This window comes from Motacilla alba, chromosome 2 (assembly GCF_015832195.1).
Source record: "Motacilla alba alba isolate MOTALB_02 chromosome 2, Motacilla_alba_V1.0_pri, whole genome shotgun sequence".
NCBI lineage: Eukaryota > Metazoa > Chordata > Aves > Passeriformes > Motacillidae > Motacilla > Motacilla alba.
Genome location: NC_052017.1, coordinates 100,799,509 through 101,083,656, shown reverse-complemented (window position 1 = coordinate 101,083,656; position 284,148 = coordinate 100,799,509). Strand labels below are relative to the sequence as shown.

The window sequence follows — 284,148 nt, the reverse complement described above, 5'->3', positions numbered from 1 at the left end:
TTTCAATTCCCATCTCTGTAGGTCTCTGCTGGCTTTTCAGCCTTCCAAGCAAAGTACAGCTGTCAGGGAAAGCAAGCTGAGAGGGAAGCAAAACCCACAGCCCAGAGGCTCATGAGCTGGATGCAGCCAGGTGGTCAAGAGGTCTCTCCACTAAGGTCTGTGCTGAACTCATCATGCCACTCCTTCTGGGCACACATTACAGTCCTGCTGTGTTTCCCTCCCTTTCTCCCATACTAGGTGTGATTTGATATTTTCTGGGGGGTTTGGAGTGCATGTGTGGAGGTGACGTTGAGTGAATCTGAGGCTGAGGGGAAATTCATCTTTCTACTAATTCTTGCTCATATTTTTAACTCAATTGAACCTCCTAACTTATTGTCACCTCCACCTTTAACTGCTCCCTAATAAGGCATGAAATACCAGTGAAATGAACACCAGATTTTGGAGAGCCCGGAGCAAATATGTCCTTCTGGTTTGTCATTGCCATTTATTTTTTGAACTTTCTTTCCCTCCCCTTAAGTCCTCGATTCAATCCATGACAGTTTCTTTGCAGCTCAGATGGCTACTCATTTTTCACACCAGATTTTGTGACACACCATATCAAAAGCCTTACTGAAAGCTCAGAACCGCCTAATCGATTTCATTCCCATCATCCATTAATTTCGTAATTCTATCAAAAAATAATCTAGCTTGGGTGGTACGATTTGTTCTTTGTGAACGTGCACAGACTTTTTTTCCTTGAGGTTTTCTATTGCCCAGAGATGTATGGAGTTCTTTTCCACTTAGTATTTCATTACTGAACAACAGTCTGATATTAGACTCGCCAGAAGTCACACTCTGACAGCCGTGGCAGGTAAGAAGAAGATGCAGAATTCTTCCGGTCATTCCACTGCAGTACAGTGAGAACCAGTAAGCTACATTTTAAGACAAGTGACATCCCAAAGGACCCATAACACATGGGGAATCTGGTGGTTTCCTACCACTCCTACCACTGTAAGATTCCATACTACTGCTTTCCCTCCCAACAGCTTTGCATCTAAGTCCTCCAAATGTTTTTGTCATGTCCTGAAATCCCAGGATCCACTTCATGATGCATTACAAAGTCTTTGCTTTTAATTCCATAGGGTAGCACTTAATGTTCCCAAACAGAAAAGGGATTTTCTGTATCTTGATCAAATTGTCAGCAGACAGCAGGTTTTGAGAGAAATATATTTAATATTAATTATTTCTTGTTTCCTTCCACCGAAAAAATGGAGTGTACTAGGTCAGGGTAAACTTGCAAACAAATGAGATATTCTGACACATCTTAGTCAATGAACTTCTTCAGCTCTATCTTCCAAGTTAGAAAAGCATTTTGAAGCCTGATGGGGCAACTAAACAGTGAAGGGCTCAAAGGCTGTCATTTTCAGTTCATCAGTCAGGAACTTTTTCTGATTCCAGGTTTTCCATTTCTCAGCCAGAGCATTAAGCAGGTGGGATGTTTCACTTTCAAGTTTTAATCTGACATGATTTCAGCCACTGTCCCTCAGGGCTGAGCACTGGGCAACTTAATCTGCAGTGGCTGTTTGCTGAACATGGACAATTTTCTTCTGGGAGCTCACAGAGAAGACAGAGTGGAATCAATAATTTTAAAGCCCTGTTTAAAGTGGCTTGAGAGTTTTACTGGCCTTATTTTCCTTCCCCATTACTCTTTCACACAATGTTCTGATAGCCTAATTGCCATATGGTTTGTATTAGCTATATTTTTGCTTTATACAAGCTGTGTTAAGTCTCTATTAATGTGGATAATCAAGATCTGATTGCATGATGTTGTGGGGGACAGAAAAGTTTGGGAACAAATGGTCTGTAACACATACCTTGTTCCCCTTCTTCCCATTCACTTTTTTCTGGTCCCAGTCCAGAAACATTTTCCTAATTGTTGTTTGGAAGCAGTCAGCTGCAAGAATACTTCAGGCACAGCAGACAGGCCCTAGCAGAGCTTGAGGAGCAGGGAGAGAAAGGTAAAGGGGGGGGGGAGAAGAAAATACATCTTTATTGACTCTTATAATAACTGAAAGAAGCAGGGCAAAAAGGTAGAGACTTGACTTTAAAAGCTCTGTCAACTTTGTTTTTTTTCCAAAGGAAATTTTCCTCTACATCTTATTATTACAAGATCAGAGATGGCTCATGTGTACTGCAGAGGCTGTGGTCACAAAGCACATCCACAATGAAAAACCATTTTGATTTCTATCTGCTGTCTCCTTGTCATACAGAGACACTATCAACACCTGCATACAGACCATGGACCTCAACCCAGCAGGACTCCCAGAGAAGATAAAAAACCTCATTTAACCTCCTCAGTCTCTGCTAGGAAGCTGTGATTTCCAGTGTAAATAGCAAAATGGCCTATACACACTATTTCTGAAATCTGAGGACAGTGAGACCACAGAACTGTCTGATGCCTGGCCTGAGATTTGCTAGGACTTTCTATAAAAGATCCTCATTGGAAAAGAGATCGAGGGCCCTCTTCCTAGGAGCAAGCCATCACACACAACACCCTCACTTCTTCCTGCCACCCAGCTTCTCAAAGCCTGCTTTCTGCAGCTCTTGAACAGCACCACTCTGCTTTCCTGCACAACCTATCACACACCATGACAGGAGGGACTATCTGTCTTTTTTTTTTTTCCTTCTGCTTCCTGTGCACCTCTCCAGTTAGGTTAAAGCATGCCTCAAGGGTCACAGGAGCATCCTTATGAGCCTTGGGAGGTCCCCATCAGGACAAAGAACATTTTCAGGCTAGGCTGAACTTACTTTATCATTTCTTCTGGCCCCTCTTTCCAAGGTTGTGGCCTCCACTGGGCTTTGTGCCCAAAGACACTTTTTCTCAGGAAGGTGCAGACAGCAATGCCTGGATTTTCCCTTTTTATGTCAGAGTGGCTCATGGCTTGAAATGATTAGAGGCGATTAGTCTGACCACTAAGACATTTACCACCAGCTTGCTAGCTGGATCTCATCTGATTTTTGTCAAGAAAAACAAAGCAAACCACCATTTCAATGACTTAGAATGAGGTGCTGATTTATATTTATTTCAGTAGAAAATTTAAGCCTTTACGAAGAGGATAAAGTTCCACTGAGACTGAGTGACAGATCCTAACATAAGAAGCTTTAGCATTTTATTCATTTATAAAAGTGTATTTGTATTCACTGTAATGCGTGACAATTCCAAATAACCATCTTTTTTAAAAATGTGCTTCCAATGAAATGTGTTAACAGAAGCCTGTGTTCAGAAATCCAGTATTTGCAACATATTTTATGCAAATAGCTACCCTTCAAGGTTAATGTCTGTTCTCCAAAGGTGGGGAGAGAGTTCTTACAGTCTTGCTAGAATGAGGCACTGAATCTGCAACCAGCAGAAAAAGAAAAAGAGGTTAAGTCCTGATTTCACCTTGGTCCAGCTGTGACAATGCATTGATCTCAGTGCTGACATCCTAACTCAGGTTTAACCAGATCTGCTGGCTTTAGTGAGTGTTCCCCTCGCAGCTGTACTAACATTATCCAGCCACGTGCTCCAGCTCTGCTCCATGTTTCCTCCTGCTTTTCTGGTAGGTGTGCTGTGGTTTATGATTGAGTAAACATAAGGGACAAGTGTGAAAGGTTAAAATCTTTCATCTAGCTCTTCAGAGGCAAAGAGCTAATGTACTAACTAGCATCTCCATGGAGCAGAGGCATCTTGAGAAAAATGAAGTGAAAACAGAAGGAAACCAACATCTTGAAAAATGACCCACAACTTCAAAAGAGCATTAATATCCCTACAGATAAATGTACTGAGGTTAGAGAACACTGGGGATGTTTACAGATACAGTCTTAGAACTTTTCAAAGCAAAAAATAGGAGTAATTGTCTTTCTGACATTCATATCTATTGTTATTGGTGTTATTATTATTGAGTATTTATGTTTCAAAATTTCCTCTGCAGTACCTAAAGGGGTTTATGACAGACACTACAGGAAAGCTTAAGATAAGTATTTTAAATATAAGGATGTCAAAAAAAAAAAAATCTAATCCTGTTGCAGAAAAACAGCTGCATCATCTTTTTCTCTGTGTGTGTCTGTCTTAGCTGCTAAGTGAGATCCCCAAACTAAATGTCTCCAAAACTTGACCGGAGGATGACATTTCTGTTTTGTGGCAGCTCTTCAGGTTGTGACATTTATTGTTGCTGCTGTGCTTTTTTCTCTGTACAGGGACAAAAACAACCTGTTTCCGTTGTTTGCACAAAACAGAAGCGCTGGGTTTCAGTCTCTGACGCCTGCGCCCGTGGCCCCTGGCGATGGCAAGGCTGCCATGGGACACAGGGCTCTACTCTCTCGCTTTTCAAGCCATCAGAAAAAGCCTTGCTGACACAGATACCTTCCTGTAAAATAAAAATCTGACTGGTGAAGCAGCCTGTTTCCTGTATGATAAATGAACAGCATGTACTAACCAGCTCTAATGGGCAGGATACGGGTGAGTGGCTCAAAATTGGTATAAGAATAGGAACAAATGGAATGGACTGAGGGATAGGAAAAATGCCCATTTGCAGTGCATTTCTTGTCACAAGAATAGAGACGGATTTCTCTAAGCATGATGATATCCCCTCTTGCCCCAGTGGTAGCATTTTTGAAGAGCGTGCTGCCACTGCAATTTCTGACTCAATGGGATCAGAATGAAAATGACACCAGGCTTATTTAAAATTCGCATCCCAAATATTTTTTCTTTGCATATTTACACTGTTGATTGACATTAGCATGCAGTCTGATACCAGATGAAAGCACAGACTAAGTTCATCAAAGATAACAAGTAATTCTGAGTAATGACTAAATGGCATTCCTAGATATCTACTCTTAAAGAAGAAAATGAATAGTTCTGGTTGTAATTACCAACACAATTTCCATGCACTAAGCTAGCATTTATGAATATCGAACCAGGCTCTAATTGACTACGTTAGCTATGTGTCAGTTTATTTTTCTAATGCAAAAAAAAAAATTAGTTGTTATAACTAGAACTGTTTGTTAAAGTTGAAAGCAGATAAATCATTAATAGGGATGTCATATACTCATTATGGTTAAAATATATATCTCCACTTGTCATTTGGATGAATCTAGTTTCTTTTCTCATCTCAGTTTATTGACATCACAGATAAAAAGATCTTCTTCACTTCATTCCTTTTGTAGCTTAAAGCCTTTACAATTGTTTATTGATGAACTAGTATTTTGAAAATCAAGACTGCTGAGGCTTAAGATTGTAGTGACAATTACATGGTGTTTTGTTGCAAAGCTAACAATTTGCATGGGATTTATGATAGCTTGACATTAAGAAAATAAGGTATTATTATTGTAATTTACTTCAGAATCTTGTAGAAAACACTGCCTTGGTCCAATGCGCAGATATCTATGACCGTGCTATGGAATCTCCTTCATGCCAAAATTTAACCACTTCAGTAGCTTTCACCTTGGCATTTGCAACTGCACAATGCAAATACAGATCTGCCGAGCCGTATCCGCACTAAGGCATGGGAGTAACTCCTTCCAGGGGACTAGTTCTGCTGCCGATTACCCATCTGTATTAAGGAGTTCATACACCCAGCTCAGAGGACTAACCCTGGAAGACCAGCTATAAGTGTACATGGCAGCATACAAACCTGAGAGATATTGTTGCCAGATGAACAGATTTTTCATTGTTTTGGAGCATTTTTATTGCCACCTGCACTAATAGCTACATCCTCACTAGAAAACAACTAAATATATTGCTTGTACTGAACACACCTTGATAGACCACTGATTTTAAAAGAACATCTGAAAAGCTTGGCACAACAACAGAGAACCAGACAACGTGCTCTTCCTGCCATACTCAGTACCAGGTGCAAGAATCTACTTCAGGACATTCAGACACTGCATATGTGTGTCCTTAAATTTACTAGTAGGAAAACAATTGTATTCAACACAAAAAGATATTGTGTGGCAAGCAGGCTAAAGCCTGGGAATTTTGAAGCTCCACTCTTACACCAGCCGCTTTTCACCCATGAGGAGTTCATGGTGCACATTAGAAAACATTTATTCTTTCTTGGGAAATAAACTTTAGGCTTTCGTGCTACAACCTCAGGGCTAATCTTTATCTCTCCTACCTGGATGAGTGCAAGAGAAAACCAGGAAGGCACTGCCCACTTCCATCCTGCTCACTTGGGGGCAGCTTGATGCTGACCTGCAGCTTGTTGGAACGTGTGCTTTGATGGTTTAATGGTGTGTTGGCAGTCCGACCTTCAATGTTTCAAATTCTCACTGAAAGTCAACAGTTCTGATGTTGGTGAGGACATACAGGCACCCTCAATTCCAGTGCAGGTCCAGCTGCACAAATACTTGGAAGTTAAATTGTCCACTCCGTGTGTCTCTTGACCAACATCTTTATCAACATGAGCTTTGAGTTATATCTTTCAGTTGAAACCAGCCATGTGCTGGTGGCACACTCGGCTTAATAATGAGAAAATTAAAGTCTCTGTGGTCCTGTACGCTGTCCAGGAACATAAACTACCTTCATGGAGAGGGAAAAAATTTTGCCTCTTCTAAAGCCAGTTAGTGGTGTGACATCTCAGAGACTGCCAGATCTAAGAAAATACTGCACACTTTGATAAACCTCATGAACCTACATAACCTAGTATTGCACTGCAGGTAGGTATGGATTAATGACACAGATCTCACAAGATGAAATACAGTGGTTGATGCTTTAACACACCAAGAAGATTATTCACTGCTGACTAAGCCAATAGATATTTTTTAATTAAATATTTTTGCAAAAAGGTATCTTCCCATTCCCAGGTTGTCTCTAAAAGCAATGATGGCACATCCATAATTTTCCTTCCTGTTGTTCCGTATTGTGACTGTACTTGTTGAGTGCATGTTGATGCAACTTCTGTGTTCTGTATGAGCCACTGCATTGTGTTTTATCACTTAAGACTTTCAAGTATTATTACTTGAGTCACAGAATGTAAATTTCACAAGACAGCAGCAAAAAATTTGAACCCCACAGATGAAATTTATTTTGTTTTATTTTCATTTGTACTGCTGCAAATGAAGAGACTGATCAGGATTAGGGAAGGAATCAGCTATGACTTCCAGCTTAACCCAGCCATTTCAGTGTCTAATACATCACCTCACTTGGTGTCAGTCAACAAACACAGTCTATCCCATGATTTCACATGAGCAATCAAACAGTGGTCACCTAATAACAAATTAGGAGAACTCTGTTGGTATTGTCTGTAACTTTAGCTCACCCCTGTGAAAGATAAATCCCAAAGGGCAGTAACCAAAGAGCCCAGCTCAGCAACAAGAGCCCTTTATAAGAAACATGGACAGGGTTAGGACTGAGGAACTGCAAGGCAGAACTTTCATCACAGTAAATTTTCTGGACTGCTCCACAGGAAGCCATAGAGAGAGCTAGGGAGTCTCAGACAGCGGACATTCCAGGATCCGTAAGTTTATAATACATGCCCTGAACCAAAGTCCCCACTCAGAACACAACTAAACTTTAGGAAAGTCTTAAATCCCATTTTATGTGGCTTAGGACCGTTTCTTATTAGAGCTAGGGAGACTAGATATAAATCTCTGTCCAAAACAGTAATCCTCTTATATTTCATTACTAGCACCACAAGCCTCTGTGAAGTGGTCTCTATCAGAACCATAATAACTCTGAGTTGTGGCTAAGCTCTCTATCCCAAGTTCAGTCACAGCAAACCCACTAACACATTAAATCTGTGCCTGCCTTTGATTTATTAGTACTCCCTAAGCCTTTCCACAGGTATGGGTCTGAGGCAGCAGCTAGCAGCTGAAAAGAAAGGTAAAAGATATTCTAGCATCACATCTCTGCTGTGCCTGACTATGGGAGCACTTCATTTCAGGCCATGTTATCTTAACAAGCTGCTGAAGATAGTTCAAACTAATCTGTTCTTTTGCCTTCTATGAATTGGATAATGTATAACTCCAGGCTGAGAGCTGGTAACTGGTTGCAGGGCTTCTCCTGTTCCCTCTATGGGAAAATTCAAACAGCTGAATGAATTCAAGCTGATTTTTGCCCTAACACAATTCCTAAGTGCTCAAATGGCAATTACTGAGTTGCAGGTGTTGGCCATGACTAACAGATGAGAAGCAGCCAAGGACAGCTTCCAACTTTCTCCTCTTGGTTCCTCCATGTGTTCTGATCTGCTCAGCAATATGCTAACCCTGTTTCTTCCACTGGGTTGTGAAATTTGCATTTTGTCTTTTCATTTCCTAGGGCATAAAATGTCCTGTGCTGGGAGTGTCTACACCTAACACAATGGCTCTCCAAAAACTGATGCTGCCTTTCAAAAAATCTGAAGTTTGTTTTAGCCTTTGCTGCAGGCAGAAAAACTCAGGTTTTTGATGGTAACCTATGAAATGAAAGACAAGAATACAAAAGTTTGGTGCTTCATCTTCACCAAAGCCAGTGCATACTTCCTGGGAGATGGCCTTTCCCAGTCATCACTTCAGTCTGCACCTGCTTAAGACTATTACTGCACACAAGTTGCCATTGATATATATTTATTTGCTATTAATTCTCCACATTAATATTTCTCTCCTTGCTTTAGCATACATACAAATTTCTGTTTCCAGCAAGCAAGCTGGTTAAATAATAGCTCTATACGTACTTTTTTTTTTTTTTTTTTTAATAATGGAAGTTTGGAACATGCTTATCTTCCTTTTAAAAGGAGAGTAGAGTAGAAAATAGTACTCGGCAAATTAAGAACAAATACTTCACTTTTTTCACACAAAATTTGGTATCAATTACTTTGAAATTGTTCTTTAGTTTAAAATGCCCCTGAGTTCTGCTGTTGCGCTGAGCAGCCATGTAACAAATACACTGTTGACTTGTCACAGGCAGCCATGGCTATTCGCTGTTGAACTCTTAAGAGAGTGCCATTATATTCTACTTGCTTCCCATAAGCAAATAACAACCTGCAGGGAAAAAAAAACAAGGATCCATGAGGCATTGTCCATGTGGTTAAAGTGCTTCTCCTCAGTTCCAACAGCACCACACACAGGTTTGTGCCAGTGAATTTGCTCCCACTCAGAGCTCAGTAACTATTTTTAGCAGCGCTGGATTTCGTGACTATTTTTGTTGTTAGAGAGCCATCTTGTGGTGCATCTAATTAGTAATACATAATAAAATAAATTTTAAAGACCTCTGTGTATTACAGTTCAGAAATTGTTGTTTATAAAGACTCCAGTGCTTTTTCTTCTTCCATGCATCCACTCTTCTCAAAGCTCCTTTTGAAATGGACATAACCTAATCTCACACTGCACTTCTGAGTCATAGCAGTATTTGTTAGGGACTGGGGAAAAGGACATATTTCTCTTCCTTAAAAAAAAAACATTACAAGGGTTTGGAGTGCAAAAAAATAGCTACAATTTACAGCACTGTTTTATCCCTTCCTAACACCCAATGTACTGATCAAAGCAGAAGGCAGGTGGTCTAGCTCTATTAATGAGATATATGATTTTTTGCAGCCACAAGACTTATAAAGTATCTTGAACAAATTTAAATTCAAATAAAATTTGTTGTCACTGAAGTTATATAAAAAATTGATTTTTAAAAATAGCAAAAGTACACATAGAAATGTCATCCAGGATGCTGACAGATTACAAGATTTTTCCATTGGCAGGGACATTTGACATCACACTTCAAAATCCCATTTTCAAATCTGCAGTTAACTGAAAAAGATCAGCAAAACTGAACTAGAGTCAATAAACCAAATCAGAAACATCTTTGAATTTTGGCAGATTCCTCCTTCCATAAGATTCAAATCCTTGCACACTGCTACATAACAAAATAATGCAGCATGCAAGATATCACTGAGATTTCAAAGAATTAGTGTTTAGAGGAAAGGAAAAAACCAAGTCCTTTGATAAAACAGAATGCCTCTATGCATTGAAAATTCCCCCCTGCATCTTTGAATGAGACCCTAACATTTTTTCCTGTGTATATATAACTGTTCTCTTGTCCATTAATAAGCTGTAATTATCTATTGTCCTTTCATTGAAAGAAAAAAGCACCATGTAGCCAAAGATCATTAGTGGTCCACCCTCTGCTATCAGTGAAGTCAGTGAAAATGAAAAGGTAATTATAGAGGATCTTTAGAGTAGTATATAATGACTAACATCTTTTCTAAAATCATTGAGGTTAAACTTTTAAAAAGAAACCCCACAGAATTATGCAATTGCTTCTGCAGGACTTATTTAGTTAATCTCCTTTGCTCATCTTGTCTGATATTTGTTCCCAGCGGCCAACAGGCTTTCACTAAAGAAAGTCACAGGGGGAAGCCCAAGGCAAAGGAGTCAATGACAAGGTTAACCCTGAAGAACAGAATAGTCTGTACTAGATTAGAATATTTCCTTTTGAAGGGACCTACAATGTTCTAGTCCATCTGCCTACCGAGAGAAACTGCTTCAGTGCACAGACTGGAGAGAGAGCAGGTGTGAGTCTCAGAACAAAGCTGAGTGCTTTCAGCCCAGACTTTCTCTAAGCAAGTAATGAACTTGGAAGTGAAGCCATGAACACAGGCTACTGTTGGAAAGGTATTCTCCTTTCTTTCCAATTTCCTAAGAGTTAGTAGTTAATAAACTGAGCAGGGATACCTACAGACCTCATGCTGACCTTGCCCTGTACCTTTCTGCATCTTTCAATCATATGTCCACATGCTTTTCATAGCATAGCTATGAAAAATTAAAGCTAGTATTCTAGTAATGTCGTTCCTATTGATGAAGTCACTTCCCTGTTTCCCTGTGCTCCTTCCTCCTAAAACATAACTTTAATGTTTGATTTCAAGACGATCGCCTACACTGAATTTTCAGCTATTCTTTGCATCGCTTATCTACCAAGACAGGGAGTAAGCAAGATCCAATCCAATTTGAACCAGTTGGATACAATCCAATTCAGACATGCCTGAGATGACCCCTAAAGAGAGTTAATCAGAATACAGTGGACAGCACAGTCAAAACCACATGCCAAGACCAGGTAGCCCTGCTGAAGAATACTCAGTGCTGGCAAAGACTGTTGTGAGCTGTAATGACTCCTAGTTATAGATGTGTCTCTTCTGAATCACAGTTCTTTGGACTCTGTAATTACATTTAATTAGGTAATGAGGCCCTCTCTGTAAAGCCACTTGTATTCATTATACACCCTGGTCGATCTTTATGTCATCTTTAAACCATCCAGGCAAAGATTCTGTATCATCATCTACACAATTGATTTTAAAAAGAGCATTGAAGTACTTTAATGACCCCTTTGGAACCTGCTCAAGGCACCCAGCTCTGACAGCCAGGTATCAGCTGCATTTCAAGACCTCTTCAATCCAACTTTAATTCTACATGTTGTTTACACTGGTTGTCCCATGAGAGTCATAACCTTTTTTTTTTTCAGAATGTGCTTTATTATATCAAACCTCTGGATAATTCGAACAATACCATATCTATACAACTGTCTTGTTCCATCAGAACCACAGTTTACTATGAAGTAAACATGACTGTTTGGAAAGTTCTATTTTCCATGAAATAACACTTATTGACAGTCTATGATGTTACCATTAACAAAATTAACTTCATTTTTACTTTGCATGGCTATTTTTTTTTAACTTTGTATGGGATTTAGGCAAGTAAGTAGATCCTCAAGTTTCCCTCCCTTTCTCTAAAACAGTGCTGGAAATCCTCACTGGCACGTCCTTTGGTTTCCAAGTTAATTTGAAAATTAGTGTTATTTAATATTATTTCAAGAAGAACTTTACCAGCACATGAATTATTCATATAAATATATTTAATTTTAAAAGATGCTACCCTATATTCTCCTCTCTACCTTCCTCAGGTAGAGTAAATGTTCTGTCCCATCCAGAAAATTAGATGCTTGTTATGGTGATCTTGTCATTATTGCCATAAAGTAGACACCTTCCCTACAAATAAAGGTCTCCACCCTGTAACTTGGGCAACTGTGTGAACAGACACAAGTCTGCTATTTGCACACAAATTTCTGAACAGTGACATTCACTAAGCAGGTCCTTTGGTCAGGCTTGCCATGCATAGCTGAAAATAACACCACCACATAACTGACGGTTTTCAGGAATTTAGAATTTAAAGCTTTGACCCCACACAGCTGGTCACTGTTCACTGGGGCAGGCTCTGTCACAGTGTCTCTTCCCTACCCCAGACATGATTAAAAGCTGGTTTTCTGGCAGATCTCTGGAGAAGGAAATGATGCAAGCCATTACAGTGTTCCCCAAATCATTCTCATTTTTACTGCTGGGAAACAAAACATGTGCTACAAAGGGGTGACATGGACCAGATGAGCTTGACACTTCCCACCTCCAGTACATAACATTTTCGTTTTGACTCTATTTAATGAATATTACTCAGTGCTGCCAGTATGAATAGTGAATGCCAAGTGTCTTGCTCTGAAAAAGGAGAGGAAATCTGCAGCAGAGAGGACTGACTGGATGGCCCCAAACTTGGCAGTAGCTTTCAAGGGTTTCAGAAATATGGATGGCAATGTGCCTGTTCCACACAACTGGTAGCAACCTGCACTTCCCAGCCAGTGGTTTGAATGATATACTGATGGGTTTTCACTGTGCTGAAATTACAGGTGGAAAAACCAACCTCCCATTAGCTTAAATGGATTTGGGATTTGCCACTGAAAAATAGAGCACTGAGAGTGTTTTGATTCATGTTAAATTTTCTGGATCATAACATTGATCTGGGATATATGATTTGCACCTTGCAAATAAAGAGAGGGGAAAGCAAAAGCTGAACATGCAGGGGGTTCATGGTTTCTAAACTTTGCTTCAGAATCTCACCCATGTTCCTACCATGCTCCCTTGGGCTCTCTGTCACCTAATGTTCTCTGTCACCCATATGTTCTCTTATGACAGTCTTTACATGAAGAATTACTAGAGAGATATTTTATAGAAGTGATGAATCTCTTCACCTAGACTACTAATTTTCTTTATTGCATTGTTTATTCAAGCATTACTTTTTTTCCAGACCTTGAAAATTATGTGCGTACAGCTTCATTCTTAGAGTCATGTCACTGACATGAAAAGAACAATTGCACTTTTGCAATTTTTTTATCTAAATCTTTCCAACATTTTTGATAATGCTTAGTTCTGCTTTTCAACATTAGTTTCACATCTTTCTTATTCTTCCTAATGAAAAAATGGTCTACTTGGGTCAAAGGAAAAATGAAATTTCATGTCTTCTTCATCAGAAAAGAGAAAGTGGTATCAAAGACACATAGTAACAATAACCCGGCTTTCTGCATACTGCATAATTTATTTCAATGTTTCATTTATCATAATATGCTAATATAGACAAACTATCAGTGCTCTTTAATTCTATTTCTTGTCCCATATTTATTTCCAAACTAGTCACAGAATCACAGAAAGTCCTGAATTGGAAGTGGCCCACAGGGATCATTGAAGTCCAGCTCCTGCCCTGCACAAGACAACCCAAGAGTGACACCATGTGCCTGAGAGCACTGTCCAAATGCTTCTTGAACTCTTGTCTGGCTTGGTGTTGTGACCACTTTCCTGGGGAGCCTGTTCCAGTGCCCAGCCACCTTCTCTGTGAAGAACTTTTTCCTGGTGTCCAACCTAAACCTCCCCTGGCACAACTTCATGCCATTCCTTCAGATCCTGTCACCGGTCAGCACAGAGCATAAATCAGTGCCTGCCCCTCCTCCACCCCTCGTGAGGAAGCTGTACACTGCAAAGAGGCCTCCCCTCAGCCTCCTCTTCTCCAGGCTGAACAGACCAAGTGACCTCAGCCATTCCTCATACAGCTTCCACTTAAAGCCCTTCACTATCCTTTTGACCCTCCTTTGGATGCTCTCTAAGAGCTCAATATCTTTCCTATATTGTAGCTCCCAAAATTGCATACAGGACTGGAGGTGAGGCTGCCCCAGTACAGAGCAGAGAGGGACAATCCCCTCCCTTGCCCTGCTGGCGATGCCCCCCAGGGACAGGGTTGTCCCTCCTGGCTGCCAGGCACTGCTGACTCATGTTCAACTTGCCAAAGACCAAAAATTCAAAGTTCTTTTCCATGGCATGGCTCTCATTCCCCAGGCTGTACATTCATCCAGGGTTTCCCGGCTCCAACTGCAGAATCCAGCACTTGTCCTTGCAGTCCATCTTGTAGAACATAGAAATCCAGGTTTATCAAACACAGCAAAACCACAAGTGTTTCCATGAAATTTGATGCAGCCATGAGATTCCATTTGTCTGTGGATAGGTGACTCACATGCTGTGATTGCTCTTGGCATTTCATTCTTAAGCATTAATTACAACTATCCTAGACAGGCTTGTTTAAAGCTAGAGATCTGCTTTTTTTTTTTTTTCCCCTACTATAACCAAGCAGAAAAATCTATTCCTCTGCTCCTGTCTGTCCTTAATCTGCAATTGCATGTACAGAATTAGCAGGTAATGAAATATATTGGGAAGGATTGACTTTTAACTATAAGAAACCAGCTCTTCCCACGTTGTTTATAAAACAATAGTTGCCACATTTAAGATGATAATGAGCATCAGAGCTAAAGTGAGATTATAAACTTTTAAGTGAACCTTAATTACATTTTTCAATTTTCAGTAATTGCCTGACAGTAAATCCCTCCTATGCCAGTAACACTAGAATACGAGAAGCCTTTTTAGGTGTTCTCCTTTCTTAAAACACTGGAAGGTCTTTTTGCAGGATTTTCTTGATACCTTTTATTCCCCATGTCAGTAATTGAGGGCTCAAAACAAAGTGGCCAAGGAAATGCTTCTTTTAACTAGATGACAATAAGCCCTCTACCCTATTTTTTAGCTTTATTCTCAGTTATTTGGATTACAGTGGGAAGAAAAAAAGCCTTAAATTCAGTTTGATACTATGAATAATTCACATAATTCCTCTAACTCACTATAAAAGAGACTGTAACATTTGCTGCAGTGAATAGGCAGCACCTAGTGGTCTTGAAATGCATAAACATATCACTTCCTTAACACTAAACTCTGACTATCTCTGGGATACAGATCTTTACTAGACTGAATTTATCCTTTAGTATTTCACAAAAAAATACAAGAAAGAAAAAACTCTTGAGTTTTTAAAAGTCATTGCTTACAATAAAGGCAACCCATATACAGACCTCATGCTTTATAAAAAATCTGCTACTCCTTACAGTGAGCAAAGTATTTTAATGTCTTCATCTAGTTGTAATCCTTCCTTACTTAAATCAAGGCCTTCAAGTTAATCACAATAATTAGCAATATTGATTATAAAACCTCAGAGTTTATTTCTTCATTAATCAAAAATTTGAAAAGTATCTAGCAATAGCTCTCTGAAATCACTCAGAAAAGTGCAGAATTAAAAGTAAGGAGAAAACCTGGTCAGTCAAGCTTATTATAACAACGTGAGCTCCAGAAGATTGCATACTTTGAAGGTTTGTTTCACATTTTATCATATTACAGTAGTCAGAGATTATCGGATCATTACCTTTAATTTTAATGTAATAATTTGTCTGTAGGTCCATTTATCTTCAGGATTTATTTTTTGCACTTTACCGAGTTTCTTATTTCAATAGCAAATATATTTTACTTGAAGCATTGCTAGAAACAGGACTGAGATAGATATGTTTGCATCAAGAAAATTGCTCTGTAAATCTTTTAGCGTACTTCAGAACTTTATTGGAAACTTCAACCACAGGGGAAAAAAAAGTATGCAATAGTTTGATTTCATAGATGTCAATGAACATTTTTCTGTGAACCAAGGAATTCAGCAAAATATAGTCCTAAGACAGCCTTCCACTGGGGATGGGGACCTGCTTACCTTCACAGGACAGACCAGAGTTCCTGTGGCTGACCACACAAACCCATGGCAATAGCTAAAGGGTATTAGCTGTTCTGCATCCCCAAATTCGTTGAAAAATGAAGGCTAAGTGATTTTCTGCTTCTCCTGCTTACTTCCTTCCAGTTCTCCCAAGAGTCCCTGCATATGAAGAAGTTAATTTGCTTTCCAAGAAGATGTGGAAAGCTGTTCACTCCTGCCTGAAGAAAGGCATGGATTACATGTGCCAAGCTGTTCTCTGTGTGCAAGATGTGTCAAAGGAAAACCTACTCAGAAGTGACAGTGATCAGAATGCAGCCTATTAACCCTCACACTAATGGTGCTAGTAAGAAAGTCCCTCCCTCACATAAAATCCTTTTATTTTCTTTGTTCAAATTTAAATGTACAATCAGGAGGCCAAACTCCATGCTGAAATAAATGAGAAGACCTGCTTAAAACTTATAGTACAATAAAGAATTTTCAAAGTTGTTTACAGTAGGACTTTTCCTAATTTTTATTTGCTTTCTTGTCGGATTTAGTCATATTCAATTTGACATGGTAACACTGGATGATAAATATCTCACACATGTAAGGAATTTCTCAAAAATGAGGCTAATATGGATGAAATAATGCTAATATTGAATTATAAAGGAAAAAAATCTAAGGAACCAAAGCAGAGTGTGATATCACTCAAATTTGCTATTTTTGAAATCTCAAAATGGGTTCTTGGCCTAGGAAAAACTTTCTTTCAGTTCATTCACACAGTAAATAAAATATTCAAGCCTAGAAAGGAACAAACATTTAAAAGGAGGTTTCTTGCTCAGAACAAAAGCTGTTCAGAGAGTACATATAATACTCACATGGGAATCACAGTGGACCACTGAACTGCAAGGGAAAAACAGTCAGAGTTGATAAAGTTTCTGAAAACAGGAGAGAAAAGGTAATTGTTTCTTTCTGAAAAAAAAAATAGAAGAGAAAAAAAGACGTTGCAGATAAATGTCTTTTCACAAGCTCATGCAGTAAAAAAAAGGAGCAATGAAGCTAACAAAAGCCACTGACTTACTTTATATTTGATAAGAGATTGTCTTAGGAAATTAATCTGGGAGGGAGAATCTTCATTCTGCTATGCTCCTTGAAGAAGCTCTATAAAACTCTGAGCTCTCTGGGAAAGAAAGATGTCAGCTATACCCCTGTGCTCAGCATTTCTTCCAAAGTAGGTCAAGACTACTATTTCTTGGATCACTCTTCAGAAGTGCTATAATTTTTCCAATGTATTATAGCAGAAGCCTTTGAAATCCCACTTTTATACCATTCTGGCATCGTAAGCTTCCTGTCCCTGTCTTGTGTTCATTTTGACTGCCATTGTCTTAAAAATCTTCTTGCCACCCTTTCCAAAACAGTATATTCCAAGCAGTTTATGAAGGAAATCCTCAAGACTTAACGCATGAGATAACCATCTGAAATTTTTCCAGTCTCCAGGAAGACACAGTCAAAATTACCAAGGCCTCAATTTCCCACCTGTAATGTGGACATAACGGTATCCCTCTAGATGTGTACTGAAAAGATAAATAAATTATAATAGTAACATAGCTCAGATGTGGTGGCACAAGTATCACAGAACAGCCTGTGAGAAAGATTGAGTAAGGAGACATTCAAATTAACTACACTGTTGTGGTCAATTGAGTAGCAAGTTTCCTTCCACTGGAACAGTCAATATTCCATCAATATCCTTTAAGCTTAGAGAGACTGGGTTTGACAGCCAGGGAAGATCTATCCAACCAGCCCTGTTCTGCCCCTGCTCTCTCCAAAGGAATACTCATGTATTTTCTTTTAAATAATTCTCTTGAAATAAATTCCACCTGGATCAAATCTAGAAGAGCATAAGATGTAGCAGAAGGCAAAAACAACCTGCATGAAAAGAAAGAGTTTAGGCCTGGGGCATGACAGATGACATATAGGGGACATATACTACAGGTTGTACAGTGGAAATTCAATGTACAGATAAAAAGTGACATCTCCAAGCAGCTCTCCACATTGGACCGTCTTCCTTGACATTTCTAAACATAAACAGGTGTGTTGGCTGCCCTAAGAGTGTCTAGGATGCAGAGGAGGGATTAAAATTTTAGCTACAGTTTGCCCTAAGAGCACAGCTGAGTCATGTATTAAAAAAGCCCTTTTTTCCATACATATGGTTATTAATCAAATGAGAGATATGGGGGTTTGGGGACTTTTTTTCCCCTTTTATTTCTTTGCTTCTCAAGAGGATAAAAGCTGTTTTTCTATTTCATCCCTGCTGCTGTAGCAATCTTGTGAGTTCTGCTCCAACTCTTTTTCTGTTGGCCAATACCAATTTAATTTGTAATGAAAACATTGCAACTCAGACTACACTACCTACTAGCACATCGATTATTTTTCACCAAACAAGGAAATCAAAATCCCATCTCTTTCTCTGTTTTTTGAGCTAGTTTTTGATATTTTTCTCTATGTTCATCTTTTATTTGTGTTTCTAAATAAGTTGAAGCGCAGGCCAGGATGTCCATAAAAATTGTACAGCTTCACCAAAGCTTTTTATGTAGTAATATTGGTATATTCTTCTGTATATATGTTGGTAAGATACTACTGATGCACATACACTTAATACCTCATATATACAGGCTCTCATTTAGGGGAAAGTGTCTGAACCATACCAATATAAATCTCTTTATAAAACTAAGAGCAGTTACACAGTGAATGGTAACAGAAGCTGAAGGAAAGGTCTGGATTCCAGGAATGAGCTGGCATGAAAAATGTATGCATGCTTACTGAGATGACCCCACCAAACAGCCAAAGAGATGAAAAGGAAGAGGGGCAATGGCTGGTGACAGCCTGGAGGCACAAAGGAATACACTTCATGTTTGCGGGTTCTCCGCAGCTGTGGACTAATCAGGACAAAGCTCTTATGTTGAACAGACAATGCAAACCACTCAAGGCTATGCAATTAAAGCCTGGTATTCACAGTTCAGTTCACTTAATGAAGGACGGAAAGTATTAATGTTGCTGAATATTTGTGTGCAGGTACAGGAATAAGGTGGCCAGCATAGATTTGCTTGAGCTATGTTGAGGCTACTCTAATGACCAATAATGAATGTGCAGGAACAGTCTATAACATACCTAGTGGCCTGCATCCTTTAGGAGGAACAGAGGAGTCTTGAGGATCTATCAGAGTTAGGGATTTGGAAGAACATTATAATTCTAGAGGATGGAACTAAGAGATAAAAAACCCTACTAAAACCAAAATGGTTCTCTTGTTACGATGCTGTGCTTGCCAGATTAATTCACTCTCAGTGATGAATTGCCCCTTCAAATACCTAATTTTAATATAATATAATATTATTACATATAATTAATAAGGAGAGGGTGGGGTGAGTGTAATGCCCAAGAAGTGTTGGGATTGATATGGGTTTGTTTTTTTTTTGTTTGCTTTAAGGTTTAGACCATTCTACTTGTTTGAAGAACTGCCAGTTTTTCTTGTAATGAAAATTAGAGGCAAGCAAGAAAATTGTTAAATTGGTTCTAGTTCTCTCTTTTTTTTTTCTTTTTTTTTTTTTTTGTGGGTTTTTTGATTGGCTTATTTGGGGGTTTGTGTTTGGGGTTTTTTTCTATTTTTGTTTTTTTTGTTGTTCTTGGGAACTTAGCCTCACTATCAAATAGCCACACTTGGTCAAGAAAATTAGCCGTTGAGAAAATCATTCCTGTATGGCAATGGTTTCCTAAACGTACCCCCAATTTCACATTACCTTGACAAATTTTCTTAGCTTACAAATGGTAGTGAGAATCTAGGAAATGGAACTGAATGTTCTCACATCTCGACCGGCTTTGACTGTCCACACCTCTCACATTCATAATACTTTATCCTACATGTAGATTTCAGATTCTCTTAAGACTAGTAATTCCTCCTATGTCTGGAAGAGAAGCTGTGGATGCCTCAGCTCTGCAAGTGCTCAAGGCCAAGTTTGACGGAGCTCTGAGCAACCTGGTCTAGCAAAAGTGGTCCCTGCCCATTGCAGCATGATTGGAATTAGATGATCTTGAAGGTCCCTTCCAACCTGGGACATTCTATGATTCTCCACTCTTTGCTGCCAGCTGCGTCTGAAAAAATCTGTATTCTCTGAACTCTAGGTCCTCAGAGCTTGGAGAATAGAAATTTCCTCAAAAACTACAATGAGCAACACTCATCCCTATCATTCGTCCCTCATATGATTTATTACACTACTTCCTCTACAGCCATATTTTCCTTTGCTTGGAATTTGAACAACTGAGCTCTTGTGTTCAAGTGGAATTTGAACAACAGGTGGTTGTTACAAAAAGGTCAGTGCCCAGGAGCAAGTGGGTACCAGGTTCAAAAATCTGACAGTGAAATCCATCCCTGGATGACCCCAGATCTGTGTGTGCTACCACACACAGGAGTCCACCCAGGGCTGAGATATGCTTGACTACCTGGAGGTAAATTTAGGTGAGACAAAATTAGACCATCACAAAATTGAGAATTACAGAACAGGTCATGTAGGGAAGGTCCACAATGGACCATCTGATCCAACCTTCCTGCTCAAGCAGGGTCATCCTAGAGCACAGTGCACAGGATTGTGTCCGGAGGGCTCTTGATTATTTCCACTGAGGGAGACTTCTCATCCCTCTGGGCAACCTGTTCCAGTGCACGGTCACTGCTCAATGAGAAAGTTCTTCCTCATGTTCAGGTGGAACTTTCTGTGTATCTGCTTCCCTCGTTGCCTCTTGTCCTATTTCTCCACGGCACCACAGAGAAGAGCCTAATCTTCTTGGGACTCCTCCCTAGATATTTATATAAACCCACTCAGTCGTCTCTTCTTGAGGCCAAACAAGCCCAACTCCCTCAACCTTCCCTCGTAAGAGCAATACTCCGATCCCTCAATGAGGATGGAGACCTCGCCGTCCCGGCAGAGGCAGCTCCCACTGGGAGATCGAAGCAAGATCTCGCTACGGATCACCCCAGGAGGGGGCCGGGGCAAGGCTGACCCCCTGGGCCACACTTCCCCAGCCGCTGTGGGGGCGCTCAGCGGCGCGGCCGCGCTGGGCCGGGGCAGGACGGGCGGGCTCTCCCGCCCTCAGCGCTGCGGCTGGGCCGGCCGCGGCTCCGGCGCGGCAGAGGGCGCTGCGCGGGCGGGCGCGGGGCTGGGCGCGCCGCTCCCGGCGGCGGCGGCGCAGTTCCCGTTCCTGTGGCTGTTCCCGTTCCCCTCGAGCAGGGCCGGGCGGCGGCCGCGTCTCGTCCTCGCTGCCCCCTCCTCCCCGTGCCTCGCAGTGGTCGGCGCCGGTGGCGGGGAGGGCGGGGAGGGAGCGCGGCGCCGCCGCATGCATCGCTGATGGAGCCGGGCTCGGGGCTGCCGCAGCGCAGGGCGGGGGGCGGCGGGCTGGACCTCGGGGCGGGCTCGGCGGCGGGGTCGCCGGCGCTCTCGGGGGGGCAGTCCCGCCGCAGGAAGCAGCCGCCGCGCCCGGCCGACTTCAAGCTGCAGGTGATCATCATCGGGTCGCGGGGGGTGGGCAAGACCAGCCTTATGGAGCGATTCACCGACGACACCTTCTGCGAGGCCTGCAAGTCCACCGTGGGTAAGGGAGCGCGTCCCGTCCCGTCCCGTCCCGTCCCCGGGGGAGGGGGCGCTCCTTCCCCCGGTGCTCGCAGGGCCCGGTGCGGCGGCCGCACTTCCCCGGCCCCTGTCCCGCCTTTTCCCGAGTGCGGGCCCGCTCCCCGCCTGCCAGGCATTCCCTCCCAGACCTTGCCCCGCTCCGGGGCGCGCCGGGTTCCCTGTCCGCTTCCTGCCCAGGGCAGCGGGATTGGGTGTCCCCGGGTGGGTTCCTCGGCCGTGGGAGGCTCAGGGGTATGGTTGGTGCCAGACTTCAGCAGCTCTTCTTGGAAAGGTCGTGGATGTCCTAGTTACCTTTGCCAGTTCTGTGAAGCTGCTGGGCTCTCCTGTTTCAGCCTTGCTAACGGGAAACAGTTTAAAGAAAAAATTAAGCATGGTTGGTGATGCGGGTTTTTGTGCTTAAGTCTTAGGGGTTGCGTGAAAGGAGACAGAAGTATTTCAGGAGCTGAAAAGTTGCAGTGTGTATTTTGTGTACTCTTCCAATGTATTATTCGAGTGCTCTTCCAGACCGCAGTCAGATTAACTGCAGATGGCTGCTATGGCTTCGTGAAGAACCCCCCAGTGATGTTAGATCCGTGGTTAATGTTTTGTTTCTTGAGGACACTGCGTGTTTGGCTCTTTATGCGGCTAACTAGAGAGCAAGCTCCTAGTTCTGTAGTGTACTGCCTTATTCATGATTTAGTCATCTCTGCGAGTCTCAGAGATAATTTAATGCCTGCTGTCTTTTAATACACAAGTGTGTGATGGGAGGAAAACAAGCTAGTTATTCTGCGTTGTTATTAGAGTCCTATCCTTGGAGTTGAACTCTTGAGTATTGCAGCAAGGTGGTTGTTAAAGTCTGTGTCACTGGAAAATATGTAAGCTTAGCTTAATTGTAGCTTGGAATGTGAGGGAATTTAGGCATCTGATGAAAAGTGATTGTATTGCCTTTTAGAAGCTGAGTTATTACTATCCAAAATTATCTTCCTGTAAATGAAATTATGCACAGTTACTCATACTTTTGTTTTAATGTGTGTTTTACCAGTTACTTCATTCTTTCCTAGGCTAAGAATCCAGATCTGGTAGTGCAGATTAGCCCTGTTATGTTGATAAGTTTTTTGGTTTGAAGTTGGCAACTTAACCTTGTAGAAGTTAGACAGTTTCAGAGGCATTAATACTCAAGGGATATGTTGTAATGAAGAAATGTTGATGGCTTGTCTAGATGAACAGATTAGTTGAATGTATAGTACAACTAAAGTACAATTAATAGAGGAATGCATTCTTTATAAATTCTCCAGGTCTAGGCATTGATGTTAACTCTCCTGCATCTTGTTTAGGTTGACCCACATTAAGGGTTCCTTCAGGTCTGGGCTGCTCTCTGTAAGTGGTGTTAGTTTCCTGCTGTGAATCTTGGGAAGTGCAGGGAGGTGGTCTAGACCCCGGTCCAGACTTCCAGGCTGGTGCCTTTTCAACAAAACTGATTTCCTAAATAACTGAGACAGTGATTTAAGCAGAGAAGCTTCCTTGTTTTAGGGAAGAAACAGGAAATAAGTAGTGATATGCTACTAGACAGAAGGTTACGTAATGTTTGTTGAACAAAATGTGCCAACATAAAGCAGCCTAGGAAAATCAACTTCTGCCAAAATGCATGTAGAAGAACTTGATAGTAATGGCATTCTGTCAAGGTCCTCAGACTAAACTTGAGAGCTGTTGAGATTCCCCCAGAATTTTTGACTGCTAAATGAAGGAGCTTTTCACAGTCAGCACTACTCTGATTTTTATTTTTTTTTTGCGTTATAATGTTAGAAAAAGTAACCTCTGCTATTTATATTTCATATAGATTGAAAATTACCCACATCCAAAACAACCTGAGTTCAGCTTCTAATACACAGTTGAAATCATAAAGCTCTTCCTTTGTCACCACTTAACTGCAGTGATTTTCAAGAATTTGCAAGTGGAGAATTTGTTTTGAGACATCAGTGAAAATGCTGTGACTGATCCAGTTACATAAACTGAAGATACCTTGAGATTAAATTTGAAAAGGCCATGTAACCAACCAAAAAACTGCATTTTGCTGTATGTACCTTATTTTAGCAAAGCTGTAGTTAAAATAGAATACTAGAATACATATTTACTTCCTTATCTTGGTATTAATGGTCTCAACCTTACTTTCATGCTTTTATACTAAAACCTGTGGATATATAGGACAAAAAGAACAACATTTAGCACCTTAAGATTTTGTAGCAGAGGACTTCTCAGAGGACTTCAGAGGACTTCCTCTGACAGTGGCAGAATTGCAAATGTCCAAAGACCTTTTCTGTCTTCTGACCCTAAGTGCTGATAATAGTGCCATGTTAATGAAAAGTGGAGCATTTCTGCAGAAAGGACTCAATTAAGAAAGATACAGTATTTAAATGCTAATTTAAGAAGACTACATTGCCAAATTGGTAAAGAAAAATATGTAATGAAAACACATCAACATGTTTTCAGTCTCAGCTCAGATATGTAACTTCTTTGAAAGTGTTCAAAAATAGCTTGGCAGATTTCAGCACATTATTCATAACAGCACACAATGTGCTGTTGATCTAAAATTCTTTTGATGTATTTATTTTGGGCACTATATTAGTTGCATGGCATATTGTGTCTCCTTAAATCTGCTATTTACATAGCACTGAGAATACCCAATATGCTCAAATATTTACTGATTTTTAAAAAAGGTAAAATTACTCTCTCCCTGCCAGTGTTAAATCCACTGTATTTCTATAACGGGATAATAACTTAGTCGAGGATAATATTGGGATCATGTTAGCTTTGTCAACAAGCATAAATCTACACTTATTTTTTTAACGTAAAATTTGATCTTCATTTATTATTTGTTGCCTGCATTATTCACACAGGAGCAGAATCCAAAGCTATCACTTGAAGGTTTTCCAGAATTGACAATTTTAAAAAAATATGCACCAAATATGATGTGAAGAGGAATGATCTTTCCAAGGGTAGTAGATAAATACTCATTGCCACATCTATAAGAAGATTCAAGCATAGGGATGAAGAAACAGTGTTTGCCTCTGCTTCTTCCACCCTTTTATCCCACCTCAAGTAGTTCTTATCCTAAAAGAAATACATCCTAATTCAGATCTCCATAGTCATGATGCTAAATTTATATATCAATATAAGTATTTTTAAAGGGACTCTTTTTCATCAGAGTCCCTTTATTAAATATTCAACAGCCTCTGTTCTCTTTCCAGCATCTGTCCAGCTGCTGCTCAGTCTCATGGTTGTATGTCCTACCTAAGCCACCAATTCTTAGTTCATCCCCAGTCTCCCTGCTGTCTTTCTTCCATGACAGATCTACAGAATTCCTGTACTCAGCAGTATTTCTGGTCAATCTAATTTTTCTGCAGACATTACACTTCTCTCTGGGTTTTATTCTCTGAACCTGGGGTTCCTTCCAAAGGTGAGGCCCTGCACTGACTCACCTCTTAGGATGCTGATTGTCCTGGTCCCTCAAATCAAGTTGGGCTCCTCAGCTTTTCTTTTACATGCTGGCTCAGTATGTGAGGTCTCTTCAGACCTTGTCTTATCTTTCAGCTCTTTTCCACCAGGTCTACAATCGTCCCAGGAAAGAGGCCTTGCTCTTGATAATGCCAGTGCAGTTTATGTGCCTTGTGCGTTGCTGGCTGTTTTAGCAGCTGTTCATAGGATACCAAAGTATCACGTGTAGTAAACACTAAAGCTTCCTGCTGTCCTCGTTTCCAAGCAAAATAATAGTGGAGTTTGTGATGGGAAGGGTTGTTGTGGATCAAGATAGGAAATTAGTGACCTGTGATCTGTTCTGGGCCTGAGGGATCCAGATCAGTGGCATGTAAATGCCTTGTGGTGCAAGACTCCTTTGACTTCACAGAAGTGCTCTTTGACCTTGTTTCACCTTCATGTGAAATGGTATGGAAGTCGGAAACTCTTGAGATTTACAGAGGTCCGTGGCTTTTCCTTCCAAGTGGTATTTTTCCTATTATTTATTTTTAAAATACCCATGTCCGTGCAAGATTCCTAGTGTCCATCAAATAAACAATAGCAGTAGTGAAAACTTAAGCTTTATCTTCTATCAGAATGTCTTAAGTAAGGCAACTTCTGAATTTAGTATATAGACATTTATATATGGTATACAAATATATACATATATACCTTTTTATATGTGTGTATACATATGTTTGGGGTTTCTGTCACAATTCAAACCTGTATTCATTCTCTTTATCCTTAAAAAATGGAGGCTAACAACATAAATGTTCAGTTTCATTCCCATAAGCTTGTCATATAATGATTTTTTCACTTAAAAGTATCAGACTACTCTCTTTTAAAGTATCTGTCATTTTTCAGAGCTGCCCGCTAAGTTACTTCTCAGTCTTTTTAGTTATTTAATCAGTTTTCTGTAAACATAGTATGTGGCTTACTAATCATTTGGGGGTTTTTTTCAGTAAATAAAAAATACGGCTTAAAAATAAATTTAGTAATTTGATGTAATCTGAGATGAAGAACAATCTATATAAATTTTTCAGAAAATCATCCTGAGTCAACTAAAAGAGCATTTCTTTCTTTGATAGACTTGTGTGTGCCTGTGGGCTCTCTGACAAATAAAATTCATTTTAGTTTTTCTTTAAACATTTCCCCCCTTCAAAAAGATGTCGCTGAAAGCTTACTTGGTGTGGGGAGAAGGGAGAAAGAGTAGAAATAGTTCTTAGTTTACCACGTCATGACAAAGTAACAGTAAGATGTTCTTGCTGTTTATGCTGTTATATATAAAAAAAGGAAGTTTTGATGAGGGATAGGTAATTCTGTGAGAATTGACTGTTCTTACTTTTGCATATGCAGGGTGTTACTACATCTGGTTTTATGTATTGGCTTTTTGAGTAGTGCAGAATAGTGTAAATAACCCATATCAATACCTGGTTAATGGTGTGCTGCAGTTTCTTGCTGAACTGTAAACAGAGAGGAGCAGGAAGCTGGAAACTCGCAGAGAAAAACAGTTTTGTCTTCCAGAAAACCTTAAGATATAATTAGGGAGCATGTATGAACCTCCTTGTTTTTATTTGGAGGTGCAAATTATGAAAGAAGCCTGTGTCCCCTGGAAGTTGCATTTTACCTTTATGAGCAGTGTAGTCACTTGTAATGGACGACATGGAGACTCCAGCAAGTGAAAACACCTGCCCAGATGTTATTTGCCCCAGATGTGCCAACTAAGTGTATTTTACAGCATTTGGTATAGTCAGCACTGCTTTGCTATGCATAATCATTTGAATCCTCATAAGTGAACAAAACTGTAATTTAAAACAGGAAAAGGTAGGTAGATAATGTGAATTATTAGGGTTTAGGAATAGGGATTTGTGGAGGTATGGGGTTTTTAATTAACAAGAGGTTACAAGAAAGAGTAAATTTGAAGTTGAACTTTGTTTTTTTTTATTTGTAAACTAGATGTTAACTTCACCTGGTAGAAATATTCAGGCACTGGGTTATATCAACACTACAGGACTGTCAGATAGCCTTGTAGTCCCTAGCCAGGACATATATGAGAATACACAAATAAAACAACAGGCAGAGTGAAGAGGCCACTTGAATGGTGTCAAATGGGGAGTTAGGTTTGCAAGGAGACTGGAATGCAGCTGTCAGACTCAGTCTCTGCTGTGAACAGCTGAGCGTGTCATTAGCAAAGAAAAAAAAAGAAAATAGGGCCATATGATTCTCAAGGACTTCTGGAAATTGGTTAGCAACACTTTTATTACTTATTTCTGCTGATATCCCAAAGAGGGGGAAACTTGATACCCAAAACAAAATGCTTGTAGGTTCCGCCTTCTAAAGAGCTGCGTAGTGTTGCTCATGAAATAACCTCTGTTTTCCCATTCAGTTTTCCTTTCAGGTCAGGTAGTTGTTGACCAGTTGCTCAGTGTGTTTTTCTGCTTTGCAATCAGAAGTTTGAAAAGAAGTCTTGTTCATGAAGCCACAGAGAGACTTATTCCTTCCAACTTCCACTTCCACCTTACTGTGTTTGCCAGCATTTTGGTACATGCTTTGAACGTAGTATCCTAAATAGTGTCAAAAGCCTAGGTTTTTTGAAAGCCCTATGATTTTATTGTCCACAAGAATGTAAAGAAATTACAATTTCCTCCATTCTCACTGAATTGGGAGGTACCAAGCATCTGAAATGTTACAGAAGCTGTGTATTGGTCATTCAAAAAAAAAAAAATCACTTCTCTACACCTTCAACATTTACTCACTGCATGTATATTACACAGAAAAAAAGAAAATTGGTATCTGTTTCATTCTAGTGTGTAGCCTAGTTGCCAGTTGAGGTATGGGTACACTTTTATTTTAGGCAAGCAGTCTCAGATGTCTGCATGTTAATCGTTCTAGAATTACACACTTGAAGCTCTGTGGACAACGTACTTTACCTGCCTCTAAAATAATCCCCAGACATACTTATATCTGACTTAGCACTAAATTATTCCAGAGCTCTTCTTTGAAATTTTTTTAATTTGTAACGTGCATTTTGAAAGAGGCATTTCCACTTTGGTGTGTTTGAAAAACTGCTTGCCCTAGAGTTCAATTAAAATAAGACAAAATGGTTTTGGGTATTTTATGCTGGTAGCAGTTTCTGTTACCTTTTCCTGTCCTCCCTATGTGCCTTTTGTGGTTGATTGTTTCCCCTCCTCAAGCAGGATGATAGAAATCAGGAGGCACACTCTTGAGCATCTTTTCATTGACTTTGGCAGTTTTGGGATAGGTGTAAGTATTGTTTGAATTACAAACCAGGATGTTTTGTACTAAAGATGGTTTTTACCTCAAACCTCACGTGATCTCAGTTATCAAATGTAGCATAAGTAAGAAAATTTTTTTGCATAGTGGTGTCAGATGTCCAGATTCAATAACCTGTTACAGTCTTCAAATTATATGTCTGTTTTAAGGGTTAATTGCTATATAACCTCTGAATTTTTAATCTGATTGTGTTTCTTTAAGCGTGGTCTGATTATCTTTCACTGATTGAATTACTTTGATGCAAATCACTAATAGGCCTCTGAAAATTGAATCCATTGAAATTGATTTTAGTTAGAGGGGTTTTTTGTGCTCTATTTGCATCTGTTTTCCCAGCTCTTCCATTAACTTTGTTACCAGGAGATCTTGCCCACTGAAAGGTCACTCTGTGTGCATTAAGCAAAACTGTTTCCACTTTCTTTTTCTGTCTCTTATGAAAGGAAATTAAAGATTGCAAATTCAAACAAAATGCATAGTAAGTTGTTTCTTTACTATTTTATTTCTAAACAAATACTTTTAGCTTTAAAGAGAAAGGTTGCACCCAGTTGTGTGTATTTCAGTTTGTGCTTTGGCAGATAAGCTCTAGTTCTGTTTGGGGTGAGAAATTAATGTACTGTAGTCAGTTCTGGGCTAGGCTTCATTTTTGTAGGATTTCAGTCTCAAGTTTGAAACAGTCTCAAGTTTGGTTCATTGACAAGAGATGTAATCCTCAGTGACTTGCTCTTATCTAGAACTTTATTAGTGTGCTTCTATTTTGAGTCTCTGTTCTCTTTCTTTTAAGGCTGTTTAGTTTTGAAAAGAGTGCAGACAGGTTGTTTGGCTCTATGTTTAATATACTTTTAAACCTTTCTGTCCTGGTAGCCCTTTGTTTTTCCTGCAGGAGGCATAGCTTCAGTTGAGCCCGTGTTGTAATAGTTGTTCTTTGCACAAAGTAAATTTTTCATCCAAAGTTCATGTGCTACTAACATCCATGGTGCACGTTACATAAAATGCTGAAAATCCTTAACTTAGGTTACACACACCAGGTTAGTGTTGCTGCCCTTAATGCCTTCTTTTGCATGTATCTAGCCTGTGGGGAGAGGAGAAATGCTCCTTTGCAGTTTTAAGTTGTAGGGCAAACTTAATTAATTTGTCTTCAAATGCTTAAATAAATGCAAAATCAGAAACCTAATCCAGAGGCTGAGATCTGTATTTTTGTGCCTTTTTCATTAATTTTTGTAGGATATTTGTTTGGACTTCTGAAAAAGGCCTTTCCAGTGAAAAATGAGGGTCAAAATGTGACATCCAAAACACATACAATTTTAATCTGTAAAATCCGTGAAAAGAGAGATGGTGATTTGGATTTACTCGTTGTCTGGGTTTAACAATTTTGGAAAATTACTGATTGCCTGTTGTCCATGCAAGCCTGGTATATAGAGACAAGGCTGACTTTTTAATGGGAGGGGAGATTGTAATAAGCTTTTTGGTTCCCCTTTCATCACTGTGACCTGGCAAATGGCATGCTTCAGTATGGTCATAAGCACATGCACTTGTCAGATTTCCTGGCATGTGTGTATTTTGCTATTCACTTGACAGTTAGCCAGACTTTGCTTTAAATGCAAGCTAGGCTAGGGTAGCATGCAGACCACTGATAGTTTGCTGGTATTGTAGCAGCTAAAGAGAGCTTTTAAAAATCCTTTTTATAAAATATGTTATTTAGATTTAATGTAGTTGTCAAGAGTAATTTTTGATTTTTCTGTTTTATTGAACCATATATAAAACCATGCCAGAGTAATTGTATGAACAGCAAAATTTTTCATTTAGGTATTTCCATTAACATATGTCGAGCTAAATAATTTCTTTCATTGACCTTTTTCTTAACTCAATGCAATATTTGAAATTGAAGGGGAAAACAAATTATTGTGTTGTTGTTTTAATTGAATTACTAATTTGTATGTAAACTCGAAGCACTGGCTTTGGCAGTCTGTGGTGAAACAGGCTAATGAAACCTGACAGGCTTAGGAATTTGTTTCTTCGTGTGCAGAAGGAAAGCTGCCAGATTTTTTCCTTTGGTATTGGCAGACATGAAGCTTTTGGTATTGTGTTGATGCTTGCAGAGCATTACTAATTATAAAAAAGTAATTGAGCAACCTTTGAAGAGTTCTGGCACTCTGACTTAAGTGTTAAATGATTCAAACAATTCTATAGAAGATTCTGTCTGCTTTTCCAAAAGTGTTACTTGTTTGTATCATTCCTTGCAAAATTTCACAGTAGGGAAATATTTCATGGTATGACTTCAAGATGATTAATAGAAAGATCTGCTTTTAAACTAAGAATGCTGTTGACATATTATTTATTTTGAAACCATCTCTTTAATATGTTGTCTTATTTCTACTTCATTTTATTAATATATTGGACCTTCTAGTTCCAGGAGGTCCCATTTGAAAATGTGGTTTATTACAACACTTGGATTTTCTGTTCTTAATTAATTATTTTCATTTTTAAAAATATAGCAAAAGCTTTTTGGTTTTTTGGTTTGTATAAGACAGCAGTGGTTTGTATAAACCACTTCTATAAAAATGAAAATATTTTCATTTTGGAGTTATTGAAACTTACATGAAATCCCCGTGATGGTTTTAACACTCAGCTTGGGCTCAGAGATGATTTAGACTTCTTTTAACATCAAATGAATGGCAGATCATATAGTATGTTCTGTATGACAGAATGGCAGGATTGGGAGTTGGGATTGAGATGTCTGGGCAGTTAAATTCAAACTTCCTTGAGGACAGGAAAGGTTTGGGGTAGGCAGTTACACTTAAGTAAAGTTCTATCTTGTAGACAAAGCTATTAAGACAGTTGCATTTTATAGTTTAAATGCATTTATATAGAGAAAAGGCTTATAACAGTAGAAATGGATGTGTTTCTTTAAAAAATAATATTATTAGCATAGAATTACAAGAATTCTCATTTCACACGCTTTGGATACTGGAACATAGCTGGATCATTTCTCTTTTGCTTTTGCAGTAAGACAGTCGCTTTTCAGAAGTGTACAAAAAGATTTCTGGAAGTTAGAATTAATACATTGTTTGAAATGTTAATAATTTGAGTATTTTTTATCAATTTGCATATGAATACTTGAAAATTGCCATTAAAGGTTTTGACTGTTTAGTACAAATCAGTTTAACACATTAACTCCTGGGGTTTGAAAGAGATACCTGTTTGTAAGTGAAGTACAGGCATCATGTCCTCAATATCCCTCCAAGAATTGGTGATTAAGTGTGCTAGAAACTATTAAGGACATGGAGAATGAGGACAAATGTCATGGTGTGATGGCCATTACTTTTATCAATATGCAATGTGCAACTGCAGGCTGTTAGAGGGGATATTTGTTTAGGAGAATGAAGGTCAGTGATCCTTCCATTTATTTAATCTGGCTGAAAAATGTCCACCTGCTCTGCAAACTAAAAATATGGACATAATGGGCAAGTTCAGTCCCTTCTGTTGAAGTTTAAATTCAGTCTCAATTCTTAATATCAGCAGGGACACTCAGCTTTTCCCGAGGGTAGTCCTTGGGAAAATGTGTTGGTTTTGTTAGAGAAAATAAAAACCATTTTTCCTCTTCAGTTTCATCCCTGTTCTTAATTTACAGTTGCATTGGAAATGGAAGAAGTGTTTCCAACACATTATGCTTCTACACTTCTGTGTCAGTTTTAAGTGTATGGGTCTGAACTGTGTTCTCATGTCTTTTTATTTCTCCCTTTTTGATTTAGCTCTGTTAGGAGGGATGATGTGTAGAAGGATGAACTGAAGCAAAAATCTTCTTACAAATGTATCCTAAAATGAACAGGTTCACAATCTGCAAATCTATGATATTCTAGAACATTTATTCTCTGATACATTTTTGTAGTCAAGGTGGTAATCTTTTGTGTCCAGGTATTGTTTGACCACAGTATGTCTTAAGTGTTGCTAGCCAGCATTATTTTTTTTATAAAAGTTAAATCTTTCTGTATAACAAAGTCTTTATGGTTCTATCTTTGATGTTTAGCTTGCATTCAAAATGTGCCTGGAGTTTTGAGATGATGAATAAAAGTACCATACAGGTATAAAATAAATTTTTAAAGTTGAATGCCCTCTTTGAATGTAAGAAGTTTGCTAATAAATATTTGCAGGGCCTAATAATGACAGTCTTGACAAACTTCTTCATAAACCATCCTCAATTCCAGCACTTTACTACAGCACTTTACAGATGCTAAACATCCATCCTGGAAGCCAGACCTATATTGTTCCTGCTTCACAAACAGCAAAACTGATGTGGAGGGATTGGTTCTGCTCCATGCCTCCAGGGCGTCTGTGCCAGTTGGAAGTAGAATAGGCTTGTCCTTGACAGTCGAGGTGAATAGGAGAGAAACAATCATACTGTGCCTGTTGTTTTACTGTTGTGTTGGGTTTACCTGCTGCTGGAAATTCTGCACAAAGTGGAAGGTTTATGTTGTGATGCTGCCAAATTGGATGGCTCACAGGCTGTTTAGTGGTTGTCAAATCCCCATGATGTTCCTGAGTTGACCGTAGTGGTGCAAACCCTTCTGCTTGTTCAGACTGTTGCAAGTTGATCTAAAAAAGAAATTATCAAAAAAGAATAATTGCACCCTCATTACTTTTGCTTCTTATTCCTCCTTTTCTGTTTACTGTATTTTATTTATAGGTGTTGATTTTAAAATCAAAACAGTAGAGCTAAGAGGAAAGAAAATTAGATTACAAATCTGGTAAGTAAAACAAATGTGCAACCAGCAGTATGTTTTAATTTTTATGTTCTAGCATGAATTAATATGCTTGTCTAATACTACTATTAACTGTTATAAGCTGGTTTAGCTCTTACCCTATTACTTCTCTCCTCCATTCCCACAAGACTTAAACCAAACCAAATAGCTCTTAGATTTTTGTGAGGGTAAAAGGAGGAGAAGGAGAGATAAAGTTAGAAGTAGGGCATGAATGTAATTACTGAAATATTAATGCATCACAGAGGCCTTGAGCCCCTTTTCCTGGAAGAATGACATCACCTACATAAGAAATAGGAGTTCTGCAATCAACAAAAGTTGACTGTGTTAAATAGACACCAGAGAAAGTATATTTTGTTTTCTTTATTTTTCTGGACTGATTAAAACTGACCTTCATTGTAACAGCAATTATAAAGCAACTGTGAAGTATTTTCTAAACTGTTTTTCTGAAACTTGGTATAGGCAGTGCTGTTTCTTTGACACTGTTTTTAAATAACTTCAAAGTGAAGGGCATTCAAGACTGAAGTAATCATATGGAAATCAGCATGGAAAAATAAAGCAATCCCATGCAAATAAGACCATACCTTTACTGGTTCTGATGTCCTACTACAGAAAGCTCAGTGTCTAAGAGAAACTCTTCCTTTCTGCAGTAGGTTACATGATTTCTAGTAATGGTTCTCCATGTTAGTGATTAATACTGTTTTTATTGCTTAGAAATTATTGAGCTAAACACTCCTTTGTTTTGCAGAGTAGTACAATCTATAAACATAATTATGAGAGAATAAACCAGCTATGTTCTATACATTAATCTTACATACTACTTACATAGAAGCTTAGCTTTGGTTTATTAACAGTGTGTGATGCATAATTAGCGTTGTAGTTAAACTGTTTAAGCTGCTAACAATCCGTAGGGGGGGGAAGCTCTAAATATTCTTTTTATTACACTTTTGGGATATTCTGGTAGTTTTTCATTCTTGACTACATGGATGCAGTGAATTCAGTTTACTAACTCCTCTTGGCAGGTCACCATCAATTCTGTCTGTCACACCATGTGTCTGTCTTGCTTCCCTCTGAGTTAACTGCTGCTTCATCTTTGGTCTCATCCGTCACCTAACACTTGAATGTTAGTGGCATGTCTTCATTCATCTGTCCCTGTTTGGAAACCTATGACCACAAGACTGGCAGTTGAGCCAGCAATTGTTAGCCAGGGTCTGCTGGAGCTGACAGAGGTAACAAAAAATTCTGATGTGGAGATGCTAATGTATACCTAATATGCATTCTTACTGTGAAATGTACTAAGCTTATAAAAAAATTCTCATGTTGAATAAATATATTAGAGGAGTGAAAATTTTTGGAAAAGAGATGTTTAAACCATTATTTTCCACATATTGAGAATATGCTAGTAGGATATAGGACACTTTAAAAATTGAATTTAAAAGTTGATAGGTTGTTAAGATGTCATAATTACTCCTATGGGAAGCCTTACTAAAGTGGCAAGGAAAACACAATGTAAAGAGATAACATTTTAAAATATGATAAAATTCATGAACATGACATCCTGCTCCTGAGTGTCACTTTCTCTCCGACAGTGGCTGTTAAAATGTTGTTCTTAATCTTTAAAACTGCCTGCATGCTTCCAGGATTTTTAGAAAAGCAGTTAGATAAGCATGACTTCTGCTAATTAATTCAGAATTCTGTTGTGCATGTTGTTGGGCCTACCTATAAACTCTTATAATCACAGAATCATTTAGGTTTAAAAAGACCCTTAAGATCAATGAATCCAACCATTAACCCAGTGCTGCTATGTCCACCACTAAACCCTGTCCCCAAGGGTCATATCTGCATGTCTTTTAAGGTGACACAACCACTGCCCTGGGCAGCCTGTTCCAGTGCTTGACAGTCCTTTTGGTGAAGAGATTTTTATTCCTAATAGCCAATCTAAACCTCCCCTTGTGGAACTCGAGGCTGTTTCCTCTTGTCCTGTTCCCTGTTCGTTTGGAGAAGAGATCAACCCTTACCTGGCTACAGCCACCTTTCAGGGAGTTGTAGAGAGTGACAAGGTCTCTCTCCCCTGAGCCTCCTCCAGGCTAAAAACCCCAGCTTCCTCAGCTCCTTCTTGTACCTCCAGTTGCTGGATTGAAGAAGAAGGCAGTTTACCAAGTCAAACACTTGGAAGTTTAGAAATGCAGACTTCAATTGCATGGCTGATCATAAGTCAGTCTCCTTTCATACCTACACAGTGACAGAATTTAGGCTGCCTCATAGTTCCTGGTAGTGTTACAGGCTCCTGGTAGTGTTACATACATTGATTGCAGTAACTTTACTACAAAAAGACCTGTTTTGTTCAGTGAATGGATAATTTCTGAATCTGTTCTGAATTATCTGTTATCTTAAAATTACTAAAGTTACATTCCAAAGCATGAAATTTTGCTTATTTTTTTTTACTAATCTGATGATTGTACTTCTAGAGTCAAACGAGAATGTTTTTTTCAAAGTTTACTTTGGTATTTTTATGGTCACTTGACCTGTCTGTCCCCTAACCATATCAGCAGAGTGTTTTCCACAAAGCTCTACCACTTGAGATTATCAAAAGTTGCATTAAAACAGTACAGGGTTGAATATTTCTAGCAATTATGTGTGCAAGATGTCCTTCTGAAAGCAGCTTTCACACCTGCTGCTGTTAGGAGAGTAGAATACCAAAGGACTTGTTTCCAGTGTTCCTTTCATAATGGGGAACTGTGCCCTGAGGATCACAGAGGCATCTGCTCTCACCTCTAGCTTCCTATCTGGTCCCTGCTTCCCCTGTTTCCCCGACTTCCAGTCAGGAAACAACCTTCTGCTCCTTAGATTATGCAATGATAGAGCTTCACTGAGGACACAGGGTAGTATCCACCTTTTCTGTGCCACCTGGAACAGTTAGTAGTGCCCCTTGGGTTGCCAAAAGTGTTAGGACACAGTAAATCAGCTTCTGCCTTGCAGTTCTAGGCTGACACAAGCTCCTGTGTCCTGTGAGAAGTAATACCTGCATGCAGCTCAAGTCATGAGGTAGAGTAACCAGAAATACCGGATAGTGTAAGTGTCCAGGTAAATCCAAGCATCTGTGAATCAGTGCTTCTTCAAAGCTGGAAAACTGGATCAAATAATAGGAGCCCCTCACTGATGCTTTGAAGCAGGACAGGAAGGTGTCTGACTGTGCCCTCTCAGCTGAGTAATTTGGGCAGTTGCTGACACAAGCAGCTGACACAGTCACTTCCAGCTTCCCCTCTGCAAGGAAGGAGCTGGCTGTGGGAAGCGGTGCTGCCCTGCACTGCCCCAGTTCCTCGCTGGGTAGCCAAGGGAGCTCTCTGATACCTCTACAGGTTTAAAGCTCAAGGTAGCCAGCAACCTGGGAACAAAACAAGCTTCATTTGCTTCTGAAGGTGTTTTAAACTGGTGCATTCTCCTTAAAAATTTGCATTCTGCCTGCTCTGTTTTTTAAGAGACAGTTGTCTCGGAAAGTACCTGTTCTAGAATATATAAGAATGTTGTTTCTTTGGTTCAGTACCTCTGAAATAAATTATTTATATAATAAAAGATTTAAATATGTTTATGGGACGAAAAAAAGATCTGTTTGGCAAGTAGAATTAACCTCTAAAATTACCTTAAAGCACTTTTTAAAATACTGCCTATAGGTTCCATAGAAGCATAGAGCATGTGAGTGTTAAATTAGTGTTAAGTTTTTATATAAGTTTCAAAATATTTTCACTTCTATTGCCACTTTACACTGCCAGTCATAACAAATAAATTTACCTGGAGAGCCAGAGACAGTTTTGAGTCTGTCCATGTGTTTGGATAGACACAGAGAGCATTTATGTAAAAGAGATATTATCCAAAGATACTTTAATTAAGATTAACTGTATTTGTATTGTGTTTTATGCAGTCTGCCATAGAACATAACAAGTCAACACTTGAAAATGGGCTTTGTGTGATTTTTTAATTTGCTTTTGTTTGTTGTATGTGTGTATTTTTGGAGTGATGTCTAGTTTCTTTTTGGGAAGTGAAAAACAGTCAAGCCGTTGGATTCTCCTAATTGCAGATTATAGCTGGTTGAGGAGTCATACACTGTGTGTTTCTGATTACAGATTAGAAAGACCAATGCTTTTCATTTAGAAAACTTTCTTGGAAAAAAAAATCAACAGAAGACAACTGCTTTTAGCATTAAAAGAAAAGTAATCTAATGGGGTTTTTTCAGTTATGCCAAGTCATTGTTTAAGTTGTAGTAACTTCTTGTATGAACTTCTGGAGTTTAATTGAATTGGAATTAAATTGAACTGCCTTCTGCTATTGTGTTGATTCTGACTAGAGCAAATAAAGAACCAGTAGCACTTATTATCACTCATGAAAGTCATAAATGTTAAACAGTGGTCATCTCTTCTTCCAGCTTTCCACTAGTGCTTCAATAGCTATCCTTACTAAAATACTCCAACTGTAGGAGTGCAATACATCCATTAAAACAGTATAGCAAGAATAATTGCTCCAGCCCTGCACATTAGAAGAAGGCATTTTAAGTTGGATGTGCTTTTAATGTTAGCTCTGCATTAGGGGTGGTCATTTTTTCCTCAACACTGGAAGAATTTTTGCACATTTTCATGAAAAATATGATGGCACCTAGTAGAAGAAAAGATTTTCCATGCTAAAGATCAACTTGACACTCAAACTGCAGTTTACTTAGGTAGCCTGGGGTTGCATTTTAAACTTACTGCAGAAATAGTTTTCCAACTTTCGCCTTACAGTTTGAAGACTAATACAACGTAAGGGTGATGTTAGAGACAGCAAATTCAGCTTCTTTTCTTCCACTATTCAAAGGAAATATGGGTTAGAATATCATGCTGACAATCAGACCCCTGCTGACTGGTTTCATTTCCACCTGCTGCAGGAGGAGAGGTGAAGTGTAGGGGAGTCAGTGACTTCAAGCAAGGCGAAGAAAGTCAGCCATAATCCACTGGAATTGGCATGACCAGGTGACAGTCAGAGGTCATCTGGCCATTTATTATAGGTAGTGGGCAGCCACTACCATGGGTGTTCTGAACTGCCCACAGCGTGTGGTGTGTCCCAAACAGCCAGCAAGCCAGGCTTCAGGTTGTCACATTTGGGTGAAGGACCTACACAAACAGGAGCGCAGGGTGCAGCAGCCTAGGAATGCTGTCAACTTTTAAAGAGCCTGAGAGTGTTGTGGAGAGAGGAGAAGCTGATAGTACCAGGTGGACTTGAAGACAGAGCACTCAGCAGGGCTGGGGAAATGTGGGGTTGGAGATAGCTGGAGTGGGAGAGTTTTGTAATGTTGCATAGTTCTCGTCATGGCGTACTTATCCAGTGCACTGCTGACTGCTTCCAGGGAGAGTAGTGGAACATTAGTGTTTTTATAATGCGTGTACTCAGTGATCTGGTACCCTGTGATGGAGTTGCCAAAGGTCCTCAGCACTCTGAAGGCACTGACAGGTTACTCTGAAATACCCTCTTAATTTCTGTTTTCCACTAGGGGCACAGAAAAGAGGGAAAAGACTGGCCAGCAAAACAAACTGACAAAACCAAAATGCAGCTTTTCCCACTGCTCTGAACAAAGATAGAATTGGTGTATTCTCCCACATGAGATATGCCCTTCCACGTGCCATGTAGTTTTTTTGTGCTCAGAGTGATGAAACTTAAGGTCCCCCACCCCTAATACACTTCATCAGTAGGCTGGATTAGCAACAGATGACACAGGCTTCTCTGTGAGGTCATAATTCTGAGTTCTGTTCTTAAGCACTAGAGCAATGTTATCCATATGTGGAAAATCAACGGTTCATACTAAAATTATTAAATTTTTAACAGACTGAACATCCAAAGGACCTTCCAAAAAATTAATCTGACCATAACAAAGAAGTAATAGAAAAGAATATAGAGTTACTTGCTCTGAGTAATATTTTATATATATATATATATATATATATATATATATATATATATATATATATAATTTCAGCTGCCAGAACTTGTATTGCTTTACAAAAAATGCCTCATTAGTGAAAAGAATACAACCAGTTAACCATCTGAAACTGGTCTGCAGTACTACTGGTGCTTGACCTTATTGAAACAGACTACCTGTTTTTGTTTTCTGTAGGGTCCCAGAGGCTTATATGAATGTAATTCTGAAGTTCTGAGAGTGGGATTTGAATAAAAATAAAACAAAAATGGAAGCAATAGGAATTTGGTCTTTTCTGCCCTGTGTTGCAGTGTCATTGGCTTTCAGTGAAGTATAAGTCATTCTTTTCCCACAGGCTATGAAGCAGAGGTTGCAAATCTTTTTCTAGTGGACTCTGCTTTTCTTTGTAAAATCACTAGCAAATGTTTGTTGCTATCAAGTACAATTGTGGCAATTTCAGGGGCAAGTTAAATACTTCACTTTGAAATTTGCTTGAAATTCCTAAAGATTTTATGCAGAGTAAGATAGGTTTGTGGTAGTCCATTCTACTGCTTATGCATAGAACCTTAAAGGGGATAAATCTTCAGGACAGTCAGTGTGGCATTTTGTGAACATGACTTTTTTTTTTCTTTGTAACAAGTGTTTCAGGTCTCCATTTGTTAATCTCATTCCCAAATTCATTATCCTCCTTTTGTCTAAAATGTGACTGTTGAAGAGGATTAATTTTGAAGTTTTGAGTCCCTACACACGTGCACACAATTTTCCTCCCTCTACTCTTAATTTTGATCCATCTTTTGACTTGTTCTAACAGTGAAATTGTAAAATTATCCATTTACTTCGGGGGCTGAACTCAAGCAGCAAATGCTTGATCACTTTGGAGCACCATATAACCTACTTTCCAGTTGAGATGCCAGTCACATTTTAAGACTTAGGATATGCACCAGCTATTTTTTTAGTATAACTGCCAAAAATCCTCCCTAGACAGGCTTGATGATGTGATTAAAAGCAGTTCAAAAGTTTTCATGGTTCAGTAAAAAGCAGCTCTTCTGTGTCATCTACTTTGGAACAGAAGCCATAGCTAGTATGGGTGACTTAGTGTTGTTGCTGGAAATTATTCTCCAGTGTGAATGCACCCTGTCTGTTCTGTCTGAAATACCTACAGTGCTGACAGCATAGAAATGTTACTTGCACACCTCAGATAAGTAGATGTAAGCGTGAAAGCCAGGTCTCTAGTGCAAAAGTTGTACCACTTAGTGATTGCTCACTCTTGTCATTCCCTTCTGTGCCAGTAGGTTTTGCAGTAGTTTTAGAACCGTGGCTGAATTGCTGTGGTTGATCCAAAAAGAGTCTGAAAGCTCAAATGATACTGATCAGTGCATTGCTCACTTTATAGTTGGGTGTGTGGATGTATTTAATAAGCATGTATCCATTTTTTTCTTTTTTTTTTTCATTTTTTTCAGGGCTGTTAAAAAGCCCAACCAAAAGTCCAGAAAACATACAACAAACCCCAATAACACAAAACCATTTTTATCTCCTGGTACATTCACATTCCCGGTAGCTTCACTCTCAGACACATATAGAAATGTTTGGTGGCCTTTCTTGGTGAAGTTGGTATGGGATAAATAGTTTTTTATGATTGAAAGTACTGCTCCATTTTTTTTCCTGAAATTCACACCTATGGAAGGAAATGTAATGTCTGTGATGAACGTGGGAGTGTTGTTATTAAAATGTAAACAAAGTTATTCTGTACTTTGCAAATTGGTGAAATATTTCTGCCACTGTTTGCTGCTGCTTCTTAGGGACACAGCAGGTCAGGAGAGATTCAACAGCATTACCTCAGCTTATTACAGAAGTGCCAAGGGAATTATTTTGGTGTATGATATCACCAAGAAGGAAACATTTGACGATTTACCAAAATGGATGAAAATGATTGATAAGGTATGCCTTAAGTATTTTATTTTTACATGCTTTTTTAACAAGGATTTTTTTCCCCTCAAAGAAATTTACAGCAAGGGTTTAGGATTAATAAACTACTGTCAGATACTTTTCACTGATTACTTTTAGCCAGGATTTAACATTGATGTGTTTTGCTTGCAAAATGGTTGTCCATTCCTGCTTTCTTGAATTGGAATTGACCTAGGTAAAAGTGCCAGTGAAAATCTGTAATGTTGCTCATTTACCTTTGCAGTGGGGGGAGGAGGGTTTGTTTTCTGTCTGTGAAATAAGGTCATTGTGTTCATTCTTAGATAAACTAGAGCAGCTAGTTCTCAAGTCACGTCTTAAAAATGAAATTTAAAAATTGAAAATTTTTGAAATAATATTTGGGAAGAACATTGACCTATAAACTGTGTCAGTGGGATTCCTTATTTAGTAGTGGAATTGCCCTTTTTTGTATTGTGTTTGCATTACAAAATCTTATGTTTCTAGGTGTAGTTAATTAGAAATGTTTTAATTGCAGTATGCTTCAGAAGATGCAGAGCTTCTATTAGTTGGAAATAAACTGGACTGTGAAGTTGATCGAGAGATTACTCGGCAGCAGGGAGAGAAGGTAAGGACAGGTCTAGAGGCAAAGCTCTTGTGGCATTGCTGCTGATGGTCTGTGGCTACTCTTGTTCAGACTGTTGGATGCAGGGAGCGTATTGAGAGTGGTGGTGGTGGTCTCTCAAAATCCATGTAGTGTTTATTTGTATGTAATGTGCAGTTATAAGTGTTCTGCTGGGGTAGTGTATCTTTAGTCTGAAAAAAGAGTAAGCTACAAGTCAGCTTACACTGTACCAGTAGTGCGGGGGATACTCCTTTTTGGGCTCTGAAAGGAGGTGTAGCGAGGACTTGAAGCAAAAATGGAGATCTCTAGTCAGGAAATCTTTGTGGGCCTTCTTTCAGATGTTTGCTTTTCGGTACTGTTTTTGGACAGGCAACAGCCCTGCTTAAAATTTTGGCTCACTTTTGTTTTCATGTTCCTTCTGTTCTCTTGCAACCCCAAAAGTGTTAAGGAAGCTGGCAAGAGAGTATGTTTGTTGTAGTATGATATTCAGTACTGTCTTGACCAGAATTACGTCATGGGTGTACACAAACATTTGAAAGTGAAGGCTTATTCCAAACTTTTGCAGGTCTTGCATCTGTACTTCCCTTTTCTACATTTTGAATAATAAAGTTGAGATTAGCTGTTCTGAGAAATTCTTCCTTTTTGGCAGTCTGCAGCAGTACGTGTCAACTGAATACATGAATTAAGTCTGGAAAAATGCAGAGTACTTTTCCAATAAAGCTATTTTAAACAAAAATTAACTATATGTTGCAATATTTCTTCTACCATGCAGATTCAGGATTATTAATTGAATAAGACTTCCGTCTCAGATTTGGGGAAAGTTGCGTATTTGGGTTTTTTTTAAGGTTTTATGAGGAGAATATATTTGCTATCTGTCACTGTTTGCATGTATCTTCATGGAGTTATTTTATTTTCTCTCTGATCAGTTTGCACAGCAAATAACTGGGATGCGGTTCTGTGAAGCAAGTGCCAAGGATAATTTTAATGTGGATGAAATATTTCTAAAACTTGTTGATGACATTCTGAAAAAGGTAAAATACTCAGGTGGTAATATTCCTCTTGTCACACAAATGGTCAATGTTTAAATAATGACTGCACATGCTTGGGAGGACAGAGAGCAAGTACACACTGTCAGGTGAAATTTTTGGATAATACATAGTGGGCATGATGCAGTTCACAGACTGCTGACCACTGCATTTTACTAATAAGACCCAAAAGACCCTGAAATTGAGGCTGTGGCTGTCATTGAACTCTTGAAATGAGTTCTTTCTATGCAGATGACTGTTTACAGGTGATTTTTCTTTTCTTTAAGATGCCACTGGATGTTATAAGAAATGAGTTGTCCAACAGCATCCTGTCCCTGCAACCAGAGCCAGAAATCCCACCAGAACTGCCTCCTCCAAGGCCACATGTCCGTTGCTGTTGACTTTTTACTTCCTCCAGAGTGAAAAATATGAGCAGGAGGGTAAAGAAAGTATCTGTACTACTCTGCACTACAATCATTTGGCAGTTTCTCGTTGCACTTTGTTATTCGAGTCAGAGCTACACACTAACTTGTAAATATGCAAATATGCAATCCTATGTAGGATTCAACTATAACATTTAATTATTACCCCTCTCCCTCACAATGATGTTTCATTCATTGCCCCAGTGTTATAAATACTGTACAGTCGGTGGGGGTTTGCCACACATCCAGTTGAGGAGGAGGAGAAATTAAATCTATACCTATTCTTGACATAAATGTTGTAATAGTTCTTTGTTATTATAAACAGGCAGGCAGAAGCTCTTCTGGTATGAAGATAAGTATATGGTGCTTTGCTAACTATTTTAAAGACAAATTTTTTAAAAACAGAGGACTTTATGTACAAAGCTTCCATAATCAGCATTATGTTTCCTTTTAATGTAGTGAAAAATTTTTGGCTGTAGCATCCTCTGCTGACTGGATTTATTGAAAAGCTAAGTTTAATTTTTGGCAGTCATTTATTTATTTTGTTTAATGCTGCACCCTTTCTTTGTGTACCGAGACATCACACCTGGTGCAGATCTAAGATTGCACTTTGAAAAAGCATATATGATTTTCTGCATAAACATAAATTTGGTTACAAGATTCATTAAGTTTCAATAAAAGAATGGAGATATATCAAGCTCTAAAAGAAGGTATAAAAAAAAGCAATGCTGCTGTCCTAGACAAATTCTTGAGGAAAAAAAAAATTAAGATGATACATTTTCCTGTGTTAAGGAATATATATGTGTATTTTTGTCTGGACATCTGTAGGGATGGGGGAAGGGAACCTAAGGTAAAATTATTTTCTTTCCTAATGGTGGAAATTATTCCCATTGAGCAAATACTGTGTTAGGATTTTGTCTGATAATGAACTTGTGAATTATATCTTTGGTATATCTTTTATTAAATGCACTGTTTAGTTTAGCTGTGGTAAATCAGTAGATACATATTTGAATAACTTGGTGTGTCCTGAATGTTGTGGTATTGAAAAACATTGTGGTCTTTCTAAACTAATGAAGTGCAAATAAAATTTTGTATTTATGAATGACAGTGGAACTGCACCTGTTATTAGAATGGCAAGTATCAAGTGATGGGTAAAAGGTAGAATCTGGAATATGGAACAACACTTGTGTTAATTTTGTTATGATTTAATTTTCTGTTTGACAGTTCTTTAGGTGTAGTGGGAAGAGCAGCAGACATTAGTTGTTCACCTTGGTCACTGCTCTGTTGGGAGAGCAGCTGATGACCTGGCCCAGCTGATATCTTCAAATAGCATGTGACTGCTTGTCATGCTGTCTTAGCAGGTGGTCGCCAGACTATTAGTTACACTGACAACACAAGTATGAACCAGTCTTTTTCACACTACAGCTTCTCTACTTCGCATTCTCTGGTGCTGGAACCCATTTTGTCACCTTTGCCACTCTTCTAGCCAGAACTGGCACTGAACACTAAAGTATACCACTGACTTAAACAGATTCTCTCTGTTTTATGGGAGAAAAAAAGACACAACAAACTGATAACACACACCAAAAAAAAAAAGCCCTTATTTCACTGAATAAGCTCTGACGTTCTGAATTCAATGCCATGCAGGCCTGTAGCATACCTGGATTTCTACTGAAAAATAAGGAAAGCATGGTTGATATTTGTGCTTATGTCTTCTGCCACCTTGTGCCTAAACAGTTCGCTTTTTTAAATAGTAAACATACAGTTTACTATCCTATTGGTAAGATAAAATGAATTTCTAAAGCACTTCTAGGAGTTCAGATGATACTGTGGGCAATAGCAAGGAAGGGAAAATTATGGAATGTGGGTTTTAACTTGACAACCATTTTATTTTAGCTGATTTGTTTTTATTTGTACTTAGAAACTTGTGATTTTTTTTCCTGCAGTTTTTGAATTTAATAAAAATTAAGAAATTTGAATTAGATAAACTTTCTTTTTGTAATTCTGTGCTGTTTGTATATAGGCAGATTGGGATCTCAGTCTCTTGTACCAAAAATTAAAAACTATTGCATTTAAGAAGGACATATTTATTTGAGTGCTTGAATGTGTTTTATTATTCATTGGAAGTCATAAAAAAAAACCCAGGAAACCTGTTTGCTTTCCATCCATTATACTATGAAGAGGGGTTTGTCTCCTGATTTTATCTCTACAGCTTTTATATTAATCAAAACCAGTTTATTTATGCCCTTGCTCCACCCAGCAGGCATTAGTGGTGGGATATGGGAATAGAGGAGGAGGGAAAAAAAGTTATTCATGCTGCTTCCTTGTCTCATATGGAAGTTTAGCAGTCAGCCCAACCTTTGTTAGCATCTCATGATGGACTATTTGAATGGTCTGCACAACCATCAAAGGTCACAGGATGGAAAAAAAAAAAGGGCAAGATGAGCACTGACACAACTGTGTGTGCACATCACTGTTCTTTAGAAGCCCTGGTTAGAGGGGGGTCTTTCCCGCTCTTCAGGGAGTGTGTGGGGATTGTTTCCTTCTAACACTCAGCCCAAAAAGCTATTTACACTAAACTCATCAGATGCTGTGAGGTCCTTTAGTCCCTGGCAGGTTCTTCATGATGGTCAAAATAAATGTGCAAGCATGGCAAGCATAAATCACAAGAGTGTCAGCTGCTCTGAAATAGTGGGTTCTTGACTTTCGTGAATCAGAGAAATAATGAAATATTGAAATTCTTAGGTAGATTGTGGTCATTGCCACAGGGGTGGCAATGAGGTGGTTTGCCCCTGATTTCAGTGTGGTGAGGATTTAATACAGTAGGTTCCTGATACTGTATTATGTCCAGTTAGCACTGTGTCTTTTACCAAAACTAAGATTCATACCTGTTGGGAGACTCAAACAATATTTGATTGTGTCCCTAAACTTTTTAACCTGACTGTAATGGACATTCAGCCAGTGGGTTGAGTTAACAGATCATTTCTTCACAAGTGAACAGGAAATAGGAACACTGGAAATTTGTCTCATGTCTAATAGTCACAACACAGAAAAAACTGAAATCACTGGCTTACCAGGACGTCTTGAATTATGCACTGTTGTGCACTATTTCTCTCTGTGCTAGAGAAATAGTGTCAGTCAGATCTTCCTTTCACTAGATTTCTCTGCTCCTTCAGAGCAGAGATACACAGCTGATGTCAAGATTTGGTACTTCTGTTGAATGATGAGAAGAAGGTGGGGGAGAAAAAGGACTAGAAGTTAAAATACCCAAATTAAACCTCCTCAGCACAATTTTAGGCCATTTCCTCCTTTTCTGTCACTTGTTACTTTGGAGGAGTGACTGACCCCACCTGGCTAAAGCCTCCTTTCAGGTTATTTTAGAGAACAATGAAATCTTCCCTGAGGCTCCTTTTCTCCAGATTAAGAACCCCTGGTCCCTCAGCCCATAAGCCTTGTGCTCCAGACCCTTCCCCAGCTACATTGCCTTTTCCCGGACACTCCAGCACCTTAATGTCTATTTTGTTGTGAAACTGAACACAGGATTCAAAATGACAGAAAGTGGCCCATTGAACACTATCAGCAGCTACCTCAGGACCCTTAGATCTTATCCAGCCCTGTAGACTTGTGTGACTGGTGTAGCAGGTCACTATTTCCCTTTGGATTGAGAGGGCTTCATTCTGTTCCCCATCCCTGTCTTCCAGCTTAGGGGGCTGAGAATCCAAAGAACAACTGGCTTTACTATTAAACACAGAGGCAAAGAGGGCATTAAGTCCCTTAGTCTTTTCCTCATCCTTTGTCACTATGTTTATCCCTACATTTGTAAAGGGTGGTAAGTCTCCTTAGCCCTCCTTTTGTTGCTGATGTATTTATGGAAATGTTTTTTGTCTTCTGTAGCAATAGCCAGATTAAGTTCTAGCTGGGCCCTGTTGCTTCTAATTTTCTCTGTATATAACCTCAACACATCCATGTAGTCCTTCGTTTCCTGCCCATTCTTCCAAAGGTCACAAACTTTTTTTTCCTGAGTTTCAGCCAAAGCTGTGATCAGCCAGACCAGTCTTCTTCCCTGCCAGCTCATCTTTCAGCACAAGGGGATGGCCTGCTACTGCAGCTTTAAGATTTCCTTCTGGAAGCATGTCCAGCCTTCTTGGACTCCTTTACCCTTCAAGACTGTCTCCCAAGTGGCTCTGTTAACCAGAGATTAATGTAATTTAATTTAATCTGTTGTCTATGTCACCACACTGAAGTGGCAGGAATTTCTGGCAGCAAAGGGTTTGCCTGAGTTGGTTTGCCTTTTATCATTCTTGTTTCTGAAAGTGATACCATAAAATTATCATTACTACTTGATCATTACTTCCTGCTAGATTTAAGCAAGATTTGAAATTTGGTGGGTCTTTTTGACTTGGACAAGGGTTTTAATCCAGTTAGCCTTGGAAGCCAGCAGTTTTCTTACAAACTAGTGCTATTTGTCTAAACAGGGCTGTTCTGCTGGCTGTCAGTGTGGGCATTGGCTCTGGGATGCTTTTTGTTCCATGCCATTACTTCTGCACATTAAGATCTCTCTAGTTTGGAAGCTTTATAGCAGGTACATTTCTGGGCTAGGAAGGAAAGCAAGGTGCATAAGGACAACAGAGCAACCAAACTAGTAAAAAAAGAACATGAACAAAACCATTTTCTAGTCAGGGAATGGGAAATGCAGCCTGTTTCCAGGTTGGTCACGTTTCTGTATTGGGAGTTCATTGCCATGAGTTCATCTCTGCAGTCTGTGAAAGACAAAAAGAAACTGCACCAGCCACTGGATTCATTCTCCTTTCTGGAGCTGGCAGTTTCTCACTCAGTGGAAATGGTAGCAGTTTTGCTGAAGCAGAGAGCCTTTCTCCTCTAATGGAAACGTCTCATTGCTCTCCTGATGGCAGCTATAGTCACTCCTTGGGGAGAAAAGGCACAAATGCTTGGACTGTGCCTTTCAAATTACTGCCATCGTTTATACAGATGCTTGATTGTGCTGATTGCGCATCTTCCTTTTAAAGTAATTTAATGGGTCAGTTAGAGATGTTAGTCCTTAACGTTTTTTATTTCTTGTTGAAAGATGTGAAACCCGTTTGCTTTAGTTTTTAAAGCAATTTGGAATTGAAATTGAATTTGCTGTTGAATTGAAGTTGAATTTGCTCTGTCCTAGCTAGATAGTCAGAATGGCTGCACTAAACACTGTTCACCTTCCTCTTCCTTCTGGCTTCTTAGAACACGTCAGACGGTCAGATATGAAGGTAGAATAAAGAAGTTGACGCTAAATAGTGAAAAGCTGAGGTGTCAGAGTTCCTATTAGGCTGAAAGGAGGAGTGCTGATCAGTGAGGTTTTCTGGCATGGCTGGCAGTTCCTGCCAGGGCAGGCACTGTTGGGGATTGTCCATTAGGGGTCAGTGGAGCTCTGCCAGTGGAGGAGTCTGTTCCCTGCCCTGATGGATGAGCAATTCCTTCTCACCGCTTCCTCCTGAGCAAACGCCTCTTCCGTCGAGACTCCTGCTTTTTCCAAAGCAGCAACTTAAATTGGTGCTTAGCTGTGGGCACTGAAAATATAACCAAAGAAATGCACGAGTGTGTTGTTTTGGTACAAGGAAGGAAGTAGTGAAGTATTGGAAAGACATTTTATTTTCTGTATGCAAAACTGTGTTTTCTTAAATATGTTTTCTGACAGAAAAGCTATTCTTAACTAACTTTCAGTTAGCTAACTGCATGATAGATACAATCTGTTCAGTCTTCTTGATGATCCCCTTCAGTGACTTATTCAAAAATCAGTAAGTGTCCAGAAGGACCTTCTTCATTTCCTAAAAAATTAATCAAAATATAAAGGGGAAAAAAAACCAAACCAAACCAAAACAAAAAAAACCAAACACAAAAACCCCACCTTTGGTGTGATTTATTACCTTGCTTTTGCTCAGGACTCATAACAATTTTTTTTTATTCTTAGAATTTCCTGTGGAATCTGTTTTCTGTACTTGATTAGATGGCCCAGAGTGAAACTATTTTTCCTCCCAACTCTGGCCAAAATATACGTAAATTGTCTCTTGTCAAAGGTATTTTCCTTAAAATTGTAGAGGTAAACTTTTTATTTTATTGTTAGGTACTATAGAGTCCTGCTTCAATTAATTGTTCCTCAAGGATACTGTTGTGTCACAGAGGATTACAGGGTCAATATTTTGTCAAATTTCATGTCAGTCTGGCTGTGTGCCAGCCCTTGCCAAAGAGTCCAGCTTCCTGTAGATCCTAACAGATAGTTCTGAAATACTTTATTTTGTTTAAAAGTTTTAATTTTTATTTCCTTTCCTGAAGATGATTTTGGGTCTTAGAAAAGAGGAATCCTGGTTGGTGTTGGCTGATTTTAGTTGTGATGAGGGAATTAAGTTGCTTGTTTAGATTAAAGTTGTTACGCTTTCTTCTAACCCAAAGTTCCTTATCATGTTCTCTAAAGCTGCCTTATGTTGTATTTAAGGATTATAAAATCTACCATGTGTATCTCAGTATGTTACTACACACAGTCCCACAGCCACCTTCCCTAGCTGGTATAAGAGTTTGGGTCCCTAAAAGCTGCCCAGCACTGAAGAAAGAAGTCAGGTTTTTCCTCAGGGATAGTGATGCAGATTCACAGTAGCCATGTAAACACAGGCTTTATGGAATTGTCCAAGCTTGGAAAGAGGGAAGGCAGTAGTGGAAGGTAGTAGAGGGAAGGAAGCAAAAATGTTTTCACTGCCAAATTATAAACTACTTTATGCTCCAGGCTTCTGACTTGCTAGTCCTTCTTGCAGGATACTGCAGCTGCCCCTAAAGGGGTTTTAGTGGCATGTCAGGGGGGAAGGACAAAATCCAAAGAGCTCCAATAACCACTGGAGGAAGAGGAGACCAGAACATGCATTTGCAGCCAGAGATGACCTCTGGATAAGGGCATTGCTTTTTTTGCTCCAGTGCAGTTTTGATTTTTAAGAACAGAGAAATTGAAGGGGCTGCTCAAGCCTCATTAACTTAATCCCCTGTGTTATCAACAAACATAAAATGGAGGCTTTTTCCCCACTGCAATCCCAAAATAGATAAGGGTTTACAGAAAATAAAGTTTTTCCCCTGCTGGGCAGGAAGTCTTGATGGTAAACTTCTGCTGTCCCTGAGCTGATGAATCATAATAGCAATTTTTTTTCTCAGGAATTGGTCCAATTGCTTGCATTTTTTTAGACCCATGTGGATTATTGATATCTTCAATATACTGTGGTGGTAAGTGCTACATCATAAAAATAGATTATGGGAAAAAGAGCTTTTTTAATTTTAAATCTATCGTCCGTTAATTTTTTTCATTCCCCCAGCATTCTCTTACAGGAAGAAACAGTTGAACAATTGTTTCCTTTCCACCATTTCTGTGGTAAAATGACTTCCCATAATTTTAAGATCTTGTATCAAGTGTTTCCATCAGTCATATCCTTTGCAGTCATGGCAAGTTCTGTTATCTTCAGTTATTCCTGTTATTGAAGGCATTTCATACCTTTAAACATCCTTACAGCCCTCCTTTGTGCATCTTCTTTTTTTTATCATCCCTTTTCAAGAGGACCAGAACTGCATTCAAAAATGTGGTTTCAGCATCAGTTTACACAATACCTTCTTATCATTTAATCAGCAATTTATCCAGAAGAGGACTTCTGTTCCATGGCATCTTAGTATCTCTAGGAGCCTTCAGCAAGAGATGTGTGGGATGGCTTTTATAAATCCAGGTAAATAAAATCAACCAGTCTGTGATGGCTGCATAGAACAGATATTCTTAGATCCCCAATATTATTTTTCTACTTGACTTATGTTCTTTGATTAGAGTATCTAAAAACTATCCCAAATCAGTGTCACTCCAATGTCCCTTAGAGAATTCTCCTCAGTGGAATGTGTGAGAGGGAAAAAAAAATGGTTGGTTTTTGTACAAGACATATATAGTCACCACTCCAAAGAAAGCACAGGCAAGTTACACTATTTCTGTCACCTTATGTGCAGATTAAAAGCAGTTCAAAAGCTTTGAAAATCTCCACATTGACACATTTAAAAGTTTATGCTTGGCTACATTTAACATCAGCGCCACTGGTGCTGGATACAAATCTACATCAAAATAACTCCCTTTTGCAGGTTTTGTGAGCTCTGTGCATCCAGACAAGGATTACCTAAACTGGCAACAAAACACACCTTAATTTAAATCAGTTTGCTATTCTCAAAGTCTTGTTATAAGCAAAAATGGGAACATGCCTTATTTGAGAAGCCAAGAATTTAATGTTCATGTAACTGAAATTTCAGTAGACTTAAATAAAATGCAATGGTTACTGAGATTTTACTCCACTTACTAAGTTTCACAGTCCCAATTACCCAACTAAATCAATACTTCTCACTGTATGAAAAATAATCAATTTAAACTGTTGCACAGAAAGGCACAAGCACATGCACACACACTGAGTGGGGTGTGGTGTTTATGACTGGGTTTCCTCCTCTTCCTTGCCAAGAGGAATGTGATATTGGCAACTTCTTCCTCACTCTAGGTTCCACCTCAGGCTATTTTCATGTTTGCTGATACTTCAGTGGACCTTGCTTTTTTTCACTGGTCTGCAAGAGCATCTCGTCTGCATTTACAATATACAGTGCATTTTACATGTGTTGGATAATGCTGTCTGCTGTCTTTTGCTCCTAACACTAGTTTTGCCTAGCTATAAGTTGTGAGTATTTTTCTTTAATTTACCATTGATGAGTATTTGCATCCTTAGTGTGATTCCAAGCTCCCTCTTGTCAAACCATGCCTGTATTTGTGTAGACCACATCCAGTATTCCCACTTTGAAGGCCTTACTGTTATTCCTATGTAATTGCACTGGCTGTATGTGTGAGTCCTAAATGCATCTTTCTGTGTAGAATAATCAGCTGCCACTGTTGTCTCTACAAAAATTATTACATCATGTGATTAAAATAAGCAAAATTACACAGAATTGGGAGTAGCTGTCAGATCACTAGGAAAAAAAAGGAAAGTTGTTACAGCTAAGCAAGCTAGACCAAGGTTACCAGTCAGGCTGAGACAAGTTCAGCCAAAGAGGAGAACCAGAAAACTACTGTAATAAACATCAGATTAAAGAGGAATCATTTCCAACAAGAAGATAGCAAAACAACTTGCTGTTTTCTATACAAAGCTGTAGATCCAAAATAAAACAGGAGAAGGTTGTATATGCTTATGTAATGGAGGCTGTGTCAGTCTTAACAAGTGATGTGATCCAAAAAGAGCAGTTCTGCTGAAAGGAGCTGCTGCTGGACCTTGCTAGGGAAGGGATTGCTTAGGGCTTACTGTAGTCTGGCCTTGGGCAGCAGCTGCCAATAGCAGTCAGAATTTGCTACCTGTGCTCCTGAAGAATAGCTTCTGCTTTAGACTCCTTGAGTAGATATCATCTTCATGTTCTCCAGCACAGTTTTGTGACATGAACCAAAGTGCAGCAAGAAGGAATGGTCCTGATCTGAATGAAAATACTCATGTAGGTATGCCTTGTATGGGTTCAGAACCATGGTGAGTCAAGCTTTTAAGTGGCATTTTTTACTTATTGGAGCACTTCCCAGCAGTGAAGGAAGAAATTAAGAAATTAGGACTGGAACCAGGAAGCTAAACAAACCATGTTAAGTGGGAGAGGGATATGAGGTTTCATGATAAATGCATTCAGCCAACCAGTGAGATATTCTGCAAAGGCCATGATAAGATATGGAATGTAGCTGCAAGAGACCAGGATCATCTACACATAGATCAAGCTGAAAAATGGAAAAGTGCTGTCTGCAAGCCTGGATACACTCATGCTTCAGTGGGAGGAAAAAAATAGAAAGTAACAATGTTGAAAGACAAGCACACTTCAAGTTGAATCTCATTTTGTTAGGCCAGTCATTACTTGTAATGTCTTGATTTCTTTCATGACAACTGGGACAGGAGACACTAGCCTGTATAAAATGCTAGCCAGCATCTTTAATAACAAAAGGCAGGGAGAAAAGATCTGATTCTGTGGTGAAACCATCCACTCAGAAAATGCTTTTCAATGCAAAAGTAATAACTGCATGCTATTAGCTGTAATTGTAAACCTAAGCTAATATAATGTTGGTTTTATTCCCACTGAGTGGCTTCCTGTGAGCCTGGTCTTTTACATCTTCTTAATCCCTTCACATGCTATTTCATGCATTTTCCTTTCTAATGCTCTGCTTTTCTACCTGCTGTCTGTGTACCACATGCAATTTTAGTGAGCATGCAGGATTATCTATTTAGCAGTAGCTAGCACTGGCTGGCATTTGCATGCTACCTCTTTTCAATTCAATTACTGACTGTGCACAGGGCAGTAATTGCAGTTTCAGAAAGCTAAGGTTAATGAGTAAATTGAGTTTTATGTCTTCCTGGGTCATAAGATAAAAATCATGGATAAAATGTATTTGTGTAGGAGAGATTTAAATAGTGGTGGTTGTGCCAGGCTGTGCTGGAAGCTCATAAGGAAACTTTAGGTGTCTTCTGAAATAGAAAATGTCATTGATAATGAAACTCAAAGGAGGATGGAAGAGAGCTATTCTGAACAGTTCAACTTCTCTTTTTTCTCTTAATGGACACAGCATGCAATTTGGCCAGTGATAAAAAGTGAAATTCAGTTTTTCTGCAATAAGACCGACTTTTGCTATGCACTGCACAGCTCTAAGTAGGCATCATAAGTAAATATCAGTGTTTGAGAAACAAAAACAACAAAAAGAGGGATTTGTGTGATGAAGGGGTCTAAATTAAAATTAGACATTTGTCTCTGGGTTCCTGCCCATCTCTGGATAGGTCAAAAAGCAATCCCTACAGTACATCAGTTATCAGTTTGATCAACAGGCATCAGGGTTCTTTAATTGAATCAGTCATCCAGTTCTAATCAGCTGCCATCTAGAAACTGAATTCCTATTGAATTAATAGGGAGCTCTTTTGTGTGTTTCAGTTTTTAAAAAAAACTTTAACAAGTCAGTGGTTTCAGAGAAAGTCTAACTTGTCTGATGTCTTCCGTGAGAAGAGGAGGAGGTTAGGCTGCAGTAATGTCTTTCTCAAAGCAGTGTGCCTTTGAAGCTGCACATCTCCCTCCTATAGCAAAACAGAAGACTAAGATGAATAAGAGTGGGTAGATGAACGCAAATATGGATAGGTGTGTGGGACAGCCAAACCTCATGTCTCAAGTGCTGCGCACCAGGTAGTAACTCAGCTGGGAGTCAGATTTGTCCTGCCTCGCTTGGACCACTCAGTGCCTTATGCTTTCCTTCTTTTCTTAGATCCTCTCACTCTGCTGTGAGGAGCTTCAGCAAAGACGGGCCTGTGTCCTTCCTCCTCTGGCACACTGCAATTGCACATCTGGACAGCCTCATCTTTGATCTCCCTTAAAAGCTCTTCATTAGAAAGTGACTCAGTCATGGCTAGTACCTTGACCTCTCTCCTCAGTGAGAGAGGGACACCCATTGTGTCCCCTTCTGACTCATTTTACCCCATACAATGCTGTGTTAGTGAGGGTTCAGGAGCTCAGTAACCACTTAAGGCTTCTAATACTCCATGTGCCTGGCCACTTGCAACTTTAGGGAAGAGAATTTGTGGAGTATTTGTGGATAAAATGAAAATGGAAAATGGATGGGAGTATGTCACAAGTAGATTGGATTTACATGGGAGAGTGAAAGTGGAAGAGAAAAGGAAGAAGACATGAGACTAGTCAAGCAAATATTGACAAGGAAATTGTCCTACTTAGTATTAAACCTGTATTGTCAGGCTGTCAGACTTAGTGGGGGAAGTGCCTGCCTTGTCAGCGCTAGCTGAGCCGAGCTGAGCTCCTGGTGTGCCCAGATGAGCCATCAAAGCAGCCTCTTGCCAGTCAGAAGGGAGCTGGCTGAGCACTGTGCTAGTGGCACCCCAGCACCCCTCTGGCAGCCCCAGCAGGCAGGGCTCAGACCCTTGGATCAGGATCCAAGGAGCTGACTGTCACATGAAAGTCCCATGCATGCATGGACCCACAGGACAGGACTGCCAGGAGCCTCCAGAGTGCTGCTGCAGTGGGAGCAGAAGAATTAGAATGAATGGAAAGAAGGAAGGAAGAATGAAGCAGACAGGCTGAAATGAAAGAGAGAAACTGAAACAAATGTTGATAATATTAAAAGCATAGTCTAGATCTTGCCAACAAAATCATTAGTGTACGAGTTGGAAGCATCTTTCAACTAGACATGGTCTGTATGTACCTTGTTTCTGAAATATACAACATGTCAGGCTACTTTTTTTGGTGGACAGAAAACTTCAGCCCTCAGCTTTTGTTAAAACTATGTCAACTACAGCAGCAAAACCTCTTTTTCTAACGTTGCAATATTTGACATGACATTCCAAGTGATGTGCAAGTAGAACCAAAGGGGAGATGCATTAATGTAGGTAAGTATTTTCTGCATTTTCTGTCCTGGTTTCAGCTGGGACAAAGTTAATTTTCTTCCTAGTAACTGGTACAATTCTCTGTTTTGGATTTAATATGACAGTAACATTTAAAACACTGCTGTTTCCTATTGTTGCTGAGCAATTTATAGCACTTTTTAGCTTCTTGTGCTCTGACAGTGAGAAGGCTGGAGAGGCACAAGCTGGGAGGGGACAAAGCTTGGACAGCTGACCCCAGCTGACCCAAGGGATATCCCATACCATATGGCATCATGCTCTGTATGTGAACTGGGAGGAGAGATGGCTGGGGGCCACCGCTCAGGAACTGACTGCTGCCAGTTGGTAGTGAGTTACCACGTTGTGCAACACTTGATTTGTATATTCAAATTTTTTTATTATTATTATTTTCTTCATTTTCTGCCCCATGAAACTGTCTTTATCACAACCCATGAGTCTGAATCTTCCTACTCTCTCCCCCACCCCACTGGTAGGGGAGCAGTGGCTGAGGGGCTGTGTGGTGTTTAGTTGCCAGCTGGGGGTAAACCACAACAATTGGATGAACCTACTTAATGCCCATTGCATTACACTCTTTTCTTTCTCTCCTGGGGATACACAAGCACCTAAGCATATGTCAGGTAGTCTGAAAATATTGCTGGCATTGAGAAGGGCAGTGTCCTTGACCCCTCGCCTCTGGCAGAGCTGTAACTTAGAAATCCCTCAAATTCTGAATTGGAATCATGAGAGCACTTTCTCCTATTTGTTTATATTTTATGGTAATGCAGCCTAACAAAGGTATATCCTGGCATTTCTTTGCCTCCATACCCTTTTTTTTTGCTAATTTCCGCATAATATTGCCTATATTTCACACTTCTTCTGGTCAGATGAGAGTGATCTCTCATAAGGACTAGTAGTTATTTTCTAAGGACTTCCAGAACCATATTTCCTAATATTTCCATAACCAAGATGAATGTTTCTAAGGGAATAACTACATGAGTGCTCGCAGCTGTGTTCAAAACATACTGCAGCCAAAGTCTGTTGTGAGTGCATATTACACACCCAAACTTCAGTTCCAGACAGTGTTGGGCCTGCATTTTAAGAGATCATTTTAGTTCCTAGGCCTCTTAATGCTAATAAAAATTCTTGCTGTTGCAGGATTAGTCAATGGCAAAGCCCATCTGAAAGATGATTTTTTTCTCCCACTGAAACTGTGGGTGGAGGTCTGGGTTTGCCTCCTTACTCTCTTAACTATTCTTTATTCCTGGCCAGAGCAGAATTGGTTGGGATTGTGATCCTGATCCTCTTTAAACATCTATTTAATAAGTGTTCTGTTTTTCTCATTATAGGAACAAATTTCAGATCTGAGATTTGGGTGTCTCCGTAGCTCTTTCCTAGGCTCTACATTATTATATTAGCTTGTGGCTCTAGTCCTGAAAAAGAATGTAATTTCATCCTCACATTTCAAAAGGTTAATCTCTTCTCATTAATAATAAAGGGTCACATCACATGGCTGGAAAAAAAAAAAAAGTAATATACATCTGAATTTCCTACCCATGTGAGCAGTGGAAAAATGAACAGAAGTGGGAAGGAGGAAGGAGTCATCACATCCATCTAAATCTGGATGCTTAAATTAGGTTCCTCTACTAAGTGGAATCAGAACGAGTCATCTCTGTCGCTGTTAGGAAAGCCAAGAGAGATTAGGCTCCTAATTTATTTATCAAAATATTTGATTGTACTTTATTATGTGTTAAATATCTTATAAAGGTGCTCTGATTATCTTGCCTTCTTCCCAGCCTCTCAGCCTCTTAAACTGCTGACTTACTGATCCTGCTGAACTTTGAGAAACACACCAGAAGCACTTCTCCTGAGCTCTAGAGCATCAGGAAACAACAAAGATACTTGAAGAAAGCCAGGACAAAAAAATGTTCAGAAAAAAAAAATACAGAGATGAAGGGGAGGAGCTGCAAACATGTGTCACAGCCACAACAGTAGCTGCTGCTCTCACCCCACATGGGCTGTGAGAACTTAATGAGCAAAATTGTCCACACACTTAAATTAATACTTGGGCTGAAGGGCTGAAGAAGGTCATGTTTTAAAAACCTAACTGCAGATGATTGATCGTGGTGGGGCTAACAAGGTTTTTCTAGGAGGCAAAAGCATGACTCCAGCAGACCCATAGAGGCAGGAGTTGTCATGGAAGGGCCACCAAGCTCTTGGTCCTCACAAGTGGATGCCCAGCATCCCCTGTGGGGTTGTAGGGGCTCCACTGCTGCAACAGCCCTCCTGCCATTGGCTTCAGCAGCCTAAATGTTGCAGGAACCTTTAATCTGAGTCTAGCTAGATGAAAGCAGTTACACGTGTAACTAGCAATGCTGTAATGGCAGCTTTGATTACAGTGTAGGTATCTTCAAAAATAGATGATCTTGGGAATCAAGGTCAGGATGTGATTATGAGAATTACAGGCTTTCCTAAAAGTGCTGAGGAAAACAAAAAACGCAAACTGAGAAACTTATTGATTCTTCCATTTTAACCCTGATGACCAGCTACATCAAACTGATCTGCCGGGAGCTATCACAGACAAATCCGCAATAAAAGAAACACCGTGTGGATCGGCAGCAGACATCAGAAACCTTCCCAGAGGAGAGGTAAGAATGTAGAGCTGCCCTTGTCGCTTCTCCTTTGGTAAATGACTACTCAAAAACCCTAATTAAGTTTCCATCTTTAAAATGTGACTTCCATTTGGTCCCTGAGGTTTTAAAATAGTGAAAAAATTTCAGCAATTGATGACACTCTCAGTCGTACTAAATTAGAGCGTAGAGGAATTAGGAGTTGCTGCTGGTGGTGTCACGTAGTAATGGTATCTCCTTTTCTTCTTGCCCTTGCACCAGGTTGCTGTTCCCCACCACCACACTCCCGGGCAGCAGCCACATACCAGAGAGGCAAACCACACTCCAGTGGTGCTTGGTGGTCAGAGTAAGTTTTTTATCGTTTTTGACTTCATCTAGCCCTTGAATCCCTTCATTCAGCCTTGCCCACGCTTCCAATCTTCTCTCACACACACAGGCTTGGGAAAAGAGGTAACAATTTTGCCTTTGTGGGTGTTTTTGACAACAGCTTAACTTTACTGACCACTATGGAAATTCTCTAGATTTGCACTGCTGTGAACTAAACTGGGCTCGGGGGATCCATGTGTGTGGGTTATAGACTCCTTAATTGCATGTGGGCAGCATTGTCTCTGACTCAGAAATATCTTTGCCTTGGGAAAAAAATAATATACTCCCAAAAAATTATTGTTGTTCTTCATTCACAGACTTGATCTCTTTAACATTGCCCTGCATTTGTCTTCACAAAATTTATTGGATAAATGGCAAAAAAGGCTATTAGTTGTTTCCACTGAAATATGTGAGTGATAAACACATCTGTTACGTGAGCAGGTTTGAATTCTTTACTGATATGAGAATTCTTTACAAATCCATTTCTCACACTGTTATACTCCTGTGCAGTAATTGGGCATGTTTTTGATTGAACAGTCCCTGATTCAAAAGCACCTCACCTGCTCTTAATATGAAGGCAATAAAAACGTAGCTATGTGCTGTGTTTCTGGCACTGCTTCAGCTCTTCCACATTACTTAAATCGTGACCATATATTCCAGTTACTTAGGCTTCAGGCTTTAAAAGCTCCATGAGAGTAATGAAGGGAAAGCAATCTGATTAGCTGGTGGAGCTGACTAAAAGGCACCTTCATTACAAAGGAGCTTAAAAAAGGAGTAAAACTACATGAAATGGATTAAAGATATAATAATAATGATAGTATCAAACAGCATAACAAAGAAAAATATCTGCATTCAACTGATATTAATATTTAATAGATGACACAGGCATGTCCATGGCTTTATATTCTTCTGTTTTAATGATCTTTACCACAGCTTGAGGTCCTTTGTCTTGTCCTCTTCTACTGACATCAGCTGGAGGAGACAAAGATTAAAACAAGGGTAATTTCCCCATGGTCATTGCTTGGCACTATTTCTGCTTTGCTCAGCCATGAACTGAAGTTTAAAGGATGAAGTACTGTCACTCAGGCTGATTCTCCCCTCCAGCCCATCTCACCAGGGTTAACCACTCAGCCAGTCACCACGGAAACACGTGGCTCCTTTGCCACCCCACAGCCTCATATTGGGAACGGCACCATAATCTCATTAGGAGGTTGAATTTGCCATTGAGGCTTGAATTCCCATAACAGGAGGGGAGTGGACTAATGCAATTAAGCAAATTAGCGTTTTGAGCCACTGCATGATATCTGTCCAATACCATGAGCAAAGACTAGGTAGCTTTCTTCCACTCCTAAAAAAAAAAAGTCAACAAAACAAATACTCCAGTCTTGTCCCCACAGGATATTCAGGGAAATACTGTAGTCCCCTCTCAGCTGTAAAGGTCTTTACTAATGGGAAGAAAATTTTTCACTTGACCTAAAACCAAAATTGTTTGCCTTTGTTTTTCCCAGTGCTCGGATCCTAGTGGTTCTGATTATTTTTATCAGTGTAATGTTTATGCTTCTAAAGGTAAAATAAGTAAAACCAGAACATTTTGTTTTGCTCTTTTCTTATGGTATGTGACAGTGGTTACCAGATCAGAGCAAAACTCCTGTTGATTTCAAATCTATTTTGATGTGAAGTGTTTCTTAAGTGCTATGAATAACTCTTTTAAAATACACTAGATTTTCAAGAGATAATTCTGGCATATTCAGTAATTCTCTAGAAATGCAGATTATTAAATGCCTAAAGCGGCGCTTTTCTGCCTTTTGTTGTGGGGTTTTGAGGCTAATCCAGTTCCCTCCTCCCTCCCTCACCCTGCCAAGTAAACAAAGCCGCAAAAGCGGACTGTAGCAAGAACCAGGAACCATAAATCCTTGAATAATATCCTGGCACATGAGTTTCAAAAGCAACGCGTTTCTCTGAGAGCCCAGGGGAGAGTGCGAGGGAGACTGGGAAGGAAGGGAGCAGTGGTACCCTCCTGAGGATAATGCTGCTGTCTCCATCACAACATTTCTTCCTGGGGAGGTAGAAGTTGGAATGGCATGGGTAGGATCGAGAAGCCTCTTACGCATATCAATTACCGAGGAGGTTATGCCGCTGGCTGCTTGCCGTCTTCAGCTTTGAATGAGAAAGGCAGGAATAACAAGTGCATTTTAGTAGATGTTATTGTGCTACCACTCATCTCCTCACAAACAAATCCCAGTCTGCCACCAGGCACTGCAGTCAGAAGGAGTGGAAGCATGGGTTATTACTAAATAAGGGCATTGGCTATACACTCAACTTTATATAATACATGGCTCCTACCCTAAGCTGCTTAAAAAATAGATGTATATTCTGTAGGCAGTATGCATAGTCCCAAAGGATAGTGTAATCTTAGCATTTTTTCCTGAAAATGCGAGGGACTTCAAGACTGAGTCAGTGCAGAGAATAGCTGTCACAAGCTTGAAAATAGAACATAGTGTAGATAATGCTGTGGTTATTTGAAAAGCGTCACGAAGCTGAGTATTTCAGTGGCCCCAACTCCCAAAATGCCAGAGCTGAACTGGTACTGAAGAGACACTGATGTGTGCTGAAACAGAAAACATCGGACTGAGTCTCACAAACAAAATGAGCTCTGAGCTGTGATGGCAATAGCCATACTGTTTGGATTAAAGTATTTTGATATTTATGGTATGAGATCAGATAGGGACAAATTAAAAAAAAAAAAAAGAATTAATGTTTTTAAATATTGTTTTTCCTCCTGGTACCATTACAAAACAGAATCGGGGTTGAATTACTTTCCTATGTGAGTTCTTATGTAACACTGTAAAGTAGTCCTGTTTTGCCTATTTGGTTTTTCCCTTTTATCATGTTTGGATTTAAATGTAGCCCTAATCCTGCATATCCTGCTTTGAAAAGCTTAGATCTGTAATGTATTGTATGGTATTCTTTAAAAGGCTTTGCTCTTTACTTTGTGGTAGCCTTGAGTTAACAATATAGATTTCAATTCTTAACCTTATATTTGATAATTTTGCTTGGGTTGTATTCTTCATTTAATACAACATAAAATTTCAAATATGCATAGTAATTGGTACATATTTTTGAAAGTTCTTCAGGGATAAACACCATAAATGTGTCATTTTGCAGAGGAAAAAAAAAAATTAAAGCCATATTTTGTATCCATAATGAAAGGCTGTGACTGCTGTTCCTGCAGTGGATGGGTGTTACTTGCTATTGAGGAGGTGAGGCAGGAAAGCACTGCCAAGTACCCATGACTAGGTTTTCCTGGTCACCTTTCATCCCGTAGTGAGATAATGAGTTCACTGAGCAGCTTTTATCCTTTCCTCTGTCCTTCCCTGTTCTCTTTTTGATGGTGTATTTACTGGCACTCTGATTTTCCATCACACAAAGGTTTCAACAGGTAGTTTACACAGCTCACCTCTACTACAAATGAGACATAAAAAAACCACCAAAATGCAGCTCTGCTGCTACATCTCTGCCTTGACCTACTGCCAGACTTAAACATAATGGTTTCAAACTCTGCAAGCCTCTGGCATCTTTCTTACCCTGATTATATTTTATGCTTGGAAAAAAGCATGAAGCATGGGTAGCCCCATGAGGATGGGAGGGTAAGACCTTAAAAATTATGCTGCAGGCAACAAGGATTTGATGAGAGGAGTAATGTGGCCCAAAGGACAAAGGGGACTTCAGTACTCTGAATGGGCAGGAGTTAGAAGAGAAGAGAAAGCAGGAGATGGAGATAAACAAAGGCAGGGACATGCTTCAGGGAAAGTGTAGTAAAGGAAGAGAATCTAAATGCCAAAAGTGAACCTCCCTTTTTTATCTTCTTTTTGTGTTTCATACAGTCACATCAGCACAATAGGTATTCACCTAGCCCACAGGATCCATTGATAACTTTTTCATCTCTTCTGGAGTCTATTAAAATAGTGCATGGCTTTGCCTCTTGAGATAGTGAACTCCTGTCTTGAATGGAAAAAGGATGGTGTACTGACCCCAAAATTAAAGCAACTAAAGGGAGATTTAAAGTTACAAAATGTGATAAATTAAAAATAATCAGTAACAATAGCCAGTTTAATAGATATTGCAAATCCTTCTTGGCCTTCAGTGAAGAACAGGTGTTTCATAAAAAGCAGATAAACATCTCTTGAATGTGGAGAAAATAGATTTTTAGTACAAAAGTCCAAAAGCAATGAGAAGACAACCTGTTGTGTAGCTTACAGAGGCACTGCCGCATCCAAATGAATTGCTGTTGACAGACAGCAAAAAGGATGAGTCAGGTGTGTATTCTTCGTTCAGGTGATGGCTGTCATACCATAATGTTTAACATTATTCTTCACTGTTTATTGCTAAAGGGAATTGTCCCAGTTTTAATATCAGCACTTTGCCTGAATAAATCCCACATGCCTGTTTTTTGGGAAAAAGTAATAGTGATTCATGTAGAGCAGGTGACTAAGAGCAAAGCAGAATATCAGGGAAAAAAGATAAAAATAATGAATCTTTAGTATTCCTTTGCAGGGAAGGCTCTAGTTATGATGCAAATGATACAAAATTAATGTATTCATGAATTAAAAATGAGAGGTGGCACAAACATAAACTCATTGTTGTTGAAATGAAATTGCACTGCTGTGTTCCTCATGAATTGCCACGTTTTGCTGAGACTCCTCGGAGCAAAGCTGCTCCCCCTCAGAGGGGTGAGAGGCTGACTGAACACAGAAAACAGAGGAACATCCTCCTGCAAGGAAGCTCTGTGGTGTGGGGGGTGGGTTTGTTGGAGGGAAGGACAGCCAGCAGGTGTTGTACACAGCCACAGTGTCTCATGGAGCCTCCACCAGTCCCTTCCTCCTCCCTACCCTCCATATTCTTCATCCACTTGGAAAGGGTGTGTGACAAGTGGAAGAGAGGGAGGTACAAGTCATTGTCAGGCTTCACTGAGATAACTTTCCAGATATACTGTAACAGAAAGTATGTTCTAGACCTAGGGGTGTTTTACTAATTGTTGGAAGGTAATTTTATCTGTAACTTTGCTTTCCTTTTTCTCCTCATCCATATTTTGTCCCCTTCCTCCCCAAATTTTCTACTTTGCTGTGTGATGACGACGAATTTGCAGAATTCTGGGTGTGCAATGTAACTTTCATGTTCTGATGCTAGTTATCTATAGGTGTGCCAAAACAGGCTCAGCACAGATCTTCATGAAATGATGAAAGGTTAATCCAGTTCTCATCTCTGAGTTGTTCTCAGCAGGCACAGCTACAATGCCCACTGGCTGGGGCTTCTGATAATGTTGACCCACACATTTCTTACTTTTAACCCATAGAGTAAATCCTTTTCAAAGCAAACTAAATTTATGTTTTTAACTACTGAAATATTTCTTGACTCTTGTAATAAAGAGAAAACATTAAAGATGTTCCTGTGATAATCAACTGATCATTTTGAGTCTACAAACTCTCTGAGCTTCTCTACTGACCTTCTATCATTTTCCTTCAAAATATGTATTTCTCCCCCATTCTGTATTTTCTCCTGTTGTTATCCTAAACTTAATTTTATATTTGTTAGCTTAGTTTTTCTTACTGCTGATAAGCTATGATGCAGAGTATGTGTTTCTGCTTATATTTTAAAAATCCTGTAGAGTTACCTCTTATAAAAAACTGTTGAAGAAAAGCTCATCCCCATTCTGTGTTCAACTGTCACATTTTCAACTCTAATGTACATTTCTTTTTCACGTCATTCAATTCAGTGAATTCTAAACTTTTGGAAACCTCTCTTTATCATATTCATGTAAATATCTTCAGCATTTCTCAAGCACATACAAAAGCTATATATGCTGAATGCATTTTAGAAAGAATTATTTGGTCATCTCTAATTCCTAGTCCTGCATGGGTTTAAATTTAGTTGACCATAAAATTTTCTATTATGTAATTTAATTAAGGTTTTCCTGGAGTCTGTCACAGTCTTGATCCATCAGAATAGTGTTTTGCTATGAGCAAATTTGGTGAATGAAGATGTTCCCTTTCTTTTCTAAATTGCTAATAAACAGGTTGAAAATGCCAATTGTATTGTGATATTCCTTGTCAAGTGCAATAATTAACAGCTTTCAATTTTTTCCAGTTATCCCTACATACTTTCCACATTGCAGCAAATTGTTAGCTCATTACAAGATGAACCGTCAAGAACCTCCACAGTCAGGTTTTATCAAAACTCTTCAGAAAATTTTTAACTAAATGTTTTATTGTACACTTCATAAGCTCTTGCTGTTTAGAAGACTCTTAGATTTACTATGGAAGGGCTTCATTTTATTATTTTTAATTAATGTCTGTGCTGCATCCAATGCTGAATCATCTTCCGCACTCACACAGAGCGGCAGCTGGTTTGTGATTTCACTTCTGTGCTGACATCCCCTTTTGGAAGGCATATCTTCCTACTCTTTTTTTTCCTCTGGGCTTAATCTAGTCTTACCCAAGCAGTCACAAGCTGTGCTGCCATAGTGAGTGGATTTAGCTTTCTCCAGGGAAACGAGCAGCAGAGGCAGCACGAGCAGGGCTCCAGCCCACACCCCAAACCACACAGCTCCCAGCCCCTCCATGGGGATGGAGAACACAGCCCTTGGGACACAGAGCCAAGCCCACAGCAGCACGGATGGGGGAAAGGGTGGAAAACCAAACCCAGGTCCCATCTCCTCTCAGCACAGGGCTGAGGGGCTGGGGTGAGACGTGAGCAACACTCCTGGGACACCCACTGCTGTGGCATCCCTCCAACAAGTGCCTGTTCTGAGCAAGAGTCAGAATAAAATTAATTTAGGAAGTTGCAGCCTCAGTGTAAGGACAGAAGTGTGAACCTGTAATCACTCCCAGACCAAGACACATACCCATAAACTGAGGTTTTGGATTATCTTTTCTTTAATGTAAAAAGATCTTCATATGACTATTGCACAGGTGAGGCATTTAAATACATTTAACATCACAAGGCTGGTCAGTGCTAGCACCATGCTGTCACCTCACAATTTTAAATAAAGGTTAGCAGAGCTGTAATGCCAGTGCCAGGTAAGAAGTTGACAGTGTCAAGATATTTCTTCCCTCAGAAACTGGACTACAGACTCTAAGCTTTTTTAAAAGATAAGATAACGAGAAAACTTTTCTTCTTCCTTGTTTTTCCTGCCCTGCCAAGAAACTTCAACTCCATTCAGGGCTTGACTCTACAACAGTAGAGTGAATTGCAGTAAATCAATTAGTTATCAGGTTGAAATCAATTACTTATCAGGCTGTATCTTACTCTTTATAAAACATCATAATTTCTAATACTAAATTATATTAATATGAATTAAGAACTGCTTTCACCTAGCTTCAAAAAAGAAAACACCTGAAGTGTTTTAAAGATATTTGTCAAAGTTTTTATCCTCTTTTGAAATTCTAATAATTCAGTGCTAAGGACACCTCCTTGATGTGCTACAAGTGTCTGCTGATCTAAAAATATTTTTCTGTGAATATTAACTCCCTGATTTAGTGAACATCTTTATTGTTGAACCTTCTGTTACAGGTGAAGGGAAACACCAGTCTCCATTCTGCTATTGATGAGAAACAGCCTGTAATACCCTACAAGACAAGAAAGTAAGCAAAGCTGCTTCTTTGACTTCTGGATAGGAGGTGTTAAAGTATTTAAATTCAAAAATTATAGTCAATGATTTACATACTAAAAGAACACAGAACCCCAAACATACCTCTAATATCATTCTTGGTGAGTTATATTGTGCTGAAATTGTAGGTATTTTATTCTTCCACGTTTCTCACAATCAATGGTCTGTCTTCCAAACATTCCTCCAGTGAATGGAAACCAGTCTTACTTGCTAATACTTCTCTTTATGTCAGAATAATGCATTCCTGCTCATTGGCTCTGCTTCTTCTGAGCCTTTAATTTTGGTCCTTAAACACGGTTTGCATGTTCCATAAAAATCCCTGATTCCTCAATTTATTGTAGAGCCTTCTCAGCTGAGACTAAACTGCAGGAGCTAACTGTGTGCTTGCCTCAAAGGTGCTGCAAAACTGAGAGCTTGTGTGTCACATGGGGAAGCAATGACATGCCCCAAATTTGGATGGGAGCGTTGGAGAGGAAATTCCATGTGGAAACACAGGAATTGTGAAGCAGACTTTGGCAATCAGGTTTTCTGCAACCTAACAGAACAGCAGATGCACTGAGGACAAAGGAATTCCTAAACCATCACAGTCAGAGTATTTGTAAGAAGCAATTGTTTGCGATTTTCAGAGACAGGGAAAAAAACTAAGAAGCAGCTGTCTCAAAAAACAGTCTTAAATCAAAATGGCTGCAGCTTTGAAGGGAACTGGCACTAAAGCCAGAGGTCTTAAATGTTTGGGGTAAAATGGAGGTAGATTTATAGAAATTACTGAACAGGAGTAAAACATAAAAAATACAGTATGTTTGCTCATGCATCTTAAAATTGAAGTGCAAATGAATGAAAATTTGGGGGTTCTTTTCTTCTGGGAACAGCCTCCTTAGTCATGGTCAAAAAAAATTGTTGAAGAGCTGCTAAGGGTAGGAGGAAATAATACAGTGGGAATGGAGCACTGTGGAAAAATACTGACTCTAATTGCTAAATTTGGCACAGATATATCTAGGAACTTGATCCTACTGAATGTTTGCTATATTGGGGTATTGGTTACTTATCAGAGGTATGTGTGTGTGTAGAATTATATTTTCTGTAGCTTTCTTCGGCTAACTGTACCATTAGAAATGGATAATTTGTAATATTCTAAGACTGATGTTTTGCTTAGTGTAAGGTGACACTTTCCTTGCAGGATATCCAACCTAATCATACTGCCAACCAACAGGCATCTTATTAGTCTGGCTCCTCAGCTTTTAAAATGTCTCATAATTCTATGAAATATTTCTGGTGTTGAGATTCTATCAGACTCTATCTTACAAACAGTGTACCCAGTAATGCATATCAATTTCAATAACCAGAAACTGTGAAAAGCATCCATCTTCAGTAAGTAACAAGTATATGACCCATCTTTCTTTTTCCTCATTGAACACCTGATAAATTGATGCTACCTTTCTGTGCAAACTGCACCCTGTCTATGGAGGAAGACCCAAAATGAGCTGTTCCTCTTTTGGTGCCTATGATTAGAGACAGCCTTTGATTCTCAATGATTCTTCACTTATTTGGTCTCTCCCTGTTGCATCTCATCAAACATAAGTGATCCTTTGGAAGTTAGGGAGCTGGAAAATGAGCGGCACACGGTGGTGTGCTACAGACAATAGCAGATCCCAAGTACTTGTGCCTGCAATGGGAAGCAGATGATAAAGTGTGCATGTGGGTGTTTATTGATATCACAGGTGGTTTGTAAGAAGAAAAAGTACAAATTTATTAATACTGGAAACCACACTTTCTTTGTTTAGTTCTAAAAGAGGCTATAACTCTACCAGCAGGGTGTATGCTCCTTGGTACAATTGCATGATATAGCATTTTGGAGGTTATTTTCCCACTGGAAATGACAGTTGGCTGTACTCTGCAGAGATGGAACCGTGGGTAACAGACCAAGTCAGTCCTCAGCATGGACTTGTGACTCTCAAGCAAGCACCAGACTGGAAAAACTCAGCCTTTGTGGTGCTGAACATAAAGGACTTTACATTCTGGCTCTTTGACATTTCCTTGGATATTGAAAGAGGAACAGTGCACACTTGGGAACACCCACCTGTAACAGGGTTGTAGATTTCAGCCTGGGCAGCAGTGACTAACCCAGAGCTGGAGGAACTGGGAGAGGAGGGAGCTCCATGTTTAGGAAAGTAAGGACGGCTTCACTCATGGGAACCACCTGCTGCTTGCAGAGGGAGGCACAAGCTCCCCCCCAGCAAGGGTGCAAGAGCCACGTTTGCTTCCCAGCCTGATCCCACGAGGTTTCTCACATGCTCACACAAAGGCTCAGCACCAGCAGGAATTGCTGATAGCAGCCAGCAAACCCCATCAGCTCCTTGGTGTTTAAGGGTTTGGTCTTTAATCCCTGCAGTCTGAGGAAGCTTCAAAGTCAGACTTCTCCCTTGCTGCCCTGACACATGGCCACCTCTGCAAGAGGTGAGGTGCTGCTGTTCTCTCATCCAAGCTGATTGCCTCTGTGTTTTGTGTGGACCCCAAAAATCCCTTTAGAAACCATTGGTGATAACTGCACAATGACCAGGGGCCTCCATTGCTGGCTCTGAATGAGCAGGCATGGACAAGGAAAAGGCTCTGGTCATCCGTGGAGTTTTATGGCCAAAATGAAGTTTACCAATGGAGTTAGGAGACTGTGAGTTTGGCTGAATGGGTTTTGGGGGTCACAGTTTTGGATGAATGTGCCTAACATCTCCTCATGTTCTTCTTCTACTGCTAAAGTCCCTTACAGGAGCTGGCCATGCAATTATTTCCATTCCCTGATTGAGGGATGGCAATTAGTAATATCATTACTGTAGGACAGAAGCTCCAGTGAAGAACTGAGACCTCTAATAATCAGGTTTTGTACAAATAAAGAGCAAGAAGTGACAATCTAGATATAACTCCTGGGAGCAGGAATAAATCTTTAAAAAAAGGTCTTTGGGGCTTTGAATCAATCCCTCAGGGAGAGCTTGCAAAAAAAAAAAAAAAAGGGATTTGTGAATTTGTGAACTTGAAAATGTCACGCATTTTTCTGTTGAAGCTACGCCTCATTGCTGTTGTTAACATGTCACTGTAACACCTGCTGGCCCTGATTAGGATTCCTCTGGGATGGTATAATCACAGAGCACAATGTGGCCACAAAGAAATTACAGCTCATGATCTGCAACATATAAAGGGGGAATAATAATAGACTCAAGCAGATTTATGCTGGGTTATCCGTACATATGGCCTGTATGGATGCATTTGTGTCTTCATTTACTATTTTGATTTAGCTCTGTAAACACCAGTGCTCCCTCATAACTCTGAGCCTGGCCATTAGAAGTTGGCTGCTCTTGTGGTGTCATTGAAGAAGATCTCAAATAGGGATTTGAAATAGGGGAAAATAACAGCTTAGACTTAGGCTACTGTAAGCTGGGCTGGCTGAGGGGCAAATTTACATTTAGATTGAGCCTCTTCACATCTTCTCTAAGTAATTGTAAACTCTCTCGTGCCTCAGCCCAAGAAAAGAATTTAGGCAGCCCTGCACTGCCAAAAACTGTCTTATGCTTTGTAAGATGTGTGATAGCTAATCTAAGCAGTCAGGCTTAGCATCTACTTTTCATAATTATTTGTGCAAATACAGCTCAGTTATCAAATGTCAGCATTAATCAGACAAAGGATATCAGCATTGCCAAAATAAACATGTTGTAAAAGTGTTGTGTCTGATTATTTGTATTATTCAACCAACACCCAGATGTCCTATTATGTTAAGAGCTACACAAGCATATAAGCAACCATTCCACCAGGAGGGAGTGCATGACTAATTTACGATAAGACAAAACAATTGGACATTACAAGCAAATAAAAAGAAAGAGAGAGGAGAATTAGGGGCTTGTGGTAGTCTGTGACTGTGTTTTCCTATAAGACCCAATAATGAGTTTTAAGTAAAGGAAAAAAAATGTTTTGATATAAATAAATAAGTAACATAATACCAGTAATTCTTACCAGGCATTTGCCTAGCCCAGTGGAGATTTCTGTGGCATGCACTTAGCTTTCATATTAGGGTCTTATCCTCATCCACGCCATGCCTGTTTACACCAGCCTCGTAGGGGTCTCCAATAGGCATTGCACGACAGCAGAGGACAGAGGAACACAGCCAAAATCCTACAGCTGCCCTCATACCACACAAATCTGCCATCTGCACCCAGCCAGGCACATGCCCAGGGAGGGTTACAGGGGCTGCATTTCTTTGTTGTTAAATGCCTTATACTGCCAGCACAGCATGAAGGGATCTTGATGTGACTGATCATTCGTCTCCCTCTAACGTGTTCTGCTGCAGCACGTTTCCAGTGCCACAGCCCGACTTTGTTTGAGCATTAATGCACTTTATTAAGGTGCCTGGTTGAATTGGTGCTGCCCAGGACAGCGAACATCACTGTATGTTTCAAAGAGAAGGTGCACAGAGCAGAAAGATACACAGAGTTTACAGAGGTATCTACTCTCCAGTGTTCTTTCCGATCTGAGGTCACCCTGCCTTGTCTTGGGTTTTTCATTATTCTCAGTCTCTGTTTGTCAAGGGCACCTCCTCAGAAGTCAGGATGAGTTTTAGTCCTCTTTGCCTGCAGGAGCTTGTGGTCAGTGATGCACAGCGATACAAAAGACATCTTAAAGGTAAAACATTTAGCAGTTGAAACAAAGTATTTAGTGAGGGAGAAAAAGATAAGTAAGATAGAAAAAATATGTATTTATTCATGTATTTGCAATGTAAAATTTACAAGGTAGCCACAGGAAACTGGACTCTGTCAGGCACTTAAGTGTCTCAGAATAATTCTCCCAGACAATTCCCAGCCTTTTGTGAATGTGCTCCTTTTTTTCACATCCCTAATTCTTTTCCCCTCCAGTGCAAAGAAGCCTGGCAGTGTCCCTCAGCTATTGTTTGTAGAAAAGTGGCTTATCTTGAGCCATACTTTTCCTTTCATTTTCCTTTTGAATTGAACCATTCTGTTCATGGGGCAAAGTCAAAACAGGCTACTCATAAATTATCACAGAGCAGTTCCCCTTTCATCACAGGCGTAAACACTTTGCAAATCTAGTCAGTGAAGCTGGAATTCCCATCTATTCTTGGAATTTATAACCAAAACCAAGTGAGAGGGGTGACATAGTAGTGCTAAACAACCTTTCTGATAATCTCTCATGTAGGGCAACATCTATAATATTTGGTGTTTCCATAATAATTACTATTTCTCATTATGAAATACAGCACTTGCCATCTCTTTCACTTTCTTTCACTCTCTTTCACATTCCCATAAAGGAGAATTCCTTGAACTGCTCCGCAGTGTACTGACAAAAAAATCAAAATAATAATTTTAAAAAATAAAACAACTAGGAGCACAACAGCTCTGTAGGGAACACTGATAATACGTGATGGCCTGACAGAAATGCAATGTCATTAAAATGTAACAGTAGTTTGTATTTTATAAGCCATTTTTCTAGATCTACTGAGCCACTTCATATTGCTTCTATACACTGACTGTCTCACCCAAATGAGTAAATTACTAATGTTTTACACTGAGGGAGAATAAGGGGACTTACACCTGCGAGTGGGTTTGTTATGTTTGACTCTCCTCAAAGTGTTTTCTATGTTTTTTGAAGGACTTGGTCCCACGAAGTCCTGCCGGTAGCTGTAGTAGATGGACATACCGGCAGCAGCCAGTGCCATCTTTGCCACAATAGGTACTTTGCCGTGTGACCTGGAAGGCACACTTGGATGCGGGAGCACAGCCGTCTGGCAGCGAGGCCAACGGGGGGAAAATAAAGAGCACTAACAAAAGTGGAATTTTCAAGAGATTTTAAAAAAACACCCAACACAGCATGGCATCACCGCTGGGTGCCCCGAAGCAGAGTTTTCATCGCCTGCCCACTCGCGGAAGGGCCACACCGCCCTGGCCTCCTCCTCCCCCTCCACTGCCGCTCCAAGCCCCGGCTTTCTCCCGGGGCTGGAGCTGCCCTCGCCCCCTGGCCCGCCGACATCCCGCCCATCTCTGCTCTCCCGGCTGGCGCTGCCCACGCCGGCTGCCCGGGGCGCTGTCTTGGAGATGCTCCCAATTCCTGGAGACCTGTAAATGCAGCTCTGATTGGAATGTTTTGGGGTTTTTTTTTCCACCTCTGAAGCCTTTACAAAGTAAGAACTACCTGTTGCATACTCATGCGGCAGCGCTATTCCTCAGCATAGACCACTGTTCCCCTCGTTTACCGGGAGAAAGGACCCGGGGATGCCAGAGCGCTCCTGGCTTTTCCCCGGGCAACGTGGCCTGGCCCCGGCCCCGGCCGGGCACTGCCAGAAACAGCTGCCCGGTGTCGCCTTGGCCACCCGCCCCGAGGTGCCCGCTGCCCTCAGGCTCCAGCAGACCTTGGGGCTCTTGCTTTTAGGGGTAATGCCTTGAGCCCAGATGAGCGGAGCAGGGGACCTGGAGCGCCGCAGGGTGCTGCCCACCCTCCCATGCCCCCCAAAACGTCCGGGACTGTCCTCCCCCGAGCGCGCTGCAGTCCCTGACATCCAGACGTGGACGCCTCCCAAGGACTTCAGAAGCTAAGCACGCATTTACTTTCATCTGACAGATAAGGCAGCCACCGCGTCTACTCCAAGGTCCGCTGTGTCCCAGCGGAAGAATCGGAAACATCCCGGCTGGTGCTGCTCTGCTCTCCCCATTAAGGCTGTGCCTCTTTCCCACGCCCGAGCCTCTCCTCCCTTTCATTTACTCTCCCGGTGCTTTGCAAATGTAAGGGCTGCAATTTCATGTGCCCCTACTCCAAAAGGACGGGTCCGTGCCTTTTGTAGTTCAGCCAGAGCCAGGAACTTGCTAATATCCTTGGATACTCGGCTCTGCCCCTAGGTGAACCTGTATCTGCCTTGAGCAGGGAGATAATGCGGCGGCTGTTGTTTTGCTGCTGCCAGTCCCTGGAGAGACCGTTTCCATGAAGTCTTAGCTCGGGGGAAAAAAAAAACAAACCAAAACAACCAAAACGGGCGACGCTATATAGCTCATGACTGGGAAATGAAAATTTCTCCCTAAATGAGGCTTTCTGATAGGAAGAGGCTGGCAGAGGCGTCCCTATAATAAAGCGTGCGAGGAAAGTAGTTTGCCGGGCGGGAGGAGAGCTGCCTGGCTGGTTGACAGAGGGGGCGGATCCTGCGCACGGGCGGGCAGCGCCGAGTCGGAGCGGCCCCGGCAGCCGCGGGGCTATTTCAGGAGCCGGGCGGAGGCGGCGGCTGGAGCTGGGGCAGTGATGGGGTTAGCGGCGCCGGTGGGCTGAGCGGGGGGCTTGCAAGCGGAGGGAAAGGCAGCCGGGAAAACACGCCTTTGCCTCGGATTGAGGGGGAAAGGATAGGTTTTTTGGGCTGCATCACAACTTGAGCAGCATCAAGCTGAGCCAGGCAGAGAGGGGAGCGGGAGGGGAAGAAGGAGGAGAAGAAGGAGGAGGAGGAGGAGGAGGAGGAGGAGACGGCTGCCACCGGGGGATTTGGGCTCGATTTATTGAAACAAATCAGTGCTCGGGAGAGAGCGGCGAGGAGGAGGAGGAGAAGGTGGGGGTGGGGGGGCAGGAAGAGGGGGCTCGAGAAAGAAAAGTGTGAGGGCTGTGGCTGGGAGAAACAGAAGTGATGAGAGAGCGAGCAGGGAGGCTGGAGGAGGCTGCCCGTCCTGCCGCCGCGCCCCGCGGGGACCGCCGCTCCTGCCGCCGCCGGGCGCCCCCGCGGCCGCCGCTGCCGCCCCGCCGCCCCCGGCCCGAGCCATGGAGGCGCTGAACGGCCCCGGCCCGGGGCCCGGCGACGCGCTGCGGCCGCCGCCGCCTTCGCCCGGCCACCACCACCCGCACGCCGAGAAGAAGCGGCTGCACCGCGCCCCGTCGCCCGCCAGACCATTCCTCAAGGACCTGCACGCCCGCGCCGCCGCCAAGCCTCCGCCCGCGCCCCCCAAGTCCCCCGGCCTCCCCGCCCGGGCGCCCTCGTCGCCGCACCCGGGCGTCCACCAGCCCTCCGCGGGGCTCCTGGCGGCGCCGGGCCGCCTCTCCCGCCGCCCCGCCGCCCCGGGGGGCAAGGCGGCCGCCGCCGCCGTCACCGCCGTCGGCAGGGCGGGCGCCAAGGCCGCCCCCTGCGCCAAGCGGGCAGCCCGCGGTCCGGAGCCGGGGCCCGGCGGCCGGGGCGCGGGGCGGCAGCCCGGCGGGGAGGCGGCCCCGCCGCCCGGCAAGGGCAGGAAGGCGAAGCGGGGAGCCGCGGCGGGCAGCGGCCATGCGGCGGCGGCGCTGGCCCGCGTCGGCCACACGGACAGCAGCTCCGACCTCTCCGACTGCCCCTCCGAGCCGCTCTCCGACGAGCAGCGCCTGGCCCCGGCCGCCAGCAGCGACGCCGAGTCCGGCACCGGCTCCAGCGACAGGGAGCGGGAGCAGCCCGCCGCTCATCCCGCCGCTCATCCCGCCGCCGAGCAGCCCCGCGTCGGCCACGGCCACGGCCCCGGCCCTGGCCCCGGGCGCGGAGCTCCGCTGGCCCTCGGCTCCCGCGGGGATGCGCTGCCTGCGGCCACGGGCGTGGGGAGAGCCCCGAGCCGCGGGGAGCCGCCGCCGGCAGCCCCGGAGGAGCTGCAGCGGGAGGTGGAGGAGCTGCGCTCGGAGAACGAGTACCTCAAGGTGAGCATCGCCCTCGGCGGGGAAGGGAAGGGCAGGAGGCGGCGGCGGTGGAAACGCGGCCCCCTCCTGCCCGGGAATGCGGGAACCGCGCTTAGAAGGGGAGGAAGAATATCGCGCTGCCTGGAGTCACCTCCCACGGGACCCCCCGCCCCCGCTGGACCAAATGCCAGACTTTACCCTCAGGAGAGAAATAGGGGCAGGGAGAACCAGCCGGGCGCCTCGGCCCCCTCCTCCCCCGCCCCCACGAAGCGGGACCGCTGCGCGGCTTAGGGACAGTAAAGGGACTTAAGCGTATGATCGCGGCTCCCTGCAAAGCCCAATTTGTGGGCGCTGGATGAACGTCAGTCCGGTGCAACATGTACCGTGGCAATGTTGCGTTTGGTTGACGTGGTGGTAGCTCAGCAAACCCCAACTCTTTCTAAAGCACCGCAAACGCTCTACTGGTTAGCAGAACTTTGCTTTCCAGGAACTGTTTTCCTCAGTATCACCCTTTAGGAAAAGCCAAAGGAGCAGGTTTCCTCATTTGATGTGGAAAGGATGACAGCATTATGTGCTCTGATTATTGTGTTACTTTATCATTGCAAAGTGAAGCCACTCGCTGTAAAGTACTAATAGAACAACAAGAGCAGCAAGAAAAAGTGTCCTTGCATCCTTGTACAGGTAGAAAAGTATATCAGTATGAATCCATCCTCGGAGAAACAGAAAAGCTAAATTCAGGCGAGCCTGAGCTGGGTTGACCTGTGAGAACCTTTAGTTGGACTTGTACTTACAATCTGATCTTTTGGCAGAGCAAAGGAGCTACATCCATAAAGATCTATAAATAAGATAAACTGAGATAATCCTGTAACCACAGCCACTGTTTGACTCTGCCTCTGGTGCAAACAATCTTTGTTGCCTGATACTTGGAACTCCCTGTTGTCAAGCAAAATAACCGTGGAAATCACTGGAAATCTAGGATTCTTACTCGAATAAGAACTGCAGTTTTGTGTATAACCTTGGGAAACAAGAGTGATAAAGATACAGGCTAGGCTCGTTAAGGGGTTTTGGCTAAGGTACACGAAACAATATTCAGCTTAGCAAAAGGGTAACAGCAGGGGTGCTGCAAGGTTCTTTGCCAGGTCTGGTGCTGCTTAGTGAACTGGAAAAAGGAACGAGCAATGATACAGCAAAATTTTCAGATGACATTAAGTTTTTCTAGCTTAAGTCAAGTCCAGCAAAGATCAGACAGAACTTAATCATAAAGTTAACCCCTGAGGAATGTGTGAAAAATGAAGACAGAGGATGGTAAATAAATGTCAATATTCAAAATCTTAAGTACTTGGGGGGAATAAGTATGCACTTTTCTGTTTAAGTGTGTTGTGTTAACTCAGGAGCATCATGAGAGAAGGAGAAATGAAAATCTGCAAAAATGGTTAGATTACAGTGGGAACTGAACAGGAACTAAGAAAATCTGGCAATATTTTATAGAACTGTAGCTGTTACACAGGTCAGTGAGTGTACCTGAAATACTGTGGGCACTGCTGGTCATCCAGAAAAGGATAATACAAAACCATACCAATAAAAATTATTGGCTTGTAGTGAAGCTTTTATAGCACTCATTGGACGGGAAACTCAAGTGTGGTAGGGAAATGTAAGAGTCTATAAAAAGATGAGCAGCACAGAGAACCTTTATCACAAGCTTCTGTTTTATTTGACAGCCTAGAAGCAAGAGGAGATGTAGTGAAATCAGAATTGGTAATGGGAATCACTTAAGGAGTAGCTAACTGGCACTGCCAGTAGAAGTCATGAAGTCCAAGAGCATCTCTTTGCATTACAGGATTTGAACAAGTATATGAGTATTTTATACTTAAGCCCATTATAAAGTGTGTGTCAAGCTCTCTTTCTTTATATTGAAAGTGATTTTTAGCTATGGGAAACTGGGGAAAAAAAAAAAGAGTGTGTTTGAATTGTCTAGGACAGACCCTTGTTAATGTGTCCCACCTGAGGAACCCTGTGATCATAGGACTTAGCTGACAATGGCAAGTCTTAGGTGAAGAACTTTATTCTGCTTCCTTCCAAATTTTTCACCCCATGCAACAATGTCTTCAGATCTTTCACCTTGATGTCTTCATCATCTACAGCAGTTGTTTTCTCACACTTTTTTTGATTCAGATTGTGACTTTATCATGTTAAAAGTATTTCTGAGTCTGGTAGGATAATACAGACTGGTTTCTTTGGTGGGCATGTCCTGGTGCCTGGAAAGCCATGAACTAACACCATTGCCTCTTCTGAGGGAAATGAACATTGTCTGCTTTGCTTGACCGCCTTGGTGTGTGAGGTCTTATTTCTGCCCCTCTCTCAAAATGGTTGGAAACAGCCCAGTAGTGCAAAAATTATCAGGAGAATTCCCAAACCTCATTCGCCATTCCTAGGAAAACCTATTAAAAAGTCTGTAAATTAAAACCACATCACTGTCTGAGTTGTTTACTTGTGGGTTTGTTCCATGTGTTTTTTACAATGCAGTTCTCTTGGTTGGCATTGGAGTGAGCTGTGTTTCTCCAGAGGGGGCTCAGAGATAACAGGGATGCTGTCAACTGTAAATAGACAAATGATTAGATAAATCCCAGAAGAAACTGTTAATTTCCTGAGCATGGCCACAAGCCAAATTTTGTGGTTTTCACTCCTCCTTATCCCTCCCTGCAGCTGGAGTACAGGCCTAAGTGCACATAATAAACTCTTTTTCAGGGAATTTTATCTTTCACATAGGAAGGTCTTTCATGTATCTTTCACGTGTCTGTAACACAGGTTATGGAAGATACATACACACACACACACACAGAGACTTTGTGCTTAACATTACTAGAGATTAAAGTGTTATCAGAAAGAAAAAACCAAAACAAACCCAATCATTTGTTTTTGTTTCTACACTCTAAGTACTAGAAAGTCTCCCAGAATGCAGAGCAAGCTGCTGCTTTTGCAAACATCTCAGACTTCTTGTACTATGAGCCAGATTTTAACTTGGTATCAAGTTTCCACCTTATGTATTTCCAGGACTTTACCCTAGATAAGAATTTGGGTCTAGCCATAACTAGCTGCAAAGCTAAGCCTGTAGGTGAAGTGCATGAGGAGACATGTTTACATTGGGAAGCCTCTCTCCTACTACTTCTGTGAAGTTTCATCATTGATTTCAGTTTCATGTATTCCTTGCATGACCTTATTTCAGCTACCTGTGGGGGAAGACTGTAATACTACAGCAGCATTTTAAAATATATCACTTAGTTGTTGATGTCTAAAAAGAGAAATTTTGTCATGGTGCCTGACTCTGCAGGACTAGGAGATCCTTGGTAACTTCGGGTAGTAGATAAAGTTTTAGTTATTGCTTGGCAGTCCTGTTAGTAGTAGCAAAACACTGCCCACACAAGTGGTTGATTTTCAAGTTTGCTTTAAAGTGTCCAGCACACGGAGAAGTGTCATTCACTGAGGTAGTCCTTGTGAAACTTGGAAAAAACCCTTTCGTGGTGTAGAGCCTTTTGAAGGGTGAGGAATCTTAATGAAGAGGGCCCAAATTTTAGCAATTAGGGATGTTTTTCATTTGTCTCAGCCCAACTTTATTTAAGACTGTGTTAATGAAATAAATGTGCTAGCAGAAACAGCAGTGGTGTTTTAGTCACAGCACACGCCCCTTTTCTCTTTGCACCCTTCATGGCCGGAATGTGAAAGCAGCCTCCTACATGAGGTGAGACACTTCCCACAGCCCTTAAAATAAAACTGGTGCTTACTGTGCTTCTCTTTACCTGCCCTTCTCTTTGTGCCTGTGTTGGTACAAGTTCAATATGCTGGAAATGCTGCTGCAGTGTGGATTAGGACAGAAAATATACTATCTTGGATTTATTAGATAACTGTCTTTTTCTAGTCTTGCTTTGTCTTCTTTTTCCCTCTATATTCGTTTATAACTGTGACATATTCTGAATATAAATTGACTAAGGGGCCACTCCAGGCCCTGAATTCCAGTCTGACGCATCTAAACTATGTTCATTTTTGTTTAAAATCACAATGTGTGTCATATGAGGTTACATTGTATTTCTTTACTCACTTGAAACTCTAGCTCTTTGAGTTGCAGCCTTGCGCTGAACTCAGGGGGAGTAATTCCACCACTTCTTTTATTAGCCTGCAGGGATTTGTGGATGTCAAAGGGTTTTGCAGAGCAAAAATGATGCACAGTGACGGCACCAGGTTTTTTTTCCGTTTAGTGAGGGTTACCAGGGTTAGCAGAATAAAGCTGATCGCACATCTCTGCTTGACGTGCTGCTTCTCCCACCTGGAGAGCGGTGGCCCCGCAGAGAATGGAAGGTGACAACCCTGCCTGGGGCACAAACCCCGGGTGGCTGGGCTCAGCCGGAGGGACGGTCAGCTGCCGAGGAGGATGTCACTTTGGGGGAAGAATAGCGAGGCCATGTGCCTTGCTAGCTCCAGCTGAGTCCCTGGCATCCCCCACCCTGCCTGGAGGGGGGTGAGCTGTGTGATGCACCGGGCAATAGTTTGCCTCGGTGGCCGTCAAGAAATGCTATCAGTGATGCCATTGATGAGTGCTCCAACAGCTTCATCAGCCCCAGTCAAGGATTCGTGTCGAAACAATAACTGTGGCTAATGCTTGAATGAAGCAGAAAAGCTGCCAGATGCTGCTCTCAGAGGCTGCAAAGTTAAACCAGCCCTGAAGTCAACAGGTGTTCACGGTCCTATGACTTTTTAGTTCACATCTTGGTTTGTGCACAAGCTTCAGACCATGTTGGATTGGTGCATGACTTGTAGTCTGATTTGAGGGCTCAATAATAACATCAGGGGCCCAGGGACTTCGGGTTCATTAACATATTTTGCAAGAGGCAAAAATAATGGTTGTTGCTTTCTTCCCAATCAAAGCCTTTCAGAACATATTTATCCCTGCTGCAGTTCTGCTGTGAAGTGCTATGGGGGATGTGTATATTCCTTAGCAGCAGCAGCATCTCCTACATATAGATGCTTTGAGATATTTAAAACATGAAAACAGAGATTATGTAAAATCACAGTTAGTGAATCTTGGATTTATCAAGGATTTTCTAGAAGCTCTGGATTTGCCAGTGCAATAGCAGCTACCCACTGTAATTTCCACTCTTCCTCCCTTCCCCACTCTCCCCTCATTTAATTAAATGTATATTAAATAACATTAAATAACATAGAAAATAATACTGGCAAAATCTATAAATATAACTTTTGGGTAAATTAATAAACATATTTTTACATAGACAATTTAATTTCCTGATTCATTTGCATTTTTTAATACTACACAATTTATTGATTTTGTGTGATTTTGTCTTCGTAGTTTTGCAGGTATTTTCAACTTAATATATCACTTCTATATACTGATGTGTTTTAACTCACTAGAACCTAAAGACTTTGCCAGTGTGTATAACTGTATTCACAGAGTAATGAATTCAGTATTCTGTGTGTTTTATGCTGGTTTTTTGCATGTAATTTCTCCCTAATAATAATTTCCAAGTTTTCTTTGACTCACGGTTGCGTTCCATTATTTAGTGACTCTGACATAAGAGCTTTTTTATTTTAGGCAGTAATTCATCTCAGTGAAGGTAGATCAGCAGGCCGACCTAAATGCAAGTGGTGAAGATGACCCTTCCTCTGTATTTATATGCAGTTTAGTGGTCTTGCTTTGGACTGCATTTAGTCTGGCCCCTTGAACAAAGCGTCCCCATCATGCATATGTTTTAAAGCTGTCCAGAGGACTCAAGTAATGGAGCACATTTGATGCATGTGATGGACTTACAGAGTATAGGTCTCTGTTTTATTTCAGAAAGAATCTGTTTCTTGCATGCTTTGTGGACAGAATGTGTGCAGTTGGTGGAGATTATTGGAAAATTCATTTTCAAACCTTGTTACAGATCATAACCAGACTGGCTGGGTGGACAGAGCCCAGCCCATAAGTTATGCAAGTATTCCTGGTCATTTCAGTGGGAATGACTCAGATGAGTATGGGTTACTCAGTGCAATAGCTGCATGGCCTGACCTTTTCTCTTTCTCTCTCTCTCTTTTTTTTTTTTTTTTTTTTTTTTTTTGTAAGAATCATAAGCAAGGCATATTCCTATAATTTGTTCTTAATTATACTTCATTGTAATTAAATCAATAACAAACAAGCATGACATCAGTAAAGGTATTAATGAGGTAATGGCTTCTGTTCTGACAGGCAAGTGTTTAATTTGCACAGTACAGACAGAAAATGACCTATCAGTATGTATTTGGGCTACACAGTGGTGGAAGTTGCACACAAGGCTTTCCCTTCCCAGCCAGTTCACATTGGCTTGGCACGCTGAGAGGGAAACAGGGAATCCCGATTCTGTTGCTTTTGCACTGCAGCCTCGGGGACTCCTGCAAACAGAGCAGCTGTTTGTGTGTGGCCCTGAGTCCACACAGCCACCCTGTGACCCTCAGATGGGTAGTTCCTATTAGACCCCAAAGAGCTGGCCTTTAGGAACTCATTTGGGCCAAGCAAAACTATAAGCTGAAAGGCTCAGGAGCTGGTGCAACTTGGATTTCTACTGCAAATTTGGAAAGAGCTGCCAGTTAGAAAACACGCTTCTGTCCATTTTTTCTGATGACCAGAGTGACATAGGGAAAGAAAAGCATTTTATCTTTTCCTAAACAATATTCCTTCTTGCAGGACTCTCTGCCTCGTGCTGTTCTTACTGAAAGTAATAGCATAATTACCATTAAATTAAAAGGGATCAAGAGGAGGCTTCATCCCCTTCAGGAATGCAGAGCAAAGTGAAGCTTCTCATGCCAGCACTTAACCTCCCAATTTCAAATGCCACTTTGGAGTGCTGGAGCAGGTCCTCCCTGTTTAAGGAAGGGAGCAGCTCTCCATTTGTAGATGAACAAAGAGGGATGGCTGTTTTTTTGCCTGTTTGTTTTAATTACTTTTAAGTGCCTATTCTGATGTCTTTCTTCAGTTTTACAATATTAAAGTCTACCATATGAAGCTCAATACTTCCTGAGAGAGAGAGCTTTAATTCTAACTCACAATAATAAGAGTAGTAAGAACAATAGATTATAATAAAGTCAGGGGTTTGGCTTATCTGTTATTTCCATCTGCCTTGCAGCCAGAGCATCCCTTTTTTGCAAACCACCACGCTGAGAATTTTGGCTTTGCTGCATTTACCTTTGATTTCACAAATGATTGACATGTTTTCCTTTCAAAGCAGTAGTTTGCCAGCTTAGTAAGTAGGACCATCATAGTTTCAGTTGTAATTTCCCCTTCCATGGGTCTTTAAATTACCTTCCTTCATTTTATGTGCATGGATCACTTTAGAAGAGGAGTTAAAGCTGTTCTGATTTTCCAGGTGCGATTGTAACTGTTCTGACTTAGGATCTGTTATCATACAGTTTCAGTGTCCACAGCAGAATCACAAGTACTTGCCAAGGAGAATAAACTGTTAAGAAATTAAAGCATCTACACCTTTGTCACTGGCCTTGCGGCCTGCATCGAAAGCAAGATCGTGTCTTTATTGTAACTAAAGTTCAACTTTTATGGTTCAGGTAAAGGTTATCCCAGTATCTATAATTGTGTGCTGACTGACGTACAAAATCTGAGCCAGATTTTCCAGAGGTGACATGTTCCTCTCTATATATTTATTATATAAAAATAGGGCTTCATGTTGCTATTCAAAAAGATTTAATCTGTCTGATTTAATCCGGTTTTTTCCTCTCTGGGCTGGACAGATTACATAGGTTCAAGCCCCAAGCACTGCAGCAATACAGCAGAATATGGGCTGATGCTGCATGCAGCCTGTACCGTGAGGTTTCTGCTCCTTATACAGTCAAAACTGTTTGTGGCCTCATGTTTTCTTGTTTTAAGGTTCATTCAAATATCTCTAAATACAAAAAGTCAGGACACAGTTTTATTCCTATATGAAAATATTGGGAGTAGAAAAGTAGAAAAGAAATTAATTGTGGAAAAACTCTCGGTCAAAAAATATCAGAGAGAACTGTGTGAGATTTTAAAGCACAGCTCCCTTCATTGTATTCTAAATTTTAATTTATCTGCAAAATTACACTAGAGAAAAGCAAACTTTGTAACTTTTGGTTATAAAGTTTGTAACAAACTTTATAACCAAAACCAGAGGCAAGCATGGCACAAAAAAAGAAAAACAACAACAACAACAAAAAATAACCCCACCAAAACAGAAATACAACCAACCAACCAATCAAAATAAAACCCCTCAACACTGACTTCCAAAGTCATAGTTGTGGTGATAAGAGAGCTTGAGAAAACTTTGGTTTACCAGGAGGTTAAAGACAGTCCTATCTCCTAAAACATAACTCATGCCAATGCTTGCAACTCTTTGAGGAATTTCTTTGTTGTGAGGAAAGACACTGGATTGAAGTCTCCAACAGAGACAGAGTGACTTTTACAGCTGGGAGAACTCCCATGCCCACAGAGGGGATTTGGAAATATTCAGTTTCAATGGGATGAATGTTTCAGGGATTGGGTTGTTTAAAATTATGTGAGGTTCACTTTCCAAATTTGGTTGCAATAAATGCTTTGAAATCAAATATTGTTTATTATTTGTCTTTAGAAACCAACCGAATTTACTACCAACAAAACCTGATAAAGATAAGAAGGAAGTTTAAGAGATGAGCAATGACATTATAATTGCAGGCTACTTTATACATGAAAGCCATTGCTTAGTTCTTAAATGTAAACAGCAGATTATAAACCAGATCCCATTAATTTGCTGATGACAGTTGTTTTTGTTTATTGTGGATTTGTGTTTCAAAATTTTAATTTACAACCTAATTACTAATCTAATATTAGCATTCTGAAGGTGACATTAAAAAGTTAATTGAACTTAAATCTAGTTGAGGTAAATTCAACACCTGAGTCTGCAGACAACCCTTAAGAAATAACTCTGGTCCTGTTCATTCCACAGGGCTGTGTTAGCTCTGACTGGTAAAGACTCTACTTTTGGTATGAGTACCTTAGCCAAAATACCTCAATAATAAGCTGATAATTCACAAGTGTACTCCTTTTCTTAGGTTCAAAAGCCACTGCTACTCTCTAATCAGTTTCTAAAACCTTGACATTTTCTTCTGTGTCTTTTATCTTTACTGGGTAAACTTTTACTTCACCTCTTGAAAGTGTCTATAAATGTGAAGCGTAGTGATAAGTGTGTACACAGAAAAGAAAAGCAGGTCTCGTTCCCAATCCAATCAAGCATGCATTGCTATGTTTTTCTTTTAAAAAATATTCATCATTTATCAAAACTTCACCAGTGCATTGGCTGTAAACTGGCCGGAGTATTTTGCTGTGTCCTGAGGAGGAGTAGATAGAGCCTGGATCCTAAATTGTTTTGAAATAATCCTGCTGGGTTTGGTCTGCAGAGCTCATTTGCTTCGTTGAAGTCAGCTGTTTGTGCTTAATTAATGTATTTGGAACTTCTGAGGATGTTATTGCTGCAAGGGTAACCTCGATGACTGTGCTTACACTATTTCTTCCCAGACAGTGTATGGTGTGAGCACAACCCAGCTCACTGGGAAGTAACCCTTGAGTTTATCCGTCCACACAAATATCCTGATCCTGCCCCTGCCCCAGAGAGACTGTGGGACTGGATGCTCCTGCAGCAGAAATCTGAATAAACTGAGAATGTTCAATAACATAGTGGGCTTGTGAGAAAACTCCTCTGTCCTTTCAGAGCATCTAGGGAGAGCAGTGTAGGGTCCTGAGTGGGCTGTACTGGTAGAGAAAAGCCTCACTGGTGGGCCTAGAGCTGTGATTTTGGAAATAACAGGCCTTGTGTGTACCCAAAATTTATGCTAGCTCAACTAATTGAAATTAAACCAAAGCTGTATAAATACTGGAGTATTTATACATGGACGAGATTTTGGTAAAAATAATGCTGTAATTCTAACATAACTGACAAGGCTAAAGAACCCATCTGCCCATCTTCCTTTGGCCAGGACTGTGCTCAGGGACAAGACCTGCCCTGCATTTGTTATCAAAGCTCCAATGAAGCAAGATTAATATGTCAGTCTGGTTATGCCATGGGACGGGGGAATGGTTGAGAGGACTGCCAGATGTGTTCTTGCAGGCACTGGACAGTGATGGTTCAGCCAGGGGCAGGGGAGGCTTTGTCAAGGGTACTGACATCATAGGAGTGCCCTCTCCACCTGAGACAAGTGTGAAATATTCTCTGGCCACCCTTGGAATTTCAAGTGTGAAATAATCTCCAGCCATCCTTGGTATTTCAAGAGTGATTTACAGATCTGAAGTGGGGTCACAGTGCAGCCAGCCCCAGTACAAGTTCTCCTGGAATATTATTTAAGCAAAGTTTTCCACAGAAAATTGGTCTTCATGATATCAAATGCAACTTTGAAGAAACCAATATTAAAAATTCATAGTTAATTTCAAATATTCTCCTTCTGCCTATTTCTCTTGGGTTTTTTCCTCTCAATTTTGTTCATTTTGTAGAATCTTTTTTTTTTCTTTCTTCTCATGTAGTCGTTTAATATTTGTACCCCTCTGCCTGGAAGACCTTTACAACAGTTCTAGCTTTGGAGTTTCAGTCACGCAGGTATTAAACAAATGGCAATGATAGAGCTTATCCTGTTCAGCTCTAAATCTTTAATCTGACTTTAGAGAGCAAGTGCTACACATGGTACAACGTGGAACTGGGACAGTTCATGATGCCCAGAAAAGAACGAGCAGGTTATTCCCATGGGCAAAGGTTTTATTTTGTTCCTGTGGTTCTGTTATTGAGATGTGTGTGCACACAACAAAACCCCACTTTGTCCTGTGCACAATCCACATGTCATTGAGCCAGTGCGCAGTGTTAGGCTCAGATGGGACAGCATTTCCATATGGAGCATTTCCGTATTTCATGTAAGGGACTCTTTTTTTCCTAAAAATTTCATTTTTAGGAGGTGTTGGTTGTTAAAAGGGCACACCACACAGAGATGTTGAGGTACTTGGCTAAGTAGGTTTCCTGTAGTCTAAGTAAAGCAAGGAATCAGTTCAAATGGTGGTAAAGTATTGTGCAGTTTTAATTTTAACTTGAGATGGTGAAATGAAGGTTACCCGTTTCAGGAGATATGAGCATCTGGTTTGTTTTTAATTATCAAGGCAGTTGAAAGAAATATGACAAGTATTCATTAATTTAGTTCAGCATAATTACTTAGTGTTGGGTTAAAACTTCTGTTCCTGTGGCTTCTGGAGCTGCGTGTTGCAATCTGTATCATTTCATTAATGTGGTATCCTAGCGAGCATGTTTCCTATTTTGCTCCCATGGGTGAGATTTAGAGGTATGATGGAGCACTGTTTTGACTTCTCACAGGATGAGCTGGATGAACTTCGGGCTGAAATGGAAGAAATGCGTGACAGCTATTTAGAGGAAGATGTTTACCAGCTGCAGGAGCTCCGGCGAGAGCTGGACCGGGCAAACAAGAATTGCCGCATTCTGCAATATCGTCTCAGGAAAGCAGAACAGAAAAGCTTGAAAGTTGCACAAACAGGCCATGTGGATGGAGAGCTCATTAGGAGCCTGGAACAAGATTTAAAGGTGGGTTGTGAGATTCATATTCACAGCAAAAGAGAGCAGACTGTGATGTGGCTCTCTGCAATGGAAGCGAGGGTGACACATGAAACAAGCAGTAGTTCTCCAAACGTCACAACCAATTTCCTTCTGCTGTGGTGGAGAACAAATATTCAGCTCATCGCCATAAAAAGATGTGTCAGTGAGTAAAAAAACATGTGTTGAGATTCAAAATGAAAGAAATACAGTCAAGTTACATTTCTGCATTTAAAAGATTTAAAGGGTCTTGATTTACTGGTTTTACTGAAAACCTTAGCTTTGCAATACTGTGTAAACAACTCCTGATATGCTTTTTCCAGTTCATGCTGTTTCCTTCCTTTTCACTTATTGCTTATGCAAAGTAACTGGAAAAAAATAGTCTAAGTTGCATTTCTTAGTGTCTACTGAGTTACTTGTAACAGGAACAGAGTGTTATAGTATTTTTGCAGGGCAGATAGAGAATCAAAATGCTCTTTCCCTACAAACACAAATACCTGTCAAAGTTATATTCATACTGAAACAGTTTTTGTGTCTTTCAGAAATGCTTCCATCAAGACTAAGTAAAGCCTTGCGTAGACATGATGTTTATCTAGCTTTACTCATCTTTCTTGATATTGCTATCTTGTAGTTGTTTTTAAAATATCTTCTGTAGAGAAGACTGCTTGCAACTAAAATTATTAAGAATATCATACTTATAAATGCAAAACATAAAACCTTCTGAAACCAGAATGATTTGTTGTCAGCAATGGAAATGAGAATAACATATCAAGTCATCAAACCTTTTAAAATGTCAGATCTATTTTTTTCTTTTATGATGGAAACTAAATTATAACCTCATAACAATAGCAATGATACATTACTCAGTAAAAATCTTGTACCTAGATTTCAATGAAAGAGATATTGAGTGTTTTTTTTACTGACTTCTTGTAATTCCATAATTCCTTGTGTTGTATGATGTATCACCTTTACAAATGTGTTTGGAGTATGTATCTATTCTTGTTAGGCTGGACTCAGAAAACCTAAGCAAGCATATATTTCAGTGCTTTCATATCACTCTTGCCTAGCTGTGATTGCTGCTAGAGCAGCAAGTTCATGTGGCTGTGACTGCTGCACACACTGCTGTGATCGATGGCCTGTCAGCTTTACAGCACAATTCCTTGTCTTTGGCTTTATCTGTGTGATGTGCTGGGATTTTGATGGGTGACTTTGGTGCCTGCTCGTTTCCTCCTGCTGTTCATGACATTGCCTTAGCATAATGTGGAGAGGGAGCTGGAGATGGGCAATCAAATATATTTTCATTCTGGATTCCTTTATTAGAAATGAATATTCATTTTGGTACTTGGAAGGCTTGGAGTGTTCCATCAACAGTGTCATAATTGAATTAGAAATCTCTTGGCTGTCTAGGGCTGTGATATGCTTCTTACTGTAGGAGACATACTATAGCTGTTGCTCCTCATGGATGATCTTCATGCATTTGTGCTCTTTTGACCAGGTAGCCAAAGATGTTTCTGTCAGACTGCACCATGAGCTGGAGAGTGTGGAGGAGAAACGAGTTAAAGCAGAAGATGAAAATGAAGTCCTTCGGCAGCAAATCATTGAGGTGGAAGTATCCAAGCAGACGCTGCAAAATGAGCTGGACAAGTTAAAAGAGGTAAGCAATTGTCAGAAAAGCCATGCAGAGCATGGGGTTAGAATGAAAATTTGGCACACAGGTGTCTTAGACTAATTCTTACATGAAATGCTTTCTGATATTGCCCCAAAGGTCTCCTTTGTTATATGTCCCAGATACGTCATCGGTAATTTGGAATCAATAGAGATGTAGATGAGTGATGCTCCACTTTTTGTCTGGGGCTTCTCACAGGGCTTCTCTCCCATTTTAAACTGGCTCTTTAAGAACTCTCTTCCTGCTGGAGCCAAACTCTTTCTGATTTGACTCCAGCTAGATCTGGTTGTTCTTTACACAGACTGGGACTTCCACCTACTTGAAAGTCAAATGAAATGTGCATGACTTGTCTCTGAGAGCAGGGCTCAGATAGGCAAACTGCTGTTTTGGCTGGTACTCCTCAGTGGTGGAGCCATCAGCATGAGCTGGGCAGGTGGAATGTGGTCTGTAATGTATAAATAACATTACTATTCAGGCACAGAAATGCTGTCTCTTGAGAAAAGGGATCATTTCAACTGGTGCTGACACACAGTCATACTGGGTGAAGTGATGATCCTTGGAAGCAAGTGAGCTGAGGAGCAGGGGACCGTAAAGGGAAGCCAAATACTAAGCACAGCTCTTTGCTGGAGCCTACATCCCAATCTGTAGTGGTATTTCTGTTCCCTTAACAGTACAGCAGATTGGCAGTTCACAGCCCCTGCTCTGTTTTAAACCAGATTGAGATAGAGCATTTAAAAGTAATGAGGTAAGACATTTATCCTCTGAGCCCTGGTCAGATTTAGAGAGCTGGTGCAATTATGTGTTATTTTAATCTTTCCAACATCACTTGTGAGTCAACTGGCACAAAGCCTGGCTCAGTTTTATAAGGACAGTCCCTATTTAATTTCTCTGTGCGTTTGAGTTATGAGTAGTCCAGTGCAGGAGTTTTGGAGTGTTTGTACCTAACAGAGCAGATCATCAGCTGGTATGCTGATGAGTTTTGCTTAGATTACTTGTGAACCTGACACAAAAGATAAAGTCTGCATGATGTTTTAGCTGTTTTTCTCCTTTCTCAATGTTATTTGTGAGTGCTGTGCCAAGTGGACATGATACCATGTTACAGGGTCGGCAGTCTCTGCTCTGTACCTAAATGCCATCTCATCAGTACCTAATTTACTGCTTGTTGTTGATTAACATGCAAGTCCACTGGGTACTGCTTGATAGTCTTGGGATTCAAGCAGAAACTAAATTGTGGGTGAGAAGTGAGGGAAAAAATGGTCCAGCAGTGCTGAAGGCTCAAGCTAGCTCTAACCAGGCTGAATTTACCTTGCTGCTTAGACTGCTGCAGCCTAGCTGTGCTGGGAAGGGCTGCTAAGTCAGCTGTCTGTCTGCTGGATTGCAGGATGAGGTGAATGCACCTTTACTTTGTACGTATTCCTTGCCCATAAGAGGCAAAAGCTGGAGGGGAGCTAGGGAAAGGGAGGGATAGCAGGTAGAATGATGGGATGTATTCATGCTGATCTGGAGATAAAGCAGAGCGTAAGAGGGATCATGAGATGTTGTAGTAGTAGTAGAGTAGGGATAGTCTTGGTTTCACATGCCGTGAGTTGCGGTTTCTCTGGCAGTCACAATTTCACAAGGTCTCTGGAGGTGAGAAGATGAGGTTGGAGTCCTTGGCAGGTCACACAAGGACAGATGCGCCAAAAGCTGGAGAAACACAGCTACGCATGTGTCAGACAAGTGTGTGTTTGCAAAGTAGTTGACATTGCTAAAAAAAAAAAATTATTCTTCACTCAAGATGTGTTCAAATAACTACCAGAAGCGGTGCCTCCTTAGGAACATTAATGTGTGCAAGGAATGTATTATAGGCATGCCAGTGGGAAAGCTAATGCTTTATATATCAGGACAAAAGTGACCCCAAAGCCATGTAGCTTCTTCCCAATCCACCCTGACCCTGCATCTTGTCTATCTAAGAGCTGACAGTTAGAAGGAGCATTTTCCTATCTATTCCTGGAGCATTGCCTGAGACCCAGTTCGACAGTATTCACTCTCTGATATAGCTTTCTGCAACCATATGCTCATTCTCTGTAATATCCTTGACTCTTCTCTATCATTGGATCAACAGAGAGGCTTTCTCCCATTTATGTTCATATTTATTGCTTAATTCAGTGCTCGCTTCTCCTTTGGCGTGCCGTGCAATTCCCTCGGCTCTCATTTCTCACTGCAGTAGATGGCGTATATGTTGATTATCTTTAATGTATTTTGCATGCTAAAATACCTTTAGGAATTGTACATGTCTCTGAAAGCACTCTTTCTTTAAAGCCACCTTTGGTGTTTATCATAATCTTTTGAAGAATTTCTAACATTTATCATGTTTAGTGCTGTTTTTTGGGGTTTTTTTGCACCAATACCTGTTTTGATCTGTGATATTTTCAACAGGACTTCTTGGGTATATGGGCTTGTTCTATCTAAATAAAATTTCTATGTTCTTAAGAAAGAAGCCTTACAGTTTTAATTGGCAAATTTTTTGCCTCCTACTGACCATGTAATTTCAAGTTGTTTTATTAAGTACATATGAGAGAGACTTTCCTCTCTTGTCGCTGGATAATATTTCTCAATGTGTCTTACTGTGAAAATAATCCTTCACAGTCCTCTCCTCTCCTCTCCTCTCCTCTCCTCTCCTCTCCTCTCCTCTCCTCTCCTCTCCTCTCCTCTCCTCTCCTCTCCTCTCCTCTCCTCTCCTCTCCTCTCCTCTCCTCTCCTCTCCTCTCCTCTCCTCTCCTCTCCTCTCTTCCTGTGAATTGCTGCTAATGCACTTCCCTCCCCAGTCCCAGGTCCTTCTGGACTCCCATTCCATGGCACACTTTCAGAAGCTTTTGCATAATCTATCAAAACAGCATCTAGGCCCTTGTTCAGTTCTAGTATCTGCCAAATGCTCCCCATCAACAAAATATTCTGATTTTCACTGATTGTTTCATTAGGGAGCTCTCAGATAACTGGTGAGTCACTTGCAGGTTTTTAGGATGCACCTCCTCCTTTCCCTTTGTCTTTTTCTTTTTTTTTCATAAATGTGCTCCATCCCGCCAGCCTTTTGCTGCATTTCCTGTGTTTTGAGCTAAGATATGAGTTGATAAGGATATTTAATGACTGCTTGTGAATTTTGTCCAATTCTGATGTCTTCCAGTTAGACATCATTCTTCTGTGAATGTCTTCATCAGTATCCTGGCATTCACTTTGCTTAGTCATGCCACTGTACTTCCTTTTTTGCTTTCAGTTCTCTTAGCCAAAAGATAATATAGTTCTTTCCTTTCCCATAATACTTCCTAATTTTTTTTCAGATTTTACACATTTATCACTCTTCATCATCTGCTACTCCTGCCTGAAATACTGTCACTGATTCTTTTGAAGATATTTCTTTCACTGGCTAATGTTTTCTCACTGAATGTTTTTTAACTTTACTGACTGTAGCAAGTTTTGGGGTTTTTTTGTGTCAGTCTTCTCTATCTGCTGAAGCACTGTGGTTCATTGATTTTTTTCCATGATTACACTCACCTACTTTTTCAGTTTTCATTTTTCAAATCTTCCCTTTCTGTCCTTTTTATTGTGAACATTTCAACTGGTTTTCAACCACCCTCTGATACCTTTTTCTGTGGCATTCTCCATCAGAGCTGCAGAATTTTCCTACTGCTGTGAGCACTTCTTCGTAGCATATCCTATGCTACGCGATATTTGTAAGAACTGTCCCTTCTAGGAATTTGCTAGGATTTTCTGTGACTTAACAAAGCTGCTTCCTCCTTACAGCTTTGGAAGCAAAGGCAGTGTACCCTCACAGATTTGATAAGAACACGTATCCCTGCCAAGGCTTGCTTGCTTTTTCCTCGTGTTGTCTGGGTTATTAACATTGCCATTTGAGTCAGCAGGCTGCCAGGACAGAAAAAAAATGACTCCATCACCTACAAATTACCTCAGCAACATCCCTGCAGCTGTCATTTCCCCCTTCCTAATATCCTAATGCACCTCATGAGAAATATTGATGTGTATTAAGAATTTTTCTCAATCAATCAACAAGAAAGCATTCAGAACACTTTTTTTTCCCAAAGTTTCCTTTCCTTTGCAGCAGTGCAAAGCCCTTAGCAATTCTCTTCTGAGCATCTACAAATCAGAACTTTTCTCAAAGGCTTGACAATAGCAAGTGGATTTTCTTTGAGAACTCAACATCTCCACTCGACATCTAATTCACCCCAAACTTCATTTCTTTGGAGCCACCAGGGCATCTTCAAGGAACTTCTTCCTTATACTTTCTCAGGAAAGATACTTCACAAAAGGATGACCTATTTTTAGTCTAAGTGTAAACAACTAGGAAATCATGCCTGGCAAGTGTTGGGTGCCTTTATGTACAGTGATCATTAATTCCCCTGCAAGCAGGACCTTTACAGAGCAATCCTGTCTCTGAAAGCTCCATACCTGGGGAAGAACAAACCGTTTTTGCTACTTATTGAAGAAAAGCACTGAGATGGCACGGGACTAGCTCCCGTTCCCCTGAGGAGAATGAGTTGCTTGTTTGCAGCTGCTAAACATGTATTTTCCTATGTCCTTTGTCTGGGTTTGGTGCAGTGAGAGAACGAGGCAGAGCTGTGGCAGCACTGACGCTGCTGGGGATGGGCAGTCCCGTCAGAGCAGACAAAGAGAGGGGAGGAATAAGGTCAGGGGCAGCAGCTGCTGGAAGGTTTGATGTGAGTACTGTGAAATGGGTAGCAAGAAATGAATGAGAATTGTGTAACTGGGAAGAAAGGAGCATGTATTTTTTGTGTGTTGGCCATACTGAACAGATGACAGTCTTTCTAATGGCCACTGAAAGCCATAAGAAGGACCAGAGGGGGAGCAACCAGAAGTGTTCCTCTCTGCCTTGCAAGGACCTCTGCTGTAGCAGCAGCCTCCCATGTGACACTGAAGTTTTCTTGGCCAACTCCTAACTTCAGCTGAAATGCTTCAAGCCCTTCAGGTTGTTGGGACTGTCAGAGACCCAAGTGCTGTTCCCTGGGCACCTTCACTCAGGAAACCACTTCCAGCTGACGGAGGGCTATGGCTGCAGCTCAGTTGAGTGGTGTTTTTACAAATAAGGGTAGAGGCAAAAGGCAAGAAATCCTGCTTCCATTCATTTCTGCTTAAGAGGAAAAAAGTACAGGTCCTCTGGCCCACAGTAATGCCTCCAACATGTCTTTTCAGGACACAGACTGAGATGAGGACCAGCACCTACTGTAAATGGGCTTTCCCAGGTTACCTGTGGGCTTTTTAGGACAGTGACTTCTATAAATGCTCTTTCATCCAAGAGCTTTTCTTGCTTTGGATGGTATAATGCCTAAGCTTATTCTCTGCTCCTCCCCTGCAGCGCCTTATTTTTGAGGCACTGTTCAAGAACTGCTGCTTTTAACAGTCAAAGACAATTTTCTGTTAAAATTTGTATAACAGAGTGAAAACCTACATTCAGAACCTTATAAAAATGACAGAAATATACAAGATGAGTTGAAAAGTCTTTCAGACATATTATTTTGAGACAAGTTTTGCTCCAAAGTGCAAGTGCAGTACTCTGTTTAGAGGTGGAGTGCATTTTGCTTATAGAAGAATTCAGCTCTATAAGCATAACATAGCAAAATGAAATCTGGAGGCTGCTGTGTGTGAAACCTGGAGCTGAGTGGGACAGTGATTTTCATTGCCATGAACCCTGTAAGTAGGACAAAACACATGCATGTGTATAGAGTGTGATTATTCCAAGCTGTAATCACATTTCCCTCTTTTTGCTCTGATATAAATACAGATCTGGTGTGAATTGGTTCACAAGTGCTAAAGAAATTATTTTTGGTGAAAACGCACTTGTTTGCATTAAACATTATCCTATGTTTTCATTAGCTAGGAATTTATACGTATTTGTTAAAGTGGCACATGATGTTTTTCAGACATTTTTCAAAGGAAATTTACTCACAGAAGTAGGGATATACTGTGAAAACTCCTTGATTTTTGTAATACATTACCTTTTTTTAGCTATCAGTGAGTTTACCTAAAGGGAAATTTATGAGAAACAGGAGAGGATTCAGGTAGCACTAAAAGGACTAAGCAAGAACAATATGTTGACTCAATAACCCTGTTTAGAATTTAGTGCTTGTGACAGTTTTAAGTAATGAAATCCTATGCAATAATCATAACTAAACCCATTAAGTGAATGAAAGTTTTACCGCAGCACCATTTTGACTCCAATTTTTTTTTTTTCACTGTGATAAATAATAAATTGGTACCTACCCACAGTGAATGATTTATACTTGTTATGGCATTTCAGGAACTATACTCACTAGAGAGTGAAATGGTCTGCTCCTTCTTATTAGGACGCCATGCATGGAATGGATCTCTCTAGACTCAAAAAACCACAGTAGTTAGGAAGCAAACTCAGTAGCATGATTTTTTTTTAAAGTTATTGTATTATACATCTTCTAATGCACTGTCCACATGTCTTTTTAGAAACTTAAAAATATCTTTAAACCAGAAGACACCTCACATTTTCCAAATATTTTGTGCCACTCTCTTATTAAATGCCCTCCCTGAGCAGTATCTTCATCTGAAATTAAGATTTTTTTTTTATTTTTTATTAAGATTATTTTCTAGGTATTTGCTGTTTGTCCAGACTGGCCAGTAATCATCTGACACTACTTCCAAATCCTATTATAATTTTTGAAGTGAGTGATTTTGAGATAAAGTAACAGTGCTTCTGTGAATCAGATCCAGAGATCTGTCTAATGCAAAATCTCTTCTCTTCTCTTACTCAGCCTGAGTTTCTCATTCCAGGCATGGGCTTCTGCTGACTCACCCCCTTCATTACTCCCAAGTACTTTGAAGAACCACAACTGACCTTTGCATATGGAGAAATTATGTTTAGGTGATGGCATTTACAGCAGGAAAAATGACCTACCATCTCTGCATGACTGTCTAGATACCGGTTAGTTATAAGGAAACCTTCTTTGTATGATAAACTAAATTTCTCTGTGCTCCATTGATAATTCATTTTTCTTACTACATAGCAGAAGCCTTTTGGTAACTTTTTCAATAGCAGAGACTGGCATGGAAAAGTTCAAATAGTGTATCAGTCTCCCCATCCTCCACCCAGTTACCAAAAATAATCCTGCTGTCTGTCACATGGGCTTCAGCAGTGACAGTGCAAACAAACTGTAGTCTCTGTGACGTTTTCATTTGAAAAATACCTTCTTTTCTTTTCATTCCTTCCCTTAATATATCCTAACATAATTAAAGGTTTTCTTCAGCAAACCCTTGCAAAATATTGGTAGCAAATCCTTTAAGTGCTGTTTCGGAGGGAGAAATAAGTACATGCTCTCCATATTCTAAATCGTGTTTCGATTTGGGCTGAAGTCCTAGGTGAAGGCAGTACCCTCTGTTTTCCTTGCCAAGGTGTGGACAAGACTTTGTTTCAGGAGAAGTAAACTGTCACAGCATGCTGCTGTTTCTTTGAACAGAAGCTGTGATTTAAAGCTGGAGTATCCACAGCTAAATGCATGCTGAAGTTGATTAGGTATATCCCTTGCCATTCCACTCTCCAGTGAAACTAATGCTGATCAGCAACCACCTGACAACTGTTCCTGTGGGAAATGTCATGCAGTGTTTGGGGTGGAGGTGGATACCAGGGCATTGTAGTTGCAGAGATATCTCATGCCCTGCCCTCCCTGCTTTCCTCCCAGGGCTCAGAGGAGCCAGCACAGATCCCAAGTGAACGTAGCCTTGTGCATATCAGGGAGTTCCAGCTGAAGGAGAAATGTTGTGCAAACCTGTAAAGAAGCTCCCTTCATTTGGTGTTCAGTGCAGAGCTGGCATCAGTGGCCAGCTCAGTGCCACCACTCCTGGGAGGCACAGCTTCCCTGCCCTTTGGCTGGCTCCCGGTGAGCGGGTGCCAACTGTTTTCATCTCACATCACCGGTAATTTCATCCCAGCATCTGGAGCTCTGGCTAGCAGGATGGAAAAGAGGGAGAGACAGTCTGTCAGGGTGAGAAGAGGAGCTCTATGAGATGCATAGATTCTAAACAAATTTTGCAGATTGCCTGTGGGTTTTGTTGTGATGATGCTGCACTTAGGAATATGTGTCACACTGGGGCATTGTCATCCATGGGGACGGTATTTTCTGGAAATGCTTAGCAAGGTGAAAAAAACTCAGAGCTATTGATTTTTGTCCTTCTTTGAAAGGGTTCCTTGATTATTTTTCTTCTAAAATTAATTATTTAGGCTTGCTTCTCTAGCTCTAATTTTAAAAGGAGAACGTAACTTAGTGCAGAGATAACTTATGAATTATTAACATTGCACTACTCAAGCTGTCAGAGGATGAATGAGGGGCAAATACCTGACTGTCTTGGCAAGTTTTCCATTGCCACATGCCACGGCACTGGACTTCCCTCCTTCTCCATGCCTGGCACTGTGCAGGTAAGCCTGGCTCCACTGCCCAGAGCCTTGCTGGCTGAAAGGCGGCCCAGCTCGGCAGAGTGCCACACATTGCCTGGATCTGTCAAGAAGTTCTCCATTCCTCTGAAAGGGAAAAATGGAGTCAGATGCTGCAAGTAGGTCAGGAAGAGGGTTTTAGCGGTAAAGAGATGGAATTACACAGTTGTGACTCTTCAAGCAATTTGTAATCAGCACATTTTTTTGCTCTTGGTAAATAACCTGTTTCTTCAGGCCACAGATGAGGATACTTTCACCTATCTTGCTCTTTTTGCAAACCCAATCCATGCCAAAGGTGTGGTGTGTGCAGTATTTCAGCCTCTTTCTCATCCCTACAGGAGTGATCCCCACACCCCCATTGGTTTTGCCAACAGTTATATCAGCTGGGAGCTCCCTGCAAGGTTAAGATGTTTTTTTCACCCTGTTCCTTCACTCAGCCTGCTGAAAAACACCTGGTGAGGAGACAGTATCTATTCTGTGGGAGGGAGCGTGGCAAAGCCTTCACTTGATTTGGGTTTGGGCTTGACATGCCTTGGTGTGAGAAAGCCTGAATTTTCTTTTAAGTGCCCATCATGGTGGTTCATTCATTCTAGAAAAATGGCAGTCTGCCCTTAATGGGTACACTATTTGTGATTTGTCTGTTTCCTTTTCTCTTTACTGTATTTTTTGTCACAAGATGGAAGCTCTAGCTGAAATAAATACAAAAATTACAAGATATTCCTACCCAAATTTTAGGTCTTGCTCCATCAATAGTAGCCAGAGCTGGGGAGGGTAAGCTGTGCTGATATTTAGGGACATCAGCATAATGCCTACGTGGGCAGAAGAAGCACAACGATCCATCTGAGACTGACAGATGTACGTATTGGTCTATTTAAGGCCTCTTTCTCAGGGATCACTCCAAAATAGTTACAGTCCAATCTCTTCAGCGTGCTCTTGCCTCAGTCAGCTGTGCCAAGAGAAAGTGGGTCTTGTGCAGAGATTGGTGAAGGCAGCTCACCTCATTGTCGCTGCGTGCGGAGTTCAGGATAAATTCCCATCCTGACTTCAGTGGTGTCAAAACAAAAGACTTTGAAGGGATGGAGGAGGGAATACAGTTATTAAATGATATGATAAAACAGTTGTAGAGCAGATGCAAATCTGCAAACCTTTAAATTGTTTTCCTTGTTAATGTTTTTCACATATTTTTCTATAAAAAATAATTTGGGATTTTTTTTTGTTCATCTCTTATTTCAGTTTTCAAGAGTCTGGTCCTTCATAGAACAGAGGGATCTTTAAATGTTATCTAGTCCAACCCATATTCAATGAACAGGGACATCTTCAACTAGATCAAGTTGTTTAGAGCCCCAGTTTGACCTTGAATGTTTCTACGAATGAGGCACCTACCACCTCTGTGGGTGTTCTGGTTAAAGGCAAATTTGAGAGGAAACCTCCAAATGGGGTCCCTCTAGAAAGCAAATTCAAGCAGCTCCTCCCCGCCACACGTTCAGGAAAGATTTCCTTGGAGAAAATGCTTAGGTTATTATCCTTGCCATGTTATAATCTGGGCTAACCCTTCCCTTGCCCACTTATGGAGTCATCAGGTGGAAGACCATCAGGTTGCTCAGGCAGGACTGGCTCTTGGTGAAGCAGTGCTGATGTCTCAAATCACTTCCCTGTCCTCCGTGTGCCTTAGCATAGCTTCTGGGAGGATCTGTGCCATGGTCTTCCCAGGCACACAGGTGGGGCTGACAGGTTGGTCATTCCCAAAGTCCTCCTTTATGTAGGAATCCTTCTGCTTTTCCATTGCCATGCTCATGTGTCTTTTATGATGAATTTACTGATTTGTTGATTATTCCCAAACCAGAAGTTGTAGTGCATACTGCCACAGGTATCATAAACTATGGGCAATTATAGGGGGAGGTCCCCATAATAGTTTGGGGCGGAACTGAAATGTAGGTCCTACATTACTTATAAGGATGTGAAGGGGTGGGAATCACTTGTTGGAAGGAGCTTCCTTGACCATTTTATTAAAACCACTAATTGTTATACCTTGACCATCATGAATCAAAATTATAGAATGATAGCCACTATGTTCTCCACTGCTGTGGTGAGCTGTCAGGGTATGTGACTACAGTTTCTGGATTATCTTCACAAGAGAAAGGAAAAATAAATTGGGGTTGGTTTTCTTAAAAAAAAAATCCCTTTTGGTGTCCTCCATCTCCTCCAATGGCAAACAGATCAGCTTTCCTCTCTCCCCTCTACAGGTTGCTCCTTGGTGGGATTCTTTGACCTTCTCTTCCTTCCTTTTCTTCTTCACCTTAGGTTTTTCCTCAGCATTTTTCAGATATGGATACTAAGCTGAACACTAAATTCTCCACTATGTGCAAACCAGCCCTCGAGGTTAGGGGCAGCTGAGATGTGCAGGACTTCAGACACACCTTGGGACGGCAGTCCCTGGTGCTGAGGGCTGAGCTACACTATTTGGAAAGTTACTTCACAGCTGCTGCCAAAAGCTGCTCCCCTAGGTCAGGACTTCAGGCAAGGAAAAAAATCTTTAAACAGGAAGCTTTTTCTGCTATTTATGGTTCCACCTGCTCTCAATCTACCCGAAAATACTGCGAGAACATTCTCGTGGTGGGATAATTTGTCACTTCCATTCTGGGCCTGACTGTAGTAAGTGCAAAAAACCAAACCAAATGGAAAACAATATGTCAGTGAATATTAAAGTCAGGGTGGTTTTTATCCTACAGTGTTGATTTTACTCTGGGGTGAAGTTTTGCATCTGTTCAGTTTTGTTTGAGTGAATAGTCCACCAGTTCATACAGCCATAGAGGAGACTGTAATTTAAATAACACAAATTCAGAGATGTCTCTTGCTTGTCTTGGACACAACTCTTGCAAAAATAACCATCTGTAAGAAGTTGTGTATTCTTTGGGCAGAGAATGTAAAAAATAGAGAGAGTTCTTGTAGTTCTGCACAGGAAGATGAGCCATTGGCACTTCTGCAGCTCCCTTTCATTGCACATGGTTTTATGCTATCAGGCTGTTGGAAAAAACAGAAACATTGCATGAATTGCTGTCCTTCTGAGTTGGTATGAATGAACACTGTGGACAACTTCAGCATTGTTGTTTCTGTGCTACAAGATGATCAGGAGAATATTTGACAGTAATTTTCTTAGTCAAAGGGAAGGAAGAAGGAGCCTTTGGGGGTTGAGCAATTTGGATATGGACATTTCACACATGCTTTGTGTCAAGTAAGAGCAAGAGGAAGGCTTTGGACACAATATACCACAGGTATCCACAATGTAATGCTCCACAAGAGGTACCACACCTCTTCAAAGAGTCTGGTATTGAAAGAAAGATCTTTGTCATGTTACTACATGATTTTTCACTGTGAATACAAATCAAGAGAGAGGAAAAAAAGAAAGCCTTTCTGAAGGCATCAGTTTCCTCAATCAACCAGCATGTAATTCTCAGTATATAAAGACTGACAGTGCTTTCCAGAATTCACTAAAACCAGTTACTAATAAAGGCATTTTCACAACTAAACCTGACAGTCTGTTAACTGGTTTTAAGTGTGGGTGTTGATTGGATCCTGGCACCTTTACTCTGGGTCATCAGCCGACACAATTGAAGGGGACAAGAGCACTAATTAAATGCACCGGTTGTCTTCTCCTCATGTTATAATCTGGGCTTTAAAATCTAAGCCATCTTTTCTTCCCTTTCCTGGTCTGCAACTGATTTCGTTTCTCACTTGGACCCTCTAGCTCTTGCTTTGAGGTCCTGGAGTTGGGTTTTTTTTTGGCAGCTCAGAGAGGAGAAGGGGAAGAATATGAGATTTCCTCTGGGGCACTCAGGAGAGGAAATAGCTTGGATAAATCGCCCACCACCAAAGGCTCATTTTACTTCTGTTTTGTATGAAGACCTGCTGGGTGAGGAGGATGTGGCAGTAACCACTTGGAACCTTGTGATGGGGAATGAGGAATAGAAAGCCTTGGGATAATGTTGATTTAGCTTTAATTTTCTATTCAGGGGCTTCTTGTGTTGCAAGAATCTTCTGCTCATACCTGATTATCCATAGTCAAGACATTTCAAACAAAGCCATTAACAGAAATATTTCCAGTCTACCTCTGAAATTCATAATAAAGGTTTAAAACCTTAAACCAGATTGGCAGGTTGACATTTCCAAGAATTGTTTTTGCCATGTAAAACTGCTAGCATAAAAGAGCCTCGGCATCATTAAGGATTTATTGAGCTTCTATTTTCTCCATTAAAGTACTGACTATTATTTTCAAATGAAAGATGTACTACAATGAAATCATTAGTGACTATGCATTTAGGGATCTTTTTGACAGCACTCCTAACTATTATAGCCATGTAGTCAGTCTCTCCCAGTATGACATGGATAGCAGTGACAACTTATCTTTTCCTCTGTGACAGGAGATGGAGAATTTGACCAGAAGTGAGCAGACAGCAAAATGTCATAATGATCATAGCTATCTGTGTTTCTTTCTTCTTTTTTTTTTTTTTTAATTCATGTGGTAATAACTTTGGCTTTTTACTTTGTTTTCATTCTTTAATTAGAGCTTTTCTTTTTTTTTTTTAATCATGGCTAAGTGTGTGTTACAAGCACAGCCTTGGGGAGTGAGACGATGAAACAAAAAGTAAAATATCCCATCACTGCCCAGATAGGGAAAAATATGTCCATGTTAAGCTCTCTAGAAGTTTAGCATTTAGTTCATAGGAATTTTTAAATGTGGGAGAAACTGATGACAATACTTACATATTTACAAGGGATTGGAGGTGGGGGAATTGGACCTCGAGAGGGGTCAAAGTTCCGATTTCTGTGTGCAGTTTTGAAAGAGAAGCTGGCTATGCGGCGAGGCCAAGTCAAGCCTTCACAGGTAACAGTGGCTATCTCCAGAGGCAGACTTCCAGGCAAAGAGATTTTTTTCTGTCTCAAATTGTTGATTATTCTTGCAGACCTAATTAATCCTTTAGACTAATACATATACATCAAAGCACCCAATATTTTGGTGTGATGTCCTCCAGCAAAGAAGTGCCTGAGGTTTAATGAAGTGTTTTGGCTGCGGCCAAATAAAATTTGAAGGCTTCAGTATCTTGCAACTGTGGATACTCTCAAAAGTTAGCTAAAAATCCTTTGATTAGAGTCTTGTGGTGGAGTGCCTACTCCTCCCCATACGGTGTGGGATCCAGCAACCACACTGTCCCTTTTCCCCTTATGTAGTAGCATTTTGTCAACTACAGACTGTCAGTTCAGCACTATGGCAACAAGTAATGAACTAAAGTCTGGACTAGGTGAGGTTGAGCAGTTAAAAGTTTAAAAGATATTTCTGTTCTTGCAAATGGTGTTTAAAGCAGCATCTGGGGCTTGCTGTTTGGTCAAGCAAACCTTCATGGTAAATCTGTTTAGTGTACCTTTTGATTGCCAGCGCTGAAATCTCAGCATGGAATGAGGTTTGTTTGTAAATAGCAGTAACAGAAATGTTCTGCTGACAGACTGTATTCCTTGGCATGGGCTGGCTGCTCTCTCCTTTGATAAGCAGAGGTGGCCTCTTGCAACTGCACATCTGAGGGCATCAGCCAACCCACCAGCTTCTGCCTTTGGTAGGGGATAATTTGTTCATCTTCCAGGAGGAATGGAAAAGAACATGTCTCTTTTCCTCACTTTGCCAAGCTGCATGTACAAATATTCCTCCTGCAGAGCAGTCACCTGATCTGCTGTGCACCTGGGGCAGCTGCTTGCCTACTCACTGATACACCAGCTGCAGGTGGCTGTCTCTCTTCTGCTCTTCTTTGGAGCATTTGCTGGGTGAGGGACACTGGAGCCAAAGACTCAAAGTGAAATTCCACCTGTGGCAGTGAAAGTATCTGAGATTGTGTGCATGCTCTGTATTTTGTCTCACTATTGTCAGCAGAGATTTCATGAAAGGGAAGAAGAAGGAGGAAGGAAATGATAATGCCCAGATTATTAGAGTGATGGTATAAAGGGTTGGATTGTGGAAAGAGAACGGCTCCTTCACATATAAAGCATGATAAATTGCTTCAGCATAATGATGCTCATCAGAAGCAAGTGAGTAGCAGAAAAAGAATGTCATTTCAATTATGCCATAAATTCACTTTTGGCTGGCACAAACAGCTAGCAGAGGGCAGACAGAATTTCCTTTCTAACTTTTATGAAATACAAGCACTCTGATTTTAATTTGCAGTTGGGGTTTCTTCTTTGGTGCAGCAGAGGTTGGAAAACACTGTCCCTCTTTTTTTATTCTGCATGAAGTCTATTTTCTTCATGCAGAAGTATTCCTCTGTTTGTGTTATTAACTCCCTGTTTTTTTACCATGTGGATTTCCTGTGATGATCTCATTATGTTTACAGCATTTCTTGCAGTGTTGTAAACAGTGACTGATGTCTTGTTTTCATGTTAGGGTGTGGCAGGGAGTAGCCACATGCAAACTGCTGGTGAGCCACCTCCAGGGAGCCCTATCTAATGTCAGCCTGGGACTCGTTTCAGGCAAGGCAGATTCGCTGCTAATGCCATTGTGCGTGAGGCCTGTTTCCACTGAGTTCCAGGGGGATTTAAACAGTAGTGAGAAAAAATAAATAAAGAAAAGACTATGCTAAAAATTAATTTAAAGGATTACTGGTTACTATTACAGATACAAGAAGGAAAACAGCCCTTGAGAAAAAAAATTCATGAATGTGCAGTGCTGTTGTATATACAAGGGTTTTGAGTAACCTTAAACAAAATTTTAGCCAGTATAACTGCTTCAAGTACTAGTAACTCTTTCATAGTCACAAAAATTAAAAGAAGGCACTTCAGAGTGCTTTCTGACATTTTGGGGCTATCTAAATGTTTTTAGCCAGAGACCTGCACTGTAATTTCAGGAAATTACATCATGGAGTTGTTTTATCTGTGTGATTTACTCCAGGTCTACTGATGGGAGAAAGCGAGGCACAGGATAGTTTAAAACATATACTGCCTTTTGTCTCTTTATTTCTGATGTCTTGAGTAGGGATGGCCCTTGGGCTTCAAGGCCTAACTGCTATGCAATGGATTCTTATTCTTTAACTGCTACTACAGTAGCATCTTCAGGGATATGTTGGAAAGCAGTTTTGTATTTTATTTTGTTTTTCTGAATTGTAATATATGTGTGTGCCTAAAGAGTTACTGTCTGTGTTGGGTATACTTTCGCTGGCTGCCCTCCAAATCACAGCTCTTAACAGCAATCTTTAAACCCCCATCATTTCTCCTTGGTGTTTACTGTAGGAAAAGTGTTTTGGCTGCTGACTTTGCTTCCCCAGTCTAAGACAAAGTGACTTTTATACTGGCACAGAGAGTTGCCGGAGGCAGAAGCTATTACAGAATAACTTGTTGGGTAGACAGCGTAAACAAGTCACCAGTCTGTGAATCTCACTGCTACATAATTATCACTGAAGGGCAAGGATTTAGGAAGACTCAAAGGAGACTAGGCATGCATCTGTATAAAGTGAGCAACCAGACCTGTCGTACAAGTGCAAATATTACCACCAGTTTTAGGAATGAAGGCAACACTTGATTTAGAATTTAAGTACGCATTTAATTTGAGATTTACCTGGGGTCCCATTAGCTTGAAGAGATTTCCTGCAGAACCTTCTTTTTTCAGGCACTGTCAACGATCATCCCCAGCTTGCTTCCCAAAGGGCACATGCAGGTGTCTGCCAGTCTGACATACATAACCTTGCAAAAAGCATGCTTGTTGAAGTTGAGAAGCTTCACAGCCCCAAATCCCTAACAGAAGGGATTATATCTGAATCAGCCCTAAATTGAAACTCCAGTTTCATATTCTTCCTTCCTCTGAGCTATTAGAAATCCTCATTCAAATGTCAAATGTCCACTTCTCTCTGTGTTTTGGTTTTCATTTTTTATTCTCCATATAGCTTCCAGACGTGGGTGGCTTTTCTTAGTTGATGCTTATCTTCTCCTCATGAACTTTAATTAAAATATAGTCCATTGTAATAATGCAGTAGCTTGTGCAATTTTTCTCTGACAAAATAAATTACAGTAGGCTATATCATCTTGCTGCTTACTTATGGAATTTTTTTTAATGGAAATTGCCAGATCAACGTCTACTCAGTAATTCAACTGAAAGGCCTTTACTTTTAATATTTTCTCCCAAAGGCAAGTGAAGGAAAGAAAATATTACAGATTTTCTAAGAAACCTGAGAGTCCAGTTTTTAGATGGTGCATGGTTTTAAGAAGTCTTCTTAGCAAGGTTTGCACAGCCATCATGGATGAGTAAACTTAATCCTGACTGTAATAAAATAGGATTTAGTGGTGCACTGTGACTTCCCAGCAAAGTTGGAGCACCAGGATTTGTGTAGGTAGGTATGTGAGAGGAACAGCTGCATAACAGATCTGCAGTCACTTGTGGGCTGCAGCATTGTTGGGGGATTTGGGCTCTGGGTTTGTGCAGGGGAAGAGCTGCCACTCCATGCCAGAGTCAGGCAGCCTCCTTCTCCAGGGCATGAAGGCAGGGACACGGTGGGGCAGAGCTCAGCACAGCCCGTTGGACATCGCATTTTGTGCTGGGATTGGAGAAGGTGAATCTATCAAGGGTCAAGCTCCATGCAGGAATTTATGTAGTCCTTTTCTTTGTTCACTGAAACATATTTAAAAATGTCCTCCAAGATTTCATATCCTTTGGATGGGAGTTATATAAAATCTATTGGTCCCCTTTTTACATTTATCAATACATTGTAGAAAAAACTGCTGCAGTAAGTGTGACCAGGGCAGAGGAGTTGTTCTCATGCAGGTGAGAATTGGAAGGAAGGAAGGATGGAATTCTGCAGACCAAGTGCTGAATTGGAAGGAAGGAATTCAACAGGCCAGGTGCAGTGTGTGCAGGTTGGTGCCACTGCTGACAGCTGAGATGAGGACAAAAACTAATCCCATGCCACCTCAGCACTGCTGGGAAAGTTCAACCCAGGAGATGTTTTAAAACTTATTTTATAGCATTTAGGAGATGCAACTGACCTACTTTCCCACCTCTCAGTGCCTGTACCCATGTTCCTGCTCCTGCTGGGAGCCAGAGTCCCTCACGCAGGTTCACTGGGATGGTGCCTGTGTGGGACTGCACACATGGCGGGTTGGGGACAGGGAGTCACCCTGTGGCCCAAAGCCACCCTTGAGCCCAAACTGTGTGGCACCCCTGGGAAGCAGCTATGCACCCATCCCTGCAAAGGCGGCATCCATCGTGTCCTTTTTCTAATGCTGCCCTTCCTGAAGGATTGCTCCGTTAGCCTAGCAGCACCAGGCTTGGAGCAGCATTGCTGTTTGCACCCAAAACTGCCCCAAGCCCAGGCAGGAACCACTTCTCTTAGTACTAGATGGGGACTTGGGAACAACAGCAGTCTTGAAATTAGCCCTGTGGCCATTTTTGGGGTAGGACTGACTTAGAAGCCCTTGCATATGTCATAGGATAGGTGATGCCATGAATGACCTGGAAGTTGAGATCTACCTGAGAAGAAAGTACATCCCTCCCATCACACATATCCATTTGAGTTTAGTCAGACAAAGGGGGTTTAATCACTGATTTGCAAAGATTCTTCAGGTTAGTGGTGAGATGCAATTTTGTTGTTCCTCAGGAATTTGGTATGCTTTGTGTGTGTGCTTCTGACTCACATTCATTGTGCTCTGCGGGAATTGAACTGCTAGATGCAAAAGGTGATATGGGGAGTTCTTTACCAAAATGTAGAGAAAGGCAGAAAAATTGAAGATTTGAACTTCCTTGGAGGCTGAGCCAATATTCAAGGATATGGAATTAGCAGGAAATTACTGATATCAACCACAAGGCCCTTTTGATCCACTGCACAGATTCTGGCTGTGTGCAGAGAAGTTACATGTGGTTTTCTCTGGGTGAATGCTGAGGTGTGTGTTAGAGGCACACAGAAACTCCAGGGAGAACTGTCTGCAGCTGCTAACAAGCTTGTCTTTCTGGCATGCCCATCTCGTAGACCTTTGCAAACACACAGAGCATTCATCTGAGGATGCAGAGATGTGTATTCCAGCAAATCTGTTATAGTCTGTCATGGATAATAAACAAGAAATTCTTGAACAACTGGAGGTGGGAGGTCTTCAACATTTTCCATCGTAAATGTTAATGTATGTAGCAGACAGAAGGAGTATTATACAAAAACTGAAGACTTTCACATTTTTCTGGTTCTGACCTATGGCAAGGAGGCTGACATTTGCATTATTTCCATGGTAATTTTGTCATAAGGGAGAGTTGAAAGCAAAGACTTAGGAAATTAAAACTTGAAGCAATTTTTTCCTCTGAAAGTCTGATTTAAAGTGAAAACCTGTTTAAAAGTAGAAAGGGGTAAAATCAGGAAGTGTCAAAGTAGAAACTTTTTTTTTTTATTATAATTAAAGCTTCTAGTTAGAGGCAGGTATGTCCAAACTTTCTGAAACATTTTTTCAATAAGAGACACCATTATAAAATGCCAAGTTTCATTACCTTGATTGTGATGGTGTTATTATAATTTTATGAGGCCCAAAAATATCCCAAATACTTCACAGAAAAGGCAGAATACAAGTTCTGTGTCATGAAGAATGTACAGTTTGAAAGTGAGGCTTACATTAACAGTTTTAAAAGATAATGAGTAATTTTCTGAATCATTTGCTGTAGTATATCTGAAATTTCTAGCACTGATAAACCCTCTAGTGTTTTCCTGAGACGTTCAGTGGAGCATAAATATGATGTAAAAGACCTATGCTAGGAAGACAAACTTGTTTATGGGCATGCACTGAAAGAGATTGAAATAAGGTCTTACTGAAAACCTCCTGCATAGACTTAGACTGTAGGCAGGTCTCCTACATATGCATGAGTCAGGAGAAGATATTGCCACCTGTGAAAAGACAAGCAATGTTTGCAGTCTCTTCGCTTCCAGATTTCTCCTGTAACATGGCTGCACCGCTGTTCTCCTTAAGATTCTCTTAATTTAGTGATGATGATGTACCTCTGCAAACCAAGAAGTTTCATGCTGGCCTCCTGCACAGTGGTAGTGAGATCTAAAAAGAAAAAAAACTGGTTTTTGTCTTCTGTTCAGTTGTTTCTTACATTCTGGTAGAGGTCATTCCAGACATTTTCCATTTGCACCTGGTGCTCTGCATTGAAAGTGTAATTTCAAGCCAGAATGAGTTAAATTCCTATGATTCTCATGTTCTGATTATACTGATGAAATATATGAAGAGGGATTCAATTACTCCTTTGAAGCTGTGTATTTTCTTAACGTGTTGGAAAAATTCTTGATTCACAGTCCCTCTGTAAGCTGACATTCGCTGCTTGAAGTAATCTTAGATTTTGTTGGGTTCCTGTCCAGAACGTCAGGAGCTTCAGAATGGGATTTCCAGTTTTGGAAACAGGGATGCGATTCCCATTCACCCTTTTTCTCTGAACAAATTCTTATTCCTGGAAACTTACATGGTGAGGTCTTTTGCTCAATGTGAGCATGGAATAGGTGAGCCTGACTACAGCCCATTAATGTCAAAAAGAGATGCTGAAGTGAAATTGAACACAGCTAGTAAAGACTGCAATCAATAAGTAAAAGCATGTGCTGTTTTATTCTGCCTTATAAATAAAATACGCAAGTGTATGGTATATAGGACATACAGCCATTATGTACTTTATGACTTTGCACATGCATGGAGATATATAAGCAATGCCAACTAGAAAAAGAAAATAAGTGTAAGGACTGTCTAATTGCACCATCTCTCTCCCTAACTTTATTTCTCTGCCCACTTGAACCAGATCTGCAAAATACAGCATTTCCTAGAGTGACAGACTGCCAACTGGATAAATTTTACACCAGTTACAAATTTGCTTCCTCCTACATTCATAGTTAGCCCTATGTCCCTTTAGGCAGTAACCCTCATATTCTGCATGGAAGTCCAAGAAGAAAGTTTCTTTCCCTCAGCTCTTTGTGGGTTTCATTCTAGGGAGAACAGTTTAATAATATCCTTTGTCATGCTCTGATTTCACTGATTTGGTCACTTGGGCTCCTCCACCCCTTGTCGTTTCTCTGATCCTCTCCAGGTGTCTGTGCTTATGTGATAAAGCCTTTAGTCATACAACTTTGTACCCTTATTTTTTCTCCTTTAATTTTTTGAGGTGTATCTATTTTATTACAATGCATTTATATTCCCAGGTCTGTCACTCTCAGGCCAAACAAAATGAGCAATCTGGTAGTGGATGCCAGTAGGCTGTCTTAAGTCTTCCTCCTCATGTCACAATGCCATCAATTATACTTGGGTTCATCACTTAATGCAAATAAAAATAAACCAAGCTATCATGTTTTTAATATTCCCAGAAAGAAAAACTCAGAATAGAGGCATTGAGACATGCCCTGAGTTAGTGTGGAGGTTTTAGGCCTTTAGCATCTTCTACTAGATTGTGGAACCAGAAATATGTGTCCTGTTGTTTGATGAACACATGGCCCTGAAGCAGTCACTTTTCTTAGAAGAGCAGGGAAATCTGCTTTACCTGTTCACTCTTGAAATTCTTCCTCTTGCAAAAAGTGTAGCACCATGCTCTGGTTATTCCAGCATCGCTACTGTATAAGCAGCATTTGTAGCTTCCAGTATTGCAGCTGTTCATGCCTTCAGCTGCATTTTCAGAACTTGGAAAGACAATAAGGAGGAAAAAATGTCTGTGTAGGAGGTACAATTTTCCAGATCTGTTGAGATTTAATATTGTCTTGGAGTAATGAGGAAAAGATGAATGTTAACAACATGATTTCAAAGTCCCCTTTTAGTGAAGCAGCCTTGCTTGGAGCTGTTTGTCCACAGTGCCTTTAGAGACCTCTGGACATACTCAAAGTGATTTAGATAAGCCACAAGATAAGCAGGAATCACTCAATCTCCACCATCAGAAGAGAAGTTTGCTCCACTTTGATTGCCCTTCAGAGTTCCTTTTTCGTATGTCTTCTGTTGATTAATTTAAGAAAGGTTTTGCTTATTGCTAACTTTATGCAGTGCTTTAGCACAGTGTACAAGCCAAACACGACCAGCTTCTTCCTCTTAGGATGGCACTCATTAAAGAGAAATTATTAAAAGAGATATAGCCCTTGTACCACCTTGATTTGTGCATTCTGCTGTTATTTAGTTGTTTGTTATTCTGCTGCTGATCTCTGGTGGCTGGTGTGCATCCCAAAGACGTTAGGTTAGTACTAGCTCAGGGCTCATTATCCCTCTTTTTGTTGTATGTCAGAGGCATCTCAAAGGCTGATGGGAATGGCATCAGGCTGAAGAAAGAGGGGTCTCATGTAATTATGAGTTGTGTGTACTTGCAAGACCTTCATGGCAGCAGGATGTACCAGTCCTTTCTCAATAAATCTCTCCTTTCACTCTCTCAGTCTGGCAAACTTCAGTTTAAATATCAAAAAATGCTGCTGCTGCCAAAGCTCCTTAGCAAAGTGTTAATTTGTGGTAAATGCTTGCCTCACCAAAAGTAAAAATATGAGTCCAAATGCAGTGTTCTTCACGTGGCATAAAACTATGTACAAAGAAATACACTGTCAGCCGAGATTAAAATAAATATCAAAAAGTGGTTGGAGAGATACTATCAAGTTCTACCTGCCCATCCAAAGAAACTGCCTTCCCTGTGGCTTCATTTTTGAGGTCTCAATTGGCCCATGCTTGCTCATTTGAGACAAGAGATAAAAGGGAGAATAACCGCTCACATGAGCTGTCATTTTAAAATTTGGTATACTCAGGGTGTTTTACCTTTTAGAATATCCTTGTTTACTAGAAGTGCCTAGGCAATGCCTAGCTGCTTAGATTGTAGGCACTGTACTTAGGATTGTAATGGCACTGCTGGAAAACAGGCCAAAGGGCCCCAAAAAACAACTGTGAAGGAAAGTCCTGAAAGAGCCACAAAATTTCATAATTGAGTTCTGAAACAAATCTATAGCTGGTAAGAATAAGAAGGAGATTTCCTGGCTTGGAAGACTATCCCTATTAACTTACCATCAGGCTTTTTGCCCATTTCTGTGAAACAGCTGATGGTGTCTGCAGCAGAGATGTGATACCGGAAGATGCATGGACAACTTGATCAGTCTCTGTATCCTCTTCTTACATTTCTGCTAAAATGGTGTTCACATTTAGAGGCATTCAAGGACAGTCTGCAGTCCTGAAATGGACACATTCCTTTTAGAGTGTATTTATGTTAAGCTTTTGCCAACAGTGTGTCTTATTGTCTTTTTTTTTTCTTTTTATTCAGCATCTTTTTTCATTTGTGATGGAAGAATGGTCCTATACAAAAAAATTCAGTGTTGGTCACTCATTTCACAGCTGGCCATGGTTTTCTTTCTGAATAATGAGTATAATTATCACCAGCGAGGCTTGTTTGTGGTGGGACTTGCACCTTTTCTCTCAGAGGCATCATACATTTTTATTTTTCTGTTTGTTAAGATAGCTACAGTTATCATTATTGCTTTTTAAAATAATTCTGACAAGTACTAGCATTAAAATTAGATTACATTACTTTAGAATAATAAGGTCATCAGCAGAAAAACTGTTTGGGGGAAAAAAATGTCAGAATAAATAGCCAATTTTCACAAAGAAGACAGACAGATGGTTTGCTCATTACCAATAGGTTCCTGAAATGCCCTCTCCTGCTTCTCCTTTATTCTGTAGCTGAGCACCCTACTGTTTTGTAGATCAGTGTCTGAGGAGCCAATTGCTTGTCCTTAGAAATTTTAAATTGAATCCTGTGATTGCACAGTAGTCAGGAGAGCATGGAGTAAGCTGGTGACCTTCTGTTAGATGGATAGGGATTAATCAATCATCTCTTGGGCAGAAAACCCCTGGGAATCCAGCAAGACCTTCGAGGGCCCAGGCCAGCATGGGACTAATGTCAGACTTTGGTCTGCAGATAAGATGGGAGAGTGTTTTGCTATTCTTGTGATGTGGAGATTACAGACAGACAGGACTGTGCATTTCCCTACCAAATGATGTGATTGACTAACACGGTCTCTTGCTTTTCCAGAAGTGGCTCGGAAGAACTGGTAGGACATGGAAGAGTGAATTTAGTTATGGACTAGATCAACAGCAGCTGGGATAGGCTTTAGCATCATTAATTGTTAGAATCATAGAATATCTTGAGTTGTAAGGGATCCATTAGGATCACCAGGTCCTACTCCCAGTTCCTCACAGGACCACCTAAATCCAAATTTTATTACTAAAAGTATCATTCATATGCTCCTTGATCTCTGAAGGCTTGGTGCCATGACCACTTCCCTGGGGAGTTTGTTCCAGGGGTCAACCACTATCTCCATGAAGAATCTTTTCCTAATGTCCAATCTGAACTTCTCCTGATGCAGCTTGATTCCATGGTTGGGTGTAGTGTTACTTCCAAGTATAAATGTGGTTTAAGTGTTTATTTTCTTTTAGTGCCAAGTAGTCCTCAGTGCTGTCATGTCATTCTTTCCACTTACAGACCCCTGGTTGTTCTTGCATTTGTCACTAGGTTTGCCTTACAACTGATCTCTTCTTGGGGTTTTTCCTAATGGGGATTTCCAGACTGCAGACCTTTTATTTCCTGGGCTACACTTTTTCCATGCATGAAGAGTTGGTTTTTTTTTTGTGGGTATCCTAACCTTTGCATCCCATCCAACTCTGGGAGTTGGACCCTACAAGCTGTTGGGAAGCCACTAGTAATAAGTAAAAGAAGTGACTTGAAAAAAAATCCTCCACCGAAAGCAGCCTTTATGGTCTCATACTGAAAAGTGGAGGTCACCAAGGATGCACAGAGTTCCCAGTGAGAACAAGCTCCTTTTCCACTGTGGCATGCCTGTTTTTCTGCTTGAGTCTTCATACCAATTCCTGCCTCTTTTGATGGCCTCAACATACTGTTCTGTTTGAAGGTCCTTGTCTTTTTTCAGAGCTTAAAACAGGGAAAGCTGAGCAGTTCTGACCTCAGAGCCACAGCTGAGAAGTAGCCCCTCAGAGCTGCAAAACAGTTGTGTTTTTTGGCAAACTTCTTATCTCTACTGCCACTTTTTAACTTTTTGATTTAATGGTTCTCATTCAAGAAGACAGCAGTAATCAATTACATAGAGGAGCAGAACTGCCCACCCTGGCCAGAAAGGTGTAAACCTGGCACATTCCCAGTTTAACACAATGAAATCCATCCCTGTGGCAGCAGCTGTGCATATCATGCCTGGCTTGTGCCAGGTTGCACCTTAACACCAATGCTGAATTTGGCTCATTCCCAGGATACCCATCACACTGCCACAACATGAAATGACGTACGTGTTTGCAGTGCGGTGCAACATCAAATGGAGTCAAAGAATAAGTTGTGTCTTTTGATTGTATAACTGTGGAACTGTCTAAGGTATATTTATTCTCAATACTTGCGTGTTTTTTAATTCATGACAGATTATACTCAGGTTTTATCCTAGGATAATAAGAGAGAATTTTTCTAAATGCACCATAAGATAATTACACAACAGTTTATCTTTTAATTCCTATTGCCTGGCAAGTTATCAAGTGACCTTAACTCTAGCTGTTATTCTAAATATGATAGGCAATTCTTTTCAAAACACAGATTTAAAGATTAATCCTTGCAAAGATTTAATCCTTGCAAAAATTCTGTGAGGTACATACATGAGCAAACTGCTCTCTAGAAGTTAGACCCTACAGAAACTGGTGTTAAACAAAAGCTCAGCATTCTTGTTTACCACATCCATGTTTGCATCTGCTGCTTTGGGGGGCTGCAAAGAAATCTAAATTGTGACCTCTCTTGCAGAATAAACTGCTTGTTCTTCTCCAAAGTGGGTGTACTCCCAGGACATTTTTCTTCCTTTTTCTATGTGTCTGCCTGACCTTTGCAGTTGAACTTTGGGATTCTGCTGACTGTGCAGCCTCTTCAAGGCTCTTCAAGAAGTCTACGTATTTTAGGGGTTGTTTGCATCCTAAATATCCAATTGTGGGAAAAGAGAGAAAAATCAATATCACTTTTCTTCATTTAGCAGCTTTTTACAACTGTGCACAAAGACCCAGGCACATTTGCACAAACATCCAAGCATAATGAAGTTTAAAGCTCATGATTTCAAGAAATTTGCATCAGCAGTGTGGGTTCTAGGGCCACTTTGTTGCTAGTTACCCTTTTTTGTTTGTCAATATTCAGCTACTGCGTCATGTGGGAGAGGACAAAGACTCTTCAATGGAGTCTGAAATTTCAGTTAATCTCTCTAAGGTGAAACACTGACAGATAGGAAATCAACAGAAAGAGCATAAGGAAATAAAACAGTAAAAAATTGCCAGAAAAGCTGAAAATACCACCCTGTCTCTAATGTGGGAGCAGCCATCTGACTGTCTGTTACCAAGCCAGTATCCTAAGAAACACCTCAAAACTGCTTTTTTTTGGTGTTATTTTGTTTTCATTTTAAAAAGACTGAAATAACTAAGTAACAATGTAAGAGCTAGAGATGCTCTTAAAAAGTGTAACCCCTTAGGTGACATTATTGCACTGTTGTACCCAGAATATTGATTCAGAAAAGGACTGGTTGGGTTTTAAGTTCTGCTTTCATGATCAGTGTTTGAGGAAAAAAAAGGCTTTTGAATCAAAAGATTTGAACAGAAACATTCAGACTATAAAAGCCTATATGCATTCACATTCTTTGTTAAAATTCAGCCAAAAGGAAAATACTGCTTTTGGAGCTCATTCCCACATTAGGCCCCATGTAGTTTCTTGCTGTGAAATATATCCAGAAGTGCTGTTCTGTGCTGGGAATGTGTTAATGCAACAGCAGCGTTGGGGACATTGCTCCCTGCATGCAGCGTGCAGGGACACCTGGCATTGCTTCTAATCTCCAATCTTCTGGTATTAAAGCCTTGTTATTCTTAAGGAAATCAGAGCCCTCTGGCATCTATGGAGAAAATTATTTCCTGAAAAAAAAAAAATTCGGAAGAAGAGCAGTTGCTTCAGAGGAAATCTTGTCAAAGCTGCTTTTTAAAATATTTAGTGGAACTACAATCAGTTGGTGGCCTGGAGTATTTTCTGCAGACTATTTGCAGACAGTAATTGTGAAGTTTTAAAAGTCTTCCACTCCCTCAGCCCTTACCCTGGGCTCAGCTTCATAGCATTGGCTGGCCTCACAGGTTTACGGAATATTTCATCCTGGGGTCATAATGAATATGTCCTGAGCTGCTTGTGAGAACTGAACAGTCCTAGTGTGATCTTGTGAGGAGGCTCTCTGGTTAAATTCACACTTACTGTGAAAAGTTAAATTCACACTTACTGTGAAAAGCCACACAGAGGTTAGACGGCAGAGGAAAGAAAGAAGCACCTAAAGAGAAGAAAGGCAGGACCAGAGGAGAGCATGTCATTCAGAAGAGCTGTGTGAAACCTGACAAGTGTGCATAAATATTGGGCCTGCCCATAACAGGGCTGTGATTCTGCAGTTCCTACAGAGGTGAGGTCAGTGGGATGCCTTGCATGAGGAGTAATGAACCGCTCACATCAATCCGTGCAGCACCGCTCTGGAGCGTGGATAGCTGTAGTGAATGCTACAAATTCACTTTGCTCTGCAGAAATTGAAATGGGTATTGAATTTTGGTTGTGTGTGGATCAGGTTTTTGTGTTTTATTTTGATATTATTTTTCTCTCCTTTGTGGCTACAACCCTTTTTATGTCTCAGTGTTGCTGAATGGTGTTCAAGAAATTTTGTTTTTAAGGAGAATCCCTGCTAAACCATTTGGAAGGAATGTAGAGACTTTTTTCATCTTGCAAGGCACTGCTGCAATCGTAACAAGTGATAGAGTGTACACTGGGCTGTAGAGAGCCCAGTGGCAAAAGTGATGTTAAAAACCTTAAGTATTTTCTTTAAGCACCAGTCAGAATCAATCATTTGCTATTTCTAAAGTGTAAGTAGTATTATTATATTCTGAAAAGTGGGGAGGAGATTTCAGATAAGTATATGCCTTCTAATAAAAGTGATAATTTGTTCCTCTTAGAATTTAGGGCTGCAACAAACCTTCATTCTATTTCTTTCACTTCTAATCTATTTTCTTATAAGCCTAGACTATTTGGCTAAAACCTGCCATTTTTATGTTGACAGTTAGGGAAACTAATAGGCAAAATCTGAAGAGGATTTATCCAAATGAGTTTCAGTTCCAAGTCATCAACAGTAATTATGTCAATCCAAGTTTTATTTTGCGTAATTCTAGATCTACATTTACTTCAAGTTTCTTTGTCTCCTTCTGGGGCACAAACTGCTTTCTCCAGTTTTCCTATGTACATGAAAACATGTTATAAATTCATACTCTAGTTATATGCAAAATAAGGAGAAAATAACAAAGCCAGGTTAGGAAATTGGGTGTCATTCAGGGCATTTGGTGTGGCCAGGAAGAGCTTTTCCTGCACTGGCAGGTGAGCCAAGTAGCATGGGGACATATTTGTGTATGGGAGAGGGAAAATGCTGTGTGCCTGTCTGAGATCCATTTGGTTTTTTTTAATTTAACTTCATGTCCCTTTAGTGAAGTTGAAGATGTGCAAGTGTTGAACAGTCAGTATTTTTTCATGGTGTTTTTGTGTATGCTGCAAACTTTTCCCTCATTTATTTCCTACCTTCTTCTATTTTCTTCTTTTTTTTCTTTCCTTTTTTTTTTTTTTTTTTTTTTTTTCCCTGGTTTTGGGCTCTTTTTCGAAGAGCTGCTGTGGATCTCTGAGGGCTTTCACTCCTCACTCCCTGATCCCAATAAACAGAGTCCAATGTCCCCCTCAGGGCAAGAGTACTCTACTCCCTGCTTTGCGTTTAGAAGCAAAACTCTGCCAGAGACGGGGGAGAAGCAGTATCTGCAGAGGGACACCTGGGCTTTGCCACACATAAGGGAGATAAAGTGGGTACTTCTCCATTTCTGTTTATCTCCCTTCAGGACCCTGGCAGGTTGGGGCAGCCAGGGAAGGAGAAGTAAGTAGTGGAAGTGATGCCTTGGTTGAGACCAGCTGCTAATTGCCTGTGGCTTTATTTTGTCTGTCCCTCCCAATATTTTAGGTGTCAAGACTGGTAGGATCTCAGAAAAGAGCTTACAAAAGGATCCAGGGACTTCAGGTTTCTCAAACAAGCAAAAAATCACCCCAGTGGGACTTCTAAGAACAGACTAAAAATGAACATTTTATCAAAATCCTCCATAAAACCTATAATCATGTAAAATTTCCCCTGTTAATGAGAGGCATATGGGAAGATCAATCATACAAGCAGTTTTATTCCCCTTACTTCTTGGTCAGTAGGCAGAGCATGTACCCAGATAGTGACCTTAACATGCCTGCTTTAGAACCACCAAGAATTCAAATTATGTGGTTGTTTTGCTGTGGAAATCCTTCACACAGCTATTTTTGCCCTCACTTTAAGTACTGACACAGCAGTACCCTTTGAGGTTGGGTCCTCAGCTAAAAAAAAAGTTTACCTATGAGGAGATGCCTTTTCCAGGTGGCCAAAGAGGCAGAAAGAACGAGTTAGCAATTAATTAAGTGGTAGAGAGAAGCAGTTTTTGTGTTTTAATTAGAAAAATGAAAAGTGCAATAATTTCCTCATGGTAATAGTTTCTGTCATCTGAGAAATAATGATCTAAAAAAAATTGTTGGTCTCTGCCAGTCCTTCTTCAGGGCTGTCATTATTCACTCTAATGCATACATATTATTCATAGTCATTATTCTCCTGCAGCCAGGCTGCTATAAAGCCTATTCTGCTATTAGCTGCCATGTTTCAGTTCAAAAGCTCTTCCACTGATCTAGCCCAGGCATTTCCATTGTGTTATTCCTGAGAGAGTAAAAGCTTTTTTGAATTCTTGCATTGACCAGTGGTAGAGAAAGAATATTTAGCTTGTGGTTGGAAGTTTTCCTTCTTCTTTTCCCTTTTTGCTTTGATTTGCTAGTCAGAGAAAAAAGGTGAAGATTTATCAAGTCCCTTACCAAATCTGCACTTGCTTTTTCTTCAGGCTTTGTAGAATAATCCTAGATTTGTATCCTGGCCTGTCAGACCTTGGTAGGGCTTCAGGATGTGACCTGATCACCTCCTTTCATCAGGCATCCCTGCTGCCTTACTTTTAATCACAGCAGAACAACAGTAATCGTGGATTAGTTGTTCCTAATTAGATACCTCTCTGCAGCAGCTCCTGAATGATGCCTGGTCTCCTACAAACTCCTGTTTCAGTGGAGACAATGAGAGCCTTATGCTGCCTGAGGACTTAGTCCAAGCCTTACTGAAGTTAATGAAAATGTGAGACTTTTTATTTTTTAAAAGGCATTAAAGAAGTAGAGATGGGTATGATTTTGGCACAGAATTAAATTCCACTCCGGTATCCGGTATTTAGCCATTTGTATATGGTAAAATCCTGTACTTCATATGCTGATTTATAGTAAGAAAATCAAAGTGCTATTTTATGTTTTGGTTAAGAAGTATAATAAAAGGGTGTTTCCCCTGATTATCTTCCCAGCCTGCAGTCCCCAGCAGGAGCTGCTTTGCTCTACCTGAATGCTTTGCAAAGCTTTCCACATATGAAGCGGTTCTTAGGAGTAGGCAAATCAAATACAAAGCACATCAGGATGTTCCTGCTCTGATGTACTTCAGCATGAGAAGTGCACAGAGATTAGAAGGTCTTTGGAGTTACAGTCTAAAAATGACTTTTCAGAAGCTGGTTTGCAAATCATCTTCAGAAACCTTTTTTACTAGGCAGCAACAACAGCAAGCTCTGCAAAGGAACCTGTAAGCTCTTCCCACGTGTTTTGGTGTGTAGTTACAACCAAGGACACACTGACTGGCATCTTTCTTCAGGGACTGGTGAAGTCAACAGTGCTGCTCACCTTTTTCATATTTCATTCTATACTTGGGGTTGGACCCATTAGCTGTCAGTCTTCATTTGTTATCACAATGATTTCATAGTAAAAGTACCATGTGCAGTGTGACTAGAGTTACAGATTCATTTCCTCAAAAGAAGAGGAATGGTACAAGTTTCCCAAGCTGCCTAACAGTGCAGATATGGTCCCTTCTTGCTCACTGCCTTGTCTTGGGACTGGTCATGGCTGTGGTGACCTTGCACTGCTCTGGTGGATCCTACAGTTTCTGTAGGGTAGAAGGCTTCTCATCCAGAAGCAGCTCTTGAAAGCAGCCCTGGCTGTGTGACTGCAGCTCACCCCACACAAAAGCATGCAAATGTGGTATGATAATTGTTTTGGTTGGTTGGTTGGTTGGGGTTTTTTTTTTAAGTGCACCCATGTTACTATTTTAGGCTTCTTATGCTTATTTTGATATTAGCAAGAAAGGTAGAGAGGAAAACAGTGGGATAAGTCTGGAAACTAATTATTTTCTTCATTTAAGGGACTATAAATGGGTCGTCCTCTTTTTCCTTCTGTTCCACGCTGAAAAAGAAAACAGATAAAACAGTGTCATTTGTAACAAGTCTGTATCAAAACAAAGTACAGGACTTAGGCCCTCAATAGGATGCATTTAGAGAGGGGTGAGTGCAACAAAGTTGAAGCTGTGAATTCCTCCTTTGGGCAAGTGCTGAGCACCATTGCCTCCTCAGAAACCAGCTCTTTGAAGCACTGAGGCAGTGCAATGAGGAGGCTCAGGGCAGTCAGCTCCCCTGTCAAGGCATGGAAAAGCTGTCTGTCCTTCCCAGGAGCTACAGATCAAACCAAGAAACATTATCCCAAGCCCTGCTTTCAGCCATCTCTCAGAGGTCTGAGACCTTTGAGACCATCTCCTGGGTCTCTCTTCCCCACATAACACCCAGTAATGCGCAATTTGTCTTTAATTTTGTGCTTTTGTCCACAGAGTCAGAGCATCCTTCTGTATCCAGAGACAGAGACCCTGAATCCCGTCAAGGAGTTTGAGGGAGCTCATTTTAGGCTTCAAAGCAGCAGTAGCATGACAGAGTGCAGCCCCTGTACACTTGCACAGCCACCCCAACTCCCCCAAGACAATCAGAAGAGATTCCCAGGCAATTACAGTCCAGCCCCAGGAGCAGGCAAAATAATTAAGGGTAACTCAAATACCTGCATGGGTTGAGGTCTCCTCAGAATCATGCTTCACAACAGATTATTTCGCTGTTAGCATTTATGGAATATTCATAATTTTTCTGTGCATTTTTAATTTTGATGCTTGAAGCACTGTGTTCCCACTTGGGCTTGTCATACTCCTTTCTAAGCACATTTTTGTGAAGCTATATCAATCACGTAGAGTTCTTCATTTGATATTTACAGGGCTGCTGCTGACACATCTTTGTAGACTGGCTTCACTAAGGAACTGTGGATTTTGCAATTATATGCTCTCCTAACAATTTCTTTTCCCCCTGTCCATTTCCAGCTGCAGTTTGGCACATAGGTAGCCTGGCACTTCTCCCATGAGGGCAACTCTTCCTTCACAGAACATGCTGGGAGAGTGGGTGGACATCACACTGACAAGCTTGGAGGAGCTCTGTCCCTTTCTTGTCTCTTGTGCCTGCCCTGGTTTCACTGTTTCTTAGTTACAGGTGCTGCACTCCGGCTTGAATTTCATTCCTGTAATTGATGGCCTTGCTCATTGTAGCAGAACTATCTTTATTTGGGCTTGAACTGTGACTCCTATGGCTTGCTGAATACAAATGTCTTGGGGGTGACCCATTACCTGGCAGTAAATTGGTGTATGCATTGAATGATGTATAGGAAAGTGCACCACAGGTAGCGGCTGTTCAAAAATGTCACCAGCTATCCAAATGTGAATTTGCTATCTTTTTGCTCTATTTTTATAAGCCCTTTTTTCAGAGTGCAAAGTCCTTAAAATTGTGAAATAATAGATGGGCAACTGAGGATTACAAAGACTGTCTGAGATATGTTTGTTGGGGATCATTGAAGTTGGCCTTTAATCTCTCTGCTTCTTTAGAATTTCATTTAATACTTCATAGAAACAGCAAGTTGCTCTAATCCAGGGGAGATTGAAGATGCTTGTACTGTACTCATAGTTGTCTGCTCAAGGAAAATTTTCCTTTCTATCCCCAGTGTAAAGAACAATCCTGTAGCTGTTGATCTATTAGTGTGGACAGCACAGGTGTTGTGCAGGTGTGAATATCTTTCTCTGCAAAAAGACTTCCAAAAATCTTCTTCTCTCTAGATTATGTGAAATTTGCTCTTTAGGCCCATACCTTGAATGCTACAGAGATTGCAGAGCTGTGTATTTTCTCCCTCTCACAGTTTTGTAAATGGTTGCAGTACCCTCCTGACCTAGTATGGGCTTGGAGCTTTACTCAGCTCCTCTCCTCCCCTTTATCAGCACTGTCCAAATCATGTCTAACTCTGCTTTGTCCCCTCAATGTCAAACTCTCCAGTTTGTTCTTCCAGTCCTCAGGAAGTCTGTCCTGATAATGGGACTGCCAGCTACATAGTATTACTTTCTGAAAGGGCTTGGTGCAGAGAATTAGCAGATACCTCTGCAAATGGACAGCAGGTGTCTATTCCCTGGGTATATACTGCTTACTTACCCTGCTTCCGGAAAAAAACAAACAAACAAACAACACTTATGCTTGTAATAGGTCAGCTGTGCTACAGGGTGTGCAGTGACCAGCAATAAATGCTCTCATACTGTCTTTCTTTGGTAATGCAAACTCCCAATCCCATCTCTGAGCACTACCTGGCCCGCAGTCCAATTCAGTAAAGCATTTTGGGGAAGCATTTTTTCACGGAGAACAGGAGGGAAGGGCAGTCAATCTCTGTTTTCAGGCAGTTTACATTTAGCACTGGGTGAGCAGGTGATGCCAAGCAGTACGAGGTGGATGGTGGATGGCAGGGTAGGTATATCAGGGCTGGCTTTTTCTTGCCACCAGTTGTCTATTTTGCTCAGGCTACTGCAGTAAGAATCATCACAAGAGAGAAGAAGAAGGCATTTAAATGGTTGTACAAGTTGTTTCATCTTCTCAGCGAGTTTTGCAATGCCTGTTTGGTGGAGAAGGGAGCCCAAACTGCCACTGCTGGCCAAGGGGCTGGCAGGGTGCCTGCCCTCACAGTGAGAGATGCTGTTTCCCTCTGGGCATGCTGAAGTGTTGCCTGGGCTGTGAGCACCAGGCAGTGTCTTTCTACGGGGTTTCGTGGCTGACGATGAGCACCATTCCTGTTGCCAAATTGTTTCAGGACAGGTCTGTTTCTGTGTGTACGTAATGCCCAGCACATTTTTCACGGGCTGTCTGCTAGGGGATTACACTAACGAGGTAATTAGAGGGCTCAGGCAGTGTCAACGCAGCACATACCACTCGGATTAAGCCTGACTCTTCCACAAGTTCCTTTCCAAAGGGATGCAGGTTGACATGCCTCCCTTTTGCAGGCCGGTGCTTATGTAGAGGAATTTGGGGTGCTGCTCCTGCCTCCTGTGCCAGTGGGGAGGAGGGGGAGGATGACATTACAGGCACAATGTGGTGGGAGCTGGAGCAGCAGAGGGCTGGCAGCAGCCTGCTGCTGTGGTTGGCGTGTATGCCACTCCTGCCTGGTAGGATTATGAGGGATGTGGTGGCAGTGGTTTCCTCCTCAGGCTCAGGAGGTGCCCAGGCACATGTGCCTGTGATGCGGGGTGAAGGAACGGGCACAGTGTGCTGTGCAGAACTCACATTTAACAGCTGCACAAGTGGAAGGGTGAGGAGGCTCATTCCCATTCAGAGGGATGTTTGCTCCTGGCACATCAGTGTCACTTGACTAGTGTAGCAGGAGGGGAAAAATCATCTGCCTGGCTTCTTTCTTGTTTCCTTCATCTGAAATAGGAAAGAGATGTCTTACCTCAATGTGTTATAATTTTCTTTATGTATTGTGACAAAAGTAATAAAATTGTAATAAAATGTATATAAAATTATGTCTTAACAAAATGGGACAGACAGGGACTTTTAAATATATTTTAATGAATTTAACAAGTTACTAGGAAATGTTTGGGCAGAAGAACTGTGTAAGACAGTGATATACTTTAGTGGTTAGGATCTCAGCTATCTGTTGCAGGATTTATTTTATTATCTTGATAACAACTATTGTATCACTGGGCTATATATTTTACCAATTGTTTCTGTAGTTATTTAGAAATTATTTTATTAATAAGAATGATTATATTGGTTTATGGTCCCCATATCAGCCTCCACTGACCAAATATTAAGTCAAATGGCTCAGTGTTGTGAGCTGAACACAGAGCCAGCCCAGCTGTCTCCCATCCTCCCAAGAGCTGCTGTCTAACCTTCCAGGGCTTCAGACAGCAGGTGCAACCCTGCTGCTTCCCTCCCCAGTATGCTCCCAGAACTGTCACACCACATTATTTGTAAACACCAAGGCAGCTAATATCACAGCCTGCATGTGAAGGACACCAGGAAGCCAACACGAGACAGACAGTGTGGTGTGTTCACAGTGAGAGGCAAAAGAAAGAGGCTCCTATTCATAAGCTTAGCACAATAGAGTAATGCCGCGTTAGGGAAATTTAAGCTGGTGCTGAAAGCTAGTGTGCTTTGCTGCTCTTTTACTCAAGGGATGTCTTTTATCCTGAATTGTAATGCTTATGATATTTCAGACATAGCTTGCTTTGCTAGGTCATGTGAATGATGAATATCACTGTATTTAGAGGTTTCTAGTAAAGGAAACGTACGCGGGAATGAATGGAGATACAGATCACTTGCGTCAAGCCCAGCTTTATCAGGGGTTGGTGAGATATCTTTTTCAAGGGCCTACAGCAATTGAAAAGCAATTAGAATTTCATTGTACTTTCCAGTTCCATTAACCATCCTGTAGATATGTACAAGAGTTCACAATGAAAAAGCTGTATTTTCACTGTTGAAATACAGAAGAATGGGATGGCAGCAAAGCAAAACTTCAGTCGAATACTTGGGACTTAGAGACACTTCAGGCATAAAGAAAGAATGGAAAGTCACCCTGTCCTACCTTAAATAAAGGATATTGCTACAGAAATGGGAAATGCTTCCTTTTCCCAAATAGGCTGGTAACAGTAAAGGACAGTGCAGTGTGATAGCTGAAATCTGCCCTTTCTAAAGAAACAGGTTCTGGTCATTGTCCAGGACACGTTTTTTTCTTCTTAGAAGAGTTTATTCATCACTGATTTAAGAGTGTCAGACCTCTGCACAAAGAGTTTTTTCCTTTATCTGCAAGACTGGACAAACAGGGAGAGCTCTAAAACAGTGAGATGAAGAAGAATCATGCACGTCCTCGGTGTCAGGGTCTGGCAAGTCCAAAGCTGCAAAAAGTTAAGAGGGAAACAGCCTGCAGTGGCCAGCAGAGCTTCATTTGTGTGGATGGGGTTTGCTGGAGAAGGAACATGGAGATCCCCATCCTTTTTCATCTCCTGACAGAATCTTCCTATGCAGTCCTGCACAGTGCCTGGAAAACAGTCGCAGTGAAGTGTTCCTGATTAGTGGTGCAGTTAATGAACACTGGTTTACATCTCTTGGGGATAAATCCACCCTCTGACCATCTGTTAACAAGAGGATCTGGTTTGCTTCTGATTCACATAGATGCCAAGCAGAATTACCTTCATTTAAACCACTGGTGTTTCTTGGAGAGTAAGTGCTATGAAAAAGTCGGTCCATTGGCAGGATCTCTTGATGAGTCACATTCTGTGGGGCAGAGATTATGTCTCTCTGGATGGTTTGTTCATTCTTGAACATGAGAGGCCCCAACAGCTAGGGGGAATTTAGCTCATGTTATGAAGTGCCAATGCGCAGCTCTGAAGCTGTTAGCCTTGCAGTTTCTGGTGATCTGCAAGTGATCTGCTTCACCTACTGCTGGATTTGGAGCAAGTGGATTCAGTCAATTGTGCATAATTTTTTAAAATACTGTCAGGTCTCTCACAGGCAGTATCTTCTAATGCATGCAAATGAAAATTGTGATTATCCATTTCAAAGCAATCAGTAGCAAGCCATCATCGGCACAGAACATTATTTATACAGCTCATAAGTGCCAGTGATGCTGGTGTATAATTCCTCACACATCACAGTAATAGAATCTGCCTTCAGGGCTGGACTTTCCAATCCAGCCTCTCTGATTTTGAGTTGCAGACATTGTCACTTCAGTGACTGGCTACTGAATTTTGCAGGTTCAGTTTGATGCACATATGATAGCAAGCCCACGCTTGCCTGCAGATGTCAGACTGCCACCCAAATTACTTGCTCCTCTCAGCAGCATTGAATAAAGTGACAGGATGGCAGCTCTTAGGGACTCTTGGTTCTCTCATTTTCCAGATCCTTCTCTACCAACGCCTGTTTGCAGCTCTATTCTCATCCTACTCTGCATTTGCTTCAGTATGAAATTTGGAGTCTATCATATGTTTACATGTACAATTGCTCTTAACTCAAATTTTTTTCCATATTTTGCTCAATCTCCAATTCTAGTGCATTGATTCCTGCTTGCTGTCTCCCACCTGAGTTTCACTGCTCACTTTCACTGCTCGGTTTGCAGAACTCTTCTTTGACCTGTTAAAAATGGAATTCACCAGAAAATGCAAATTACCTCTTCCCATCCCTGCTAGGCTCCTAGGGAAAGTAAAAATAATTGTGTCTCTTCCCGCTGTTAATACTGTAGTCCCTACACCAAATAATCTTTTGGGAAGTTTAACTTTTAAAACACTGGGCCTCCATACTTTAGCTCTCTTTGGTAGTCAAGAGGTCTATCAATAAATTGCAGTGAAACTGTAGAGGTAGGAGATGTCTGCACAAGTAACCATTTTCTTAAGAGACTCTGTTAACCAAAGGACTAATAAAATCTTGTTTAACCATCATTGAAAGACTTTTTGGTAGACAGCCAACCCTGGCTGGTCTCTTGAGTATAGAAAGTAGTATAGAAACGTTTCTTCTAGCATTAATTCCTATCAGCTTCTGATGCCAATCTCCTGTACATCAAAGAGAAATGCTCATTTATTGGACCATTTTGAATTTTAAATAATTTAAGCTTGCAGCACATTCCCCTACTTTTAGCTGCAGCAGCCTCTGTCCTTAGCCCAGCTAAAACAGCAGCTCTATTTGTTGGTGTTTCATACCCATGTGCATGGGTAGCCATGTGCAGCCTGGTCCCATAGTGTTGAAATAGAGATACTGCCCTGTATTCATTATAGGGCTTAGGGGGTTGTGGGCAGGCAATGTTGCCATGCTTGTGTTCAAGTCCTCCACTGATACATGTATGGGAAATTTCTCCCTGTAATCCACTGGCAGTCCCAAAGGTAAATGTTCCTGTCTTTTTCTTCCACTGAGGACAGACTCAGCCTAAGGTTGAGTCTCTGCCTTATGGAAATACAAAGCTGCCACCTGAGCACTGATTACAAAGTTGTTCTTATGCAAATCCAAACAGCACAGTGTGAAAATGCTTAAAATGAGGCCTCATCTAGGGCAGTATGTTACAAACCTGTTAGTCTGGATCTGTGAAATTAATTGTTTCAGTGAGGAGTACAGCTTACAGTTTCCAAAGACTTTCCAAAGACAGGCTGTTTCTCAGCCTGTCATCCATGTCATCCACCTTAATTTTAATTCCCTTCCCCTTGTTTTTCAAGTATTGTCCCATACTACACAGCAAAGTCTATATTACTTATTCTTGCACACCATAGTCTATGTGTTTATATCCCCAAGCTTCTCAAGCTGCATGTGTCTAAGCGTAACCTTTTGCCTACAGGCAAGAGCAAGAGGATTTTAGCATTTGGCACAAGGCTTTTCATTTCTAGCATGATGAGAAGCTATTTGCTACAACTGGGCATTGAGACCTCTACAGAAATTGATAGCCTCATCCTGACTCTAAGGGCTTACAAATTAAATGCAGTATTCAAAAAACCTCCTTTCACTCAAGTTGTTCTTGCTTTAAGTCACATGGAAAAGAAGTGAATGTGAGGACCAGGGCTATGCCTCATCTCTTTTCAACCAGAATGACCCCTCTTGCATGCCAGGGCGTGATGCTGCTGACTAGTGATTGCTTTCAGTTACATATCTACTTCTAGAATAACACCACAATAAAATAAAAAAAAAAAAAGAAAGAAAAAGGGGGAAAAAAAAGGGAGAGAAAACAGTAACTGTTTATCCTGCCTAAGCTTGTGTAACAGGTTTTCATATGATGATTTTAGTGTTTAAAGTCTTTTTTTATTGAACTGTTTCGGTATCCAGAAAAAGACATTTCTCTTACTCAGCTTCATTAGTTATAGGAAATCACTGGATTAAAGTAGAGAGCAGATTAGCAAAAATAAACTGTAGTATGTCTTGGGCATATGGTGTTGCGTATGAATGGGTTTTAACTACTTATCTGTGTATAACAAAGAGTAGAAGGACAGATTTGTCTTAGTGTGCAATAATTATAATGTGCAGTAGCTGCATAGCTGAACAGCAGACACCACAAAGCCAGGGAAAGCTTTTAGTTCAGATTTGTGTGTGGTGTGTGTGCTGGTCCCCGAGCTCACATCGTGTTTTCTGCCAGCTCATCGCTGGGCACGAGGCTGGACTTTGCTAATTAACAGGATGCCTCTCCCTCCTGTCCCTTCCTCTTAGCTCCTGGGTTGCAGTGCTGGGTTAGTGTGGGTTATGGAAACTGGGATTTAGCCCACCTGACACAGGAGCAGGCGCTGGTCCAGGGACACTGCTCCATCACATGCACCAGAGGAGGAGGGCAACCCATCTTGCCAATTGTGGGCAACCCATGATAGCCCAGGCTTTACCTCAGTTGGAAATTGTCCTCCACAGAGCAAATATAAACAGAAACAATATATAAAAGAGGCCAGAATATCGGGGTGATCTGAGGAATATCAGCCTTCAGGCTCTGGGCACAGGCAGAGCAACACGGCCTGCTTTGAATTCAAACTCTGCAGTTCCCGGCTTTCTGCCTTTTTTTTTTTCTCTGATAATTTTTGATCCCTTCAACCCGATTTATGCCTTTTCTAAATAGGCGCAGCTCACACTAGTTTGGAAACCAGTCTTGACAAACAAGTAAACATTGGTAACATCCTGATGGTGCTCTGCCGCTCACTTCTCAGGAAAACCGTGCTTTTCCACTTGGGAAATGAGAGAGTTCTCAGTGAAGCAGTGATGATGACATCATTTCCATCCATCATTTCCATCATTTCTTAAAAATATTTGCTTATAAAAGAATATAAAGATTTGCAAAACCAATAAAATCTGGTTTATGAAGTAAATTCAAAAGTACCTGGAGAATTATCTGGTCTTTATCTGGGCTCCTCAGTATGTTTGCTAGCCCAGATTAACAAATAGTGTTATGCCATATAGCTTAAACATGCATGTCCTTGCCTATTTTTTGGGGGGTTGCTTTTCTCTGAGGTTTCCACCACGTGTTTCACATCGACTGTGAGTAAGATTCTTGGACTTCTGCCCTGGATTAATCAAACATGAATCATTGCCCCATACAAAAAGAAAGTTTAGCCAAAAATTGTGGTGGTCCATAGAGGAAAGGGGGGGTGGGGGGTGGGGGTGGTGTGGAGGATGTTCCCCTCTCTGTGAAGTTTCAACTAATTTTATTCCTTGTTTTGGTGGGAAATTTTGGGCATTAAGAGATTAAAAGATTCACCAACAAGGACCTGATAATCTTGTTCTTTTAAGGATTATTATGAAAAATTAAATCCCCAGCTGTTCAGGAGAATATTCTTTTTTTCTCTCTCCCTAATTAAATGTATAGCTGTGAAACCTGCCAAACTTGCAGGCTTTGTATTTAGCTTATCAATAATACAGCGTTGCTTCTGTTGCAGAGTTCCCTGAAGAGGAGAGGCAGCAGAGAAATCCACAAAGAAAAAAAGACATTTACCCAGGTATGGTTTCCATGAACATGAAACTTTGAGCAAAAATCACATGATGCAACTCAAAATTTATTTTTATGGGTTTTGACAGGGCCATCAGGTATATTAACTTGAGTGCAATTAGGCCTTAATCTACTGAGACCTCCCAGAGATAATGTAGAAGCAATTTAGGACAAAAGTGCAGTCTCTAAACTGTGCAGCTTCTCAGGCTCATCGTGCTTGTATCCATTGATTCAGGCTGCAGGTTTGCTACAAGAGGAGCAAATCACCTTGCCTCACAAAATAATTGGATCGCAGCTTAGGGACTAACTAAATTTATACACTGTGCCAAAGGTTTTGTGCTAATGAGTGTCTTGGCAGGAATGCAGTTCGCACACTGCAGTGACACCTCGCGAGCTCTCGCGTCTCCTTTGATCTCCCTGGTGTTGCAGGAACTTGTGCTCCCCAAAGCTGGGGTACCTCAGAGAGCCCAGGCTGCCCACTCAGTCTCTCTTAGGACACGGGTTTTATTGGAATCTCATTGGTCAGTCTTTCTCAGGAAAGCAGTCTGCCTGGTTTCCTCTGCTTTTTGTGCTGACTGTAGGAGTTAAAGCTTTTCCTAGCACCCGCACAGTTACTGTTTATAGCCAGGGAGATGGGGATAGTATTTCACCTTGCTGGGAAAGGAGCCAGCAGAGACATTGTGCCTTCATTAGAGAAGGGATGCACTTCCCCTGCTGCCCCCTCGGCAGGATCAGTGTACACAGCCGAGACCTATGGCTTGTCTAGTCTTAAAATCCATTGATTTGTAATAGGAACCACAATAAATCACTACAAAATGTTGAACTTGAGGGGGTAGGGCAGGCAGCTGAGTGGGCAAACTGGGGGACTGGCCAGTGGCCAGGGCACTTCAGCCTGCTTTCCCAGGCCACAGCAGACTGAGCGGCCTTGCCAAGATGACACAAGCATGGCTTAATCATACCTTAAAATGAGGCACTCGCTGTGGAGAATAATTTAAGTGATCAGTCAGGTCAGAGTTTGTTTTTCTGCAAGTATGTAAAATATATGGATGAAATACATACACATGCCGACACACATGCAAATTACAGATGAAGCTACATGAAGGCACAATTGTGTCCATAGGGGTTTATGAGCAGCATTGTCCTTCCTTTCCTCATTGCTGGAAATACAGAACTGTGCAAAGAGAATGGATTCTCGTGCTTGCTTCCTCCACCCAAATCCAGGCATTAAGAGCAGCTACAGTTTGCTTTGGAAAGCCTTAAAAAGGACTTCACAAAATGATTTGGGTAACCAAGTGTGAGCTCAGCACCACTCACAACAAAGGGAAGTGATCCCAGAAGCCACATGGGGAGAAAAACTTTTACCCTCTACACACACACCATAACTCTTACAAGCAAAGGACTTGGGGCTGGAAATGAAAAGCATTGTATCAGCACTCTGCAAGGTGGCCATTCAGTTTTCTTCACAATTATTTAGGGTTAAAAAGATCGAGAAATAACCTTAAATAATGACATAGCCCAGCCTATATGTACATGTCCTGGCTTTCTCCCCACTCTAGGATATTACCATAGCTGACTCCAAACCCAGGCATCCATTCAGAGGTATTTGCTGGTTGAGATAGGGCACATCACAGCAAATGCATGACCTGGTCAAACAGCTGCCAGGTCCTGGGCATGGCCCAAAAGGGTTGGTACAGACACAGCCCAGGAGGTTCAAAATGCTGCTCTTCAGGGACAGATTCCTTAAATACCTCGAATGAGCACCCATTATGTATTTTGTGACGGAGAAGGCCTCAAACTTAGATTCTATGCATCCATCTGTGTACTGATACATACAGCATGTGGCAGGACTGGTGTTTTTACTTACTGCAAGCTCGTCGTGAAAATTAGCTGGAACTTCACACCCACCACAGGGCACACTGAGTAAATAATGCCCATGAAGTTGATTGTCTTGAAACTGTGTAAAAGCAAAATTTGTAGTAGCACTCTCCCACCTCCAGCAGTATTGAAGAAAAAAAGTTTTTATTCAGCAGAATTGCAAAACGGAGCTTCTTGGAAAATACCAGGCACCAGGCAAAACACAAAGAAAAGTGGTTCTCCAGCGCAAGGTAGGAGTGCTGGCACTCAGCCAGATGCTTGGGTGCTGGTTGTACTGCCTTGCCATCAGACTTGCAACCCCAAAATTGCTTACCAGTCTTCTGCCTGGCAGTTCCCTTGAGCTGGTGGTGGTGGTAGAGGAGATGGTGTTGGCCTCTATCTAGCTTTGTGTCTTCTTGCCAGAAAAGAAATATTTTATTGGGGAATTTTTGATCAGCTCTTCATTCTCATCACACCTCTCTCACATTATGCATTTACATTGCAAAATTAAATTAATTTATTTCCTATACACTTCATTTCTTTGTCTCCATATTCTACATTTGTCTAAATTAGACAGCAGACTGTGTGAGGAGGGATTTGGGTTTCTTTCTTCTGCTTTTTTACTCATTTACATCCTTCTGAAGTGCCATGCAGAGCCGCAGTGCAATTGCATGCAAATTATCGGTAATCATTAACTCCCATTTATCCTTAATGATCTCTCAGTCCATGACAGAGCACCGTGACTGTCACATCTTTGCACTGCTGTTCCCCCTTTTCTTTCTTTATGATTTGCTCTATGTACACATTTTAGGAAAGCATCCACATACTGGATGTTTAATACAGTCAGGAGGCCTTTGCCCGTATTCAGCCCCTGGGATTTGAGCCTCTTGTTCCCCCAAAACCATGGAAAGGCTATTCTCCCTTTTTTTTCTTTTTTCCCCTCTCCTGTCTTTTCATTCACAATTTAACTAATAATGAGCTTTTATTAGCTTTGGTGATTTGGCCTCTTTAGTTTGCCTTATATGTCAAAATTCTGCTTTGCCTGTGTGGGTGTCTCACTCTCTCACTGTTTCTACTTGGTTTCAACTGATCAAGAAATCAGTGATATTTCTGTACACAAAGTTTCAGAGGGACAGATGCATGAAAGTTGGAGTCCTACCCTTCTGGCATGCTTAGGTCTCGCCGATAAATCTCTCCTGACCATTCTTTTCCTTTGGAAAAAATGCTGTCAGGGGAATGGGATGTTCCCTGGCAGGGAAGTGAGGAAGATCTAGAGCTTTCTCACCTTTCCAGATGGGATCCCTATTTAGTAGGCAAGATTAACATCCATCAGCTCTGTTGTTTTGTATGAAGCTTGTGTTTGTTTAATGAAAAAATCTTGCTTGTTTCAGCTCTTGTGAAAAAAAACAAAACTTGAAAATTTGATCCTTTAAAAACAAAAAAAAAAAGCTAAGACAAAACCTGGCAATAAAGTGACACCATTAAAGGAGTTAAAAGAGGTTTTGTCCCACAATAATAGCACACTAACTCCACAGACGCACTGAGTCATGCAGTGATGCTGAGCAAAAACATTGGGGCCCTGACCCTAAACCCATTGAAGCCTTTCCCTTTTCTTCAAAAGCTTCAAAGCTCTGAGTGTGTTGTCCCAAGTGCTGTTACTTGTACTGCCTGAAGGGCAGTGGGTGTCTGGCTGGAGGTCCCTGGAGCCCAGGATGGCAGCGTGCCCCTGGTGCTCCCAGGCAGGGCAGAAGAATGGGGCAGGCTGCCCCTTCACTCAGGCATCGCTCCAGCTGCCTGCAGCCAGGGAGGTGCAGGGCATCAGCTACTGCCACAGACAGCTGGGCTCTTGAAGCCAAAGGCAGACAAGAAGTTGGGTAAAGAATTCAGGATTACAAAGACAGAATAAAGAAAATGTCAGATCGGCTATTAACAGATAAATAAATGAATAACCAGGAATAATCATCCCACCTGTGGGTTCTGATGTGCAGCACTGGTCTGTCTGTAACCTTCCTTGTGATCTTTTTATTTCCCTAAAAGCAAAACCTGGACCTCTGGGGATAAGCTGATTCACTGTGATAGGAAAAACAGAGGTCATGTGTTGCACAGCCCTGGACAAAGATGATGATTTAATCATACAGCCTTATCCAGCCAGAGCAACCAAAATTCAGAGTGACTGCAGTAGAGGCTGCATAGGATTTTGCCAGGTTTTAATTTAATTCTTAATTTGCACTTTTGAGTTATGAAGGGAAAAGCAATTTAAAAATATGTGTGAAAAAGAGAAATGTGTATACAAGGAGACAATAGAGAGGATAGAAAGTCTATCTTCTAGAGGCTCTGCTTCTAATCAATCATAAGTACCTTGCCTGAATTAATTTAATACTTGTATTTCTGATGCCAGAAACATGATGACCAAAATTTTAATCAACCCATGAGCTGATTGCCGTTGTGTTTGGCTCTTGGTTGTCAATTAAAACCACATATGAACAGAAAGTTTGACTAATTTTTTACCTCTATCATGTTTTTAACATGTAAGTTTACTTTTTTCCTATTTAGCATTTTAAAGTCACAACCTGCAGCAGGTAGCATCAATCAGAAAGCTAACTGGGTTCAGAAGTATACAACCAATCACTTCTGTATCTGTTCAGTCATTAACAGCTGAAATTAAGTCACAGCTAGTATTTGTGTAAATAGAATGCAGCAAAATTAATCTAGGTAACATAGAAGACCAGTGGGCTAGGATCTGTGCTATAGAAATTAAATAATTTCCTCAGATTCCTGATCCATAATTAGTTTTGTATTTTTTTTTCCACAGCCTGATCTGGGTGAACAATTAAAGTCAGTCATGTTTTCCTCTGAATTTGGTTGCCATTATTAGGAATTAAAACAAAATGGTGCTTGTGAAAGAAAACAGTTCTCCAGAGACCGAAATGAAGTTTCCATATATAATTGCACATATGTCCACATGGTCTACCAACAATGATAAAATCTGCTGTCTCAGGAGATCATCTTTCAAAGTCTGCCTTCCATTATACTGCTAATGCTGATAAATGTGTCTCTTTTGAGGCCAAGTGCCTCTATCTCCATGACAATTCATGAAAGTGATTCATGCAAAGAAATTGTTCATTGGCTTAGAATTTACTTAACCTTGTCTCTTATTTCAGCACAATACACACTGGAGTTTTCATTTGAGATGAGATGCAGTACTTTTTAATGCCCAACACACACAAAAAACCCCAAACAGTCATTCAATACCCTGGTACTTCCTGAAAAATGCAGGTCTTCACATGGGATGGATTTGGATGTAAACACAATTTAATGAATTTTTCTTCCCTTTTTCACATGTTTTCACCGATCTCCCTTGTGAACACTTGTTCATCCCAGAAACAGAGATCACAATCTCCTCTATCCTAATAATAACAGCAGTAGACACAACAGTGTGTTTCCTATTTGGAAAGCAAGTTAGGAACTTCATCTATTTCACAGCATAATGAGATCACAGTAATTAAAGTCTTCACTTTCCAAGGCAACCATGCAGTTTAGCACACCTTTGTTGTACTTTCTAGCTGAAGGAGCCCAAAATTTGAGATTATGATGAGCAAACTCATCTGAGTAGTCTTTGTTTCATGGTGCTTAAGGGGAGCAAGCATGTCATTAAAGGTAGATGGAACAAAAAGTGAATGGAACAAAAAATGCCAGCAAATCATGGAACCTTTTCATTTGAGTCATTATTTTTCACAAAGTTTGCTCAGCATTTGAGAAAAAAACATTGTGTTGGCACTTTTTTTCTCCCTCTTTAACTCTGGTCAAGCTGCTTTGCCAATTTAACCAGGACCAAGACATGAAATGTGTCAACTGTGTGGTTTGCGCAGCTCTGTCTGTGGATTGTTTGCATACTTAACAGATACAGCTCAGAGGATGGGGAGGTGGAGATTTTGGAAAATGAGCTGCTGGTTGTGCTTGTACTGTAATATAATCTTGGTTTGGGGGGGTGATTATTCTTGGCAGGAGGACAGTGCTGATTTGAAGTGCCAGCTCCAGTTTGCCAAAGAGGAGGCAGCGCTGATGCGGAAGAAGATGGCCAAACTGGGGAGGGAGAAGGATGAACTGGAGCAGGAGCTCCAGAAGTACAAGTCCATCTATGGAGATGTGGACAGTCCCCTGCCTACTGGGGAAGCAGGGGGCCCACCAAGCACCAGGGAGGCTGAGCTGAAGCTTCGTTTGAAGCTGGTGGAGGAGGAAGCCAACATACTGGGCAGAAAAATAGTGGAACTGGAGGTGGAGAACAGGGGGATTAAAGCTGAGATGGAGGATATGAGGTGCCAGTATGAAAAAGAGTGTCTCAGCAGGGACCACATTTCAAGCATTCCTACCTCGCCCTACGGAGACTCTGTGGAGTCAGCCACAGAGCTACGTAGGCACCTGCAGTTTGTGGAAGAGGAAGCCGAGCTGCTGAGGAGGTCAATCTCTGAAATTGAGGATCACAACAAGCAGCTAACGAATGAGCTGAACAAATTCAAGTTCGAGCCGGGCCAGGAGCCAGGCTGGTTGGATGACACAGCATCCAAGGGTGGTGGGACCTTGCAAGAGGAGCTGAAGTCAGCCAGGTCACAAATCAATGAGCTGAGTGGGAAAGTGATGAAGCTCCAGTATGAGAACAGGGTCCTGATGTCCAACGTCCAGCGTTACGATCTTGCTTCTCACCTGGGCTTGCGTACTTCCAGCCCCAGGGACAGCGACGCCGACAGTGACGCTGGGAAAAAAGAGAGTGATAGCGAAGATGGTCGTCCACCACAGCCAAAGAGAGAGGGGCCCATTGGGGGCGAGAGTGACTCCGAAGAAGTATATGAGAAGACATCAGGTTTTGGGAGTGGGAAGCCATCAGAAGTCAGCGACCTGTGCTCCACCGAGCTCATGAGAGTGAAAGAGGACACCGAGTCATTAATTAACATCAAACGTGAGGCTGAGCGACTTGAAAGGACTGTGGAGCGCCTTATCACTGATACAGACAGCTTGATTTATGATGCGAAGGTGCACATAACCAGCAGCCCATCCACAGAGCAGGATTTCAGAAGTGGTGAGGAAAGGGGAGAAGATAAGCATGAACCAGAGCTTCTGGACACTGTCAATTCCAGGATGAAAGCTTTCCGGAAGGAGCTTCAGACCTTCCTGGAAAAGGTTGATCACATTGGAGAGGGTCTTAAGGAGCAGATGGAGGACCTCTCCCCTCTTCCCCATCTCACAGAGTCTTCCAGTTTCCTATCTACAATGACGTCCATGTCCCGAGACTCTCCCATTGGTAACCTGGGGAAGGAATTGATCACTGACTTCCAGGTAGGTCAGCCTCTTACTTGCCTTCTTTCTCTTTATCATTTCTCTTTCTTTCTGGCAATTGCTACCCTAGAGCTAATTTTCCTCACAGCTGCTTTGTTATGATTTCAGACCCGCAGTGTATTAAGTGTGTAATGTTAAACAAACACTTTATAGGTTTTTTTTTTCTTTTATTTATTTGCACAACTCCTTTGATTCAGAGGCGGTTCCTCGTGGCAAAAAGGCTAATCCATTGGTGTTAAAGAGATCTGTCTTGTTTTTGTCTGTAACAGCAGTGTTTCCCCACGAAAAAAAGGAGATTAATTTAAAAAACAAAAATCTGGTGAATGTAAATTAGAAGCCTTGCTAAGAAATGTGAGGAGGTCTTTATTATGCTCTCTTGTAAAAGGGTCAGGCACGTTCTCAAAAGCCTTGCCAAAAGAACCCAACCAAATGCAGTTTTCTAAGTGATGTGTTTTGAAAAGCCTGCTTACAGCTCACTCCCCTAACCGAGCAGCGAGTGAGAAGCTCTGTAGCCAGCGAAGGACTGCCTTGCCTAAAGCGTTGCCCATGGGCGCATGTCTAAACTGCCACAACTGCCACACTGGATATGGCTTTTCTGCACCGCACAAGTAAGGAAGGAAGAGCCTTGTGTCCCATATCCTTCATGACTTGTATGCTTGCTGTTGGTTTGACTCATGCATCCTCATTGCATGCGCCTCATAACCAGTGTTTGCATTCTTTTTTCCTCTCTTTCTCTTTTTTGCTTTTCAGATGTTTCAGCCCATCATTTTGCTCATCCTCATTTTGGTTTTGTTCTCTTCACTTTCTTATGCCACTGTATTTAAGTTGTTCTTTCTGTTCACGCTTTTCTTTGTCTTGTAGTTTTTCAGTCGTCTACCTTACCCATTTTGGTTTTCTTTATTCCCTCCTGTCCTTTTGTTTTTTTGTTATAAACCGCCCATGCATCTAACAGTCCAAACTGAGGGATCAGATGGAGTGGCAGCTCAAACAAGATCGTGGAGAAGAGCAAGAGATTCGCCACCAGCGAGCCACCACCGACCCACACCGCAGAGCTGATGGAGACATTAAACTCTACAGGCCAGGAGACAAGGGCTGTTTCAGTCTAGAGGTCAGCAAAGCAGCCCATCTTACTCACTGCCTCCTGCTGCCTTAGCCAGGAGATGAGTAACAGAAGCCAGGGGTTGGGGGAGTAAATTAGACCAAACACGACACCCCTGTTGTGGAATTTGTAGTTGATCTCCTTTGCCCTGTGCAGTTTCAGAGAAGCAAAATCAACCAAACTTTCAAGCCATCACCCTGCTCCAAGTAGCTTTACCAAGGGGGAAAGTACAGCTCAGGGACCCTTTACAACTGAGTAGAGAAATGAAAGATCTCCAGAAGAGGTTGCAATCCCTGATATTTGATCATGCTTCCTAGGTTTTACCTTGTTGGATATTTTAAATCTGGAAAGTCTACAGATGGAGAATGCTTTGCATTTTGCCTTTCGGTAGATGCTGGTGTGCATGGTGATTCTCAACACCATGCAGGAGTACAGCATCCTGCAGCTTCCAAAAAAAGCTTTTTTAAAGCCTAGGTCTCCATTGTTTGGGTTGTTAAATACTTTTCCATTTGTCAAAAGCATCAATCAGTTTTTATTTGAATTTTCATTCATGCAGAGACCATATCTGCCCCAGTAAACATCTCCTTAGCTGCTTTCTCATGAACACAGGTTGTCCAGACAATGCAACTGGTCATGAAGAAAACAACCTCGTATCTATCTCCTTAAAGGTGGGCTTGGAGCAGTGAGAAACTTTTCTGCTGGCCACTGGGATGCCAGTTCTTGAAACTGTGATGGTTAGAGTAGCTTCTAGCGAGGGATGAGTTTTAACATGCTTTTAATTCTATAGACACATGAAGAAGACTTAATAGATCTGAAATCCTAACTCAGTCTGGAGAAAGGGGGCTGCTGGCTGGGACACCTGGGTTAGCGAGTAAGCAATTGCACGGCCTAGAAAGCAGGGGTAGGAAGACAAAAACTTCAGGGCAGCTGGTAGCCAAACAGCATGATGATGTGAATATGAAAGGGAAAGTGGCCCTTCATCTTAACACAGGTAATTCTTTGCTGGTTTTGTTTGGTTTGGTTTAAAATATCCTGACAGCACAGATCTTTGGTAGGATTAGAACAATAAATTTGTTCAGAAGCGTCTCTTCCAACTTTTCACTTGTAACAGTGATAACAGACCACAGGAAGGATATCTGTCAAATCCAGAACACCATAAGCCTCTCACTGAAGGGTAAAGTAATTCTTCTTCAGCTGTGAAAGGAGCCAATTCGGTAGAGAAATCTTGTTGTTCAGCATGGATCCCTTTGCAATCAGAAACTGATATTGCTCGACAGTCATGGTAGATAGGGTCAGAAAATTACTCCAGCAATATTTCAATATTCCAATATTTCTGTTTAAATTCTATCATATTTATTGGTTCCCCCTTATCTTAGATCAGTGTTGTTATTATATTAAGGCATGTATATGTATGCCCTCTGTTAGGATTAGGGATTTGACTAATTTTGGCACAATACCTTTTTTTTTTTACTCTCCCAGGATGGGATGAGGTATAAAATATGTACAGTAAACTGTACTTGAACCGAGAAGGGAAAGTTTTCACATCGTAGCCCGCCAAGGAATAAACCAGAAATTATAATCAAAGGTAGAGAATAACCAGTTTAGCAACAGATGTGCTCAAAATATGACCTAGGCTGGGTCTCTCTAACTTGAGAAAATGTGGAAAACTAAGATGTTTTTACATTCATGATCACTTAAGCAAAAAAGATTATACTGCTTTATGCTAAAACTTTCAGTGGGAAGGCAGCCCACTGAAATATTGAAATCTTAAAATTTGTAGTAGTCAAGTGAAGGAGAAGATTTCTCAAAATAATTTTGGAAGGTATTATTTTATTATTCAATTTAATTTTATTATTCACTTTAGGTATTTGTATTTATTTTAATTTTTTTTTAATTCATACACTGCACTAGCAAAAACTGTATTTTTTTTGTTCCAGATGAATGAGTAGGAAAGAATACTATTCAAATACCAAAGGTGTCTTTTTATTACCACAGAAATTTCAAATGAAGACTCAAATGCCCACAGTGGGTATGGCTATACGTGAGTCTCTATCTGCTTTGACTTAATAAATGAAAATATGCACTGGCCTTTCATTTCACTGAGGAAATGTTTTCTTTTTATTCAAGCAAGCCCGTTTAACTAAATTTATTTTTTTCCAAGCTGAATTTTAAATTAAAATTTTTACAAGTAATGCCACACAGCTTCCATTTTTAAAAATGAGCACCATGGGAGCTTAATTGTTTTATTAAATACAATAAATGCAGACAGATGTGCTTGAAACTACCCTGTGGCCTAACTGTAAACATGTGCTGTTGTTTGGGCTTTGCACTTTAGTTGTTAGTGCAACAGGATTATTAGAATGTATTTGCATGTTAAAGAGGTGGGTTAGAGTCCCAGTCCAAGGGAAATTATATCTTGAAATTGCCTTAAGAGCAGGGCTTTTGTTTTCTTGCTGAAACAAGCCTTTCAGCTGCTGTTGTGGGAGGCTGGAGCCCATTGGGGTGGATTTTCGATCCATTATTCATGATTTTAGCAGAGCTCTGTTGTGGTGGGATGGGGAAATCATTCTTTACTATCCAAGGAAAAATCAGGTGAACTAGCAAGAATTGCCCTGACTAAAACAAACAGAACTAAACCAGGTAACATGGAGCAAACATCTTATGGCAACAAATGGAAACCAGTGGGAAAAATGGTAACAAAAGGCAGTTTGCTCAAGCAGTTGCTTCCTGTTTATTCAGAAGCAAGAAGACATTCAGAAGAAGAAAAATTTCTCTCTTTCAAATGACTGGATCAGGCATTTAATAGCTGTTTCTCTAAATTTGAGCTGTTCTCCTAGTTCTCTTCCTTCAGAGGATCACAGTTCTGCCTTTTCCTGAGCAAGTATATATCAAAGGAAAAAGCACTCTGCATTTCAGATTTTGATTGTTTGCATACACGGCTTTTAAAGACTTACACATTTAGTTCTGTGTAGAAAAATACCATAAAATCTCTGACACTCCTAGGTTATGGAAAAAGAACCACTGAAGGGAATTCATGTAAAAGGAGTGAATTGTCACCAGAGATTTAAAATAAAAGCAACTAGGCTGGAGAAGGTGAGAGCATGTCTTAAACAACACATTTCCCTCAAGGACTAGTAATAAAATAGGAATAGCATATGAGCCACTTTTAATATGTTTATCCATTCTCCTTACTTATCATGCCAATAAGGAATGTATAAGTCTAAGTTAATTACTGGGTTAAGTGTGGACCAACCAGATACAGTGACGTGCTACTTAGGTAAGTCAATTTACCACCTGCTTTGAATCAAAACTTCTGTATGGATCCATTTTGGATGTATGAGGAGAATCTTGATCTATATTTTGACAGTTCTGGTTTTCACCTGGTGCTGTTTCTGTGCAATTTTCATAACTCCATGTGTTTTTCAGCTGGATGGTTTTTGCAGTGGCTCCCAGCCATGTGCTGAAAATTTGCACATGCATTTTTCTGGTTAAAGGTTTTGTTTTTCCAGAAAGGAAACAGTGAACGGTTTACACGTTGTGATTTTTTTTTTCTTCTGGTAAAAAAAGCAAAAAAACCCAACAACAACAACCAAGGACCACATAGAGAGTTGTATGTCTTATGTCCACTGTTCCTCCAATGCAAAGCTGTGCGAAGAAGAAAGATAAACTGATGCTGTGATTATTCCTTCCCACCAAGATTAGGGGATGCAAGAATAATTTACTTTGATGTATTGTATTCTTTCTTGCTATGTAAGATTCTCTATAGGTTGACAGTGTAATGGCTTAAAAGACCCTTTATGATGTAAATCTGGATATTTGAGTCCTAACTAAACTTGGTGAGACTTTGTGTACTATCCATACAATGAGATGGATTTTTAAAGACTTGGAGTGAAGTGTTCTGTGTTTTCCCAAACTCACTTTCATGTAAGCACAGACAAATAACCACACAGCTGCCTATTCTACACTAGCAGATGAAATATATGTAGTCTATTTTTAAGGGGTGGGAAGAAGAGTACATCTTCAGAAGCAGCCTCTGCCAATTCAGTTAGATGTGAATTGCATGTAAAAGGTATAACAAAAGGCATTGGAGCTTTCTGACAAATGCAATGGCCAGTGTCAATCTGTGAAAAAGTAGCAATTTTTAAACTATGTGTTCAAATGTAAGGTCCAAATATCAAAGCATTATAATGTAGCTTTAGAGGAGCAGCATAAAATATTCATCTTTTGACTTGCTTCAAATTGCACGCAAATGCAGGAGAGCATCATTCTACCCTGCCTCCTCAGGCTTTATTTTGTTTGATCATTTCGGGGGTGGGGGGGAAGCTTAAGAGAAAGATTCCATGAAATTTCATGTTCACGGTTGTTGCATATAAATTGATTAGGTTTGCAGGCGAATTGAGGTTGCAATTAGCTATGGTAAAATGGAGAAAGCAGACAAATAAAACCCAGCCATACCTTGTCTTGGATGGCAATCTTGTAAAAACAAGTCGTGGCAGATATGTGGGATTGTGTGAGCTGCAAAGTAACCCAAAAAGCTGTCAGCACTCTGAGGGGGGGGGGGAAGGGGTCGGTACTGTGGGGGGAGCGGTGGTGAAGTCCCCAGGATGACTTTTCTCTGTGCATCCTCTTGAGGTAAAGACATCAGCATGGATTAGCTTGTTCTGGAGTGATAACAGGTGAGATAGTAGGACTGAGCAGAAGGATTTGGCAGTGCCTGTCTGAGGGGGCAGGAGTGGAAGTATGTCTGGTAATGCAATGACTGGATACATGGGAAACTGTTGGTCAGTGTTGAGCTGTGGCTGAAGTGCAGCTGTTTCCGTGGTGCTGTGGTAGAGTAGCACTAGCTTGTAGTTCCCATGGTATTGTGTTTGTACGTCTTGTTGTAGTGAGTGTCTGTCTGTTCTGTGATGTCAGCACGTTGTGCAGTGGCCGTCGTATTCGAGATGTCTTCTGTTCCTCGTGTAGCACACTCCTTAATGAGAACAAAGGAAACAAAAAGAATGGAATATAACAGGTTATCAACTGTTGTGTCCATTTTGTAGTAATGTTCCTTTTCAAAACAAAACAAAACCACAGTTGTGCCTGCTGGTTATATGATAAGGGACTGATTTCCACATACAAGCATCCAGACATCCATCAGTGCAGTATCAGGTACCTGAATTGCATACACAAATATTACATGATACATTTATAAGTATTATTCATTCACAAGCCTAATAGATTTTTTTAGCAGCAATCTATTAGACACTTAAACAACCTTACATCCCGTGATTTTAGCAGTGGAGACATCCCAATGCCTCTGGTAGAAATGACATAAATTATTCTAGACTGTGAAGAGTTCTCAGGTTGCATTGGAAGGTAAAAGGTGTGCAGCTCTGCATTCATGCACTAGCTGTTTTCCAACTTAAATTTACTTTAGGACTTACAAAAATGTATTGTCCTTAAAGAGGCAAAGCATTCGTGATGTGATTTTTGCCTCAGCGTGCATGTAATACTGTATCTGCCTTCATGATATATTTAACTTCTTTTCAGTAATTTCAACAGTTCCCACATAATCCTAGCACTGAAGTTTCCTGAAATCTGGCTTTGCATGGGCTGCATATTTATAAAAATATTGGATGGGTTAATAATTTTGAATTCATAAAGGGAACGGAGAGGTTTTTTTAAATTACATATTGATTTGATATATTATTTGAACTGATACATTGGTTCTTGTTTGCCATATTCCTAAAGAAGCCTGATCAGAATAAAATAATGCAGACATTCCTGATGAAAGTAATTTTTCCTTTATTGCATAAGAGAATTAAATAAAGAATTTGCTAATGATTGTGCAAAACTGACAAATCCCATCACAAGTAGTTCTTTTCAAATCCAAATTTTGACCTTATGCACTACAAAATGTCTGCAGACACATTACAGAGACAGATGAAATTGATAAGGCAGGTAATGTTCTCTTAATCACTTTATGTGTGCCTTTCAGAGGATGGAAGTATATTTTCCTTAGGTACAAAACAGACATGCACAAGTCAATAAATGACTCAAGTAAAGAAGGAACTGATAGGGCCCAGAAAGTCTGTGTAGGTCCACTTTTGGTTTTCAGCAGAGTGTGGTCCTGCAGGTAGTTTTTGGGATATTTCCATTCATCTCATCTCATTTTTCCCTAGAGGACAGGTGAGGAGTGTCTGTTCCAGGGAGAACTACATTTTGAATAACCAAAATGTTCCAACAAGGGCTGTGTGGCTTGAACAGAAGCAGCTGCTGGCTTTGCTCTGGGATGTGGGAGGAGTGGCAAGGAGGTGGATGCTGGGGCTGATGCCGGCGGGGAAATGCAACAGAGCCCAGGAGAACAGTCCCACGACCTTTGTTATGTCCTTGCAGCTGCTGAGACTGGAGCACGCAGGACGTGGGCCAGCTGAGAATTTGGGATTGCACTTTGAAGCCTGAAGCAACCCTGTCATTAAGTACATTTTTGCTCTGGGAAGTAGGAGTTTGGTGCTGCAGTGCTTTCTGTGGTCACACACGTGAAGAGGATGGCATCCAGCCGAGCATCACTTTTGTACATAAATCAGTTTTGGCACCAATGTGAGAGACACAAAGTGAAGGGCACAGAAAATTCTGATCAGAAATATAAGTGCCACAAGATTAATTACTGTAGTATAAACAATGAGGTCTCACTCTGCCTTCTTGGGTCTTTATTTTTGAGTTAAGTAACTTTCAGGAGTAAAGTTGATGGGATGCCAAACTTAATGAGAACATAAAATTGAAGGTATTAAGATTAAAACAGTATTTGACCTGAAAGGGGGGATACTTAATTATTTTGGGTCAGATCTCAGGCTCACACAGCGTATCACTGTGACATTTTTGTTATAATTATTTTGAGTAGAAATCACAGGATGAAGTTGACTTGTGCAAAGAACTGTCTTGTATCTGAAGAAAGGGATCTTATGTATACTTGCTTTAATAAATGCTATCCCATTAACTGCCCTATCAAAACTGTTGCAAATGAATAAATAATTAGGTTTAATATGCATGCATTAGATTCATCTTCTGCAAAGGTGTTAAAATTTTACAGCTTTGATTATGATGAAGAAATGCACCACCAAATATGTAATCCTGCAAACAGGAGTCTCAGCTATTAAAGTCCAAACCTAGAGCAGAGGCCTGAAGAGAATATTCGATATGTAACATCAGCATTCCAGCTTTAGTTTCCAGAAGAAGCCACACAGGAAATTCCCACACAGATTTAGGACATTGTTATTTATTTGCACACTGTGCTTTGGTTTTAACTATTGATAATCTTGAGTTGTGCAGATGTCTGTCCCGTGGCTCTTTTCTTTTTCATTTTTTTACACCCCCGAGACACATTTTCTGCTAAACCTTTCCCTTTGTCCTGCTGATCAGCTCAGGGATTCCCATGTTTTACCTGTACAGAATGTATCGATACAGGAGCTTCAGGCTCAGCTTGAGCAGGAGACAAGACTTCACCGAGAGGAGCAAGAAAAGTTTTCAGAAAGGATCATCCAGGTAAATACAAAACCCACCTACTGGGAGAGACGCATGACCATGATGTGTGACATGAGCCTTGTTTGTCAGGACTGTGGGAACTTGTGTCCTGATGGCTGTGCCTGTGTGACCTCATCTGAGTAAATGAAGAATCTGGAATCTGGGCAAATCTAAACTCAAGCCCATTTTGCCACTGCAAATCCGGCTTCTCTGCTTGGTGGAGAGAATTTTTGTCCTCCCCTCTGCAGCGGAAATCATGGTAGAGACATGGAATACTGCATGGAGAATTCTGTCATCCTTCAGCTCTCTGTGAGCTGGGGAAGGGTGAGTTTGATCCCTGGGAGCTCAGTTCAGCTCCATACCTTATTCCGACTCCTCCTAGCCAAAAGAAAATCCAGCACCTCTCTGAAGTCAGAGGAGTTGCTATGCACACATAGCTGAGAAACAAATCAGGACATTCATTCTTGTATTTCTCAGTACTCAGTGCTTCCAATCTTCTTATTAATAGCTGGTGAATAAATAATATTTTTTTACATGAGCTCCCCCTGCTCTTTTGAAGGCTGGAACAGATTAGTCAATCATTTTCTGATCTCTAGCTCCTAGAGCAAAAAAAAATCTGTTGCTAATTTCTGCAGGCTATTTGGCTCTTAACTGAAGTTTTCTTTTTAAATTTACTTCATGGACTAAATTCAGCATAATTGTTGCATACTGTAAAGAATTTTTCCTTGTGCCAACTAATCTCTTTATGCCCAAGTGGTATCTCTCTATTTTTTCATAACTAGCTTTAATTTCCAGTTGATCTCCACAGGAGCTTTCCACTGGAGCTTTTGAAGGCAACCGATCCATTTATTTCCTTCCTAGTTGCCTCAGCTGTGAAAGCTTTTTGGAAGCTATGCCTGTCTCCTAAAGTTCTTTTCTTCTGCAGTTGCTATCCATTGAAAACATACTCTATAAATCTACCTCCACTAGGGTCTTCTGCAAGAATTAATGACCACAGGGATTTGAAATATAACAGCTTGTCAAAATGACAAAAAATGTACCAAAATCAAAGCTAGCTGTTCATATTGATAGCCAGCAGAAATAGAAGAATAAAAGCATCTTCTGGATTCTCCATTCTTTTTCCAGATTATGCCCATTCTGTTGATAATGTTCCTTTTTTATGACCTTCCAGGATTTCTGGTGGAAATTACTCAGATTTTTGCTGTATTTAGCCATAACTTTATTTGGTGAAAGAATGGTCATCAACATCAAATCTACTTCTTTCTTCCCATAAAAACTGAATTTAAAATCAGCCCTTCTTTTACTTTTTCATTTTTAGGAATGTTTAATGGCATTAAATTGATGTGTACTAGCAATGTGTAATCTCCATGAGTGTTATTAGGAGTTGTGTGTATGGGTTTTTTTGGCCATTATGGCTAATTTCATTCCAGACTACTTTTAAGCTTCATTTTAACCACATTTAAGCTAGCCACTACTATAAATAATTTCAATTTAATCGGGGACTTTTTAAGGCGTAGTAGCATAGGTGCTAAAAAATTTGCATTATTCTGGAGCACATAATTTAGATGGCAGGCAAGTCCTTAGGAAACTATCTCGTATGGGCTGCTAGCCTCTTTCAGAAGCATCTGAATGTTGCCATGAAAATCAACCATATATTTCTTAGCTGTATTTATTGCTAGGGAGTCCTAGTCCCTGAATATTTTTTATTCTTGTGTGAGCATTGTTTGTTGCAGGGTGTGTTCCAATGGTTTGGATTGTTGTGGTCATAAGTGTACTGTGGCTTTCATAGATTTTATCTATGGAACTGGTCAGGAAAAGGAGAGGCTCTTGTTCTGCAGAATGGAAAATAGAAGTTGGCACCTGTAAACAGTGACTCCGTACTTATTTTCCATCTGCATTTTCTTCATCTATGAAGAAGCCACAGCTTGGTTGAAGTGGAAGCACTTTCTCATCTATGCACAATATAAGATATTGTGCAACTAACTTGTACAAGTTCTGTTGGGTGCAGGTCATGCCATGGTTTGATTTTTTAATATATTGAGGGAGAGGGGTCACATTTAAAGAATGATGTTTTAGGTGGCCTTGCATTGAAACAGGTGTAGCTATACGTGTCTTCTAAAGAATGAGCTTTTCTTGGTGATTTTAGTAGTCAGGCTGAGACATGTCGAATGCTGAGTTGCAATCTGTTCCTGTCTCTTCAGTTCCTGCTTGTGTCCCAGATAAAGTCATGCCAGAATGAGAGACTGTTTACTGTGGTATCATTCAGATGCCTTCAAGTATGAACTGCAAGAAGTGGGGGACCAGTAGTGGTATCTGAGGTACTGGAGGTGACTTCTTCAGAAGTGTTGCCCTTCCAGAGGCAGAGAGAGATGTAGCAACTATGGACAGATTGTACCTGTGCCTGTGTGGGGAAGTTGCAAGGCAAATATTCCAAGTTGTCTGAAGGGCAGCTGTGGTCCCACCTTGTACAAATGGCTGCAAATGCATTTAATAGGTGTGATATGTACAGCAGTGTGGGCTGGTGCCTCTGCTGGGAACCTACTGCAGAGATGCAATCGAGAGAGGGAGGAAAATATGAGTGGTGTAAAATGTTTAACCAGCTTCAGAGCTCTTGTGCATCTTTGAAGTAAATATCCATTTCCACAGCAGGTTACTTTCATATGGTTATCTAAGAAAAGCTTATCATCTGCTATCCTCTAATTTCCTCAGCAGTCATAACTGCTGAAGAACTTACTGAGCCAAACTCAATAGCTGCTCACTACTGATGAAAATTAGAGATTTCAGTTTGTCTCACCCAGTGAAGTACAAGTCCTGGAGACTGCCCCAGGACACCACCCTGTTGACATGTTGTCTGTTATTCCATTTAAGCTGGAGGAGGAGCATATGCAGACTCTGCGGAGAAAAGACTTGGAAGTGCAGAGCTTGACTCTGCAGAACAAACTGGAGGAGAAGGCCTGGAGTCAGGAGAAAAATCTGCTGCAGCAGGAACTCAGGCATTTCAAGCAGGACACCTTTCTCCTGTATGTCAAATTGAAGTGGCTGCTGAAACACTGGCGGCAAGGCAAACGAATGGAGGAGGAAGGGGAGGACACAGTAGAGGTAACTGTCCCACCTTAATAACCCAGATGAGTACTGGGGTGTCCCTTCTTTAAGTGTAGACTTGAAATATGATGTGGCACCAGCAGCTTTCAAATTGCACGTGTTGAAAGGGGATTCAAATTAAACATGAAAGCTGGTGTTGGCTTGTGCTGAAGTATATTCTGCATGATATGTTACAGATCACCCATCTTTAAAGAGAAACCCTTAACTAGTGCAAACAGCTGGTCCCAAAATACTCTCACACAGTAAATGAAAAATTAACTAGGTCTCAAAGATATGACTCCTGAGTAATTTTTTGAAAGGAAAGAAGCACATTAGCAAGGTGAGGGAGTCAAATCTGTTTAGATGGATTGAGTGCTGTTGTTTTTCTCATCCTGTGCACAGTGTGTTCCTTACAAAGCCTTCAGCAATACAGATGGAGGGAAGCTCTGTTTCTGTGTTGGCAGGAGAATTATACAGCTTCATGTGGGAACTTACAGTGAATCATCCTTATTTGTTCCCCTTCTCCATACACACGTCTGTCGCCGTCAGCAGCAGTACATCAGTCGTCATCATGGTGCTTTTCTAAGTAAAGGCTAAATCAAGATCAGGAATTTCAGAAGTACATAACAACCTGGAATCCCCAAGCTGACACATCTCAGCAGGGGTGTGGTTGCCAGCCAACATGCACTGTGAAGGAAGTGTTGAGTTGCACACCCAGGATTACCATTTGCTTCTTAGCTAAAGAAAAAAAAAATAAAATGTTTTCTCATTCTGACATTTTTCACTGAATTCTTGAGAACAATAGATTTGTTATGTGGGTTCCTGAAATTCTGAAGCCATTTGGTAAGCAACAAAGTAATTTTTCTCAGTATTTCTGGTCCTTTTATACCTAGTATTTTTCAAGGTTTGCTGCATTTGGCAGTACAAGTAACCTTTCAGGTCTGGTTGGAGTGTGCTTAAGCTGCATACTCCAATGTTTTGTTTTCTTAGATAAAGGGTTGACAAACATCTTTAGATTCATCTGCTGTGGTAATATGAGTAAGAAACAAGAGATGAGTAGCTATTTAGAAATAATCTGCTTCTACTTTACTTCAGCTGTGTTAATTTGCTTCTGTGTAAATTAGCTCATCTTCTAATACCTAAAAGCTTTCATTTATTGACTGTTTGGATTTTTGACTGGTTAATTTATTACTATCCCAGTTTTTTTGGAGCCATGTTTTGCACATGCTTTGCAGAAAATAAAATTATATATTTGGATACTTCCTAATCTCCATTACTTCATCACACAATACACCAGTACCTTGTATAGTTCTTGATTAATGTGTGATGGATTATATCCATCATGTGACATTAGACCCATCCCGGCTGCATAAATCCCCTGTGTTGCAGGCCTGCATAGTGGTGTGTTCACATACTCAGTAGGTGATGTATCACTGAAAGATCAGTTCTGTGGCCTGAGTTGAGGTCAATATATGCCACCACAGAGATGCAGTCCCTTCCCTTAGACCTTCAGTAGTTTTCTTGCCCCAGAGGTAAATGGCAAAAGCATGTTGCTGTGCTCCTGCATTCCTGTGTTCTTGCATTCTAGACTGAGCACCCTGAGGCCCTCCCAGACTTCAGCATTCAGCCTGAGCAGAAGGCAAATGATGCAGAGCGAGAGGAGGAGGAAGAGGATGTTGTGTTTGCACTGACAGATTTCTCCCAGCATCCCACCACGGAGAGCACTGATCATGGACCACAGCTGCAGACTGCCGAATTACTGCAGCAGCAGAAGCAGGTACTACACCATTTATATATCTTGCCCTGGGAATGGAAACTGTGGATTTTCTGAGAGTTCTGTGATGCTGTGTTAAATCACCTAGAATCATACTTGTGTAAATACTTCTAGCTACACAGCAATTACAGTGGATTTCATCCATTATATTTATATTTAAATTTAATCACGAGCCACGTGATTACTGTTCTTCTGTTGACAGATGCTATCAGTGAAAAATCCTATTTCCTCTTGTGGCTGCTTGCCCAGAAACATCTATCAGTATGTGATGGTTTGCAGAATTTACAGGCTCCTCTTGTCTAAGCACATCTATTGTACTCTACTGTCAAGCTTTTAGCAAGAACATGTGATTTTGTTTCCTTTAAATAATTTAAGAAACTAGCACATGTATTTAATGTTTCCCTTAGAGATGATGGGAAAACAATGTTAAAGTTCCTTCCTGTCACTGGGCTTGTTTTAAAAAGCCTGAAATCAAATCATACAACTTTTCCATGGCATCTCCTGTACCCTGACCGTGTCTCAGAGCACGGCCATATATCCTAGCTTTTTCCTTTGTACATTTATTATACTAACTATCCTAATCTATGTGTAACAATACAAATAGAAAAAGAAGACAGATTTATTATATTTTTAAAATGAAAACCATTCATATGACACCATCGTGTTACATGGATTTATTTGCAATCAGAATAGAGCAAGAATTCTATGTGAAAAGCAAATTGAGGGGAAAAAAAGTCTTCAGTGTTTATGCCTGATGTTCCTTCTCTATCCAAGCCTTTGACTTGGGAGCCTGCTCCACAGTTACAGCTCTCAGGCAAACATGTACTCCCTCTGATCACAATACATAGCTGGAGTCACTGCAGGCCTGGGGATTGTGTCTCTGCATCTGAGCTCTTCACCTTGAAATCCCCAGACCCTCATGATTATGGATAACCTGTGTACCAACTGCCTATGTGTTGCAGCAGGCAACAGGAAGTCTCTATCCTATAAAAAGGATATTCTTTAACTATTATTTTCTGTGAAGTGTGCTACCAAGTTAGTATTCATTTGATTAGTCTGGCATTTGGAAAGATTCTACCTTGCTGGTCATCCAGACCCATCACTGTCTTCCTCTCAGCAAGCTCTTTGCTGGTAAAAGGCTGTAGAAGGCCATGCAAGAGATGCTCATGAACACATCACCTGACTGCATTCCATCTGTAGACTGATTTATTCTGGAATTAGTAAAATAAATATATACCAAAATGCTGTTTCTTTACAAACCCTGTCATGTACTAACTTTCTATGTAGAGCTCTTAAAATAACCAAGAACATTCAAATGAATTATGTACACTTTGAAATAATCATTGCTTGGACATTAATCTCAGTTAAGGTGGCAGAAATGGGCAGTAAATTGATTATAATTCATTTTTATATGCATCACAGCAGTTCCAGCTAATCTTGCTTGAAGAATTGATCTATAGGAACTGACCACATTTTGGTACTCCCCGTGATGATAAATAGTGCATGATAGCCAAATGAACTTGTCATGATAAAACAGATTCCTTGCTCCCCAACCAGAAAAAGAGTGTTATTTCAACTTTGCAAGAATGAATAAGTTTGCTAAATATTTCTAATTTTAAGCAATATTATTTGTTCTGCTTGCACACACTAGGGCGTCTTCTCACAAGCACTGCTGTGCTGAAAAACACACTGAGTTTTGAGGGGTTTTCTGCAGGTTTCTTAAGCCCACAACTAGAAAAAAACACTGTTTATATGGGGAATTTGGAATGATTGGTGCAGCTGGAAGTCTCCAAGGTTTGCACCTGCCCAGAAGAACCCAAAGTTGCTGAATCTGCCTGACAAGCTCCAAGATGAAATGCATCAGCACATACTTCACATCAGGAAAGAAACTTTCACTTAGTCTAGGACTGGCTGAGATAACTAGGTCAGAAAAAAAGAAAGGGCTTATGGCAACCTGAGGTTACCCATATTTATTTTTAACATTTAATGTTAATATTTAATGGCTTGTGTTTTCAGACTGCACTCTTGCTGCTGACTTTCTTACCCTGCCTGGAAAGTGGAATTGTTTTGAGAAAAATTATAAACCCAAAGGCCATAATTCAACATGCAACTTTTAATTTTATATTGCTATGACTTGAGATACTCAGCTGCCTGAAAACTACACCAGTCTGGCTTGTCTGGGACTTTTATTTGGACAGTGTGTGGAGGGATATAGGCAAGGAAGAGCAGAAAGGGGAGAAAAAAGTTAAGGTGATAAGAGGCAGAGTAGATCTGGAGTCTGAGAGGGGTCAGTTCATCTTTTCCTGCATGACATTGTCCCTTGGCTGGTAGCTGGGGGGCATAGCAGAAAGTGTCAGGCAAGGTTAAGAGCCAGGCTGGAAGTTTGTATTTAGGAGACAAGCAAGTTGGACTGGTGGCACAGCAGGGGAGAACAGCCTGTGGATAAAGAAGAGCTTTGTTTCAATTGAGTATGAAGGGTGAGATGCCTGTTAGATGGTGTAAGATAAGGGAATAAGGAGTCTCTACTGTGACTGTGGTCACAGTGGAAAAAGCATTAAAACACAATACAGTGGTGTTGTTGCTGGGAGGGGTGTCAAGAAAATCCCCAATTAGATCTCTTTTCGTTCATACAATGTTTGTTTTCAAAGCTTAGCTAAGAGAAAAGCCCAAAGGAATAGTCATTAAGCCCTGAATATACTGAAATGGGTTGCACCAAGATCCAGCTTATCTTTTGCCTAGATCTTTGATTAGACAGAAAAAATACATGGTTCTGGTTTGCTGTCTAGGCTCCTGACCTTGCGTTTTTAATTGACTGCTCTACTAAACTGCTCGTAATACCAGCCTGTGGATAAAGTCTTCAGTGAAATTCTCAAGGGAAATTTTCAGAGAAGAATGAATTGTGATTGAAAGCAGAACCAAACTGCAAACTGCTCTTGTCCAAAACTTTGCTAGAGCTGGATGCTCCTGTTTCTGTGGTTGACTCAGCTTAGTAAATGCTCCATTGTCCTACATTGGAGGCTACATAAAGATTTTGTTTGTTGTCAGCTGTTTTTTCTATAAATCCAGAGCTGTGGATACAAGTCTTTAAACTTTTGTAAAGCCTTTGTAATTATCTTGTCTTAGATCAGTTGTGAATCAGTGAGATTCCTCTAAGCTTTAACGGCTAAGGTGCTAAAGAGCCATCTCCTTGCATGGAAGACTGTCCAGAGAATCACAGCCATGCAAAATTTCTGCTGTGCAACGTGTCTGAAAGGAAGGGGAAGACTATAACAATACTTCTTGTGTATTTACAGAACTTAGTCTTATGGATAAGCTGTTTTGCCACCAAATCTAAAGCATGGCTAGATGTAAACATTGTATTTCAGAGCACATTCTTTCAAAAGTACTTTCTCTGCTATCCAAAACCACTCCAGTTTGGCAAAAGAGAAAAAAAATAATTTCACAGACTTCTCCAGCTTCAGATTATAAACACAGAGTCACGCAGAAGAGACTTCTCTGCAGGAGTACAAAGTATGTAACCAAAATTGGATTCATATTGGCATGGTAATTAAAATCCCAGCAAGCCAGGGGGCACCTGGGGTACTTGTCTCATCACAGTGACATTGATTTAATGCCTCTAGAAATAAGAAATGCCCTCAACACAGTAGGCTACAAACCTGCAATGAGGCTCTTTTGTCTCCTTTATGTGCTAGTCCATATCTTCTTTCTTTGCAAACCAAATTTTATAGGACTTTAAAATTATCAAATGTATGCACAGGAATGAGAGCTGCAACTTGCTTTCGTGTCATTTGGTTTTGCTTTTCTTCTGCCTCATTTCTCTTGTGGAGCCCTTTGACTGCTTTGCCAGAGAAAGATTTATACAGCACACCAGAAAACACAGAACGTGGCTCTTGAATGTGGCACTTCACAGACATTTGGAGTCAGGGTTTTCCAAGAGTATGAGACCAGATTTTGATGCCTCCAATACCCAGCAGCTCCTGTTGTGACATTAAGGGCAAAACTTCAAAGGACTTCTTATTCTGATTATTACACAAGGGGCTTGAAATGTTTGGAGAATTTAGTCTTAATTAGGTAGTAGAATAAAAATGCATAGTGGAAACATAAAATCTCATTGCATATTGAATAGTAGGTGATCTTATATGCATATGGAGACTGCTGCTGGATAGCAGGAAACTGCTAATTGGCATTAAATGTTAATGGAATTAATTCTGCTTCTGTGGGTGCGTTTCTTGCAAAAGCCCATCTTGTACACCATCACTTTTCATTAGCCCAACCAGATAGGTCAGTCAATGAGCACCTGCAGTCATTTCCCTACATCTAGCATATTTTTGCTGATGCATCAAATGGCTTGGAAAAAGTAGACCACATTTGTTTGTTTTTTAAAGAAAAAAGGCACCTTGGCATGTATAATTAGTGAATACAAAAATGGGTGAGGTGAGTTCAGCGATGCCAAAAATCTGATGAGCATATGAAGTCAGCTTAGTTGTCTGCATAAAATTTTGTAAGTATTGCCATTGAAAAAGCACATGACAATTATTTAGATTTTTGCATACTTCTGTTTACTTGACTTGTCTTCAAAGAATCCTCCATGTAGCCTTCATGAAATACCAGATAAGGGGGAATGCAGGAAGCCTTTACTTGGGAAAACAAAACAACAAAAAAAATTGATTAGACTATCATGCAAGGATAGAGACAGCTGATTTGAATTAGGCCTTCCCAATGGAGTTAACACATTCCTGAGAACCAGGTAATTAGATGCTGAATTTTCTGAGTAAGTTTTCCCATTTTTCTGCCCCTTACTGTGTCTGCTAGTCAAGTATAATTTTCATAAAAGTATTTTCTAGTTGTCAGATACAATCTCTGGCTACTCCCTGGTGTTTGAGAGGCTCATTTGGAATATTTGATTTAAATTCTGGACAAATTAATAATATATTTCTGTTTTCTGATTCAATGACTGCAAAAAAAAAATTGTGAGAAACTTGTTCTTTTTACTAATCCAGAATGAATATTTAGAAAATGCTTTTTGATATTTGACATAAAAATGGCAGGTTTTGCAAGTGCCCAGAGAATGTGCAGAATGTAAATGCCAAAACTAAGGAAAAAGAAATAAGATTTGAGTAAGAATATGTGATGTCAGCTCTGGGCTAGACTTTCAACTTTGCTCCATTCTTGGCTCCTGGCTACCACTAGAGTTCTGACCACATTTTCAGCATGGCCATGACACACTCAACAAGACATGAATGGGGGTTTGCTCTTTGATGCCCTCTGCAAGAGGAAAAGTGGCCTCTCTGGCCTTCAAGCCTTTGGCACCCAGAAGGGTGCTGCTGCAAAGCTAACCTGGGTGCAACTGCCTGGCGTGGACCAGGAATATGAATATAGACTACTGAAATACCTTAGCAGAGATACTCAGCTCAAAGCCTCACTGTATTTCCCAAAACAATTTTATCTGGTAATACAAAAGCATTGAAAAATTATCCCCTTTATTTTTATGTAGTTTACAAATATTTGGCATTTGATACAGAGCGACAACTGTATGTGTGAGACATACATATTATCCAACAGGCCTCAGGAATGATACTCTAGCTTTGGTTTACAGTATTAAAAAAAAGTTATTAATGATGTCCTCAGTCCAGAAAGATGCTTAATGCCTTTTGCAGAGTAACTCAAGTGTCTTTGGCTTTCAGGAAGCATCAGCACTAGGGCTAATGACAAGAAAAATCACAGAATCATTTAGGTTGAAAAAGACCTTTAAGATCATCAAGTCCAACCATAAACATAACCCTGCCAATTCCACCACTAAACCACATCCCAAAATGTCACATCCACACATCTTTTAAATACCTCCAAGGGATGGTGACTCAGCCACTTCCTGAGCAGCCTGTAGACAGAGAAGACATTGCTATTCTTAGTTTTCTCATGTAAAAGTTAGCCCAGGCACTTTCTCTTCCATGCAGTGGACACACAGTCATTTCTCATCCTAAAAAAATGAAACTGGGGATTAAAGCCAGCATCCAGTGACAGCACTTTGTCTGCTTTGTTGTATCAGGCAAGTGAAAACCGGAAGCTCCTGAACGCTCTGAAGGGTTTGCTGGATGACTTCCGCTCGGAGCTGCGGGACGAGGAGCGGGAGCGCCAGGGGCTCCAGCAGCAGTATGCCCTGCACAAGGCAGCCTGGGAGGTGGAAATCACTGAACTCAAGTGTCGCCTCCAACAGGTAATGTGCCCTGAGTCCAACACCTGTAAAGAACAGCTGAGGTGCTTAATGAAACAGGAAATTTACGACAAACTGAAAAGGGACTTTAGTCATGCATTTTATCCTGGTGTCTGAAAGCCCTCACCTGAAGCCTGATCAAAGCTTTACCTCTTGAGTTGCCTCCTGGACTTCCCAGTACAAGGGCCCATGCAGAGGGCATCGCATGACGTAGGTGAGAACAAAGGAACTGAACCTCTTGCTCTATTTTCTCAGCAGAGTTGGGTGATAAAGTATCAGCTGTGGTAATGAGACATGTGGGTGTCTGTATTTATTGGAGAGAAAAATGTCTTGTGGTTGGCATGCTCACAATTAGTTCATCACTGTGCCTTGGTATGTAACAACTGCAGTATTTGATTTATAGCAGAGAAAAGAGTGATTCAACAACACTGAAGTGATAGATCAATATATTGATATTAAACCAGCTGTTCAAAGCTACTGGTTAGTGATGGAAGAGAAAGCTCTTGCTACCTGCCATGGGATACTGTTAGAAGTATTTGTATAAAACCTGGTGCCAAATGCTTCAGTGTCATGTATGGCAGTTCACAGAAGATTTACTATTTCTGAGGCAGCATAAAAACAAATCAGCAAAATAACCCACGAGAATTGATTTTCAAAGCTGATGGCATAAAAACTCTTATTTTACACATTGAAGAGGGAAGGGGTGAGAGAATTAGTAAATTCGGATCTTGAGAAAAATCGTAGAGCTTCTCTGCAGAAGTAAAACAGAATAAAAATATTCACTGTTGGAAGGGTGGTACATTTAGAAGGATTTACTAAATTTTAGAGGCTCACTGTGACACGCAGAGCTGAGATGTGAGCGCTGCTTTTCCTGCCCAGGTACTGTGGGCTGCTTTCCTAGAATGAAGGAGGCAGCTTTCATTTTTAGCAGAGTCTTCTCCCAGAAGATTCAAATTCTTAGTTTCACTGCTTCGCAGTGCACCAGCATTTCTGAACACTGTATCACTTTAAAAAGGAAACAAAATCAGTTCCTGTTTTGGCTCCTTCTAAAATATCCTGGTGACAGATTTACCTTAAGCTCAAGATGACAACAAAGAATGAAACTTGGAGAAATTCTGACCACAGAACAGCCAAGCTTTCATACTTTGCCTTTGCATGGGCACTAAATTTCCAGGCTGCCACTTTGGCTGGTGTTTGGCACCAGGACGGTGCTGCCTCTCCTGCTCAGGGGTTTCCACCCTTCCTTCTGGGGCTTTTACCAGGCTCTTTGCTACCTCCACTGCTACACTGGAAATAATATACAACGTTTGGTAATTAGTGGGCAATGGGTGTTACTTGTTAGGGAGTTAGTGTTAAGGGCAAAACCCTGTGTATGCTTTGAGAATTTGCATTGAGGACATGGGGCCCACTAAGGATATGGGAGTCCCTCACTAGGACTCTGACCAATGGTCCAGCTTCAGGATGCCTGGGGGGAATATAATATATCATATCATGTATCATATGATGTGAGAAAGATGATGTCATGTTGACTTTGTTAAAATAGAATGCTGCTCTTTCAAAACAGATCTTTTTGTTTGGTTGTTCGGTCACTTGAAAGAAAACAACTGGACTCTGAAAATTAGTGGTAGAAGATGCCAGTGTTTTTAAGATTTCCCTGTCACTGCAAGTGGGTGTAACAGGATGTTCCCTGCAGCTCAGTACAATTTAAGTAAGCAATAATCTCTCAGTCAATTGCTTGCGGAGGCTGCTCCAGAAATTACTTGAATCCAGTCTGAATTTTTTTTACTCAGAAAGTTTGGGCTTATTTTCCACATAGGACAAGGTGAAAGTGTTGTCCTTCTCTCCTGCTAGAGGAATATGCTTCCCAGCAGACCTGCTGCCTCTCATTTTTGAGGACAACAGTAACTCCAGAGGTGGAAATGAGTTTTTACTGCTTTTCACTCCATTTCACCTGCAGAGCTAGGGGATGGAGATGGATCCCATTCTGAGTCACACACACATCTACTGAGCTGTCAACAGAAGGTCAGATTCCAAGGATAAATACTTCACTCACTTGAACTTACACAAAACAATTGAGCACTTTCTCCCTCTGGCCCAGCACTGGGCAGTCCAGCACTGGTCCAGCTTGACCAGAGAGGTTGTACAATCTCTGCACTTGGAGGTTTTTCAGGATCCACCTGAACAAAGTCCTGTACAACCCATTCTGACCTCAGAGTGTACCATGCTGAAAGGAGAGGGTTCAACTAGAGACTTCCAGACACCCCATGAAGCTTATATTTTCCTATGAATCTATTACCTTGGGCCAGCTCTTCTGATCTGTTTAAGCTAACCCCTGATCATGAAATTGAAGAAGGGAAGGAAGGTGGCATCAGATAATTGCCCTTGAAACCAGTTTAGAGTCTAGAATCTCAGAGATGGGGGGCGATGATCTTGGTGCATCTGCTGCTGCTGCTAACACCTTCTCTTGTCGGAAGGCAGGAGAGTCATACAAGAGCACCACTGCTGAGGGTTGTTGTGGGATAAGCCTCTTTGGGAGGTGAATTCATTGTCCTTAGGTTTCAAGTGCACTGAGTGCACTGCTCAAAAGTGTACTGCTCAAAAGCAGAGCAGTAGCTGAGGACATTGTCCTGGAAATTGTCTCAGAGATAATGATGAGGTTGGAGTTTATCTCCATGTTTCCTTCATTACTGTTACCTATATTCCCATCAGAAAGATCATAACTGGTGCCTTAAGAGCATGAACTGGAAGGGTTTGAGAAGTTATTCCCTGTAGTTTTCACTGTCTTGATTTTAAAACTTTTTCCACTCTGAACATATTTGATCATTCATTGAGGTCCTAAGATGTAATAATTGCTATTATTCTGCCACTACCTTTGGTAGTTAGGTCTTTAATTTATTGTCAGGCACAGGTTTTTATTGCAGGAAGTTTAACATCCTAGTAACATTTGACTTTATTGCCAGCTGGAAGGGAAGAGTGAGAACACCTCCGGAGAAACAGGTCTCAGTTCAGATGCAAAGGGAGCTTTTAAAAGGGAAAGAGAGGAGCACAAGAAGCTTCTGGCTGACAGTCACAGTGTGGTGATGGACCTCCGCTGGCAAATCCAGCACAGTGAGAAGAACTGGAACCGGGAAAAGGTGGAGCTCTTGGACAGGCTTGATAGAGACCGGCGGGAGTGGGACCGTCAAAAGAAGGAGCTGCTCAGGCGGATAGAGCAGGTAAGGAGCCGTCAGGTAAGGAGTCATCTTGGGTGAGCAGTGCCTGTCTGAAAGAATGAGGCCATTGTACCATTACTACACTCAGGGGAAGCTCAAGGGATAGCATTAAGAAGCAGCACGGGAATGATTTTTCTTCCTTGGCTACATCAATGTTTCTCATATTATGAAACAATTTATATGCACAATGGAGTGAAAGGAAAATGTTCGTAATCCCTATAAAAGACCACTTATGAGAAACCAGCTCTAGGTTAGAGGTCATTTCCTCATTTCAATAACCCTGGATAGGCATGGTCACATTCTGTTTGAAAGCTTTAGTGCATCTCTGCGCTATAACACTCAACCCACAGAGTTACTCAGGATTTGGTACACAGCTTCTTGCCAAAAGAGGCTGTTCATCTGTGGATTAGCCACCAAAGATGCAGCTGCTGCCACTATTCAGTCTCAACTGAATTCTTTTTCTCTGGCAAAGAAGCACAGGGGTTAACATGAAGAGCCCTGATTGATAACAAACACAGTTACCAGTACTAAATATTCAGAACAATATTGGCCACATGAATTTTGTGCAAACCTCTGTTATCATTTGCAAATTTGGGGAATGCATACCTACCCCCTTGTTTTCATGCCTATCTGTATTTTCATCTGCTTAGTATTAGAGACAAATAATACCTAAGGGATTTATTATCAGTCTGGAAGCAGCACAAAAAATAAAGTTTTATGAGGGGGAGTTAAAACACCGCTTTTGTCTGAACATTGTTCAACTCTGAGTCATGCATTCCAGGAAAAGCAAGAGAAACAACTGAAATTGAGGGTCCTCAACTAACTGAATGCTTTTTGTCCTCAGGACAGCAAAATGGAACCACACCAGACCTGTGCATGCCCTTTAGAGAGCATTATACTTGAGAAAAGCACAGAGTGGCCTCACAGGTTTAAAGCAATGAAAGCCCAGTATAACTTCATGACAAATTTTTGCAAAGGATTCATTGTCTGTGTCTCATGTTCCCATGTCAGGGCTGCAACAAGAAGTTAAAGAAAAGACACCAGGCTGGAAATATTATGAGTACAAGACTAAATGTTGTTTTGAGCTGTGGCTGTTAAACCCACAGAGAAGCACTTAGGAAAATCCCATGCTCATGTGTATATTTCTAAAATCAGTGCTGAAAGTGTAGGTCTAAATGGGCAGTGCCAAACCCATATGAAGGTTTTTTAGACCAAGAAGGGTGATTTTTGAGCTTCTAAATTTCAAAATATCAGCAAACAATATCCTCAAATTTTTAATCTCCTATATATCTGAGGGGGTTTGTGTGTACTTCATGCAGCTTTTGGAGCTAGTCTTTATAATGCAACACAGTAGTGCTAAGTTAAAGCCTAAGTTAATCTCCTAAGTTAAAATCATCAGAGCCTGTGAGCCTTATAGCAAAACTCATAGGCAAAGTTCAGTGGCAAAAGGTGATTAGTTAGTTCTCTCTTGACTGGGCTGGTTTCTAACTGTTGGCTTGTAGTGGCCAAACTACCTCCTATGGATTCTTCATGCACAATGAAAATTAAAAAACCCTCAGAAAATTTTCCAATATACTAAGAACATAGACAGAAACTTTTCTTTGAAGAGTCACTGGTACCTCTTTGGGTGGTTCTTTTCCCATCCTTATAAGTTGTGGGGTTTTAGGTATATCCTCAATAGCTTGAGGGACTTAACCTGGTTAAAGACTGCTTTTTCCATTCCCTGGGAATGGGGCACATTGAAGGAAGCCACAGAAAAATCCCTGTTAATGTTACCTAGCTTTTAATTCTCTTAAAACCTGACATAACCTCTCAGTGTCATCCTGGGAGAGCCTACAAAATAGCTCTTAGCTAGTGCTGGAACTGATTCCTTTTCTTATGTTTATGAAACCTCTGGGCTTTATCTATACATGTACTGTACCAACAGAGTTGTCCACAGAATTGGCAATGAATAGGGGAAATAAAAAATATTATATCAAGCTAACTTCAGAGGACTAAATGACCAGAAACAGCATTTGAAGTCTTGGCTACCTGCCTACAAAACTTCATAACTCCATCTTTGCTTATAATCAAACATTTCCCTGTGTGACAGGAAGCTTCCAAATATTTGCAAGCTTTTAGTTGAATATTCTCTCAGATTGCAGTCATGCCCTGCTTTATATGGAAACAATTAGTATATCTCTGAAGTCCTACTCCCCAGGGTTTTGGTGTGTGTATTCCATGTATGGCAATACACTAAGGATGAGGAGACTACACCGCTGTGTATGTTTGAAACAAAGCCTAAGAGATAGCAGAAGCATGCGTGCCACATTTCATTCTAATGCTTTATGCCAGTCTGCTTTCACACAGCTCCTGAATAATACATGTATGATAAGAGGGAAGTCACACCAATGTATAAAATATATAAAGTACTTTACTCTGGATGGTGATGGGAATACTGCTCACATAGAAAAAATGTGGTGACCTACTTTCCTCAGAGCTCACAGTTGTTGTTTTTTCTTTTTAAGTACTCTGTCACTTCGTTTTCCCTTAGACACTCTCCCTCCCCTGTACTCCTAAAGCTAATTGCACACAGAGCACACTGACAAATATTTCAACCCACAAGATCACCTGTATGAAAAGTTGTGTATTTAAAGGTATAAACACACGGGGACTCAAAATTATTAGCCATTATTAAAAAGTTAGGACAATATTTGTCACTTTAATTCTCCTGTCAGCTCTCTGAGGTTCAGAGAGTAAGGCAGTATCACTACTGTTCTCCCATAAATGTTTCCAGAACATTGTCCTTATAGGATCCCTAAAACTCTGAAAGGCTTGTAATTTGAGCTATCTATAAAAAAAAGCATGTAATTACCATTTCTCCTTCCTTTGAATCTTGCTCATATGCTCAGGAATGGCCTCCAGGATGTCTTGATATATATCTTCCACCCCCTGCCTTTATAGGACACTCCTTTTAATAAAACTGTTTCAGGTTTTGTATATCATGAGCAAAACACTGAAGATGCATTTCCCTTTCTGTAGACCTGAATCAAGGAAAAATCTCACTGTTTTCAGCTCAAATGTAAATTTAATCATTTGAGACCTAAAATGGTTTGGTCTTAATTGAGCAATATAATGTCTGTTTATTTTTCCAAACACAAGCAGCAAGATGAATATGTTTTGTAGGTTTTCAGTTTCCAGGGCCCTAATGAATGACTTGCATTTTCAATTTATTGTCACTGATCTTAACATGCTGCTCTAGCGAAACATTAGAGTTCTTATCAGATTCCTACGGTCATTTATCATGTTTGAAATTATCACTTACTTCATCCATCCTGTTGTATTTACAATTAAAAGAGAATCTGATCACATAATCTAATTTTAATATTGGCAATTTCCGTAATTGTTCATCCTCTCTTCACCAGTTTTTGAAAAGTGTAGAGTTAATGGCTTTGATGCCCCTTCTATAAACACACATTTTCTTTGAACATGTTCTGCATGCCTAATTCATCCCTTTGACAGTGTTGTTCTGTACAAATACTCAACTTTCCAGCCATGCATTCAGGCTAGGCCATTTATAAAACAAAGCTTTTGGGTTTTTTTAAGCATAATTTTCCACCTCTGGAAACAAGAGATATACATAAAAGCACAATCTTTGTGTTGCTGAGCAGAAGAAAAATGTCTTTGTTTTGATGAGAAGGCAATGGCTCACCCTTCCATCAGCTTCTACTTGTACTGCTATCAAGATTGCTTTTAAATAACAGTCTGTGTTGATTTGTTTCTTTAAAACCAGATTACAGACAGATGCATTATTTTGTACGTATATATATACTCAGTGTGTGTATATGTATACATATACATGTAAATAAGCAAAACTGTGCATATACACATTTAGTCACCCAAAATCCCATGAGTAATGGTATCAGAGTTCTGGAGAAGTCTCCCTTTGTGGAACAACCAGTAAAGTAAGGCCAGTGTCCCTTGGAGGTGCACCCCTGGGGCAGGGCTGTAATCCCCAGAGCATGGGGAAGGATGAGTTCTGCCAAATGCTCCTGGGGAAGGATGAGTTCTGCCAAATGCCATACACTGCAGAAGTAATTGCTGTGCCTTTTGATCTGCCTTGTCTCCAGCTCCAGAAGGAAGCGAGCCCACGGAGAGGAGGGGGTTTGATGTGTGACCCGAGCGAGAGCAGCCGCCGGCCGTTTACGCCGCAGGGGAACCTCCGCGTGCCCCGTTCCATGGGGTCCAGGTCCTACTCTGATTCCGACACCATTCAGTTTGACGAGCGGTCGCTGTCCAAGCTGAAGGAGAGCGACCGGTGCAGCGCCACAGAAAACCTCTTCCTGGAATCACTGTCCCTCGACTCCCCCGACGAGCCTGATGAACATCGCTCTCGGCAGCTGGAGCGGGAGAAATTCTTGACTGGACTAACAGAAGTATGAGCTCTTCTACATTTTATCATGCTGTCATGTTATCTCTTCTGTCAGTATCAGTACAGCTTCCCTGCTGTAGGAAGTGAGATATTGTGTCACAGGCACTGCTTATGGTTACCCAGTAGTAAATTTCGTACGGACAAGTTTTCATTCCTTCTTATAAGCTGATTAGACCAGTGTCAGTCACCTGACAACTAGGAGCCAGCCTGAAGGTCCCAAAGATTAATTCATCTTATGGCCATTTATGTTATGTATGAGAACTATATTTGACATAACATATTGGCTTAGAAGGTCTTAAATCTATTCCAATTATAAGTTGATACATATTTATGAAGAAACATGGGCTTTACTTTGTTAGTAAAGCAGTAAGTGCTGTAGAGAGGCACTTCTGATTGTCACTTCTGCTGTGATTGCCTTCTGAGCAGGTCAGCATGAGTAAGTGAGATGTTAAAAAAATAAAATTATTTATCAGCAAAGTACCTACCTTGAAGTCACACCGTAAAGCTATAAAGATATAAAACACAGTGCTAAAAGATGGCAGCAGGAAATGGCAAATGAAGTCTGTGTCCTCCACTGTGGCAGGCTTATTTTCATCAGTTTCAGGTCTTCACAGTTTCTTTACATTGTTTCTCGGTGAAACCAAACGTCCCTGTCCCCAAATGCTGATACAAAACTGAAGGATTGAGAAATCAAATTCTTTGAGAGGAAGAAGAGAAAAAAAGATTTACAGAGGCAAGAAATGTTACTGTCCTTGTTACATAGCTGTAGGTAGCTATGTGTTCCAGCTAGATTTTCTTCCCTCAGTGCCATAAGTGTATTGCTGGTAGTGTGGGACCCCATATTTATTATTTCTTAGCCTTTTTTCATACATATCCAAGTGCTTAGTGAAAAATGTTGGTGACACTAAGTTTTGTGCTTAATTTTGATTTGCTGTTCCCATTCCTTCAAATTCAGTCTGATTTTCAGAGAAAATCTCTCTTCCCTTTTCTGTTTTTCAGATATTACCAGCATTAACAAAAGGGTGGGCAGCAAAATTTGTCCTTGGTGCTATTTGCATAGCTTCTTTCCTTCAAAGCATATTTTAGGGAAACCTGGGCAAAGTAATTTTCCCTCAGATGGTTTGCTGAAGCGAGACTGATTGGAGTTTAATGAGTAGCTTAACTGAGGATGCACAGAGTCAACTGCAGCTTGCTGACTCTACCTTCCACTCTGTTTTCTTTTTGGTACTGACTGCAGTAGAAGTCAATCCACTTTCACCCTCATTATGCATTCAGTTAGGTCAGATTTACTCTGCAGTAACTCCACTGAAGCCACCGACGTTATTCCAGAATTATACCGCAGTGAATGCAGGGAGGATCAGTTTACTACTATTTTTTTTCCCTGACCCGGGATAAATACCAGAAAGGTATTTGCTGAGTTAAGCAGTGCTGTTTTTAAACAATCCAAATTTAAAATGCACTTTTGGTAATGTTCTTGATTTCATGAGGTCAAATAGAATATGTACAGTACCAATGCTCTTTTTTTTTCCCCAATCCTATTTTGTATTCTCTGTAGTTACTTAGAAATATAAGTAAACAGTTAGAATAATTGTAGAGCAAATGCTTCAGAAGTAGCTATTTTAAACCCCAACTCATTATGGGAATTGTCATAGAAAAATAACTGCCGTAAAAACATCTTAATGCTGTTAGCAAGCTGTAGGTATTCCATCTATGAAACAAGCAAGTCTTTCCACACATTTAATATATCAAGCTTAAAGAATTTCAACTGCTGCCACTTGTTGGGTCCTAGAAAATGTAAAATGAAATATTATGTCAAAGAATCTCAGTTTATCTCTTATTTCAGCTAGGCCTTTAGCATAGAGTAGATTGCCTCCACAGAAAAAGGTTGCTCAAAAATATATAGTCCAAAACAATATATTGTGGAAAAAAAAGCCTTTTTTGGCCTGCATCTATTTGTCATTGCATGAGAATATAAAAGTTCAAAGCTGTTGTAGATTTGGCATACTGGCTTTACCTGTGCATTGTGTTATCCTGATGGGATTGCCCACTTTTCTGCCTATGTACAAAGTGAAGAATATTCCCACTGGCACTTAAGGAATCTATATCAGAGAGAAAATCAGACACTTTTTAGATACAAACATACCTGGTGCAACTAAAAGGAAGAGAATGACAAAGTACCCATAAGCTAATGCCACCAACACCCTTAGAAATAACTTATCCTGCTTATTTCTGTTTTCATTTAGGAGGAAGAAACACACAAAGGAAATCTTCAAAGGTGAGTAAAACTTGCAGAGGAAAGCCCAGCAAATACTCAGCTGCTGGAGCTGTAACTCTCTGCATCCAAGCCACAGCCCCAGGACACAGCCATGCCACCTCCTAAACAGCCTGCAGATTAATGGATTCACACAGGGATTGATTTGTCTCAATATGCTTCAGTTCTACTCTGATTAACTTGGGCCACATTCAGCTGTCATGGACAAAGAGCAAACTCTGTGAAAGTGCATGAAGCTGCAGCTTACAGTGAAATCTACGCCTGCCTTAGCAAGCAGTGCACTACACACTGCAGACATTCATATGTAAAGGAAAACACTTGGTGCTGAGGGCATGATATGCTGCTGCATGTCAGGGATATTTTGCTTTGGACTGGTTCTGGTCTTATCCCATGGGTTGAATACCCACCTAACTCTAGAATGCATTAGTTGTACTTCTGGAGAGCATCTTCCAGCTCATTTTCGTCTCAAAGGAATGAAGCCTGTGCTCTCTGAGATTGCCCTCCTGATGCAAACCAGAGCATCTGACTAGGAGATCCATTTAGAAACCGTACTCACCTGAATCCCTAACAGAGACACACCCAAACTGCAGCAGGAGCTCTTGATTAAAAACTCACAGTGTGACTTGGCTGTATCCTTTGGATCACTGATCCATGGAAACCACTGCTTGCTGACTTCTCAACTTCTCAGTGTGACCTCATTGAACCAACTCTGATAACTACACTCATTTGCATTTTTATTTAGTCCCATTCAAAATTTTTTGTTCTTAAAATAAAGCAGTAGGATAACTTATCTGAATGCCTGTGATTTGTACAAATTAGTAAAATGTGGGAGAGCCAAGGATTCAGCATTATCACTTAGAGAGATTCCCTTGGTTAAATTGCAGCAGGAGCTCAACTCACCAAGCCAGTTCAATGTAGCAGCATTTCTGCTGGATGTCCCACATCACTGCATACCAGCTGTGCAGCCTGGGCTGTCTCAGGAGTGGGGGTAGACCTGATGATTTCCCAGCAGGTCAGAAATACTCTACACTTGCTTTGAAAAGTGTGCCTCGTATTGTGACAAAGACCCATTTCCTGTGAATGGTATCATTCTGAGATGCATCCTACTGCTCCACTTTACAGATATTTGTCTAGCAGAAATCCATGAGAAAGCAGTAAATTAAGAACCTCTGCTAAACCTTAATGGCACATCACAGATGTTTGTGTTCACAGGTATTTCAATGAAAATAAAAGGGCACTTAAATGAAAGAAGGGCCTAAAGGAAGGAAAACTAGGAAAAGGTTTTTCACACAGAGGGTACATGGGCACGAGGGTACATGGGCACAGGCTCCCCCGCGAAGTGGTCGTGGTATCAAGCCTGCCAGAGTTCAGGAAGTCTTTGGGCAATTCTCTCAGGCACATGGTGTCATTTCTGGGCTATCCTCTGCAGGACCAAAAGTTAGACTTGGATGATCCTTGTGGGTCCCTTCCGACTCAGGACAGTCCATGATTCAATGATTGAAGTGGTTTTGTATGTAAGCAGATGGGGAATGTTTGGTTTCCAGAGTTTGCTGCTGAAAATAAATTACTCTGCAACAATTTCCAGGCATATGAGTGACCCTCTTGTGTTCCTCTCTTCAGGGCAATGTCCGTTTCTTCCATGTCCGAATTTCAGCGCCTGATGGATATTTCTCCATTTCTACCAGAAAAAAATTTGCCTTCATCTGGCAGCAAAGATGATATAACGCCTCCCTTGTCTCCTGATGATCTGAAATACATTGAGGAGTTCAACAAAAACTGGGATTACAGTAACACTAGGAACCATGGTGGGGCAGCTGAGAAGCCTGCAGAGGGTTGGGCAGAAAGGACAGAAATTGGAAAAGCTGGGAATGATCCTGCTTCAGATCCATTCCAGGCATCCTCATGGTACCTCACCACCAGTGTCACTATGACCACCAACACCATGACCAGCCCAGAGCACTGCCAGAAGCAGCCAGTGAGGAGTCACAGTGTTACTGACAAAATGGGAGTGCGGGTATTCCACAGCCCACCGGTTGTCCGTAGGTTCGATAACTCAGTGATAGCTGGCAGTGAAGGGAAAAACCAGGCTGAGCCAGACTTCCTGTTTTCTGTGACCAAAGCTATGGGGAACGGCACTGAGGCAAAAGGCGCTTCCTCGGACATGTTTGGAAGGTGGCCTTGTGACCTGGCCAAACACCATAAAGATTTTCTGGAGAACGGTCTTCATCCCATTGAACGTCCTATTTGCACTACTGTGGGCTTTGCCTCACCCTTGCACAGCTTGGAGATGTCCAAGAACATGAGTGATGACATGAAGGAGGTCGCTTTCTCTGTCCGGAACGCAATACGCTCCAACTCCACGGAGCCTCAGTTTAAGGACACGGCGTGCCAAACCAACGGCATGAGAACGACAGGGACACAGACCACCCAGACCATCAGCGTTGGCTTGCAGACGGAAACCCTGCGTAGTATCACCAGCAGTCCACACAAGTGTCTGACACCAAAGGGGGGGTCCACGCCTGTCTCCTCACCATCCAGAAGCCTGAGAAGCAGGCAGGTGACCCCCGTCATTGAAAAGGTCCAGGCTAAGTTTGAACGCACATGCTGCTCCCCCAAATATGGCTCTCCAAAGCTGCAAAGGAAAGTCCTTCCCAAGTCAGACCAACCAAATAACCGGACTTTGCCTGGCACACCTCAGAAGGGATTCAGTGAGTCTGCTTGGGCTCGATCAACTACCACACGGGAGAGTCCTGTCCACACCACTATCAACGATGGCCTGTCCAGTTTGTTCAACATCATTGACCATAGCCCCATCTTTCATGAGACCTTCCAAAAATGCCCCAGATCTGGCAGCCGGTCCAGGTCAGCAGAACCCAGACCAGAACTGGGCACATTGCAGGAGCCATGTACAAATGCCCGTGGCAGATCACCCAGTCCTCTCCGTCTGGGGACAGAGACACAAAAGGAAGAAGGATCTGAGGTGACAAGTATTAGGCAGGACTTATCTGCTCCTCCAGGGTACACACTTGCAGAAAATGCTGCCAGAATCTTGAATAAGAAACTTTTGGAGCATGCCTTAAAGGAAGAGAGAAGGCTACCTTCACACAGCCCACCAAATCTTAGCAATGACAACAGCACAGGAGAAATTGTCAAAGTAGATCCAGGGTCCATAGAGGTAATGAATTTGCTTGTTTTTCCTCCTATAGCTAAGTGCACTCTTCTTTGAGCAAATGTATTATGAGATCTCTTGCAGTCCTACTGAGTATTTACAGTGAATATCCTAGTCTTGTCCTGGTACCACCAGCAATTTCCAGTCACGAAACTTTGGATTAGTCACTGAAGAATGCATGAAAGAATTGAATTTCTATCCTGGCAGCTTATTTGGCTTGAAAGCATCTGAAGAGTTTTATCCTTTATGGGATAAAAAAATGGTTCTTCCATGAATGGCTGGGATAAGGGTTTTCTGTCACAAAATACACCACATGTTACAGATGCTCTAGAAACACTAGGTATGAATAAATTTTTTATGCTGGAAGGAAAGGTAGATTCATTCTCCTACACAAGAATAGGTCTTAACAAGTTTGTGTGAAAAATAGTCTCTACAGTACCCCGGAGCAAAACTCCAGGCCCTTCAGCATATCTTTTCTGAATGTACCTGATTAAGTTTGGCTCAGGTCTGTGAATGTGATTGAATGGCATGATGTTTGGTACTGACTGCTGCTGCCTCACAAAAATAACAAAAAGCAAAAAATACACATAAAATCAACTAATCTAGACAGATAGCTATTTAGTGTTTCAGAATTCCTTGCTGATATTTTGTCGAGTCATTATCTGTCTCAGCAAGTGGGCCCAGATGTTGGGGGTCAGTCTCAGGTGCAACAGCAATCAACAAAAAAAGAAGGTGTAATGATGGATGAAAGCTTTCAGTATTTAAACCTCAGGTTTCTGGTGGACCTTTGAGAGCACTTGAGAGTCTTACTCTTAAGAAGCCCAGAAAAGCTGAATTATGCCCAGCTCTTACATGCATATATTGCCTTTCTGGTATAGTCATGAAAAGGGTTGTGTACTGCTGGTTGGTGACAGTCCCCAGGGCAGAGGCAAGTGCTCCTCATCCTCTCTGCCCTGTGCTGCCCCTTCAGCACCCTAGTCTTGTGGTGAGCCCTGGCTCCAGGGAAGCAGCTCTTGACCCCTGCACACCCCATACATCCACCTTGCCTTTGCTGGGCAGACTCCTACTCCCCCGCCTCAGATACCTCAAAAGGAAAGGTTCAAACCCTGCTTTCTAACTCAACATTTGGAGTGAAGGATTTCCGAGGACCTGAGTGCTGAAACCTTTGGTCTGCAGTTTTCCTTGTCCTAGTGGGTTCTCATTGTACAGTCAGTTCCTTTTTTGTAGGCATTGCTCAGAGGATGTAATCTTTTTTTCCTAACAGACAATCCAAACTTAAGGATTTATTCCCTATGTGCAGTTCAAACAGATATAAGCAGGGAAGTTTTTCAGTTAAAAAAGGAAAAGAAAAGAAACCACATGCGCATTATAAATACTAGTGAGTGAAAGTGGTCTTTGTGCACAAACCTCAGAGTGAATAAAGGTGGGAAGCTGCTTCATTTATTTGACTTTTTCCAGCTGTCTCTGTATTTTGTCCTTAGTTTGAAATATTGGAAATACACTACTGGTCTGTATTAGGAAGTGTGTTGTACTCTGACAAGTTCAATTCAGCTTTGCTTTCAAGATAACCCTGGAAACTCTTGATTTCCTCCTGTATCTTTTAACTGCCTCAGATTTCAAATATAGGTAGATAGATGTCATCCCACATCATCACAAATTGCTGTTGGCAAAACACAAACTAGCAACAGTACCTGAGTTTGATGCACAGAGAGATTTGGGTCAATGCTATTTAGCAAAAACTCATTGACCATCAAACTGGCAGAAAATTGCTGCTTTTTGTGAATTCTCAATATCTTTTGCCTATTTTTTTTGAGTTATGAGCCCTAGAGCTCAGACTTGTTTCTCCTTGCAACTCCTACATGACTGTTATGACTGTAGTCTAGATGCACAGGTTTTGTTCTTTGGCTGGTCCTGGCATTTCTCAGAAATGTGGATTGAAAAGGAAAATGGTGGGCATCCACACAATGAGCTTAGCTTTTCCTAACTGAGGTGGTGCTCTGGAAGATGTACTCAAGGGAAGCGTGGGTTTGCTGCAAAAAAAAACCACCCACAAATACGTTTAGACTCTGCAGGTGCCTTGGGTTATTTGTGGATTACCCTGACCACACAAATTACACTTTGTACAAATTCTCTTAGCACATTTTATACAAAGCCAGACACAGCTGTTCAGGGATTTATGATCTTGAAGGAGGCAGGTTTGTGCTTGGAGCAGCGCTGACACAATGCTTGCACCCTCCAGTAGATCCCTGCTTTGCTTCCCTCTGACCTATTGGTTTCTGGCCAAGTGCCCTTCTTACCACCAAACACCTTCTGGGCTCCACAGCCATGGCATATTATAGACTTAAACTTGTATGCAGCACCTGTTGGTGACTTTTCCTCAATTTGAGCTTCTGATTTGTTTAGTTACATAATTTCCTTCCTATTCCTGCTGCAAATATGAAATCTAATTCATATATTTATCTATTAATGTACAAGTGCATGTGCATGTGAGTGTATATGCATACAGAGCAGCAATAACTTCGTGTTTTCTGACTTGCCCAGATCTGCTTACAGGCAAATTCATAATCCACACAGTGTGGCCTACTAGTGTCTTATCATGCTAATTCACTAAACCCCTATCTTACATGTGTATCATAGGATTTATACATTTTATTATTAAAAATGCAGGTTAGCATTATCTAACTAACAGTGTAAGAGCTTTAGGAACATTCTTGCTTTTATGACTAGCAAGGGTGTAGATCATGGAGGTTACACAACAGTCCTGGACTGGGAGTCAGACGCATTTCTGGAGACAGCACTGTGAATGGACCATCCACACAGACACACAGATGAGCGAGCTGCATCCTCTGCTGCCAGAGCAAAGCAGTTGCCACAGGCTTGCTTCTCAACCATTCAGCATGGGAGGGGGAATGTTGAAAAGGGGGAGGTGTAGACAGAATTAAAAGGCTTTTGGTTAAGTTTGAGTTTCCCATCCAGCATCACTGCTGAAGAGAAACAACAAAGAAAGGTGAGACAAAGAGTTGTCATGAAACCTGAGCAACAGAAGTGTAAGCAAAAATCAATAACATCCATTTTCTTTCTTGTTTAAGATTTCCTAAGCAGAAACTCTCTCTTGAAATCAAATGAAGGGAAAAAAAAATACAGCTTTATTCCTCTCATAGTAATGTGGTTTTTCCCTAGCCCAATCAAGGTTGGCAAAGAAAAACAGATATATTTCTCTGCTGAGTAGAAATGTTTGGTTTGTTTATTGCTATGTCCACTTCTAAAACTGTGCTAGGATTGTGAATGGTTGGTTTGTTTGCTTCCTTTCTTTCTAAGTCTTTTTCTTCTAGTGGCTTGGCTTTTATTTTTGATTATTAGTTTCCCTGTGATAACACTGGTAACATGATCTGAATGAGAAGTAACATCGGGGGACTTCTTCCTTGCTGACATGAAATCTTCACTTTAAAAAAATAATCAATTAAAACAGTTCTTTCCAACCTACTTGCTTTCTTTTTCTTTTCTGTCTGTTCTGTCCAGAACCAAACTGTCTTATTAACTACCCCCTGGGGACTCTAACCCTGCCTGCCTCACTGCTGTAAGTCCTTTCTACCTTGTTTCCAGAGCTTTCCGAAAGCGGTCATTCTTGAGCACGCGGGTTAACAGAGGGAAATAAATGGCCACAACTCCAGAGGTATCAGCACGCACCTGACATCCCTGTGGGGTTCTTTGTATGGGACAGTCAGGAAGAGCTCAGGACAGGAGCTCATCTGCTGTGTCCTGTTCTGCAGCAGCACTGGCTGGGAAGATGTCACACTTAAGTCAAAATTTGTGCTGTTGGGGTTTTTTGCTAAGCTTTTAAAAATTGGCAAAATTTAAGACTGACACAAAGGTATCAAAGGTATGCAAAAATGCTGGGCCGGGATTTTGATTTGTGACAATTTTTTTTTTTTTTTTCAAATGCACTGTGCAGTGCTTCTGGCTGCCCCAGAATACCTTCCCTCCAATTCTGGCTAGAGCAGCAGATGGAGAGGGCTGGGAAGGGGCTTCAGCACCAGCCTGGTGCTAAAGGCTAAAGTCACTTTTGCTCATTAAGCAGCTCTGGGCCCAGTTCTGTCCAGTGGCTGCCGTTGCCAAAGTAGAGGGAAGACACTGTGCAGACATAAGCTGTGACCATCCATTCTGCCTTAGAGAGAAGAGAAAACTGGTTTTTTTATTTATTAATATAGACATAGCCATGGTGGCTGACAGCCTGTTTTAGGAAATAGCTAGAAACTGAAGCTGAAATCATCTTGCCCATTTTCAGTGCTCAGGCTAAGAAATGCTGCCTATCCACCCACACCCCTGAACAGCTACCAAACTAAATTACCCACAGGTTATTTATTTCTTTTAAAAACATTTCTAGCTATGACAGCTACACGTAGTAAGGGAGGAGGGGTTTCACAAACCATTCTGCAGTTTCCTTGTCATGGCTGGATTTCCACACTGCAGGTGGGGGTGACTGACTCAGCAGCCTTTATACGATTATGCTGCCAGTCACTTTTGGCCCTGGGGCAACATCCATCACCAGCACAGCCTTGTGTGCTGCTGGGCATGTGTACATCACAGATAAGATGAGCTTAACCTTGCTGCTTGGTAAAAGCTGACCAACATCTGTGGTCATGCTGGAGAGAGGCTTTTGAATGGGGAGGAATCAGTGGAAATAAATTTTGTTATCGCTGTGCTAACTCTGATTTACGACTCTGAAACTAGGATAAAGCAGCCAGGACCAAGCAGCACTATAAAGATATCATTTTAAGCCTCCTTTTTGAAAGAGGCTAAGACAAAACCCGCAAATCTCATAGCCTCAATTCACTGTGTTGTGCTGCCCGTGACTGTTGCTGCACAGATGGATTTCTCTTAACAAATCTGAGTCTAGTGGCAGCTTTCACAGACCATATGCTGCCCCAGGCACAATGGGATAAGGTGAAATAAGGACACACAGTCAATCTTTTTGTTAGCACCCATTTCCATTTGAGCCTTACTGCTGTTGTAGCAAGGGTTGTGAAGCTAATGGCACAGAGATGGGGTGGGGAGTGAGGATGCAGAGAGGAGCGGGTGCAAGCTGAGGTGCTCTTCGAGTGCCGAGGGCAGCTGGTCATACCTCTTTCTCAAGCACTGGTGTGCAGCTGTAGATCACCCCATTGGTTGCATGCTGCCCAAAAAACCTGAGTTGACCCTTCACCGAGGCTTCCCCAAGTCCAACAATGCACTCTCTCTACAATATAGGTGTCACCAGGTCCATTTCTCATACCTCTGCTCTATGTCTCCAAAATTGGTCCTTCTGTCCTATGACATTCGTGTTTGGTTTTCCACTGCAATTGAGAAGTTCAATGTCGTATCACCTTGTTTGTTCACTGTCAATCACATCATGTTACCTACTCCAATATTCTCCACCCTTAGTGACTATTCTCCTTCTCCATGGGAAACAGTGTGCTGAATCCTGGCCTCCCTGCTGCCTTGGTATCCCTGTGTCTTACTGTGCCACAGCTTTTCCTTTGCATTGTATCATTTCTGGTCTCTCTCTTCATTTATCACTGGTTTGCATTCTGACTTTGGTTTTGATTGAACTCCCCTGAACATTCCAGTGACTGCTGCTTGGTGTACACATTGCTAGATGTTGGCAAACTGCTCTCATTTGCTTTTATAAGTCTCAAAGTATGCAGTGAAATTCAGAAGTTTGGCTTTTGGCCCTATGAGACAGACTTGCTTCCACAGTCACTCGTCTTGATGTAGGGAGCGTTCAGAGCAAGGCAGGAAGCACAACTGTACTTTGAGTGAAGTCCATGAATATTAAAAGCATTACCAACTTAGTGCCAGGGTGAAAAATCACAACTGCAGATTGTTTCTAACTGCAAAGGCAAGCTAACCAAGCCAGAACAGTGGAAACTTGGTGAAGGAATAAAATTTCCAATTTCTTCAGTTTTCTGTGAATGTTGCCTTTAACAAAGAGTACCTCTGAATCCTGTAATTCAGGCTTCAGCAGCTGACAGTTGAAGTGGTGTTCCAGAAAATGAAATCTGTAGGTAAGCCTCATCTTTAACCCAGCTAGAGATCATGACTACCCCTGTAGTCATTATTCTGTGCTAAGAAGTCTCCTGCATGTCAAGTCTGAATTCTGAAGGCGAAAAAAAGGAGACAGTGGTTGATTTTTCACCTGTCTTGCAAATGCCAAACCTAGCCTTTTTATGCCAGGTCAGCACTTAAAGTGTTGAATAGTGGAGTTTCCTGAATTATTATGCAAATGTACTTTTCAACTCTTCTCTTTCTAGCACAAGGACAAATAGCAATTGAAAGTGTGTCAGCTACTCCAACTCACCCTCTTTCTTTCATTGTCTCCTTACCTGTTCCATAAATCACGGACACACATGCCGATACCTGGAGCCCTCACGCAGCCAGGCGTTCGCTGCTTGCTTTTGTCCCACCCATGACTCGCGCTTAGCTTTAGTTTGGTGGTTTTGTTGTGTAATTCTTGGCGCATCCCAACAGTCTCTAACGCAAGTCACTAACCGCTGTTTTGCTCTCTTGGCTGCCAAGGAACTGCCTTGTTCTGCACTAGCCCCGTCCCTCCAACCCTGCTTCTCCCGGCCAGAGAGACCAGCGAACCGGCGCCCACCGTCACGATGGGCCTCACATTCCCCTACTGCCTCACAGTCGCAGTCCACCGGAGACCTGACTTCCTCAGAGGAGTGCGGAAGCAAGGAGCTGCTGGCAGAGACCCCCAGCCAGGGAGGCGAGCCGGCCTGACTCCGCACGGGAACGGGGTGGGCCACCCTTGCCTCCGCCAGGTCGCCCGCCAGCCGTCTCTGCCATGAAGGAGGGAGGTCCGCTTGGAGAGGTCAAAGAATGTTCTCAGACACAGCTGCTGAATGTGCAACCTGGGAAACAGAGGTGTTTCTAGAATGAAACAGTTAATGTGCCTGTAATAACTTAATTTTTTTCATAGCTGAGAAAACTATTTTTGTCTCCATCTTTTCTACATACAGTATATTAACAAAAACAACAAAAAAAGGGTTAAAATGATATAAAGTAAGATTTAAAATAAAATGTAAATTAAGTTTTAAGGGAATTTGAATACATGCTCGCGCTCTCTCCAAATACTGACTGCCTTTTGGTTATATTTGCACTGTTACGTTTTCAGTTTTGGTTTTGGGTATTTTGGGTTTTTTTTTTTTTAATTTCATGTAAAACTAGGGTCTTAATTTTATTCTATTTTAATGTCAGTGTTATCGGTTTTTAAAGGTAAGGTTCTTAAAGATGCTTCAACTGTCTGAAGCGATACCTTTTAAGTAGTGAAGAAAGCCATTAAGCTCGTTCACTAGACTTGTAATTAATTGAGATGGAGGGGAATACAGGTAAACACAAGTAAATGTGTAAAAAAAAAAGAAAAGAATGCCTCAGAAAGTCTTACAGAGTTAGCTGTAAAATGCACCTACAATACTTGACTTGCATGCCTCTGGATCCTCGCACTTTAGTGCATGTACATACTGCTACTGTACCATCACATAAATGTGAGTCAATCTGTTTCACTGTAATATTGTTGTGAACTTACCTGTACTGTACTTTTATTGTTGGTATTCTTGCATTGACTATACAAAAAAGAGTTTTTAAATTATTGTTAGCAGTTCAACTGGCTATGTACAGCGTTTACTGAGAACTTCCTTTGTTTTGGAAAAACCATGGAAATCTCTGGGCATACTAAATTGTAACTGGTCTTGTTTAAGAGTCTGTTTGAGACCATGTGAAGTGGAAATAAAACCCTCAGTATTTACAAGCTGCTCGAGTGCTTCATAATGCTTTTTTTATGATGGTACTTCCCAGGTTCATTTAACTGGCGGACATAAAAGCCCCTGAGCTCCTCCTTTATTCAAAAGGGAAGAAAAAAGTTTCTTTATATGAAATAAATCACAGCAAAACCAAATATTATGCTGTGCTCCATGGACTCCTGTGAACGCTGGATCAGACCGTGGGAAGGTTTCTAAATTCCCTCCCTGAACTCCACAAGACATCTGCTCACACGGATTGTAGGACCCATCTTCTCGGTTTCTCTGTGGCCCTATGGCTTGTTGTTTTCTCACTCATGGGAGTGAAAACCACCCAGCTTAATGGAACACCAGAAATATGACATGTCCAGTATTAATCTAAGCTTACGTACCATCTGCATTATGCACAGAGACCAATAAACAGGGCTTTTGTAAAACTGAAGGCTAGCAATGAGAAGTAAATGCAGCCAAGAATTCACGCTTCTGAGAGGTGGAAACCTCTCAAGCTACTTTGCCTAAGACCATCTGTTTGGCCACATGCTTTCTCTGGAGCCCCAGAACTGCTTTGACTAGTTATCCCATTGCTGAACTGGCTCGTTCCCATTCTGTTTCCTTAGCTGAGGTTTTCTGAGGCTCATTTGTTGAAGAGCACCATCTGGGCTCCCTAGAAGCCTTCCTGGTTAGCTCTGTCAAGAAATAAGCCCTTCACATCCTGTCCTGCTGTGTCACAGTCAGCTTTCTAGGAAGTTTAATTCAGCTGTTGGATAAGAACAAACTCCCTGTCTCCCAAATCACAGCCAATTTAGGTCTGATTTCTTCCATATCAGGTAGGGCTGTGGCTATTGACCCGGGGTCAAAATGTCCACCTGTGGGTCATCATTACAAAACTGGGCAGTGAATGGACAGTACTGTTGTCTGGTGGCTCTCTGGTGCCACAGTCACAGCAAGGAGTGTCCAGTGCCCGTGCGGAGCAGAGATAGTCATGTTAGTGGTAGCTGTCTTCCCAGCTGTCTCAAAGCCTCACTGCTAGCCTTTTTCATGAGTTAAGTATAATCCCCAAATCTGAATTACTAAAATTGTCTGTGGTGGCCACCCTCTTTGCTTGAAAATCTTCTTCCTGCAACACATTGCTGAATTGTTGCACTAATTTTGGTTTGGGAGTGGAAGGAGGAGCACGTGCAAGAAGCATTTTGAAGGTGAACCGCAAGAGTCACAATAATTATTGGAGAAGACTAAGCCACAAGTGAGAAATCCTTGTTTGTTTTCAAAGTAGCTTTGCAGGGATAAGGGGAAGGTTGCTGCTTTCTTAAAAGCTATTTCTCCTTCATGAAGAATTGGAAGTTGCAAATGAACAAGCAATGTTGACAACCAGCATGTAAAAACGATGTTCTGTTTCTTGTGACAGATGTAATTTTTTTGTTAATGACGCACCAGAAAATTCAGGGCACTAATCTGTTACTTTGATGCCAGAGGATGGTATTTGCCTTTCAAGTCAAGGATACCCCAGTTTGCAGAAATAGCTGCTGGCCATCCTGAAGATCTGTGAGGATAAGCAGCTTCCTGTAGCTTGACAGGTAAAGTGCTTCTGAAACAGCAGGAATCACTGAAAGAAAAGCGAGAGAGCAAGTAACAGCAAGAAGGAGAAGGTTAAGCACAAATAGAGATTCTGTGGGCAATCTTAAAAAGAGTGACATTAATTAAACATAATATTCTTTCTAGTCTAATTAGTGAATACAGTGACATCAAGAAATATCCCATGTTTCTACTGGCTCTTTTGGAACAACAGGGCTTTTCTCTTCCAATATAGCTGCTGGTGGGTTTGGGACATTCCTATCCACCTTCACATTATTCCATCATGCTCCATCATTACTTACATAAATCTTAAAACAAATGACAAGTCTCTAGTCCATCTGAAGTCCTTTTACAATCTTCCGAGAGAATATAAAAAGCCTTTTTAGAAAGTCTGCAGCTCAGTGTCTACGGGGTATCTGAATTATTGCCTCATGAATAATCAGGGCAGGAGAAGCCTCACAGATTAGCACACAAGTTAGTGTAAGGGGATGTGAATACATGTTTCGCAGCTTTGTTTAGTAAGGCTGAAATAGCTGGATTTCACCCAGGGGGTTGTGGTGCCAGAGACAATGGCCTTGGGATATCACCTGCTCCTGCAATACAGAGGGGATCAGGACCAGGACTGTGACCTGTGGCATCCCTCCCAGTCCAGACAGCTTTTGAGGTGACTGTGGCACCCCAGGGTGATGGCATATCCTTCATGTCACAACACTGATGTGTCCATGTAGGTACCATGGGGAGGAGAAGTCTCCCCTTTCTCCCACTTTAACTTCCTGCCTCTCCACAGTCACCTGCCCATGCTGAGCTCCACTTTGCACGCTGGGGAGTCAAGGATAAATAGCAGTGGCAATAGTGTATGGCCTCTTAATTCACCAACCCAAAATAGGACAAGCTGGCAACACCACACCTGTGTTGTGCCTCAGTACCTGGAAAATGACCAGGCTTGGACCATCCTTCCCCATTACCCTTTTCCCTTCACATCCTCTTCTGCACAGAGGGAATCTCCATGGCCACACAGTACCCCAAGGTATGTATTTTCCCCTGACCCCTTCCTTTCCTGAGTATCTGAACCACCAAGCTCCTGCATGGTCTCTTTGGAGGTACCCCCTTTCTCGCTCACTCCCTGTTCCCCAGTTTTTACTTTGTTATATGTAAACCATTGTAACCTGCTGGAGTATTATTTAGCTGCTGAGTACATATAATTTTCATACAAAATGACAGCTGATGTCTTCAGTCTCCACAGAGCCCAGCCGGCTTCACAGAGAGGCTTAATAGCTTTGAGCAAAGTCTGCTTCCCCTCCCTGTTATCATCCCCTTATCCATCATGCAGGAGTATGAGACATTGTGCCTTCAGGTTTGGGTGAGAGAGGTTACTGCCTTGCTATAGATGTCTCTAGAATAAAAGTCTAGCACCTGTCACTGAAAATCCCTTTTTATTCCCTATCAGAGCAGATTTAGGACTTCTCTCATTATTCAATCTTCTTTTTTTGGCATACCAACACTTTCTGGAGGCCAATGTTGAGAAATGAGAACATGAGAAATCCTGAGAGCACTTGGTGATTTGGGCAGGATTTCACTCTTGAGGGAGGAACCAATGGGCTGCTCAGCAAAGGCAGTGCAGACTCTCATCCTGAAGCTGGCGAGAAGAAAGGTGATGCTCCATACTAAGCGTTTGGAGGCAAAGCTGGGGCTGGGACTGCACAGGCCCAAAGTAGCTCCTCAGAAGTCCCTGGTTTGGAAGCCAAGTCCCTGATTTGACAGCCATCACTTACAGGTTAGAGCTCCAGGAGGTCAAGAGATGGGTGGCAGAATGTTCTCTTTCTGGGAACAGGGAAAGGGAGCCCAGGGTGGTAGACTGAGATCTGAGGAGAGAAGGCCATAGAAAACAAAAAAGTCAATGTACTTGGAAGCTTCAAGTAGATGGATATCTCAATGAGGAGAAGAAAGAAGGTGGTTTGGATATTGAGTTTTATATGATTCTCTAGATGGCAATAAGCCTGACTGAGCAATGTAAGCAGATACTGCACTAAAAGGGAAGAGAGCTGTTAGGCCATGAAATGTGAATCCTGTTAAAACTCAACAATAGCAAATAGTGAATTTTGGTTTATCCTTTTAAATCCCTAATTTGTTTGTTTGGGGTTTGGGTTTTTTTCATATAGTGTAATTGTATTTCATAATTTCTATAGTAAGACTTTATATTATATTTACACAGAAAAAATGCCATGGACTCAGGTACTCTCCTAATCCTCCTCCTGCTCCTGTCTCCCACTGTGATCCGTCTGGATTAGCCTGCAGAGGAGAGAGCTGAGTGCAAATGGATAGGCTCATCCCACAGGTTTTGCTCAGCAGGTACCTCTTTCTCTCTGAGCCCACCTGGCTCAAAAGTACTAAGCCCTGCCATAATGGAATAGGGCATCATTCTGGGGTTGAAAAAATTACCCCTTTAAAATGGGAGATACAAAAGAGCAGTCCATACATTTTAACTTTTAAGAATTGCAATGTTAAGTGCTTAGCAATTTAGAACATAAATCTCATTGATTTTATGCTCAGGGAAGAGACTTAAGCAACTTAAGACATTTGGAGAACTTTTATCACAAATCTTTGACTACAGCTTCAGTGTGTTTGTCTTTAAAACACATCCTCAATTCCTGGTGTTGTCTGGGAGAAGACATGTATTGTGTTGTTCCTCATTGCATTTTCTGTACTCTGCATTGTCAGGACTGAAAAAAAATCCACTTTGCATATATGAATGAGAGGAAGAACAATAAATGCCATGATTTTGTCACAGCTATTTCCATGACAAAACCAGACTTTTGAGAGGGAGTTTTCTTACTGCAATGTCACTGTGGTTTGTCATGGAAATCACATTTCAAACAAAAAACAAAGCCCTGGCTCACAAATTATCTGTGTTCCTCTTAGTCTGTGATGCTTCTGACAACACCTCTGCTTCATAATGTACACATAAAAATGTACGTTAAATATGTTGTGCAGGCATCTTAGATGTATTACAAGTAGGTTCTGATGTGTACTCAAACAAAAGAATTTTTTTTTTTTTTTTTTTAGTAATAAGACCATTAAATAGTTGGAAGGAAAACAGCAATAAGAAGTTGGGAAAGACAGAGCCCCTGGAAACCAACACCCTGAACTGTGTTTGGTAAACAATGAGTCTCATTCTGATTTCCTGGAGAGCAGCCCCAGACCTGTGCCTTGGCTTTAGCAAACCTTGAGTGGTGTCACTTTCATGGGAGGACACACAAAGGGGAAAACCTTGCCTGTCTGTAACATTGACAGCATCTCTCAGCAGCAGCCCGCATTTGAGTGACAGGGAAACTCCAGCTGATGAGCTGCACTGTGCTGTGCTTTTCTCAAAAAGCCCCGGAGTCTTCAGCCGGACAGACTGACTTACCAAGCCGTGAGTCCTGAAGAACACAGTGACACTCAGTGGAGGAGCCATGGTGGGACATTATTCCCTGAATTATGCAACATTTTTCATATCAAGAACAGAAGCAAAATTATTCAGAAACTGCAGCACTATGGGATAACACCTCCTCAGGTATGTGGGTTACTTTTATTCAGCAAATAATGAATGCATCTTCCTAGCACAGAGCTAAATAATTTAGCACTTAGAATTTCCCCACTTAGAAGAGTCTGCCTGAGCTCTTGGTGAGCAGGCCGGGTTTAGGTGACCAGTAGCCCCTCTGACCAACATTAATCCTCCATGAAGAACTGGGAGAACCTCCACTTGCTATGGTCCCCCTCTCACAAGCACCCTTAGCCCCTGCCAGCTCCCAGAACCAGAACTGCTTTATTTAGCTAGTCCCACTACCAGGGTTCCTGGTTTCCCCAACAGGAGTTAGTTATCCTGAAATCATCCCAGCACAAGCACAGAATATTCTTCTGGTGCTGGTTCTTCAGGTTAGGCAGAGGCAACTCTGAAACTCCAATGGAGCCAGGATGGAGAATGGAGTGGGGAACTAGACCACTGTTACCTGAGGCCACTTCTGACCTGAATGGAAGAAAAGAAAACATACCACCCTACATTGAAATTAAATTATCATTTGAGCTACTTAGCAAGTTAAGTAAATTGATTGTGACCTACATACTGGAAAGCTGTGGATATGTGGAAATGCTTCTTTCTGTGGGAGTCAGGTCACTAAGTAAAATCTAGTTTAAAATCCACACACATTTTCTCTGAAGCCTCCATTGATCTTGCAGCAGAAACAGTCGATCTGAAGAAGCAGTAGGACATGCTTAAACGTTGGCATCTATTAGGTCAGGCCTGCAATGGTTTTAGTCTCTTGTCAGGGTAGCAGACAATGCTGACAGATGAACTGATTAGGCTTGGTGCATATTGCAGCGCAGACTCAGTAATTACAGCCTAGAAACAATCATTTAAACAGAAAATAATGTATTACATGCAGAAGGTTCATTGCCAGCTGCCTAGAGGCAGCACCTCCACAGCTACTATGCAAAGGTAAAGCACATCAGGCAGCAGATTGGGCCTTAAATCTTTCCAAAAGTATATCAGCTAAAGACCAACAGCTGATGTAGTCAGAAAGGATAACACAATATATATATTGAAAACAGTTCCCTAAACAAAGATGAAAAAAGAAGCATTGATTTGTCTATCTATAAAACAGAAGGTCTCTTATCTTTTTATATCTAGCAATGCATATGTGTATACACAGGAGTAATACCAGACCCCTAATAAAAGTCACTTTGCAAGGTCTATGAAGTGGCCTTTTCCACAACAGGGTGGAGGAGATGTTCTTTAGACCAAATAGACTTTCCCAGCCCTCTTAGTATTGTCTTTTATCCCATATCAGCATCACACAACTTTCAACCAGTCTGCTGCAAACCTGGTCTTTGGAAACAGTCACCACATAGTATTTGCTCTGCTGTTTTTAAACAGTATTGGTGTGCAAAAGCTCAGCTCAGATTAAGAAGAGAAATACAATACAGAGCTTTAAAGATAAGTTAAATGGACAGTGAAAATTGGCCTTTAATCTACTTAGGAAGTCTTTGTGATTAAAGTCTAGCAATTTTTTCTGTGCTAATGAGGGACTAGGCAAGATGGTCCCTGAAGAAATGTCTGGGGAATAGCACATAAGCTATGGCTGGTGTTATTGCTTTCTCTTATCTTTCTAAATCATTTACTTTGATACATTTTGGGTTCTTTTCTGTATCAGTTTGATCGGATGGAACATATAGACACAATCAAAAGATAGATACGTAGGTTTTCATCCTCCATCACAGTGAGTTCCCTTTTTCCAGCAGGCATCTGAGTGTGCTACCACGTAAGCAAACCTCCTTTTGATGCATGTTTTATGCAAACAAGCTTTTGCTTTAGGGAGCAGCAGGCCACGAGCTGGCACATACATCAAACAGCATGCAAATCCTTCCCCACCAAAGACATGGTTTATAGCGTGCCATCAGATTGTAAAAATGTAAAACATCTGACAAATTCTGTAGGGCTATGGCACGATGGCTCCTTAGAACAGGCAGGCATTGCTTTCACAGAGCAGATGTTTTGCAAAACCTTCCCTGGAACACCTATGCCCTCAGCTGTATATTCAAAAGCCATATGTAACAGCAATTAAATGTCCCAATGCTTTATGGATTAAAAAGCAGAGGGAATGGGCATAAATCTCAAATTAAACCAAGTTAACTGGAATTTAGATTTTTGACTGATTTTCTGGCAGCTAGTTTTAGCAGCAAGATAAAAAACAATATTAAGAAGGCAGTAGTGTTCACTGGGAGGTTTTGGAAAGTTCAAGGGGCACCTGATGGGAACAACTGCATTTCATGGGAAGGTATCACTTGAGGTAGAGCTATCCTCAGTTATCCCAGTGTTTTCCAAATGAGCAATGGGAATGGAACATCATGTCCCAAATGAAATCAAAGAGGTCTTGTGTGTTCATCCCCCCTGAAAATGTTGTTATTAGAAACAGACACCTGAAAATAATTTTCCTTCTTCTACTCAGTCCTGCCACTCTTACCACTTCAGTATTTGAACACTACCATGCTGTGGTTTAATAAGCAGCATGACTAACATCTGTCTCACACTCTATTTGCTCGTCATCTCCCTCGGGAAAGACCCGTGTGCATAGGAGACTGCTTTTCTTTTGCATGCACACTGAAAAATAGGCAATTACACAAGCACACACATGTCCATGTGAGCTTGGCAGCGAGGGGAAGAAGATGAAAGCAAACATGGCTCATACCTCGGGCAGGGAGTGCTGGGGTTCGCTCTGCAAGAATGGGGAGGCTGAGGCTTAGGAGAGTCCCCGGGAGGGGCTGCCCAGACACATCTCACCCTTCTCCTGGACACACCACAGCTCTGTCAGGAAGGTGTTCATTGTCTTTAGCAGTATAAACAACCAGACACCCCTGGTGACCAGTGTGACTGAGTGGTTACAGAAAATCTGGAGCCTTGCATGAGTTTTTGCTGTAGCTGGTACATACAGTACCTGGTAATGTGGACCCAAAGAGCTTGACCAATTATCATATACCAGTTATCAGTTTTAAGGAGTCTTCTCTATATTACAGCATTTTGCTGGGAATTTGTTTTTATAGTAGTGTCTGTTGTGCTGGAGTGACCTGGAGAAGAAGAAACCATTTCCTTAGTACAGGAAAAAATTTTGGTACTAATTAAATTTAGCAAGTAGAGGCAGAAGAAAGGAATTTCTTTGTCTCTCTGTTTTTGGCAGCGAGAGAAACATATTTACAGGGAGCTTTTTGGAACCTGGCCTCTTTGAATAGGGAATATCCATAGCCATTCAGGAAATACATTAATGCAGTAGCCATGCTATGCAAGAAATTATCAGCTTCTAGTTATTGTCATAATGCAGGCTGAGTGCCCTTTAGCTGGCTGTGTCCCATGACTGAAGACAGGAATGCTCTTGTCCATTTTTTCTAGATGTGTGTGCTCCCTGTGAAGATGAATTTGTGGGTTTTTTTAACTTAGATGGAAAATCCAGCAGTGGAAATGGTGCTAATCCAGAGAGCTCAGCAAGTCTGAGCAGGAGGGGTCAGGCAGCATCACAGAGAAAATAAGTGACAGCAGATGTAACAAAGTACAGCTGCTCATCCAAATTCCAGGGGCCAGGGTGAAAAACTCAGCCGGACTGTGTCTGACTGTCAGCCTGTTTCGTATGTACCTATCTGAATTTTGATACTGGCTTCTCTGCTCAGATTCTACAGGAGCTCAGGCAGTGCTTACACAGCCATTTGCTATTTGGGAACCTATGGAAGTTTGTTTGCTGTCCTGTGATGGTTGTTGCTCTTGTTGTTCTGTTGTTCAGCTGAGAAACTGAGGCATTTAGATGTTAAATGATTTATTTAAGGAGGTGCAGTAGGGTTTGGAAAACACCCAGTTCCTGTTCCTTACTAGTCTGCATTGAGTACACCAGGCTGCCTTTCCAGTGGATCAATGGCAATGTTCAAAAAAGTTTCCAAATCCTGTGAGTTTTTCCAAGAAGCAAGAAGGGGCCATCAGGCTAGAGAAGGTGAGCCTGCAGGAGGAGAGCATCCTCTGGTGTTATGGAGCTGGTGTCGTAGCATTGCCAAATAATTTAGTTGCTAAGTTCCTTAAGGAAGTTTCTGAGCCTCATCTCATACTGCCTAAAGCTTCACCAGTGAGCGCAGACAGAGTGTTACAGCCACAGACATGATCTGCAGCTGCTGTAGACCTGGACTGGGTTCCCCTGGGCTGCACCACCCTGTTCAAGGCAAAACTGTCCAGAGACCTGCTCTGAGTGCTGCTGGGCTTTTTCCATGAAGAGAGCACCCCTGGTTGCGAGGATCCTGGCCATGGGCTTTCACTGCTGCCTCTCTCGAGCTCCCCAGAGGCAGAGGAGAGAACCTGCCTCTCACCAGGCTGCTGTGCTGCATGGTTGGCACACAAGGGAAAGTGAAGCAGGATAAGCCGGGCAGCTCTAGTGGGTGTATCCACAGATCCGCCTCCATTTATGTTTTTGCCAAAAAGGACAGCACAAAACAGCAGCACCATGAATACCACATTTTAACTGTTTTCCTAGCACCCAGAGTGTGAAATATGCACGTGCCTTAACTACAGTCATGGAAAACACCTTTCAGTTCAGCTGACATCTTTAAATATTTCCTGGGAGTTGCAGGTGGCACTCTGCCATATAGAGGGATTTAAACCCAAATGAGACCTGGTCTCAGTGGTGAGTGAGGAGCTTGGATCCTTACAAAATATGTTGCTTGCAGGCATGTCACAGACTGGCAGTGACATCAGTCTCAAAGGTGGTGCTGGCCTCCTGCCACCCCTCAGCACATCTAAAGGCCAATTTGGCAAGGAGCAGGACATTGTGTGGAGCTGTTTGTACAGCAAGTATGGTGCTGCAGGTTGGGAAAATGAAATCTGGTATCACCTTGAACCATATCTTTATGCTTCCTGCACTGAGAGTGGGACCTGAGTTTAAAGCAAAAAGAAGGAACAAAACTAAAAGGTCAGCTTTGTTTAATGTCCCTTCTAGCTCTGTGGGTAGTGCCAGGTTTTCATCTGTGCCTGCTTGTCTGTGCCCAGAAGTTTTGCTTGTACTCTTTTGTGGTGGGAACCAGTAAAGCAAAGCAGCTGGGACAGGCTTTTATTGTGCTGCTGAAAGAGCCCTCAGTACCTGCAGAGCCCTCCTTCCCAGCTCTGTCCTTACTCAGCACCTCAAGGCCTGGCATGTAAAAGAAGGATTCATGTAGTGTCTGTTGTCTGCTGAGCACGGTGAAACCACTCCAGCATCAATTCTCTGGGCATTGGATTCCTCTAGAGGGAAATGTGGCAGAACTGTTCCTGGAAATCCAGTGCTGCTCTCAGAAATGAGTAAGGTTTGCTGTTAGCAGTATCAAAGCATCAAACTATTCCTTCACACATTCTCAGTAAGATCAGGGCACAATTTTAGAGGACAAATTGTTCTAAACAATCCTGATTTATGGCTGAGCAGCTTGGCTAGGACATTCTAACCTTATTCTCCTTTAGTATCAAGAAGAGAAGCCTATTTTCTGCCTTAAAATTTGAGGACGGCAGAAAGATCATGGGTTTAGGACATTGTTCATTATTATACATAATTTTGCTCTGTTTATTAATAGTTGAATTTTCTCCACTCCTCTCAAATGTCACCCTCATATTTCTTCATCATTCTTTATTGAAGTCTTAAGCATTCAAATTATAGATAGAAACCAAGGTAGACATGGAATATTATAGATTGCATCTTCCTCTCCTAGTGTGATTCAGTAACTCTGGCCAGTTACTCTGCTTGGATTGTAGAAGTATTGGTAATTCTGTAATTTCTTCACAGAACTCAGCTTCCCTTTGTTCCGTGGTCTTGGGCCCTGATTCTCCATTCCCCATGTACACAAAGCACACAAGGGATTTAGCAAGGAAGAGGACATGGGATCAGGCCCTGGCAGCATGCAGAGTATAAAGAAATTGGCTCCCACTGGGCCCTCAGCTGGCAGCATTTACAGCTCTGTGGCTCTCACAGCAAATCAATCCCTGTGCCAGAGCCCAGAAACAGAACCCGCTCCCTGCTCCTGCTGAGCAGCAGTGCAAGGGCAGGACACAAAGCTGCTCAGGCCTGAAGGATGGCATTTCATGGTGCCTTTGAGATTGGCTTCCAAACTACCCATTAAAAGTGTCATACTCCATTTTATATTACATTTGAAAAGAAGAAAGACTACTTAAGCTGTGCTAAGTGTCCAGGTAAAAAAACAAAGTCAACCATCCTATGTGTGGGTGCATCTGAACCCTGTAGTTTAACTGGCATTACCTGATAAACATGAACAGCACAAGGATTACGGTGATGGAGGAGCACTTCTGCCTTCTCAGGCTGTGCAGAAAGCTGAGGAAGATAAGAACTTAGCAGATACCTTCATTGGCACCTGTTCTTCCTCCCAGGGACCACCCTCTGTCCCTCCACAGGTGTGTCCATATCTCACATTCTGACAGAAGACCAAGGACTCTCATTCTAAACAGTTTCTTATTTCCAGTCAAAGTTTCAGTTGTTGCTCTATTCCATTCTTTACCAAAGCACAGATGTTTCAGATCCAGACCAAGACCCTGCTTCTTGCCAGACATTTTTACTGATTTTAAAACTTTGGCCAAAAAATATATTGTAAGGCTTGATCCTACTGGCAACTTCTGAAGACATTTACATCTATGTAAAATAGCCCATGGGTGAAACTCTTTACAGAAGTTACTCTGCTAGTTGCACTAGGAGTCACCAAAGTGACTCAGGCAGAAAGTCCAGCCCAGATACTTTGACTCAATGCCGTTTCTGTGCTCCCTCTGAATAGGAAAATGAAGGCACAGAGACCAGAGCACTGTCAGCCATGTCTGCAGGAGCCTCCTTACAGACAGAGAGCAGAGATTGCCCAGGGGTCTCTTTTCTTCCACTCCATTTCAAAATGTACCCCTAGGTACAATTCTTCCCCTGATTTTCACCGAACTTAAAATCTTGGATTTTGCTGAGATGTGTTTCAGAGTCAGAATCAACTTTTCTGACTTCTAAGGCTTCTTGTTCCTGTCTCCTACACCATTCACTGTGCAACAGCCTAGCAGTATGTCAGTCATGTTATACTACAGCTAGCAATAAAAATGAAGATAATGGTAAGGATACATGATGATACGCTGCAACAGCAACACTTTTTCTGTGGTTTGGCCATTAGAACAATAAATATTTGCTGCCTTGGGGATGGAAGGTTTTCTCTCTTGGACACAATTTCCCCCCTTATATCCAAAGTAGGGTAACGAATTTTAACTTCCACTGGAAAACAAAATAGTTCAAACTATTCTTTCCATCAAGGATAATTGAGAAAATGCTTTGAAGAGCAGTATCAGTTCTAAACATCTTAAACAGGGATAAATAGCAATCCTGGTTTTGCAACCAGTTTTCCAAGTAAGAGTTTTCATAGGAATTCACTCATCCTGATCCTTTTACAGCAGTGTGGTTTCAAATCAAGAGAACTACCCAGAATTACAGGGGAAAATACTGTTAAAACCAAAAATGCTTCAATTTTTGTTAATACTAGCTAAGAGTCAATATATTATCAGTTTCCTGCTGTAAAATAAGGGATTTTTTTAAATATTAAGATGCCACAGAGGCTCCATGAGCTGAAATATCAAACCCATAAATTACCAGCAAATCAAAAATAATGCATCTAGCTATCATAGGAGCTTTGCCCTGTGTACCAGAGAGAGGAGAGTGCTTAGACCCATGTGGGTTAATGTCTGGGAAAGCATTCAAATTACAGAATCCACAAATGACTGGCAGCCCCCATTAAATTCGTTGCCTTGAATCAATTGGGAGTGGTGTAGGGGATCCCACAAGGGGTATTATCCTGTTTGGCCCTAAGCCACTCTCTGAAAATATGCATATTGGAGGTGAAATTGAATTGCATAGATTTGTTCTCTAAATATCCACCATATGTTCTCATAAAAGTAAGTGCCAGACACATCTTTAAAATGAATTGTGTTTTGTGTAGCTGTTTTCTTTAGGCTTTGCTTCAAATCCTTAGTATACCACATGAACTGTGTAAACATTTGAGTCATATACAAGATGCAAAATTAGTTTATCCCAAATTTTCAGAAAGGGAGGCTTGACAGCCTGAATGTTTGTTTACATGTGGATTTCTCTGCTTTGTGTAATTACAGTCATGCTCCAGTCCCTCAGTAGTTTTAACTTATCTCCTTCAATCCTAAACCAATTTGTTCTGTGTCAACTATTGTGAAAAAGGTAAGTATCTTCCCAGAAGGGACCTCATCCCAGTCATCATTAATAAACTTGCAACCAGAAAAGTAACACAACCCTTTCTCTAGTTAATAACATCTTGTGTGGTCTGTAGAAAGCTGGCAAAACCAACTGAGAATTAAATCTCAGAATATATGTTTAGCAGTTATCTAGTAAAATAATAGGAATGTTTTAGTAGCTCCAGCTGGCCTGTGTAGGAACAGAAGAAAACAACTGTAATGACCTTGACACTTGGACTATACAAAGCTAAAAGATGCCTTAGGGCCTCTGGGTGAGACACATCAAAGAAGCCAGGAAGAATTTCTGCTGTGAGTAGGCTCGGATTATGTCTAACAGCAATTCCACTTGTAACCTGTTTTCCAGGTCCTGTTAAATGAAGTTTGGATTTTTACAGGAAGCCTGATGCAAAGGGAGAGATGAATGAGAAAGAACCTCAGAGCCTTTCTGAAGCAGCCACCTGAGTGCTGCAGTATGTCCAGGCAGAAGTGAGGAATCAGCATCCCAGGACATGAACAAGGATGACAGATGCTGGGCAGAAGAGGAGCATGGGGATTTGGGCTGCCAAGTAAGAGGTATTCATGTTGACAAGTAAGTACCCCAACCATTCTTGCAACAGCTGGAGGAGGCACCTTACAGCTCTGCCCAAAACCCCAGAATGCCCAAACTTCCCCTTCTGAGGCACTGCTCATCTATAAAGACTGAATCCAAAGACACTGACTCCACTGGCTCTGGTGGAAATGAAAGACAATTTTTTTCTGTTAGATGTCAAACTACTGGGCATGACCTGTGCAATCTCTGAGCAAAGAAGGCGGGTACTCTCTGAAGAGCCCTCACTGGACCCTGGGGATGGCTTCTTGAAAGGTTTAAGACATGCCATATATACAGCATGGAAAAGAGCCGTGGCTGGGAACAAGAAACACTATTCCTTCCCTGCTACCTCCTGCCTGTAGCATGAGAAACAAGGGCTAAGCTCTCACAAATCCCTCTGCATGAGCTCAGAGCAGAGATGTTTCTATACTTCTGTTCACAGTACTTGTAACCAGTCTCTCAGCCAAGTTTCCTTCTCAGATCAAACACCTGGTATGGATATGTTGTGCCTTGAGCTTGGCAATTTTTGCTGTTGTGATGTTGGACTTGGTATATTCCATTACTTCAGGTACTGTTCATGTGTTTCTCCTCCAAGACCAAATAGGGGCTCAGAAGCAAAGGAAAAGTGCTTTCTTAAACAAAGAAGTTTTTTGTCACCTAGAGAGGCATTCTGCAATCTGTTTGCTGAATGTTTTTCCCTGGTTCACAATATCATTGAGGAAGTTCCCAGGGAAATAACATAAGGCTCACTAAAAATGATAGCTTCTTGGGAACATTGTCTAAAGAAGCAAATGCTTGCCTATATTTCTGCTGCTTTCTGTAGCAGACCTCATGAGTTCCAGGGTGTCACAAATTCCTGTTTGTTCTTTCCTGTACTGTATTTCCAAATTCTCATGATGAACTCACACAACTCCACCGGGACACACATTCTTCCTCCTTCTCATAATATGTTTATCATAAAAACTCTGACTGGCCTGAGGCCACAAGGCTTACAAGCAGTGAAGGTGAAGTTCCTTCTCCCAACTCTTACAAAGAATTGCAATCTTTTTTTATGTTTGATTGAAGTATGAATGTGGTTATAGTACCCATCTTAAATATAATTTTGTTCTTTCTCTGACATAACAATATGTTTATTGTTGATCTCACTTTATATGGATCAGATACACATAATAGCTTTTGGCATATTGTTTCAGTAATGTTTTATTTGGTAAGCTCCTAAGAAAGTAACCCCTGGAGCTTCCATATTCAAGGTAGTTTAAAAACAGAACCAACACCAACGACAACAACAAAACACAACTCAGATTGAAGGGTAGCACTTTCAGTAGAGATGGGATGGTTTACTTTGAGACAATTTAAATTTAGCACTGTTTCTACATTTTGTATGGAAAGGGTATCTTTATTGTGCTCTTAATTGGTGTCCAGATTATATAAGAAATTCATAACTTACCAAAGATCTAAAAACAAACACCTGGAGTGAAAATAGCTATATTCTTACAGCCTACACTTATTTCAAATGACGCAGTTCAAGGCTTTATAAGAATAAGAGGAAAAGAGGGACCTTCCCACCAGAGAGATATCAACACCTTACAGATGTTAGTTAATGATGTCTGGATGCCTACCTTGCAGTTCAACATTCCAGAATTACTCAGGAGTAGTTTTTTTAAATTACCTATTACCATACACCATGAGTTTCCTGCAAAGTCTTCCCCAGAATGTTTTTTTAATAGCTTTCCCTTTACAGCTAGAACAGAAAATGGAGCTTTTAATGGACTTTAGTAGGAACTTCTAAGGTCCTCTTTCCTACAGACAGGCAGCTAGAACAGAATAAAATTCTGCAGTACTCCCAGAAGAGATGAGCATGCAGCATGCATGTGTAGAAGATAATACACAGTATGTTTGCAAGTCCTGCTTCTAAAGAAGGTCATCATGCTTCCCCTGTGACACTCTCTTCAGGTCCAGGACTCTGCCCAAGGAAACCTGCCACTGTGTGATTTTCACTTAAAGTCTCTCTCTTCTGATTCTATTATCAGATTCACCACAAAGAGTAAGATGCAGCATTCCCTGTGGTGCAGTTATCAAAGGGTCTGATACAGCAAGCCACCTCAGATCCTTTCTCTCGTGTTGCTGAGAACTCCATGCACTTCCGGGATGCCTTTTTCAAGCCTGAGCCTGTGTGTTGAGCTTAAGTTTGTCCCCAAAAGGTGCTATATTGAGTCACTTGTTTCCCAAGTGTTCTGGGGCACTGTCCAGCCCTAAAATCATGTTAAATCAGCCAGATTAAATTATACTTGCAGAGGTGTTGAGATCTGGCGACAGACACAAAGCACAAATTGGTCTTTTGGAAATCATCTCTGCTTAACATCTCCATCATTAGCTGTTGATAGGAACAGAGCTGGATATCTGACATTATTGAAAACCAAATGAATTCTGCAATCTGTCTCAAAAACTGTGTGGTAAGAATAGCTGCAATGATAAAATCCAGATGGATAAGTCATCCATTTTCTACCCACGGAAACATTGGTGAAACTGTTTCTATTTTGCATACAGGTTAGGAAGCTCTGTTATCCTGGATCTGCAAGAGGGAGAAGAAATTATTAATTGTTCAAAATGGGGTTAGGAGAGCTTGTAGTCCTCACACCAGATGAACCAAATAGAGGAAAGAAATGGAGGAAGGATGACTGCAACCCTAGAAGGAGGTACCTTGGTGAGAAGTGAAGAGCTAGGAGAATGTTTCCTTGATGTATTTATTTCCTGTAGAATGAAGACAGATGGTCTTTACAATTTGACCAGGAATGCCAGAATGATTTAACATGTCAAAGTTCTCTCATGCAGCATTAAAAGCAAAATCTCTGGAACAAGGATAAGGAAGGCGGCAGGAATTGCAGACTGGCACACAGAGCAAAGAGATCACTTCAAAAGACTATAAAAATTGTGCACAACTATATTTATTTTCAATTGAACATAATTCTGGATTCCCTCCATTCTACTGAGTTGAAAGAGGAAGAAAAAGATCACCCAACTCTCTAACAGACCAGGGACCTGCTAATTCCTGGAAACATCCCAGGGGGTGAACATAATGTGGTGAAATGTTTGCAGCAGCAGTGCCGCCTATGTAACAGAAGGTGCATAGGGACTGCTCTTGCAAATTATTCATGGACAATAAATAATGTATAATGTGTCTCAAAGATTAAGGAAATGAACTCTGCAATGTACACAACACTTCTATTCCAGAAATAATTTTTATTTTTGTTTGGATAGTTTTTTCTCATTAGCTCTGCGGGTAAGCATGACCCCACATGAGCCTGGGGGTTTTTTCACGCATTTTTCAAGTGACAATTCTCACATCTAATACGCAAACTAAAACAAAAAGAAGTTTTCTCCTGATCCTCTCTTTATTAGAATTTATTTCTTTATTAAGTTTGTACATATCCAGGCCAATTTGTTAGCTGTATACACACATACATTTTCTTGGGGGGAAATTGGTCTCTGAACCATATTATCCTCTTGGGTTTAGTGGCAGTAAGAGTGTTTCCAAGGCCAGTTATGGAGCAGGTTCTGTAGCAGTATGTACTGCATCAGCCTCCTGTGAAATAAGCTCTCCATCCTTGGGAGTTCATAAACCAGGATGTGAGAAGTTGCAGCTGGATGATGAGGTAACAAGCGAGCAAGAAATCATGTCCTAATTAAAGGACTTGGCTTGCTTTCCACTTGGCTTCTGCAGTAAAGGGAGTTACTTGGAAAGTTACTTGTCTTCCTACCTCACGTCTGAATAATGTTTATTAATCATCACTGATTTCTCAGTGCTCTTCTCCCCTGTGAGAAACAAGGGAGGATCTTTCTCTTTCCATTTCACTCTGTGTGGTTTGCAGCCCGGATGACTCAGGCTAAGCTGGGCTATTTCTTCTCCTTTCATTTCAGGTGTTGTGTTTACTACACTGCTCTGGGCTGCAGAACAGCCTGACCTTCCCCATTAACTACTTAGAAGCTAGACTAAACTAGTGTGTACTTTTGCCTGCGATTCTCTTCCTCCACTCTTATGAACTCTTGGACAAAGGCAGTTGAAAAATGCAGTAAAGTAGTTCATAAACTCCTTCAGAGGGACCAGCAACCTTCCTTTGAAAATATAAATGTCCTGTAAAGATTTATTTCCAGGAGAAAGTTTCAAGGGTAGTTCCAATCCAATTTCACGCTTATTTTAGTCTCTTCTTTCGGTGGAGATTTAGACCAGAAAAATTTCTTCACCGAAAGAGTTAGAACAGGTTGTCCAGGGAAGTGATGAAATCACCATCCTGGAGGCATGCAGTTAAAAGTCATGCAGTTGTGGCACTTAGGGAGAAGGTTTAGTGGTGGACTTGGCAGTGATAAGTTAATGGTTCAGCACAATGATCTTGAAGTTCTTTTCCCAGTTAAGTGATTCTGTGATTTATTTTTTTTTGTGTTGTTTTTGGGGGGTTTTTTTTAGGATTTTTTTTGTTTAATACATCTCAATAAAGAAGTGGGAGAGGAAAACCCATACAATTTTTTAACTTTTTTAACTTTTTGAGTGTCTACTCTTGTACATAACAGATACCTTGTAAGTCTTGACACGAATATTTGAAGAGTGTCTGATTACTCCCTGGAATTAGAATTATTAGCCATTAGCAGATATAGTTATGGGTTTTTAATTGTGTTTAATCCAAAATTCATAGAAGTTGGTGATTCACCTAGTGAAAAGATAGACACAATAATATAGGTGCCAGTTGAACTGAATAAATACAATACATACATCCAGTTTGAAAGTTAATAATTTGAAAGATCCCATTTTTATGAGATCAGGTAGTGGGAACTTACTGCAAGAAATCTTCAACATAAATAAACCCAAAAATTTTTTCTTTGGCAAAAAAGTTACTTGACTTGAGTCTATGATTAATTATTTGTTAATGATGAGTCATCAGACTGCAGCTGTACACATCTTGGGTGCTTCTAAGGTTTCAGATTTGTCTACTTTGAGTGCTCTAAAAATGTCATTTCTTGCTGAAGGGCATACATGCAATTTAAGAGACTATGCTATTCTCACACTATTGTTACAAACTGCTTTGCAAACCACTCTCAAATTGACCTACTTTGCTCTTCAAACCAATTTCTCTGGAAATGACAGAAGTAATTGGCATGACTGGCAAGTACCAAATTCAGTGGAAAATGAGAGCATAGGAAATATTGAAAAGAAATATGCACCTTGCACTAGAACGATGAAGTGCTCCAAGTACTTTGGTGAAATTACATTATGAAAGAATATTCTCTGGGACAGCCAGAAGTAAAAAAAAAATAAATAATAGATCATTATACCTAAAAACTTTCAACTGGAAATCAGATGGTGACCAGATCTGTGTTTGTATAGGTCTCCAGGGTTAAGAATATCTACTCCTCTCCAAATCTGTGTGAAGGTATATAGTTCCTCCTTCATTAGTTTCCTCTGCTGACATTCACAGCCTTCAGGAATAGCTCCATCTAGGGCTGTGTTTCAGCAATCTACTCTGAAAATGACCAGAACAACAATTGGAAGGGTCCAATTCGGTCAAGAATAGATATCACTATCAACAATTTAGTTCCCACCTGATGTCTCAGTGCTCACCAAGAACAGAGAGTTCAGCAAAACTTCTAACTGCAAAAGACAGTGAACAAATTTATTTAGCAAAAATGGGCTTATAAAATTTCCTTACTTTGCTGCACCCTACTCTTAGCCAAGTCTACTTGGCTGATACTTTAATGTTAGCCTTCATCTCAATTGGCCCCATGTTCATCCCTACTTTGCTGACTGGATGAAAAGAAATCCAAGAAATAAATGCTGCTTCAGTAACTCATAAAATTGTGGTTTCACTGAACAGTAATAGTGTAAAGACCAGAGGTGAGGGCACTCCACACAGAGGTACTAAGACTAGACAGTCCTTGGCCTCATTCTAGCTTCCCATTCTCTGCACAGAAGAAAGCTCTTGGCATGGCAGAAATGAAATCTCCTTCCTCATTCTCCCAATTAGATTTTTCTCTCATCTTGGACTCACTGTTGTGGTTTTAAAGTCCTACAGTACCTTCAGGCTCTAGCATCACACCTATTCATTAAAAAGAGCAGTCATCTTAAAATCATCTTCTATAGATGTAAAGACTCTGACTGAGTAATTTCTCATTTAATATACCATTCCAATCTTTTGGGTGACTCGGCAGTGCTGTAAGGAGCTGCTGCTGTAAGCCCTCGATCTAAAAATTAAAAAAAAAATACCCATATGCCTCAGGATTGTCCATTTTGTTCTTTCTGCTTTTTCCATGGAGAGCTGTTAGAACACCACCACTGTACAAACTCACCTGGAAGATTTAACAAGCAGAAAAAAATGTGAAACTGGAAGCCTTTTCTGACAACAGTAAGCAGCTATTCAACAGTTGAAATCACTGGGATGGTTTGTGAGAGTCTGTCACCTCTCAACAATGCCAGTAAAGATCTCACCATTTCATCAGATTCCACAGAGGCCTTACAGAGGACTCCCAACCCCTGATGCGTGAGGTCTGGGGTGTTGTTCAAGAGCTGACATATGTGCTGCAGAGACTGGCTGGTTGCAAACAGATAAACTGTCTTATCTGATGTGACAAAATTCATGTTCCCCAGCAATTGCCAGATGTTGTCAGTTCTCTCTTCAGAAGATGAAAAGGCTAGGAAGACATGCAAATTGTGGATGATAAGAGGATGTGACTCTGACCCCTGGGCCTGACAGTTGATATTAGGCTGCTCCCGTGGCTCTGCTGTCTCCAGTACACGGCTCTCCACATCCTCTTGCTTTTCATACTCACATAGAAAATTCAACTTGGCATGCAATTTATGGAAAAGTAACATACCAGTACAAGAATCAGCTTGTACCTGAGGAATGTCAGGATCTTAAATGTCAGGATTTTTAACCAAATATCTTTTTTTTTTTCCCCCCAAATGCCACCAAGTTTTTCAGCAATTAGGAGAATGGAACAATCTGTTTAACATCAGGAGGAGCAGAGTCATTGCAAGACATGGCCTTTCATCGTAGGTTTCGTCACATGCTCAGCCAGGTTAAAGACACTGAAACAACCATTCCTTTATGGGAGAGACAGAACATCCAAAACCTTAGATTAAGTCTTGACTGATGGACTTTTCTTTGAGCTCCCACCATCTATGTGTGCATAACTATCTGTGTCAATTTATTTATGTCCTGGTATGGAATCAAGCATGATATAAAGTAGCAGGAAAATAAGACACGAGTTTCCTGGAGCACTTCCTGTTGCAGTGAAAATTGTTGATTTGCAAGTTGAATCATTAGTTATTTGAATGCTGCTACTCCTCAAGGTATGCAATACTCCTCAAGGAATTTTATTTTGCAAGAGTTTGTTTTCTCCTAAAATTGGATGGATAAAAAATGGCTTCATTTCTCATGCTTATAATTATTTTTTGTCCCCTACTTCATACTACCTAGGGTAAAATATATTAAATAAGACTTCTTAAATAAGACTCACCTTATTAAATAAGAGTCACCTTAGTTGCACTGAAAGTATTTCTTCCTCTGTGTGGCATAAAGAAGTGGGACCATCACACCATGGTAAGGATGCCACACTGTCCTTGAAGATCCTCAGTAGGGTAAAGGGAAACACCTCATCTGCATTACCCTGATGAAGCTTTACCTGTTTTTATGAAGTAACTAATACATCTTTCATGTGTCTGACCTAAAAGTTTAGCATGTGCTACTAACATCAGTTAATCTCTTTAGTTGAAGATACAGTAATTTTTTGTTTATTGGAGACTAAGATTCTAAATTCATACTGAAATGGTTTTTGTGCACTTTACATATTGGCCATACCTACGGGTATTTGTATGAAATATGTATTTATATACAAATATGGGAATTCATTCTAAAATATGAGGCCTCTTTCTCCTGGAAGATCTGACAGAATATTGGAAATCCTGGATATCATTTTAAGCCCTGCAGCAAACTGTGATCAAAGGAGTGTTCTTCCTGAACATTTCCTTGCTCCTTTCCATCCCATTTACAATGTCCTTGTGATTCCATAAGAAAAAATTACGAATAAAAGTCCACCGTTTCACTTCTAAAATGGAATGCATCAGCATGAGACACTTGCTGTCCAGTGCTTTGCATCACCTGAGTGCTAGGTGACCTTACTTGCTCTTTGTGAGCCAGTAAACCCACTCAGGCAGCTGTGTTACATGCAATTCCCTTTAGTATTCAGCATTCCTTTTTCTAACTGTCTTAATCTCTGTTTTACAAAGAAAAATCAGTGTATGCAATGTATGAAAAACATCTCTATATGCCACTCCCTTAACGGAAAAGGACAAACTGGAATTTCAAGAGAGCTTCCCTACATTTGCATTTTAAAACAAACTTTGTATTTAACTTACTGAGCTTCTTTTTTTTCTTTTGCATGCCAGATGTCTGAACCACACTGGCCTCCTGTCCTTCAGTTACAATCTCAAACAATCCCAAACAATTTAGCTACAGCCTATGAGTTTTAAACACACCTTTTCTGGTTACCCAGAGGTAGGTTTGTTTTCATATGTCTGTTAACCAAAACTCTTAGCTCAGCAACTCTTAGCTGGGTCCTCAAATGTTTGCCACAAACAAATTTTCTCTGCAAAACTGAAGGGAAGTGGGAGATTCCCTTCAGTTCCTCCCCTTGGCAAGGGTGTTGTCAGGAGCACAGTGAAAACACCAGCCCTGATCTACAGCAGAGCCTCTCAAGGAGACAGAGCTTGCTGTGCTCCATTCTCAAAGCACAGAGAGTGAGAAAGCAGTACCCAAAGGGGTATGGTGGGAATCTGGACTCTGCCCTTGGTTTGTAGTTCCTGTTCTAACATGGAAGGTAACCCACGCCTTATAGCATGAGTGACTAAGGTACCTCAGTTTGTTGAATATGCTCATACCTCAGGATGTGAGTGAGACTTGCTGGAATGGCACAACACTGATATGAGACCAAAAATAACCAACCTGATGCTCAAGGTGTCCAGGGTACTAAGGTGCTGGCTCTGAATCAATAGGTTAGCCCTGAATCAAGTCTATCCAATTCCTGCCTATATCAGTTATTTTTGTCCTATGAAACTGAGATACATTTTGCAAGTGAGATGAGCACAAGCATGCCTCCTGCAGCAAAATCTTTTATCTCCAGTACAAAATCAACAGGGAATCTATTTCGTGCCAGGGAAACAGAAACCATGGCTCAAATATGGACAAATTCACCTTAGTTCCCTGAAATCTGAAACAAAGACAGGAAAGAAATCAGTCACGGTGATAAAAGCTGCAGTTCAACTATCTTTAGTCTGCACTTTTTGTGTCACGCTAGAGGTCAGAGAAGCAGTGTATACTTATCCCTGGGATGACAAATGAAGATTAAATGAGACTATTCATGTGGAATTTCACTTGTATCCTGAGCACATGCTGCTTTGAAATGTGCAGAGGATTAGCATTCCTAGCCCATTGAAAAAAAAAGCCCCCATCTAAAATTTCTGTGGTCTGGAGAACATGTAGAGGCTGCTGCAACCTGGCTCTGGGTAGACTTTCTGTGGCAGTGTCAAAGAGCAAAAAGGCCAAGACAAAGATTCTCATTTTCAAAAGTGTGCTTCCATCCTGGCTGTGGTCTTGTCCCAGTGCTGACTGCTGTGCCAGCCCTGGAGAATGGCACACACACACTCTGGTGTTTAGCACAGAAAGGGAGTGAGCAACAGTCACCCATCAGCTTCTGAGACTCCTGAACCTCTTGGAGCTTTCAGAGCATATTGAATTATGCCAATGTTCTCAGGCAAGGAATGACTGTTTAAATGAAAAATATTGCTGATCTATTTTATCTGTATTGTCAGCTGCTGATTCTAGACAGCATTTTTTCATTTATGCAGAGGGACTGGGCATACATTTGTGATGAATAAAGAAAGCACTTGCTTCCTTTGCAGTCCAGGATCATCACTACCCATTCTGTGAGCCAGTCCTAAAAAGATTGACTTTTACCGACTGGTCCCCAGTCCCACTTCTTCTGCAGTAGTTTAGCAAGTCCTACAAGCCATCTTCTTTCTCACTAACACTACAGTGGTTTCTAAATCCACTTCAAATTTCATCCTTTTTACTTTCCTCCTGTCCTATTCTGTCCTGTCCTGTCCTGTCCTGTCCTGTCCTGTCCTGTCCTGTCCTGTCCTGTCCTCTCCTCTCCTCTCCTCTCCTCTCCTCTCCTCTCCTCTCCTCTCCTCTCCTCTCCTCTCCTCTCCTCTCCTACATCCTCATTTTGCTCCTTATCTGAGATGCACAGCAATGGGCTCACCCCACACTTATGTTGTACCCAAGTTCACTGCCTCCTCTTTCTTTTCCCCTCCATCTATTCCTGTTCCAGCTCCAGCCCATCCCTCCCTCCTGGCAGTGCACAGGGACTGGAAGTGACCTTCCCTGCCACCATCAGCCTCTTTAAAGATTTGCCTTTTCATTAATCCAGGTTATGTGTATATGTGTGACACTTTGTGTATCAGTCTAGACAGCTGCAACTTGGCAACCTTGCTGGAAGATCTCCACAGAGTTAGGTTTGTTATCTGTTGGCCCTTAGTATCCAACAGGAAACAGGAATTTGACCCCAGCAACTAGACAAATGTAGTGCTAATTTCTGAAAGTAAACATTATCCTACTTTTGTCTCTAATTTTCCTGTGTCACACACATAAGCATGTCATACTCATTGTCTTTAGAAAACTCATGTGGCCAAAAGACTGGCTTGGGCCAAGCAGAAAGGTCCAACTTGGTCACATTGTTATAGATGATGCCCCTTATTCCCCTTTTCTGTCTGCACCTAAGCTGTCCCTCTGCTGCTGTCCTTAATTTGATACCAGTTTTCTAGGATAACTCTCATTGTACTTTTCTGGACAAGATATTTTGATCCCTGACATAAACCCAGAACAGCTCTGCATTTAATGCACTTAAATAGATATATTATGAAACTATACATTTTTTCTTGTACACACTCTTATTAGACATAAATAAGATACCATAGATATCATAAATGGCACTCTGATTTGAGCTATTTCTAGGAAAAAAGCATACATTAAAACTAGAAATGATTTGCACATATTTATGGAGCTGTGTTTTCAATTTTGTTAAGGAGCAGCAGACAAGAAAATGTGTCACATTTTCCAGGAATTCACATGAAACCTCAGTGTACTGTCTGAAACTCTTGGTACCCCTGATTCTTCTTATCCAGGAGCTTCAGCAATGTGGAGAGCCCACAGCGCATGCCAGCAGCCAAAAAGAAAACAAGGATGAGGGAACGATGCTTCTTTGCATGCGAGACTTGGCCGTGCCTTACCAAACACAAACCTAATTCATCATCTTCCAGACGCTATTTCATACCAACAATTTTGCTGTCTCTTTAACGCATCTGTCTGTTTACCTCTTCTCAAGTACCATCTGCTTGTCCTGCTCTCTCGCACCGCACATGTTCACAGCGAAGACACCTCCAAGGTGACAAATGAGCAGTCGAGCTAATTTCGTTGGGATAAACAAGAAAGCAAGAGCCAGATGGAAAGCCATGGAGAGAGCCAATGTCATCTGGGGGGAGGAGAGAGTGTTTGGAGGAAGAATCACCATAACAACGGCAAGTGCAAAGAAGAGGTTTCTATTCTGTCTGCTCCACTAATTACTATGAATATTTTATTCTTGCCCTGTGGTTTATCCATGTCCAGATCAATGATTTACTGGCAGATGGCTTATTTTGTTCAGGACTGTTTTTCTCCCATTAAGTTTGACTGTTTTGGTTTTCATGAGGTTTGGGATTTGGATTTCTTTAGTTCTCTTTTAGGAGTTTGGACTGTTTTTATCAGATGCTCGCAGGGAAGCAGTACTTGAAGGAGTTTAATGACTTTGTGAATTCTGAAATGAGAGCACCCTTTTACTACAGATTTTAATTACTGTAAAGACACAAGTTGCTTGTTGATAATGTTCATTCAGACCCTGCTTTCAGTTTACAGATAGTCTTTTGAGACTGTAGCTTTTCTCTATTTCGCCCTTCCAAGCCCTGGCACAGCATAAAGATCTTAAATAATCCTGACTACATTGGCCAAGGTCCAGCTAACTTCAAAGCACCAAGATTTCTCTGCCTGTCAAAACACAAAGATTGTAGGCATTTAACTGAACTTGTTTCAAAACACTCTTTAAGGGAAAAAATGCAAAGCTTCAAGTGTGTGGGTGTGTGTGTGTGTGTGGGTGTGTGGGTGTGTGTGTGTGGGTGTGTGTGTGTGTGTGCATTTGTAGCTTTAAAACTGTTTTACATCACTTTAGCCTGCTTCAGCAAGAGATATATTCAAAAGTGACAGAAGAAAAAATTGAGCAAAATATGTGTATATAGGTCTTAAGAGGATACGGGTTTTTAAAACATTATTTTAGTACAGTTTTCAGTTCAATTGTGCTTGAGGCATGTTTATGCAGAACAAAGCACAGTGCAGGTACACGTTAGCTGCTACATGGGGAGCTAGCTTAGAGCTGAAAGCAAAACTCTTTGGCCAGGCTAATAAAGCTGTTCAAAACAGGCACAGCCCAGTATCTTACAGAGATATTTGTGCTAGCTGGGCATTCCCACGTCCTAAAAGGTCACTTTGCAGTGACCTTACTGCAAAGGACAATCTGGTTCATAATTTCTGGTGACACTCAACTACAGAGCTAAGCCAGCAGGTTGAGAAATGTCTCAAGTTCACTGTCATTTCATTCAATTATGGCTCAACAAATTTAACAGTACAGATTGAGCAAGTACTTTATTTTGCTAAAATGAACAGACAAGGCACTTAAAAAATGTCTTTGGTTTTTGTACAATATCAGTATCAATTTTGTACAATTCAGTGTGAATTGGCTCCTACGGCTCAACATGTAATATTAAAAAAACAAAGTGACACCATCATGATCTAACTAAATTACCCCTCTACCTGAGCTTCCCAAAGTTCAATTTCAATCCTGTGTACATTGAGTGATTTCTTCATTGACTAATCTATCTGCATAGGAGTTTCTACTCCTATTTCACACTTTTCAGTGAAATGCCTCTCAGAAAAAAAAAATGGCTCCTTCTCCCAGTGAAATATAAACTTTCACTTTGAAGATATATTTTCAAGCACTCTGCTCTAGACCTTTGTTGTAAGAAAAGAGTCATTCTGTATGTAATACAATCATGTACTATAAGCATTGTCTTTTGAAATCAGTTTTAGACTCTGCAAAGTAGGAGGTACTCTGTCTTCATGAGCAGGAGCTATTCTGCTGAATGGTGCAGAATCACACCATTTGCTGGAAGAGATCGCTCTTTGTCTCCCTTCTCTTCTCACTAAACACATGATTCTCCATCAGCTTACTCAACCAGTTTGCTTTTGTTATGCTAAACACTCATGGAAAGATTAAGGCTCAGATCCATCCTATATTCCTGTGTGTTCCAACTGCACTCCATGCTATTTGCATGAGAAGCACTATTTGATTAAATTTTGGGCATGGTATTATGTGGCAAGTTTGCACAATAAAGCGGGGGCCTAGGCTTGATAAACAGAAGAGTTCTTCTTCTGTAGCCTAAGATCCTAAGGGAAAGACCACTCATGTGGAAAAAGGTCATTAGTAAAAGGCCTGTTAATGATTAAATTTTATTCTTAAAATCTTATCAAAGTTTTTTCTCTAAGTAATGCTGTACTCCTTGGGAGACAATGTAGTGGTAAACCACACTGTGTGTTCTTCTACTAGTAAATAAACAAATCATATTATATGCCTGGAGAACACACCCAAAACCTCAAAAATAAGATGTTTTAGGATGGAGAATGTTAGATATCTCTATGTGTAAGGAAAAGAAATGTATACAGTTTGCAGACAAAAAAAGGAATAAAAGGAACAAAAAAGGAATAAAACTTGCTATAAATATAGCTCTCACATGAGTGTCTGCTGGTGGACTGGTATTGCAAGAAGGAAGTTCAGGTTCCACTTTTATAGGATGAGTAAATAATGTCCATAGCAAGGCATTTTCAAGAGAGCAGGCACACCTGCCTACACACAAATGATTGCAATACTTTTCACCTCCTCAGCAGTCATGAGATGCCCAAAGTCAACAGAACGGAAGACCCCGAAGTACGTCAGAGCTTTTCCTGAACAAACATCAGGAACTCTGGAAGGCAGCTTTATCCAGGGCCTCCCTGACAGGCCTCCTGCAGTCTGCAAGGACAACAGTACAAGAGGAAAATATCTGGTCATCTCAAATGCAGGAGACTCACTCTATTTTCAGCAGCAACCCCTCTTTTCCCCTGCCCACAGCACAAACGTCCAGGTGCTTCTGAGGATCAGGCCTGGCCTGGGCAGCCCTCAGTATCTTTATAACCCTTTGATCTTTTCTTCTGCCTTTTTAAAGCTCTGTTATTTCTGTTTCAAACACTCTTGTCCACCTGAGGATGGATAGATGGAAGAATCTGCAACTGGTGGCCTTCTGTTCATTGTCAAGGTGGAAAAAGCCAAAGGACTCAGGTAGCTATGGATATTTGCCCACCAGCATTGCTTGCAATTATTTTCACATACCCCAGATGAAATGACCATAATCCACATTCTCCCTCAAAATACACAAGGACTTTGGATGAGTAAGCAGCACCCTGAAATCAGTGAAGCAACTGCATAATGTGCAGCTGATCTGGAGAGAATTACTGCTTCCCAGGGCTATCAGGATTGTATAATATTTTAAAAGATAAATCCACAGAACAAGCCTTACATAACTTTTTTTAAAAGTGCCTCTTCATCTATCCCTTTGTTAATCTTGCCTTACACTGACTGCACTCTGTTGAGGATGTCTCTCCCACTGTACCTGAAATAAAACATGATATGTCTTTTGGCAAGATCAAAGCTGGAAATTTATACCAGGACAAGAGCCTGTGAAAACCCTTTAAGAAAATCAATTTCCAGTATGAAAATTCAAATGCAATAGCTCCTGTTTAATCTTTTCGGAATGTATATTTGACTAAGATTTACATGAACATATAATATTTCAAAATGGTACAGCTCCCAAACCAAACTACAGTCTTTATAATCTATAGTCAGCTTTGTTGTTGATTGTAGTGATGGGTAGTAGAAAATCTGCTGCTGTATTTACCAGGTTCTGCAGATAGGTTATACACGTGATAAAGGGGGGAATAAAACCAAACAAATCTGCGGTAAAGCTCTGACCCAAGAAACCACACCAGCTCCCGCAGTTGTACCCTCTCAAATCACCTTTATTATAGCTTTTTGCACAAACTTTATCATCCTGCAACCTGCAAAGGTGCATATCAGGGAGTTCTGGATTAGGATTGCCAGGTGAAAGAAGGTTACTTTTCTGGTGGGTTCACTGTCAGGACTAAAGGCTTTAACTTCACTGCTGATTTTAAATTGTTTGGGACTTTTCAGCTTTGATGCCTGCATCTAGAAATACTCCCCAGAAATATTGTCCTTCCTCACAGCAGCTTTGCAGGGCTTAGCAACCCGATACATGCAGAGCATTTTAGGATGCACATTATACACAGCTTTATTATTAATAGCGCTGAATGTTCACTTTTCCTACGCAAAGGTACCAGGTCTCCTAAATAAAATAATTTTAGGCACTTTATGGAAATAAAATATTAAGAATAGGACATTAGAGAACTATTTTGGGCTGTCTTTTCTCTCTGCATGTACACAACGGTCAAGCACAGCTTCATTTAATTCTGCACTAGCCTAATTGCTGGGTACCTTCCCCATCCATCTGTGCGCATTGTGGTGAGAACGTGCACCGAGGCCTTAATGAGCCTGACACCTGCTCCAGTGAACAAATGGACTAGAATTATCACTGCTAATATCATCCATACATTTAAGATGCTCTTAATTTAAAAGGAGTGCCAGTGCACCAAAATAAATGGACTGGTGAGAGATTACTCCAGCCAGGCTGCATCTGCAGGAACAGTGCCATGTCCCCAGGACCATCCTCTGGCAATGCAGCTGGAACGACTGCACCAACACACTCCAAGAGTGAGAGCCCTTGAAGCGGGATAGTCCTGTTGGGAATGTTCCTGCCAAAGATACTTAGGAATGGAGGGGGTGGGGAATGCTAGCCATCCTGGATCACCACTGTGATAGGGAGTATTTTAAATCTATAATAGCATGAAAGACCAAATCTCACTGACAAGAATGTTGTCTGGCATTGTTCTGCTTACTGTGACTTAATTTCTATGAGCCCAGAACAGAAGTGTTACAGCGCACAGAGCAAAGCAAGACACGTCAGCTCAGTGCCCATTACACAAAAGTAACACTTTATGTTTTCCTTACCATTAATAGAATCCTTATGCATTTTCTGCTGCCAGAAAGATTTGACTATTAAGTAGCTTATACTCTGACTAACTATAGATACTACTGAGTCAAGCATCTCACAGCCTCCCACAGCCAGAATTGTTGTTATGGTGGTGTTTATGGTGACATTTCAGAAAAAAATAATGCAAGTATATAATCAACAGAAGCCCAGATACAACAGGATCACAAATACCTACTTCATACTCATTATGTAAACGGGCTTCCTCAATCTTGTTTTCAGGTATGTTGCTCTAGTATTTAGCTGACATTTCTCTCGTGGCTTTTTCCCAAGGCCTGAAAGAACACAGCTTCCAGTAGAAGGTTTTTTTAAAGCAGATTTTGTGGCGATCAGTTAATACTCTGTTATTACCAGCATGATACTCCTGATTGCCCTCATTACCCTAAGCTACCAGGACTGTGAAATTCTACCTCCAAAAGAGCCCACCTTTGTCTCTGTTTGCACAGGTAAAAAGGCCCCAGCTGGGAGTTTTAGCTCAGTTCTTGATTATTTCATGTTCTTCTTTCCATTCATTCCCCTTCTGAAAGCCATCTTCCTGGATTCTGCCATTTCATCCCTCCCTTGTCCTCTTCCATAAAATACAAGTCTCTCTTCCTCATAATTCCTACTCACTCCTCTTCTGCTCTGCTTTCTGAGAGACAATCCTTTATATCTACTGAATCATCCTCTGGGTTTCCTTCACCTCATCACTTATATCAGCCATACCACTGATTGCTAATAGAAAAAATGAACCCAAAGTCCCCACTAATATTTGGTCATCTTCTTCCACAGCTACTGTGCAGACCCACTCCAGGTTCTTCCACCAGAAAAGACCTCAACTAATACCAGGATAAGGACTGAGAGGGGCTGTTCCAGGCTGGAAGACTTTTTGTATGAAAATGAGAGGATGCTATCAAATTCTTGCTGGTACATGCTCAAGTACAGGATGGATATAGAACCATACAGCCACAGAATCAGAGAATCATTTAAGCTAGAAAAGACCTCTAATATCATCTAGTCCAACCATAAACATGGCACTGCTGTGGTCACCACTAAACCCTGTTCCTAATCCCCAGATCTACATGTCTTAGTTTTTTAGCATTTTATATATTTTTAAAATTTTTTTAACTATAGAAAATATATTATTTATTTTTAAAAATTCACATTTGCATAGAGTCACAGTGATCTAACATCAAGGTCTCAGTATTTACAGATTTATGAGTCAGTCTGCACATAAGCACATTTGTATGATTTTAGGATTTAGTGTGCAATAACACTTCTTTTGAATTGCCCCTGAAAGCTTAGGATCAGTTAGAATGATGACTCTCTGGGGAAAAAAGGAGTCAGAGCATGCCAAAGTATAGGATAAAAAATCATATGAGAAGATGGCATGAACATTGCAATATAAAGTCTGTCCTTCATATAGGACCACAGAGAAATTAACCTCTGTCTGTTTAAGCTTCTCTCTTTCTCTTGGTTGTAGCCTCCAGCCCAGGTGGAGACATCCCTGTTCCAGCACCATGAGCTAAGCTGAAGACGTGGCAGCCCATTGCTTTTGCTCACAGTGCATATGCTAATGGCTCAGCTGGATCAATTCCTTCATCTCACAGAATCCTGAAAGGTACTTGTTAGTGCCTTGTTCCATTAGGACAGCACTATTAAAATGCACAAGCCATTCCTCCAAGGCTATGTATATATTATGTGGCTGGCCAGGGCACCAAGCTGGGATTTATTAGTATGCTGTGCACAATAAGTAGCAATCAATACTTCAGTCTTGGCACAGTTTAACTCTGCAGAACAGTCTGAAGATACAGTTCATGCCAAATAGCAGCATAGGATTTAGTGCAGTACAGATGTATCTGAAATATTTTAATATGAAGAAGGGTTATGGAAAACATTTGGCAGTTTCTGGAGCATGCAGCAAATGCTGCATCATATACCATCTATAACAGTATAGCTGAGCATGTACAATGTATTAAAAAGATGCTGCATCCATTTCCTATAAGAAGTTTCATCTTTCTGTAAAAAACAGAAATGTTTTAAGTTTTGAGGTTTCTTAAAGGATTCCAATTAGGACGGATCTGTGTGTTTTGGAAATAAAATCCCATCAGTGCTCAGCTCAACCTATTTAATACTCTTGAGATAAGACAAAATTTCTTAAGCTCTTTGCAAGAATTTCCCTTCAGTAGTCTTCAATTTAAAATGTTCTTGCCAGAATATCCCTGAGAACATTGTATTCTGGACTCCAAAACCCAAATGTTTCTGCTGCTTTCTATTGTGGCAGCAGAAGAAGGCTTTTTATTCCATTATCTGGCTTCCAGATGAGGCATCATTTCAAGGACTGCCACTACCATGATGAAATCACCTCATGATCTCAGTCATTAAGCTAATGCAACACACAAAGTATACATATTAGAGCAAAAACCAAAAACTCAGAAGGGCTCTTGTATTAAAGAGTAACTCTTTAAGCTTCGTGGGTCCCTTAGTGGTACTAGCAGCTGTAAAGAGATCTACATCTGAGGTAAAAAAGTGCTTCCCCCTGGGCCATTAGGGGTGGAAGAAGACTCTGCTGACCACCACTGCATTGATTCAGACTTGAAATCCTGTTGGTTTCCTCACTCTTTCCAAGAATGTGAGCAACAGTGGAGTAAGTAACATTGTAAAATCCCAAGTAAATATGCAGATGGGAACTTGCTCAGAGTAAATATCTTATTTACCAGATTCTGTTGCACCCAGTCAGAATTCTCTAAATAAAGCTAATCCTTATCACACCAGAATATTGTTAAATGGACTTGCTCCATCCCTGAGTTTGTTGCTCTCATTGTTGCATCACTTCATACATGAACAGGAAGGCTACAGGATCTATAATCCTTTCCATGTCTGCTGTGGGAGTCATTGAGGCATTGGCAACATATTGACATCTGAAGGAACAGAGACTGGTGACAAATTCACACAGGAAAGGCACTGAAAAGCAGCAGCTCACTGCCTAAATGATGTATTCTGTAGTGTTTTCTGAATGCACTACAAGGCACAGAAGCAGGCTTCTGTTTCTGTGGTATGATATGAAAGTGATTATGGCATGGGGATAGTTTATCAGATCTTTTACTGTCTTCTCACTCATTGCAAAATTGTGTCAAAAATACTATTGGGCAAGATGTGTGCAGTAGGAAGTAGAGAGGTGCAGCTGCTATAGCCATTGTGGGCAGATATGATCATCTTTTAGGGAAAATTGAATCTTGGTCTGACATTTCTCTTGATCTGGTGTTCTTTGCTGGTTTTAACATCAAACCATTTGCGGTGTCCATTCAGGGTTGAATCCCCACACATGTGAAGACTATCAGAAGCTGAAAGCCTGTTGGAATAATACTTCATGGTTAAGAGCCTAAATTTTACTTCCTTTTTGGCTTACAGGTGTAGCATAGTGGCTGGAAGGAATAACAGTGCCCCACTAGTTATTCCATTCAGTTTTGGTTTAAGGATGACTTTTCTTACTACTTCCACAGAAGAGTTGTATGGTACAGACATTCCGATTCAGTGCTTCTAAATTTGTGTCACACTTGAAGCATAGTCTCCTATGGTACTTGCAGAAGGTTATGCTGTGTGATGGATTGTGTTCTGGTTTATGTCATGGTTTTATAGCTGTATAAAAGCCAATAAGAGGTGTAGAAAAAAAACCCTGAAAATTCATTGTCTAAAAAAATCACTCATCAAAGCAGAGGACTGAATTATTTAATAATTCAACAGTATAGATGAGTGAATTCTTTATGGAAACCTAGGAAATAGCTTATCTTTGAGCAGCCGTCAGTACTTTTACTTGTTAAGTTTCAGTGTGCAGTGTTCTCTCTGCTTTTCAGAATGTTCTGTCTCAAAATATTTACTCGTGAGAGCCCTGTAACAAATCAATTGGCGGATTTTTAAGGTGCTTGTTTGGGTTGTTTTCTTTTTTGACCTTTTGATGAGTTATTATCAATACTAATATTCCCTAAATGCTTTGTCATGGTAGTGATGTCTTATCTAATAGTGAAAGAAACTTTCAGGTCTCTTACTGAAATAAGGAAAAAGCCTCATTGCTTGGACATGTTCCATTTCTCCATGTTACCTTATGGCAAATCATTACTACAGACAGTTTTTTAAAAAATTGTCTGTGATGACATATAACCTAAGAGGCCCTCTGGAACACCATTAGCATTCAGACAGATGCTGGTTTTGATTATTAAAGAGAGAAGCATTGCAATATCCACAAATGGAGTGCAACCTATAATAGGTGGAAGAGACTTGCACTAATAAGCAATAATGCATTTATATATATACACGCATGCATATGTGCATACACAGATCTGTTGGGATAAGTTCAAAAAAAAGACATGAAAAGGCTCAGAGGGATGGAGCACCTCTCCTGTGGAGACATCCTGAGAGAGCTGGGCTTGCTCAGCCTGGAGCAGAGAAGGCTCAGGGAGGACCTTACAGCACCTTCCAGTACCTGAAGGGAGCCTACAAGAGACCAGGAGAGGGACTTTTTTCAAAGGCAGGAAGTGATGGGACAAGGGGCAATGGCTTTAAACTTCAGTTTAAAGGGGGTTTAAATAGGGCAGGTTTAGACTGGATATAAGGAAGAAATTATTTACTGTGAAGGTGGTGAGACACTGGCACAGGTGGGCCTGAGAAGTCATGGATACTTCATCCCTGGAAGTGCTCAAGAGAAATCCAGGCTGGATAGAGCTTTGGGCAAACTGGTCAAATGGTAGGAGGGTTGGAATTAAATTATCTTTAAGGTGTCTTCCAACCTAAAACATTTTGTGATTCTATGATTTTGTTAAGCATAAGACTAAAAGCTGTTATCTTGGTTTCATTTCACCCCAAACACTAATGTTCCCCATCTAGTTATCTGAAGACGTGTTCATTTTGGAGACACTATTAACACACCTGTATTTTGTCAGAAGTCTCAGGGAGAAAAGTTATTAAGTTGGAGTGTGGAAAAAAAAAAGTAGAATGATAGAGGATCCTTTTCAAGTACCTCCCTGCAAAATGACTATGCCTTTGAAGCAGCTCACAGTGACTTGCAGAGCCAGCTAGTATTCTTCACTAATTACCAAGCAATGATACACTTCAGTAGCACAAATGTTCACTTTCGGTGCCTACTCAGTACCATTTTTAGCTCCATCTACTGAGGAAATGAAGCCTGTTCTGCATCATTGGGAGGTCTATCTCTTTGTCCAACTCAGCAATACTTGGCTGACTTAAATAAAATCTGACACTTAAAGGCTTAAATAGGTAATGGGAGACAATTGAATTGCTCAGAAAAACATCTAGAGCTATTTTAGATGTCCACATGAATCCTCCATCTGCTGCTCCAGAGGAGTGCAGGTCTTCAATAGGTTTTGTATCTTAGCTCCAGTCCCATGTGCAAGCCTCTAGACCAGGATGCCAGTTTTTGGTAATGACATAAATGTCTAGGCACTAAAATCTTGCCCTAAATCCCAACAATTTTTTTGAAAATCCTTAGCCTGCTGAGCAAATGGCCACAGCATAAAGCTGAATGTTTACCTGTCATATTTTGAGTGCTAGTTCAGAGCTGGCCACAGCCAGGTATTGCCTCTTTTGCACCAATAGGTGGGTAGGGAAGGGCCTGGAGATACTGTGAGGAGGGTTAAGTGGAGAGGGAACTGCAGGAATGACAGGACACTCATAAAAGGTTGTGACTATTGCAGTGAGGTCAAGGCTGGAAATTAAACATGGTCTTAAAGAAAACCAGACTTCCTTACATGCACTGTTTCCCATGTTTACTGTATAATAAATTGCTTATATGGCCGCTCATTAATCTTTCCAGACACAAATAAGCCAGAAGGCCCTGATTCATCTTCAGACTTTGCTAACCATCTTTCCTTATAGCTCACCAGTAATGGTTTTCCTAAGGCAGACCCAAGGCATGGCTGCTGAAGAAACCTCTGCAAGATTGTTTCTGCCCCTGGACTTCAGCCAGGGCTATTACCTGTAGTACACAGACCCAGCTCTGAATATCCTTCTCTGGGATGATTACTGTAATGAAGTAGAATATTTGCCAAATTTAAACTGAACTAATAGTCAAGGACTAATTTAACCCATTGTTCTGTCTGCCTGGTTCTAATAATGCCCAGATTAACTCCCAGCAATTAAAGTGCATTTTTAAATACCCCTGTAATCAGCTGGCTATACCCCAATATATAAACAGACCTTACAGCTTTGTCAAATATTTCTGGCCTGAATGTTGAACACTGCTGAGGGAGGAAAGGTCCAGATTTAATCTATATTAAATATCTCATTTGTACCTTACTGGGTCAGCCATATGCATTGTGATGACATTGGAGAACCAAAGAAATGAAACAGCTTTGTAAGTAACCATTATAAAAAGGATGGAAATGAGGACAGGAAACATCAGAACAACCACTCTGAGAGAGAGGAGACAGAAGTGTGACTTAGAGTGGACATATGGTACTGTTCCACCCTAGAGTATTATATTGGTTTCCCTGGAAATAACAACAGCCCCGTACCCAAATTCAGAGCCTAACATAAGGCTCCAAGTGACTGACATTTATCATGGGAACAATCAAGAACTGAGACTATTTGAGATCTTTTTATCTTATGACCCTCTTGCTTCTTCTTTACAACACCTTAGAGCAAAAGAACCACTGGAGCATTTACACACCTCCTTTACAACACATGAGATCTTGGAGATCCCTTTGGGGTCAGCAGGCAGGTACCAGCAGTATTTTGTTTACAGTCATCTGTCTGCCATGGAAGAGCAAGCAGGGCAGGCCTGTGAGCCCTAATATCCTAAAATACTGCAGGAAAGTCCCAGACATTATCTGTCTGAGCAGAGAGATTGAAGTGCTTTCTGCATGTTTTGGTGATCTATAGGACATGGATGTAAGGGTCCTGTGTTACCCTCATTCTTCCACCACTGGCAAGTTAAAAAACATCATAACAATATACTCTTCTTCTTTTTGCATTTGGAAAACTCTGAATGCTTTTTGACATTAGGCTGCTTAAGATTGCAAATTTACAAAATAATTTGTATAATGTGGTATGTTTGACTAACAATGTTTTAAAAAATAAGCCTGGCAAGTTGTGTAACAGAAATGCTTTCAATGCTCCTTGCTATCTGCAGTTTGCAGTTCCCCTGGCATTACTGATGGCTAGTCCATCTCTTTCAAAGCCCCGGTGCATTAAATCATTTTGTAAATTAAAAGAAGTGTGCTATCTCCAGCACACAAAGAGTGGATAGGAGATCTCCCAGGTTAACGCCAAGCCCTCAGAAAGCTTTTGAAATCTCATTACTCAAGTATCTAATGGACAGAGTAACAGTGAACGCATTATGTTTGCTGTGTATTGTGTATAACTGACACACATCAGCCCTCGCTGTGTTAGTAAATGGGGTGGATAATCTGCCAGGTTTTCATTCCCTTTAATACTCTTTTCCATAATATAGGAAATGAATGTTTACATATTATATATATATATATATATATATATGTATGTGCATGTGCTTGCATTTATATATATCATTTACATATACACATAGATACCACTTACATAGTATAGTTATATCTATAAATGTAGCTCAAGAGGGCTGCCATTCTGTATATTAGTATAGTAGCCCAATATGTTTGGCCCAATGTGTTACCAGAAAGCCTCTTTATAATCACTTCACTTTATCCTTACCTAAAGTAACACAAAACATATTCATAGCAATCTCAACTTTTCCCTTATGTCTTCTCAAAAATCCAAAGGTACTTAATCATGAGTAGGGTTCAGATTCTTTAGTGTCTAATGAAGCACAAGCTGTAGCCTTATACAAACTGCAGTGCTGAAAATCACTTTCTTCTTCACTCTTCCCTTTTTTTCTCTTCCCAAATAAAGACTGAATTCACACTGATATCTTCTTGACTACAGACGCCAATATAATCTTCCTCTCCAGCAAATCTCCCTATCCTTAAAAAATAAAAAATTCCAGAACTTAAGAATACCTTACATAAGCTTTGACTTCAGTTATATATGGATTCAAACATTACAGCACATACACAATTATTACTTCCTAAGTTACATTTTCTTTCCAAGTGAGGAGGAAAATCATTCCAGCAAAAATTCTGCCCATTTCTGAAATAACACAGCAGCATTTAGCAGAATATACTAACCAAGAGAAAACTGCATATTCCATAAGTGCCTGGACATGGATATTCTAGAAAAAGCAATGCAAGCATTTTCAAAGGTACATTACACAAATCTCACTCTGTACTACCAAGCCAGTGTGACAAATGATCCTAACAAGGCAAAGAGCATTGTTGAGCTCTCCCAACTGCCTTCTGACTTCTGCAGTCTTTTGACTGCAGAATTTTATTTGAAAAATTTCCAAAAAAAAAAAAAAAAAAAAGAAAAGAAAAAGAAGTCCACCATCCAAACTTTTGCTGAGAACTGGCACTGAAACAATCTTATTTCAACCCCTTTCCTTTTATTTGTGTTTTATTTGCCTTGGGAAGCATGTGAGAGCTGCCCTCTGCTGTGCACCCACCCCGACCCAAAAGTCCCAGTCCCAGTGCTCCAGGCTGCCTATGGACAGCCAGGCTCAGCAAAGGGAAGCTGTGGACCTACATGGAGAGGTGTGTTTCAGATCTGGAAGCCTCTTACACAGAGCAGATGGGATCAGCATGGCATGAGGAAACCAACCTAATGTAAAGGCTGTAGGGAACTACTAAGTGATGCAAATTTTGGCTGTGCTCTGAAGGGAGAATGAACACATCCATTTGCTACCTCTGTTCAGAGTGAAGGGGGTCTCTGTGTATTGATGCAGGGTGACCCCAACATAGGGAATAATGTGCTCTGACTCCATGATTTCATAAGGCTGAACAATTGCTTTATTAAGCTGTGTTATATCACACTAATACTACATTAAAACTATAGTAAAGAGATACTATACTAAGAAGATACTAAAGAAAAACTTGTGACTGTCTCCAACAGTCACAACACAGCTTTGACCTAATTAGCCAATCAATCCAAACAACCATCAGCAGAGTCCAATTAACAAATCACTCTCAGTAAACAATCTCCATAACACATTCCACATGTGCCAAACAACAGGACCAGAGAGTAGAGATGAGAATTGTTCTCTCTTATTCTCTGAGATTTCTCACTGCCTTTCCCTAGGAGAAATCCTTGGGAAAGTTGTGCCTGCTGCTCTCTGTGAAGAGAGCTTTGGCCACATCTGTGCAAGCAGACAGAGAGAGCAATTACATCAGTTACTGGCTAATAATAATTGGACAAAATTTAATAACATGATCTTGAGTTATAAAACTCATGACATGATGTGGTGCTTTTTCTCATTGGACTTCAGCTAAATCAAATTCAATTTTCTGTCGAGAAGCTGCCTCATGAACCAGTAGTGGCGTGGTAAAGCAGCTCTCAACAGCACTGTGCCACAGTGCAGGACTGCCTCACCACCACTTCCACATTTTCTGTCCTGGAAGCAATAACTTGAGAAGCCCAAAACCCTTCAGCACCCCAGTCCAAGATGAGATGGACTTTTGGATTCATGGAAGACCTCATTCCTGACTATGCCAAGTATAGAGCACCACCATCTGCACATTTGTTTAACAAAGGGTTTTGCATGCCTACCTCTTGAGAGGCATATTGCACTACAAAAAAAACAACATGTTGTTGGTACTTGCTGTGTGATTTATTTCTTCATAGAGAATTTCTTCTAGAAATTTTGACAAAATTTATTTCATTTCAAACTGGAACAAACCCAAATGTCAAAATAATTACATGGTTCTCTGAAGAACACTTTCCTGGGTTTGGCTGGCTCTGATTAAGGTAAACTAAGAATGAATGTCCTCAAACTGTACATCCACCATTTATCTTCCAGCAAGGAATCAGCCTGTTCTGAAAAGCCCAAACAGACGTGCTGAGCAATTCAAGTTGCCTGAACAAAGAGATGAATCAAAAGCTGAACAAAATGTGTACAGGGGAGCAGGCACAGCTTTGTGGCTTGTGAGGTGCATTATCCTGCAATCACAATGTGACAAGTGGGTCCTGTGGACATGCTGCACTATAGTTTGGAAAGTATTTTGCATAGTCTGATTTGCATCTTTCTTTGGGACAAACCAAAAGAAGATGGAGGACAGCCTTTGAAAGGCAGACACATTGATTTGTCATACTATTCAGGCGTCAGATTTCCAGTTCAATGAGGGATTTAATTTACTTTAAAAATCCAAAGATTAATTCCCTTTGTTTACTCACTCCTTCATATCCATTTCTTGCAACACTTCATTCTTCTTACGTGTTTCTGAAAGCCATATGCATTCTTACTGGGAGCAAGAATCATCTTAAATTCCTGAGTGACTGGGTGGCTCACTGAGATTTCTTTATGACTAATGAATTGTTTTCACTCCTTCAAACCTTCTTCATTAAGGCCATAGTTTCCCCAAGGAGATATCCTTGCATATTCAAAAATTGAACTACATTCTTCCCATGTACTTTGTGGCAGATGTAGCTGAGTCCTGAACACCTGTGGAGCTTCAGCTTTTCTGTGAGCTGGTATCAGCCATTACTTGGCAAGCTCTAAGGATAATGTCTGCTCTCGAATCTGCACTCTTATTCCTTTCTTCCTGATGTCATTCTGCAAAGTTTATGGAAGGGTTGTATAATTGTTTTAAAAATACCTATGATTCTCTCCACTAGGAACATGGTGAGATATGCTTATGAAACTGCAAATTGTGACAAAATGAGATTTCTGGATCCTTGTCTCACCTTTCCACTGTTCATCTGTCTCTGAACTCCCTGTGTAGCCTCACCATTCCCACATATTTTAAAGGAACAAACTTCTGGGGAAGGAGTGACAGTGTTAATCACAAAGGTAAAACCAATCTTTTCTTCTCTGTTCCCTCCAGAAAGTCTGTTTCCCTTTAACACAAAAAGTTTTCTATTCATATTTGTTGGTGTGAGGAAGTTAGTGGATATTCAGGCTCATCAAGTCTTGAGTGATGACAAGTGAGCAAATGGTTTTCTTCTCTTCTGGTTTTACTTGAACTTCTGTAAAGAGGGAACAAAGCCCTTTACTCTGAAAGAAACCCTGGCTGTTTGATGAGATGGCCACAGTAAATGACAGAATGAAATCTATTTGACCTTTGTGTGTGACGAATTTAACTGATAGTTATAGAAGAATTTTTTAAGTGCCAGAAGAGGAACTGCTATCCATTTCCCATGTATGTAGGTGTTATACCAGCTGCTCACATAGTCTAGCACCTTTTGGCTGTTACTCGTTGTTTTTGACAACTGTGCTTCAAAGACTCCTCCCTTCTTAACACAGGTTATGCCCTTTCTCCACTGAACAAACCTATGGGCTTGTACAGCTTCACAACCTGACTTAAATGGCCAGGGCATGGCCTGAAGAAATGTCTTCTGTATGCAGCAGCCCAGCGGAGTCCCATTAGAGCAGTCAGGAGGAGCTGTTTAGCTTCTCTTCATTTCACCAGCCTCCTGCCCATCGAAATCCTTCTCCCATTCTGCAGAGATAGCTCTGCCCAGTTGGTTTCTCTAACACTGCCCTTCAGATTCAGCTCTTGGCATAAATACACCTGGGAGCTGAGACAAAACTTCCTTTGGGCCTTTTTAGTCTCAGCATATGCTTCTGCAAGCCCATCCTCTGCCAGGAAAAGAGGAGATGTGGCTGACCCCCTGAGAAGATTGGTTGCTGGCAGGACCCAGAGAGAGTGTTTCTGATCTCAGCTAACAGATTTGAGGGGGAATATGACTCTGTATTTTAGCATATTCAATCTGTTAATCATTAGTGATAGGGAATCAATAGTGTCCTTTCCCAGGAACAGAAGGGTGAAATCTGTCTTCTTTGAGGATGTTGCAGGGTAAGATGCTGGCTGACAGCTAAGTACAAAAGGGAGTATAAAATGCAGCTTGTGTGGGTTTGGGAGAGGAGAGGGCAGAAAGAATCTTCATCAGCATTTATTCTTCCTTCTTTCTTGCCATTGACCCGGCTCTCTCACTACACACAAACATGCACAGCTTATTACACAGCACTGCTGGGGGTGTTTTCAGTGTGGTGGCTGGCAGCAGCCTTGATCTTAGCTTCTTGTCACTGTATTTGTAACTCAGGTCTATAGAACATTGGTGACACTAGGCAGGATTTTTACAGAAGTCAAGGGCAAAAGCAGCTGAATCCCCTTCAAGACACTGACAGTATAATGAATGTCAGAATCATACCGTGGCTGTTCAGAAATTGGTGCCATTAGCAGGAAAAAGCACATACTAATCAATAAGTGTTGGCACTTAATGGCTCTGAAGTATTGGTGGGTTGGCAATTTACATCTACTCACAGCACTGCACTGAGTCACAACAATTTACTGTCTACTCTCCTGTCGAAACCCACCAATATAAATTGTCTGACTGGCACTTGCTAATTCCTCCTTCCAGTCTCATAGATTACTCTGTCTAGAAATCAATAAATCTTGCACGTGGAATGTAAGGAGGCACGGTGCTGTTTAATTAATAGCTAATTTTCACAAGGCAACATCATGATTTCCCCACTATATTTTTTTGATGTAACTCTACAGATTTACTCAGAAGAGCTCTCAAGGTACATGCACGTCCTTCTGAAATTCCAGAAATCAGTTGTCACTTTGTTCAGTCTCTTCTGAGGTGCTTGTTCTCCCCATATCTCTTGAGATCAAGCTTCCTTCCTTTATGAACAGGATGTGCTAAACTCACAGGGCTCCATAACCCACCCAAATTCCAGCCTGGGGCACCCTGGGGCAGCCCAGGCCCTACCCTGTGCCTGCACAGGGGAAGGCAGAACCCATCCCAGTAGGGGACTGGCTCTGCACTGCAGATTGCTCTGGGGGCCTTACACAGGGGCAAAATCCACCCGTGGCAAATTTCAACTTCTCCCACTGAAAACTTCACTCATGAGTTCCAGCTAGCCCATTTCTGAAGAGAGGGGACTACTCTCTTTTAATGGAAACTTTCCAGAAAAAGGGCATTTTACAGAGAATTCCCATAAATTATCACTATTTATCCCCCAGTTGTGAAGGAAATTTGCAATGGACCCTCAGCAATGTAGAGAGCAACCAAAAAATAATAAAAATAATAAAAATAAAATAATTCCTACAAAACTGAGAAAGCATAAATGCTCTTCTCTGAGAAAATTTTCGTATTGACATGGGCTACTTATACAAAAAGATTCATGGAAGGTTCACCGGGTCTCTTACTGATATGAGGCAAAGTACAGGACATGTTTACTCACACTCCAATGCAAAATGGAAATGGGAGAATCACAACATTATTCTGAAATGTAGTGTTTGACACCTTACCTGCTCTTGCTTATCATTGTAAAAAACCATAAAACGACCATAAAATAATATTTTATTGTATTTTTTTCTCTCAATACAGTTATTGTATTTTTTTCTCTCAAAACTCTCAAAAGAGTTTTTCTCTTCAAAACCCTGAAATTCTGTCCCTAAAATAAGTTTATTAATTTTTGATAGCCTGTTCCCCAGTGAGTTTTGCTTGATTTGGCTTTTGGACAAAATGTAATTATAGAGATGATAACCAATTTCATGAATAGTTACGGTGTATACAACCAAATCTCTGTTTCTCTTAAGATTCTCCTCCATCAGCATATTAGATCACTGTCTCAGACACCGATGTGGGAGAATGAATTACAGGTGAAATGACAATTAGCCTGAGAGATGGAGAAGCCCCGTGGCACTCCATCAGTGGGGAATGAGATGGGAGAAATTTATTTGATCTCTTTCTTCACAACTGAGATTTAAGAAATTGTACCCCATGGACCCTTTATTAAAGCAATTAATACCTGGCATAGAAAATTATTCCTGAGTCAACACACTGGACTGGAATTTACAAGACTTGGTTGTTATCAAGTAGTTCACCTAATCTGTTAGTTCCTGAACATCCTGTGGAATGTGGACAATAACAGTGCACTCAGAGGCATTTTGTGAAGACAACCATATGAAGACTCAGAGTGAGCTCAGAAGTTGTGCTGTTAAGGACAAAGCAAGTGTTAAGCAGAATTTATAAGAGTGGTACATATGTTCTGCAGATTCGCATTTTCACCCATTTAATTCAGTGCTTCTGTTTCATCACAGATGTAATAAGCAACTGAAGGAATGTACAAAGATGTATCACAGTTACATTGTGGCCAAGATTCTCAGCTCTCCATGGATTTCAAGGCGTTGCAACAAATGTAAGGCACCCTGTAGCCCTCTCCATGTTTCAAATGCTTGTAAATATTGCAGATCATACATATATAGAGAAGTAAAACAACTGCAGACAAAACACCTTCTCATGTTTAAAAATATATAACAAAAAATAAACTATTTTATATTGTCCCAAAATTATTTGCAATCTGAAAGTAAATGCCTGCTTAGCTCCAGCTAAACTAACACTTATGTTTGCTCCATCCGAACAGTTGCAGATGCCCAGAAGACAGAGGAAAAGCCTTAAATGGTTGGACGAGAGGTATGAAAGCTCTGAAAATGTTTTGGAAGTGCCTGAACATGAGTACTGAGCAGAGACAGGCACTTGGGGTGGTGTGAGGAAGTCAGGACTCCAGAAAGTGCACCCAGCTATGGAACCATTCTCGTGCTCTGGTTGGATCTCTGACAAACTGCTTATGAAAGCCTGAGACTTCTGGTAGAATTGAAAATCTAAAAAGTGGGCTGTTCACTTAAAAAAAAAAAAAAAAAAAAGGCCAGTTACAGGTGAGACTCCAGAGGGACATCTGGAGACTCACCTACAGCTCCCACTTTCTAGGTCTCTTGTGCTGTGGGAAGCCAGGGTGGAAAATTCTGCCTCGCTAGGTAGGAGATACAGAGGGAGAGGGCAAAATGTCATGAAAGCTCTTCTGCTTTCAGACAGCTCAGAATCACCACCCTACACAAAAGCATCACTCAGGTCTGCGGGAGTTTTTAAAATGCAAACCAACCTGTACTCAGGCAGGTCTAGGGTGTTCCTGCATAAGAAAAAAATACAGATTCCACTCTGACAGTTTCTGTTAGCAGATGAGGTTGTAAGAACATGGTCATCCTCAGTGACAAAGGGTTTTGTTTGGTGTCCTGTCTCAGGAAGTCATCTTTGTCAGAATCAATACAAGAAGAGAGGGACCTCACTGAGCAGTATGACACCTGTATACACTCACTGCAGACTTTGACTATTTACATATTTTCCTTAACCAAAGATCTTAATTCCTGTTACAGAGTTTAACATCTTGCATTTGGGGGCTTTCTCAGGCTTTTTTGCTTTCTATACATGCACTATATTATTTTCAATTAGGGTTCTCCTCTAGTCTAAATGAAACATTGACTTAAACATAAATTTATAGAGATCAATGAAAGCACTAACTGAATAAATAAAGCTTGTCTACAATATAACATTTATTTGGTAATGTTCAAATTGCTTGAGGTCTTCTGGTCCTAGAGGTCACTCTACTATGAACTGAGGTTGTCACTTGCTGGCATAGTGCAGCAGGCACCAAAAATCTGGCATAGCCCTAGCAACTGCTCCCTAGGGCAGGCACATTGGTGCTGAGGCTGGAGGAGTGGATGGGTTTGCTGCCTTTGGCATGAAGCATTCGGTGACCTGAGCAACCTGCCTGAGAGGGATGCACATACTACTCCTCTGTGTCCTACAGAAACTATCAAGATAAAATGTTCAGTGCTATCAATCATTTGTTTTATTTCCCTCTCAGTGTTCAAATCCAGTATATTAGTATATTACCTTATTAATAAACACCATTTGTCAGCTGCATCTCCTGTGTATTCCCAGTGAAACAAATAAGCTGTGCCAGAGAAGCATTTAATGTTCAGATTCACTGGTTTAATTTTATCCAGTTGCCACTACTGCCTCATACTTCATCCTACTAACAGATTTATGTCTGGATTTTTTGATCATCCAGAATTTCTTTCACTATTCAATGCTTTGCCTTTTTGCCCTTACTCTGAGCAGACGGGTGATGCACACACATCTCTCTCTGGGGCCAAAGACACTTTCAATTCTTCCTCTTGCATTAATAACACATATAGACAACTTGTCTTCTGAGGGTTTTTCACTGAATTTTGTTGCCTCTTATTCTACAGAAGATATACTGCTATGAAAAGACTCATTGCTTTCTCCTACCCTTATCCTCAGGCTACTGTCATTGTTATCTATTAGCTACAGAATAGCCTAAGTTTTTCATATCTCTCAATAGTCTTGTTTATTATTTACTGCTCTTTTCAACAGACTATCTGCTCATTTCTGCTGTCTGCTATGTATTGCACTTTAATCATTATGATTTTGCATCGCTGTTTCACCATCTCCTATAAAAGCACTAAGAGGGGAGAGCCCTTTCGATCCTGTGGCTATGAAAAATGTAACTGTGGCTTGTACCCAGAGGGACTCCTCAGCATCAAATGAAGCACCTTTCTCAGAATTTTCCATAAACACTCAGGTTCACAGAGTCTGCTTTTTTAAGGCTTTTGCTTTGCTTGAGACTGCCCCCCTTTGACAATGCAGTGAAAGTTTTTGATGTCTGGAAAGAAAGACCAAGTTTTTCTTCCTTTTTTTTTTGTCTGTGACAGGAACAGAAGCTCACAGGGTAGGGAGAGCTGAAAAGAGGGCTGCTTGGCAGTACACCAGACACAAGGCTCCATATGAAATCCTGCTTTGTTCACTGTTTAAATTCTTGTTGGTCTTGTTGTTTAGCATAATTCTGCCCCACATAACTATATCCAGCTGCATCTCACAAGCCCTTTAAAAATGTAGGCATTTACATATTCCTTTTTCAGCAACATATAACAATAACAAGTAATAACTTACTGTTAAACAAGTTTCAACATGTGTAAGTAGCCTGTTAATGTAAATAACTTGCAGGGCTGAAAAAACCTCTTAAGAGCTCCCTTAAAGGACCATTGAGTTTCTCTCAGGATTTTCTCTTCACCAGAAGCCCAGTAGCCACAAACAAACAATGCTTTGCACAACATGGGTCAGAGGGTTTTGTTGTGGCGATGCTGTGTTTGCTTTGTCAGCCTGACTGACAATAATCCAGCTCTGGATGCTGCTCCACCCTTGCCAAATGAGAACATATCAGCAACTCCCACAGCTCCTCCAGGCTTGACTTCAGTTTGGAGATCAGCACAGCTGAATGGGATATCTTTGTACTTAGAGAAGGGTGGGGAAGAAAAGTACCTTATTATCAAGTAGGCTCTTTCTGAAAATGGCGATAAATTGCTTATGGCAAATTTCAGCTAATGGTGGCCTTTCCACACCAAAATGCTGCATTTCTTATCTCCAGGCTACACCCAAATCCCCATTCTCTGATCTTGCTGGCATAAGGCCTTTAGGACGACAGCTTCAGCCATGCTGTTATGGGAGTAGTGCACATCCATGGAGTGCATGAGTGAGTATATTTATACACATCCTGCCCTAGTGCCTGGCTCCCAGTGCCAGGCATGGCTCGGCAGAGACTCAGCAGCAGGAAACCTGGTGTTGACTCTCCTCAGCTCACAGCCAGGGCATTGCTGCGTCCTGCTTGCTAACAGGCAGTGGGGCACTACAAAATCCATCAGCTAAAGACACAGCCACCTTCACTCTGCCCCCCAGACTGCCCCTGCTGAATTCCTTGCCATTTGGAGTATTACACAGCCCCTTCTCCCCTTCACTCCTTCCCTCTTTTCACTGTGGTAATAGATTTTGGAGAAGCAGAGGCACAACAGCAAATTCTGCTGAGTTTTTACCTAACCCAGCTAAGAAAAGCAAACACAGCAGGGAGGCACAGAGGTTCATTTTAGAGTGCTCCTTGGTTTTTGCTTGCAGCAAAAGATTTTGCTAGGCCTTTCTTTGCATGTGTTTGAAGGCACGGAAGCGTATGAAGTCGGAGGCTTGTAAAAAAAAGAAAGCCCTGTCCTTTTTTCCCTGCATTTAAATCTCAATAATGTCCTTAGACTGCATTACTTATACATATGTGTGTGCGTGTGTGTGTGTTTCTGTACTATACACACATAATGCAGGCTGCTTCTTAGTCTGTTTCAATCCAGGGAGTGCATTTCAGCTAGCACATCTTTGTTCCACCTTTTCACCTGTATATCTCTCTTATTCTACAAGTGAGCCCCAAGAGGAGAGGACAAGCAGGCAACCCACAGATATTTCTGCCACAAAACTCCTCCAACACTTCATCCAAGGCCAGACCCTCAGGAAAATTTGCCTCTGGAAAGGGGAAAAAAACCTCATCGTCCCCTCTTTCTTTTGCAAGCCTGACTCCCCAGTCCGCACAGCTCCCCGAACTGGTGGGCTGTGTGAGACGTGTGACTGTCCCGGGGGCAGCCGAAGGGCACGAAACACAGCGCAGGACATCCATGAGCTCGTTCCTCCCTTTGCCAGCACCCGGACGGTCGCTCCAAGGTGGGGATGTTAGTGTCGCCTGGCTTTGGCATCTCTCCCAGCGGGAAAGCCTCCGCTGGCCACAGCCGCCGCCGCCTGGCAGACTGCGTCCGGCGGCACCGCGGGGGCTGCGGCGCCATCGTGTGTCGGCATCGGGACCGGGACACCGGGACACGGGGACACAGGGACACGCGGACACGGGGACAGGGGGACACGGGGGCACAGGTATACGGGGACACGGGGACGGGACAATGCGAGGCGGTGGGGGCGAGTGCCGGGCCGGGTCTGAGCGCTGAGAGGCTCCGCAGGACGGAGGGGCAGAGCTGCGTCCCCGCGACAGCCGGACAGACCCCGCAGAGGGGTCTCTGCTTGCAGGCAGGCTGCCCCGTCTGAGCGGCAAGCTCTGCTGTTTTGGATACCTTCCGATGATGCACCTTTCCCATTTCCCAAAGACCTGGCCAAAGAGAGGAGCGTGACTAAAGTGCTTGACTGAAGACAGAGCCAGGGGAAGTGCAGGGATGGGGACAGAGATTTTGCTGTGAGGAGGGCTAATCTTCTGAAAACAGTTCCATCTTTTCACTCAATCCAAAAATATGGCCCAAGAGATGAACACAGATGCAGGTACCCCATGGAGGTGACAGGCTACTGTGCTCCATACTCCCTGTGATCTCTAGCACGTGTATGGATACTCCATCAGGAGAGCTCTGTGGCACCTCTGCAGTGCCCAGGATCTGCATGGTTCAATATCCAGCAAGGTCTTAATTGCAACAATACCAGAATCCAGGTATAAGGAATAACATTTTCACTGGAGAGCATTTCTTTCCACCTCTTGCACCTGTTTGGTTCTGTTTAGTTGGGTTTTGTTTTCTCAAAAACTGGTTTTGCTCAGCAGTTTTCATTTGTTGTAAGCAAAACCTTTTTATTTTTTTTTCCAGACCACAAGTATCTGCACAAGATTCAAGGTAGAGATGCACTGGGGTCTTTACTGGTGGTACAACAAAGAGAGGAATTGAAGAAGTGGGATAGCAGAGTCAAAAGCTAGACAGGAAACTAATCATCTTCAAATTGGCATTTCTCCTCAGAACTCTGAAAACTGCTTGGGGGGGGGGGGGGGGGGGGGGGGGGGGGGGGGGGGGGGGGGGGAAAGCAGCACAGAAAAGCAAAAGGTACACTGTTAACCAGTCCATGTAGACTTCTGGTCCTAAAGAACTCAGAAAAGTCCTCCTTGGAGCATGGAATTAAATGTTCATTAAAGAGAAAAACATTGTAGGGACCAAAATGAAATGCAGGAAATAAGAAACTTAGGAGCACAGAAATATCCATAAGAGGGAAGAGTTAAAACTGAAAGGGTAAATTATTATCCCACAGCAAAGGTGAAGGCTTATTTTGACATGGCTGAAAATGCACTTTTGTTATAACATCATTCTCTCATTTTCAAAAGAGATCTCAAAAAAACACTTCTTTAATGCCACCAACCTTTGGATGTATTTGTCTCCTACACCCCTTCAAGGGAAGGCCAAAGCAGGTTTAGGAAAGGATGAACAAAAATATACAAAAGGTGAAAGAGCATATTTATAATAAACTGATCCTGAGCATCTAATTCCTATGCATTTAGATGCTCCTCAGGAGAGTTCATGACATACAGCTTTCTTCTGTTCTTTATTTTCAAACATCTATGGCACTAAACACTTTGTCAAACATCAATTAATCACAACTCGATGAGGGGATTTGGGGGATTTATTACCTCAATAAATAATACAGTGCACTTATTTTTACAAAGTATACAATAAAAATGTACATAATTTTATAATATCCCAGAATTATTTGCAATCTAAAAGTAAATATCTGCTTGCTTCAAAATCTGTATGTTTTTGACACTCAGGAGATGGTTTCTCCTTTCCTAATGTTAATGGCTGATAAAATGGAACAATAAATCCACATTCCTCAATAAGTGAACGTGCATTTAGCCTTGTTCCAATACATAATTTCCATTATTATGTGATTCTCTGGTTATGATTATCATGAGTTTCTGCTTTGAAATATATCAAATTTATTTCATGACTCTGTGTTTGGAAAGAAAGGGGGGGAAAAAAGCAGCTGGAAAAAGTTAAGAAGCCCAGATGGGTCTTCTTCTTGATGCTCCCCTCACAAGCCAGCATTCCTACCCTCTCTCAGAATGGCACCAACCAACCAAATGCCTGAAGCCTCAGACCTACACCCAGATGTGCTGACCACAAACATGAAAAAATGTGAGCAAAGGCAGTTTCATTTCAGTGGTGGCAAAGAGACCAAAGGTGCTCAATGATAAGACTACTTACATCTGAAGCATGCAGCAGAGATTCAGGTATCAAACTTCAGGGATGATGCATTGGAAATTGTAGCTCTAGCCAGATTCCTTGCAGGGTGATGCCTGAAAGGTTCAGTGCTTTTCCATCAACCCAGCAGGTGAACGGATTCTGCCTTGGTTCATTGTACTGGTCTGTAATGGCCCATATCAGTGTTTCATAAAACGGGTGCTGAGCTCATCCCTGAGTGGAGAAACATTATTTGCATTTGCAGTCATAAATCTCTGACTACTTATTGATGGAATCAGCACAATCATTGTGAACTCCTTACAACTTTATATAGTATGGTATAAATTTTTATTTTGTTATACCCTTTCAAGAGAATGTATTTTCTTCTTGGCCTCATTGATGATAAAACTCCTGCTAAAAGTTGAGAGGGGTAGTAGCTCTGGCTTAGCTCCACCATCAGCTCTGCAAAATTAATTAACATTTTTATTTGCTCTTCTCACTCCATACTGTAGCAATTTTGAGCAAGCAGATCCAAACACGTGGTCTTAATGCAAGTGCTAGGGAAAGAGTAAGGAGGCAACTCAGCCATAACTCAGGGGAATGTTTGTCACCTATAAAATTAACGGCAGGGAATAAAAATAGAAAGAGTGATGAAATATGTGATAATGGGTGGCAGCATTGCAGACAAAGCAATGAAGGCAGTGCTGTGCCATAAGTCTAGTGTGAAGCAAAGATCATGGAGGTTGGAGGTTGACTGTGGGTCTTGAACCTAAGTAAGAGGCATAGGCCAAGTGACTGAATAGGTTAGCACTGAAGTCAAAAATAGCTTAGTTTTGCTAGATTTTTCAAACAGATGAAGCATTAAATGATCATTTGTGATATTTCCAATCCCTGAAGCCTCTTGTAGTCTTGCCAATTGCTTTTTATTTGAAAATCTCAAGTTTATGGATCATATCACCTGGCAAGAGCGTAACAATACCTGTTAAAATGTCTGATTCTCGCCCTTTCCATATTCCCTGCATAGCAAATGGAACAATAAATACAAAGAAGCTCAGATAATGATTGATTTGTCATCAAAATATGTCACTAACTATCTGGGGGCTCATGAAGGCTTTTTGCATTACATCCTGAGGTCTGTGAAGCTCTCTGATTTCAGAGGGCATTTTAGAGACTACTTAGAGTGAACACTGTCTTTATGAGAGAAATGCTGCAGGAACCAGCTTGCAACATGCTCAGGAGTGAGCTGGCTTGCTGAAATCCCCTGCCAGCTCAGTGTGTGACAGCACAGGTAGACCCCTGCATGCACGTCCTCTGTGCAGAAATGTGCGTGCATAAGATGTGCTCATAAATATGTTCTAACTGTTAGAGGAAAGAAAATTATAGCAGCTGGTAGGAGATGGCACTTTTATAACAGCGTGCTAATGTTTCCATAGCTTATCACCAAGCATTTTAGAACAGTGGTCTTGCCAGTAAGTGCCATTTCTTCTTGTTCAGTTCAGTTTAATAGCTTAATAATGCATAATTTGAGTTCTTCGGTACTGGTAGTGAAAGGACTCTACACTCCATTAAGTCCAGGATATTTGTTTTGAGAAAAATGAATGAGTGCACGATTTTCTGGGAGCACTAATAGACTTAAATGGATTTCACAAAGCTTTTACAATTACAGAATAAGACTCAGCTATAGGTCACATGCTCAGCCCCCAGGATGCATCCAGAATGCAGTCACTGTCACTGACTTGTTCTGCACTAAAGAAACTCTGTGGATCTTGCTGGGAGTGTCCCTGATTCATTGAGCTATGAATGGGATCAGAGTCAGGCTTCTTATTTTTAGAACAGGCAGTACTCTTTACATAAAGATATATGATTTTGAAACAAGGTAATTCAGCATTATATTGATGATTTGGAAGGCTCCCCACTAGATGTTCCCTTCCCTCCCCCACCCCTGAAATTCTGGCATAGTCTCATGCACACAAAGGGATGTTGGTCTCAGGATGGTTTAAAGTTCTTTCATTGACTGATGGGTTTTGTGTTCAGACTTTTGACACCCTCTCTTCCAGAGCTCATGTGTGATGGACTGTAATATAATGCAACACCTTCCCTGCTGCTTGGCCTCAGCACCATTGATTAGGTGGCCACTGGGCCATAGAGGTACTCACATGGAGTGATGGACATTTGGAGCTTGCTCAGCGTTTTTCATGTCTGTGGAACATCACACCACACACTTCAGACATCTTAGTTCCTGGGTCTTCAACACAAATATCCACTCAGCAATGTACAGTGCAGGAGATACTATTTTCTAATATCTGATTAACATTTCTTTTGTGGCTGTAACATCTCAAGTCTTTCAAACTAGGATTCTACTTTGGTGTTAGAAGAAAATTGCTAAGAATAAAAAGAGGAAAACTGGTCCAAGAGATCTGGCACACACAGTACATCCAGTGTGGCAAGGCACAAGGCTTGTCTGTCTTTCTTTCATGTCACTGGAGGGAAAGGGAAGTTGGGATATTTTCTGTTGCTCAAGCATGGGAGCTTTATTTCCTTCTGATCAAGTTGGTTCATCACTTGTCTCTCCAACATCCCTCAGTCTGATACTTTGATCATCTCAGGTTCACATTCCCACTTGCTAAATGTAATGTATTCTCTTGAGGAGATGGGATTCTTTTCTTCCAGAATGCCTGGTGTAAATGCCTAAATGAATTCCTGACTGTGTCTTGCTTTAATTTGAACTTGTTTCTCCGTTGCTACTAGTGCTAGTAAATGTTATTTGGAAAATCTACCCATTTTGTACCCCTGTCACTCATCTCATCTCATGTCTAAATAAGAAACAGATAAAATTCATGAGCCTGTATGCTGAGCCAATGCTCAGCATATAAACTATAAAGTATTAAAACATATAAACAATAGTAAAAAAACTTAAAATATTTCACATTTCACTTTTTATCGCATCTCATTTTCACTTGTTACATGCATTTGGAAAACTGCACTGCAGCAATATTTTCCTTTTCAATTTAATTTTTATTGACTTCTTTTCTTTTTTCAATCCCACTCACATAAACATGACAATAGGAGTTGTCTATGGATGATCCATTTATCTTGCTGACAGCTAGCCAATCCAATGAATTAGAAACAATCATAGCTCCATGACATCTATTTATACTTCCCCTCTGGTTTTGCTATGTTTAAGAGGAAAGTACAGTCTTAATCAGCAAGGATGCATTTTAAAAAATTATATATATTTATATATATATATATATATGTAATGTATGTATGTAAATATAAGGGCTTTCAGTTGAGTTAAATATTTTCTCTTAATTTTCTAATCAGGCTGAAGAGACGTGATTTTCTGCAAGGAGTTGCAATATTCTATTGAATGTCACAGTTATGATATAGTATAATTATTACATTTCTTATTTCTGGTTATTTCTCTCTCTAGCTGCAGTTTCTTCACATGTGATGAAACTTGTATTTGAGCACCACAGACTACTTCACCCAGAAAAAGGCTTTTTCCCTACAACCACTTTTCCCTTCAGAGTTTGGTTTACATTGTCCTCCACAGATGACCTTTGAGCCCCCTCAGCTCTTAGGACTCTTGACCTGGATTCAAACTCTGTCATACGCATCTCTGATGATTTTGAAGGCAGTGAGGGAGCTTCCTAAGCATAGTTCCCAAGGTCAGATGGAAAGCAGAATTTGAATCCATATTCCATAACACTTCCAACTGCAAGGGAAGTCCTAAATAGCTTCTTTCATCACCAGCCATACTGAGGACAGGGATGTGACTTCTTGTTCACAAGAATGCTTCTGTTGTGAGAATCCTTCCATGTTCATGGACTTCCTTTGAGAAACAGTATCTATAAGTTTGTGTCTGCAGTTTCTATATGAAGATGATCACTAGAAATCAGAAACATTGCTGAGCTTGAGCGTGAATAGGAGGGTCTGCTCCTCAATACTTCACCAGGAGGTGACCCACACAGGGCAACACTTCTGTCCACTTTGAGAAGTACTTGCTGAAGGGGGGGGGGGGGGGGGGGGGGGGTCTGAAATGCCCAGGAACTTTGCTAGTTTTACCTCCTATTGCCACTTTTTGCACTGAGAACACTGATCACATATTGTCTCTGCCCTAGCTGAGACCCAGGAGGGGAATTTTTTTGCTGTGTTTAGTTACACATTCATACACATGGAGTTAGTCCTACAAAAGCTTACATTTGCAGCTGGAAAAAAGCCATATAACTTATTTTATCTTACCTCCAGTCTCTGGTGAATGCTGTCATTTACACCAAGGTCATTGTGCCCTTGTAGGTACCATTGTCATTTTTGCCAGGAGGACTTGATGTCAACCTCATAGAGAGTTCTCTGAGGTGGGGTTTAATCCAGGTCACCAGCACAAAAAATAAAAAAAATCACCCACTGCTGAGTAAAATAATGCAAACTGTACAACAATACAATTGAAGGAAACCAGGAGGAAAATCAAAAAATGATTGTCCCAAATCTTCACATGCTTTAAACTTAATAAAGCACCAAGTGTCGACAAAATATCTTGTGGTTATGAACAGATTAGAAGTTCAAGGCTAGGAGCCATGAAATTATCAAAATTCACAGATATGTTTTGCATGGCTGTTAAACCTCAAAATAATTAGTACCGAACATCTTTGCTAATAATCTAAAGCAGATGTTGGAAATCAGAGGCTAAATCTAGTAATCCTGGATACCAAAAGTTTATTCAAAAGTCCTATTTATGGCACATCATTGTTTTGTTGGTTTTTATTTCAGTAGTAATTGAAGCATGTGGTTTAGAACCCTAACTGACAAAACCTCACATTTTAGTAACTGCTCTGTGTTTATCTCAATGTACATATGAGCACGCCTGTTTGGAAGATTCTTGGCTTTCACATACCCATTTGAAAACTGTTACCAATTTTGGCAAACATCCATTTAAAAGCAAATATAAAATTTAAAGGCAAGTTGCTCATAATTAGTCACGTTATAATTTACATTGTAACATGCTCTGGGAGCTTGTTTGGGGGGTTGTGGGATGCAGTCATAGAACGAGTCCTAAAAGGGATTTTATTAGGAAAGAACAGGCCTAGCTCTGGGAAAACATTTGTTCACTTGCTTCAGTCTAGCTTTAGTCACGATGGTCCCTACACATACTCTTAGAGGAGCATTTCCAAAATTTGGGCTGAATGAGTTAAAGGGAGAATTTCAGTGGCTTTGCTGTGTTATGAAACTCAACGTGGGTTTTAAAAACAGGTACAACACAATTAAAGGATTTATTTCTTTAAAGTCTGAGTGCACTTCCATTTAAATGGGACTAGTAAATAGTACCTGCAGAAACACCATCTGGCAACTTTCACAGTATTAACGTGTCCAAGCCTCTGTGAAACTTGGAGGAAAAAGTTGGAAAGTGATTTCTAGCATAATGCAAAGAGTACAGGAATTTATAGAAAATTACATTTCTTTATAAACCTTAATGAAGGAAAAAAACAGGCTTCATTGTAACAGTGGGACAAACAAGCTCTATTGACAAAAACTTAATAAATAACCTCTTAAAATAATTAAAATTTTTAAATGTTTATTAGCAATAGTAAGTAAATCCCAGGCTTTTCTATCTGTTTATCTGTCTTACAAATCAGGACCACTTTTGCGATGACAAGGCTTGAAATATTGACCTAAATAATTTGTTTGTTCTGGAATTTTTAGAGTCTGAAATGCAGGTCCTGTATTGTTGCCAAAGCTTATCTCCATGATTTGTTCTACTTCAGCATAAAAGAAAATACACAGAGGGACAAATCCAGTTGTGTCTTGTCTGTTTGATGTGTGATTCTTTTTAGCAATCCAGTTACCTATGGTGAGTTTCTTCAAGTCTTATAGAAAAATGGTGCACAGAAAATGTAGTCCTGTCTTCTCACACATCAGGGTTTGTGCATAACAAAACCCTCATGCAGACAGGACCCATGTCCTTCTTTTTCCTCAATTTTTTGGTCTCCTCAGCCTGGGAGGCTCAGTCTAACCCCTGCACCTTCAAGCTGTATCCAAGCTCCCTGCCATTAGGCAAAAATTGCAGCATTTGTGCACAGGGAGCCCAAAACAGTTCCCAGGGGAGACAGCAGTGACCAGACCTTGTCACTGCTCTCTTTATTCCTGTCCCCATTTCTCTTTGTGGTTGGTTGCTGCCATGTTCAAGCCAGCTGTCCAAAGGTCCTGGGAATTTACATTGTCAGGAAATGCATGAGGCTTTCCTCTTCAGCATTGAATCTGACCCACATATTAACCTCATTATTCCTACATTTGCATGACAACGAGCAGTTTGCTAGGGAAAAAAAAAAAAAAAAAAGAGCAAGCCAGCAATAAATCTGTGTAAAAACCTCAGGAAGGATAACAACTGTAAGTCTGATGACTACAGTATCAGGTCTATTGCTCTTCTCCTGCAAGGCTCCACCACAGAAACAGCTGAGAAACACAGGAGGTAGGGAGAAATTGTAAACATTGTGAAAAATTTGAGAAATGGATAAATTATCCCAGCACAGATACAAGGAATTTACAGATCTTTTTTTATCATGTTCAAAAGCAAGAAACTTAAGCATTTTTTCAGCACATGTACCACCTTTTATACTAAACTTCAATTCCAAAGATTTGCAAACTGTATGCACTGGGTAATTCAGTTCCTGGATAGCTCTGTTTAAATATTTTTATAAATAATATTGCATTCTTTATAAATAAAATTTATAAATTAAAATTTTTACAAAGTTAACTATTCCACAAGGAATTTTTAAGTTATAAATAAGTTAATTGAACATGAAACTTTTAGAATTGCACTTTCACATAAATAATTTTACTTTGTATGCTATTCAGCACAGTGGGTGAAGGAGATGTTATGTAAGTATTAACAAGACAGCTGCAGGTTGTCCTTTCATCATATTATTCAGATTATCTCATTTATCATCCAGAAATCACTCAGAGCCCAAGTGCTGATAAAAATCTTCCAAAATCTGTGTTCAAAACAAGTCCAGCAGTATTCTGTGACAGAATCATCTCCACAACAGAGCAAGTAATTACAAATATCTCTTGTGAGATCCCTCTAAAAACAGAGCTCCCCACAAAGACATTGCTGACTGGGTTTATGGAGTCTGACTGGGCTTTTAGTTTAACTGCAAATAATTCCAGCCCCATCTACTGAGTCATTCTAACTTTTCAACAGATCATACATTTAGAGAAAATATACAACACTTGTCTTCTTCACCTATTTGAACTGTAAGTTTTTCTGAGAACATTTTCTTTATGGTTTTATAATAAAAAGGGCAGTTAGAGTTTTAAAACAATAAATAGAAATAATAAATGAAAAAATGTCAAAAAGTTCTGAGGCTCACTGAGGCAAAAGTCTTTTATGTTTAAGAACAGAATTTCAATAAATTCACTAATTCACTTTACTGTTATTACAGTTATAGAACTGTTTATATATATATATATATATATAAACTGTTATATATATATAACTGTTTTATATATATATATATGTATGTATATGTATATGTGTGTATATATATATATATATATATATATATATATATATATATATATATATATATATATATATATATATGACATAGACTGTTATAGCAGACACCTACAGCAACAGGGACAAAATCATTCTGCCTTTTCCAGAACTCACCACAGATATTCCAGTTAGGACAAATTCTGAATTTCTGTCAAGAAGTTCACACATCTTGGCAGTGTACATTTGTGATCTCCTATCTCTGAGGAATACTTCAGAACACTAAAAGGGACAGGTTAAAGTGAGAAGAAATATGCCATCCATTCACTAGGGAAGCATTACATATTTTACCTGGACAAGTCAACAGAAAGGGTCAGATTCTGTCACCCAACCAGGCTTTGCTCTGCTCCCTTCATCAACACAAGGCTGCTATGAAGGCTTCACAGGTGCCCTTATCTTAGCACTGCAGAACTCATCTCACAGCTTTGGATAGTAGACAGCTCCTGCTCCACTCCACACTGTCTGCAGGTGAGGGGAATGGTACCAGATGCCCACCATCAAAGCCATTCCTTGTAGTCACACCAGCTTCTGGGAGCGTCAGACCTGCTGCCGGGGACTGCACCTGTGTTGGTCATCCAGCTCTGGAGGGGGGCACCAAGGGAGGAGAGCAGTTCCAAGCAGATATTTTATTGGACCAAGTCCTCCTGGCCACTGCTAAAGCTAATTAGATTGACTAACTTAATTTTTCTGCTTTGAGAGGGAGCTCAAAGAAATCTCTTGCTGTATTAGGAGGGCCCCACATGCACTCCCACAGCACAGCCCCCACATGCACTCCCAAGCTGGAGTGCTCCTGTATACTTGAGCAGTCCCATGTGTAGCTACACCTGACCATGGGGTATTGAGGTGATGGTGATAAATATTTAATCATTTCTCTGCCAATCCATGTTCCTGATAGTTGGAGTGAGTTGTTATGAAAGCTAACACTTCTTGAAGTGCAGAAAGTTGTGTGGCAACTTTCTCCTCAATCCATGACAAGCATGTTCTTGGTGTCTCAACAAGAGCCCTTCCCATCTGGGAGATATATGAGTCCCTCCAGCAGCAGAAAAAGGCCTTCCCAAAGGCACCACCTACAGCTTCAAGCTGAAATTTGGCTGTCACAGGCTGCCCACTAATGAGAGCAGCTGGGAGATGCGATCTGTGACTGTCCAACAGATCCTGGGGCATCATTAGGGAAGGAAGCATAGCATGCCAGGTTAGACAAATCCTTCTGTCACACCTGAATAATAACAAGTACCTTCAAAACACTTTCTAAAAGTTCAAAGAATCTTATGCAACAACTCACATCTCAACATATTATTGCACTGCAAGTTAATCATCCAAATCTCTTCTCATTCGTTTGTTTCATGAACTGTGTGGGACAATATAAGGAAAAGGCTGCCTTTTTTTTTTAGCGAGGAGAAATATTTCCTCAATTTCTTTGATTGCAGATAGCTTTCCAATCACACACTCACAGACCGGCTCTGAGAGTCTGAGACTCCAATCTCCTTCTTGTGCTCCCCGTGTGCTTTCATACAGTTCCCATGCAGACTGCCAGACTAATGAGATAAAGTGGAGCTCAGCATGGTTTATGTAACACTGGAGCTGCGCAGCTTCTGAAACCGAGATGGAACAGTGAGGTCCTCTAACTAAAGAGGGTGACATTCATTAATGATGGGATTAGAATCCATTTATAAAATGTGATTCAGGCACCTAAATTTAGGTGTGAACAGTGTAGTTGTCTATGAGGAGGCAGCTGTCTGTGGCATCACTATACATAAAGGAGGTTGAAGGGTCAGTTCAGCTTCCTAAATCATAGGTGTCCTGTGCTATCTAAGACTCTCAAGGGCAGCCATTGCAGAAAGCTCACAGAGAATGTGTGTCCTGCTGCAGGGCAAAGATCCTGCTAGAGACCAGGCAGGCTGACCTTGGGCTAGGGATCTCTTTACTCACTCACACGTGGGCATCCACTGCCATTTGAGACGCTCTAGGAAATCCAAGGTGTGTGCAAGGCTGGGAGATAGGGCAGAGGACACCTGGGAGACATACACCCATCTGAAATGACAGATAACTATGCTTGTCTAGGCAAGACACCCCGGCCACGTCAACTGGCACAAGATAAATATTTGAGGGTGATCAAATGATGGTGTGTCTGTCCTTGTCCAGGCAAATGGATCACACCTCTAGTCAATGCAGTTGGGAATGCACACATTGACATGCATTCAACAATCCTCTAGATCCATCCACTGCAGGGGCAGGTTACCCAGGAGACATGAAGAGGGTTCACAGACACTGGTCTTGTGTTTGTACTAGAAGTATCTTATCTTGCCTGGTGTCCTGCTCCTGTTCGAGAAGATTAAATGTCTCCTGAGGGTCCTATGTCATACACACACTGCATGGATGTTCCAGAGACAATGAGACATCTCACATAGCACCAGGAGCCCATTTTTAGGCAACTGAATCCTGCAGTAGCCCACATGGGTTATAATGGCACCCTCACCACCAAACACCTACTGATACTCACCCTGTGGACAGCTCATTGTTCAAGCCTGAACTGGGATCTTCACCTCCGTTTCAGACTACAGGCTGTTCCCTTACTTTGTGTCTACCACTGCAGCAGTCTGATCCTCAGCTCCTTCCCCCAGCTATGCAGAAACAGAACCACTGAACCATAGAATCAAATCACAAAATATACAGAGTAAGAAGAGATCCACAGGGATCGTTGAATCCAACTACTGACTCCACACAGGGCGACCTAGAAGTTAACCATATACATAAAAGTGTTGTCCAAATGTTTCACAAACACCAAGTTTGGGGCCATGACCTCTTCCCTGGGACACTTGTTCTTGTGACTGACCACCCTCTCATTGAAGAGCTATCCCTAATATTCAGTCTGAACTTCCCTGATGATTTAAGTCCTTTCCATGCATCCTATCAGCAGAGACCAGAGGGAGGACATCAGCACTTCTCTCTCTCTAGAAAGGAATTTGTAAACAGCAACCTGTGCTGGCTGGGCCTGATGCCCCTGCTGTCCTGCATGTGCTCCATGATGGCATTCAGGATGATCTGCCACAGGATCTTCCCTGGTGTGGAGGTCAGACTGACAGGAGTGCCGTTCCCGGGATCCTCCTTCCACCCTGGGGCATAGATGGAAATCACATCTGCTCACCTCCAGTCAACTGGGACCTCCCTGGTAAGCCAGCACTGCTGACAAATCACGGAAAGTGGCTCAGTGAGCACTTCCACCAACTCCCTCAGTACCCTTGGCTGGATCCCATTCAGACCCACAAGTTACAAGGACCTTCATCACAGGCAGTAACTAAAACATATCTCACTATTGAGAGAATAGCAAGTTTGTTTGTTTGCCAAATCTGCCATCAGAGAAACTGCCCCTGAGCAAATTCTTAATTGCCATGTCAAGTTCCCTGCAACACCAGGATCACAGTGACACAAAGAATGGAGACCTTAATATTTTCCCCACGCCCACCTCTTTAATGACTTCCAAATCTCTTCAAGAGCCCATGTAAGCCACTCTAGCTGCCGAATTCCCAAGTATTTCCTGCCTAACTTATTCAACCAAGTTTGCCTGAAAAGGGATAAAAGGCGGTGAATACCTGGTTCACTGGGTACAGGTTTCAGAGTGTTCTCTGGTCTGGAGAGAGTATCCTGAGATGGAGCCCTCCGAGTGTCATTAATTCTGCACCTGCTCAGTGTGCCCATGGTATCATCTGATTTTTTATTTTTGTACAATTTCTAACAATTCTCATTATTACCTTAGCACCTGGGGACTGTGATTTGCAGAAAGGGTTCTTTTCCAGGCCAGGCAGAATTATATTACAGTTCCAAGGCATGTTTGGCAACTCCTAATAGTGGCTGGCTATTTTTAGATACTTTATCTGTTCTTTTCACAGTTCAGATCTGTCCTATTTACCCCCACCCCCTTCTTTTTTTTTTTCTTTTTTTTTTTTCCAAAACCAGATATTTTAGACCTGTAATAGTTTTCACTGAATTTTTGGAATATATTTTTACTGCTTTTAAAAAGGTTTTCCATTAGATTGGTTCCACTTTGATTTTTCTAAAATTGTGGTATAATTATTTTGGACCGAAACCGGTATCTCTTCCATGGTGTGACAGCATCTCTCAGAATAAGGACTGAATTCCCATGTAAACCATTTGTTCACAGTGGATTTATATATATATATATATATATATATATATATATATATATATATTTATTTATTTATTTATTTATTTATTTTTATATTTTTGTATTTTTATATTTATATATATATAATATATATACATACAGTAATACCAGGTTTTGACATCTGAATATGAGGTTTAGATCTTTTAGAGAGTCCTGCCCCTCAGTCTTTGCCGTTGATTTGCATGCTTTCCAATCTGCACTGTTCTAATTCACAAAGACAAATTTTGTGACCCCCTCAATGTCTGAAAATGCCTGGGGCCATTTGCTGAGCTAAGACTAGCAGAGGAAGTAGAATTTGGCTCTTTCAGTACCAGTAGAAATAAGCAGAAAAAACCTGCTTTCTCAGTATTATTTCACCTGAACCCACACAGGCAATTGCCCCATGTGGAGCTAATTTTGTCTGAAACCCACGATTCTAAAAAATGAGGGGAAAATAATTTGGAGGAAAAATGTACAGTGGATTTTCCAAGGCAGCTGCCAAAGTTTTCACACATGCATACACAGAGAGGAAAAAATAGTGCAGTAATGATGCTAGATCCTCTCTCAAGACATTTTTAGCATCTTGCTAAGTGATGGCATCCCCAAAGGAGAGGGATGTACTCTTGAGTATATGTTAAGTGTCCCAACATAGTACAAATTATATTAATGTGCCATGAAAATTTGCCTTGGCAAAGCCAAAAACAAAAATCTTGTTTACTTTCCATTTCACAGGTATCTCTGCTTTTTGATGACTGCTTCAAGCTGATTATAACACTGGGGATATGTAGGCAGGCACCTCACTGAGTGATAAATAAAAAAGGATCCATCTGTGACCTGCTGTGTATCACACATACCAGAAGAATATCTTCACAGAATATTTCCCTGGATTATTTTTAAATCTACCTGTTTTGTTTTTGTTTTTTTTTTACTGTCAGAAATACCCATTTTCAGCTGCTAGAATTCTCTCTAGAGTTACTGTGCACTGGAGCACAGCATATGATGAAAAAATCTGACCTGCTTAATGGAGGGGTTACAGGTGGCACATTAGAAAATGGAACATGCTTTTCTTTTTCTTGGTAGCTCACTATTAGAAGTTTCCCCAGTGCTGTGAAAACATTTATAAGGACTAATATTGCAACTGTTGCAAGTAAATTTACAGACAGGGAATGAGAAAGATAGAATGACAACTTTAATAAAAAAGCCTCCATCTGGAAATGTGAGCCTTAGGTCTTGCCTCTGCTGTTCTTGTATAAATCAGAATTAACTTAAATTTTAAAAGAAAGAACTTACCCTGTTTGAAAAATGTGAGATCAGACTCCTGATCTGGGTGAATGAGAAAGATCTGGTCAAAAAAGGAACAACTATTATTAGTCTGGATATACTTAAAATACTAATAAAGTGTAGAATTGCATTAGTTGGAGTACACTTGCCTTGTGTCACTTTTGCAGGTGCCCCAGGCAGAGGAGGAATTGAGAATCTGACTCCATGTTCTCAGAAGGCTGATTTATTATATTATGATATTGTATTATCTTAAAGAATGCTATACTAAAACTATACTAAAGAATAGAGAAAGGATACAGACAGAAGGCCTAACAAAAATAATAATAAAAACTTGTGACTGCTTCCAGAGTACTGACAAAGCTGGATGGTGATTGGTCATGAAGTAAAAACAATTCACATGAAACAAATCAAACAATGACCAGTTGGTAAAAAATCTCCAGACCACATTCCAAAGCAGCAAACACAGGAGAAGCAATCAGATAATTATTGTTATCATTCTTCTCTGAGGCTTCTCAGCTTTCCAGGAGAAGAAATCCTGGCGAAGGGATTTTTCAGAAAATATGACAGCGACAGCCTTGCAATAAAATCAGAAATTCCATAGAACAGAAAGGATTGTTGTTTATGCTCCATATCCCTGGTAACCATATCCCTGGTAACTCAAGCAGCCTCCTTGTCTGTTCTGCATGGGAGGGCCCATATAGAGCATAAAAGTCTGTGTAGGTAGCACTCAGCATTTAGAGAGCCCAAATGCTGTCAATGTATTTGAGAGATGATATGAGAGGAAATCCCCATCCCAGCTTTGGCTTTACCTGCTAATCTTGCTTTCCAGCCACGTGTGATCCTGTTTCTGGTAAGAGAGGCATTGTATTTCTGCTGAGTTTTCTAGCAAGTGAGAACAAGCCAACCAGTAGCTTGCAGACAGGTAAATGCCTAGCCCTGCTGCTTCTTGTTTTAAATATTAGACTGTACTGCTGCAGAAACTTTGCAGATGCTGCAACTCCAATATTTGCTGGTTTTGCAAGCTCATTTCCTACTTGGTTCAGGAGAATTTCTAAGAAATTTTGGCTATCAAGAAGGGCTTGGAAATTTTGCCGTGAAATAGGATGAATTTGTATCCTGGTGGTGTTTTGCTAGTAAAAGAAAAGAAAAATGGAAAATTTATTTATGTAGCTGACACACCACAGACAGTTAAAGCCATTTCCCAGCTATATGTTTGATTTACTTTTTCCAAAATTAGTACTATTCATAACTCAGTCTAGTAAGAATTGCCTTAAGTGTACTCTTAGAATTGCTGTCTAATGGTCTGGAGAGAAAGAGCCCAAAAGCTGGAAACTCAACACAAAGTGCCACTTACAGCTACGACAGCCAGCTTCAAAGGGAATGAAACAGCTGAAACACATATCCAGGCCATTGACAAAAAGCATGTAAGTTGTTTGCTACCATACCAGGGCTAATGCAAGAAAAAGATCATCCTTTTTTCTGGTTTTTTGTTGTTGTTGTTGTTTTTTGGTGGGTTTTTTGTTGGTTTTTTTTTTTTTAGTTACAGTCTCTCTTAGAGAGACTGAGACTCTTAATGCATTTATGTTGGAGCATAATGTTGCTTCCTGTTTCGCTAGTTCTTCCTTTGGTAATAAATCCTGTCATTAGACTTGCCTTTTGCTTTCCACTAATGTTTTCAAAGCAGTAAATGCAGAGACTGCAGGACATCTTTCCCTGGTGGTAATAGGTAATTAAAAACCTATCATTGCACAAGCATAGGTAGGATTCTTTTTCTCTCTTAAAAGCATTACTTTTCTTTCCTTAATTTAATCTAATTTGAACTTATTATGGGTCTTCTTTCTTAGCTCATGGCTCCTGCTTCTTATGTACATATTGTCTTTCTCTCCTTTTCCAGACACAACTGGCTACAATAACGTTGGCTTTGACACAACTCCCTAGCATGGATATTTCAAATACAGGCTCCTTTCCAGCAAAACCAAGGCTTCAGCTGCCACACATTTCATTGCCAGACTTCTGCCTTGTGCTCCTGGCAATAGTTTAAAGGACTGGACTGAGATGCTTGTGAAGGCTGCCATCACAAACAGGGTCTTTTTTTGTTCCTGCTTGTACCAGGTGACCAGGCACTGACGTACAGCGTAGCTCAGGCAACAACCAGGGATGAGTGCCTGAATTTAAATGTGACTCTCGAGCAGTGGAAAGGAAGGCCCTTGACAAGGCTGCTCTTGGCTTTCCCACACAGCTCTTTCCAAAGCATCCTGGTCCCAGGTTACACAGTTACACCACATCAGGGCTGGCCTTCAACACACAGGCCACTCAATCCCTGCAGTGGCGAGGGAAGAGGCTGCATGGCATCTAAACCCAGCCAGGACCATGAGATTTATATCTTGTTCCTTTACTTCCAAAAGATGCCCCAAGATCACCTGTGCTCCAAAAGTGGCACTTGAATATAAAGCTGCTAATGGATGATGGAAGCGCTTAGAATGGTCAACAAGTTAGCACTGGAATGAGAGCCACCAAATTCCTGGGAGAGCATAGTCCTTGAATTCTCTGTGCGTCCTCAGAGCCACTGCACATCATTTATTGGTTCAGACAATTGTTATGGATTTCTCATTCCCTCCTGCAGACAGTATAAAAAGGGATTCTTGGTCGCTGGCCAATATTTTGATCATTATCAGAAGTAATGGAGAAATCTGTGCTCCTCTTTGGATGATCAAAAACTGCTCATTTTAGGAGATAATCTAAGGTAGACATACATTTTCATAGTCACAGAAGTAAAATTCTATATTTTTTTCATTTGTCAAAAACTTAAACACAAAATACAAGAAACAAAGAATTTTCATGCTTTGCTAGCAAGGATCCATTCAATTAGTATGATTTCCTAAAGAGAAGGCTTTGAGTTTGCACACAGAAAAAGGTGCAGAGTATTAGTCATAGGCGTAAACCATTGATTGAACTAAGCAGTTCTCTGGGAATGAGGTGCTTTATATTCATTGAACCAGATGCTTGGATTGCATATGTTGTATCAATTTGCTACATTCTCTCTATTTTAGACACAATTCCTTTTTAACAACACAAATAAGATTTTTGAAGCCAGTGTGAAAAAGCAAGCTGTCTCCATCTCAGAAAGAGGGTTCCTTGGAAGTCTAGATCATTATTTTCATAGTAATGGCTTAATTCTTAATAGCTTAACTATGAGGCAGAGTTCAGAGAGGGCTGAACTCAGAATGCATAGAAGTAATCTAACTACTTACATGGAAGTGAACCTATTAGAGCTCCCTCAATACCTTTGAAATGGCTAAATTATGCATGGTGTTGGAATGGGTTGTGCTGACTGAAAATCAACAGTGGCATTCTGGAGGAGAATAATAATCACTCCACTCAGCTTAAAGGTTGGCCTTGCTCTCACAGTGAAAAAGAATGTATGTGCTGCTTGTGAAACTGTATGGAAGGAATGCAGATGCAGGCCATTGCAATTTTTTTTGCCAAGATAGTGTGATTTCATTTGAAATTCCAAAATAAGGTCACAGTAAATTTTCTGCATCCAAGTGCAAGCTTCTTTTTTTTTTTTTTCTGCTGCTTCAGTTTGCCAGAAATGCGAGCAGTTGTAAATTTCCACACAAAGTTGAATCCAAAAAGGACAATGCAGATTTTCCCCTGCACCTGTCAGGCAGGCAGTCACATCCACTGACTTCAAGAGACCAAAAGCTGTAGCACCGAGTGCTTTGGGGATTGACTCTGGAAAGAACAGCAATAAGCCAAGTTTGAGAGTTTTTGACAGTCTCATCTAGAAATGATAAAAAAGCCAGTGAAAGAAGAGCTGTTTGGAAAATACTTTAAAAGGCACTGTGGAAGAAAGATTTAAAATACAGAAGGAAAAAATATCCATTCTTATCACACAAGAATTACAAATAAACAATGCATTCTGTGCAAGTGTTCTGCATATGGTGAAATCACATTGTGTGAGGTGCTTAAGATGACACATTTGCACCTGGGGCTTTTCACCCTGAAAACTATATTTTGATTTTTAGATTTTCCCTCCAGTGAAACTGAAGCTCACCATGGAAAAATTATGGTTGTTAGTCACAGGGATTTTTTTAGCTTTCATTGGCTTCGATTACAGCCATAACCTTTCAGTGAAATGAGGCCAGAAAAAATACAAGATTACCCTCTATCAAGTGACTTAATCTCTTTATAATTCTCTCTTTATGTTTTTCCCTATGGCTAAATGATGAGACTAACAAGCCTCTTTGTTTCTTTTTAAAGGCAGGATACATTTTGATGACCATATTTTTATAGTAAGCACCTGACTTTATTCCCAATTGGTCAAGCTAATGCATGCTACAATTTCTTTGGTATTGCTTGATTTGATACACTTGATTTTAACCAGATTTTCAGCTGGAGCTATTTTTTGAAAAATACAGGAATAAGACAATAAAAAAATTATGAAAAAAACGTATTTTTATAATTACTTTTTAAGAATTTGTTATCTTTTTTCTCTCATTTAACTTTTTTTAGACATATTGCAGTTAAGAGATACAAAAATGAAGTTATCTTCTCAGATTTCAACACATCATAGATTTTGATAGAATACCTGATTTAAATATACTCAGAAAATAGGAAATCAAGCTCAGAAAGCTACTATTTTCCGAGTAACAAAGAATTAGAGTTTTGAGCTGATGCTCCTGCTATCTGAAAACTATAAATATTTTTTATTAATAATTCAGGAGTTTATCAGAGTTGGTAGCAAATTCCAAGTTTAAAAAGTAGTTTATTTCCTAAAAAGTTGATTAGGAGCCCATGGTTATGTGACAATCAGATTCAAGAGCACCTGCAGAACCTGAATATTCCTAAATCCATGGGACCTGATGAGATGGCTCCCAGGATACTGAGGGAATTGACTGATGCAGTTGCTGAGCCTCTCTCCAACATATTTCAAAAATCATGGTAGTCAAGTAAAGTCCCCAGGAATGATGGGTGAAAGGAGGACCCTGGAAATTACTGACCATTCAGAGTCACCCCCACGTGCAGTAAGATCATGGACCCAATCCTCCTAGAAGATTTGCTGAAACACATGAAACAGGGAAGACAGGGAGTTAATTAAAGACAGCCAGCATGGTTTCTCCAAGGACAAATCAATGCCTGACTAACTTCATAAACTTCTCTGACGGACTGATTGCATCAATGGACAAGGGAAGAGCTACAGAGGGCACCTACCTGACATCTGTAAGGCCTTTGATATGATCCCTCCCAACACTATTATCTCTGAGTTGAAGGTTTGATGCATGGACTGTTAGATGGACAAGGATCTGGCTGGATGGTTGTGTCCAGAGTTCCTGGCAGTGCCTGAATGTTCAGGTGAAAACCTGTGATAAGTGGTGTTCCTGCAGGGTCCCTACTGGGACCAATGCTATTTAATCTCTTCACCAATGACATGGACAGTGCCACGGAGTGCACCTTCAGCTAATCTGCAGACAGCACCAGGCTGAGTGGTAAAACTGATGGACTTTAAGAAAGGGATGCCATCCAGAGGGATCTTAACAGGCTTGAGGAGTGGGCCAACTTTTTACCAAGACCTACATGATAGAACAAGGGGAAATGGTTTTAGACTGAAAGAGAATAGATTTAGATTGGTCATAAGGAAGAAATTCTTTCCTTTAAGGGTACTAAAATACTGGAAGAGGTTGCCCAGAGAAACTGTGGCTACCCTACCCCTGTAAGTGCTCAAGGCCACACTGGATAAGGCTTTGAGCAACCTGATCTAGAGAATGGAATCCTTGCCCAAGGCGGGTAGGCTGGAACTAGATGACCTTTAGAGATCCCTTCCAGCCAAAGTCCTACTATGATTCTATGACTCTATAAAATACGTGGCTAGTCAGACATCTCCTGAGATCAGCATAACTGACCAAGGGATTAGCTGGGTATCTACCCTATGGATTAATAGCTCAAGGGGAAGGAGCTATTACAGTTCCCATCCTGTCTTTAGGATGACATTTCAGCTCTTAGCTTGCACATTAGTCTTAATTGTTCCAGTAAAAGGAATAATCTGTTCTTATGTTCCCTGCAGGCTGGCAGCCTGAAATGTGATCTGCAGCCCAAGGGTAAAGATCTCATCTGAGTCACCTTTGTTCAAGACGAAATTGGAATTTTGTTTTAAAATCTTTAGGCGAGTTAAGATAACACCTGCAGAAGAGCATGACTGTTCAACCACATTTGCTAATTTCTCAGCACTAACAACTACATCAAATACATGTTTGACATTAAAAACCCCACGAGAAGAAAAGCAGTGACACGGTTGAGGGGAAGGATTAGGATACCAATTTTGATCCCCAAATAATTACATCTTCCCTCTTCCTCCTCTGCCAGGTCTCTCATTCCCAGTTTGGTGTCATGTTGTGATGATGGTTATGCAGGCTGCAAGACCGTAATTTCTGCACTGCAGCAGTGTTTACAGCTACATTTGCTAGTCACTCAGGGACCAGGTCTGTCCCTGCTTCAAGCTGTGCAGAAGGCAGGCTTCTCTCTTTCTGGGTCACAGGTGATAAACAAGTATGGCCACCTCCTCTCCAGGGAACTCAGGATATTTCTGCTTGTGTCTGCATATGCTCTCACTCTGCAGAAAGAATAAAACATCTGTGGAGAGATGAATGCTTGGAAACATTTTAAAAACCACTAGTGACTTACTGAAAAAAAAAGAACAAAAAACAAAAACAAAAACAAACAAACCAGATTTTATTAACAGTCATTAAAATCAACAGTGTTATGTATGGGCTTCAAAATGTCAATCATACCCTAAGCAGTGACTAAAAAGAAGAGATTGATGCTCTACAGTAGCTACTCATTCTACATTTACTCTGATTTACAAAGCAAAATAAGATTACTCTCCCTCCCTTTCCCCAAGTGTGAGTTGTGAATCTCAGTATTCCAGAGGTTATTAAAGCAGGGAGATTTTCAACCTTTACAAAGCACTCCTCATTACTGATACAACTGATACCATTTACTGACACCACCACAGTCATATGAGCAGAACAAACATTAAAAGGGATACTGACCCACCTCTCCGGCCCACCAGCTTCCCACTGAGCATTTCCTACATCTTCAAAGCATTTGTAGAGTGTGGCGGTAGAATGAAATTTGTCCTAGTGGTCAAAAATTTTATCTGATCACCCTGAAGATCCTTAGCACAAACTCACTCTAAGACCTTCCACAAATCCCAGGCCAGGACCTTGGGGTATGCATTGGATGCTAGCACTTTAGGAGGTTGTGGCTGCACCCATGAGCATGATGCCTGGTTCTGGGAGCAGCTTTCACAGTGCAAATGTGGATATTTCTCTCTTCCTCCTTCCCCTGTACTTGGGTGTATATCCCAACCATTATGAAATTCAGTCTACTTACCTAGACCAGGCTGAGAAAAGTGAAGGAGCACTGGTTCTAAGATGAGAGTTGGAATAATGAAGGCAATGGGCTGGACAAACCCTCCACAAGCCAGGAGCTGCAAAGGAGATGGAAAATAATTAGTAAGATCTAGAATGTAGAATTACTTGTAGTGAGATTAAATAAAATGGGGAAGAGGTTGAATTAAAAATAAGGTCAAGAATAGATGTTTAGATGCAAAAGAGATAACCATGCTTTTGCTGCAAGAGAGGAAAGCCAGACTGAAAGTAAGCAGGGAGAAGAGTAAGAAAGTCTGAGTTCAGGTGGAAATCAGTCAAAACCAGTGACCTATCCGCTTTTCACAAACGTATAAGAAAAACATCCTGTGAAAACATCATTCTGGAAACCTAATGTACACACTGCACAAGATTAATACTACCCCAAGCATTGTTGTCTTTTGTTTTCATTTGCCAAAGCTAGTTTGGTCATTAGGTTAAAAAAATCTGTGGACTTATCTCAGTTTTACCCCAAAATAACCAAAATGCTGGCTGTTTTTTTAAACTGAATTCTTTTTCTTCAGAGGAAGCCAATACCTGCTGCTAAACTCAAAAGCCAGATGGTGCATTTGGATGCATTTAGACATGACCCACTACACAGGAGGGAGCGTTGCCAACATAAGATAATACCTTTACCCTATGGATTTGCAAGAGGGACCAAACCTCAGTGGGTTGATAAGGCTGAATGCAGAATGATGCTGAGCCCAGCACTGTTTAGTGCCGGAGATTGATTGCATTAGCAGCTCAGCTGGATGCATCAGGAATTTAATGCCTTCCAAGGGGCAGCTTTTTTCCACCTTAGGAGATAATAGTTCTTACAAATGAATAAACTGTAAAAGTATCTTCTTGGACTGGCTTAGGGAAGAAGGGAAAACAGAGCCAGAGTGGATGAAAGAAGTCTATCTTTCTTTTCACCCACATTCCTACCTTCAACCTTGCAGAGCAATTCTTGTACTTGGTTTGGCTCTTCAGCCATATAAAAACATCTGCTCTGAGTCTCTCAAAAGGAACTTGCTAATCTGTAATGTTTCGTGCACACAACAAAACAAATCCTGGAATCCATCCTACGTATCATATGTAGCTGTGTGGAAAGATGCCTGCGAAATTAAGCTGAGCAAGAGGCATGTATTTACTTATTCACAGCAATAAAACACAAATAAAGACTCAAAAATGTCTGTAAGGGCCTTCACATTCCTTAAGCAATGCAAATCGCTGGAGTCTGCTCACTTGTAGGTGTTCACTCAGGTGACAGTGTCTTAGAATCACAGAATGGTCACAAGGGACCATTAAATGTCATCTAGTCCAATTCCCCTGCATCAAGCAGGGACATCTTCAACTAGATCAAGTTGCTCAGGACCCCATCCAACCTTAACTTGGACATCTTCAGGGATGAGGCATCTAGCATTTCTCTGGGCAACCTGGTCCTATGTCTCACTACCCCAATGGTAAAAAAAAAAAAAAAAAAAAAAACCAAAAACAAAACCAACTTATTTCTAGTTTGTATCTACCCTCTTTCAGCCTGAAACCATTACCCTTTGTCCTATCACTACAGGCTCTGCTGAAAAGTCTGTCCCCGTTTTCCTTACAATCTAATCCCAAATAAATTCCGGCAGGCCGCAATGAGGTCTCACCAGAGCCTGCTCTTCTTTCTTTGTTTGCTTTTAAACCTGATACAAATTATTTCACTGAGTATTCTGTAGCTTTTATACTGTGAGAAATAGTGAATAGCTATTCCTTAACTCCCTTCTTTGTACTACTTGTGGTATTATAAAATTCAACACATCTCTCCCCCTTCCCTCCCACAGAATGTTTTCCAAGTTGATGATCTTGAGATTGCTTACTCTTTTTCTTGTGGGAGTAGCCCCATTTTGCAGATCAATGTCACTATTCTTATCAGCACCCTTCCTAGCTCAAGTAAAACCCTTTCTAGATTAATGGCAAGAATTTAATTACATGAAAAATATATTTGTGACAACAAAATGTTAACTCCTGCATTTGTTTCCTATTTTTCAACATGATATTCATCGCAAAAAGATCTTCTGGTTTAGCTCATGATAGCTTTACATGCCTTTGGTAAGAAATCCTTTTCATATTTTTGAAAATCCATTTGTGTGAACAACTGTAATGATCTGCTCATTGTCACCTTCAAAAGACTGCAATAAACTTGCAACTAAAAAGAAATTAAGAGCTGATGTTTCCCCTATATCTCATATTTACATTTTGCCCATGGCCTGATTTTATTCCCTCCTATAGGTCCTCCAAATTTGCTTGATAAAAGTCAGATTTACTGCCCTCAGAACAAATTCTGTAGCTTTTTTTAAGACTACTGCAGCATCTGCTTTTATTTTTAATGGAAAAAAGAATGTCCTTCAGTATCCTGGCTGCAACTTTCTTACCCTTTTTTATTAATTTAAATAAATGTCTAGGATTAAGGATATAAATGATTAATTAATCAGTAATATATACTTCATGACTGGAAAATAGTTCAAGTAGACACTTTAGAACCACTAATTTCAGTAGTCTGTCAGTCTGGGGAGATCTTCTAGCAGTCTTCCAGTACCTGAAGGGAACCTACAAGAAAGACAGAGGGCTTTTTTACAAGGGCACAGAGGGATAGGACAAGAGGAAATGGCTTTAAACTGAAAGAGGGCAGTTTTAGATTAGATATTAGGAAGAAATCCTTTACTATGAGAGTGGTGACACACTGAAAATGTTTCCCAGAGAAGCTGTGGATGCCTCATCCCTGGCAGTGTCCAAGGCCAGGCTGGATGGAGCTTTGGGCAACTTGGTCTAGTGGAAATCCCATGTCCATGGTGGAGAGGTTGTAACTAGATGATCTTTAAGGTCCCTTCCAACCCAAACCAGCTTATGATTCCATGACTTGTCTACTTTGCCTTCACTTTCTTTCAGATCTCAAATCTTGTGTATGGTAGACAAATACTATCTCGATAAAGTCTGCACATGGAGATTTCTTTTCCCTTTAACAATTCCAGTCTTTAACAGAGGGTTCCAAGCCTTTCTTTTCCACTAGAACCTGAAGCCAAATGCCATTTTCTCTCATGGAAATTGATAGGACTTAAGTGCAGTACAGTCTTTAACATCAATGTACTGAGGAGCCTGTGCCTTCATTGCTGCAATTACAAAGACCTGTCAAGTCCTGGCAACAAAATTCATTATATAAAGTTAAAAACCCAAACGTATACTAAAATCTGATCTAAAAGTAAAGGATCTGCCGAGTTACTGATTGAGAAATTAAGAGATGTTTCCAGGATACTTGTAAGGATGTACAAATTATGCATGGCTACTTTATAGTCCTCATTCAGTGGAAAACATACGCAGGAGTCTCTAAGCTTGAAAGCACTAAATGGAAAACTGAGAAACCAGGGTGCAATTTTCCTGCTTGCAGGCCTCCATAACAATCTCTTAAAATCTACATCTGTGAGTTCCCTGACCGAGGGAAATAGCTGGATAGTGTGCAAATTTGATAAAAGAAAGGCTTTTTTTTTCTCAGCTGAGCCAATATGATACATGTATGTCACATGTATCAATGCCATACCTTGCAGAAACATTTCAGAGGTTGGCAAGAAGGATCCATAATTTTACAAGAGCTTTTAGTTAACATAGACTCTCAGTAACAGAGAGAAGATGAATACACTGAGGATGAAAGGTGCACCTCCAGTAATAAGTCTCATGTAAGTATAAATAAAACCCACTTCTACTTTTATAGAATATTCTGCCATCTGACTGATTGGAATAAAAATATCATTGTAGTCCCTGACATCATCATCTGCAGACTTATGTAACAGCAGAAACTGTTTTTCAGGAAAAATATTAATTGCAGCCTATTATTAGCCATGAAAACATTCTTCAGTGTTATGAGTCATGGTTCTTGCCATCAAGCTCAATGCTGTTGAAATGTATTTCCTAAGAGCAATACCCTTAACTCTGCTTAACACAATGGTTGTGTTAGCGTGGTTAAATGCTGGCTCTCCAACATTCTATTATGAAATAAAATGGGTACATGTGGAAGGACCTGAATGGCATCACATATATTCGGACTTCTGAAGTGGAGGGCTGCTGCTGCCATAGCAACAAAGCCCCTGGACTGTTTAAATTTGAAATCACTCCAGGTAAACTTCCTGTTGTGATAGAAAACAGCTGTATTGGTAGCCTGGGGTCACCCTATTTTTGCAACTACAGTTGTTTGCAGTATGATCCATATTTATGATATTATGGGCTGCATTTCTCTAGGATTTTACAGGCAGACTGGTGCCTCTCTTGTCCTTCCTCCCACCTGACCAAGAATGTTGTCAACACCAGATTTTCAGAAGATAGAGCTCCCTGTACATGTATTTATGTGCATAGACACCAAAGCCGTGACTGAAGCTGGATGTTTCAATAGAAATGTTGTCTTGATACTGCTATTATTTGATTGTAAAGTATAATCCCTGGACTTTTAAATAAACATATTCATATTTTGGAATCTTACTTTATGTATTTATATGCATATATTGCATCCTCAATCACAAGCTTGGGGCAGTAAAATAAGCCTTTTGCCAGACACATTTTTCTGATACTTCTGTTCTTTCTGAACATAGCAGAGGTCTGGTTTAGGAGATTGCCTCTCTGCTTAAAAATCGTGATGCTTGAAAGTTTGTTGATGAGATATTTTTAATTTCTGTCTTTTCTGGCATTAGTGTTTACAATATGATGCTTCAGATTTTCTGGGTTTTTTCAAAAATCTGGAAGCAGTAATTATATTTATCAAATACTGATCTTCTTGCATATGCTCAAGTGCTACATCTATTACAGTTATCTACCTCATTGCAAATAGCAGCATGAGCATATGTATCAATTTTTAATCTTTTTAATGTATTGACTTCAGCTCTTGGGTTACATCTTTCCATTTCTCAACTGTTAGTACTTTACCAAGTAATTCTGTATTTTCTCTATCTGCAACTGTTGCTACTCTGAACTTGGTTCTCCCTGCTCTCAGGCTGCTTATGTCACTCTGGTGGAGTAAAGGCTCTATCTAAAGGTAGATTATATTTTATTCTACCTATTTTCAGCTCTTTTTATGTATAGTAATTGCATTGGGTATCTTTGAGCTGAAAGAGAACCAGTTGTTCTGGCATATTATCCAGCCCCACTGTAATCTGCAACAGCTCACAGCCAGAAATAGTGTATTACGAAAGAGCTGCTACCTATTAAAATATTTCTGGTGGGAATCCATTAGTGAAAATTTATGTTCCATTAGTGAAATTGGTTATGTAGCCAACATAGCTTTCTACTAAGTGCTGGATGAACACTCCTCTCCATCCCCACCTTGTAATTGGCTCACAAGTCATAGCAGAGCTTCCGACCACTGCTACCCCAGGGAAATAAAATGTGAGTATTTTTGGATATAAAGTCACTGCTACAAAGCAGAAACTTTTCTGTGGAGTGAAATTATTCATATAGATACAGGAATACAGTTAAAGTTACGCTCATACTTTTTGACAGGGTGCAACAGTTTCTATAGGTAGTTTCTTTCATTTGGAATATCTCTTTTCAGCTAATATATATAACCCTTCAAAAACACTTCAAGCCAAAATAAAAACAAGCTTAAAAGCACATAAAGGTTCACAAGACGACTAAAATTAACTCACTGTCAGGGATATAATTAAGCTAACATAAACTAAAAACTTCCCCAGAGGAAACAATCCTTAAACAATTTTATTATTAAAAAGGACTGTGTGAAACACAAAGTCACTATCACAAAGGCTGTTATATTTCTTGGTACCCCAGGAAATGAGATGGGTAGACAGTGGGTCTACCTGCTACATCCTCATGACAATCATGAATACAAGCATCTCACAGGTACAGTTACCTACTGGCTCACCTTGCTGGGGATTTTTATTTCAGTTCTGGCTCTGAAACTCTGCTGGTATTTGGGGAGTACAGGCCATCCAGGCTGTTGCATTTTTCCAGTCCAACACCAAAGGTTCCTTGACCTCGGTGCAATAATGTGGAAAATTGATTATGACGCACAATCCTCACTCACATTTTTAAAAGTAAACACCTTTTTATCTTGTGACCAAAGGCTAGCACAGGCTGTTCTACTGTTCTCCATAAATTTCCATTGCTCTGAAAACTAACCAGCTTGGGAGCTCCTAATATATCATCATCATTACATTTGCCTTTGGTAAATTTACCTACAATGTCTTTGCAGAGGACTAAATTGCAGCATAGCAGGGGAGATGAGAAATTATTATTCACAAGTTACTGCCTTGCAAAGGTTAGCTTATAAAATGTGTGCTGACTTAAGGCAGTGTTCTTCATTGCCATTTTGGGGGTGAAGATTCTGTTACATTAAGATTTCTTAAGATTAAGAGGATGTCCTCACACATATGTAAATAAGAGGCATTGCTGAGCTATGAAAAAAATCACTTAGTTTTGCTTGCAGATTTTTAGGAAACTATAAGGGCTGTGAAGATAGAAAAATTGCTTAAAATACTCCCATTTGTCTTCCAAAATGTCAGTTTTCGGTACTTCCTCCAAAGCATCTCCCAAGGATAGTCAAGCCACAGCACTGAAGAAACTAGTCAAGTGCCAGTTCTTGGTTGACAAGGTAATTTGGAAAAATCAGATACCCAAGATCTATGTAGAGATCTTGTCTCACCAGTGGCTGTTCTTCCATGGACTACAAAGGATTATCAATATTAATCATCATTGTCATCATCATCATCATCCTTAATAAAGGATTTTGGCAGCAGGTAACATCGAGGTCCTTACTTGGCCAGGTTTTACAGTTTTCTTACAGCACTCTGCTTTTCAAAATATAAAAATCAAGTAGAAAAGAATCTTTCTAAAGTCATAAATCATTAAGTTGTCTGAAGTTGTATGGGTGTATTCAGATGTTATGGAAGTCATTAACATGTTACAATGATGAAGAAAATGTCTAGGAGTTAATCTGGTGATATAGGACTTACACATGATGACAACACATTCCTATTTACTTTGATTCAAAATTTTATTACATGAGGCTTCACATCTCTAGAATTTTATATGCAAATTAGTGCCTCTTAATTCTTCCTTCCATATGAACCAGAGCATTAACTGCACCACATTTTCAGTAAGGGGAGCTCTATATGTGTACATCTGTGCTTACATGTGCAAATCCCAAGGCTGTCCTTGCAGCTGAATGTTTTGGTAACTGTTATTTGCATGAAAACTGTTGTTACTAAGGGTAAAAACATAAGTATTCTTTGTATCAAATTATAGGCCTCTGTTTCCTGGAAAGATTCATGCACATGAATTAATATCATATAAATAATATATTGCCTGATCTGTTATCTCCTTTAGGCTCATAAAAATGGCAAAAATTTACTCCACATTTGGGAAACTAAGACACCCAAACACCATGTGCTGGCCAAAAACATTGCTGCATCATTGCAGTCCCTGAGCCACCAAAGGCATGTTGGATTGTTCAGGCATCTAAAATGGACTTGTCCCATAAAATCTCATATTGCCCTTTTGTTGGCTAAGCAGTGTGAAGAAGTGCATGCTCTTCCCAAAGAACTGCTGTAAATTATCTTCCTGGTTACCAGGCAACAGAAGGGAAAGAACATGCCTTGCAAACAAACATATATTTGAGGCACAGCACTTCCTTAAGCAGACCAGTTTGTATAAGAGCTTACACTTTGCTTTTATCTCTTCCTGAGCATAAAATCTTGTGCCAGAACTTTGCAGGGTCAGAGCAGCACACACACATTTTTCTTAAAGTTATGAATTTGATTGTAATAGTCAGTGATATTCTTAGCTCATTTTAGGGCTCTAATTTCCAAGGGCTGCTTTTATACCCACTTCATTTACACAATATTTCAGCTATTGCAGATTGTAGAAAAAGTTATCTCATTCCATTGGATACAGGATAAGCAAAAGTAGGTTAATTTCCATGGCTACATTTAACCTGTGTGAATAGCACAGTAATTTTTAATTTTTCAGTAGGCGGGGTTTTTTTGTTTTGTTTTGTTTTTTTTTTTTTAACATTTCCATTAAATGAACCATTCTAAATAATGAAAATTATTCTGACAAAGCAAGCCACAAGATCAAGCATAGAGTGTCTGGTATCTGTTCCACTTTATCTTGCATGCTGTCATCAGAGAATAAATTTATAAACAAAGATTTTCCAGGACGTATTCCAGATTTGTGAAGAGCAACATTATCTCCTCAGTCTCCATCTTTCCTCTGTGTGATATGTTCTATAGCTTGGGAATACTGTACATTGTCTACTGCAGGCATGTGTTTTGCATGTCGGGACATCTAAAATTTATGTAAGTGGATTTTTGCATTGTGACAATTCTCACCTTTTACCAATCTTTCCTAAGTACAGAGGAATGGACGGCCTGAATGGAGGTCCTTCTCAAAACACTGCTCCAAGTGGCAGAGAATAGAGCCATCTATTGTTTGGGGGGTACAGTAATGTCTCCCTTCTGACATTCACAATGCTTTGAGAGCTCATATGCCACCTTCTGAACACCAGCATTGCTCACAAGCTTTTATTTTGGTAAGTGCCATACTTCACAGATACATTCTTGAGAAGGAAAAGACCCAACTCCCACAGCTCCCAGGTGTGATTCTTTTGGCTATTAAGCACTGTGATCTAGAAAGCCTGTACAGGACCTTCTTCCAAATGTTAGGTAATGACTTTGGCCCTCTCTAGTATTTAATTTACTAGCTACCTAACAAAAATGTAGGGGTAATGTAATAAATTGCAAAATACACAACAGAACTGTCTGCTCCAACATGCTTTATTTATTAAAAATATTCAAACAATATATTTTACACAGGTTTGGAGACTTTATGTTGCTATGGTTGAAGTGGAAATACATTATTACCGATAGTTTAAAAAGGCTATACACAAGGCCATAACGAACCCAAAAAGAGAAATCACTGGAGAAAATCACAGATGAATGCAAACAGAATCATTGCACAGTAACAGCTAGCGGACACTCTGATCTATTTATTTCATATGAAAATAAGTAGTCCTCAGTTTTTAACTTGGAAAACAAACTAAAATAAATTTAAAAAAAAAAGAAAAGAAAAAATGCTCTACCAAGCCAGTGTGCTTTGACCCGGCAGGCACCTGTGCATTCCCAGCTCCAATCCCGGATAAGGCGGCGGGAGCGCACGCCAGCCCCCACTGGGTGGCACTCCATAACCAGGCGTGCAGCGAGCGCCGTGTGCGCGCCCCGCTCCGTGTCCTCCCCAAGCCCGCGGAGCTGCCCCGCTCCTCGCAGTATTCTGAACCACAGCTGGATGTTTTCCATCAGCTTGGCCTTTTCAGCTGGCAAGAGCAGCACTGTATGCTCCTGGCGCAATTGGGTCGCAGGATGGAGACAGCTGCTGTGACAGAACAAGGCGCTGCCCCAGCAGCAATCAGCACTTTGCTCATGACTGTCCATCTCTCATATCAAAGCCTGACCTTTACTGCATCCTTTTGTTTTGTGATAACAAGTCAGAATAAATCATCCTGTCAAATCTTCACGAAGAAGCTCTAATGCAATTGTTGACCAAATCTAGTTTAATACACAGTGCCCACCCTATAGAAACAAAGAAAGGCAAACTTTGTATCTGTTAGCATGTAATAGTGCAGCCTGACAAATGCCAGCCTTTCAAGACTATGTGCATTCTTCAGGACTCAAACCTAGTCTTTTAACAAACACTAATCTTAAAATAACTTTCTTTAAATGTTTCTCCCTTTTTTTTGTGACGTGAACTTGTTTGAAGTGAACTGAATATCTGAAAAAAACCTTACAGGAACTTAGTGCTTATGATTTTGCCTGCTAAAACATGGTATCAGCATAGGCCTTTGTTTTCCATTTGTGTGTTAAAAACATCATGTGTGAACATGGAATTGGCTGCAGGAGGTCACACTGAAGACCCATCCAGTCCAGCCATGGCCAGCAGTACATCACTTTTTAATGGAGCACCCAAAGACTGATGACAAATGCTTGCAGTTCCTAGCAGCCTGGAGCTCAGGCACTCACACAGAGGTGATGCTTGTGCTTCATAGCTTCTGGTGGCTCTTTTGTTTATTTGGTGGGGGTACAAATAACGAACTTGTTTTATTTCCACTTTCTCAACATGCATACAATTTGCCTTTGGACACTCTGCATGGCAATATGTTCCACATATAGGTACACATTGCTTGAAAAGGGATCTATTTCTGTTTGTTTTGAACAAAAAGAATATTGCTGGATGTAAGTATGTGTTAGACACAAGGAGAGACGTTTGACAGTTTTAAATCAGATGGGAGGGCTAACTAACCAAACAGACTCACACATGCTACTCGCATCATATATGATAAAAGGAGTCACAATTATTTTTATATCTTCTCTGAAGTCAGGTGATTACAGCATCTATAAGGCTTGGCTACAAAGGCTATGACCTTCAGAACCAAACTAGCACAATGTTTATCCAGGCATAAAGATGCTGTGAGTATTAAGCTCATTATTTCAGGCCTTTCCAGACTGAGAGAAAAGTGTTATATTCATGATGACATATGGGAAGTATGGTGATATAAAGCACTGAGGTGAGATTCTGTGTCATGCTTGAGTCATCTTACAAGATCTTTAGATGTGAAGATAGTTTTACACCTCCCCAGTTCTGAGGCTGTCTGTGCCTGAGCAGCTCTGCCTGTTAACTTACGCTGTTTAAAACTCTCTGAGGCACTCACAGGGTCACAACACTCCTAAAACTTTTTCTATGATACAAAATACATGTTGTATATTTCAAGTCAGCAAAAGGTTCAACCTCTTTGAACTGACTCTAGACTAAATCCATCAAGAAGCTCTGTGGTTCCTCCTTTTGACAGCTTAGATCTTAGTGTATGGCTTCCACTAGAAGTCAGGCCAGGGTGATTATGAGTGAGCCTGCTCCCTTAAATGGATAGGAAAAAGGAACTTTTCTTTGGAAAACAGTTTAAAGAGCGGTGGTTGAAAGCTTTTTTATAGAAAATACAATTAAAATCTAATGATAAAGGCCTGAAAGTTTCTTACATTTATTCACATGTGTCATTTTTAACAAGTGAAAAACAGGCTTTGGCATTTTCCCATCCTAAGGTCAGCCAGAAAGCTAGGTGCAGACCTAGAGTTTAAAATTAATTTTGAATTAATCTGTAAACAAAACTAACTGGACCACATTCCTTCCAGCTGAACCTATGTGAAGCCTGTTGAATTATGTCAACAAGGAAAAAATTTGACCTATCTTGTTTGTAAAATGTTGCGCAAATACAACAAATACATTGAGTAAACGGTTCCAGAAAGAGTGCAGCATCATCATACAAAATATATTCTAGGAAACATAAGGGTAGACAGTGAGCTGAAGACTTGCATCATGGAAAAAAAGCTAAATAAGAATTCAAATCTGTTCTAACAAATTTAGCCTTGCTGCTCTTATTTCTTTCTCTATTTAATTTAGAACAGAAGAAAAATCTGCTAATCAATCAGACAGAACCAAATTCACCTCTGGTTTAACTCAGCCGGATTTAAGACCAAGATTGAATCAGTATTTTGATTGCCAGAGGATGACAGAGAGGGGGCATGGGTAAAGTGCAGGATACAATTCTATCTACAGTATCCAAAACCAGTAAGAATACTTAGTGTTCAATAAATGGATGAAAAATACTTCAGTATTTACTTGCACAGGAGACCTGGTCTACTGAACTCACAGATGGCCTGTTCCTGTCCTCAGCTTCCATGTGGTACTACATCCCCTGGCAGGAGTTTCTTCTCGGGTCCTGCAAAGGCTGGTAAACTGGTGTCGGCAGCAGAATCTCCTTTTTGCTGATGAGCACCTGAGCCCTGGGGACCACTGTAATGGAAGAGTTCTGAGAGGGTGAAGCAGTCAGCACTTCAAGAAGGCATCTGTTTATGCTCAGCTTTTAGGCAAACCTCCTGCTAGCAAACAAAAATCAAGCAATGTTTAAACACACAGACCTAAACATGAAGTCTTAGATCTACAATACTGTGACACTGACATGCTGCTGCATTGTGGTTTCTGGTAGTTACATCATTTAACAATTCTCAGCCTCCAAGGCAGCGGTGGCTGAGTTTGACAGCTCTCCAAGGGAAGCCAGAACTAAAGGGGGGATACTCTCCCTTCCCCAGTCTCCACTGTGTGTCACTTCTGTTTACACATAGCTTTCGGTGGATCAAGACCAGTCCGGTCCAAAGGTTTGCTTCCTCTTTCTCTAGGACAGAGCCAGTCTGTTCTGTCTGCCAGACAGTTTTACACTTTCCTGTGTGCAGGTCCAATCCAGCCTCTCCAGGTGGGAGCTTGGCTGACTGCATGCTGACCATCTGATTCAGGTCTTTGCAGTCTGGGTATGACTATCTCAGCTCTACTATCTTTGTGTAACCATGCCGAGCAAACAGGTATTACACAATATTTCACTTCCTAAAGTCAAACAGTCTTGTGATATGTCTGGGTACAAGGCAAGCAGGACGCCTGATGTTTCTGCTTTAACTCAAGCAGACTTGTAGCATATTTGGGTACAACACAAACAAAATATATTTCTCAAAAAGGACTTCTCACTTCATAGTTTTCCCTACTGCGTCTTGCTTCCTGACATTTTGGAGGTAAACTAGGCCATCCTGCAACTGAGCACAGCATGACTTTCCTTTTTTTTGTCAAATCACCTTATACTCAGCATGGAGCTACTCACTGACTCATCTGAGAACACCCTCTACTCCTCCTCTACCTGGGCCACTGTAAACTGCCTTCTCCTATCAGTCAAAAGATAAATAAGCATGTAAATATTGGGTTTTCTATAAAAAGGAATAGGTAATTCATATGTTTAAATGTTAGGAGGATGATTGTGCACTTCTCTGACTTGCAACTTGGTAGCAGCAATGATTACTTGTTTAAAGAGGGCTGGATACAAATACTAGAGAGAATTTATAATCTCCTGTTCTTCAACTGTGAACCACAGCAGATGGTTTCAGTCTATGCAGATTAAGAGCACAGTAACACATTTTGTATTTCCATAATAAACAAGAATAACTTAACACCAATTACAGTTAGATTGAGCAAAATAGGAAAGACAGCATTCCAAGCAGTGAACATCTACTGATTTGAGCAGATTTTGAGATAATAAATATTACATTTGGCACTTTAGAATCATCCACACCACAAATGGAGGAGAAACTGTGAGAGAGAAGAATGAGTCTGCCAAAACTGGGATTTGGTCCTCCTTTCCTTTACATCACTCTTCCACTCAAGTCTTAACAGTAATTTCCAATATAGCTTTTTTATGTTGGAACTAGTTTGGTCACTGGAACAGTTCCCCTGAGTTCCCCTCTCTTACATCCTGTGTTGTCTCCAGGAGGTTAAATCAAAGCATAAACAGGAGAGGACAGATGGGGAAGTGCAAGAAAATGACACATCAGTACCCATCAGTGTGTCTGCTATCAGTTCCAGCAGTCTGAAGTGTTGTCATCAGAGCAAAGAAGAACTTTAACAAGGAATTTAAAGGTTGTATTAGATATTCATACACATATTAGATATTCATAAATTTCTTCTTAGTGGGCAGCACAGGGCAAACATGAAACAATTGGGCAATGCATATTGTAACAGATTTTCCACAAACCCACCTCAACCAGACATGCACAAGGGCCTGCCCAGGAAATCCCATGCACTTGGTTTTTGTTCATGACTCACCATTCTGCAGCCCAGGTGGCTGAATTGATGCCAAACATGACCTGGCAATTCGAAGCCAGATGATCTCTTGTCACTGCACAAGGACAGTGTCCAAGATGAAGAGGGCATTGTCTGTATGACAGCACTGCAGCAGAGACAGGCATTCCTGTTGAGTTAGTGCCAAGGTAGATCCTTGCTTATCTTTGAGGAGTGATTGACAGCTGGCTAGCATCGTGCAGATTGAACCATGGATTTAGTCAGGAAGGGTCCAGAATGCAAAATGATACCTGGTGTCTTTGCTGGTCCCATAGCTCATGATGTCACCCAGTTTCTGACACAAAAGAGCTATTGTAAAATTGAATAGAAATAACTACAGGGGTTAAATGGAAGAAACTGTTCCAAATACAGCTTGTCTTGAAAGCAAAAGCAATCCTTTGGAGAATAAAGGATAGTCAGAACTTTCCCATATTTTGTGGCCAAATTTAGGGAAAGTGTTTGCAGCAAAATTCTGAAGGGCTGTGAATGGGGAAAGATTGAAATCACTTGGACATTTGTTCAGGAGGGAGAAAAGAATGTGAGAGTGACAGAAATGCATAATAGACTTCTTAGAAGTCAGCAAAGCACAAGGGCAGATGCTGCATTAAAGTGGGAATTTTCTGAATGAAACCCCAGATAGGAATTGTATGCTGAGAGATGTAAAGATAAAGGATGATAAAGCACTAAACAGGAAAGGCAGGTGAGTTCAAGGGCACTATTTTAAGATAGGAGAGGTTAAATCATGCCTGGATCTATAAAGAAGACAACCCAAAGAAGAGTGACTAGAGGGACTGACAATGATTAAAGACAGTGTGATGAGTGGGCAACAGAAATTAAAAGAAAGGATGAAATGAAGTTCTTAGGAACATGGTCAGAAGAGGACAACAAATGGGAAATTTGAAGTCTCACTGTCTATTGTGGCAGGAATAGCACGCTGCAGACAAGTAAGAGCATATGTGTTTTTGGGTCTGGAACTCTCCTCTGTCTCTTCTCAGGCTCTGCAGCGTGAGCATGTATCACTGCGTCAGCTTTCATGAGAAAGCTGGGCCCAGGCTCTGGCAGTCATGCTGTTGGCACTCAGGCTGGGTGCTGGGTCCCAGAAAGGAGTGAGTGTGTAGGAGACACAGCTGTGGGAGGCTCTTGTGTTGCAAGCAGGATCTGTGCACCAGGATGCTCCTCTCAGCTTGGCAGCGATTTGTTCCACCACAGGTATCAGAAGTGTGGAACAGCTGGATTCTAACAAATCACTAAGGCATCAAATCAGCCCGTCTGTTCCCAACACACTTAATTACTCTCCAGGCTTTGGATATAAGACAAACTTAATTCCTGTGTTTGCAATTATTATCCATAGAGCTGTGAAGGTAGCTCTGAGTAGGAATGCATGTTTTGGTTTACATTAGGTAAAATAGATTCCTTCCCTGAAGATCCACTTTGATGCAAGGGAAAGGCAGATCTGACCTGGTGATAGCGAGAGCTATGCCAACAGCAGCATAAAGTCTTGCCAGGACCATCCAAGGTGAACAGATCAAAGAGTAAAGAACAAATGAAAAACAGCTTCTGGTCATCTAGGATGGTGTCTGTGTAATCACTCAGGAGAAAAAAGTTACTAGTATACAGTATAATTATTGTAATAGACAGGATAATAGACAAGGAGGGCAGAAACTAACTGTGCCCTAGGACACCTGACAGAACAAGCAGCATTTGCTTTTAGACAAGATACTAATGCATCAGAAAGTCAGTGCCCCAGAAGTCTTACTAGGCAAAGTAAAAATAGCCCTTTAAACTGCATAATAACAACAACTGCATAATAAGAATTTGACCAGAAGTCAAATTAATTCCTGGTAGAATTTTGCTGCCTTTAGGGGCAAAATGAAGATGTTGTCTCCTTTCGTGCACACATTCATTGTGTTGCATTTTTTTTGTTACTATTTTTTGTAACCTCAACCCCAAGAGGTGTAATGCATTTTAATTTCTCTTTAAGTAGGTCACTGGTTTTCCTTTTCTGCACTGCTCTCTTTCTGAAACAACTTGTAGTCTAAATCTTTATTTATTCTTTTTAAAATAGTAGGGGCAGGGAGAAAGCTCCACAGAAATTTCAAATCTATTTTGGCAATTTGACTGAATTTGACTTTAACCTCACCCACTCAATACCCTCCAGGCTGTTCTCAAGTTCTTGCTTTTCCATCTGCTAGTCCTATGTGGGTAAGGATTTGGAGAAGAAGGCATCCCAGAAAGATTAATCTGCATACTGCAGAAAAGAGGAAACTTGTTCTTAAAGACCACGACAAAGCAATGCAACTTGTTACTAAAGCTGTCACTTTCCTGGTCATGCAGGGTTTTTGTAAAAAGACAGTGTGTTACTGACCATCAGGACCTTAAAAGAAAACTGCCTAAAACTCCATCCAATTATGGTCTTCCTGTATCTGTCTCCACTGAAAATTAAAGTTAACTCTTCTCCCATCTCCCAGATATCTTTCAGAACTAGGTAATACAATAAGTCACAAAACATCAAAACAATCATTTACCCAGCATGAGGTGGGGAGAGACCTCAGTGAGGGACTGACAAGAATTCGAGTACATGCAGGGAGTAGCTGTCTACTGGAGGGTTCATCTTGATTGCTTGCCTGAAAGGTGGAGAGAGATTGCCTCAGTAAATTCTCAGCGTGGGATGCTACAGGCTGTAACATCACTGGCTGCATTAGGTCAGCACCCTGAAGCCCAGATTACAATTCCAGGGCCATGCCACAGGGATTACCGTGTTGCTTGGAGCCTGTGAAAGCAACATTCAGACTCCTATCTCTGCCAACACAAGATGTGAGGTTCACAGGCACTGTGGGAGGAAGATATAAATAATAAATGAGCTATATAATGACAGCTAGCTGTACCTAATTATAGTTCCAGTTGCCCTTTTGAATAAAGAAAGTTCAAAGCTGCTGCAAAAAGAGGCTGATACCTTTCCTGAATGGTGTTTGAACTTCACAGATTATTAACATGAAAAAGTGAGGAGATGCCAGTGGAAGCCACACCAGCCTGTCATAGCCTTGCTGAAGAGAGAAGCAATATCTCTAACGCCAGTTTACTTACACATCAAAACATTCTTCATCTTAAATTAATATTTAGCCTGAATAACAAAGCAATGCAAGAATTAAAATTAAATTGTGTACATTATCTGGAATATGTTCTTCCTTACAGCTTTTGCTACCTGACTTGGGAGACCAATCTAGGAAAGTAGCTCTGCAGGTTCTGTACATAGGGAGCACAGGGGTCAGCTAACTCCAGAAAGAGTGCAGCTCCCTAGCCTGGGCATTTCAGTATCTAATGCTAAGTGTGTGAATGTATTTACCTCCTCATTCCTCCCTATTCATTCAGAAGAATGTGTTCCTAGTGCCCTTCCTATGCTGCAAATCAGGGCTTATGAGTATCTGATCACTATGAACTGAATTTCTCTCAGATTAGGACAAAAATACAGCCCATGGAATAGGATGCCCACGGAAATGGTGGGCTTGTGCTCTTTTCCAGCTCTTGGTGACTTCTTGTGACTTACTGGGGGTCAGTACACATTTTCCTCACATTTTTCTATCTGTAAAATAAATTCAGTAATTCCTAATCACATTCAAAAATAAATCTTCATCTTTGGGTGACAAAGTTTTAACTACATACTATGATTATTTCATTCCCAGCACAAGTATCTATCTCTATGGGTACATTTAAGTCATCATTACATATCTCTAAATAATTTGAGTAGTAGCTTAAATTAGGATTCTTTTTAAACTTTAAGTGCATTTACACTTTCATACATAATATGAAATGTACTTTCACATAAAAGTTAAACTGCTACAGTAAATTGAAACAACTGCATTTGTAGAAAGTCCAAATACAATATCAAAGGACTTGTAAAAGTGCACAATGCCTTTGGGCATATAGTTAACAAAAGTAATTGTGGGTTGTTTTAATTCCATGTTCTATGTGCCTTCTCATTTTCTTTTCAGTCTCTGTTCTCTTGTAGTTATTTCTCTAAAGAAAAATGTTCTGTGGAAGTGGTTCCACGTGCAATCTCTACACTACCCATACAGTCATCTTGTGTTGGAGGAGTTCTGTGATGCTGATAAATACCCATTTTAATTTTTACAGTTCTTGGGTGAGTGTGTTAAGCAAGCAGGCACTTTGCCTCTACTTTGCTTACAGAAATGGGTCTCAGGTCATATTTTACACTAATTTTTCTCTTAGTACATATCATTTTTGGATTAACTAAAGCTAATCTATCAAAAGGATAACAACATTTATTAATCTGAAACACTCCTGGGTATAGAGGTCAGTTTTCTGTACAACACTGCAACATGAAGATTGCAACTGAGAATGTTTTGTTTTCCAATGTTTTATGGTCTTAATTATTTAATATCACCTCTTGTGTTTGTCCCTGATTTTTTTACTATTCCTAAAATAGATCTCTGTACTGGTTAAATACAAACATACTAATGTATAATTTTTTTTTTAAAGACCAGAGATCTTAATAGCCTTTATTTTTTCTCTTTTACATAGTTGACAGCAGAGCTCATTAAAGGTATTTTAATGGGATAAAAAGCCTCTGATACCACTTGTTAGATTTTAGGTTCTCTCCAGATTACTTGCTTTCAAAAGAATCTCTTCAAATGGCTTGCTAACATTCACAGTCCCCACACTGCAAATTACATACTATTTAAATTAGCTAATGTTAGAGCTTGTATTTGTGGATGCCCCATCCCGGGAGCTGTTCCAGGCCAGGTTGGATGGGGCTCTGAGCAACCTGGCCTAGTGAAAGGTGTTTCTGCTCATTGAAGGGGGGGTTAGAACTAGATGATCTTTAAGGTCTTTTCCAACCATGCTATGATTCTGTGATTCTAAAATAATAAAAATCTAATGCTTTGATGTATGATTGGTTAATATTACTTGTACTGCTATGGCTGAAAGTACTACTTTTGAATGTCAGAAAATATACAGTGAATGCCTGTACATCTGTAAATGAATAATGGGTTAAAGATTAATGAAAGCTGATCTGTTTATTTTTGTATTTCAAAATGGAGAGTAATGTAACAGCCATTAAATATCCCTACTATGACCATTTAAGTCAAAAGCCTGAAAGCAATTATTGGGCATAATGCATACTATAAAGAAATCCAATGACACAGAAATTAATTATTTGATTGCAAGTGAAAAAAATGAGGTTTATGAGCAAGTAAACAGTGAAAACAAATCAATGAAAATATCAAATACTGGTAGCAGTACTTAAATTACAAATGCTGATACTATCTGTCAGCATTGAGGAAATTATGAATAAGCAGCAGGAACACAACCACTGACTACAGTGAACCCAAATGTGAAGGGCAGTAATCTAATCAGAGCTAGCACCACATCCTGCCTGATCCCTAGCGCAAATGAAAAGTATTCTGCTAAAAGGACATAAATTACACTGCCAGTCCCCAAGTATATTTGTGCACATATGTACATATCCCTGTAGGTATACATACAATTATCTGAAAGAGTAATATGTATCTTAAAATATCCTAATATGTGCAGTGTTTCATATTTTGGGTTTTCCCTAGAGCTATCTGTTGAGATGTACCATGGCACTTGTCCCCCCATACACAAAGGTTTCTTTACAGGAAATCTTTCTTTTTCCAGGTGCACTTACACAGGCATGGCCACCATGGTTCTTGCTAACCTGGCCTTTTGTCCCAACAAAGTGCCCTGACGGATCATTTTGTGTGGAAAAATTCATACCGTAATCATGAAATCTTTTTAATACAATTCAGTTTGCTGTAGCATAGCTAATCCTGCCTTTTAGAAAGTTTCTATAAAACAAAAGACGGTCTCTCAACATAAGTAAGCAGATGAAAAAGGAAGTTAAGTCTTTGGATGAAGGAAAACACCGTAAGGAAAGCTGAATTTTTGTTCTCCTGTGTACTTATTAAAAGTAATTGTTACTCACACTGTCAGCTTGCAAATCATCAGAGTTTTAGTAAAAAAATAAAATATGCATGGATAGATTTTCAGTGTGAAATTCATTAAATTAATAAGGCTGCCCCACTGAAAGAAAGCCAGGGTAGATGAGAGGGTGGGGACTGCAGGGGAGATTCCTCCTCAGAGAGAAGGAGGATATGGTAAGAGATGTTGGAACATCTTTGCCAATTTGGAATGCTGAGTACTCACTGGAATAAAACACTTCCTCCTTGGCTGCTATTTGAAAAACGTGAATTTATTTGACAGTGAAAAAGGTACATTTGCACTCCTCATCACAAAACCTGAATGATCAAGGCTCTGCACAAGGATGGACTTGTGAACCACGTTCCTAAGAATCAGCTGCACCTGAGGAAGAGCCTGTTACCCACATCTAGCCCAGATAAATTGTGGATGCCCCATTCCCAGCAGTGTTCCAGCCCAGGCAGATGGGGCTCTGAGCAGCCTGGCCTAGTGGGAGGTGTCCCTGCCATGGCAGGGATGGGAACCAGAAGATATACGGTTCCCTTCCGACTGTTATGTATGAAATTGCCAATCAAATCGAATCAATAATTTGAGAGAGCCAAATTATTATAAAATAACAACGTATAAAATTTATTTCGTGATCGAATGACAAAGTCTGGGTCAGCCACGAATCAGACAGAGTCTAGCCCGGGACTTAGGCTCTGGGTGACACGCTGCGCAGTTCTTGGCCCCTGCTGCCTCAGACTGGAGCGGCACACCAATGTGAGTTTGAGTTCAGTTCTTATACTCTTTTTCTTGTCGCAGGCCAGGATGTCCTTTGTCCTTTTCTTAGTCTAGTGAATCCCAAAGACTTCTCAGGTCCAGGATAATGCTATCTGATGAAAGATGGTCCAGCTCTCGATGTCTTGGAAATAATTCATCGACTCCTTGTCTTGCGCTAGACAGAACTGAAAAACCTCGCTCGCAATACACAAAACTCATGTCTGGGGAGATATACAAGTCAAATAGTCTCTTACTGGAAATCTCTTACACGTTTAAGGGACTTCCCAGAAACAGATTACAAGCCTGAATGGATTTTCATCAGACGTATTGTCCCCCCCTCTGGCCGTCAGCAGCCAGGTATGCTGCTGATGGTGTAATTCTTTACTCAGCTAAAACCTCAGAAATTCTGTGCTGCTGCTTTCCTTCACATGTAAATGTAGTTTTCCTGTGTGGTATATGTGTGTCAGCTGGTTTCCCAATCTTGTGGACTGCTTTTCTTGGTTTCTTAAAACATGTCTGGGCAAGCTTCCTCGTGCTAAAACATAACTTCTGAATTCTTGTAACTATTTCTAACTTATTTATATCATACTTCCCATTTATAACTATATTACATCCACCATAACATTTATTATCTTATGAATTTTGACCTTATTCATAACACGACCCAAACCATTCTGTGATTCTGTGATCCGCAGTTCCAGCATTCGTACTGTGTTCACTGGGTTATGGCATCATACGGGAATGCTTATCAGAGGCCAAAAACACAATGTATGCTTATTGCTTCTCCTAAAGGAGGACAAAACATAGGGGCAAGCTTCCTATGGGTAGCAAGGTGGGGAACTCAGGGCTGAAAAAAACCCTCACTAGTTTCCTGCCATTTCCCACTGTTGCCGGCTCTTGTTTCCGAAGGAATCTCTTTTCTCCACGCTGGTGCGCGCCACGAGCGGCTGAAACTCCCGCGGACACGCTCAGGCACCCTTGAGGCCGGGTTCCCTGCGGGCCAGGGATCCCCGCGGGCAGGAACAGCGGGAGCAGCCTCCGCTTCCAGAGCGGGCACGCGCGCTGCGGGCGCGCCCCGGCGCATGCGCGCTGCGGGTCTCCTTGGCGCGGCGGGCAGGAGGGCGAGCCCGGGCCTCAAGGAGAGGGATCGGGACGAGGAGGAGCAGCGGGAGCGGGGATCGGCGCTGCCGCCGCCATCGCCATGCTCCTGTGCGCTGTTCTGCGCGCCGCGGCCGCACGCTCGGTAAGGGCTCCCCGCCACCGCCGGCCGGGAGTCGGAGAGGCCGCGGGACAGCGGGGAGGCCGCGGCGGGGCGTGGGGGTGGGGACTGCGGGTAGGTCGGTGCCTGGAATCCAAGTCTATGGACCGCGGAGCCGCCGTCCCGGCTCTTCTGCAAAGACGGCCTGGCCAGCTCAGTCTTGCAAGCAGCGGATCACGCAGGTGCGCCCGCAGTAGTGCCACGGGATGGCTGCAGCCTGTCGCTGTCATATGACCTGTCCCGTCCCTGGCAGCGTTCAGGGCCAGCTTGGATGGGACTCTGAGCAGCCTGGTCTAGTGGAAGGTGTCCCCGCCCATGGCAGGGGATTGGACATGATCTTTAGGTCCCTTCCACCCTAGAGCATTCTGTGATTCTACTTTAAGAAAGCTTAGAGTTGCTCAATAATTAATTATTAAAATACACGTAGTTTAATATAAAATTAATTTTAATGGAATAAATACTTGGGGTAAAATTATCAAATCTTACTGATACTTGCTACTGATACATGATACTGATACTGATACATGCCAGAATCTAGAAATGTTGATCGGTTCTGGCATGTCAGAGAGTACAGAGAATAGTTGAACAGAACTTGCATATGGGTCTGTGTTCTGTTCATTCTTCGGGTTTGTGTTTACATTTGCCCTCCTGTGCCAGTTCTCAGCGTTTGGTTCGATAAATGCTGGAGAAGCATGTGAATGCTTACTGGAGAAAAACTTCAGTACCAGTGGTGGTTTCTGAAATCTTTATAGCAGATAGGATGTAAAGTCACAAATTGGGAAATCCTTCATGAAATGTTGGATGAGAATTTGTGTTCAAGGCGCTTAAATTAAGCAGTAGCATGGTTAAATCCTTTAATTTCTACATTGTTCGAACTGGTCAGGAGAGGTGGGAGTCTAGAGATTTGCTTTCCGAATAGTACAGGAGAGCCCTTGACAGTCTCTTCTTGACTTATTGTAAATTATTAGTGATGGCAGTGGAATTAATGGCTTACAGTTAGAATGGAAATCAGACTGGTTCTGAAAGCGGGCACTAGCAGTATGAGCATTATTAACACTGTACTTTGCTTGTAGGCAAGGCAGATCCGATACTTGCATGGAACAGCAGAGCGCAATGCCACTGGAGCCTTATTTGTGGTAAATAATCTGTTTTACTGTAAGGGGCATGGGTTAGAAGAGTTTGGCATGTGCTTTTTCAAATCTGCCTAAAAACTTCTGATGGGCCGAACTTTGCTATAGAAACCTACTGGTATTTACAAAGGAGAGGGTTTTTTTTCTACAGAACCTTCTATTAGAGTTGTAATGGAGTTTTATTTTAGGTTTTATTTTAGTTTTTGGCTCTTGTATTTCTTGCCTTATGTAGTGAAAATGCTCCGTAATTTGTATGTGATTGCAGATGAGACTTTGCTTAAACTTTATTTCATTATAAACCAGTTCTTGTTTCCTTTATTTATTTTAGTTGAGTTTGTAATTGAATCTCATTAAACTTTTTGCAGGTGCAGTTTCTTGCTTTCTGAAATTTGCTGCAGAATTACCCATGGGCTCAGGTCCTAGCTGTGTTTACAGGAGTTGAAAAGTACAGTTCTTGTTCATGTTCTCTGTGATACAGCAGGTCGTACAATGAGTTGTAATTGAGGCCATTAAGCACTGTCATAAAAGGCATAAACAGTAGTAGTAATTGAAAAAAGTAAAAAGCCCTTGAATTTAAGTGTGTAAAGCAGCTGTGTTGTCTGTCTACCTCTGAAGAGAACCTGAAGCATCTCAATAGAGTGTGCATTTTGTCCCATTCTGCTCATTCAGAGCTTTAGCTGGTCTGCAGTTTAACAGCTGAATAATTTGGCATTTTCCCAACACTTGGTAAAAATCAGCTCTTTACTAGCGAGTTGACCACTGTTGAAAACAGGTGCTCAGGATTTTTGGACATGTTGTTGTTGTTGTTTCCTTTCTGCAGCTGTCTCTACAGCTTTAATCATAAAATGAAGTTAATAGGATCTCAGTATATGCTTTGTGTACTTTTCCAGAAATCTGAGCAGGAAATGGTGATTTACAGGGTGAGAGCTGGTGTTCAAGGAATAGAGGAAATGCTGTAGTCTGGCAATTTAGAAAACTTCAGTGTAGTTGGAGGTGGGTGAAGATAGGCAAATATGTCTTTTGCACCCTAATGGCTGTTATGTCTGACATATGAAGCTAGATAGCTTTGTAAATTCAAGATTTATGTAATTGTTTAAATTGTTTGCTGCAGGGAGGAGCCTGATAACAGCGAAAGGCAAGTAGAAAAGCTGAGTGCTTTGCAGATGTTTATTTAAAGCATCATTGATGACTTATTCCACAGCAGAGTTTTTGCTAAAGGACCATAAGAGTTTGGTTCTGTGCGGGTTTGGTTTTTTCCTTGTTGTTTTTTTTCTCAGTTGTTGTTTTTTAATAAGGTAATATTTGTTCTTCTCTGAAGTAAAAGGTAATAGGAAGAAGACGTTTGGATGTCACTATATGTGTGTGTAATTGTTTACCCTAACGAAATTCCAGATGCTACTTAAAATGGGAGATTTCAAGGGAAACTTGTCCTGCTGGTTTGAGACAAAGGCATTCTTTTCATCAACACCAGGTGTTCATATACAATCCAATCCATATACAGTCCAATCAGAAAATTGGACTCCCCTTGGATTTCTGTAGAGGAAAACTAATTTTTTAATTTTTTTTTAATTACAAGCAGAAGTGTCAAAAGTTTGTTTAAAAACTGCTTGTGGAGGACTAATGGGAGTGACTCAAACCTGTTGTGGTGGTCCTCTTAGTATGTCAGTTTACACACAAATGTCATGGGTTTGTTTTACAAAGCTTATTGCTGCTGCTTCTTGCACTTCTCATGTAGCACATCTGTAAGTGAGGAAGGTAAATGCATGCAGTGTACTTGTGTTGTAACGGCAGAGGACAGGCTAGCAAGGGACCTGGTTGTCATAAAATCTAGTATTAAAAGGCATGTCTGATTGGCATGCCTGTGCTTCCCTTTGCAGACATGTTACACGTTAACAGAAACACACAGAAATAAATAAGAGAACTTCTGCTGAAATGCCTTTGTATTCTGAAACAGAAAGAGCCTTTCTCTCAGTTATTAAACTAAGTGCTATCTCAGGCAGCTACATCACACTTCCAGTGAGAAGATATCAAGTACAAAATTAGGTAGATTGTTTGCCCATAGGAATGTAAGAGCAATCCTCCAAATCTCCACATTCTGATGCCTAGGGAAGGCCTAATTCCAGAGACATTAATTATGATTACCTTTCTTCATTAAAACATGCATTCCATATACTTGACTTTTACCTGATTTTAGCGTTCTTATCAACTAAAACTTAGCTCTTGTACTTCATTGTTTTCAATACGTGGACTGAGTTTCCTTAACACATCAACAGCCCTGATGTGGGCTTTGTCATAGGGGGTTCAGCACAAAAGGTTGAAGAATTGCTGTATTCAAGTTTTAGTTACTTGTGAAGTTGGTCAGTGAGATATTTGTGTTTGCAACCACTTCCACCATTCTTAAAGTAAGAGGGGTTTATATCCAGAGTTCTGTTGGAGTAGTGAATGTAGGGTACTTTCCCTTTAGAGGAGGAGTAATACATGTTTTTTTCAGTGCTGATTTGATAGGGATTCTGAACAGGTTGTTGCCCTAAACATCGCCCCTGCAGACCACCCAGTTCTCTCAGTTTGGTTTACAGTGCTTTGGACTGGTGTTTACCATAGGGCATAGCTCAAGTTTCAGGCCAAAGTTTTTGCAGTGTACATGAAAACTAAATTATTCGAACTATTCTGTTGTAGTTCTTCAGTGCTCTTTAATAATTTTCTGTGTCAAGAAAGACAGATGATTGGATCACTGGGAAAAAAAGAAAGCATAATAATAAAATGGCCCAGGTTGGTGTAGCAAAAGGAGTATGAGGTGACCATTCAGCAGCCTTAGTGGCTTCCATGGGAGTGCAGTGGCATCTGTGGCTTGGGTAGCCTTTGCAGTGAAGGCTTAAATAGGCTCTTAAATAGGCTGTGTTCTGTAATAGAAATGTAATTCAGTCAATGTATGAATGGAATGAAAACTTCATGTAACACTTTGGGCAATTGGGGAGCATGAGAAGAGATTTGGAAAAAGACTTGCATGGGGGCAGAATGCAAAGAGAACAGAGCCAGGCTCATTTCAGTGGTGCCAGGTGACAAGACCAGAGGCAATGGCCTCAGAGAACATCAGGCAACACTTTTTCACTATGAGGGTGACAGCACTGGCACAGGTTGCCCAGAAAAGTTGTGGAGTCTTCATTATTGGATATATTCAGAAGAAGCCATCTGGACACAGTCCTGGGCAAGCAGCTCTGGGTTTCCCTGCTTCAGCAGGGGAGTTTGACCCAGATGACTTCCAGAGGTCCCTTCCAACTTCAACCACTCTGTAATTTAAAATACTGCTCTGTCCAATCCAGTGTCCTTATTTCTGATCTTGCTCTCTAGAATCTGTGTCCTAAAAAAACATGGAAATGCACCCATGTCATTTAGGCGCATGCAAGTCAGTGTATGCAAGTCTCAGATAAATGGCACATTGTCAGACAAATGTAAGATTAGAGAACATATAAATTCCTAACTGCTCGGGAGTCCTAGAACTGTGTAAGCTCTTGATGAAAACTGTCAAACTCCCCATGGCCCAGAATTAGATGAAGTCCTTTCAGGAGAAGGGAAGATATAAAAGGTGGCATGGCTTAATTATTGCTCACCTCTGCTATAGCCTTTACAATATATCATGAAACCTTGCTACAGCTACACCTGTGTCTTCCAATATAAAGTCTTTATTATTCCTCTTCACATGCAGGGCATTTAAGGATATCAGCTGAGAGATGATACACTGAAAAGAACAGCTGCTCCAGACAAAGAGGGAATTTTTAATAAATCAAATACATTTATTTGCAAAAGCAATTGAGACGAAGTACAACTATTAGCACTATTTGATAGTGCTAACTATCAAATAGCTACAGAAGGCAAAAATAATAGCAAAATAGGCATGCATATTTCGGAAGGAAAAGCTAAGTTATGGAAATACCATGAATTGTGGAATTGATCTGTGCAGCTAAGACATGGAAAGGTCTGTAAGGGAAAAAATAATAAAAGTTGTACAGTATTTCAAATCAGTCTTCTCTCCATCAGCCTCTTTTTGAGAGCTTTTTTAACTCTTTTTTTACCAATAAAATTGGTAGAAAATACTCACCAAGACTAAATATGAGTCATCAAATGCATTATCTGGAAGGGTCAGTCTGAAATAATGGGAATCGTGTTCCTAAAAGCTCTTTTATGTTGTAAAACACACAATAAGCAAGAAATTAACACTAAATAAAATATTAGTGTGTTCAAAGGGCATCATTAATCTTTCTGTAATTCCTGTTCTTATAGGAAAGTCATCCTTGGTGAAGTATTTATCCACAGTAGTTTTATACTGGACTTGAAACTGTGGTGAGGGCACAATGCTTTCAAACTGATGGAGGCAGTCATATTGTCTGCTTTGGGATATAGACAGGATAAGCCAAGGTAATCCCTGGACAGACCAACAGATGTAATTGAAGTATTTGCCCTTGCAATATTTCCATATTAAAATTTCTAAATCCGAGAATAGCTGTGGAACACGCACGTTCTAAGTTCCTCACTGATGATCCAAACTTCACTTCAGTATGCAAGTGTCTTGGCAATGCTAAGGTTTTCATTAAATCCTTTGCTGCTTAGTAAGAAGAGTGAAGTGTGGCAACTGCAAAATCACCCTCAGTTACTGGAGGAAATGATGCAAGTGGAAGTCAGTGGAGGGGGCTACTTTGTTCTAAATACACTTCTGAAGTTTTATTATTGGCTAGTTGTGGATTACTTTTAACATCAAGCCTCAAGTATAGTTTGTATTTTCCCACAAACTTTCCCTTTGATTTGCAATTTTCTCAATTTGAAAACCATATGAAGCATGGAACTAAACTTAACTATAGGTATTTAAAGGAAACCAAAACAAGCTGCTTAGAGACAGCTAAAAATTTTGTGCAGGAACATTTTCTGCTGGAAAAGGATTTTCATCAGAACTAAGATTTTACTACAGGAAAATGTTACTTTTTTCAAGACCTCCAAATTTGTATTTTCTGAATATGGAAGAAGTAATTAAAATTTTAAGTTTCCCTAGAAGACCACCTTAAAAATAACTTACTAGAATACGTTATTTTGGAAATACTAATTCAGAATTCTGCTTCTTACGTTTTGATTCAGAATTGTATATAAAATGAAAATGTTGAAATCCATTACAAATCAAAATAATATATTAAAATGGATTAATAATGTGTTTGAATGTGCAGATGTTTTAATTCTACAGCAAACTTCTTGATGAGTTGTGGAGCTTTTTTAAAATTAATGTTTCATGGTAAAGGGAAAAGTGAACTGTTGTTTTAGTCTCTTGTTTATTAAGGTATTAACCAGAGCATTCTTACTCTGCCTATTGTAAATTTAAACATAATTATCAAACTTGTATTAACAGTGTTAAAAATATGTATTTTGATAACAACACTATACATTTTCTCAATATATGATTACATGTATTTCTCAGTAAATTTCTTTAATAGGAAGTAATGGGAATAGGTAATGATTTTCAAGAGTGATGAAATAATTATCAATATTTTTGATAACTTTCGCAAATATATTTAATCACTTTAGTACTACGATATTTTTATGTGAAATACATAGTTTTTATTCAAGCAGCTCAACTGTAACTGTGTAATGAGAAGGTATTTTACAACAGTAAATATGTCCTGAATCATTTTCTAACAACCTGTTTTTACACATTTTTCTTCTTTTCTTGAAGCATAGAGATAGTCCTGAAAACAATCCAGATACTCCATTTGAGTTCACACCTGAAAACCTAAAGGTATGCAGACAAAAAATAGTTCAATACACAGACTTTGTCTTTAGAGCAGTACTGATTTGTTTTCCTTCTTTCCCTTTAACAAGCGAATAGAAGCGATCATAAACAATTACCCAGAGGGACACAAGTCTGCAGCTGTCATGGCAGTACTGGATTTGGCCCAAAGACAGCATGGATGGCTGCCCATATCAGCTATGAACAAGGTATTTAGTACTTGATTATCTTTCAAGCATAATTTTATTGTTTTCTTTCAATGTCTTACTAGAATATTAACATTAATTAATGAAAGCTTACTAACATGGGAATTTACATGTGGCACAGAATTGTGAGAATTCCCTGTGAGACTACATTTTTAAAAATAAAAAGGGAAAACTAATGCAGAAAAACTCAGGGCTCTGTTTATATAATATTAGCCCATTGTTAGAAACTACAGGCAGAACAAATGAAAAATTAGATAAAACCTATTCAGATAGGCTCTTCTCCCAGAGTGATTGTAGAATTAGGAACAGAGACTTGATTTTGTTCACTGCTGAATGTGGGGGAAGAAAAAAAAGGTGATGTCGGTGGAGTTTTCTTCCTCCCAGATTAATGGCATTTCACACATTGCCTGGATTATACTTAATCTCTAGATCTGTAAGGACTCTGCAGAGCAGTGTTAGTGTAGTAGATGTCAGGAGTGTTGAGTAACACCTCACAGCAAGTGCCCGGAAGACTTGTCAGGTTAGTTATTAGAATTGTTTCAAAATAACCAGGCAAACAACTATTCTGCTCCAAAGTGAGAGGCTGCATGACAGTAACCAAATACCAAGAAATTAAAAAATCTGGTTTATATTCATATGAATAAATCTGTTGTACTTTGTGTTACCATCTGGCATACCATCAATTTTAAAGTGTAAAATTTTAAATTCAGTTTAAGGTGAGGCTTGTGAGCATTAGAAGAATGACTGGAGGAGGTGAATGAGCATTTAAAGAAAGGCAACTTATGTCTGCTTTATTTTCTATAGCATAATATAAAGCCTCAAAGCTCCATTAATGCTGGCAGTGTATATTAGTTTATTTAAGTTTCAGATTGATATTATGTTTAAAACGATCTTAAGGCTTTTAAGTGAACAAATATTTTCCATGATTTGTTATTTGCCTGCTAGAGAAACTGGAACATAAAACAGTTACACTATTGAAACCAGAGCCAGTTCTCAACTTGAGCAGTTTGCCAGGGTTCCTATGTTAATGAGATCAGGGATATTTGCACTAGAACTGGCTTCATGGAGATCATGCTCCACTCCCTACTTATTAGCTGGGACAGGAATCTGCAGATGTAGCCCTGGTGTGTCACAGAACCTGAGGGAGACCTGTTCTGTATTAATTAGATAAGCACAGTACCAGCTTACAAGTATTCCTTACCAAAAGGCTTCCATGGATTAGTGTGAGCAGGCTCGTACAGGTTGGTTCATTGACACAGCCCAAGTGCACTGTGAGCTGGAGCTGACAAGGAAACCCAAACCCAGCTGACTCCTCACATCCCCTTGTGTCTGACAAGAGATGCTGGAGGACTCGAGCTCCTCGCTGTGCTGATCCACGGCTTAGTGGAGTTTGTGCTCAAGCAGGGTGATGCCAGTCACAGAACTCAAGTGTCCAGTCTTGGCACTTGGAATACATTTGTGCTTTGATACACACCCCCACCCTCCTACTTACCTGTTACTGCAGACAGGACACTGAGATGGTTTGCTAAATCCCTTTACTGCTGTCCTCAGAGAATTCAATGTAGCATGTTTTTGCCTGTCACAGGTTGCTGAAGTTTTAGAAATGCCTCCCATGAGAGTCTATGAAGTAGCAACCTTCTACACCATGTACAATCGCAAACCTGTTGGGAAATACCACATTCAGGTCTGCACCACCACACCGTGCATGCTGCGAGACTCTGACAGCATTTTAGAAGCCATTAAGAAGAAACTTGGTATGACATAAATAATTTACTTTTTTTTTTACCTTTGTTTAATGATACTGAAGTAAAATTCTTCATATAGTGGAAGGAAAAAAACTGGCCTCGTTCAACTTTGTAAGGTTCACATGGGCCTGCCTCTATCCTGTCAAGGTCCCTCTGGATGATAACATGATGTTAACATAATTTATGAATTCTCCATGGGAAAAGTTAATTGAGAAGGGTGCATCATGGGATGTAAGGAGTACTCGGGGGTTTTGTTTGTGGGTTGGGTTTTTTCCTCCTTTTTGGGTGGTTATGGGGAGAAAAGAAGGTAAGATCAGCAACTGACAACTCTTCCCCTTCTATGAAAAGCTGTGTTAACTTTTTCTAAGAACTGGTGATAACAGCTGCAGAACAGCTGCAGATATATCTATCATTTCATATACTCTGTTGTCTGAAAAAGGCACATTTAATGTCTTGTTACTGCATAGATAGCTTAATTTCAACTGAAACTCTCAGCTTCAGAAATCAAAGCAGTAAGAATGATTCTGTAGTTTCTACTGAGACAGGTCTTACTTACAACTTTGATTATTTCCAACCCCTTCCTACTAGTACATGGAGGAAAACTGCTTTTCAGTATTCTTCCTTCCATGGAGTATTTTGTAGAGGTCAGATTCTGAGATGTTACTTGGACTAACTCGCCTCTTGGGGAAGGTCTGTTATCTCTAGCAGTAGAACAGTAACATGCCATGGAGGCTAAGTATGTGTACAGTTTGGTAAATCATCTTTTTTGTATAAACTTGAAAGTTGTTTATGAATTTGAAGCTAACAATGTTTGGATGTTGGTTAATTTGGGAATATTCAACACTGTATATTAATGCATTTCCTATCAGCACATAAAAGCTATGTGTCTCTATTTTTCCTTTTTATTATACTGATTACTAAGAATGTTCTTGAGTAGATCTGTTGTGTTTCTTAGAACTGTCATTTCATGGTCATTTTTCAGTGATTGATACCTGTAAACAAGGTCTCAAAAATGTATCTGAAAATTGACTTAATGGTTTGTTAGAAACTTCTGGTTTATTAGAAACTTCTGTTTAATGGAAACATTTTGGACTCATTTAAGGGGGTTTAACTTTGCAAATGCTTTAAGGCCCACCTACAAGTAATGCAATATCCATGGAGTACTTAGATTCATGCTCTATTACTCTTGTTCATAACCATTGCTGAGCCTAATTAATTTATTGGTTTAGGTATTAAAGTTGGGGAAACAACACCTGATAAGCTCTTCACGCTGATAGAAGTGGAATGTTTAGGTGCTTGTGTAAACGCACCAATGGTACAAATAAATGACAATTACTATGTAAGTACTGCATTTCCTTTTAAAAGATAAAAGTTTCTTTGCTGGCTTACCTGTATTTTGCAGTTGTTCCAGATTGTGAAGTTGTGGTCAGTTTTCCAATTCCTATTGTCAGGAAGAACTCATTTCCTACAGCATCTTTTAGTTTCTTGGCCTCTTGCTAGAACACTTCATTTGTATCAGTGTATTTTTCATTTCAGTTACTATCTTGATTATACAAGAGGAGTGATGCATTTTTGTGATTGTGGTCTGCCTGTAAAGCTGGAATTTTAAATAGGTATTTGATAAGCTTTTGAAAGCATTTTAAAGCAGTCTGTTAAAAAGTATGGACTAATTTAGGAAGTGTAGTCTTGAACTGTATCCAAAATTTTTTTGTTGCAGCTGACACCATTCTTCATGACACACATTATGTGTCATGGCATATGTGCAGTGGGTAGGCAGAGATCCAGCTCCCTAGTATCAGGAAGCTGAAAACACAAACCCTTGGCCTGCATCAACATTGTTTGTTTTAACATAATTTCTGCAACTACACATGAAATGAAGTCTCAACATTAAAATGACAGTAGACTTTTCAGTTGTCCTCAGTCTTTAAGCCACTCAGTCTTTAAGCCACTATGTGTGTTAATGGATAGGATCAAAATTAACCTGTGCTAGGGTCACACCGATCTGGTAAATCAGAAGTGCTGCATTTAGCATAACTGATGACTCTCTCAGTTTTATCAATAATTTAATTTTTTGTTTTACAGGAAGATTTGACACCCAAAGATATTGAAGACATAATTGATGAGCTAAAGGCTGGCAAAGTTCCTAAACCAGGCCCAAGGTATGCTATCTTTATAATGAGCTATAATATATAATTGCCACAAAGGGTCATCCTTCTGAGAAACTAAATTGCTTTTCCAGTGATTTGAGTTCACAGCCTACAGCTAAAAAGCATTAATTAATTTACTGAGCAAAAGTGCATGCATTCAAAGCCAAAACAAACTGGAAAGAACTGAGAATTTGCATGTTCTTGATGACTGACCAGAGGAGCATGGAATGTGAAAACATGAATTCTGATTTGTCTTAGTACTTAATAGGTGAATGATGTCACCTGTTGGAATTTTTGTATCGATCATTTAAACCGACAAATTCCTGTTGGTGGGCTGGTTGGTTGGTTGTGTTGGTTTTTTCTGATTTCTGACAAAAACCAAAGATTTTAAGTTAGTGAGAGGGGTGTTACTGCTGAACTTTTCTTATCTGGTATTCCCCACTGTTCTTTGTTAGCTCACCTACATTTGTGTCAATGGGGAAATTAATTTGACTTCAGTGTTACTTATTTCTATTTTTTTCTATAAAGATATTTTGAGTACAAGAACAATAATCTTAAAGCAGTTACAGTTTCAAAAAAACACAGGGAAGCACCTATAACAAAACTGATTGATAAAATTTGATGCTGCCTGGCCAACCTATAAATGAATATAAAAGAAAACAAGTGGTCCTTGCTTGCATTTCAGTAATGAATTTTTTGTCACTACTTGGATTTGGAATGCTTTTACTTTAACAGCTCCATCACAGTTTTTGTGAAGGTTGAATGGGAAGAACAAAACAGAAAATAGTGGCTTCAGCCTTAAGTCAGAATTGTGACTGTCTTCCATCCAATGATTAAACAGAATCTGAGTTGTTATCAATACCAGCAATTAATAAACTGCTTTCATTTTTCAGGAGTGGACGTTTTTCTTGTGAGCCAGCTGGTGGCCTTACTTCCCTGACTGAACCACCCAAAGGACCAGGTTTTGGAGTTCGAGATGATCTCTAAGGATTTTTGTAATATAAGATAAACTGTCTGAAAAGAATAAAGTATCTTCAATCTCAGTAAAATTACATACATTCTAATGTTTTGGTTTAAAAAAAAAACCAGCAGTTAGACTTTCTAACTTACTGTGGTTTTAACTACAGAACAGTTTAATCACAATTCTAGATTATAAGAAAAGTGGTTCTGTAGACTGTGTAAAGTGTTTCCCTGAATGTGTCCACTTACAGTCAACGAGAGATGAAAAGTTGCATCTTTTGATCTGTCATTGAAAATTCTTTCAGCTTTTTCTAAAGCTCTTTGAAGACGCAACAAACCTAAATTACAAATCTGGCAAATGCACAAGGAATCAAACTGAAAGGAGATTATCTGATAGAAAATCATCATTTTACTTTTATTGACAATTTATAAACAAACACACACAAACAAAGCTTCCTTTGTAAGTTTATTTAGTAGAGACAAGGTATGGAGTTGGGGGAAGACAGAATATATGAGAGCAGTTCAACATGTGCTTAAGGGATCTGACACTGGATCTTTGATTCACAGATCCTTCTTTGACCTTATTACTGTGCACCAACTACTTCCAAGAACTAATCTGTGTGAAATTGAGGAATTTCTTTCAATATCAAAAAGCTGAAGATAATTTTTTAGAAAATTACTCCATACTGACATTTCATACCTATGCTTATAAAACTGGGCAAATGCTTCAGCTATACAGACATACATTTCCATGTAAATTAGGAAATGCAGACACATCAGTCACCTGAGACCATATTGTGTCTGTCTCTCCTCAAATCTGCCATGGAATTTATATTTGTATTACAATTGATGAGATAGATGAAGCTTACCTGTATCACTTACAATTTTATTCTACATTATATTTAGTTTGTTTTGATAGTCTGATTAATAATATTTCACTAAACTGTTCTTCCTCTTCAGCGTTAAATTGTGTTTTTACAGATTACCTGCATAATGCTATGTCATGTAGTCTATTCATGCACCAGTTCCTTCACACACCATTAAAAAAGCAGTACTACTGTTGGTAGTTCTGGGAACATAATATATCTGTAAATAATTTGTATGATAAACTTGCTCTCTCTTCCATATTACTATATTTATAAAATGAAATAATTGAATTGTGTACAAATGGAAAAGAAAATTCAATAACTACAATACACACAACTCATGAGTGAAGTAGTTTCCAAACAAGCATGACAAAAAATCTTGTGTAGAAGCAGTACAGAACATAGTGCGCAGCAGAAAATAGTACATGGATTGAAATCTAATCTGTCATTTAAAGTCTCTGAATGCTCTTCTGAAAGGTCACTCCATGTTTGTAATAGCCTCAGGCCTTGTAGCAGGCCAGGCATCTGGCACTATGTGGCACTTCTCTAGAGACATGAGGCAGACAGCATCTCACATCTTGATGCAAAGACAGGCTCATTTTATCAGTATCCCAGTCTGACTACACTGTGTGTTCCATTTTAACAGCAAAGCTGTATTCTGGTTCATACAGCCTTACCTTATTCTAACCTTTGAAGTGTATGTTGAATACAAGTGAGGATGTTGCATGCATGGATGTGGAACTATATTGTGCTACAGTTATTCATGGCTTATATGTAACAATGAAATCCCATGGGATTGCATAATTGTGTTGAAGGGAAACATAGTTTTGGATCTGCCCAGGTTGAAACATCCAACTATACAAAAACAAAGCTCTAGAATGCCAGACTCCACCCATTTTTAAAGTTAGACAGAATTTGTAGCCTTATCTCAATTTTCTTCCCAATTTATTCCATCTGCACATGACAATTTTGATGTCTGTCTCAGGAGAAGAACATGGACCTCCACAGTTCCCATATTTTGGAGATTGTTAGTGATGTTCCACAAACAAGCTGTCAGTCATTTTGATGCAACATGTGAGAATCTGCCAATCACTTGACTGGAATAGGATAATTTACATGATCCCTACTGCATGGCACAAGTCTGATACATCACTCTTTAAACTGAGTACTGGAGGGCAGCTACAGGACTGTGAAATGAAAGACAAATAAGAAAATAACTGTTACTCTTCTCTCTCATCTTACCCTCTTTATTCATCAATCAATTATATGAGGCTTTATAGTCCTGGTTTCTCCTCAAAAAAGTTTGGGCAATCATTGTATTAAATGGTTGAAAAAATCACATCTTGCATTATTTCAGGTTTTGTTGAAATTCAAACATTTCAAGCATCTCAAGTAGAAATACATATTCTGCATTAATTGTTACATGTAGCTGTTTACTATATACAATAAATTATTTTCACAATGGTAATTTATGCAGGATTGTGATAAGAATTAGCAAGGCAATCATTATGAAAGAGCTCCAGAATACTGCAAGAATTGATGCATCCCAGTTCTCTGTTCTGTTTTTGAATAGCTGTAGATAATACCTTGTGCTTGCTTTTGCTAGTATTAAAAATGTATATTTTACTATATACATTTGCAGTAGGACATTTTTGGTAACAAATATTAATAGGACAGAATTCTCATTATCCTCAATAGCAGAGGGCCACTAATATTAATTCTAGGCAGTAGCACTACCCTGTCGAATAATTACACACAATTCTGCAGTTTCAATCGAGCAGTTGATATCCTGGATTATAAGAGTACTGGGAGGTGAGTTAAGCAAAAAAATGAGTCAACTACTGCACCAGTCCACACATTCCTGAAACTTACTCCAGCACCAACAGATTCTGTGTTTTCAGTGGTCTTGTTTGCCACTCCTGAATGAGGCAAAAATTAAAGAACTCACATATTATATTAAGTCTCTAGAAGTGGAAGATAACGAAGTAAAAGAAACTGGGGAAACAAAAGAATAAAAAAAAATACTACCTTGAGAAGATTTTAAAATAGGTAGCCTTGAGAAAGGAAATGTGATTTAAGACACAGAAGTACAAGACACAAAAGAATCCACTGGACTGTGAGAGTGGGAGGTGATGATTCTTTGGTGAAGACAGAAGGAAGTGTGGAGTAATAGGAAATTCTAGATACCCAGAAGGGTGTGATGTTGGATAACAGAAAATATTTCTGTGACCACCACACACTGCTAGAAAAATGTTATCTGGAACAGTGTTCTGTCATTAAATAGGCAGAAGCAATGAAATACCGTTC

At 40.7% G+C, this 284,148-nt stretch overlaps 4 protein-coding genes across 13 annotated transcripts; all 4 read left to right on the top strand.

Moving 5' to 3' along the window:
* Positions 1-21,070: 21,070 nt before the first annotated feature.
* RAB12 (RAB12, member RAS oncogene family) lies at positions 21,071-45,058 on the top strand. The gene is made up of 6 exons (XM_038127172.1): positions 21,071-21,477; positions 32,977-33,037; positions 40,790-40,928; positions 41,449-41,538; positions 42,462-42,566; positions 42,848-45,058. Exons 1-6 carry the CDS (start codon positions 21,234-21,236, stop codon positions 42,959-42,961), a joined length of 753 nt encoding a protein of 250 aa, XP_037983100.1. The 5' UTR covers positions 21,071-21,233; the 3' UTR covers positions 42,962-45,058.
* A 27,518-nt stretch (positions 45,059-72,576) lies between these two features.
* Positions 72,577-75,021, top strand: LOC119696957 (microtubule cross-linking factor 1-like). Its single transcript, XM_038126916.1, has one exon. The coding sequence runs from the start codon at positions 73,861-73,863 to the stop codon at positions 75,019-75,021; it is 1,161 nt and encodes a 386-aa protein (XP_037982844.1). The 5' UTR covers positions 72,577-73,860.
* MTCL1 (microtubule crosslinking factor 1) lies at positions 74,530-175,953 on the top strand. 10 transcript variants are annotated; one of them, XM_038162559.1, is made up of 17 exons: positions 74,627-74,751; positions 86,106-86,330; positions 87,835-87,993; positions 128,191-128,250; positions 130,271-130,345; positions 134,100-135,425; positions 136,378-136,533; positions 143,926-144,048; positions 146,896-147,126; positions 148,697-148,885; positions 154,929-155,096; positions 158,054-158,308; positions 162,415-162,720; positions 164,960-164,991; positions 166,609-168,163; positions 171,677-171,734; positions 174,713-175,953. In XM_038162559.1, the coding sequence occupies exons 2-16, from the start codon at positions 86,133-86,135 to the stop codon at positions 171,713-171,715; spliced, it is 4,872 nt and encodes a 1,623-aa protein (XP_038018487.1). In that variant the 5' UTR covers positions 74,627-74,751; positions 86,106-86,132; the 3' UTR covers positions 171,716-171,734; positions 174,713-175,953. The 10 variants fall into 10 exon arrangements, with proteins under 10 accessions (XP_038018545.1, XP_038018515.1, XP_038018554.1 ...); XM_038162617.1 differs by lacking the exon at positions 130,271-130,345 and having other exon boundaries at positions 74,530-74,751; XM_038162587.1 differs by lacking the exon at positions 171,677-171,734 and having other exon boundaries at positions 74,530-74,751.
* Positions 175,954-268,837: 92,884 nt separating this feature from the next.
* Positions 268,838-281,067, top strand: NDUFV2 (NADH:ubiquinone oxidoreductase core subunit V2). Its single transcript, XM_038130200.1, has 8 exons — positions 268,838-269,005; positions 270,094-270,156; positions 275,864-275,926; positions 276,010-276,126; positions 277,709-277,877; positions 279,098-279,207; positions 279,951-280,027; positions 280,909-281,067. The coding sequence occupies exons 1-8, from the start codon at positions 268,964-268,966 to the stop codon at positions 281,000-281,002; spliced, it is 735 nt and encodes a 244-aa protein (XP_037986128.1). The 5' UTR covers positions 268,838-268,963; the 3' UTR covers positions 281,003-281,067.
* Positions 281,068-284,148: the final 3,081 nt, after the last annotated feature.

Bases quoted from the DNA above. Each gene is read 5' to 3' on its own strand.
- RAB12 (XM_038127172.1), top strand. From the start codon at position 21,234: ATGGAGCCGGGCTCGGGGCTGCCGCAGCGCAGGGCGGGGGGCGGCGGG. The intron at 21,478-32,976 runs GTAAGGGAGCGC...TTTTATTTATAG, and splicing joins GGCCTGCAAGTCCACCGTGG to GTGTTGATTTTAAAATCAAA. The intron at 41,539-42,461 runs GTAAGGACAGGT...CTCTCTGATCAG, and splicing joins CTCGGCAGCAGGGAGAGAAG to TTTGCACAGCAAATAACTGG.
- LOC119696957 (XM_038126916.1), top strand. From the start codon at position 73,861: ATGGAGGCGCTGAACGGCCCCGGCCCGGGGCCCGGCGACGCGCTGCGG.
- MTCL1 (XM_038162587.1), top strand. From the start codon at position 86,133: ATGGAAGAAATGCGTGACAGCTATTTAGAGGAAGATGTTTACCAGCTG. The intron at 87,994-128,190 runs GTAAGCAATTGT...CTTCTGTTGCAG, and splicing joins AGCTGGACAAGTTAAAAGAG to AGTTCCCTGAAGAGGAGAGG. The intron at 148,886-154,928 runs GTACTACACCAT...TTGTTGTATCAG, and splicing joins TACTGCAGCAGCAGAAGCAG to GCAAGTGAAAACCGGAAGCT.
- NDUFV2 (XM_038130200.1), top strand. From the start codon at position 268,964: ATGCTCCTGTGCGCTGTTCTGCGCGCCGCGGCCGCACGCTCG. The intron at 277,878-279,097 runs GTATGACATAAA...TTATTGGTTTAG, and splicing joins AGCCATTAAGAAGAAACTTG to GTATTAAAGTTGGGGAAACA. The intron at 279,208-279,950 runs GTAAGTACTGCA...TTTGTTTTACAG, and splicing joins AAATAAATGACAATTACTAT to GAAGATTTGACACCCAAAGA.